General features: G+C 35.5%; 3 protein-coding genes and 2 non-coding genes across 6 annotated transcripts; 4 read left to right on the top strand and 1 right to left on the bottom strand.

Moving 5' to 3' along the window:
* The first annotated feature begins 39,431 nt into the window (after positions 1–39,431).
* SAV1 (salvador family WW domain containing protein 1) lies at positions 39,432–63,404 on the top strand. The gene is made up of 5 exons (XM_069464811.1): positions 39,432–39,852; positions 42,007–42,450; positions 57,408–57,678; positions 60,305–60,448; positions 62,273–63,404. The coding sequence occupies exons 1-5, from the start codon at positions 39,759–39,761 to the stop codon at positions 62,472–62,474; spliced, it is 1,155 nt and encodes a 384-aa protein (XP_069320912.1). The 5' UTR covers positions 39,432–39,758; the 3' UTR covers positions 62,475–63,404.
* LOC138380983 (U6 spliceosomal RNA) lies at positions 53,846–53,952 on the top strand. The gene has a single exon (XR_011232941.1). It is a non-coding gene; the product is annotated as a U6 spliceosomal RNA (small nuclear RNA).
* An 880-nt stretch (positions 63,405–64,284) lies between the features above and the next one.
* Positions 64,285–114,973, bottom strand: ATL1 (atlastin GTPase 1). 2 transcript variants are annotated; one of them, XM_069486936.1, is made up of 14 exons: positions 114,819–114,973; positions 100,277–100,524; positions 96,543–96,677; positions 95,980–96,084; positions 93,153–93,203; positions 90,561–90,617; positions 82,126–82,218; positions 80,869–81,007; positions 75,970–76,097; positions 74,850–74,906; positions 73,690–73,761; positions 69,377–69,808; positions 68,119–68,133; positions 64,308–65,148 (listed from the first exon to the last, which is right to left on the bottom strand). In XM_069486936.1, the coding sequence occupies exons 1-14, from the start codon at positions 114,850–114,852 to the stop codon at positions 65,038–65,040; spliced, it is 1,677 nt and encodes a 558-aa protein (XP_069343037.1). In that variant the 5' UTR covers positions 114,853–114,973; the 3' UTR covers positions 64,308–65,037. The 2 variants fall into 2 exon arrangements, with proteins under 2 accessions (XP_069343045.1, XP_069343037.1); XM_069486944.1 differs by lacking the exon at positions 68,119–68,133 and having other exon boundaries at positions 64,285–65,148.
* Positions 114,974–133,189: 18,216 nt separating this feature from the next.
* Positions 133,190–232,077, top strand: MAP4K5 (mitogen-activated protein kinase kinase kinase kinase 5). Its single transcript, XM_069464805.1, has 33 exons — positions 133,190–133,372; positions 133,611–133,826; positions 153,849–153,906; positions 170,074–170,164; positions 170,615–170,679; positions 174,283–174,338; positions 178,072–178,119; positions 178,208–178,250; positions 179,032–179,104; positions 182,780–182,911; positions 184,811–184,873; positions 186,711–186,792; positions 188,431–188,547; positions 193,847–193,925; positions 202,557–202,615; positions 204,053–204,120; positions 205,877–205,919; positions 206,543–206,696; positions 207,605–207,702; positions 207,875–207,916; positions 208,767–208,851; positions 211,276–211,355; positions 212,011–212,071; positions 214,608–214,610; positions 214,692–214,806; positions 215,517–215,575; positions 217,587–217,690; positions 218,071–218,248; positions 221,371–221,439; positions 223,632–223,724; positions 226,118–226,188; positions 228,442–228,497; positions 230,475–232,077. The coding sequence occupies exons 2-33, from the start codon at positions 133,719–133,721 to the stop codon at positions 230,560–230,562; spliced, it is 2,541 nt and encodes an 846-aa protein (XP_069320906.1). The 5' UTR covers positions 133,190–133,372; positions 133,611–133,718; the 3' UTR covers positions 230,563–232,077.
* LOC138381112 (U7 small nuclear RNA) lies at positions 143,349–143,410 on the top strand. Its single transcript, XR_011233048.1, has one exon. It is a non-coding gene; the product is annotated as a U7 small nuclear RNA (small nuclear RNA).
* Positions 232,078–236,321: the final 4,244 nt, after the last annotated feature.

Genomic DNA, 236,321 nt, shown 5'->3' with positions numbered 1-236,321 from the left:
CTTAATATCCCAGTTTTGAATGAGTTTTTTTAAATCACTATCACAAATCTGTGTATAAAGTCCAGATAATTTAAGTTTGAGATATGATTAGAATGGTTATTAATGAACTTTATTTTAAAACTATACTTAGGTGTTCTTACACATTTAAATACTGAGAAGTCATTCTGTTTGTAATATTTTGGTTCTTTGAATTAATTGGTAGACTGGATTAACTGGTAGATTATAATTCTGTTTGATGAGGAGGCTGGCTGGGCTCAATAACCATTGGGGTCAGAAAAGCCCATCTGTAGAACTCTACTTTCTAATGCCTGTGACAGTATTACCACTCTTTGTATCATAGATTTCTAACTGATTTACTCAGCTGCACTCAACTAATGTCAAAGCTTTACTTTCTTTAAACAGCCTTTTCTTCCCACCCTTAGAAGTTTCATTTGGGAGCTTGGCGTCTAAGAAATGGATAAAGCCACACTATTAAAGCATTGGAACTACAGGGAAAGCACTGAACAAACCACTTTGGAGTAAACAGCTACTCCTACAAGAGGGATGAGTGGACCATCTGCGTTTTCGGTCTCTAAGTCCTGGAGTTCATGAATTTATCTTTCCAATTGCCTCAAGAACTCAGGGAACAATACATTAAACTGTCTTCCTGAAACTACTGTAGGACCTCTCTAAGAATTTGAAATGTATAAACCATGTGACCTCATTTGTCTTATATATTTACAGCCATAGTATTAATAGACTTTTTATTTCTACATTTTTAGTAAATTTAATCTTCTGAGGAAAAAAAGGCCTTGATTTTAGAGTTAAAAATCTCATCTAACTTATGGATGAGTTTAATATAGGTCAAAATTGTCATGCTTCTTACTCCTTCCGTACCTCAGATCTGATCGTAAGAATTTCTTACTGTGACAAGCACTGACTGGCATGCCCTCTGAGGTAAAGGACTGCCAAATAGGACTGTCCATTCATTCTCAAGATCAGAACTTTATAGAATGGTACACATTTTAGATTGGGTAACTTTTTTTCCTCCAGTTAAAATCTCTGCCTCTAGTCTACTTCTGCCAGCAGTTGGTGGAGGACTTACTAGGAGCAGAGCACTACAAAGCGCTCCTCTCAGCCACCTACTTGTTTTCATGGGAGAGTACTTAGATCAGAAAAATTACTTTGATGTATTCCTGGAGGGCTAAGCCCATCTACCTACAAGAGGTATAACAGCAAAATCAAATACTGCTTTACCGACAGGAACACAAGATAAAGCAAACTGCCTACGAATTCATGTTAGGAACTCAATTTCAACAAAATAATTTCCATCAAGAAACTTTAGAGCTCTTTGAGGCCTAACCATCCACTATCAGTCTCACCTGCCAACTCAGAGGTCCTCACCGAAAAAGCCCTGACAAGGCAGGACTGGGAGTTTACACTGAAGAAGCAGACCTTTTAATTTTTGCACAGCTCTTATCAGAAACTCCTGATGTCCTCTGGAAAAAGAATTTTGATCATTCCCTGTAATTACACTTCAAAATATTTGAAGTCTGCTATCACGCCTTCCCGAAATCTTTCTTCTCTACTGCAAATATTCCTAGTAAACTCAACTCTTGTACGACAATAGCTTTAACAGAACTTTTTTTTCCACTTAAAACTGTGGGTAGGCTAAGGTCAAAGATAAATTAAGCATCTGTAATGAACATACATGATACGCTTCAAGTTACAGTCTTTGCCATTGGAGCAGAACAGCAAGCATATTTCTCAGCTGGCTCAGCTTGTAATCACATTTGTTGTATTTTGTATTTTTATTTTTTTTACATTATGAAAAACGTAGCTTAATTTGTTTATTTCCTGTAAATTTGTATTTATGTGTATATAAAATGCTGTACAATATAGCAGACTTTCTGGAAAGTCTATTCAGACTATATTTAGAATCCCTTTTTCCAAAACAAACAAACAAACAAAAACAAAAGCTAATTTAACACACTGCCACAAAAAAAAAAAAAAAAGAAAGAAAGAAAATTTTTCCTTGGGGCCACATGTTTTATTACAAAAATAGAATAAAAACTTTGAAAGCAAAAACGATCCTAAAACATACATCATTTAAAAAAAATAGTATAAAAACTTGAAAAATAGTTAAGAACTCATAGGGCAGTTAATGTGTTAACCACATCTAGGTGCTTAATTTCTTGTTTACCCCACTTATGAAATTGGAAAAAAAGGTCAATATGAGGAACTGTTATTTTTGAGAAAACAGTTTAGAGCGGGAATTTAACTGGCAATTTATAATATATCTTACAGTTTTTAAAAGACCTTTAAAAGATTAAATGTAAACCGTTATAATTATATGTTTGGATTTTGCTTTCAGACTTTATAATACCACTCTTCAAAACGCAAGTTATGAATTTTATAGGCATTTAGCTGCTTGTTTATTAAGTGCACTGATTTTTACACTTTCTTTTGATTTAAGAACATTTAATATAGTCCTAGAAGGCAGGCTCTTCATTTCAAGGAAAGGAAGTCAAGTTTGCCTTTGTGATAATATATTATACAAAGAAAAGAAAAATATGAATAGTAAAACTCACATTATCCTACTGCTTTTTTTCTGCTTTTTAGAAGCCTGAACTCATAAACTCAGATTTGTGAAGGGAGAGCAGAAGGGAAGGGGTAGAATCGATGACAGTATTTATTTTTCTAAAATTCTTACTAAATCCAGATTTTAAAAACTGTTTTAGTTCATGAACCACCCCCCACAAAAGCCAATTAGATCTTTAAAAAAAATCCATTTTAAATGTGAATCCTTCCCAGAAACTTCAATGCATTGCTTATATATTTAACCTCCTGCATATTTTACATAAATGCATCATGAAGTCATAGGCTTTCAAGGTATGGGAAGAGAGCTTAGAGGTCTAAGATTTCAATAATGCACCAGTACCCAGAGCAGGCATTATTATGAGAAACTTTTTTCTTAAGAATAAGGTTTTATGGCAGACTATGGGTTTTTTTTAAATGTGGGAAATGATTTTTTTATTTTGTTATTTATGTGATCTCTTTTTTGCTGAGTGAAGGAAAAATGTGTTGCTATTGTCAGCATCTTAAAGGTATTTCCAATCAAGGCAAGGCTAAGTGCTTTGTGATAGTATTAAGACAAACGTGTTTTGAGCGGATTACCTGTAACAACTCATTGGAATGATATAACTATCCAAGTAATGCCAAAACCAATTCAAAGCCTAAAAACCAAAGCACTTATATTTAAAACTTATTCATTATATTATGTTTGGACCTATTTGAACATCTCAGCACTGTAAAACAGTTTTGGTTTTATGGCATATGGCTAGCTATTTAACAAATAAATCAAAGTTAACTTTTTTCTCAGCTTTTTTGAATCATACAAGTTAAATTTTTATTGGGGTCTGAGTGTCGTGGCTCACTCCTGTAATCCCAGCACTTTGAGAGGCCAAGGCACAAGGATCACTTGAGGCCAGGAGTTCCAGACCAGCCTGGGCAACAGAGCAAGACCCTGTCTCTACAAAAAATAATAAAAAAAAAACTTAGGCTTGATGTCAAGTGCCTGTAGTGCTAGCTGCTCCAGAAGCTGAGGCGTAAGGACCACTTGAGCCTAGGAGTTGGAGGCTGCAGTGAGCTATGACAGAGCAAGACCCTGTCTCTAAAAAAAATTAAAAATTCTTATTGTGGAGATGATATCATGACATGATTTAAGGGATTATTGGTTTTGTAAAGGAAAATCTGAGTTTATCTAAAGCCATCGCTAGGTTTCTGTTCAAATAAAGAATAATGTGTGTGTGTTTCTATTGGTTTTGTATATTTCCTCTTAGCCATGCTATTCTAGAAAGATTTTAATGTAAGCTTAAAATGTAAATAAATAATTTTGCAAACATGCCTTCTGTTTTCTGTGTAACCTGAACTTTTACAAAGTTTCAGTGTGTTTACCATTGGTCTTTAGAATGAAAGCAACGAAATATTGCACTGAACATTTTCTACAAATGCAGAATCTCAGTCCCCACGCCAGACCTACTAAATCAGAATTTTTATTTTAAAACTGTGGTCCCCAACCCGCAGGCCACGGACTGGCACCAGCAGTGCCTGCCAGGAACGGGGCCACACAGCAGGAGGTGAACAGCGGGCCCCACCTGCACCCACAGCCACTCCCCGTCGCTTAAATCACCACCTGAGTCCCAACCGAACACCTGCCCCCCCGCCCTGGCACCATCAGATCAGCAACAGCATCAGACCCTCACAGGAGTGTGAACCACTCGAGGGCTCGAGGTTACGCACTCATGAGAATCCAACACCTGACTTGGCCTGGTGTCAAAAAGGTTGGGACCGCTGTTTTAAGAAGATCCAAGTGATTGTATGTGATTTAGAGCACTGAGACTTCATTCCTGTGAAAGAATTTATGGCTTACACACCAGCCAGTCTGGGGACTCTGTACACTGGGGCGGTGCATGATTTATTTATCTGTAGAATTCTGACTTAACCTCAGGCAAGACCCTACTTGGGATTTTAGGCTGTATTTCACTTTGCCATCTTTATGAGTGGCTCAGACTTTAATTGAGCAGCTCATGAATGATGATATATACAATTAGAGACACAAAAAGTTAACTAAAAACATGTTAATTAATATGTTGAATACTGAAATGTAGAATTGGAAATGTTGGCCAAACTAGATCCATCTCACAAGCCCTGTTTTATTTATATTCAAAGCTTTTATACCAACTTCACACTGCCTTTCCAAGGCAGGAACTATATCCTCACTTTACAGAAGAGAAAACTGAAGTTTAGCAAAGTTGTGACTTACTCAAGACCACACTGCCAGCTAAGTAGAGGACTCGGGACTTGAGGACCAGGTTTGCCTGTGTCAATATGCTGCAATACTTGTATCAATACCTGCTTCTGTTAGAACAACATTAATCAGTGTTGATTGAATAGCTACCTTGTACACTCCAAAGTAAAATACTGATAAAACATTCTGTTATCTGATTGGGGTAGAGTGGTAAGATTTATGCACAAAAAATTATTAGGAAAAAAGATCCATACAGAAGGCTATCAGGTTTTGTCAATGGACTCAGTGCTATGACCACTGAGAAGGAAAATTTAGTGTCAAATGGGCATGGTCCTTAACCTAGCATTAAATGTAATTCTCCACTTCATTAAGAGTAGTGTAACCTATTTATTTTGTCATCTTTTATTCATTCTGCATATGAAAAGTAATATTTTCTAATATAATACATACCTGATGTCCATTTTCCAATAATGGCTACATTTTGGCCATAAGAATTCTAAATTATGGAAAGTAGCTATAATCCATTGATTGAAAAGTTAAATTTCATCCATATAAAATGTGTCACAAGTCACAAAAGTGCTTTTTATTCATTGTTTAGTTGCCCCATTTGCAAATCAGGAGAAATGGCTAGTTTTGACAAATGGACATCTTTAAAAATTTTTTTTAAAACTTTACAGAGAACTATAAAAGTGAATCTGTGAAATACTGTAAATTAAAGAGTAGGCAACAAAGTAAAATGGTTATTATATTTAATTCTGAGAAATGGGATATGCTTCACTATTGAAGGCAATGTAGCTCTTAACAGTCCTCACAGCCCAGATGAGCATTTACCTATCATTTTTCTTTCCTGTCGCATCTGTCTTGAAGCTCTCAAGCAATAAATAAGCACCTGGGCCAGGCACTAAGGGGTTATCTAGTATTAAAATGCTATGAACAATAAAAGGAACTATTCAAAGGTGTCAACGTCATAAAAAGTTTTTACAAGGCTGCAGAAATGTTCTGAATTAAGGAGACTAAGTAGGTGTAAAAAGTAAGTGCAACACCTAATCCTAGACTGGATTCTACATAGAAGAAATTATGCTATAAAAGACATTATTGGGTTAATTGGAAAAAACTGGAAAGTGGATGGTAGATTAGAGAACAGTATTGTATCAACGTTAAATTTACTGAAGTTGGTAACTACCTGTGTTTATGGCAAAGTATATTCTAAGGAAATATACCCTGAAGTATTTAGAAGTAAAAGACCATGATGTATGCAACTTATTCTCAAATGAGTCAGAAACAACAAAATTACCCAGACACGGGGGGCAGGGGGATAAAGCAATGGAACAAAGTTTAAAAAAATAGGTCAATCTAAGCAAAAGGTATGCAAGTATTAATTGTATTATGCTTGCAACCTTTCTGTAAGTTTGAAATTATTTTCAAATAAAATATTTAAAATGTCATAGATAAAAATTTACTGTGTGGTGCTGAGCACTTTGACTTTCCTGATTCTCATAGCCACTCTGGAGAGAGGGTGGCATTCCCATGGTAGAGAAAACTGACTAGAAACATTCATGGCAGCCTATCCACATGCCTGTGGTTTATTATGAAAAATTCAGCACAGTTAGATTTTCACATTTCTCTGGGGAGATGCAAATTGTGAAAACAGAGAGAGATTGACATGAGTTGGCAGGAGAGGTAAAAGGCAAATGGAAGAATCGAGGGGTCCATGAGGTAAGGGGGCTATTGAAGAAGTGAATCACACAAGCAAAGATGACAGACAAAGCAACACAAAGGTCCACTGAGGGCTCAGGATGTTTCTAGTACATGTGATAACATACAAGTATTATATTTCCTGAGATAAAAAAAAACACTTTATTCATGTCTGCAGTTTTTTTTTGTTTTGTTTTGTTTTTTAACTCTCCTACTACCTTATGAAGAATTTGGCTGAAAGAAGCAGAAATCTGCTCTGGCTAGTTTAAGTAAGAGGGAATTTACTGTAAGATATACTTGTATTCCATGGAACCAAAGCACAGGAAATACAGATAGACTTCACAAGAAATTAAAACGAGGACTTTTGGTGCTCTCTCCATCTCTCTATCCCTACACCTCCACGATCACCTGTTTATGCTTGTGTCTCTCTGCACCTGTTTCTTAGGCAGATTTTGCTTGCTTTTTCCTGCTTTTTTTAATCACTGTCCTGTTCAAGTGTTGTATTCAGGACAACAATTATTCACAAGCCCCAATTCCAAATTCTTATCGAATCTGACTGGGCAGGGTCTTTCCGTAACCCAGTCAGCTTGACCAGCGAGGGTCAGGGTCTCAGGGTACAGGTGCAGGAGGCCACGGCGCAGGAGAGAGGACCCTCACAGGTAAGGGATTAGAGCGGTTAGTGAGGGAGATTTGGGCTTAAACCCCTAAAGGTGTGTAGGCAGTGGATTAAAATGTCTTTAAAGGTGGGATTTTCCAAGACATTTTCCTTGCATTTTCACAAAAGTGTAATGCCTATTCAAAAATAAGCACCATTTTCAATGCCATCTACCAACAAATGTCACTTGTTTTAGTATGATTTCTTATGTTATTCCTTCTGTCCTTGCTCTCCCTGCTAAGCCCTTTGTCTTGATTACAAATATTCTCCAGATATAAAGCTTCATCAGGGTGACCAAGTCACAATGGGTATAATAAATGCCACCCACCATAGCCTACTCAAGCAGTATAATCCAGTAGTAGCTTATTCACAATATTGCCAGTAAAGGCAAGAGTTAAAGGTCTTTTTAAAACAATATAAAGAAGATTTCAATTTTGTCTTAAGGCCATGCATAAATCAAAGAAATTATATTGAGCTTCCTCAAGGTATCTTCCCTTAACCTTGAAGACTGGTGTAGAGCCCTGCCCTTTGTGCACACGTGAGCACGGATACCATGCTATGTATAAAACTGCCTACTGACTTGAATGATCTCCATTAGACTCTAAGATCCTTCAGGACAAGAACTGGTATCTTATTCACAATGGTATTATTCCCAGTTCCCAAATCAATGCCTGAAATAAAATTTGTGTTCAATTAATAGTTGTTATATGGATGGAAGACTGTACATTTCCATTTTGAGTTTGTCATTCTGTAATTGCATGCATAGACGAAGATGTATGCTATTTGTTTTATATACATGAATAAATGATGTTATTCTCAGTCTATTCTTTATTAAAGGATCAAAGTTTTAAAATATTTTAGCAAAGAATTGAGGAAATTTTCTAAATTGAAGAAAAAAATAATCTTTTAGCATGATCAAAATCAAATGTTATATTCCAGCAGTTAAAGAGTACATTTCTCTTTCCAGCTCATAAATCACAATCTAATAACTGACAATAAGCAATACAAGCTCATGACATTTACTCAAATAAATGGCTTGTAAAGATAATGTAACAAGTTAAACGTCAATTTTTCTATAGAGAAGTACAAAATTCTAGTGGATATTTTTTGGTGGAGAAGCTTAAGTTATCTTACAAATGTATAGTTGTTTAATGTTTGCTTTTCAACAAATTACAATATTCTCAGTTTTCTGGTGGAAGTAAAAACTTAAACGCAAGCTCATGTTCTGATTGCTTACAGTACGATAGACTTCTGCCCCTGAGTTTGTGCCTGGACATGATTTAAATGTCTTCCTGCAATAAACTTTCACCAACCTGCTTGAAACTAATGATCCCATGATACAAGATTAAGTCACTTCCTATCATTCTATTTCTATGCTCCTGTTTACTAAACATGTAGTTTAAAATGGATACAAGATAGGAACCAGGGCTATTTCAGAACAATCCATTAAAATTTCCTCCCAAAATGAAAAATAACTTTGCATCTTCTTGAATTCAAAGATGATACATATTTTAAAAGAATAGTCAAGCTTATTTCTGAAAAGAAAGTAAAGATTACCCAAAATCCTATCACCCAGTGTTAATCACTATTAACATTTTGGTAAACTCTTTTCCAGATATAATTTTAATCTTACATATGGGTACATGTACACATTCACACAATTTTATGTAAATGACAGTATACACATATATACATACATATATGGTTTGCTTCACAACTCTCGTATGTAAGAAATGTCACATTTTTCCATCTTTTTTTTTTTTTTTGAGACAGAGTCCCACTCTGTTGCCCAGACTAGAGTGCTGTGGTGTCAGCTGCGCTCACAGCAACCTCAAACTTCTGGGCTCAAGCAATCCTTCTGCCTCAGCCTCCCAAGTAGCTGGGACTACAGGCATGCGCCACCATGCCCGGCTAATTTTTTCTATGTATTTTTAGCTGTCTAGATCATTTATTTCTATTTTTAGTAGAGATGGGGTCTCGCTCTTGCTCAGGCTGGTCTCAAACTCCTGACCTCAAGCGATCCACCGGCCTTGGCCTCCCAGAGTGCTAGGATTACAGGCGTGAGCCACCATGCCCAGCCAGAAATGTCACATTTTTCTTAATCACTAGAAATCTAGCTTCAAGCTCCTCACTCTGGTATCAGTGAACTGTCCAATATTGGTCGTGATTGGACAGTCCTCCTCCTCTTTAAGATTGTACAAGAGTTCCATCTACTGACCCTTTGGCTACTGTCCCCTTTACCACTGTTTATTGAAGAGTTTAGCACCTGGATCATTACCTTCAACAGTTACCTGTCACCATTCTTGCTGACTTCAACTCCCACATAGATGACAAGAGGCCAGTTAAAGAGTTGTAGCAGCAAATGTCAACAGTTCTTTTGAGAAGCTGGACTGCGAAAGGGAGGAGAGGAGAGGAGAGGGTGAGTGGAGTGGGAGGGAGAGGGGAATATGGCGGAGAGAGAAGACTGTTGTTTTTAGGATAGGAGAGACGTGACTTTAAATGCTGTGAGAAGATGCCAGTGGACAAGGGGAATAACAGATACAACATTCAGGAGAAAGGCGGCAAATGGCAAGAGAATTGAAGGTATGTCAGGGTAGAGGTTTAGAGAAGGAGCCTAGACTCTGAGCTTGGTAAAGAAGGCAATGAGAACATGAGCTGGGTTCGGACAGGTGGTTGATGTGTACTGAAAAGTGGTAGGGTCAGCATTTGGGAGTAAAAAAGGTTACTTTTTTTTTTTTTAAGTGGGGATGCTAAAGTAGGTTAGCTGGAAAGAAAAAAATATGATGGTCAAGTAGTAGTATGTTTAAAATAAGGATTTCTGTCCACAAAGTGGTGATAAAATGGGTAGAGAAAAAAGATCATGAGATGAGGAGTACCTTCCTGTCTGACTCCTTGTCCCCATCCTTTCACCAAATCTGCACTTGCTGAGGTCACCATGAACTTCTTGAAGTTGCCCCACTCCAACCTGTTCTCCACACAGCCTCCAGAAATGATTCTAAAACAAAACTGCATGTCACCCTCCTGTTCAAAAACTTTCAGTGGCTCCCCATATCTTCAAGGTCATGTCTCCATTCTTTTGACAGATAAAAATTATATATATTTATTGTATATAACATGTTTTGAAATACATATGTATTATGAAATGGCTAAATTGAGCTAATTAATCTATGCGTTACCTCCCATATTCATCACTTTTTGTGGCAAGAACACAAACTTTTAAATTCTTAAATTTTCAAGAATACTCAGAGACTAACTATAGTCATCGTGTTATATAATAAATCTCTCAAATTTATTCCTTCTAACTGAAATATTGTATCCTTTGACTAATATCTCCCCAAACCCCCATCCCTGATATCCTCAAGCTCAAGTCTTCACTCTTTAACGTGGCTTACGGGTCCTTTATGCTCAGAACCTAAGCCCCCCACTCCTGCTCACCAGCATCCTCTACCCACAATAATTCAGCCATATTAAACTATGTTCAACTTCTCATAGGGCATTAGTATCTTTTGCTATGTTGTATCTGTGTATTGAGTAGGCAGAGACAGGGATTAATAAGACAAGTAGTTGCCTCCATTAACCATTCTCTCCTTCTTCCTTAAAATAAGCAAGCTGAAATTTAAGCATGTATATTATTACCCAGCTATAAGACTACATTCTCTAGCCTTTTTTGCAGCTAGATGTGGCAATGAGACCAGGTTTGGGCTACTTTGTTCCTTCTGCCTGGAGTGAAGAAAATGATTGAAGATCTAGAGCTAACGTGGACCATGAGGGCGAGGGCCTCATCCCATAGATGACAAGAGTAGAAAGCTGGAAAGAGCCTGTATCTTTGACAAGTTCATGTAGCTATCTCATGAGGCCTGAGTTAACTCCTGGCCTTGTTTACATGAAAGAAATAAATGTTTAGTTATTTAAGCCACTGTTACTTTGGATTTTCTTGTTATATGCAGCTGAACCTAATCCTAATTGAAACTAAGGCTCAGGGTCCTTGTCCATTGGTTGGTTGGGTAAACTACCTCAATCTGGATATTGGGATCAGGATGGAGTGCTCTTAATCTTCCAACTTGAACCAAGAGAATATGTAAGATGGGTGCAACTCTGGAAAAGACTGGGAAGACCAAGAAAGAGTTTAGTTCTATGGTTGGTTTCCTGAGAGAACAGGGCAACTTTTTGTATTTAAAAGTGATACATGCACCTGGTGGAAGAAAAAAGTGGTAGAATCTTGAGAGGGAGAGAGGCAGCGGCTTACAGTGTCGAAACCTATTTCAATGCAGCAGTTTTATGTTCACATTGACATCCAATGTGACAGCCCTCGGATTCCACTTCTCAAGTAGTACTAAATTTGCTACACTTTGACCCTGAGGTAAGACTGTCTTACTGTCACTGAACAACAAAGACTGGATTAAGCAGACGTGTGGCATTGGGGAGATGACCTTCTGACATTATTGCTCCTAAGAATTGCCATAGATGTCTGAAAATAGGGTGGTTAGAAGAGAAGCTATGAGATTTTTGCCTATAAGGAACAGTATAAGGAGGACATAGGCAGCAGGCCATTTTCTACATATGTCCTCACCTACTTGGAAACAGTCATTCACATGGGACCTGTAACCAAGAGGCACCCCAGACATGTGGTAGACTACGTTAACAGGGCATCTTTGAAGAAGATTAATCTTCTTCAGACTTTCTAAGAGTACAAAGTCTTTCAAAAATAACCAGTGCATTTTCATTCTGCTCCCTTTTCCCAGATTAACATATCTTTCCCATCCTCCCCCGCAGGATGACTACTTCATTGGCTGAGAAATTGTCCACTGAAATCAGTAAATCAGCCAACAATGTTCGGTAAGGGCCATGGTGGCTCATGCCTGAAATCCTAGCACTCTGGGTGGCTGAGGCAGGAAGATGGCTTGAGCTCAGGAGTTAGAGACCAGCCTGAGCAAGAGTGAGACCCTGTCTCTACTAAAAGTAGAAAAAATTAGCGAAGCATGGTGGCACATACTTGTAGTCCCAGCTACATGGGAGGCTGAAGCATGAGGATCCCTTGAGCCCAGGAGTTTGAGGTTGTTGTGAGCTAGGCTGATGCCATGGCACTCTAGCCTGGACAACAGAGCAAGACTCGGTCTCAAAAAAAAAAAAAAAAAATGCTCTGTGTGTTTTGCTTAGGCCACTCCTCTCCTGGCTGTGACACCACAGACCTCAGTCTCACCACTATTAATTGTCCATGAGACCAATCCCAAGCAGGAGACTGATTAAAACAGACTAGCCGCCACTCCCCTTGTTGCAGTAATCTGCCTACTTCCTGGTCATCTCCTCACTATTACTTCTATCACCATTCTCAGTGCTTTCAATATCTCATACTTCATATATTCAAATCATATGGCCTCATCTTTTCTTCCATCCTATTTTGTCATCAGTAATTTCACCAAGTCTTTATTTCAAGCATCCAAGCCTTTGGACGTCTCCCATCTTTCCTCTTCTCCACTTCTAAAGTTCCCTTCTTCCATCCATTTGTCCTACCACTTTTTCACTGTCCATCACTAATCCTAACACCTTCCTCGTATCCTCATATCTCTCTACTCTTTACATAGCTGATGCTTCATGATCTATCACTGTAACCACATCCTTGAAAACACCATTGGGTTTTGCTTGCCCCCTCTACCTTCATTATATTCACCTGGGACAATCCCAGCCCTGGTTAAACTCACCCTCTGCCTGTTCTGCAATTAGGCCAGTACAACTGGCTAAAGAAAAACAATCATTTGCTCTGACTGGTCTCATTTTAAGTTTATAAATACTGATATTAAGTGGGCTTTCAACTTTGCTTAACAATTCCATTGCATTTCTTTAAAAAATTTGATTTCTCATTATCTAAGACAATGATCTCATTTTTTCTCTAGTCAAATCCCCAATACTTCTATTCAACTCCTTTACTCTCAATAACGTAATTCTCTGAGGAATTAGATGGAATCCTAAGAGAACTACCTCATTTAACTACCACCAACTCTGCTCACCCTTATCAACATCAATATCTATAATGTTATGTATCACCAACAATAATTTATAATGAATGAACTGTCCTTGCTCCCTAGGCCAACACCTTTGTGAATTAAATCTTGTCCCTTCTCAGAGATGTTTTCTTGCAATTATTCTTACATTACTAGCTATCCTTTGTCCACCATTCCCAACAGTACCTCTCATTTTCTCCATGATTCTTCAAAAGTCCTTAGCAGAAGTTAAACAATTTCATTCACAAATTCTATGGCCATGAAATTTATTTTGTCTTGGACAGGAAAGGAACATCTATTAGAATGCCTTCATTTATTTTAGGATACCACATAATTCTACTCCCCCTCCCCACCCAGTACAAAGACTTTTCTTGACAAAGATGACAGCAAAATATTAAAATAGGAATATAGAAGTTTTTTCTCCTCTGTAAATACGGTATCACCATTTACAGTAGACCTATTTCTCTTCTTCAAGTGGCTTATTTGTCAGATCATAAATTTTTAAGTAGTCCTTTGGTTGTCCTTAGTATTTTTGCAAGACTGAGCTAATTTTTGGCATTCTTCTTGGCACTATTGTTTCAGGCTTGTGCCACATTTGTATGTTCTTCCTTGGTTATATTCCTGTATTTTCATCTTTTGTACAAGTTATTTTCATATCTAAGCTCAATGGAGAGCTCTCTGCCTGACCACACAGGATTTAAATAATTCTTCTCTTGCTTGTTTTGAGAGCATTTGCATTTATACTTTCAGATTGAGAGTTTGTGATTCCTTATGGCTCATTGTTAGTCCCTTTTGCATTGCTGTAAAGGAATACCTGAGGCTGGGTAATTTATAAAGAAAAGAGGTTTATTTGGTTCTCTGTTCTGCAGGCTGTACAAGAAGCATGGTGCCAATGTCCACTTCTTGTGAGGGTTTCAGGGAGCTTCCAATCAAGGCAGAAGGCAAAGACAGAGCAGGCATGTCACATGGCAAGAGAAGGAGCTCAGAGAACGGGGAGGGGCCGTGCTTTTTTAACAAACAGCTCACACATAAACTAATAGAGTGAGAACTTACTCATTATCATGGAGAGAGCACCAAGCCATTCATGAAGGATCTGCCCTCGTGACCAAACACCTTCCACTAGGCCCCACCTCCAACATCAGGGATCAAATTTCAACATGAGATTTGGAGAGGACAAACATCAAAACCATATCACTAATCTTTCCCTCTAAGGTCTCATGCCATATAATCATGACTTTTCCTTGAATTTCGTGAAATATTTCTTATAGTCTTGGTAATCCATTTGACCATGTCCATTTTTTCTCTCCCTATTAGAACTCTGACTTGGGTCAGTTTCCCAAGGTTCCCCACACTCTTTTTTGCCAATATTTCCTCTTTGTTAGAATTAAATACAGAGTAACAATTCTCCTGTTTGTTGCTTCTGCCATCTGGGAGATAAAATTATCAATGAGAGAAATACTTTAACACTTGGTGAACATTTCTTTTGATCATCTAACATAGACCAAGCATTATCAGTGTCATTAAAATTTTCAGAGAATGTTGTAGCATGAATATTTATATATTTTTATCATATGAAGACATAAAGGTTCAAAGAGGATATGATGATCAATAACATTATTTGGTTATCTTGTATTATGTGCAATATACAATACTAGAAGTTGGAAATACACAAATGAACAAGACAAAGTCCTTGTTTCGATGACTTCTCAGTGCTATGGGAGGGACAAACTGGAAGAAGATAGCTTCACCAGAATATCCCCGTAATATTAGGATATATTTATCAGACAAATTCATGCTAGCTGGCAAAATAACAGAAGTCTACTATAAATTTGATTGAAACTGATCGGGAGCATAAAGTAAAGGCACATTGGAGAGAGGAACAGTGACCAGAATAAAAGCACCAGAAAGTGAACAGAAAGCCTCACCACAGTAAGGACCAAGTCAGGAACTTGTCAGACATTCAGTTTTTCAGTATGAAAGGATTTATAGGTAAAATTAGTCATAGCATAGTGGTTAAAAGTGTAAAGTCAGAAAATTCTAGGAGAAAGAAAAGACCAAGTTTAAATTATGGCTGTACCATCTACTAGCTATACAGATTTGAAAAGTTACTTAGTATAAATCTCTCTGATCTTGACTTAACTACATTTATAAAGCAAGAAAAATAATGCTAATCTTACGGGACTCGTGAGGTCAAATTGAGAAATACTCCACGGAAAGTATAATGCCTGGCTCAATAAATGTACATCTATATTAGCATTTCTCAAAGTATAGTTCATGGAACCTAAGAGTCACCAAGACCCATTTCAGTGGGTCCATGAGGTTAAATAATATAATTTCATTAGAATGTGTTATTTGCCTTTTTCACTATGTTCACATTTGCATTGATTACATAAAGTAATGGTAGGTAAAACTGGTGCTATCTTAGTATGAATCAAAACAATAGCACCAAACTATACTAATAGTCATTGTATTTTTCTCAACCACACAATCTCAATGGCGGTGGGGAGGAATGATGGGTATTCACTGAAGAATTTCCTTGATGCTTAATGAAGCAGTAAAAATTGTTATACACTCTTAACCCTTCCATACACATCTTAATATTCCATGCAATGAAATAGAAAGTATATATAAACCACTTTTGCTCCTTACCAAAATATGATGGTTGCCTCAAGGAAAAGCACTTATATAATTTGGCTGTGCTAAACTAGCTGCTTTCTTCATAGAACAAATTTTTCACTGGAAAGAATGATGGACAAAATGTAGTTATTCAGACTTTAATATCTGGACATTTTCTTGGAAATGAAGTGAGTCTATAAATTTCAAGAATTGCCTATATTTGTTATCAATGACCAAACGTAAGCTTTCAAGAAAAAGTTAGAGTTTTGAAAACCTGTGTCTGCCACTGGGACTTGACAGCTTCCCAATATTTAAAGACTTTGGGGGTTAAATAAGTGATTATATTTATGAATGTGATTTTAAAATATTACATAATGGTATATAATCAACAACTAGAAAATCTGTAAAATCCAGTACCCAGTATTTTCTGAATGACTAATGCATTATGCTAAAAATTATTCATGGATGGAAGATCCATTCAAAGTCCAGGATAGACCAACAGATACTAATATATAAGAGTACAAAAAAGTTCATTGGTATGATTTCAGATTCCACATTTCAACCTACCTTTAAGAATCTACTACTTGTTGGATTTGGTTTAGTATCAATGAAGAATATCCATATCAAAAAAAGATACTAAAATACTCCTCCTTTTTCCAACTACAGTACTTACCTGTTTATGCGAGGCCAGGTTTTCTTCATAGGCTTCAACCAAAACAATACATAACCGAGTGAACACAGATGATGATAGAATAATCTAGCTATTCTCTATTAAGTCAGACATTAAAGAGATTTTTATAGCCCTTCTTAATATTTTGTTTTGTAAAATATGAATTTTTTCATAAAATAGTAATAGTATTATTGGTATTTTAAAATAAATACTTTAAAAGTTCTTGGTTTCAAATTCTAACCTATGTATGGTAAATATTTATAAGTATAATCCACATAAACAAAAATCTCTTTGAAGTCCTCTAATCATAACAGTTCAAAGTGATCCTGGAACCAATATTTTGAGAATCATTACTATATATTATATATAGTTAGCCTACAAATCCAATTTTTGTCATCCTGGTTTTATTTGGTCAATTTTCCACCAAAAAATGGATTTTTTTGTGATATCTTAAACCATGGTTTAAAATATAAATCCCACTCATTTTTCAGCAGCTGGAGAAAAAGACACATTATCTACAGAGAAACAAGATGACAGCAGAGTTTTCGTCATAAAGAAGAGAAGCAAGAAGATATTTGAATGACATCCAGAAAGTACTGCCACCCCTGGGCCCAAGACTAGCCTATCTGGTATCCCTATATTCCCAGCAAAACTTAACCACAGCATCCACTAACAACTGTACCCTAAGTCACTGAGGAAATCACAGACACTAATGCTGTTTATAGCCAACGAAATCATATGGAAACTATACTACTGCACACACCCAGAATCAAAGCCAAGTGCCCTACCCAACCAACATTATACATACATCTTCAGGAAAGAGCCCTCCCCCCTACAAAAGCAAATTCAAAAAATTGGAAGAAGCAACTATTACACCATATGTGCAACAATGTAGGGACACAAAAAACATGAAAAGGGAAATATGACACCTCCAAAGGAACACAATAAGTCTCCAGCAACAGATTCCAATCAAAAAGAAATTTATGAAATCCTAGATCAAGAATGCAAAATAGGCTGGGCATGGTGGCTCACACCTGTAATCCTGGCACTTTGGGAGGCCAAAGTGGGAGGATCACTTGAGACCAAGAATTCAAGACCAGCCTGGGCAACATAGAAAACCACCTCTACCGAAAAAAAAAGTTAGCTGGGTACAGTGGCACATACCTGTAACCCCACCTATATGGGAGGCTGAGGCAGAAGGATCACATGAGCCCAGGAGTTTGAGGTTCCAGGGAGCTATGATGATGTTACTGTACTCTAGCCTAGGCAACAGGGCAAGATCTTTTCTCAAAAAAATTCAAAATAATGATATTAAAAAAGCTCAGTGAGATAAAAGAGAACACAGATAAATACAGTGACATCAGAAAAGTAATTCAGGACATAAATGAGAAATTTACCAAAGATAAATACAAATTCTGAAACAAAAATTTATTGAATGACAGGAGCAACATATGTAACCTGCAATTCTGTATCCCCCATAACAAGATAAAATAAAAAAAAAAAATTTATTGAATGAAATTAAACATACATTTGAAAACTTCAACAATAGATTAGATCAAACAAAAGAAACAATTTCAGAATGTGAAGAGAGGTCTTTTGAATTAACCCAGCCAGACAAAAAGAATGAAAAGGCCTATGTACACATGAAACACCATAAAGTGACCAAATATTTGAATTTTTGGGGTCCCAGAAGGCCAAGAGAAAATAAAAAGGATAGAAAATCTATGTAATAAGATAATAGCTAAAAACTTTCCAAGTCTAGTGAGAGATTTAGACATCCACATATAGGAAACTCAGAGATCCCAAAATAGATACAATTCAAAAGGGTTCCTGCATGGCACATGATAGTCAAACTGTCAGAAGTCAAAGAATTCTAAAAGCAGCAAGAGAGCCAGGCACAGTAGCACTACAGCTACCTGGGAGGCTGAGACAGGAGGATCACTTGAGGCCAGCAGGTCAACATCAGCCTAGACAACATAGTGAGACCCCATCTCAATCAATCAATCAATCAATACATACAGGAAGAGAAAAGTATCTGGTCACTTATAAGGAAATCCCCAGACTAATAGCAGATTTTTCAGAAGAAACCTTATAAGCCAGAGGAGAATGAGATAAGATATTCAAAAGTGCTGAAAGAAAAGAAACTGCCAGCCAATAAACCAGTAAAGTTATCCTTCATAAATGAAAGGGAAATAAAGTCTTTCCCAAACAAGCAAAAGCTGACAGAATTCATCACCACTAGACTGGCCCTACAAGAAATTCTTAAGGGTGTCCTATACCTAGAAGCAGAAGGATGACATGTATCATGAAAACACATAAAAGTATAAAACCCACTGATTGAGCAAACACACAAATAAGGAAGAGTAAATATTCAAATGTTACCACTACAGAAAATCACCAAACCACAATGATAAATAGAGATAAAAAGGAACAAAGAATATATAAAACAACAGAAATTAATATAATGATGGGAATAAGCCCTCACATCAATTACAACCTTAAATGTAAACAGATCAAACCTTCTTCCTAAAAGATATGAACTGAATGGAGTTTTTAAAAAATGACTTAACCGTATGCTACGTATAAGAAACTCATCTCACCTGTAAAGACACAGAGACTGAAAGTAAAGGGATGGGAAAAGATATTCCATGCAAATAGAAAACAAATTGTGCAGGAGTAGCTATACTTATAAAACAGACTTTAAGTCAAAAACAGTAAAAAAGACAAATAAGGTCATTGTATAATAAAAGGATCAATTCAGCAAGAAAATATAACAATTCTAAACATATACAACACTTGAACATGCAATATTTAATGCAAATATCCTTAGATATAAAAGAAGAGATAGACTCCAATAAAATAGTTTGAGACTTCAATACTCTACTATCAGCATTAGACAGTTCATCTAGACAGAAAATTAACAAAGAAGCATTGGATTTATACTGCACTTCAGACCAAATGGACCTAACAGGCAGTACAGAACATTTCATCAAACAGCTACAGAATACACATTCTTCTCATCAGCACATAGAACATGCTTAGGAGAGACCATATGGTAGGACACAAAATAAGTCTTGACAAAAAATAAAACAAAAAAAGGAAATGACATCAATTATCTTAGACCACAATGGAATAAAAAAATTGATAAAGACAAACTTCAGAAGCTGTTCAAATACACAGAAATTAAACATGCTCTCAAATGACAACTGAGTCAAGGAAGAAATTGAGGAAATTTTTTTTTTTTTAATTTGAAACAAAAATTGAAACACAGCATACCAAAACCTATCAAGTATAGCAAAAGCAGTACTAAGAGGGAAGTTTATATTAATAGTAATCAATGCATACATCAAAACAAAAATTTCATCATAGATAAACAAATGGAAAATCATCCCATCTTCATGGATTAGAAGATTATTGTTAAAATGTCCATACTACCAAAAGTAATCTACAGATTCAATGCAATTCCCATCAAAATACCAACATCATTTTCCCACAGAAATAGAAAAAATAATCCTAAAAGTCATATGGAAACAAAAAAGAGCCCAAATAGCCAAAGCAATACTAAGCAAAAAGAACAACTCTGAGAGGCATCACATTACCCAACTTCAAATTATATTACAAGGCAATACTAACCAAAACAGCATAGTTCTGGTATAAAAGTAGACACATAGATCAATGGAACAGAATAGAGAACCCAGAAATAAAGCCAAATACCTATACCAATGGATCTTTCACAAAGCAGACAAAAGCATACACCGGGGAAAGGACACCTGATTCAACCAATGGTGCTGGGAAAAATTAGGTAGTCTCATGTAGAAAAATGAAACTAGGTCCTTATCTCTCATCATACACAAAAATTAACTCAAGATGGATTAAAGACTTAAACGTAAGACCTGAAACTGTAAAAAGTCTAGAAGAAGCCCAAGTCTCCACCACAGCCACTGGGCCTGAGGCTCTACCCCCAAGGCTCCAACTCTGCCACCTGGCCCCAGCTCCAAGGCTCCCTGTTGAGATCAAGCCTCACAGTCCCACCCCCAAGGCTCCCATTGGCTACCTGGCAGGAGCTACCCCAAAATCTAACACTCCTCCAGGGATTCACCAGCCTTCAGTTGCCATCACACTGGACCTAATTCAACCAAATGCCCACAGTCCAGACACCCAAAACCACTGCTTAAATAGCCTCACCCAGCTGCCCCTGTCACTTCTGTGGGGAGACCCAAGCAGAACAATCCCCCACAACACCAGCCTCTGTGGAGAGGGTCTCATCCAACCCCCAACTCATGCTTCCGACAGCAGCCTGGGAAACAACCCACTCCTCCTAAGATCATCCAGCACCAGCTTGAACTGTGACAATCACAGGGAAATGAGACAAAACAGAACGGTTTCATTAAAGGCTTTCCGTGCACCTGCCCCTCCCCTGCCAGGTCAATCTTCCAGAGTAGGACATAAAAGCACCATCTAGGGACCTCTCCTTCTTCTAGGAAGGAGAGTTACCAGCAAAGAAGAACAGGTGCACTGCCAATCTATCAGCCCTGAGCTGAGAGAAGAGGATTCAGATGATCAAATCCCAGCAGAAGAACTCTGGCAACATTAAAAAGCAAACCAATTAGACATCACCAAGGGATCACAACGGATCTGCTGCAATGAACCCCAACCAAATGAAATTGTCAAAATGTCAAATAGAATTCAGAATATGGATGGCAAATAAGGTAAAGAGAATTAAAGAGAAAGTTGAAAACCAACAAAGAGAAGCAAAAAATATTTCAAGAAATCAATGAAGAAAATGAAAAAGTCACTAAAGAGCTAGACAACATAAGAAAGGATATAATAGAACTTAATGAAAGAGTCACTTAGGGAATTTCAAAATACAGCAGAAAGTTTCAACAACAGGCTAAACAAAGCAGAAGAAAAGTAATCTCAGAGCTTGAAGACAAGGCTATTGAACTAACCCAGTCAAATATGCAGAAAAATGAATAAAGAAGAATGATCACTCACTCAGAAATATGGGACTATGTGAAGTGAACTAACAGACAAATTACAGGAATCCCTGGAGGCAAAGAAAAAGCAGAAAGCATGGAAAATCTACTGGAAGGAATAATTGAGGAAAACGTCCCTGGTATCACCAGAGATTCAGATATCCAGATATAAGATGGTCAAACGCTGAAAAGATTCATGGCAAATAGGACATCTCCAAGACACTTAGTCAACAATTTGGCCAAAGTCTAAATTAAGGAGAAAATTCTTTAAGCAGCAAGATGAAAGCAACAACTAACCTACAGAGGAAAACCCATTGAGCTTACAAGCAGACTTCCCAGCAGGAGACCTTACAAGGCAGAAGGGATTGGGGGTCCATTTTTAGTCTTCTTAAAAAGAACTGCCATCCAAGAATTTTGTATCCTACAAAACTAAGTTTCATAAATGATGGAGAAATAAAGACTTTTCCAGACAAGTAAACACTTAGGGAATTTGTCACTACTAGACCTGCCCTACAGGAAATACTCAGAAATACATTATACATAGAACAGCACAATAGATACCCAACAGTATTTTAAAAACACCCAAAAGTTAAAGCACACAGCTCTTACAAAATAGCACAAGAGGAAAAACAAAATAAGGTGTCACCCAACAAGATGAACAGAACAGCAACCCACATATCAATACTAACACTCAACATGAACAGTCTGAATACCCCACTTAAAAGAGACTGGCTGAGTGGATGAAAAAACAACCCAACTATCTGTTGTCTCCAGGAAATTCTAACCCACAAGGACTCACAAAGACTCAAGGTGAAGGGATGGAAAAAATATTCCATGCAAATGAGAACCAAAAGAGAGAAGGTGTAGCCATTCTCAGATAAAATAGACTTTAAATCAACCATGGTAAAAAAGAGACAAAGATTTTCATTCTATAATGAAATAATGGTAAAGGCAACAATTCAAAAATAAGACAAAATACTACTAAATATATATGCACTGAACACAGGAACTCCCATGTTCATAAAGCAAATTCTACTAGATTTAAGCAAAGAAATAAACAGTAGCATTGTAACTGCTGGTAACTTCACCCCACTGTCAGAGCTGGACAAACTGATGAAGCAGAAAATAAATATAGAATTACTGGCCTTAAACAGGACTCTTAGATTAGAACAAATGGATCTTACAAACATTTACAGAACATTCTATCCCCAAACTACTGATTATATATTCTTCTCATCAGCACATGGGACATTTTCCAAGATTGGTCAAATCTTAGGCCACAAAAGAAGTCTTAGCAAAGGAAAAAAAAATTGAAATCATCAGATCACAGTGGAATAACTAGAAATCAATTTCAAGAGAAACACTCAAAGCTACACAAAGTCATGTAAATTAAACAACTTGGTCCTGAAAAATCCTTGGAACAATAATGAAATTAAGATGGAAATCAAAAGATTCCTCAAACTGAATGACAAAGGGGACACAAGCTATCAAAATCTATGGATACACAAAAAGTCTTAATAAGGAGAAAATTCATAGCCTCAAATGCCTACATCAAAAACATAGAAAGATCACAAATTAATGACCTAATGTCACAGCTCAAGGAACAACAGAAAACCAAACCCAAAGCCAGCATAGGAAAGGAAATAAAGCTCAGAGCAGAACTAAATGAAATGGAAACTAAAAACACAATACAAAGAATCAACGAAACAAAAAATTGGTTCTTTGCAAAGAAACAAAAATCAACTAGCCAGATGAACCAGAAAAAAAGAAAGCATTCTCATAAACTCAACAGAAATGAAAAAGGAGATATTACAACTGGTACTACAGAAATACAAAATATCATCCATGAATGCTATGAAATTCTCTACTCACATAAACTAGCAAATGTAGAGGAAATGGATAAATTTCTGGAAATTCACAATCTCCCAAGACTCAATCAAGAAGAAATAGGAACCCTGAACAGACCAATAACAATTAGTGAGATTGAAGCAGTAATAAAAAAAACTTCCCAACAACAAAAAAAACAAAGCCCCAGACCAGACAGATTCACAGCTGAATTCTATCAGACCTACAAAGAACTGGTACCTATCCTACAGAAATTATTCCATAACATCAAGAAGGAGTGGATCCTCCCAAACTCATTCTATGAAGCCAGTATCACCTTGATATCAAAGCCAGGGGACACAATAAAAAAAACTACAGACAAATATCCTTTATGAACATAGATACAAACATCCTCAACAAAATACTAGTAAACTGAATTCAACAACATATCAAAAAGATACTTCACCATGATCAAGTGGATTTCATCCCAGGGATGCAAGGATGGTTGAACATATGCAAATCAATAAACGTGATTCACCACATAAACAGAAGCAAAAACAAAGGCCATATGAACATCTCAATAGATGCAAAAAGAATGTTCAATAAAATCCAGCATGCTTTCATTGAAAAAAAGAAAAACCTCAACAAACTAGGCATGGAAGGAAAATACGTCAGAATAATAAAAGCCATATATGACAAACGCACAGCCAACATCATACTGAAGAAAAGTTAAAAGCATTCCTCCTAAGATCTGGGACAAGACAAGGGTGCCCACTGTCACCACTTTTATTCAACTTAGTACTGGAAGTCCTAGTCAGAACAATCAGGCAAGGAGAAGAAATAAAGGGTATCCAAATCATGAAAGAGGAGGTCAAACCATTGCTTTTCACTGACAATATGATCTTATATCCAGACAATCCCAAATACTCCACCAAATACTCCACGAATTGATAAATTCAGCAAAGTATCAGGTTACAAAAATCAGTGCACACAAATCAATAGCATTTCTACATACTTCTAACAGTTAAGCTGAGAATCAAATCAAGGACTCAGTATCAATCACAATAGCTACAAAGAACATAAAATACTTAAGAATATACTTAACCAAGGAGGTGAAAGATCTGTACAAGGAGAACTGCAAAACACTGAAGAAAGAAATTGCAGATAACACAAACAAATGGAAAAATATCTCATGCTCATGGATTGGTAGAGTCAACTCTGTTAAAATGTCCATACTGCCCAAAGTGATTTACAGAGTCAATGCAATCCCCATCAAAATACCAATGTCATATTACACAGATCTGGAAAAAATTCTATGCTCCATTTGGAACCAAAAAGGAGCCCAAATAGCTAAAGCAATCTTAAGCAAAAAGAACAAATCTGGAGGCATCACCTTACCAGAATTCAAATTATACTACAAGGCTATAATAACCAACACAGTATAGTACTGGCATTAAAGTAGAGATATAGACCAATGGTACAGAATAGAGAACTCAGATATAAAACCATTTACCTACAACCAACTGATCTTCAACAAAGCAGACGACAACATACCCTGGGAAAAGGAAGCCCTATTCCATGAATGGTGCTGGGAAAACTGGATAACCACATGAAGAATGAAACAGGACCCATATCTTTTGCCATACAAAAATTAATTCAAGATGGATAAAAGACTTAAATGTAAGGCATGAAACCATAAAATTCTAGAAGGTAGGTAAAACTTTCCTAGATTTCGGCCTAGGCAAAGAATTTATGACTAAGACCCCAAATGCAAATATAGCAACAACAAAAATAAATGGGACTTGATTATTAAAAAGCTTCTGCACAAAGGAAATAATCAGAGTAAATAGACAACCTACAGAATGGAAGAAAATATTCATAAACTATACATCCAAAGAACTACTATCCAGAATGTACAAGGAAATCAAATCATCAAGAAAATAAACAACTCCATTAAAAAGTGGGCAAGACACAAACAGACATTTTTCAAAAGAAGAGAAACAAATGGCCAAACATGGGAGAAAAAAAAGCTCAACATCACTGATCAGGGAAAGGCAAATTAAAACCACAAAGAGATACTACCTTACCCATGTCAGAATTGCCATTATTAAAGTCAGAAAACATAGATGTTGGCATGGATGCAGTGAAATGGGAATGCTTATACACTGTTGGTGGGAATGTATATTAGTACAACCTATATGGAAAATAGTATTGAGGGTCCACAAAGAACTAAAAGCAGACCTACCATTTGATCCAGCAATCCCACTACTGGGGATCTTCCCAAAGGAAAAAGAAGTCATTTTATCAAAAAGACACCTGCACTCATATGTCAAACATACAGATAGATAGCAGTAAATTCCACTGTTGGATAGAGTACGGTGACTATAGTTAACAACCAGAGAGGTCTTGAAATGTTTCCAACACATAGAAAAGATACTCAAGGTGATAGGTACCCCAAATACCCTGACTTGATCATTACACATTCTATGTATGTAACAAAGTATCACATGTACCCCACAAACATGTACAACTATAATGTATCAATTAAAAAAGAAACTAGAAAAAGAGCAAACAGAAAAAAAATAAAGACCTAAAGAACAGAGCAGAAATAGATGAAATAGAAAACAGAAAAATAGAAAGGAGAAAAAAAAAAAAAAACAATCTCAGTGAAACCAAAAGCTCTTTCTTCAAGATCAATAGCATTAATAAGCCTCTAATCAGACTGATCAGAAGAACAAAAAGACAAATTATTAGTATCAGCAATGAGAGAGGTAACAAGACTACTGACTCTATATATTAAAAGAATAGGATATTATGAACTTTTGCCAAGTATAATGAATTTTTAATACTCAGCAATAAATAAACTCAATAAAAATGGGCTAAGATTTGAACAGGCACCAAATAAGCTTTTTTTTTTTTTTTTTTGAGACAGAGTCTCACTCTGTTGCCCGGGCTAGAGTGAGTGCCGTGGCATCAGCCTAGCTCACAGCAACCTCAGACTCCTGGGCTCAATCGATCCTACTGCCTCAGCCTCCCAAGTAGCTGGGACTACAGGCATGCACCACCATGCCCGGCTAATTTTTTCTATATATATATTTTAGTTGGCCAGATAATTTCTTTCTATTTTTAGTAGAGACGGGGTCTCACTTTTGCTCAGACTGGTCTCGAACTCCTGACCTCGAGTGATCCACCCACCTCGGCCTCCCAGAGTGCTAGGATTACAGGCGTGAGCCACCTCGCCCGGCCCAAATAAGCTTTAAGGATGATGGCAAATAGCACATTTAAAAAAAAAAAAAAACTTAGCATCATTAGCTATTAGAGAAATGGCTAACAAAAAATGATTGACCCAAACAAGGTGGGCAAGGACAGAGTAACTAGAGCTCTCCTACACACTGATGGTGAGACTGCAAAATGGTACAACCACTTTGGGAAACAATTCAGCAATTTTTAGATATTTAACCTAATTTCTAGTTATTTAACCAAGAGAAATAAAAAAAAAAACACCTTTCCATATAAAGATGTGTACATGAATGTGCATAGATAGCAGCTTAATTTATAATGGCCCAAAACATAAATGTCTGTCAATTGGTGAATGGGTAAGTTATGGTATATTCATACAATGAACTACTATTCCAATGAAAAGGAATGAGCTATTCACACAAAAACATGGATCAATCTCAAAATTATTCTGAGTGAAAGATACCAGATAATTAAAAAGTACATATTGTATAATTTGATTTACTGCATATAAACACCAAGCACCTGCAAACTGATTCATAGGGACATAAACCAGACAGGAGTGGAGGCTGTGGCAAGGAGGAATGGAGGAATACAAAGAGGGACAAGGAAGCCCCGGGGGTGGGTTTCTCAGGTATTTATTTATTTATATAAAGATAGGATCTCACTCTGTGGCCCAGCCTGGAACTCCTGGGCTCAAGGGATCCTCCCGCCTTAGCTTCCCCGGTAGCTGGGATTACAGGCTTAAGCTACCACATCCAGCTAATTTTTTAAAAAGTTTTTGTACAGACAGAGCCTCACTATGTAATGCCAAAGTGCTGGGATTATAAGCATGAGCCATCACAGGTTATATATAAATGTCAAAATTTACCACATTGTATACTTTAAACATGTTTTATTGTATATTGGATCTCAATAAAACCATTAAGAAACAAAAGGGGGAAATTTGATAGAGAGAAACTTAGAAGATAGGTAGAGGAAGAATGTACAATTATAGTAGATTAATAATTATCTACATTCAGATTTCTACATATATACTCTGTATGATATTTCTATGTCTCTTTTTTTCAGATTGTTTCTCTCATTTTGGTAACAAAACGGCATAGTGAGTATGCTAAGCTTATTTTCTTTTTAAACTCCAAAAACACATGATATGATACTTAAGGTAGAACTTATGCAATTCTTTTCTTAAAGCTCAGATCCAATTTTTTTTTCCCCAGTGCCTTCTTTCTCTGTTGAAACTTACCAACATTATTAATACATACTTTTGTGAATCTCTCAAGTTCAGGCTACGTGTATGAGATGAAAAAGAAGTATGGGGCATGTTTCATGCCCCAGAAAAGTTTATAGGCTACTTATATGAGAAAGGACATGTACATAAAAATGATTAAAGACAGATATTCTTAGTCATAAGGGAAATGCAAATTAAAATCACAATGAGATATCATCTCAGCCCACTTAGAATGGCTTTTATCAAAAAGGCAAAAAATAACAAATCCTGGTGAGGATGTGGAGATAGGGACCTCTACACACTGCTGGTGGCAATGTATTTAGTAAAGCCATTATGGGAAACAATCTAAAGTTTCATCAAAAAACTAAAAATAGAACTACTGTGTGATCCAGAAATCCCAATATTGGGTAGATTTCCAAAGAGAAGGAAATCAGTATGTCAAAGAGATATCTGCACCCCCATGTTTATTATAGGAGCCAATAAACACAATAGCCAAGATATGGAATTAATCTAAATGTCCATCAACAGGTGACTGGATAAAGAAAATGTGGTGTATAGATACATACAATGGAATACTACTCAGCCATAAAAGACAATAGTCTTGTCATTAGTGGCAACACGTATGAGCTTAGTGAGGACATTAAGTGAAATAAGTCAAGCACAGAAAGATAAATACCACATGTTCTCACTCATCTGTGGAAGCTAAAAAGGTTCATTCACATCATGGAAGTAGACAGTGTAATAGTGGGAACTAGAGGCTGAGAAAGGCAGAGAATAGAGGAGGATAGGGAGAGGTTGGTTATTGAATACAAAGTCACAGCTAAATAGGGGGAATAAGTTCTAGTGTTCTATAGCACTGTAGGGTGACTAATTTATTGTAGTTAATAATGAAGTTAATAATTTATTCATAATGTATTGTCATTTTATAGTTAATAACTTCTTGTGTAGTTTCAAAAAGCTAGAAGAGAGGATTTTAAATGTTCCAAACACAAATGATAAATGTTTAAGATGATGGATATGCTAGTTACTCTGATATAATCATTACACGTTGTATATATACACATCAAAACACATCATTCTGTCCCCCGTAATATGTACAATTATGTGTCAATTAAAAATTTTAAAAGAGAGAAACGTTCTCACATACTGCTGATGGAAAATTTGGCAATCAAAACCTTGAAGCTATTTGCAAACTCTTTGTATTAATTTCTTATTGCTACTGTAACAAACTAGCACAAACTTAGTGTTAGGTCCAGAGTGGAGAGAGAGGGGCACACGAAGCCTCATGTGTAGCAAAATGCTGTTTATTTTGAGAATCTGGGTGCAGACGGGTGGAAGCCAAACAGCGTCCACGCTGAGGGAGGGGAAAACCTTGGGTTTTATAGAGGGTTTCTCCGGTGGGGGGAGTGAATACCTGGGCCAGAACAACTGCTGCAATAAATTTTTTTAAACAACTAATTTCTGAGGCCCCTGTGTCAGTCTCATTCTGCAGAGATAAGGGAGATGGGTAGCTTCGTCCTTAACAGTGGGGATAGGAATGCTGATTGCAGCTGTCTTTTAGATTTACAACATCCTTTGGGGACTCTCCAGACTCCTGCAGCTATTATTTTACAAGCCTAAGTTTTCCATTAACCACATTCAGTCCTATACATACTTTCCGGGTTCCCACCTGGAACGAACCTAATGCTTAGTAGCATAAAACAATACAAATTTGTTATCTTACAGTTCTGGAGGTAAGAAGTCCAAAATCAGTCTTAACTAGTCTGGGCGTTGGAAGGGCTGGTTTCTTCTGCAGGCTCCAAGTGGAGAATCTGTTTCTTTGACTTTCTCAGTTTCTGGAAGCTGCCAGTTTCCGAAAGCTGCCTGCGTTCTTTGCCCGATGGCTCCTTCCTCGCGCCCTTTTAATCCCTTGCTTCCATCATCACGCCTACCACGAGCCTGACTCCCTTTTACAAGGACGCTTGTGATTACACTGAGCCCACCTGGGTAATTCAAGCTAATTACCTCCACCTCAAGATCCTTAACTTCTTTTTTTTTTTTTTTTTTTTTTTTGTTGAGACAGCGTCTCACTTTGTTGCCAAGGCTAGAGTGAGTGCCGTGGCGTCAGCTTAGCTCACAGCAACCTCAGACTCCTCGGCTTAAGCGATCCTACTGCCTCAGCCTCCCGAGTAGCTGGGACTACAGGCATGCGCCACTATGCCCGGCTAATTTTTTCTATATAGATTTTTAGTTGTCCATATAATGTCTTTCTATTTTTAGTAGAGACGGGGTCTCGCTCAGGCTGGTCTCGAACTCCTGACCTTGAGCAATCCACCCGCCTCGGCCTCCCAGAGTGCTAGGATTACAGGCGTGAGCCACCGCGCCCGGCCCTTAACTTCTGATCATTCACAGTTCTAACTAATCAGGACTGAGATAATCAGGCCCGTGTCTATACATGCTTAAAATTCACAGGAGACTGTTGCGGAAGCTCTGAACGTCAATTTGTCCAGAGGTATTAGGCCTATAATAGCCTTGTGAATTTAATAGTAAAACACATGAGTGAAATACAATATTTGAATGTTACTACTAAGTGATTTGGAATTCTCAGAAGTTCTAGGAATTCAGGGGCCTCTGAGTAAAATATGAATCATAAGGAAGAAATCTATTTTCAAGCCTTTTATTTATACTACTCTTTCCTCTTCCTTCCCTGCTATTTTCCAGGACATTCCCTTCATCCCGTTTCAGTGGCTCACGGTTTGTTTTTTACCATATTCCATGTCTTCTAACATGCTACCTTCACATTCCTTAACTTTCTTGATTTCATTACTTCCACCTCTATTGCAACTACTGGCTAATTTGGTCACACCTGGTAACTTACCATTTAAAACTCTGAAATTCCCCTCTGACCACAACCTCCTGTTCATACCCTCCCATTTCCTCAGGCCAATGAATCTGCTCTTTGTCTACATTGTTATTTCTAGATCCTCAATCCTAGTCAGGAAGAGGTAAACAGCTTCACCAGCCAAAGGCACAGGATCTTGATATTTAGTGTCCTGTTCAGACCTGTCTTGACTAAAGGCATAATTTTGTTTTAAGTTTTTAAAGATACTAAGCTCTTTACAGTAAAAATTTTAAAGATGCCTTGACATAGGAAAATGCAGGACACAATATGGTTACTTAAAATTAACCCCTATTTTCCACCATTGTTTAGGCTTTTCTACATTTAAATATATTCAATGCCAACTACCTGTCCATTCTCAACTATTTCTATCTTTAGTTTTAAATTTTGACTAATCTCTTGGTTTGTTGGATTGCACCCTTGAATAGGTCTTTTTAGAAAGGCCCAAAATGTATTCCCTCCAAGTTTTTGTGTTTTGTTGCCTTTCTTTTTTCCTTTAATCTTCTGCATTTATTACCTTCTTAATTTGTTCCAAATTGTACAGATTTATTAAATCCATTTTTTCCCAGGTACCTCCACCTAGAGTCCTCCAAAGTCCAACTTCATTCTGGATTGATTGGGTTCCAGTTTTGCTGCACAGTCATAACACTGGGACTTAAATACATTACTTTCCTGAGTTAATTCTCTATTTCTTGAATCCCTATTTTTCAGTTTTTGTTTTGTTCTTTGTGTGTGAGAGTTTTTTCTCTTATTGTTAGAATTTATCTTCTGGTAATTTACTAGGATAGGACATATGAAAAGTGCACTTTCTAAGTCCCTTCATGCCAGAAAATGTCTCCATTCTCTCCTTGCTTTTGATTGACATTTGGATTTTGATTGACATTTTGGATGGATATAAAATTGTAAATTGAAACTGATTTTCCCTCATTTATTTGAAGGCATTGTTCCATAGTCTTATAGCAAAACTTTTGCTGATGAAAAATCTGACACTTGTCTCATTCCTTTATAATTGACCTTTGTTTTCACTGGAACCTTTTAGGATCTTCCCTTTATCCTTGATGTTCTGAAATTTCACAATGACATGTTGAGACATGGATCTTTTTCCATCAATTTTGAGAGGCGCTTGGGATACCCTTTCAATTGGGAAATTCCTTTCCTTCATCTCTGGAAAAAATCTTGTATCCAATTTTGATGATGTCCTCTCCATTTTCTCTGTTACCTCTTTCTGGAACTCACCTTTTCAGAATATTGGGCCCCTTGCATAAAGCCTATTTCTCTTATCTTTTTCCTCATATTTCCCATCTCCATCTTTTTGTTCTGTTTTTCTGGGAGATTTGCTTAACTTTATCTTCATAACTTTATTCTGAATATTTTATTTTGGCAACCCCTATCGTTCATTTCCAGAGCCTTTTTTGGTTTTCTGATTGTTTCTTTTTCAAAGCTTCCTGCTGTTGTTTTATGGATGCAATATCTTCTCTTAAATCTCTGTTGATGGTAATAAGCATTATTGCTTAAAGTACTCATCTATACTCTGAATTATCTGTTTCCTTTTGGGTCTATTTTCTGTTTGTTTATCTATCACTCATGTTGCAAATTTTCCTAAAATTTCTAGTGATCCTTGGTTGCATATTTATATTTAAGAATGACACGTTAAAAAATAAACATTTGGGAATGCTATCTGAGGGATCAGGGCCTATTGCCAGGAAGACTGCTCTCTGAGATGGGTTGGTTGTTTTGTTACAGGATGTACAAATGTCAGAATGCCAAGACCTTTGCTATAGGGCCATTGGATTTCTCAAAAAAACAAGATGAAGATCCCTTTTATAGGGAATAGATGCCCAGCTGCCTGAAATTCTGTGCATAGGAGGTCGAGGTTTGACTTTCAATTAACGGCCATCTTCCTTAATTAAACCAGGTACATGTGGGTCCCCGGACTCTCTGAGGCCTTTGACCACATTCACAAGTATTTCAGGCTGTGGCTTCCTCTGTCCTGCTTCATTGTCCCTTTACTTCCTCCCCACCTCACCTCACCCCATCACCCTTCATTTTCTAGACATTTATTAATGTCGTGCCTACTGATTGCCTATCTTAATGTCTCATAATGAGTTTATTTCCTCTATATTCTTTCATTGTCAATTAAGTGGGGTTCCAGGAGGGAGAATGGATATATTTATGTGGCCAGTCTCCACATGGAATGGCATTTTCCATTTTTTTCCTTAATCCTTTGCATTCTGGCTCTACTGAAGAAATTCTACTTAAACTTCTTTCTTGAAAATATGTCAAACAGATGTATTTTTCACTCCCTCCTTCCTCATAAATCATGTTTGCCTTGCACTCTACTGTTGAACTTATTGCCCAGAGAAAGGTCGGTAGACCCTCCAACAAAGCAGTCCACAAGATGGGGGGAGATGATAGAGAGGAAGTTCTCACGAGACATGAAATGGAAGTAGAGCATTCTTGGCAGGGAGGAAAAAGACCCTGAGAAAACAGAGTAGGTGGGAGGCTAAAGTAAGAGATGGTTGTGCTAAAAGGCTAGTTAAAACCAGGCACAGTAGCATGCACCTGTAGTCCCAGCTACTGGGGATGCTGAAGTGGAAAGATCACTTGAGACCAGGAGTTTGAGACCAGCCTGGGCAACACAGCAAGACTTCATCTCTTAAAAAAAAAAAAAAAAAAAAAAAGGCCAGTGAAATCTTCAACAGCTGTTGAAGACACAGGACTATTTTGATTCATTTTCCATTTGGGATTCTTGGAAATGCAGGGGGCCTCTGCATCAGCATGGAGTGGCCACAACCCATGAAAAAGGTAGTGTGTCTCACTTAGGGCTTTTGATATAGCTTGGCTCCCATGTTGTATGGAAGGCATGCAGGTGTTTCCACAGTAGACACCTATAATGAGAGCCCTGGGTACATTTTTATAGAGCTTGCAAAAAATATCTATGTTAAATATAGGGGAAAAAGTGCTTTTTCCTACTTTTACACACCACTTAACACAATACATTTTTTTTTTTTTTTGAGACAGGGTCTCACTCTGTTGGCCAGACTAGAGTGCAGCGGCATCATCATAGCTCACTAGGATCTCAAACTCCTGAGGTCAAGCAATCCTCCTGCCTCAGCCTCCCAAGTACAAGTGTAAGCCACCATGCCCGGCTATTTTTTTTTTTTTTTTTGAGACAGAGTCTCACTCTGTTGCCCAGGCTAGAGTGAGTGCCGTGGCGTCAGCCTAGCTCACAGCAACCTCAAACTCCTGAGCTCAAGCGATCCTCCTGTCTCAGCCTCCCGAGTAGCTGGGACTACAGGCATGCGCCACCATGCCCGGCTAATTTTTTCTATATATATTTTTAGCTGTCCATATAATTTCTTTCTATTTTTTTTAGTAGAGGTGGGGTCTCGCTCTTGCTCAGACTGGTCTCGAACTCCTGAGCTCAAACGATCCGCCCACCTCGGCCTCCCAGAGTGCTAGGATTACAGGCGTGAGCCACCACGCCCGGCCCCGGCTATTTTTTTAAATTTTTTATAGAGATGAGGTCTCACTTGAGGCTGGTCAAACTCCTGGCCTCAAGTGATCCTCCCGCCTTGGCCTCCCAAAGTGCTAGGACTACAGGCATAAGCCATTGCACGTGACCAACACAATACTTCTGACACCTGAAGCGTGGGGGTATTTCCCCACACACCAAGCAATCAGTTCTACAGCAGACACAAGCTAGGTGTCCTCTAATTCAATTCAATTCTGACACTATCCACTGGGTAGGATCCCACAGGTTGAGGGCTCAGTCCCACAAGAATTACCGCCCCCCCACTACCACCACCTTCAGATGCCAGTTGCAAGCCCCAGGTTGTGACCTGTGTTTCTGACTGACCAGCTCTAAATCAGGGTACCCACAACTTCCTCCTTGGGTTTGATAAATTTGGTAGAGCAGCATATAGAACTCGGGAAAACACTTTACTTACATTTACCAGTTTATTAATAAAGGATACAGATGAACAGCCAGATGGAAGAGATGCATAGGGTAAGGTACAGGAAAAGGGGCATGTGCCACCCTCCGGGAGCCTCCGCGTATTTAGCTATCTGGAAACTCTCCCAACCCAGTCCTCATGGGTTTTTATGAAAGCTTCATTACAGAGCCAGGATTGATAACATCATTGTCCATCGATGATCAACTTAAACTTCAGCTCCTTTCCCCTCCCAGGAGCTTGTTTGGTGGGGTCAGCTCCACCCCTCCAATCATGCCTCGGTTGTCTGGTGACCCCTTATCCTGAAGCTACTTAGAGGCCTCCAGCCACCAGTCATCTCATTAGCATACAATAGGCATTCATCTGGAGAGTCCAAGGATTTTAGGAGCTGTAACAGATATAAAGACCAAATACATGTTTCACAATATCACAACGCTAAGTAAAAATTGATAATTGCAAACAATAGTTAAAAATAAAGTTGAAGGTGGCTGAAGATAAGGCCCAAGTTTGGAAAGAAGATAAAAGTTTCTGGGGCCAGAGAAGCCAAGATACAGAAAGACCCAGAAGGATTAGACAACTGAAGTCAAAGACCAGGGTTGCCAAGAACAAAAACCTCATTTTGGCTACCTGTCAAGAGTTTTGTAACTGAGTCCAAGCTTGTACCACTTGCTGCAGGACAGCCAATAAGTCTAGAGACAAGCTGTTGGGGCAAGGAAAGTAACTTTTATTCAGAGAGCCAGCAAACCAAGAAAATGGCAGAAAGTTCTAAAGCAGTGGTCCCCAAACTTTTTGGCACCACGGACCGGTTTTACAGAAGACCATTTTCCACAGGTGGGAGAGAGGAGGAGAGGGGGATGGGTTGGGGATGATTCCAGCACATTACATTTATTGTGCAGTCAAACCTCTCTGCTGATGATAATCTGTTTGCAGCCACTCCCCAGTGCTAGCATCACCACCTCAGCTCCATCTCAGATCATCAGGCATTAGATTCTCATAAGGAGCACACAACCTAGAACTCTTGCATGCACAGTTTACAGTAGGTTTTGCACTCCTATGTGACTCTAATGCCGCCACTGATCTGACAGGAGGGAGAGCTTACACAGTAATGCCAGCGCTGTAAATATAGATGAAGCTTTGCTTGCTTTCTGCCACTCACCTCCTGCTGTGTGGCCTGGTTCCTGACACATCCTCCATGTATAGGGCTTATTTCCATTTTGGTTCTTTCTTGGACAATCCTTTACTGAATAGTTCACCCTTTTAAATTTTATATGCCTCTAACAAGAGAAAGTTAGAATAAAGACCTTGGACTGTCTTTGAGAGTAAAAATCTGGCATGAAATTTTATTTTTATGCTCAGGATGATTTTGTATAATCCTGGTATTTTAATTTTTTCTTTAATAGTTTTTGAATAAAAATGATTTTTTGTGGGAGCTAAATATTAAAAACAATTGATCTCATGGAGACGGAGAGTAGAATGATGTTTACCAGCTGGGAAGGGTATCGGGGAGCGGGGGATAAAGTGAGGATGGTTAATGGGTACCAAAATATACTTAGATAGTTAGATAGAATGAACAATATTTGATAGCACAACAGTGACTGTAATCAATACTACATTAGGGTATACTTTCAAATAACTAAAAGAGTGGAATTGGAATGTTCCTAACACAAAGAAATATCAAATGCCCAAGGTGATGGATACCCCAATTACCCTTTGATTAATTCACATTGTATGCCTGTATCAGAATATCACATGTACTCCATAAAGATATACAACTATTATGTACCCCAAATAATTAAAAATAAAAACTTAAATCAAAACATAACCAAAAAAAAAAAACCCCAAATATTTTAAAGAAAGAAAATCACCAATGTGTCTATTATCCCACAAGGGTAACTGTTTTGATTTTTCCATATTTCCTTCCGCCTATATGGCATAAAACTTTAGGGCTGAAAGACACTGTAGAAATCAGATGGTTCACTTTCTTTATTTTCAGATGAGAAAACAAAGATCCGGAGAGCTACCAGGTTATCCCAGGATCACACCTTATTATCTCCTCTAAAAGAAATTTTAATGCTAAATTAATAAAATAATAGTTGTTAAGACATGAGTAACTCCCTAATTGTTGATTTTCTCCACTGAGAATGCAACTGCAAGGGAAAAAAAAATCTCTATTATGTAATACAATATTAGCATTATCAAAGGCAATGTCTGGAGAGTTAAAACTGCAAAATCTGAATTCCTTTATAAAAATTCCTAGAAGTCCAGGAATTTCTAGAAAACAGATGTGAATTCAAAGCCTCTGGATTTAAGGATTTGGATTCAAAGTTCACATATTTGCTGTGCATTGCGATTGTTGGTGCAGCCTGCAGATTGTTGATTCTGAAAGACATCCTCCTTGATAAAAAGGCAAATTATATGTATTCAAGAAAGCACCTAATTGAGGCTTTCTCTCTGCTGTAATTCAAAGAATTGAAATAGTATTGAAAATAGGAGTACTTTGTAGGGAACATGGATGGCTTTCAAAACAACTGTGTTAGAAACAATCTGGACTTGCATTTGTGGGATTCTTCATATGCTATAGCAGAAAATGGCCCAAAATGGAAATTGAAAACTCCAGTTCGGATGCTAGTTTGCCACTAACCAGGAATGTAATCTGAGGCAAAACACTTAATTTTTCTAGTTTTGTTTCCATGTTGATAAAATGAGGTTAGCCCAGGTGATCTCAAAATATAAAATTCTATAATTTTTTCCTCTGTGTATGTGAAAGGTATTTTATATTTCAGTCTCTAGGAAAACCTCAGGTGTGAAGAGATGGCTTTAAAAAGGTGCTAGTATCTTTTTATTCTCTTCTGAGGTGAACTCTGGGTGGGAACCTGGCACTTCTTTGGCTCCCCCTTTTCTCCTTTGTCTCCCACCTTCATACTCTACCTGTAACAAAACCCAACTGTCTTTTCATTTCTCTCTCATCACTCTTTCTTCTCCATTCACGCTATCAACACTTTAGTACTCGTCCTTATTTCTGAACCACAGGAACAAGTAACTACTTTTCTAATGTTCCTCTCAGAATACAATCTGCTTCCATTGAGCTCCATTCTGTTTATCATTAAGATTTACACACCCAAGGGAGTAATCCTTGATTTCTTGATTACTTTCACATATTCAATCTGTCAGCAAATCCTATTGGCTCTCTCTTTAACACATGTCCAAACTACAACCACTTAGCATCTCCACCGCTATTACCTGGGTCCAAGTCAGCAATAGCTTCTGACTTATTCCCCAGCTTTGGTCCTTATCCCCATTTAGTGTAGTCTCATCACAGCATCCAAAGCAATGTTATCGAATCAAGTCAGATTGTATCACCCCTCTGCTCAAAGTGACTTTCCTTACGAGGACCTACAAAGCCCAGTGTGCCCTAACTTCATTGCCCACTAGTCTCTCCCCCTCATAAGAGTATATAAACCTTTTACTCTTCCTCCAACCTGCCAGGAACATGGACACTTGCAGTGATTTTTGCACTTGTTGTTCTTTTTGCCTGCAATACTTTCACCAAACAGCTGCATGGCCAATTTCCTCACTTTACCACTTAACTCCAATGTTACCTTCTCATGTTTTGCTTATTTTTCTTCTTTTTGTCTCTCTTTTCCATGACAGTAGGGATTGTCTTTTTGTTTATTGCTATATCACAAGCACCTAGAACAGAGTATAACATAATGGGTGCTCAATTATTATTTATTGGTTACTGACTGAATTGTGGGAGGTCTGTACCAAGGGAACATAACATCACACGGAGATGGAGACAGACACTAGATAAAATGTCTCATTTGTTTGCTCATGGCGAAACAAAATTTGACCATCTCCTTAATCTAGTGTAGTAAAAAATGCTATGCCTTTTGTTAATTGCAACATATGTTCTAGATCCCTTGTGAGATGTTCTAGATCTCAGGGAAAGCAATCTCCATTATTAAAGGCTTAATTTGGTCACTAGGAGATGAATTCTATTATATTTTCCAAATGTTTATCCTGTACATTTGGCAGTCCTGTTAAGTTATACAGAAAGAAGTAGGGTTTATTATTTTAGAAAATTCCCACTCCTGATCTTTAGTGCTCAAAGTCCTCAAAATTCTAAGGTGTAGTATGTAACTCCAAGAGAAAATCTGTGGCTATTAAAAACAGTAATGATGAAATAATTATAATATGCTAACAACACATTTATCTTAAATAAGAGTTATTATTATAGAAACTCCATTTTGGTTTTTTCCTCCGTTTTTTACTTTATCAGAAAGACGCACTCCCTGGCACGCAGGAGAGGATCAGTTAATATCTGTTTAATTAGTATTGAACGGATTAATGTTTTTTAACAGAAAAAACATCTAGACTGTTTGGTGCAGCATTAGCCTGAGGGTCGTAGTCCTTCAACTCTGCTAGCATTCTGCATTTTTTAGGGACCTGAGTTTACCAGCCCAGAAAACTCCAAGAGGGACGTTGTCACTCAAGTCCCGATGAAGAGAACAACGTCGGGGGATGGGGGGTGGGGTGTGCGAGGGGGTCACCGCCTCCTGTAGGTCCCGAGGAAAAAATCTGTGATTAGAGGGGGATCCACGACGTGAGCGTGCGACGGCCTCCCGGGCTCAGTCTGGCCGGCTTCATCCTCTCCGTTCGCTGGATCAGCTTCTCGCTGAAGAAGAGTGAGGGCGGCCGCGGCTCCTCTGGGAAGACGGCGGGGGCCGGCCCGTTAGCTAAGGGCTACGGCGCCGAGTCCCGCAGGCGGAGCCGCGCCCGGGAGCCGGGCGGGGGAGGGGCGGCGGCGGTGACTCGCTGCGTCGAGTTTCCCAGAATTCCCAGCGGCCGCGGGGAAAGTTTACGGGACGTAGGCGGCGGAGGCGGCGGCGGCGGCGGCGGCGGCGGCGGCCCGGTAGCGGTTATCAGGCGGCCCGCGGCGGATCATGGCCCTGGCCCGGCGTCCCTGGCCTCTCCTCACGGCGTCCCCGGGCAGCTTCGCGGAGCGGGCAGACTTCCGGGAAGGAACTGACATGCGACTGAGCGGCGGCCGGCGCGCTTAGCGCCCTGAACATGCGGCAGTCCCTGTGGGCGACCCCGGGCTCCGGACAGGCGGCGGCGGCGGCTCGGGAGGGAAGGAGGCGGCGGCGCCGGCGGAGGTGGCGGCGGCGACAGTCGGCGCCCGGCGCGGAGCCCTAGGGAGGGTGCTTAGCGCGGCCTCGGGCCTCTTCAAGAAGGATGCTGTCCCGAAAGAAAACCAAAAACGAAGTGTCCAAGCCGGCCGAGGTGCAGGGGAAGTACGTGAAGAAGGAGACGTCGCCTCTGCTGCGGAGTGAGTGTCGGTCGGGCGCTCGTACACCTGGCCCGGGCGGCCGCGCTGCGGGACCCTGGCGGGGCGCCTGGCGCTTCTCACCGAGGCTTCTGCTTTCTCGTTGGTTGCTGTGAAATAGGGGGTTTTAATTTTCTTGTGCTGAAGTGGTGGTCGTTGATTGAAAGCCCATAGAGGATAAGAAACTTGAATTAGTACCCCGCCCCCTGCCAAAGGCCCCCTCTAAAAATAACAAACTTCCCAGTTCTCTGGCAGAGTGATGTTGGGTTTGAGTAGTACTGAAAGAGAGAGACTGTAGGAAACAGAGAAATTGCTGATCACCTTGTGCTATAGGGGTAAAAAGTGGTTAGACTGGAACACTTTTACTTCGTCTAGATGCTTGAGATGTGACTTGTGTTTACAAACATTGCGGGTGTCGCTCGCCTGTGCTGGAAGTTGTGTGAAATCTGGGGCAGAATTCCTTAGTGCTGCTGCTGGTTGCAGACTTGAGGAGGTGAAAAACAGACCGTCGCGATTGTAGCCGCTACCCAAAGCCTCATCACTTTTGGATCTCAGAGCAGAGGAGTCAAAATCATTTGTCTTTGGCTATATTCGTGAGGTTGCAAAAAGGGCAAAGTACTCAAAATGATTTTTGTCATGTTAGGGAAATTACCAAAAAGTTTTTTTTTAACTTTAATAGGGTGTATTCCCCTCTCTCCGCTTTTTTTCTTCTCAGTTTAAGTATTTGACTCTGATTTTTGAGCTGAGTTTCTTGAATTTTTAATTGTGTGTTCAGGACATTTGTGAGGTAAGGAGCTGATATTTTGGTGCTCGTACTGCATGCTGGGCCCTTTGTGTAAATTTCCTTCTTGGAAGCTGGTGGTAACCTTGTGATTTAAGCATTACCTCATATTGTAATTGGGAAAGCTGTTCATAGAGGTTTCTAGTGTTTGCCCAAGATAACACAGACACGGGTGGAGAGCATATTTTTCCACTATAACCACATCGTCAGCCTTCTAGATTTATTGTAATACTTGCAGTGCTTTCAACAAAAAAATCAGATGGGTACATCAGTAACTCAAAACTTTATTTTTAAACCTTTTTTTTTTTTTAACAGCTTGGCTCTCAGTTACACATGCTGTTATGTTTTTTGCTGTTTTTAAATGATAGCTTGCTGTTTGCCACAGAGTTGATTAAACATTACTTAAAATCATGAAATATGTTTGTCACACCTTTAGGCAAGTAACTTTTGATGTATTTTGTTTTAGTTTCATTAAATTTTGAGCCCTATGTATTCTGATATTAATTTGTTTCTGTCCACTGTTGGCTTCTGAAACTTATTAATAAGAATACCCTGTAATATTGTTTAGTTAATGAATTAATAATATAGTCTCCAGATCCAGTTTTCTTCATGTTTTAAAGCTATTTGCTTTCTCACCAGGAATGTCTAAGCCCTTTTCAAGTTCTGCATTCAGAAGTACTATATAGTTGTTCCACTATTATCTTCTGCTTTGAATTTTATTTACTTAATTTCTTATAGGAACCATAATTTCAAACTTGGTGTTTTTGAGCTGATTCAACATTTGTGTGCCTCTTTGAAATAAGAGCTCTTTATTTTTAATTTTCATACCTTAACTTTTGGCATTCCAGCCTTTGATTACTGTGGTAGTTAATTCCAAGGTAGAAAGAGAGAGCTACTAATTTTAATATCTTTTTAAAGAATCTATCTTTTGGAGTAGCATTATGTTGCTCTGTTTTATCTTTGAAATTGTGTTGGCTTGAAGGATTTTTGGCAGTTTCTAAAATGAAGTGAACAATAAAAAAAAATCTATAGTCTTAAATGCTAGTACCTGAATGTCAATTTGTTAGATTGTTTTCAATTTTTATACATTAATTCATGAACATTTCATTAATATGTAGTTCCTCTTACTGACATTTCATCGTATTATGTATGGTAGTATGCAGAATACATTTGATGCTGGCTGAGCTTACACATAGCATGTGGGAAAAATTGATCTTCCTCAATTTAAAATACCCAATTACTATCTTAAAATTTAAAATTGTTTTCTTAAGTCCATTGACATTTTGATTTTGGGGTGGTAGAGGTAAATGAACAACTTTTGAAAAGAGTCTTTATTACTTGTTGAAATAGTAATTTTACTCTTTGTTTTATTATAGATCTCATGCCTTCATTTATCCGGCATGGTCCAACAATTCCAAGACGAACTGATATCTGTCTTCCAGATTCAAGCTCTAATGCCTTTTCAGCTTCTGGAGATGGAGTTGTTTCAAGAAACCAGAGTTTCCTTAGAACTCCAATTCAAAGAACACCTCATGAAATAATGAGAAGAGAAAGCAACAGATTATCTGCACCTTCTTATCTTGCCAGGAGTCTAGCAGATGTCCCTCGAGAGTATGGCTCTTCTCAGTCATTTTTAACAGAAGTTAATTTTGCTATTGAAAATGGAGACTCTGGTTCCCGATATTATTATTCAGACAATTTTTTTGATGGTCAGAGAAGGCGGCCACTTGGAGATCGTGCACATGAAGACTACAGATATTATGAATACAACCATGATCTCTTCCAAAGAATGCCACAGAATCAGGGGAGGCTTGCTTCAGGTATCTTAACATTATAAATACTACATTAGTTTATATTTGTTGACATTTCAATTAAAAAGATGCTCTTTTCTGGATTTTCCTAAGAAGCCAACAAATACTCCTAGAGAAGTACTTTTCCATTTTGCTAGTCTTGCTTAAGCCCATATGCAAGTTGTTGTTAACCTATACTGAATGAAAGAATTCTTGTGTCCATTTATTTTAGTAACTCATGTTATATAAATTTGCTACTTGTCTCAAGGCTGTGTTAACAGTGAGAGCCTTGAAAAACTGGAGGATTTAATGTCTCCATTTGGATTGCATCTAGGTTCAGGTTTGGTAGAATGGGAAGGTAGGTCTTCAGAGAAACTGGACTTAGACCTGGAAAGAAGGATAGGAAGAATTGAGCATGTTAGGTGATACCATGGGCAACTGCATCCAGAGATGGGGAACCTGCAGCCTTAAGGTTCTGACTTTTGACTGAAACCAAATTTTACAGAACAAATCCTTTTATTAAAAGTGCAGCAGAGAACGATGAAGCTTTTCTTGCCTCCTTTGGTGCTTAAAAAAGAACAATCTTGAAATCAGAAGGCTGCAGGTTCCCCACCCCAGCACAGATGGTTGATTGTGTGTGTTGAGCATGTCCTTTTGTAACAGGCTTAATATTAGCCTTAATATTAAGGACAAAAAGCTGCTTTCCGTATCTTCTGATTTAGCAGAATGATTAGAGAAATGTACGGTTCTACTTTATTCCTAAAGTACAGTGAAGCAAGCTGAAAATTAAATTTTTTCTTGTCTGATTGTTTTTTTCCTACCTACTGAGTTGTGGGCTTTAAATTTTGGCAGGATAAAAATAAATATGTGAGACAGATTTACTTTTTATCCCACATAACTTCAAAAAAGCTGACTTAAAAACAGTTTGGAGCATGAATATTTTGACTATAGATAAAAATATAGTCACTTAGTATTAATCATTTGTGTGTCTAGCATTTTTTTTTGGCTCTCTTGGTCTCTGCCTTCTGGTACCTTATTTGGGGAAACAAAATCAATATATACACAACAGTCACAGAACAGTTGTTATATTTCAGTGCAATAGGATGTCAGAAGAGAGATTATTGTATACTGGAATACTTAAAAGAGTGATTCGTGGGACAGGTTTAGGACTTGGACTAGGCCTTGAGCTTGGGCTTTAGATTAACAGGGGCAGAAGAAGGATATTTTAGGTGGAAAATTGGAAATAGTCCAGAGGAGGCATGGTCTAAATTCAAGGACTATGTAGTTCTGCCTGGTTTGAAGAATTAAGATATAAAGTGGAATGGAGATTTGTGGTCCAATGACAAGCTTAGATTTGAGTCAAGCAGAAGCCATTGCACATTTTAGAAAGACAAGCGATTTTATGAAAGCATTGTTTAAAGATTAGTATTGTAGTAGTAGTCAGGATAGATTCCTAGAGAAAAGAAGATTGCAGGTACCAGTGGTAATGGAAAGGAAAAAGACAAATCTAGGATGCTTTTGAAGGAAAAATGAGAATTAGGTTTGGGAGAAGGTAAATCACTAACGTTTTGAAAATTGGGAAATAGGGTGGAATAGATGGTAAAAACAGCTTTACTTTATGAAAGCTGACAGTAGATTCTCACTGGGATATTGAAGAGGAGAGGTTTCCTAGGCATGTAGAAATACTGTGATAAGTATGGATAAGTGTTTTTTTTGTTTTTTGAAGAGCTTGGTTAAAACATTAAGGCAGTTGCATACTTGAGTGTGTATTTTGATTATTTGTAATATGCAATTCTAAACCTCAGAAATAATTTATTCAACTAAAAAAGTAAATTTTAAAAATAAAGCACATTTATATATTTTTTAGAGTAATAACTGCTTATTATAGGAAATTTGCAAAATGCAGAAAAGTAAAAGTACCTGTCCACCAGAGATCCTTTTAGTTTATTAGTTATTTCTTTCATCTTTTTCCATGCCAAATTTTTTTTTACATTCTTGTGATTATACTTTGTATAGCTTCATATCCTTGCTTTTTACTTTGAATGAGTTTCTTAATTTATATAAATGATTTTAATGACTTCACAGTTTTCCATTTGGTGCATGTTGAGTGATTAATATTTTAAATAAGTTAATGAGTACCTGACCTATGCTTCAGACATTTGGAAGAGGGAAAAGTGGGACATGTCCACGTCATTGGAACTTGGCCATAAATAAGGTTTGAGGATCAAGGGAGAGGGAAGAGTCAGATGGGATTAGCATAGCACCTGGCTACATAGGAGATGTTTACAAAAATAAATGGCTGAATGAATGAATGAATCCAGAGGTTTCAAATTTGGAGACTTAAGACAGTTTTTGGTAGCTGAGGGGGAGCAGGACTAATAACTATGTTTACTATTAATACAGAATATTTGTTAATTTTTGCATTTACCTTTTCCATCTATATTTATTAATATATTGCAGACATCACTGATAGCTCATAATACTTTTCTTCCAGGGCTTTAAGTATATAAGTATGAAGAATTAATAATACCAAGTTAAAATCTTGTTTTAAAATTCTTTTTCATTGAAGAAAATACTATCGAAGATATATCTGTATGAATTGAATCTCTACTGATGCTCTCTTAGCAATCTGACATAATTTTTGTAAGTTTAAAGGCAAACTTTAAAACAATTTCCAAGCACAACTTAGAAATAAAGTACAAGTTAATTGGGTATTTTTTCAAATTAAGGAATGTCATTTAAAAAAGTAAGATTTGATTTCATGGAATAGCCAAGACCTTGTTTTAATGAGACAGTAGGCTTCTGTGTTCTCTTACCCCAGGCTCTTTAATATCAGATTGCATCAGTCTTAAAGAAGTTTGCAGCTATTTGCAGAATCTTTGGTAATAAAATATCCCCCTTCCCCTGAGAATTTTAAAAGTTGTGCATTTATAGCGGTAGTTGATAGAGTGCCTGAGAAACTTCACTTAATATCATTATATCAGGGCAATATAGATTTAATGTTTTGCCTCCTAGAAAAGAACAGTACTTCCTTGAAGGAATCTCTTAAGTTGCAGGGATAGATTAATAACCAATTATTAACTAAACAGAAAAGCCTAATAACTATCTTTTCCAGAGGGAAAAATGTGAATATGAGACAATAGCTGAAAGTTTCTTGAATTCTTCTTGAAAAGACTTGAAAATGTTGGATAAGGTTCAAGTAATTTAAGTGAATGGCAAGGAGAAACTAAGTTTGCAGGAGGGTACGGTAGGGATGTGCTATAGACAGATTTATTTCCACAAGCATTAAATTTTGATTGGTGTTACTAATAAACATAAAGTTATGAAAAATTGTTTTGTAGTGATTTAATGGCAGTAGTAATTCCTGACTATTAGTTATTACTTAGAGTTTCAGGAAACACCTTATCTCAAGGGTTAACTTCATCTGATTGTATTTAGCAGAAGCACAAAAACAAGTTGTATAATATCTTAAAGGGGTTTAGGGCCTAGGGAGTTCTACGTTTTGCTGTGAAATTTGACCTTTAACATTCTTGGCCAGGGGAAGGGGGAGGGGGGAAAAATTCTTGGCCCACATACCAGTGAGGCACTTACTGTATGTGCCAAAGGAAGGAGTCCTGCTGTTAACAGGAAGTCTTTAGTTGAAATACTAACGACAGATTGAATTCTTTTGTTTTGTACTTAAATAATTTAGTTCTATGTAGTTTTAAGTAACAGACTTTTAAAAACATTTTTAAGTGTTTTAAAGATGACTAAAGAAATCAAGTTACAAAAATCAAACAAAAGTGTCAAGCTTTACAAAAAAATACTGGATTTGTATTTACTCCAATAATGCATAAATATTTAGGTAACCAGAATCATCTTTTGAGGAGGGGTTAATAATCTTTAGACATACAACTTTATCTGGAATTATTTTGCTGAGGAAGAAAGAAAGCAATTGGCTTGGTTTAATACTTGTATATCTTTATCAACATCTTGATTATAACATGGACTATAATGTTTAGTATCTATTAGTGTGGACCTTGTGGAACTTCATTAGAGTTCCAGATTCAGTTTTATTCTCTGTAGCCATTACAAAATTTGGAAACCAGAATTTTGAGCTTTGTAAGGGTAGATCTCGTAAATATCTGCCTGATTGCATGAAATTAAGTTTTTTGGAGGCACATGTAGTGAAAGCTTGGTAGAGAGACAGAGTAACACTTTATTTGCATCTGTTGAGAAAAAAAGATTCTTTTCAAAATATTACTACTCAGAAAAAGAGATTCTTTTCAAAATAGTCTGCTGCTCATTGATAATGCACCTGGTTACCCTGTGCAGGGACGTTAATATTGTTTTCATGCCTGCTGCTGACACGACATCCGTTCTGTAGCTCATGGTTCAAGGAGTAATACCAACTCTCAAGTCTTATGATTTAAGAAATACATTTCACAAGGCTGTAACTGCCAAAAATAGTGATTCCTCTGATGGATCTAGGCAAAGTAAATTGAAAACCTTCTGGAAAGATTTCACCATTCTAGATGGCATTCAGAACATTGGCGATTCTTGGGAGGAGGCCGAAAATATCAACATTATCAGGAGTTTGGAAGACACTGATTCCAACCCTCATGGATGACTTTGAGGGGTTCAAGACTTCACTGGAGGAGGTAACTGCAGATGTGGTGGAAATACCATGAGAATTAGTATTAGAAGTATAGCCTGAAGATGTGACTGAATTGCTACAATCTAATGATAAAACTAGAATGGATGAGGAGTTCTTCTGGATGAACAAAGAAAGTGGTTTCTTGAGATGGAATCTATTCCCGGTGAAGATGCTGTGAACATTGTTGAAATGACAACAAAGGATTTAGAGTGATAAATAAATTTAGCTGATAAAGTAGTGGCAGGGTTTGAGAGGGCTGATTGGAATTTTGAAAGAAGTTCTATGGTTGGTAAAGTGTCAAACATCACAAGCTACAGAGGAGTCTTTCATGGAAGGAAGAGTCAATCCATGCAGCAAACTTCGTTAATTGTCTTTAAGAAATTGGCCAGGCCAGTGGCACTTGGTTATAGTCCCAGCTCTTCAGGAGGCTGAGGTAGGACAATCGTTTTAGCCCAGGAGTTCAAAGTCCAGCTGGGGCAACATAGCAAGACCCTGTCTCTAAAAAAAATAAATAAATAATTTTTAAAAAATAAGAAGAGGCCGGGCGCGGTGGCTCACGCCTGTAATCCTAGCACTCTGGGAGGCCGAGGCGGGTGGATCGCTCGAGGTCAGGAGTTCGAGACCAGCCTGAGCAAGAGCGAGACCCCGTCTCTACTAAAAAAAAAAAAAATAGAAAGACATTATATGGACAACTAAAAATCTATACAGAAAAAATTAGCCGGGCATAGTGGCGCATGCCTGTAGTCCCAGCTACTCGGGAGGCTGAGGCAGTAGGATCGCTTAAGCCCAGGAGTTTGAGGTTGCTGTGAGCTAAGCTGACGCCACGGCACTCACTCTAGCCTGGGCAACAAAGTGAGACTCTGTCTCAACAAAAAAAAAAAAATAAGAAGAAATTGCTGCAGCCACTCTAACCACCACCCTGATCAGTCAGCAGCTATCAACATCAAGGCAGGACCCTCTTCTCCACCAGCAAAGATACTGACTCAGTAAATGCTCAGATGACTGTTAACCTTTTTTAACATTAAAATTTTTTTAAATTAAAGTATGTATATTTTTAAAGATATAATGCTATTGCACACTTAATAGACTATAGTGTATAAACATCACTTTTTAATACCCACTGGGAAACCAAAAATATGCGTGACTTGCTTTTTTGAAATATTTGCTGTATCACAATGGTCTGGAACCCAACCTGAAATAGCTCCAAGGTATGCCTATATTTCATTAGGTGTTGCAAATTGTTACACTTGAATTTTGACATTTCTTCTTGTGGAGACAAAAGTGACTCCATCTTGGATGCTTCTGATTAACCCCAGTCTGATTAATTCCCAGAGTCCTGGGAATGCTTCCTGATTCCTACTTTATTTACTGTCCTTAGTGTAAGAACATGTACTCATTATAAATCCTGCCTTTGGACCAACGCAGCCTAGATGTTGTCACACCAATTACAGGTTATTATGCACATGGCATTCTTGCCTGTTCTGGACAGTTGCCTTTAATAGTCTGTGTGAAGCATGTGTACCCTCTCCTTATGGTTTATAAGCCCTGGGTCTGGGAGGTAATGGTGCGGGGATATACCTGTCTTGCTGCTGCCCAAGTACACACTTCTGTCAGTAAGTTCCCCAGTAAATCACCCTTTACTGACAAACTGGATTTGTCTGCCTCATTCTTTGGTTTCTGGGCTCCTTCCACATTTGGGGGTCACTTTGCTAACATGGCCCTTTCACAGAACACTTCTGTATTAATTGGAATTCTGTAATCAAGAGCTTTTCTTTATCAGCTGTTTGGTTGCTCTTCGTATAGGAAAGCTGGGATAAATGCTAGATCTTTTCCTTTGTTTACTATTTTTCAGAATAACAACATGGAACCCTAGCCACCTCCAATGTGTATTTATTTTTGGTATCTTTATGAACTTGTGGATTTTTTTTTTAACTCAAAGCTTTATTTAGATTTTACCAGTTTTTTTCATTAATGTCCATTTTCTGTTCCAGGATCCATTCCAAAGTACCACATTGCATGTAATTGTCCTGTCTCCTTAGTCTTCTTTGATCTATGCCCATTTCTCAGTCTTTTCATCACCTTAATAATTTTGAGGAGTACGTGTCAGATGTTTTGTAGAACGTCCCCCAGTTTGGAGTTTGGTATTTTTCTCATCATTAGACTGGGCTTACTGGTTTTTGGAAAGAATATCACAGAGGTGATGTGTCCTTACTATATCTTATATAAAGAGAGGTACATGATACCTATATGACATTACTAGTGATGTTAAACCTTCAACACTTGGTTAAGATTTGTCAGATTTCTCCACTGTAAAGTTACTGTTTTCCCCTTTCCATACGCTCTTCTTTGGAAGGGAGTCACTAACTCACTCACTGTGAAGGGAGTAGGTGGGTTCAGCTTTACCTCCTGGAGTAAGAAATTTCTACCTATGTGAAATTCTTCAATGAGGAAGTTTACTCTCTTCTCCATTTATTTATTCTATGGTTTCTATCAGTATAGACTCATATAAGTTTATTTCATATTTTTGGGTGATAATCTAAGATTAAGTCATTTTATTGTTCAAATTGTTCCACCTATGACCACTGGGAACTCTTTCAGGTAGCTCCTTTGCACCTTTGACATGCCCATCCTTACTAGTGTTTATTTATTTTTGAGTAGTGCCTTACTTTCTGATACTGCAAAAATGTTCCAAATCATCTTGTGTTTTCCCTGCTCCAGAAGCAGCTGGCTTCCCCCAGGGTGAGTGATCCAAGAGAGGGCCAGTGCACTTGACCGGGACAGAAGCTGCAGGATCTTATATATCCTAATCCCAGAAGTCACATACCATCCTTTCTGCCATAACTATTGGTCACACAGACAGGGGTATGAATACCAAGAGAGCAGGGATCATTGGGGCCCAGGGCCACCGTATAGGCTGGCTACTGCATAATATAGTACTGTGTTCTGTGCATGTAATAGTGTAGTCAACCAATCTGTTATTAGTGGACATTTGCTTTGTTTCTAACCTTTTGCTACTACAGATGCTGTAGTTTCTGTATGTTGTATTTAAGTGAATACAGTTTCTTAACCCACCTGCCAATAACCTGTATGTATACATAACCTTATATATCCTTCTTTAGACTCAGTTTGAATTGAAACATTTACCTTAATTTTAAAGTTTCTTCTGAATTAACTTTTGGTCATTGTTGTTTACAAATACATAGCAGTATAATTGACAGACACACTACTATTCTAATCTAGGCAAGGGATCCTGACTTTTTAGCATATTTAGGATTGTCAGTATAATTTCAAAACATTTGAAGAATCTCTTTATTTTGCCTTTCTTTAAACTTGATGTTTTCATTTTTGCTGTGGTTTCCAGACAACCATAATTGAAAAATCTCTTCAGAGTCAGCTGGGAACTTTTAACAAATAGATATTTTGCACTGGAATGGTAGTCCTTCACACCTCAATGGTAACCCAGTCTTCCTTATTTTGAATGTTCTGATATATTCTAAATTTGGCAATTAGGGCCTTATGGTTGACTAGCAGTGTTCTGTTGACACACTAACATTTCATTTAAATGCTGTATCAGTGGTCCTAAACCTTTTTGGCACCAGGGTCCAGTTTCATGGAAGAATTTTTCCACGCATGGGAGTGGGAGGGAGTCAGAGCTCAGGCAGTGATGCGGATGTGAATACAGATGAAGCTTTGCTTGCTTCCTCCGTAGCCTGCTGCTCACCTCCTGCTGTGCAGCCCATTTCCAAAGTTTCATGGAAGAGATAATTTTTCCACAGGATGGGGTGGTGGGGAGAGCAGAGCTTAGGCAGTGACAAGGCTCAGTTCCTAATAGGCTGAGGACCGGTAACAGTCTGTGGCTTGTGGGTTGGGAACTGCAGCTTTAAGGGACAGGGATCCAAATTTATGTTGAAATTCTGTTTGAGGTACGACCATTACAAGTAACTAGGAGTAATAATGGTATGAACCAGATACTATGGGCAATGATAAATACCTCTACATGTGCTGCCTAGTGGCCAACAAGTTTATTTTGTCTCTTGACTGTAAGAAACATCTTCATTTCAGAACTGGTAAGACATGGGAGGCAGAGAGGCAAAGTAAGTCTAAGAATCAAGGAAAATATTTAATGCAGTTTTTGGTATATTGTTTCTGGATGCCTAGAAAAACTTTCAGGTTATCCATTTTAACTACTTTAACTCCACACATCCCTTAGTTTTTGCCAGTTCTATGCATATTATGTTTCAAGAATTAATTTTACATTGGGTCAGGTTTTTTAAGAAATGTTATTACAAGCATGGTACAAACTTGTAAAAAATTCAAACTTTATAAAACCCTGTAAGTAGTTCTCCATATTATTGTCCTCCAAATTATTTATGTACATATACTAACATGAATACTTTTTTAAAGTATGGTATATACATACTGGCTTGCAAATTGCTTTTTAAAACTTAATATAGCCTAGATTTCTTTATATGTAGCATTATCTCAGTTCTTTCTCTTTAAAAAACTTTTTTTTTAAGTACTCGTGTGGGAATCCATTTTGTGGCCCTCTCAAACAATTTTTAATCAGTTTTCTGATGATAGATATTTAGGTCATTTCTAGTTTAAGTGTTAGGCAATGGGGTAGATTTTTTTGTTGTGTATGTGTGTCTAAAATCAGGTAGGCATATTTGTATGGGTCTATTTCTAATTTCTCTCTTCTGTTTCATTGAACTATGTGTGTTTCCTTCACAAATACCACACTGTCTTCATTACTATAGCCTATTTATTGGACATTGTGTGCTTTATTCTGTAGATACTATTCTCGAGGCTTGAGATAGGTGTCCATGAACAAAACAAAAGATTCCTATGCTGTGGATCTTCCTTATGGGATTCTTGTGGGATAAGAAAGATGATAAACTAAAATTTCATAAGATTAAAGGTTAAAGTGATTTAAAAAAAGTGTAACAGAGTAAGTAGAACCTTGGGAGATGTAGATTGCCATAGTTAGTAACAGTAAGCTTCATCGAGACATTTGAGAAGAGGCTTGAAGAGGGTAAGAGAGTAAGCCAAGGAAATAGCTGAAGGAAGAATGCTCTAAGACAGATGAACAGCCAGTGCCTGCCATGTTTGAGAACAACAAGGAGGTGGGTATAGCTGGAACAGAGTGAACTAGGGGTAGAAAAGAGCAGCTTAGGTCAGAGAAGGAATGGAGGTCGGATGTCAATAGGACATCATATGGGAAGTTATCTCATGCAAGAGATAACTTGCATCAAGTAATGATGCAGTAAAGATAACTTGTACCAAGTAACAAGGAAACACAGAGCTCAGCCTATATCACTAACCTGTAGACCTATGAACTAAGTAAATACTCCTTGTTTTAAGCCACTGGAGTTTTGGGATGATTTGTTATATATATACTACTAATATTTTTGTGTGAGAATAAAATTACACAGCCAGGTTATTCCTTTTTTTTTTTTTTAAACATATAGTAAACTTAAATTTTTTCCCATGTACACAATTCTGAGTTTTAACATATGTATAGATTCATATAATGCCAGCACAATTACTATATAGAACATTTCCATCACCCCCAAAATTCCCTTTTGTTTCCCTTTGTCATCAATTTCTGCCCCCAACCCCTAGTTCCTAGCAATCACTGGTTTCTGTCCTAGTAGTTTTATCTTTGCAAGAATCTCATAAACATGGAATCATACAATTTATAGCCATTTGAGACAGGCTGCTTTCACTCAGCATAATGCCTTTGAGATTCATCCACGTTGTGGCATGTACCAATACTTAGTTCCCTTTTATTGCTGAGTAGATTCCACTGTATGGTTGTACTAGTTTGTTTATCCATTCTGTTGAAGGACATGTGTGTTTTCACTTTGGGCAATTATGAATACAGTCACTGTAAACATCCACATACAGGTTTTTGTGTGAAGATAAATTTTCATTTCTCTAGGGTAAATATATAAGAATGCAATTGCTGTATCCAATGGAAAACATATGTTTAACTTTATAAGAAATTGCTAAGCTGTTTTCCAGAGTGGCTGTAGCATTTTGCATTCCCATCAGCAGTGTATGAACGTTCCAGTTGCTCCACATCCACATCAGAACTTGTATTGTCAGGTTTTGATCGTTTTTTTGGCCATTCTCATAGATGCATATTGTCATATCATTGTGTTTTTAATTTGCATTTCCTTCCCAGCAAATTATGACATTGAGCATTTTTTCATGTGCTATTTGCCATCTGTGTATCTTTGGTGAAGTGCCTGTTAAAATTTCTATTTTTTTTTTTATTTGGTAGGTTGATTGCTTCCTTCTTCCCTTCCTCCCTTCCTCCCTCACTCCCTCTCTCCCTCCTTCCCTTTCTTTGATGAGGTTTTGCTGTTTTGCCCAGGCTGGAATGTGGTGGCTATTCAAAGGCACGATCATAGAGCACTACAGCCCTGAACTCCTGGACTCAAGTGATCCTCCTGCCTCAGCCTCCCAAGTAGCTGGGACTACAGGTGTAAGCCATCATGCTTGGCTCAGGGTTAAATTCCTAATGTTGAGTTTTGAGAGTTTATATATTCTAGATGAAAGTTCTTTGTCTAATGTGTGATCTGCAAATATTTTCTCCCATTTTATAACTTGTTTTCTTTCTCTTAACACTGTCTTTCACAGAGCAAACATTTTTAATTTTGATGAAGCCCAATTTATCAGTATTTTTCCTTTATGGGTTGAACTTTTAGCATCATGATTAAGAACTCTTTGCCTAGCCTAAGGTCATGAATATTTATCCTATATTCTTCTTCTAAAGGGTTTATAGTGCTCGCTTCGGCAGCACATATACTAAAATTGGAACGATACAGAGAAGATTAGCATGGCCCCTGCGCAAGGATGACACGCAAATTCGTGAAGCGTTCCATATTTTTTAAATATTTAAAAAAAAAAGGGTTTATAGTTTTACATCTTAAATTTACATATATAGTCTATTTTGAATTAGTTTGTGTATAAAGTGGGAGATACAGATTGAGATTAGTTTTTTTGCATATAGATGTACAATTGCTCCAACACCATTGTTGAAAAAACTATTCTTTGTCCACTGAATTGCCTTTTCACTTTTGTCAAAAATCAATTGGCCATTTATATGTGGTTGTGTTTCTGGATTCTCTGTTCCATTCCATTGATCTTGTCGATACCACACTGTCTTGATTACTGTAGCTTTATAGTAACTCTTGAAATCAGGTAGTGTGAGTCATATTATTAAAAAAAAATTGTTTTGGCTATTCTAGTTCCTTTGCCTTTCAGCAATACATTTTAAAGTCTGCTTGTCTAATCCACACATCCGTAGTGAACTTAATCTTTGACAAAAGTGCCAAGAACATACAGTGGGGAAAGGACAGTCTCTTCAATAAATGGTGCTGGAAAAACTGGATATCCATATGCAGAAGAATGAAACTAGACCCTTATGTCTCGCCATATACAAAAATCAAATCAAAATGGATTAAAGACTTAAATCTGCAACCTGAAACTATGAAATTACTAAAAGAAAACATTGGGGAAATGCTTCAGGACATTGGTCTGGACAAGGACTTCCTGAGTAACACCTCCAGAGCACAGGCAAGCAATGCAAAATTGGATGAATGTGATCACATCAAGCTAAAAAGCTTCTGCACAGCCAAGGAAACAATCAACAAAGTGAAGAGCCAACCCACAGAATGGGAGAAAATATTTGCAAACTACCCATTTGACAAGGGATTATGATAATAACTAGAATATATAAGGAGCTCTACTCAGTAGGAAAAATTCAAATAATCCAATTAAAAATGAGCAAAGGATCTGAATAGACATTTCTCAAAACAAGACATACAAATGGCCAACAGATATATGAAAAAATAATATCGTTAGTCATCAGAGAAATGCAAATCAAAACTACAATGAGATATGTAACCCTAGTTAAAATGGCTTTTATCAAAAAGACAATAATGCATACAGGCGAGGATATGGAAAAAGGGTACCCTTGTACACTGTTTGTGGGAATGTAAATTAGTGAACCACTATGGAGAAGTGAATGGAGGTTCCTCAACAGACTAAAACTAGAACTACCATATGACCCAGCAGTCTCACTGCTAGGTATATATCCAGAAGAAGGGAATTCAGTATATTGAAAAGATATCTGCACTCCCATGTTTATTGCAGTATTATTCACAATAGCCAAAATTTGGAATCAACCTAAGTGTCCGTCAACAAATGCATAGATAAAGAAATTGTGGTGCATACACACAAAAGAATATTATATAGCCATAAAACAGAATGAAACCTTGCTATTTGTAAGAACATGGATAGAACTGGAGAACATCATGTTAAGTGAAATAAGCCAAGCACAGAAAGACAGTCTTGCATGTTCTCACTCATATGTGGTAGCTAAATATTAAAAACAACCTTAGGGAGACAGAGTAGAATGATGGTTACCAGCGGCTGGGAAGGATGGTGGGGAGGGGGAATAAAGTTGGGATGGTTAATTGGTACAAAAATGTAGTTAAATAGAATGAACAATATTTGATGGCATAATGAAGTGACTATAATCAATAATAAGTTAGGGTATACTTTAAAATAACTAAAAGAGTAGAATTGGAAAGTTCCTAACACAAAGAAATGAGCCTGAGGTGATGGTTACTCTGATTTGATTAATTCACATTATAATCCTGTATCAAAACATCACATGTACCCTGTAAATACATACAATTATTATATTATATATCCATAATAATTAAAAAATTTTTAAATAAAAATACCACTCATTTAGTCAAAATAGTTGAAACTAATGAAAAAAATTCAATTTTCCAGATAGAAATGTCATTTAATAATTATTGTATATATTTGTATAGAAATATAAACACTTGTTACTGGTTATCCCATTTTCTTAATTGTACTAAATTGCTAAAGAAACAATGAGATTTTTTTTTTTAAAAGTGCTTACCTAATATCTGTCTATATGTACAAAAGCTCCTGGAATTTTGATTGAAATTACCCTTATCCACAGCTTTGCTGTCCACAGTTTCAGTTACCCCCCTTGTCAACTATAGTCTGAAAATAGGCGAGTACGGTACAATGAGGTATTTTGAGAGAGAGATCACATTCACATAACTTTTTTACAGTATGTTATAATTGTTCTAGTTTATTACTAGTTATTGTTAATCTCTTATTGGGCCTAATTTACAAATTAAATTTTGACATAGATATATAATATGTATAGGAAAAAACATTATATAGGGTTAGGTACTATCTGCAGTTTCAGGCATGCACTGGGAGTGGATAAGGGAGGACTACTGTACCTTAAACATAAAGATCATTTCAGGAGAACTGATGTCTTACTATGTTGAGTCTTTTAATCCATTAACATGGTAGGACTTTTCATTTCTTTCATCAGTGTTTTTGTAGTTTCCAGTATACCAATCCTGCACATATTCTGTTCAGTTTATATGTAAATATTTGATTTTTTTGAGCTATTATAAATGGTACTATTTTATTAACTTTTGTTTCCAATTGCTGTTAGTATTTAGATGTTTAAGTAATTTTTGTATGTTGACCTTACTATACCACTTAGTAATTCCAGGATGCAGCCAGATTATTTTTAAGACATTATAAACTGGGATGGTTTTACAAGTTTTTTACAAGTTCATTTTTGCTTTTTTTTTTTGGATGAAATGTTAAATCTTGAATGAGGTAAAATTTTCTTTTTCTTGCATTTTCTATAGCAGTAAACTAGCTTTGCTAGTATAGGTTGATTATCCCTTATCCAAAATGCTTGGGACCAAAAAGTATTTTGGATTTCAGATTTTGGAATATTTGCATTTACATAATGATATATCTTGGGGATGGGACCCAAGTCTAAACATGAAATTCGTTTATGTTTCATATACACCTTCTACACATAGCTTGAAGGTAATTTTATGCAATATTTTAAATAATTTTTTGCATAAAATAAAATTTTGACTATGTTTTGACTACGATTCCTTCTATGAAGACCAAGTGTAGAATTTTCCATTTGTGGTGTCATGTCGGCTCTCAAAGATTTTTGGATTTTGGAGCATTTTGGATTTTCACATTAGGGATGCTCAACCTGTAGTTTAATGTTTATATGACCTGGTAAAGGAAACATAAACCAAAAAAAAAAAAATAAAAACCCCTATCAATTTCAAAGTCTAGTTCCTCCCTTTTTTGTAATTAATAGTAATACTGGCTAGTTTTATGAAAAACTTTATAATGATGTAATTATAAGTTTTAACAAAAGTGTACAATCAGGATAGTTAATTTTGTAACTATTTCTAAGTTGGCATATTGTTTAGAATAATTGTTCTCTTTCTTTTCTTTTTCCTCCTTACAGGTATTGGGAGAGTTGCTGCTACATCTTTAGGGAATTTAACTAACCATGGTTCTGAAGATTTACCCCTTCCTCCTGGCTGGTCTGTGGACTGGACAATGAGAGGGAGAAAATATTATATAGATCATAACACAAATACAACTCACTGGAGCCATCCTCTTGAGCGAGAAGGACTTCCTCCTGGATGGGAGAGAGTTGAGTCATCAGAATTTGGAACCTATTATGTAGATCACACAAATAAGAAGGCTCAGTACAGGCATCCCTGTGCTCCTAGGTAATTGACTTTATTCTCAACTTTTTGTTTTGAGATTGCCTAATGTTAGATTTTGGGCTCATATTTTCATCTACGAGAGAGGCATCCTAAAGCTTGAGATTTGAAAATCTTAGATTTTTCAAAATTTATGACATTTTTCTCTGGAGTTACATTTAGTAATTAATGTCTTTAGTCATTTAAAAAAATACTTCAAAAAACACTTTTCTTTTTAAACAACCTCAGAAATAGGATCAGTGTTCTTATCAGATTTGCTTTAATATGCCAGAATGTTTTTGTTGTAGATATCCAGAAATTGAAATGAATATTGTATTTAAATACAAGTCATTATATTTAAATTATAATAAATAATACAGACTGCCTCCTATTAAGTCAAAATGTACTTTTGAATTATAACATTTTGCTGTTTTTATTCCATTTCAGACATTTTATATATATATATATATGTGTATATATATGTATGTATGTTACTGTTACCAGATAAGAAAGCAAAAATTAGGACTGGACAAAACATCCCAGAACTATTAGTTAGCACTCCTTTGGACTATTTTGATTGATATTGGGTTTATCACTAGATCTGATCTGTTACCAGACTCTTAGTCTTGTGAATACTACAGTCAGTTTCACATGTGGTTATTGAGCATTCAAAATGTGTTTAATCTAAATTGAGATGTGCTGTAATTGTAAATACACACTGGATTTTGAAGTACATATAAGCTAGTATTAGCTTAATAATGAAGTTGCAAGTATTTCGAATTAACCACATTTGAGCTTCAAGAACTGAGCCATAAGATTAAAAATGGGTAAAATATCATCAGCATGTTGATAGATGTTTCTTAGTATCATCTGGTGTAATACAGATTTTTGGTTATAGTGGACATTTGTATTTTTTTTTGGAAGCGTTAAAATTGTGAAAATACATTTTAGTATTGTCACCTAGAAAATTAAGCTTTATCATTGTTGTGTTGTTTTAATTATTTTTCATATTTGGATTTGTTGATTCAACTTTGAAAATCAGTGTTTTCCAGGGATTCCATTTAGCGGCACCCAGTCAATGTTTATTGAACTACTGAGGTTGTCCTCCTTCAAAATAATCAAACCTGTGGTTACAGTTTGATTGTCATCAGGTAGCAGAGATTTTTGTGGTCCAGATAGCCAGATTTGAGAGTTTACTTTTCTGTTCCTCATCATTAATATTATATTATTACAGAATTTTTATAGTTTATAAAGCACTTTCACAACTAATTGATTTGCTTCTCTCAGCAACTCTGTACAAGTTAAACAAGAGAGAATAAACAGTGTGAGAATAGACACTATCCTTATACTAACATAGGTAGTACTAATAGCTATTTGATTATCTATATTATGGCAGTCCTTATACAGAACTCTTGGCTTACGTTAGCTCATTTAATCCTGAGAAAACTATTTGTGGTATGAATTTATTGTTCCACTTTTACAACTACGGAGGCTGAGAAGTGAAGCAGTTTTGCCTACATTTATACAATTTGTAAATGTTCAAATTGAGGTTAAAACCCAGGCATATCTAACTTCAAATCCTCATTTCTTTCCCTCCCTGCATTTGTGCTATCAAAGAATATTAACATTTGAACCCACTTAGGAAAGAAGAATTGAAGATAAAATTCAGTGCCATTTGCATGTTGATCTCTAAATTGATAGCCACAGTATATCCTAACCCTTATTTTAATCCCAGTTTAATAAACAGTGACCTTTTCTGATGTACACATGAATCTCTGTGTTTGAAGGCAGATCCCTTTCAGTCTGAAATTTTTTGCCTCCCAGAATTCAGTCTTTCACTACTTTCAGGTAGTTCGATGCTTTCCCTAGCACTTGGTACCGCCCTCAGTACCTTGCTATTCTCTTTCTCCACAGCATATGCAGGCTCTTAGCACTGATTAACGTATGGTCTTTTTTCTTTTCTTTTTTTTTTTAAGTCTCTATGATTTAAAATAGATTTTAATCAACTCTAACTCCCATATGTTCTCTTAAGGTGGTAAAATTAGAAAAGTTATTTACATTTAATGTGGATATTTAAAGCCCAGTACTCAACCTGCTGTACTACATATCCCAATTCCCGTTTTCAGTTTACAGGAAGAAGAAAACATCCATTCTCATTTTGGGAGAAACTATCAATCTTTCCAATATGAATTTATAGCTAATTACTAGTTATAGAAATTTATGATTCCAGTTTTAAGCTTCTGTGTAAAGGTTACAACTTAGTTCCAGCTTTTTTATGGCCTCCTTTGAAGCTGTCCTTATTTTTAAATTAAATTGTCAATATTGTAACAATAAACATCAACAAATAACATTTTATATATGCTTCTTTTAAATAAATACCAGCCAGAAGAATCCCCTAAAAATATGTAAAAGTTTAGCTTAGGTTTATATTTGTCACTAGCAGCATACCAGTTTCCAAAAGAAGGTAGATTTTATTTCCCTATAGTATGATTAAGAAAGCCAGGCCTTTATCATAGGAAATTATCTTTTAGGTGGTAGAAAAAAGTCAATTTGGGCAGGAGGCACATTGAAAGATGCTTAAATATTATTCTTTATAATTTCTTGTTTAGATTTAGGGCCTTTATCCTAAAGAATGTCACTTCTTTCTTCTTAGTGTACCACGATATGATCAACCACCTCCTGTCACATACCAACCACAGCAAAATGAAAGAAATCAGTCCCTTCTAGTGCCTGCAAATCCATATCATACTGCAGAAATTCCTGACTGGCTTCAGGTTTATGCTCGAGCCCCTGTGAAGTAAGTGAATTTACGGTACAATTTTTTTTTTGAGAGGTGAGTGCCAGCCTAACTGGAGTTTCTGGCTACTTGATCCAAGTAGCTCCATGTTTTTCTCTTAATAATATTGGGCTTCTAAGTAACATTTCATTTGAAGAAAGGATATCACAGCTTATAAAGTTTGAAAATTATTGATTAGAAATATTACTTCTGCAAATATTTATTGAATCTTCACTTTTTTTGTGTGCATACCTCTGCTTATTAGGGATATAATAAGAAGCTTATGTTCTCATAGGGGAAGATTAACTTGTAAATAAGTGATATGGTACTTGTGATAAAAGTAAGGACTCACATCAGTCCTAGATACATGGGTGGAACAAAGCAGGACACAAGGAAGTAGTACAGCATAGTGACTGTGAGTTCTGCGATGAGATGATCTGAGTCCTCTGGTACTTTTTAACTGTAACCTTGGGCAGGTTGTTTAACATAGTTTTGTCTCCTTTAAATTGAGTATAGTAATAGTACCTACTCTTAATATTACTAAAAGTTCAGTAAGGAAATGTATGTAAAATATTTGCCACAGTGCCTTGCACATTGAGAGACTTTAGTAAATGATTATGGTTAATGTTGGGGGTAGATATATAGTGGTTAAGATTGCTCAGGTGTGATTTCTGGCTCTATCACCTATTTACTGAATGACCTTGGGCAAGTTATTGAACTTAGATCTAAGTGTTTTTCCTCTATTGAAACCTGGGCAATAATAATCTTATCTACCTTACTCTGTTTGGTGAGGCTTAAAAGAGATAATGCATTTTAAAGTACATGGTACAGTGGCTGCCTTGTGTAAGTAGGTTATCTACTACTAAAGGCCTTCCAAGATATATGTAAATATAATCTTACACGAGTCCTTTGCCACATTGTGGAGTATTCTACAGTCTACTTATTTGTGCATTTTGAAAACAGTTTATTCTTTCCTTCTTGAGTTTTTCTGTTTTAAAAATACTATCACGTACCCAGCCTTAGGAATACTTAGCCCATGAATGATGGTTCCTCTTTGTTCCTCCTCCTTCTGTTTGGATCCTTGTTTACTGTAGTGAACAGCATTCCTCAAAGAGATCTGTCAACACTAACGACGTAAATGACTTTGCTCATTTTTATGCATTATCATTTGCAAGCACAGTGCCATCTAAAGTATTGTGAAGTTCCTGACAATTAACTTTGGATGAACTTATGAATAGCATAGAATGTATTCTTCAGAAATTATAGAACCACTGTAGTTTGAAATCTGTGTTCATAGTTGTCTAGTGTTAATATTAGAATAACTCAAATAATTAACACATTAACTGCCATGAGAGTTGTATTTAACTCACTCTAGTTTTGACTCCCGGGCTATGTGAAGCATATATAAAATCTTGTTGATGCTCTTATTGTTACAGTTAATATTGACAGTTCTAAAAACATGAATTAGATGAATAGAAGTCAATAAATTTCATTTTTCTATTTATGTTTACCTTTAAATTACACTCAAATTTTTATTGTGTTTTCATAATAAAACACTGTGGCCCAAAGGGAAAGTTTCTTTTTTGTGTGGGTGGCAGTTAATGTGTTATAAAAGAAATGGGTATTCTTTAACTTAAATAAAAAATGAAGTAATATTAGCAGTTTTCTCCTTGCTCCTAAAAAAATAGTGTATTTAAAGAGTGGTTAATAACTCAGTTATTTTTAATTAAAACTTATGGTTTAGTTATAATAAAATTGATATTTTAAAAAATAGACTAGTTTATTGCTATATATACATGTTTATGTATGTGTTGTGAACATATGTATGACTGTGTTTTCAAACAGATATGACCACATTCTGAAGTGGGAACTCTTCCAGCTGGCTGACCTGGATACATACCAGGGAATGCTAAAGTTGCTCTTCATGAAAGAACTGGAACAGATTGTTAAAATGTATGAAGCATACAGACAGGCTCTTCTCTCAGAGTTGGAAAACCGTAAGCAGAGACAGCAGTGGTATGCCCAACAACATGGCAAGAATTTTTAAGTTAATTTTTTAAAAAAATTTAAGTTTTATAAAAGCTTTAAAATATTTTCACAGATAAAACACTGCAAACAAATACTTCGTTAATAAAGGCAGCTTACTTTTTGGAAATTATAAAATTCTAATTTTACATGCATTTTGTTATTGTAAATTTTCTTTTATTGAACAAAGAAAGGAGTTTATCATTTTAAGAGTCAACATGGCAAACACTTTCAAATGCTGTGTATTAGGAAACTGCTTTGAATATTCCTGATGGAGAAAATGCAGCAAGAAATGTCATTCAGATGAGATATTAAACAGGAAATGATCACTTGTTAACTTACAGCAGCGATACCTTTCTTTTTTTTTTTTTTAAACGATAATCTATGCAGTATTTTTTAAAAAGGTGTTTACTGCTTTAGTGTGGACTATTGTCTGAAATGGGATAGTTTAAGTATTACCATAATGTGGTTCAAAATATGAAATAGGAGATGGAAACCTTATTGTGATAAATTTCTATATATAATGTATGTTGTTGTCCCGCCCAGGTAAGGAACCCTTTTAAAGCATGTTGAGAAAGTATTTTTTGGTATAGAAAGATGAAGAGCCTTTAAATCTTTCAGGAATACATAGAAGCATAAGACCTTAGCCTCTATGGGCAAGGTGTGTGCAGCACTTGAAGTTGCTAATATTACTTTCTTATTTTCAGCCAGGGCTCTTACTGCACTTAGGAGCAGTACTGATGACACGGGAGGGTTCCTAGACAGCATAGCACATTGCGTACTGACAGACTGGGTTAAGCTGCCAAGAGTGACAATCAGGGATTCAATAAGAAATTTTGGTCATTAAATTGATTTTATATTACTTTATCTTCTTAGCATTTGTCAAAGAACTTTAAAATCATTTATTTCCCTCCCAATTTTTTTCCTTTTTGGTTTAATAGTACTTAAGGCATTTTTCATAATTAGCACAGTACATTTGATTGTAGACAAATTTATGATACTTCTAGGCTATAATCTCTAGAATTCTGTGAATTTCAACATTAGTTGAAGCAGTTCTTCAGTTCTATTTACATGTGTTGTAAATATGTAAATGCATTTTCAGTTTAGGTAGTCTTCTAAAATACAAAGCACTCTCAGATATCAGTGAGTTTGAATTACTGATAAGTTTGAATTATTGATGAAATGTTGTAAATGTTAAGTGTTTGATTTTATATAACAAGCTTATTAAATATATTTTTGTGGAAACTAAATGTGTGGTTTTTGAGTCCATGTTTTAGACATAGTGCTATAAATATTTGATTTTTCTGTTCAGAAGGCCCAGAGGCAAAGAAAGCAATATAATGAAAAGGGTATTGAAAAATGAAGGTATAGTATCATTGGGAAGAGATAATTTGCTGAATTTATGATCAAACTTTTCTAAGATGTAAGTTTATATATCTTACGTGTTTACACACACCCTTCTATCTTCATTGTTCTTTCCTGTTACTCTTTACTTTATACTGCCATTTAATTTAATTAAGATATAGCTATTTCTAAGACAGTCTTTAGAAATCACTGTTTTGGACTTCCTGGATGAGAAGTATTACTTTCCTTTTTTCATTACCACATCCTTTTTTTTTCTTTAAGAGGTCTGCTCAGTGAAACTCCATTAGAGATTTTAGTCACTAGAGATAAAATATAGAATGACTAGTTTAAAAGAATTGGAAGGTACCTAAAAGGATTAGCATGTTTCTTAAAATGGAAACTTAAATTGGTGATGCCATCAACATTAAAGAAAATGCATCTTGAATTAAAAAAAAGAGTCATCATTCTGTACCAACGCCTCCCACACATTTTCAAATTCAGTAAGCATTTGTTTTTAATCTTAGGAACCAGAGTAAACTTTAATAATAGTTCACATATTAAAAGAATAAACCTATGAAGAATACATTCTTTGTGTACCAAATGAAAAAATATACAATGCAGTGGAACTTAAATACATATACAAAGTGATTTTTGTGTGCATTTTTGATCAAGAGATTTATGTTCTATATTAAATCATGTAAAAGAAGCAATATATATACAGTAAAGCAACTGAAAAGCTCTTAATGTACTTAAAAATAACTAAGAGATCATAGTATATGTAAGATGATATAGATTAAATCAAGCCTGCTGAGTTATGATGCTTTGCTTTTACAAGTGGCTATGTGAAATCATTTAAAATTTTTTCTGTAGAAATTAAATGAGCATATCCAAACGTGGAATAGTATCACTACATGGTTTAATTATAACCCAGTAGTAGAATTTAGTAAATTCAAGCAGAACACATATACTGTTATCAAAAATAGACAAATACTTTAAATTATAACAGCATATTTGGAGACAAAAATCAGGAAATTGTACATGTTAACAAAATGATATAACCATGCATACGTACATTTGCTTATTAAACACTGAAGTAAAAGAACTAATCCATTTTGCAGTCTTCAGAGATGTTTGGCATTTTACTCTGTTCTGATGGAAGCACTTTGAATGTTTGCATGGAGACATAAAACTGAATATTTAATTGACAATTGGTCATGCACCTGTATTTTTTAAAATTTGGATTAAATTGTCTTCTTTTCAGATTGTTCAGTAGATTCCGACTTTGGTGTAGGAAAAGCTTGATGATACAGATGTCTGTGAGTTGCTGCTGCACTGTAAAGTTTGTATAAAGCCTAGAGTACAAGAATCAAGGTTATAAAACATTTTATTAAACACATGGATATAAAATTTTTCCTTTTTAGTTAAATTAATTTATGGTACTGTATAAAATTTAACATGCTGATTTTTAAATCTATCATTGCTCTATATAACATATAAATTAATAACTAATATCTTAAAACTCAGAAGTATTTTCAACTCTTCAGTGTGTGTGTTATCACTTTTGTGGATTGATTTTCATGGTAAATGTTTTATTCTCAAATTGCATTTCCTTTTACCTTGCATACCTCTTGGAGCAGAGCTTCCCAACCACTATACCCCAGGGGTGTGTTAAGAACTCAGATTGTAAATATTATCAGTTTTAGATGATTTATAAGAGCTCATAACTTCTGACTGCCAATAACTACTTTATTATACATAACTAGTCCACTTGCTGTCTGGGATTCCAATATGTTTTCCAGAATGGGACCAATTTTATTCTCCATTATTTCCTCCATCACGCAGCTAAGCATATATGTTGCCCCTCCCCCACCACACTAGGATCCCTCACTTGACATGCTCTTTCCTTATTTCCATTACTTAGTTCATATCCTACAAAACCTTATTCAGAAACATTATCTCAGAAAGCCAGGTTTCCTCATTAAAACTACCTCGATCATTCTTTGTGTCCTTTTAACAGTGTTTGAATCATATGAATTTTTGTGTATTGTATACTGCTTTATATGTGTTCATAAATATTTTTATGATTCTCCCCCAGCCCCCAGCTAGTGTCTAAGATTTCATCCCCTCCTCTGACTTTCACATGCTGAACACTCCGTTACTAATGACTTCATCTGATTTAGTTCTGGAGTTTGCAAAGAGTCTTTGAATATTTTAAAAGGCTGGATAAAAGCTTAGGATCCTTTAATCTATTCCCAGGAAATTCCATTACTTTTTATCAGTTGTGAATCTATATAGCTATTTTCTTAAGTCATTAAGTTTGAATGGTACCATCTTCAGTTCTGTGAATGCATATTGGTGCAATATGATCATTGTCTCAGTTCTGTTATATTCTGGTTCTAATACATTCAGTTTAATCCTGCTTCTCTTAAAACCTTAGATTTTTTTTCTTTTCTTTCTTTTTTTTTTTTTTGAGACAGAGTCTCATGTTGCCCGGGCTAGAGTGCCATGGTGTCAGCCTTAGCTCACAGCAACCTCAAACTCCTGGGCTCAAGTGATCCTTCTGCCTCAGCCTCCCGAGTAGCTGAGACTACAGGCATGCGCCACCATGCCTGGCTGATTTTTTCTATTTTTAGTTGTTTGGCTAATTTCTTTCTATTTTTAGTAGAGGCTGGGTCTCGCTCTTGTTTAGGCTGGTCTCGAACTCCTGAGCTCAAGCAATCCTCCCGCCTCGGCCCCCCAGAGTGCTAGGATTACAGGCGTGAGCCACTGCGCCCGGCCAGATTTTTTTTCTTAAGATTTGATTTACAGGCCGGGCGCGGTGGCTCACGCCTGTAATCCTAGCTCTCTGGGAGGCCGAGGTGGGCGGATCGTTTGAGCTCAGGAGTTCGAGACCAGCCTGAGCAAGAACGAGACCCCACCTCTACTAAAAATAGAAAGAAATTATATGGACAGCTAAAAATATATATAGAAAAAATTAGCCGGGCATGGTGGCACATGCCTGTAGTCCCAGCTACTCGGGAGGCTGAGACAGGAGGATCGCTTGAGCTCAGGAGTTTGAGGTTGCTGTGAGCTAGGCTGACGCCACGGCACTCACTCTAGCCTGGGCAACAGAGTGAGACTCTGTCTCAAAAAAAAAAAAAAAAAAAAAAAAAGATTTGATTTACAAAGTTGAAATTTATTTTTACTTTTTTAGTGAATTTGTTTCACCAAATTTTAAACAGAATAACTCCTTATTGACTTGTAAATATTAATTGTATCATTGGTATTTGATTAGAGGACATAATCCAGATATTTATATGCTATAATAGAAACGGAGGAAAGAATTATATACTATCTCTGTAGTTGTTCAAGATCAGCTTTGCTTTCTGAAGATAATGACCTAAATGACTCCAGAGAGAGAATTTTTCTTAGTGTAACAGATGATTCCTTCATGGAAGCTCAGATTCTTTCCTCGGATACATAGTTTTGCACATGTGCAGTAGGAGAAATGAACACTAATTTACAGGTCAAGTCTTATAGTATGCCAAGAAAGTTAGAATGCATGCTGGACTGGAACCTGCTTAAATTGGTATGGGTAACTGTCACTCAAAAGCCAAAGTTAAAAACAAAAACAAATTCTTTTTTTTTTTTTTTTCTTCAAGGGACAGGGTCTTGCTTTGTCACCCAGGCTGCTGTGGTCTGGGCTCAAGCAATCTTCCCACCTCAGCCTCCTGAGTAGGTGGAACTACAGGTGTGCCACCACCACGCCAGGCTAATTTTTTTCTTTCTTTTTTTTTTTTAGAGGCAAGGTCTCGCTATGTTGTCCAGGCTGGTCTTGAACTCCTGGCTTCAAGTGAGCTTCCCGCCTTGGCCTCCCAAAGTGCTGAGATTACAGGCAAGAGCTATCGCACCCAGCGAAAAGCAAACTCTACGGTTGTAGTTTCGTTTAAATACTCTCTAGTAGTTAAATTTCCCCACACCTCATAATTGTACTTGCTTCATTCTGCAATAGAGCAGAATGCACCATGTCAGAGCTTAAGAATTTTGAAATTTTCTACACATTCAGGAAACAAATCAAATATTCATTTATGATAATCAGTTCTTATATTTTTTGCACAAATTAAATCATATGTAATGTCTGGAATAAGTTAAATATTTTAAAACCATGTTAAAAATTCACAATTAAAAATTTAAATGTTAGAAGAAATAGCAGTAGTAGTTACCAAATATTTTCTAATCTACATTAAGACATCCATTAATGGCTAGTCAGTTTATATTAATAAAATAAGAATATCATAATGTTTACAGATATGTAGCTTTTAATTAAAAAAAAAAAAACTTACCTCATTTGTACTTCCCTGTGGCAAAGGCAGTTTAAAAAGGAGAAAAGAAAGTATATATCCTGCTTCATTAACAGCATTATGATATTCAACTTTGTTTACAATATTAATTTGTGAGCAGTTAAGAACAAATATTCCTGCAGATTTTTCAGTTTAGATTACATATTTTATCAGAATCTTTTGAAGAATCCAATTCTGTATTCCTCGTAGGTTTCACCATCAGATTCTAAGAGGGTTTTGAGATTTACCTCAAATAGACACTCTTCAACCTTTTGTGGTTGAGAGACAATATTTGAGACAGTGTGTGGCTCAAAGGATCCAATTTTTTACTTCATTCATTTCCCATCATGCTACTATTTATCTCAACTAGATGCTTCAAAGAGCACACGTTTAAATCTATTATTTTACAATTCTGTTATAAAGAGTATATATATGTATGCTCTTAATGCTGGAAGAATTGTAGCTATTATTTGCTACCTGCAGACTATAAATGTTCAAGTCTTAAATCCAAAATTTTTATGAAGAATCTCAACTTTAGCTTCACTAAAGTTCCCTAAATTTTCATGAGGTAACCGATGATACTTCCAGAATGACAGTGAGTTAATCATTGTTCCAGGTTTACTTATAATTGTCTTCCTTGTTCATAATCCATTATTTGGACAATGGATCATGGTGTCCCTGACTCCCTAGGATATGGGTAATTGGATCAGAAAAGACAACTAACCCATGAACAGCTAATCTAGAAGTTGACTGTTGTCTCATGCTATGGCCTGGCAAAAGTCCAGCTCAGAGACAATCAGAAGTAATCTGATATTGCTTTCAGGAGTTTATACTAAAAAGAGTGATATGATGACTTGTGATAGTGATTCATATATGCTCCTAATGAAGCGAATGCTAGTCAAATGATACATTGTGAGTATGAAATAATGTTAACACATAATCAGGTCACAATGCGCTAAATAAAAACTGTTTCCCTCAGATTTAACAGCTTTAACAATTTTAAGATAAGAAAAAGTAAAAACACTACTTCATGGTATTTTTTAAAAGCATTGAAATGTTAACTGGGAAACAGTTGCGTAGGACTTCACATATTGTACAGTAATATAGTTAGTTGTTTATATCTTGACAGACTGTAAAGTTCTTGATAACTGGGGCCCAAGTCATGTTCATCTGTATATTTCCAACATTTAATGCAGGGCCTGGTACATAGATGACATTCAGGTATGTGCTTAAGCTAGCTGAGAATTAAAAGTGTTCCTACCTGATCCCACAAAGCTGCAGCCACCTGGTCTATTACAGCTCCCAGCTCTCGGTATTCTCCAGAGTACCGGATGTATGCCCAGGTGCACAGGGTGATGAGGGTCAGTCCCATTATCATATTGCATAGGCTAGCTATGATGTCCAAACCAATGAATCCAGTCACACCAGCAATCACATATGTGATAAAGATGACAACAAACAGTGTGGCTGGGGTACGAGCTGCATGGAAGATATTTTTGCTATCATTGTGCTTGATATACTGTATGTAAAGTTCATCTATTTCACTCTCCAACTGCTGCAGGTAACGCCGGCTAAATTCTTCCCCGCCCATCTTCTTCACCCCTCGGAATAGCTTCACAGATTCTTCCTTAAGCTGCAGATGTTTGGTCTGCAAGTCATTAGGGGCCAGAAATGGTTTGTCACCACCACAAATCTGTATCAGATGGAGAAATATTTGTTTATGCAATGCAGAGTAAAATTAGCAACTGTATCAAAATTTTTTACTTAGCTAATTGAGTTTGTTAGAACACGTTAATCAGAAGGAGCCTGCATATATGTTTTGTCAATCCATATATCCCTTTCCACCCTTATATCCATGAGGAGTTACTATGTGGGACTGGTATTTTATAGGTGGCTTATATAGTCATTCTTAATATTTATTCTCTTTTTGACATGGGAACTATTAAATAATATCCATGACTTAATTCAAGTCCTTCAAGATGAAAAGGCATGCATAACAACATGATGTGCAAATGGAGTTCATTCACGGAATTAATCCAAATCTAAGAAAACTACTTATATTTATTCTAACTATACTGAAGTAATTTTGACCAATGAAGTTTAATTTAAAACTATGATCAATGCCATAAAGCTCTAAAAGTAAAATTGAAATACATTCTTTGGTAGTTTCACTAATTTTTGTTTGAATGGAGCCCACTGAGTATTTTCTTCCAGAAACTAACTAGAAGCATATCAAATGTTCTTAAACTGCATTTTCAATTTTTCGAAAAGTTACAAAGGAAATCCCAGTTAACCATAACATTCACTTTGGTTACAGGCATACCTCAGAGATACTGTGTGTTCAGTTCCAGACCACCACAATAAAGTGAATATTGCAAAAAAGTGAGTCATGAATTTTTTGTTTCCCATAAAAGTTATGTTTACACTATACTGTAATCTATTAAGTGTGCAGTAGCATTTTGTCTAAATAAATGTACATAATTTAAAAATATTGCTACAAAATGCCAACGGCCATCTGAGCCTTCAGCAAGTCATCATCTTTTTGCTGGTGGAGGGTCTTGCCTCAATGTTAATGGCTGCTGATGATCCAGGGTGGTGCTTGCTGAAGGCTGAGGTGGCTGTGGCAATTTCTTAAGAGAACAAAAGAGGTTTATCACATCAATTGAATCTTCCTTTCATAAAAGATTTCTCTGTAGCATGCAATGCTGTTTGATAGCATTTTAAACCACAGTAGAACAACTTTCAAAACTGGAGTCCTCTCAAACCCTGCCACTACTTTGTCAACTAAGTTTATTTAATATTCTAAATCCTTGGGAAGGGTAGAGGGGATAAAGAGAGGTTGATTAATGGGCACAAATATACAGTTAGAAGAAATAAGACCTAATGTTCAATAGCTCAGTAGGATAACTATAGTTTACAATAATGTACATTTCAGAATAGCCAGATGAGACTAATTCGAATGTTCCTAGCATAAAGAAAAGAAATATTTAAAGTGATGGATATCCCAGTTACCCTGATTTAATCCTTATGCATTATATGGATATATCAGATTATATATACCCTGAAAATATGTACATCTATTATATATCAATAAAAAATATTCTAAATACTGTCATTTCAACAATGTTCACAGCATCTTCACCAGTAGATTCCATCTTAAGAAGCCACTTTGCCCATCCACAAGAACTCCTCCTCATCCATTCAGATTTTATCATGAGATTGTAGTAGTTCAGTCACATCTTCAGGCTGCACTTCTAATCCTACTTTTCATGCTGTTTTCACCACATCTGCAGTTACTTCCACCAGTGAAGTCTTGAACCCCTCAACGTCATCCATGAGGGCTGGAATCAGTGACTTCCAAACTCCTGTTAATGTTGATATTTTGATGTCCTTCCTAAAATCACCAGTGTTCTTAATGGCATCTAGAATGGTGAATCCTTTCCAGAAGGTTTTCAATTTACTTTTCCCAGATGCACCAGAGGAATCACTATCTATGGCAGTTATAGCCTTATGAAATCATAAGGTCTGAAAGTTGGTGTTACTTTTTGATCCATGGGCTGCAGAATGGATGTTGTGTTAGCAGGCATGTACATCTCCATCAGAGCTCCTGGGTGACCATGTGCATTGTCAGTGAGAAGTAATATTTTGAAACGAATTTTTTCTGAGCAGCAGGTCTCAACAATGTCAACAATGTGGTAAACAGATGTGGTGTTATCCAGGCTTCTTGTTCCATTTATAGAGCACAGGCAGAGTAGATTTAACATAATTCTTAAGGGTCCAAGGATTTTTAGAATGGTAAAGAGCACTGGCTTCAACTTAAAGTCACCAACTGTATTAGCCCATAACAAGAGAGTTGAAACTTTGAAGCCAGGCATTGACTTCTCCTATCTAGCTATGAAAGTCCTAGATGGCAGCTTCTTCCAATATAAAGCTGTTTTGTCTACACTGAAAATCTGTTGTTTAGTGTCGCCACATTATTAATGATCTCAAGTAGATCTGGATAACTTGCTGTAGCTTCTGCATCAGCATTGCTACTTCATCTTGCATTTTTATGTTATGGAGATGGTTTCTTTGCTTAAACCTCATGGATCAACCTCTGCTAGCTTCATATTTTTCTTTGGCAGCTTCCTCACCTCTCCCAGCTTACACAGAATTGAAGAGAGTTAAAGAGTCTTGCTCTGGATTAGGTTTTGGTTTGAGGGAATGTCGTGACTGCTTTGATCTTCTATCCAGGCCACTAAAACTTTCTCCATATCAGCAATAAGCCTGTTTTGCTTTGTTATTCATGTGTTTACTAAAGTAGCACTTTTAATTTCCTTCAAGAACCTTTCCTTTATATGCAGAACTTGGCTGACTGGTACAAGAGGTCTAGCTTTCAGATTGTCTGAGTCAGACTATCTTGGCTTTCAACATGCCTTCCTCACTAAGCTTAATCATTTCTAGCCTTTTTGAAGTGAGTGACATGAGACTCTTCCTTTCACTTTAATACTAGGAGCCATCATAGGGTTATTAATTGGCCTAATTTCAATGTTATTGTGTCTCAGGGAGTAGGGAGGCCCAAGGAGAGGGAGGGGAATGGCTGGTCAGTGGACCAGTCAGAACACACACAACATTTATCGATTAAGTTACCATCTTTTATAGGCATGGTTCATGGTGACCCAGAACAATTACGATAGTAACATTAAAGACCATTGATCACAGATCACTATAATAGATATAATAAAAATGAAAAAGTTTTAAATATTACAAGAATTGCCAATATGTGACACAGAGACAGGAAGGAAGTAAGCACATGCGGTTGGAAAAATGGCACTGATAGATTTGCTTGCCTCGGGGCTGCCATCAAACTTCAATTTGTAAAAAGCACAGAAAAAAAAAAAAAGCACAGTAAAGTGGAGTACAATAAAACGAAGTATGCCTGTATTTAAGATTTAACTATATCAAGAAGACTTTCATTCTGATTTGCCCTTTATGTCATAAACACCATTCCATATACTATATTTCCCTTGATTCTAAGATTCCATCAATTTTGGAGGCAGTTTTAATTTTATAACATTTTGGGGGTAAAATAAAACCTATCATATTGGTAGATAAACATAATAATTATTAGAGTCATCCTAATTTGAAATGTAAAAATGAGGAAATACTGTATATAGAGATACTGGTCATTGAGATTTGTTTTTTTTTTCCTAAAAGAGTTTATCTTTAAGAGAAATACAGGAATTGCAGAATATAAGGGGATGTATTAGAGAGGGTAGCACATTATCTTATCCAGTAGATCATATAAATAATGAGAAGATCTGCCCCCCCAAAATGTGAACAGTGAAATATTGTATAAAGAGACAGTTCATTTAAAATGCCTTTAAAATTATGCATACATAATATTCTTGTTTTTTAAAAATATTTTAGGAATATAATAAATATACATGTGATACACATAGGCTGAGAAAAATAAGTCAAAGCCACCCCTTTGCATGTGTATACAGTGACGTGGAAGGGAAAAAAAAGAATGAATTCAATGAAGAAATACTGGGTTTGCTTAAAACATCATTTAAAATATTTTTTAGCTCTTACCTCTTCCATTTTTTTGTTGTATGTGTCCTTGGCAGTTGCAACGGCTGCTAAATTGTTAGCTTCTGCTGTGGCCTTTGGACAAAGTACAAAATATGTAAAATGCAGTTTATATTCATTAAACTTCACGAGGCAGTTCACATTTCAAGCATAATGTGGAAGAAATGTGCAAGAAACCAAAGTCATCAAGTAATTTGAAACTCATAATATTGCCACTACATTTTTCAAATTTATAAAATTAAAATTTCAAAAGGCATACAATAGATTTTTACTCAATAAACCATCTGTTTGTTTGTTTGTTGGTTTGTTTTTTAAGAGCTAGGGTCTTGCTTTGTTGCCCAGGCTGGAGTACAGTGGTGCTATCATAGCTCACTGCAGCCTCAAACTCCTGCCTCAGCCTCCTCAGTAGCTGGGATTATAGGCGCATGCCAGTATACCCAGCTATTAAACCATAGTTCTAAGATGAATTTTCATCTGGAACATTTTTCCTCTAAAAAAATATATTTTAGCTTCATCAATTGTTAGGGAGGAAAAAAAAATCTATAAACCCAAACTGAGGGGAAATAATATACAGTACATATTATATTAATATATACTAGTATATAAAAATATGTCTAAGTTTGAGGACTGCTGCTGATAGAACAATGTATCACTGATAACAAAAAAGAACAATTAAGAATTTAAATTGTAAACATATGTAAGGAAACAAGTTTTTCTTTTATTTATTTATTTGAGATGGGGGTCTTGCTATGTTGCCCAGGCTGGACTTGAATTCCTGGGCTCAAGCAATCCTTCCATCTCAGCCTTCCGAGTAACTGGGATTATAGGTGCATGCCACCATGCCTATCTCCTTTTAAAAAAATGTTTAATTTTGGAGACTACTTGTTTTAAACTTGGACCTGCAAAGAGAACAAAAACCCTTTGGTTTAAAGTGGTTGTATGTCAACATAAGTAAAGCTGCTATGTGTTTATGTGGAAAATGTTTAGAAGAACGCATAAATGGGTAAAGTTATTAGGCAAATCTTCCAATAAATCATTGTATCCAATATTTTTATTTGGTAATTTCTGATGGCCAGATTGGCATATATGTGAATATAAGCAGGAAAGCTTAGCTTAAATGACAAGTATGTTTTAAAACTTCATGCCTCCTGATTAATAAGTACCTGTAGCATGGATTTGGGATGTGGTAGTTCTTCACCTTGATAGATCTTTATGTAAGCCTAAAAAAACAAAAAAGGAAAAGACTCATGTTCAAGCAATTCCACTCAGTATTTGTCTAATTCTATTGAATTGTATTCTAAGGTCTTGACATTTCAAAAAACTATTTTCAAGAACTTATAACTGTTATCTCTTTCTCATAGTTTAATTCCCTTCTTTCTTAGTTCATGTTGTTTCCTTTTCCTGAAATGTTCTTTTCACACATCTCCACCGGCCAATTCTACCTTTCTTAAAGGCTCAACTTTAAAATTGCCATCCTCTTTAAAATTTTCCTAGGTCCCTCTGCTGGGAGTAACCTCCCTTTTTCAGTTACCCACAGGAATCTGTACCCTGCTGATGTCATAAGCTTTAATGGAACAGATCTGTGTAAGGGTCCTGAATCTCCTCCACAGTGTTATGCACACTAAAATTCAAATTTTAGGTAAATAATATGTCATTTATTGCTGAGAGGAATAAAGGTAAGTAGATCACATAGGTAGATGACAGCATTTTAAATGACAAAATATGAATTTTAAAAATTGATATTTTAGTCCTTGGAGCATCAATCCACAAATTGGATTGGTAACTGAAATTCTCCACTATATATGTGGGTTGGTAAAAAGTATTTGGTGCTATCTGAGCTAAAGACGTAAATACAAATTTAAAATAATTCCACTTCAAATTGGCCCTTGGTGCAGAGAGCAGGAAATGTGGAAGAATTTTCTTCAGTAGGAAGGTATAGTCCGTTTGGGGGGAAATCTTCAGAATGAAGGTAAAATTCAATATAGGCCATGAAACTTAGGTAACACCTCCTCCCCCAAAAGACTTTTCCAACTCTTATATTTATATTTTAAAATATATTTCCCTCAAGATAAAAAGGGACATTAAAGTTACCTTTATGTAGTTTCCTCGAAAAATAATTTCAGAAAGTAAGCTTGAATGTTTCATAATTTTAAAATCCTTTTTATAGATTCCCCATACATTTTCTCCCATAGTACAGAGTCTATAATTTTTGTTTGTAGGAACTACATTCCAATACATGTCCAGTCTAAGTACTCACAAGTGCTCTAGAAATGAGAGTGATACCTTGAAGTACTCCACCAGACCTCGGCAGGTGATTTTATTCCCATTGATTTCTTTAATATCTAGGCTCTCAGGACTAAGTAGCCAGGGAATCAGTATTTTCAAGTTTTTGATGAATTCATCATCTATTTCTACAAGTAAAAGCAAATCCATCATTATTTTTAAAATCCTATCCAGTCCTCCATGCCATAGAATAAAACATCCTTTGATTTCCTTCATTTTGTCCCCAGTGATAATGCCACCACTCACTTCTCCGTCATTTAAATAACTCCAGAAACCTCTTCTCAGGGTAAATGATTCTCCTTGCCAAAAATCCCACTGCTGGTTTCTCTTATTTCCATGCCAATTTTATATTTACCTTATCTGCCACCTATAAAATAGCTTTCTTGATAGTAAATGTTATGCATATAGTATATAGCCTATTTATATAACCATTTCATGTCTTTTAAGTCTTGTTTGTGGTTTTATATAAAGAAACTCATAAAAGGGGAAAAGTCCAGATATTTACTGTCTTATAATTCATTCCCTCCAGAAAATGTATCCCAAAATTATTCTGTGTTTAGTGTGGCCATCTTATAAGAAATGTATAGAATTGGATAAGCTGTGGTAACTTGGACTCTAGAGTTCAAAACGATAGTGATGATGATGCTACCTCTAGTGGTGGAACTTGATGCTACCTCTAGTGGTGGAACTCAGCAACACAAAATAACAGCAAGAAAAGGCCATAGGAAGGCTATTCAGAGGTAGTCTGAGTTATGTACCTGTCATGTTTGGTATAATTGATTACATATAACCCATCTTGTAGCAGTAGGTTCAAGCTTAACATTACAGAAAAACATAAAATCATATCATCAGAGAAATCTTTTAACACAATGATAATTTCTTAAATCATTATTTCAAATATATGGAAAAATACACATACTATGTATTAATATAAAAAGCAATATATGTCCCTGACCTGCTAGGTTTCTAAGTAAATGCAGTAATTGCCTGTAATTTTGAAGAATGTGGTTTTCAGCAGAGTCACTGAGTTTTCAGGCTTAAGGCTTGGTGATTTTCAAGATCTTAAAGATTCAAATCTTAAGATTGTGTTTGCATTTTCCCTGTTATTATAGCCCCAGTGTACATTGAAATACTGGTTTATGTTAGTATTTATGTTTTCTTCACTTCTTTTGTGACATGTGTGAGCATGATGCTGGATATCCTTAAAACTTATTTTGTTTTATGTTTTGTATCACTTTGAAATTCTAGTGATCATGATTTATGGGTACTTGTATAGGAGTTTATTCAAATTTATTTTGCTGTTTGCATTGTACCAATTTTCACTTACAATTTTGCTTTTACTATATATAGGTTTATTCAAATGTATTTTTTATGGTTTGCTTTTTAGTTACAAGTATTCACTGGAATACAATACTGGTATTTGTATTTATGTTACCACATTTCTGTTTTGTGTTTTGTTGCCTGCAGTGTCTCTGTATTCACCAATACCAATGAGTTTCTTTTTCTGTATATGATTTTATGCTTTTTAAGCTTTAGTAGAGTATTACTATAACATATGTCTAGTATGTATGAATTCTTCCTGAATTTCTGCATAAAACAAAGTTTTCTCCTTATAAAACCACTTTCTTCCCCCCAAATTTCTTTATATAATTGGAATGAAATAAGACATACCTGTGCATTTAATGTACCAGCTAGTGTGGTATCATTAAAGTAACCGGCAAATAACCACACATTTGGATTAAAAATGTGTTCTGAAGATGGCATTAGCCATTATTGTTCTTATTAGGACCCATGCTAGGTTTTCCAATTTTGGATTCAGAAAGTAAGAACAATATATTCATAACATACATAGGTGGTGAGCTCTTGCTAATAATATTAGTTGAACACGGTAAATACATGACCCAGAACATCTGCAGACCAGTTCAGATCAATTTGGAGAGGCATATTAATAAGCTTTGGCCACTACAAGTATTCAATAAGTATGTGTGGATAGATCATGATTCCGGATGATGTTCTATTTTCATCATTTCTTCAGTAATTTTTGCCACAAGAGTAAAATCTTACTAGGTCCTTAGGGGCTTGGCCAAAGTGGTGGTGACCTGCTATAATAATTGAGGACACGATGCATGCTTTATAAGAACTCCACAGGGAGATGCAGCAGTGTAGTATTGCTGTATAAATTAACTAAGGGAAATATTTTCTCAGGATTTCCTGACTCGGCCAAGATATTAGAAACATGTTTTTAAAAATAGTCACCTTGCAGTAGCATTTTGCTATGCATTCTGAAGTCTAACTGCAACTGTTAAGGAAGCAGCTCCATAACTTATGATGTGATTACCAGGTCATTCTCCATATAGTATTATAATTCAGAACAATCTCAAAAAAAGAATAACTCCTTATTAATTAAAAGATTGTATTTGCTATGCTAGGGCAGGTATTCAGTAGGCACCTAGTAAGAACTGGTTGAATATAGCATGAATAAATATGTTTCAGTGCTTTTGATCCTTTTTGATTTTCTATGTGGGAAGCTTTTAAATTAATAGTAATTAAATTTAATCATAGTGTTAAAAGTTTTAAATAACACTGGAAATAGACAATAACAATTGGAATTGCAATACTGTGAGGGACCACAAACAAGTAGTTATTATAACAAGTATTACTACTGATAATGAGCTAGAAAGCTATTTCTGTAAGTGTGTGAAAGAGTATGTGAGAAACCATTATCAAAGAACAATTTTTGCACAATTGTTTATTCAGAGACATTTCTTCCCCAGAGGCAACGACTCAGATGCCAGCCTTCTGGAGAATAGCATGGACAGCTGACAAGACATCCTCAATAGAAATCACATCAAGTTATAAGATTCAGGGTGGGATGGAAAAATAATGTAGACAGCAGACTTTCAAAACTGCTCAAGGAAACAGTGAGGCAAAGTAGACCATTTCTGCACACAAGAGGGACTTAGCAACTATCCCTTAAAATATAAAAGCCTCATTAAGATGGAGCTTTTATGGCAACTGAAGCTTCCTTTCACTTTTCTTTCTCCCAGGCTAGCCACTTTGGTAAACTCATAGCTTACAGGTAGCTGTAAACCAATTGTGTAGGTCAATATATGTGTAGACTGTGAATAATATATGATGGAAAACAAATCTGTTGAAAAGTGCGATTCCATATTTGCATGATTTGTCTTAAACTCTCTCCCTGAGCTCTTTCATTACAAAATATATCAGTTAATTTAAGAACTGTGGCTGAATACTATAGTAATGGAACAAGCCAGAGTACTTTTTTATACCAATAAAGGACTGTTGTTGAAGGCCTGCCCCTCCTCTGCCTGTTTATGGCTCCCAATTCCAGAGAAGAAAGAAAGCCTTTGTGGAAACCCTCTCTTTATGTAATTTATTCAAAACACATTGAAGCCATTAGATAATTGCACAATATCAAGAGATCTGTGTGTCCACTAGTAGGTTGGAATTCATGACAGTGAAATTATAGGATCCTGGCATCCACATGTTAATATGTGCTTACTGATATCTGTTCTGTTGTATTAATATAAAGGTAAGATAATTTAAAATGTGCATAAAAGCATTGCTGATGTTTGAGAAATGTGAGACTATTTATGGTACTACCTGCCAAAATTAAATATAAGGTATCTGAGAATAAATGCCATGGACACAGGGGAAAAAAATAATACTTTTGCTTTTCAAATTTGCATTTCATAAAACTGGGTACAAGTTATATTGTCCTTTTTAAAAAGTAATTTTAAATCCCTCTGACAATAATTGTGCTGAAAAGCTTGTTATGTCACTGTCTCACCCCTGGTACAATACAGAAAGGCCATAGTAAATTAAACAAAAGTGGTATACTCAATGCTAGGCTTACAAGTAAAAAAGTCAGAAATGTCTTTGTACTACCTTGTACTAACTAGGAAGCATATGTCTAAAGACCTGGTGACTATCTATTAGGGAAGATTAACTTCTGTTTCCCCAACTCCCACCTCTACCCCAACCTTTTTTTATTTTTTTATTTTGAATCATGTAATAGTCAAGCCTCTGTTAAAGAGATAATTACATACGATAAGTACATACTACTTGAAAAACACTTTAGTGCTTTTTGGTTTTTTCAGAAACTGGTCCTCATTCAGAGAGGATTTCATTTTTAACAATGCTTTTAATAATTTATAATTAAATTCTTCAGTGGCAATTATTTATTTATTTAGAGGCAGAATCTCACTCTATTGCCCTGAGTAGAGTGCCGTGGTGTCAGCCTAGCTCACAGGAACTTCAAATTCCTGGGCTCAAGCGATCTTCCTGCCTCAGCCTCCCGACTACAGGCACACACCACCACGCCTGGCTAATTTTTGTATTTTTAGTAGAGACAGGGTCTCGCTCTTGCTCACGCTGGGTTTGAACTCCTGATTTCAAGCCATCCTCCTGCTTCAGCCTCCCAAAGAGCTAGGATTACAGGTGTGAGCCACCACGCCCAGCTGAGTAGCAATTTTAAAGACCTGAATTCACTACTATGCAATGTTTTTTTCAAGCTCTAACTACATAACTTAATACAACATTCCAATACTATAGATACCTATTTTCTCCTTTAATGTAGATAAGACAAATTAAGTATAAAGACATTAAGAAACATTTCTCAGTGCCAGAGGTGAGAGCATGAGGGTTGCGCCCTCCCAGGTGAATGCAGTATTTGCCCTATTTCCTCAGGCAGCACACACATTCGGTGCCCACAGAACCCCACCGCTCTCTGAGGAGGAGCTCCAGCGCCAGCCAGCATTCCCAATTCTCACATAAGTGAATAAACTGAACTATCTATCAGCCATAAGCCCAGTGGATAAAATGACACTTTTATAATTAGACTAAGTGATGTAAACATTCATTAAAAGACAGACAAACCTTTCAGTTTTCCATCAAAGTTTGGGTTGGTAGCTACTTTTAAGCCAGGATGAGGTAGCAGAAAACAGGAAATGTTGGTGAAACAGGAATGGATGTGTTTTCGAACATTCTGTAGTTCTTCATGCTGGTTCCCTGAGACCTGCAGTAAATCATTCTTAAGTGTAAGCCACTTTCAACATAAACAAAGGAATTCTGTGGCATCTTATGGTTGCTATGTCTGTTTGGTCCCACAGTGATAAAAACGACATGACGGGGCTGCTATTAAGGAAATAAGAAAGTCTTAGGTGAATTTGCCCACACAGCCACATCTAAGTAGCACAGCAGACATGTGGCTTAGTTATTATAATTAACAAGTGTCTGCCCTTATGCTAACTCAGATGGGCCTTCCCATTTTTTAGTACAAATTAGTGGGGTTTTACTCTAGCTGGTTCGTACAGATTCAAATTTTAATTCAAAGTACTCATAAGAGACACAAATAAATCATAAGATATTCCTACCTTCTTTTCAGGAGATACTCAAGACGACCTCCTGTCACCTGGTAAGTATACATTTGCATTCTAGAAGGGCATCTGAATAGTTGAGTGTTTACTTACAGGCTAAACTGCTTGCCTCTCCCCACCCCACCTTTTTTAAAACATGTATTTGGCAGTTTGTAGTGTAGACAAACTACACTAAAAGTAATTATAAACCTAATAGGGTAAGCTCACCGATCCCAATTTTCAAGGAGCTTTTTAAAATAATTTTGGATTTCCCCCCCGATTTATTAGTATGTATTTTTGTGATATCTGCTCAATGTAAACAGTTCATACAATATTGAACTATCACGATGTAGAAAGTGGAAGGCCTTCTGATTTTACTTTCTGCGAACTACTAGCAAAATCTTCTAAGATTGACTTCAGGGATTTCAAAATTAGATATTTCTGTTAAATTGACTTTTAAACCTCTAGTAAAACAAAAATCTTGATATTTGTACTATCAGCCTTGAAATGATTTAATCTTCAACGTAAAACTTATATCTTTAGGAATAACTTATTGTTTTATAGGTATCTATAAGGAATTATTTACCTATATCATAATTATTGATATTTAAAATTGTAACTCTAAAAGTAGTGTATTAAATATCACTCTTAGTTTAGTCATAGAGATACTATTAGGGTCAAATGAGACTGTGCCTACTGAGCATTCAGCAAATCATCCAACAAAAATAATTCTAGATTATTATTGGTGAAATTTCATGCCCCTAAATAGCTAACAAACCTTGAGGCGTTTTTCCAAGAATTTGGCGCCACCATCAGCTCCATATGAAAACTCGTATGGGAAACTCCAGTCTCGAACAAGAAATATCAGACTCTAAAAAACAGTAAGAAAGGATTGATAAGGGGATCTTCAGGTGCCTCCATCTGCTTTTCACTGAAGCCGTTTATAATATCATTGTCATTTGATTAGTGTTTTTTACTGTTAATGCATTGTGGAATTAAAAAGCAAACAAAACCTTTCAAAGTTTCTGAGTGGTCCCTCCCCTATAAGGTCATCCTATGTGTTGCCACTAAGTGTGAACAGAAAGCTGCCTACAAGATGCCAAGGTGAATGCATCCCACTGAGAGATGAGACGTAAGAGATGACCCTCAAACTGGCTGAATGGAACTCTGTAACTATAACCAGATTTTGTGTAGAACATGTTTCTATGGGTCTTCCTAGGTTTGATGGCTGTGAATGCAGGTATAAGATATAAGATCAGCTTTTCTTTTTTAAAGAAATTATTTTAATGTTTTTATAGAAATGATACATAAACACAGTCATCATAAAAAGTTCAAACTCCTAGATAGCAAAGTCCAGAAGAAAAAAAAATTAAATATACCCCAAATCCCATCTCCTGGATTTAACCATAGTTAGCATTTGATGAACATGATCCAGTCATTTCCCTAGCAATATACACAAATGGAGGAGGGCTGAAGGGAAGAAAAAAGGAGAAAAGTAATTTCATAAAAAGTGAAATTGTTTTATATGTGGCATTTTAAATAGAAAGTATTAAAATATACTTGGAATTAACTGTCTAAAAGAAAAATGAGGTGATATTTAAAACATTGCTGAATTTCAAGTAAATGATTTTTCACCATTACAAGTTCTGACAAATTCTTTTGAAGTTAAGAAAAAAAGATTTTGAAAAACATTGAACTGAAAGTCAAATATTCAGCCTTCTGAATATTTTGCTTGCCTGTTCCAAGACTGTTCTAATGTTTCATTATACTAGTAAAATGGCTCAATCCTTGTGGTGTTGCAGTTTTCACATGCTTAGTATTTTTTTAATTCTTATTTAAATAGAGTACTGTATAATAAACTACTAATGATATCTTGAAATTATTCTGTATGGAAATATATTTAGAAAAGTGGTTTTTGAGCCACTGTCCTATTCTTGGTAAGCTTTTTGTGTAAAAAAATAGTTCACTCTTGAGTGTGCAAGTCCATTTGCAAAGAATTTCAATTATTCTTTAACATTAGAACACATAATTGTAGACATTCTAAGCATCTGTCAGTGGAGTCTACTAACTACACAAAGAAGGCATGTGAGCCCTCTAGATTGAAAATGTATGTGTCACTTTGGAGAACTGAAGTTACATTCACAACCATTCGAAATGTTGCCAGCTAATCACATTTACTGCTAATAAAATTAATGTGTAAGTAAAAAAAAGTTTACTTTTTAAATCTTTAAGTCATACACAAAACTAAACATATAAGTATATGGCTTAACGAATTTTCACAAACTGAACACACCATGTAACCAGCACCTAGATCAAGAGAGAGAGAAAGTCCAGTACGCCGCAAGCCCCTACTCCTGTTATCTTCTAGTCATTAGTCCTTGCCCAAGGGTAACCACTAGTCTGATTTCTAACTAATTTAACCATAGATTAGTTTTGCCTGTTTTTATAATTTATATAAGTAAAATCATACATGATGTATTCTTCTGGTCTGGCTTTTTCACTCAACATTACTTTTGTGAAATTCATCATATTATTACATGATTGCTTATCACACAGTCATTACTGCACAAATTTCCATTATGTGAATAATCATTCATTCTACTGTAGATGGGCATTTCAGTGTTTCTAGTTTTTGGCTGGTATGAATAGTGCTGCTATGAACATTCAAGAGTCTTTTGGTTAACATATGTACACATTTCCTTTGGGTTTATACCCAGAAGCAGAATTACTGGGTAATAGAGTATGCATATGTTCTGGATCTGTTGATACTCTTCAGTTTTCCAAAGTGCCGTACCAATTTATAATCTCACCAGCAGTGTTAGAGGGCTCCTGATGTGTAACATCCTCTCCAACACTTGGTATTTTCTTTTAAATTTTAACCATTCCGGTAAATTTTAACCATTCTGGAGGGTGGGGGGTAGTAGCCCATTGTGGTTTCAATATGCATTTCCCTGACGACTAATGAAATGGAGCACCCATATGTTCATTGGCCCTTTGTGTTCATTTTCTTTTGTGAAGTGCCTGATCAGGTCTTTTGTCAATGTTTCTATTGGTTGTCTATCTTTCCTTATTGGTTTGGAGTCATGCTTTTTAAATATATGTTTCACTTTTAACTCCCTGCAATGATTTAGCATTCTTAAACTTCCTCTTACCACTCTTCCCTTCTATCTGCTATTTTTTTATTTTTTTATTTTATTTTATTTTTTTTTTGTTCCCTACACAGACATAAAACTATCTGCTATTTTTGTTGTTGTTGTTGTCATAACTTTGAAATAAAACCAATAGCAGTTTTAGTATAAATGTTTAAAATATAATGAACATTGAAAGATATCACAAATGCATGTGAAATTGTAAGAGAATTTATTTATGTGCTACTGCTAAGTGCTCCCATATTATCCTGAACTTCCCCTATTATAATATTTAATACTAGAATTTGATGGACATATTTCAGTTGAAAGTAATAAAATCCAATTCTAACAAGCTTAAGCTAAAAATCAGAGAATTTATTATTGGTTCCATAACTGGAAAGGTCAGTGGTGTAGCTGATTTCAGTAGGACTCAGGACGCTTAAATGACATCACTAAGGCTCTTTCTCCAATCAGTTCTCCTACGTGATGGCCAAGATCACCACTGAGATCCAGATTCGTGTCCTACCAGCTAAGCAACACCAGTGTGAATCAATTTTTCACGATAACTATGCCAGGAAATTTCCAGGGACTGGCCCACCTTAGATCACATGCCGAGTCTAGAAATAATCACTGTGGTCAAAGGATGGGATGGTCTGAATTGGTATCTCTAAGTAAGGTGTGAATAGCATCAGATTCACCTGAACCAAAGAGAATAGATTCTCTACTGGAAAGAGGAGTTCTACTGCTAGAAGAAGGGGAGGATTGGGAACTAGACAGAAAAAAAAAAATAGATGTCAACATCAGTACTATAATTTTATAGATTGTTAATTATAGATGATAAGCCTTCTAAAGGCAAAACTTAATTAATTTCTTGCTCATTATAGTATCTTTAGGACCTAGAACAATGCCTGGCACAGAATCAGTGCTTATAACAGATTTGTTAATAAATCATTTCCCAATTTTTTAGTTATCAATTTTATAATGTCAAGGTTTAAAATATTTAATATTGATTTAATATTTATCTGCTTTGTATTCATAAAACTCAAAGTTATTTGGTTTTAGTGTTGTATCTAATTGGATTCAGTGCATTAAAAATCCTTTTGCTGTTAACTTCTCCATATCTGAGCTTTTACTTTGAATAAAATATAAGTTGGCTGAATTTTCCCATACAGTTTTTCAAGAAGAGAGAGAGTTACTATATTTCCTGAGTACTCACATTCTCGAGAATATTTTGTTGCCTTTATAGTTAATGGAGAAATTGGCTGGATATAAAATTCTTGAGGTGACTCTTTCAAAACTTTGTCAATTATCATTCATCTATCTTTTCCCATGAAATGTTATTAATACTATGGAAAATTCTGTGTGGACTTTTTGTCCTTAAAAGTTCAATAACTTTACTAAGTATATTGTCATATTGACTGGAATGTATTAGTTTTTCTTAAGGATATAGTATGAGGATGCAAGTTTTACTTGAGGTAAGTTTTCTTCTATCATCTCTTTAAATATTTTTCCTTTATTATCTCTATTATTTTGTCATTTGTTCCATTCATTTCTTCAGGGGCTCTCATTATGCACATGTGGTATACAAGGGGGTGGCAATCCAGGTTTTGTGAGGCCTGAAGCCTACACAACATGTGGGGCAGGGTGGGGCAGGGGAGAAGCCCCTATAAGAAAAAGAATGCAGGCTGAGTGCAGTGGGTCATGCCTATAATCCTAGCACTCTGGGAGGCTGAGGCGGGAGGGTTGCTTGAGCTCAGGAGTTCAAGACCAGCCTCCTGAGCAAAAGTGAGACCCCATGTCTAAAAAAAAAAAAAAGAAAAAGAAAAGAAAAAAAAAAAGAATGCAAAATTAGGCTTGAAAGTGTTTATTTAGAATAAGAAAAATAAAGTATACATTTAAAAAAACTGACAAAATATCACAAACAAAAAAAATACAGAAAAATAACTAACATACCTTTATGATACTTTTTTTCCCAGAGATGTTCTAAGTTCATTTCCTGCCCTTGACCTAGAATCAGATATTTCTCTAAGAAGCACTGGTTTCTTTTAGTGGAATATGATACTTCAAGATTATAATCCTGGCAAATCTATTGAGTTGGTCAGTGTTTCTAGGTCTTCTCAATGGGCAGAGCTAGGATATAATTGTATGTGTGTGTGATAAAACATCTCATAAATTCATACTGACATTTCTAATTCAAATTGAGGACTATAGAGTTTCCACTGGACTTCTATATTACATCCAGATCTCCTTGTCAAAGAATCTTGAATCAAGAATCTTGTTCTTTAGGTATAGGAGATGAATGAATTATGATATCCCACAGTTATTCATTTTTTAAATGCTATAATACATACACAATATCCTCAGAGTAGCAGTACTACTACTATCATCAACTACTAGGAATATTTAATGAAAACATTAAAAAAAATTGGCATATGTTTTCATTCTTCTACTTTTTTATCAATCTAGTTATAAAAGATAGGCATTATGTATGGTATTCTCTATTTATCCTTCACTTAGTCTTAGTTCCACAAATATATATTTAATGCTCACCACTAGTCCTTGTGTCATCTTTGCTTATCTGAAGCCCATTCTTTAGTAGATTTCTCATTAAGGGTCATGGGAACAATATTCCTTCCATTCTTACATGTTCATTAACAGTTGGGGCCCTTCAGACAGAGTGGTACAATGGACACTAGAGACTCAGAAGTGGGGAAAGAGGAGTGAGGGAAGAAAAACTGCTTCTCGGCTGCAATGTACACTATCTGGACAACAAGTACCCTAAAAACCCAGACATCACTATACAATTCCTCTATGTAACCAAAACCCACTTGTATCCCTAAATCTATCGAAATAAATTTAAAAAAAGAATTTTGGCCCTTTATACCTGAAAGTCAATTTTGCTGGATATAAAATCCTTGGATCACATCTTTTTTCCTTAAACAGGGACACTTAGTGTGTGATTATGGACATTTCTTGTTTCACTAAGATGGAGCCTCTCCTCCCTCTTTTTTTGTTTTGTAGATTCTTGTGGAGAGAGGAGAGATTCTTGTGGAAAGGAGAATTTAAAAATACTTATATCTACTACCTTTAATAGTCTACTAACTTAAAAAAGATGCCCATTTTTGTCACAATTTGTCAAAATAAAATAATTTATATTTGGAACATTTCTACTTAAAACATGTATTTTGAAAATAGAGGTTAGGAAGCAACTTTTGGAAAATAGAGGCTCAAGAACCAGGATAAATGAAACCAAGTATGTGGATTTGGCTATATTTTGCATTTTTCTTGTGCACTTTTAGTTTCATTTCTTTGTCTTTTTCACTGGGCATCTTCCCAGTTCAAAATAATGAGGACCATATGTACAACAGAAGCAAATATAAAGTTTTATTTTTTTAAATTAGGAATCTATATAATAATCATGAAATCATTGCCAATGTTCCAACTCCTGGGTTCCCTGCCTGATGCTCCCATCCAACGATATGCTGGTAAACTAGCTTTCTGACAAAAAAAAAAAAAAAAAGAGCCTGATTTGTAGCATTTGCCAATTTCTGTGGTGTAAGTACAACCACCATGGTTGATTTCAAGCTACTAAGTGTTTAATAACTGGTTTATAAAATTCCAGAATATTTAGTAATTGGTTCTCATGAACAGGGATGACCTAGCCCCAGCATATCCACTGCCTCATCCCCTCCCAAGATAATCTGTATGAGTTACATAGATCATGTCTGGATCTTTATGAATTCCAGTCCTTATTTCAAAAGCCATCAGTTTTTCTACACTGCTGAAATCTTGGTTTGTTTACATATATAGGTACAGATAAAAACCAAGAATATAAATTAGCCTAATTTGCTCAGATAAAAACATATGAAGTCATAAATACTTTTTTAATGAATTAAATTCAGTCAGGAACTGGGGCAAATAATGGACCTATGCTATATATATACTACAAATGATATATATATTTATTTTATTATGTTAACCTCCCTTTGGAGACTATCCTTTAGGAAAATTATTCAAGAGGAGTGTTATAACACCACTATGAATGATAGTGTAAAACTGAAATAAATCCAAATGCTCAACAATTGGGGGATGGCTATACAAACTATGGCGTATCAATATGATATTGGCCCCCAAGATCACTGCTCTGGTATTCACATCTTTGTTTAGTCCTCTCCCACATTATGCCAGGGTTGACTGACAGAAAATGGCAGAACTGATGGTATGTCACTTCCAAGATTACATTATAAAAAAAATTGTGGCTTCTCTCCTGGCCACTTACTTTCTCCCAAGTGGATGACTCACTGTCAGCAGCCCCACGGAAAGGCCCACGTTTAAGGAGTTGAAGGCTCCTGCCAACAGCCATGTGCATGAGCTTGGAGGTGGATCCTCCAGTTAAGTCTTAGGGAATGTCTCCCTGGCCAACATCTTGAGTATAATTTCATGAGAGACCCAGAGCCAAAACCATGCAGGCTAAACTGTTCCAGTTTCCTCACCTTCAAAACTTGTGGGAGTTAATGAAAATTTGTGGTTTGGAATGATTTGTTATACAAGAAAAGATAACATTACAGCTTATCTTAAATTTCTTGCCATTTGAGCCATTCTTCTTTCCCCTTTATCAATTGTTGAACTCCCCTGTATGCTCATATTCAGGGTATGACCCATCTGGCTGGTGATATGTAACTGCAGGGAGGAGCTAAATTCTAGAGCTTAGCTTGGGCTCCCTCTGATAAATTTAGATTGAAGAGTCGCGCTTCAGGTGGACAGTCTATGGTGTTTAAGTCTGTACCTCCCTCCAGGTACTGTTTTTAAGGGCTGCTGCACTGAATTATAATCGAAAGGGGTGGCCTTGCAAAAATAACAGGAAAATATCTAATCCCACAATTTCCTCAGTAACAGTTAAAGATCAATCCTATGAGTTCTCTCACTAACAGGTACCCTGCAGGAGTTCTGTTTTGTACAACTTCTGAAAAGAGCTGAATGGATGGAAAAGATATGTAAATCTCTCTTTCAAAAAAAAATTTTTTTTTGTTTGAGAATCTGCTTTTACAAAGTTTCTGAGTAAATAGCAGGAGAATGAGCTACAGCCTCAACTATATCTCCAGGACAGATTCACATCTCCTGAGATAATCCCATCTCCAAGGAAAGGTGGAGAGGCTAATTCTTAGACTTTGACATACTTGCAGTTTTTGTTATTTACCTGCCACCAAGAAGAAAGGAAGGAGCAGATGTAGCAGTTTCTCAGCTGTATCCTACCATTTTTACAACCCCCTTTAAAAAGCATCAATAGCTGGTTTTTGGGGCCAGCATATTCTTCCTTTTTCCATCTTCGTGCTGGTCCTTTTCCCCTTCCCCAGGGAAAAGTAAATAAACCTCTTCCTTCTATCCTAATCTCTGTATGAGAAATCTTTCTCTACCCGTGCTGTGAGCACCTACCAGGCTTTCCACCCTAACAATAATATCCTTGTTCTTGGTATTTAAAGAGGGGCAGGAGCAGAAAGGAGCACTAAAGGGCCAGGTGCTACTCAGTCCAAGTTCGATATTTCCCTGACGTTATCCTGCTGTCCCCAGCAAGGGCCAGGCTGGCAGCTGTTTTGATACTCAATGGCAATGGAACAGGTTAATGTGTAAGAAAGAAAAGGGCACCTTTAAAACATTCCCCCCAACCCAATATCCTCTCTGATGCTCAGTCAACTTTTGCTGCTGCTTGCAACCTCTTTTATTGTCCCAGGAGTCTTGTTTGTTTGTTTTTAGCTTTTATTTTTGACAAATTCATCAGTTTCTTCTGGTTTCTATGACATCTCTAGGGCTGAGTTCAGGGAAGAAAAGCCGATTTTCTGGTGGGAACCAGAATGTCCAATTCATCTTTTTTATACCCCAATTTTTTTTAATAATTAATAAAATTTCCATTTCCCTATTTCTATCTTCTCCTTGCGTCAAACAGCATTAAATAGGTATTCAAAAATGCTTCTTCAATGAAATAAAGAAAATGAAAAAGAAACATGACCTTAACTAATTAATTAATATACCATATTATAGTCTTCAGGAAAATCTATTAAGAATTTACCATCATTTAACCTGCACTTACCTGAAATGGTTTCAGGAATGTTTCCTCCATTGCTAGTCTGCCATACTCAGTGAAAAGCTAGAAGAAAAATTACATATACATATATACACCAACACAGAAAGAAAGAGAGAGAACACTTCAGTATCTGCTAAGTATTACTTCTTGGCTCTCTTCTGTTCGTTTTTTTCCCCTACTTGTAACAGAATACTGTGTGTTATTAAGATTATGATAATCATTTTCAGGTAATAAGTACTGGACAGGTAAAACAGAGCTATGGTAATTAGATATTTAAAAATTAAAGACATTTAAAGTACATTTAAAAAATAAAGTTTTCATTTGAAAATGAATACTGTTTATCTCTAGAATGTGACTTAATTTTTTGTAGGTAAGAATGGGGAGAAGAAAACAGATGTTAAATGACCTTTCAAAGCAGGGTTTGCATAGATTAGACCAGAGAGCCATAAACTATATAGGATACATTTACAAAAGTTGTTGCCTGAGGAAATTTAATGACACAATGGCCTGGATTATTACAAAGGCATTAGGCATTGGCCTTAAAAAGTGGAGAATCAAATACACTGCCTTCTCTTATTTTTTATTGCTCCCAATTGAGATCATGATGCACGATAATATGAGTTTTGTGTTGCCAACGTAAGATTTTTGGAGAACATAGACTTGAGGGGGTAACTGTGACTGAGCCTCTGATAAAAGTTTTATCCAGACTGGCCCAGTGGCTTTCTCCATAGAACACAGGAAATGCCACTTCCTACACAAGAGTGACAAGCCACAGTGGCTTCTCAGAGCTGGGGAAGAAAGCTGACATACAAGATTTCCATCTTTTACCCCTTTAGAGTAGCACCCCAAGCACCACACTGCCTCTCCTGTGGGACCTATGAGAATCTAGAAAGCAAACATAATTATTAGGCACCTGATTAGAGTGATGAAGTCTGGAATATCATGTCTAAAAGGCAGCTGATCCAGGAATACTCTCATTAGAATCATTTACTAACATAATTTGAATTCATAACAACTTTTTAAGAAGGCTGAGATATTGTAATTTATAGGAAAATTTTTAAATTACCTCCAAAAATATTATGCAATATCAAAGTCCAAAACCAGCACTTTTTTTTAGAAACCTTTAAACTAGTATCAAACAACGCCATGTCATTAACTTGGAAAGTAGTTGGCTAGGTTATGACACATGCCCAAAGAAGTAATTGTTCTTATTGTGAAAAACATCTAACAATTATTCAGCATATTGCCTATTTGTCAGTGTTACCGAAAACTTGGCACTTGTCCTCAAGGCCACATCAGAAGAACGAGAACAAGTGGTTTGAGGAGGAGGAAAGAGAAGTTTATTACTTTGCCAGCAAAGGAGGAAAAATGGTAGACCTTCTCATCTCAAAATCCAAATTTCCTGAACATAAGCAGAAATATAGAGCTTTTAAAGGGAGGGCCCCTCAGTTCTAGGCTATTGTGGTTAATTCTAATTGTCCCATCTCTGCCAAAGACAAAGCCTGTGACCTCAGCCAGCAGCCCACCTGGAGGGGCTGGTGCTGCCTGGGATAGCTGAGTTATCTCTTTTAACAAAGGACTTAACCTGCCTCAGGGATGCAGGCCGGGCTGCAGTTCCCAAAAAGAGTGGGGGAAGTTTTAAAGAGACAGAAAAGATATGTATTTTTTTCTTCAGGCCCTTCCCTCTGTTACAGTAGATGGTCGGTGTGAGGTATTTGGTAGCATGCTGGATGTGAATTCTAAATGATATTTCCAATGTCTTAAATTACTCTGTTCTATCATCCTTTGTTATTGTTAAATTTGCACATTTTGCTACATGGCTCTGATAGCCAAGATAGCATATTTTTTGGATAACATAATATATTGAAAGCAAATTTTTCTGTAAAATATGCAGAAGGAAAACTATCAGAGAAATAATAGGTTTTCCTATGTAACCAAGAATAACATAAATTGAAAGAGAGCAGAGAGTATTACAGAGATGTGAATCATCTTTAGGAAACACCTAACCTTTTCGTTCTTTGAGATTTAAACACTGCTTGAAGAGTGGAAGGAGCCCGGTCACATGGCCAGATTTTTATTCCCACTCTACCATTACTTAGCCATATAAGTTTCAACAAGTCATTTATTTCTTTTGGCCTCATTTTCCTCATTTATAAAATATAAAGGATAAATTGGGTATTGCTGAGGTCTATTTCAGATCTGAAATAGAATTCTATTAGTTATCATCAAGTCAACCCTCACAGTTCTTGTCTACAAAGTGGTCCACAGGAAAAAATATGGCATATATCAGATATCATACTAACAATGATCAAATCCCTGACCTTAAGACTTCAACTTCACATTTTGGGTAATTTTTAAACCAAAGATTCTCTACTCTGATTTGCCATATATGTTCACATATACAGGACTGACAGTATGCAGCTTTACAGCAACAAACAAATTTAAAAATTGAATTAGAAAGAACATAATCATACAGAGCCAGAAAAAGAAACCTGGAAATAGCCCCATTCAGTTATGTTTCTAAATCATCCCCAAACATTCTGCTATGCATGTTCAAAAGACTACCACATATACAAAAAAGCATGTAAATATTGTTACCTGAAGGTGCTGAAGATCATCCTCCTGGACATTTTGGGATAAGTTATATACCTTGATTAAGAAATAAAGTCAAAATGAGAAGATAATTGGCATCATCCTAAGCACTTACTTTGTCATTCTCTATTTTTCTAACTATCACTTATCACAAAATTAAACTCTCTTACATACATGCTTACATAATGATATTTATAAGACCTTAAAAGAGGAGTAAAAGAAACTTGAGAGACAATAAACAATGTATAATGATCATAAAGTGGTTCCAAAAACAAATAGTCACCTGTTCTGGAGACAGAATATTAAAATTATTTTATGAACCCAATTTAGCAATTAGTAAAAAAAAAAAACCATTCTTCTAAGGATACCAAAATAATAGCAATCTAAATCTGAGCAACCCATATGAAGATTTTATTTTGAAAAATTATGTTGACTTCTTCACAATTATTTTACTTATCATCACATAAAAGTTAGGTTCTGAATATCATGTCACATCCTTATACATATGCATTATTGTCTCATGAACAGATCACAGCATTAAGATGACATTTTTTTTGAGAGGAATAAATATCATTAACTTCAAAGAAAAGTTAAAGATGTCTACATGTTTATGTAATGATACAAACATATACTCTGTGTACTTATTTAAATAACAGACTATTTCTGTCATTTAATAATTATTATAAGTAATTATTAATAAAATAAATAATAAAAACAATAAAATTAGGCAATACTGTGGACTTACCAGATTTTTCTATAAAAATATTCAGTGTATTCAGGTCAAATATAAATAGTAAATAGTAAAGGCAAAGTCTATATCATTTTAACTGGCTTGTGTAAGTGGTTTATACTGTCAGTTATGAATAAATTAGATATTAAGTCAGTTATTTTAAAGGCTCACTCAAGAAGTAGATTTTTGCACCACAAAAAATATGTATGTTAGGTAACACATATGTAAATTAGGTTGACTGAGGCGTTCCACAATGTATACATATTTCAAAATATATCACACACGATTAATATATACAATTTTTGTCAATTTTTAAAAAGTAGATTTTTAAAAGCTAGTCAATCATTATAACCATGACTTTTTTCCACAGCTTTTACTTTAAAGTCCTTTATAACTGAGGTCCCCAACACCGGGGCGCATACTGGTCTGTGGCGGGTTAGGAACCCGGCTGCACAGCAGGAGGTGGCCGGCAGGGTAAGCCAACATAGCTTCACTGTATTTAGGCCCCTCCCCATTGCTCACGTCACTGCCTGAGCTCCGCCTCCTGTCGGATCAGCAGCCACATCAGATTCTCACAGGAGCCCGAACCCTACTGTAAACTGCACATGTGAGGGATCTAGGTTGCCTGCTCCTTACGAAAGTCTGTGGCCTAATGATCTAAGGTGGAGCTGAGGTGGTGAAGCTAGCGCTAGGGAGCGGCTGCAAATACAGATTATCATTAGCAGAGAGGTTTCACTGCACAATAAATGTAATGTGCTTGAATCGTCCTGAAACCATCCTCCCTCTTCCTTATCCCGCCCTGGTCTGTGGAAAAATTGTCTTCCATGAAACCAGTCACTGGTGCCAAAAAGGTTGGGGACCGCTGCTTTAGAAAACAAATTCAATCTACCTTTCCTCCTCTTATTTACCCTCTCTTGGTTGTCCTAACCACATATGATGCCCTTGTTGCCAATTCATACTCGCTCCATCTTCTATACTTGCTTATATCAGCCTTGACTTACTCATCCTAACTACTTTGCCTTTCCTGCCTTTTTAAGAAACTACCACACCTTTTTTTTTTTTTTTTATTGATCTGCTCTGTTTCTTGGCCACTCTCTCTTCTTGCTCCCTCCAGTGAATTGAAAAATGTCTAAAAACAGTCTTAAAATCCTTTATGCTATATGTTTTTTGGTTATAATAAAATTTTTCAAGGATTTTCAGGACAATTTAGAAAGCCTACAATAACCTCAAAAACAATATTTTTAAAAAGAGAAAGAAAAAAGGAAAGGACAAGAAGATAAAAAATTTAAAGGCAGCTGGTAATCCTAGCACTCTGGGAAGTCGAGGCGGGAGGATTGTTCAACGTCAGGAGTTCAAGACCAGCCTGAGCAAGGAGACCCCGTCTCTACTAAAAATAGAAAGAAATGATCCGCACAGCTAAAAATATATATAGAAAAAAAATTAGCTGGGCATGGTGGCACATGCCTGTAGTCCCAGCTACTTGGAGGCTGACGCAGAAGGATTGCTTAAGCCCAGGAGTTTGAGGTTGCTGTGAGCTAGGCTGATGCCACGGCACTTTAGCCCAGGCAACAGAGCGAGACTCTGTCTCAAAAAAAAAAAAAAAAAAAAAAAAAAAAAAAAAAAAAAAATTAAAGGCATTTACTTTCTTAAATGTATATTAAGGTGTTTTAAAAAGCTATGAACACACATAAGTGTTTTTACATTTAGAAACGTTTCCACTGGCTATGTAAAACAAAATTATATATATATAAATCCTGTTTCATTAAATATAACTTATAGTAGATGGCCCCAATGTATACACATATGAGATTTAATATTATTGATTTTATTGTAGGCTTTAAATAGAAAAAATATCCATAAGATAATATATCCTTTTCTGACTAAAGCAGTCACTTTGAAAATTTATCAGTAATTAGACTACAATAACAAAAACAATTCTACTCTAATAGAAATCACAAAAACTGTTATGCTAATTGAGTCACATAATACATATGATTTGCCATTGCCGTTGCTTATCTTACTATCATATGTATGTAGAAACATATATACTCATAATTTTAGTTAAAGAAACATCCATCAAAATGAGTTTATTTTAGCCCATACCTGTATTGAGCTGATCATTGTGCTAAGGGCAAATACTGTGGCCGAATCTCTCAAAGTTGATTGACTATCAAAGGTTCCCTGAGTATCCATCAATAACACTGCAACCTATAAGCAAGTACATTATTGATATATTATAGAATTTCTAGGGTATTAGGATTACCACAACATTAACATCATAAGAACTAAAGCAAAGCATTATCAATGAATACTATTTTAGGTAATTTCTTACACATGCCATGAATGCCACAGAAAATAAAAATACTAATTGGGTGCTGATTGCTGAAATAAATTTTCCTTGATAATTCAACATAACACTTTTTGTGGCATTGAAACAAAATGCAGATGTTAGCTTGCTGATCTGTTTTTCTATTGTCTGTATAATTTTGCCTACCTGGATCACAAGAAAGGGAAACAGGGATCATGCAATAGGATGCTACCTCTCCCTTAAGCTTCATGTCAAATGGGCAAAATTAATTTTCAAAAGAGCATTTTCAAGGATCCTGAAAAGTGGTAACTGTTGCAAGTGAAAACTCTCAGTTTTACTTAAGAAGTTAGCATCATACCTTTTTACCATCAGGTTTATTGACAAGGAAGACTTCACTCCATATCTGGATTCCTGTGGTCTCTCGTTCAGATCCACCTCTCCATGAAAAACCAGTCAATGGTTCGTTGTAATCTCCAACCCAATCAACTGATTCCTATAAGTTAATAAAGTCTGCAATATGAAACTAGAAGTGTCTATAGTTTTTTCATTCAACCATTCTGATTCTTATCCCTTTCCAACTCTAGTCAAAAGGAACAATATAGGCATATCTATTGCATTGATATAATCACATTACACATCAAAAAATAATTACATAGGAGCAAACATCTGCCACAGTTTATGCTAGGTTCTGAGGATACAAAGATGAAAAGATATCATTCCAGACCAGAGGAAACTCATATAGCCTAAAAGGGAAATAGACATGCTAACAAACCATTATTATGTAATATGTGCATATCAAAATGGATATGCATTTGTATATAAGGCATAATGTATATAAGGCATAAATGTATATAAGGCATAAATGGAAGCATAGAAAACTCTTGGTCAGGTAAGACTTCACAGGAGAGCTGATGTTTGAGCTAAGACTAGAAGAATATTTAGGAATTTTCCAGGTGAGCAAATTTGGAGAAAGCATTCTGAGAAGAAAGGGAGGGAGAGATGGAGGAAGGAGCATAGTATGTCAGGATATACACAAATGCTTTGGTATGGGGTGAGGAGGGAGCAAGTAGCAGGGAAAGGCTGGCAGATGGCCAGATTCTGAAAGGCCTTATTAGGAAGGTGCTTAAGGGAGTTAGATTTTATCCTGTAGGCAGTAGAGAGTTATGAAGAAGCAGAGATGAATTATCATGACAATTGTGAGTAGAAAGATTATTTTAGAAGCAGGAAGGGCTAGTTAGAAGGGAAGGAAAATGATATCTAGAAAGGGGAAAAGTGGGAGGTATTATAAAGGTCAAAATATGATTGAGGGCTTGAACGAGGGCCAGGACAATGGGGAGGAATAGATGGATGGATTTGAGCAGCCAAAGGAAGGGAGAATAGAAAAAACTGTCAGTTGTATAAAGACTGAAGATTATGTAAGATAGAGAATGGAAAATAACCCTTAGATTTAGTAAGTCATTGTTGACCTTGGTTAATAGTAGTTATACTTATTTTGATATTTGTTAGTGAGAATAAGTCATTAGTTTTTGGAATACTTTATTAGATAATTCTCAAATCTAAAACCTCATATTAAGTAATGCAGAGGAATTTGGGATCAGACTACTTAGATTAATAAGAAGTATATATAAACTATTATAAAAGAAAATTTTATTTTGTTATATCCTATCTTGTTCTATAAAGCACTTTAGACTCTTATAAAGAGCTCAAGTTTGGTTCTTCTATGAATTGGTTTCATTATTTGGCACATACATATTCAATCTTATTACTTCTTCATCTTCACTGTAGGAAAGAAGGTGTACCCTCTGTTTATTGCATATATCATGTTCATTTCTCATAGTCTAGAATGCCCCTTCTTGCTCCCTCTCCTGATCCAGATCTCGCACATCTTGCAAATCTATCCTAAGGTCCAATATTTCTATGAAGCTTTCCCTGATAACTCCTGCCTACACAGATATATCCCTTCCCTGAACTACACTCAGAAACACATGGATTAGCATTTAATGATGCTCTAAATATTAATATTCCATGTATCTTAATTTTGTCTCCTTGTTCAAACTGTGAGATGTCTAAGTGCAAAATCTATGTCTTCTTTGGTATCCACCATAGTGCTTAGCACAATGCAGGGCATGTAGCAGGTAGTCAATAAATACTAACTGATGTAGAAATTAGTCTAATAAGGTGTTGCCTGGAAAAAATCTTGGGATGCATACTGAATAAATTGTGATGATTATGAATTAGCATAATAACAATATTGTAACATTGACTCCAGGCCAGTGATCTACCTCGAGATATTTATTAAAACCCTAAGCCTGAAAAATAATTCTGAAAGGGAAGGAAAATGTCCACAAATAGTTACTTTGTCAGATCTGAAATTCAGCTTGTATCATTTGCTCAAGTATACACTCATAAATAATTTCTCAAAAAAATCACTTTTTGATTACTATGCACCAGGTATAGGATAAACTTAATAACAGTTTTCCTGCTAAGAAGAACATAAATCATCATATTTGAAATTGAATTTTGCCATTCTAATATGAATAATAATTATATATGCAGAAATTAAAGTAGGACTTGCTCTAAACCAGTCAATGATACATGCCCTTATGCAAGGAACAGCAAAATAGTGTTCCTATTCTCTCTTGCTTTCTGAATACTCTACTAGGTGCAGAAAAAGAAAAAAAAAAAGACAATTCTGGCACACTTTAATCTGAGCAAATGCTACTTACTACAAGCAACATGACAAGTAGTATTGAGTATTTCATTCTTATGTTTAACAGTTAAAACTAGGAATATGCCTAAAGCTGTATAATCCCAAAGAGTAGAAAGTATATTAATTTTGTTCATTCAATTTTCCCACCTGTGTTAAGTAGCATACTAACGTTGCTATGTGAGAAATAAAGATCGGTAAGACTTTTGTTTGCCTTCAAAGCCTGAATTATTTCGGTAGTTCTGTTCTTGATTTGTTAGAACTGAGGCTAGAGATAGAAGATGTTAAAGTTAACATTATAAAATTGTTCAAAAATACCTGAAGTATAAATGATCAATCTAAAATGAATAATTATAGTATAAATACATAATACAAACTTCTTTGGGTTGTGTGTCTATTCTGCTTCAACATTTGTATTTGCATCAGAATTGCTATGGACTAAAGAGTAGAAAAATACTAGAATATTTCCATTCCCAACCTTTTGTTCCTCATTAATCTCCTGTTTATCCTTCTGCTTTAGATTCATCTTGGGTCACTTAAAGTCTCATTTCTGTGTCATATGTTGGCTCAAACATTATGACACTATGGGTTGCCTCTAGGCGCAGGGTGAGGGTGAGGACTGACCGGCAAAGAATAAAAGGGAACCTTGTGGGGTAATGGCCATGTTCTATGTCTTCATAGGGTTTGGGGCTACATGGGCATATGCATTTGTCAAAAATCAGTAAATGCACATTTAAGGTTTGGACATTTTATTGTATGTAAATTTTATCTAAAAAACCTAAATACTGACCTATATATAATAATGATATATATTAAAATACTTAGGGGAAAGTGTACTGATGTCAGCAATTTACTTTGCAATGCATCAAAAATAAGATGGAGTGATGAATGACAAGAGATGAGCAGATGGAGACACAAGTGATAAAGCAAGAATATTAATGTTAATGGTAGAATCTAGGTAGTGGGTACCCAGGTATACACTATAAGATTCTTTTAACTTTGCTGCATGCTTGAAAAACGTCATAGTAAATGTAGGGAAAAAGAGATTATAAGATAGAAATCACAGCAAAAGTTATCTGACATTTTAAATACTGTAACATGTAAAGTTTATAATCATAATATTAAACAGTGTCTGTTCTTAAAAGAATAAAAATAATTATATTCTAAGGAAAATGCAGCAAAGTAGCTTCAGAGAAAAGTAGCCTGTGTAGTTTGGTACCCAAAGCACTGAGGTTGGAATGGTCACACCATAGCATTTTTTAACTGGTTCATATTTAGAGTACTTAATAACAGAAATGAAAATAGCAAACACCACTAAATAAAAACACAAAGTGACAGAAGCACAGAAACAAGAAAACTTTTTAAAATATGCATATCTTACATACCTGGTTGTACATATATCTCAACATGAAGTCCATCAGGAATGATTTTCCTTTTCTAAATGCTCCAGCAACAGATACAGCAACAACCTCCTTGTCTCTGACAGCCTCTGAGAGAAGGATCCGATTTAGTGCGGTTTCATCTAACTCAAAGGAATGATCATCTTTGACAATGAGGACTTGGACTGGTCCTGCTTTTTTCACTGGCTCTTCCTCTTCTGAGCTCCATTCGTATGCCTTTTCTGAAAATCCACCTGTTGAACAAAGCAATAACTGGTTCAGCTAATCATCTCAAAGTGCCAAGAAATGTTCTATGTACCTCTTAACTCTCAAACATCTGATGCAGGAGCACAGTGGAATTAGAATAGTTTTAGCTTTAGTTCACACCTTCTCCATCCCCTAGAAATAGCTTACTTATATAAAGGATCCTTGCAACACTTCTTAAAGGAGAACATACATAGGAGGAAATATGCAGAAGGGCTCAGAATCACAGATTCTCAAGAATGCTATTAGTAACGGACTATAGAAATGCTCCCTGAAAGTATAGTCTTAAGAATGCTATTAGTATTAATATTATTATAGATAAGGAAACTAAAGTCGAAGATGTACTGACCTTGCCCAAGAGAAGGAAACGGGATTTAGAAGGAAAGAAATGGTAGACCTCCTGATATAGTATTTTTCTTTCTCATGTTTTTTATTTAATCCTTATAATGTTCCAGCAAAGTATTTATTATTATATGTATTTTTGACATGAGAAAATTAAGAATCTAATTAAGTTTCACACCTACTAGAAAGTGACAGATTCAAGTTCACATAGATGGTAACTGTCTACCTGGGATTAGATTGTAGGTACCTAAACTTTTATCCCAACTCTTTCTACCAGTTTAATATTCTGTCTCTTTAGTGGTAATTCCTCAGTACATTACAGTTTTTGTTGCTAACTATGGTTCACTTGTTTTAATTATATTTTTCTAGCTCTTACTTGGGTAAAGAACTGTAATTGACTTCATATATTGATCTAATATTGAAACATTTGCTAAATTCTATTATTTCCTATAAATTTTATGTAGATACTTTTGGGTTTTTTTTTAATGTGGAAACAGAAATACGATTTTCAAATAATGACAGTTTTATTTCCAACTCCTAAATCTTGATGTATTTCTTTTCTTTTTCTTAAATTAGTAGACATTCAATGCAATGCTGAATAAAAGGTGTGATAATGTACATAACTCCTGATTTCAGTAGGCATGACTTCCTGATTTTAAAGGGAGTGTTTCCAACATATTCCTATTTGGGGTCACATTTGCTTACAGTTTGGTTTGGTTTGGTTTAGTAGATATACTTTTTCTTATCAGATTAAGGAAGTTCTCATCTAGTTTACTATGAGTTTCTAAAAATCACAAATGGATAATAAATTTTATCAAATGTCTTTCGTGCATTTATTGAGATGATCATATGGTTTTTCACCCTCTAACTTCTCAATGTAGTGAGTAATTCACCTTAGCATTTTTAAATGAACCTAATAATTTCAGGGTACAGTACAACGTTGGATTCAGTTTGCTAAAATTTTCTTTAAGAAGCATGCATCTATATTCATGAATAATTTGAGTCTATGATTTTCTTTCTCATTTTATCTTTGACTGGTTTTATTATCAAAGTTACAGGAACTTTATAAAAATGAATTAGCAAATTCTTCCTTTTCTGTTTTCAGGAAGAGATTGAAATTTTGATATTTACCAGAAAAACTGTATGGACCTGGTGTTTTCTTTTTATTGATTTTTTTTTTTTTTTTAAGAAATGGAGTCTCTCTTGTCACCCAGGCTGGAGTGCAGTGGCGCAATCATAGATCACTCTAACCTCAAACTCATGGGCTCAAGTGATCCTCCCACCTTAGCCTCCCATGTAGCTGGGACTACAGGCGTGCACCACCATGCCCTGCTAATTTTTAAATTTTTTGTAGAGACGAGGTCTTGCTATGTTGCCCAGGTTGGTCTTGAACTCCTGGCCTCAAGTGATTCTCCTGCCTCAGCTTCCCAAAGAAATTACAGGTATTAGCCACTGTGCCTGGCCTATTAACCTCAATTTCCTTAATAGTTATGGTACTTTAGTTATATTAGTACTAATAAAGCTTGATATTTTTTCTTGAGACATTTGGTTCCTTATATCTTTCTAGGAATTTTTTTTCATTGTCTAAAATGTCAGAAAAAAAGAAGATTTGAACAGTATCATTAGCCTGACCTATCTGATATCTATTAATTACAGAACTACACATTCTTTTTAAGTAGATATATGGGACATTTACCAAATAGACCATGCACTGGTTCATAAATCAGATCTTGCCAAGCTTCCAAGTATTATAATAATAAATAATATGTTCTCTGATCATAGAGGAATCAAACTAGAAATTAGTAACTCTGATAAAGTTCAGTCTTTCTAGTAATTAAAGATATACTAATCAAAAGGAGGTAACCTTCCTGAATCAAGGACTGGGGTTGGGGAATAGGGAAGATAAACTTTTTGGCTATCATAACTGGTAAAAGTCAAACATGTATACATCCTCAGTATTTGAAACAGTGAAAAACATGTAAAAATACAAGTACCTTTTAATAAAACAATTCCACATCCAAGAATTTATCCTAAGAAAGTTATCAGGACTGTGCACATGTATTTATCTACATAAAGGTTCATAACAGGATTATTTGTATAGTAGCAAATTGGAAACAATCTAAATGCCTAACTGTAGAGTCTGTAAATAAATTATGTCACAGCTATATTATACAAAATATGCAGCCATTTGAAATCACGTTATGGAAAAAACCTAATCATAAGAAAATATGTTCACATATTTTAAGAAAAAAAGCAGATGGGAAGTATATAAGAAAAACAAATACACATGCATTTACAGTCACTGAAAAAAGTCAGTTTTAAAAGTAGTTGGCTTCTAAAGAATTATCTGGTTCTTTAATCATCTTTGAGAGAGCTATTCTGAAAATGGATGGTTACTCTTTGTGCTGAATATCGTCTGTGTCATATCTCCACCATTCTAAGCGCTTCTCTAATATTGCAGAGACTGTGGAAACTACAATACTACAATTCTTACAATCCTGTCTTAGCAGAGTTATGATTTAGGTTTTGCCAATGAAAGGTACTCATGATATTTGGAAGAAAGAATGAAAGAAAAGCCATTATTGTCTTCTAACAGAAAGAATAGATATATGAGTGGATAGCAGCCATGAGACTTGCAGCTCATGCTGAAGGTAGAGAATGACACCAACTCATGGACGATAGCTATCACTTTGACCAGATGATCAGGTACTTGGAAGAAGTACGTGGGTAGAGCTCTGAAATGGGCATAGATTGTGAGGGTATTCAGTCCTATGTGAATGTTCACTAAAGGACATTCGCTGCTGAGGAGGCTCTCAGTAACAAGGTGCATAAGATGACTCATTTTGTGGACGTCAGTCAGACTCCTTTCCCAGCCATCCCTGCTGAGTGGGCCCACAAACTAAATCAGCAAAAGAAATATGAAGCATCTATATTAGTATCAGACAATAGACTTTGGGGAAAAAAGCATTAGTCAAGATAAAGAGGCTTATGACATAAAAATAAAAGGCTCGATTGATCAGGAAGCTGTAACAATTCCACATTTGCATGTACTTAACAATGCAGCTCAAAAGTCTGTAAGCAAAGTTTGACAGAACAGAAAGGGAAATTGACAAATCCACTGGCATATTTTTTGACATATCTGAGACCTTTAAAATATCTATCAGATATCACTATCTGGTAGATAAAGCAGTCCAAAATAAGAGTATGGAAGATATGAACAATACATTTTAGTAAGTTTGAGCTAATGGACGCATGCTTTTCAAGTGCAGATGTAACATTTGTAAAAATTTAAAATGTACTAGGACATAAAGTAAATTTCAACAAACTTCAAAGCAAAATTCTGTAAACATAAATTGCCCAATATAGCCAGTAGCCACATGTGACTATTTAAATTTAAATTAATCAAAAAATTAAATATTTGGTTCCTCATTCTCATTTCATGGCTCAATAGTCACATGTGGCTAGTGGCTACCATACTGAACAGTGCACATGTAGAATATTTCCATAACCATAGATAGTGATGCGGTTATACAACATAGATTCTGTCTAGAATAAAATTAAGCATGAAATCAATAACAAAAATATAATTTAGAAAAATCCATACTTTCTCTAGAATCATGGGTTTAAAAAAGTCACTATAGATACTTAGAATATGTAAAACTGAACAAGAATAAATCTACATATCAATGTATATAGGATACAGTAAAACTGATATGTAGTGTTAAATGCATACATTAGAAAAAGAAGAAAAGCTGAAAATTTATGAGCTCAGCATTCAACTTTTTAAGCTAAAAAAAATAAAAATATAGAATAGGCGGGCGCGGTGGCTCACGCCTGTAATCCTCAAGGTCAGGAGTTTGAGACCAGCCTGAGCAAGAGTGAGACCCAGTCTCTACTAAAAAAATAGAAAGTAATTAACTGGACAACTAAAAATATATAGAAAAAAATTGGTGGCACATGCCTGTAGTCCCAGCCACTCGGGAGGCTGAGGCAGGACGATGGCTTGAGCCCAGGAGTTTGAGGTTGCTGTGAGCTAGGCTGACACCACGGCACTCTAGTCCGGGCAACAGAGTGAGACTCTGTCTCAAAAAAAAAATATATATATATATATATATATAGAATAAACCCAAAGAAAGTACAAGAAGGTAAGAATAGAGATGCACAGAAATTAAGTAAATAGAAAAGAAAAAAAAGAAACTATACAATAAAAGATGTAATAAGGAAGACAAAAATAAACAAAATTAATCAGAAAACATAACAGAAAACTTAGAATAACCTTATACCGAGTTGATGAAATGGACAGATTCCAAGAAAACGGTAAATGACTAAAACTGACTCAAGAAGAAACAGAAAACTTTATTCTATAACCAAAACAGAAATTGAATCAACAGTTCAGAACCTTATTATAAAGAAAACAGCAAGTCCAGGTGGTTTAATAGACTACTTTATTAATATAAATAGACTAGATTATTCTAATTTTACGTCAACTCTTACAGAGAATAGAAAAAAGAAAACAAGGAAATATTTCCTACTCATTTTATAAAGTTAGTATAACCTTGATACCTTGATACCAAAGTCAGATAAAGAAAGCGCAAGAAAGGAAATTTAGTTGTAAACATGCTTGCAAATATCCTAATCAAAAGACCAGCAAACCCAGCAATGTATCAAAAAGGTAATACAGCATGACTAGTGTGGGCTTATTCCAGGAATGCAAGATCACTTCAACATAGGAGATCAATTCATGTAATTAAACATATTAACAAGTTAAAAAAGAAAAACTATATAATTATTTCCATGAATGTAGAAAAATTTATTGTTAAAATTCAATATCCAGTGATTTTTTAAAAAAACTATTACTTACGAATAAAGGAAAAATCTGATGAAGTCTTTTAAGATCTGATGAAGTAAGACAAAAATACTGAGAAGAGTTCTGGGAAGAACTCTGGAGTCTAACTAATGAAGGCTTGCAACTTCCAGGTATAAACTTGGCAGTAAATTGCAGTTAATTTCAGTCAATTTTAGCTCTTAGCTCAGCCGCATCTACCCATATCCCAGCCTCCAGCCACATGTGTTCCTGGAGCAGCTTGCATGCGGATTTTGGGAACCAGGGTGGGCAACGAGGACCTTGTACTCCAAAATTTGGGTATCTGTATTCTGATTGCTTCTTCTGATCATGGAAGTACAGACACAGGTGGACAGTCATTGTTGCACATCTCCCCTCACTGATGAAATCCCCTCCCACTCTAGCTTAGGTGACTTCCAGAGGATTTAAAGGGCCAGTGCACTCCCTTCATTTTTCCCTTTTTCCTCTTTTGGAAATCAGACACTGAAGACTAGGAAATTCAAAAACAACTGCATATACAGGGAAAATCAGTTACTACACATGCCCAGAGAAAGGTACAGGCTCAGAAAAGATCTGAGAAGACCTCAAGTTTACATCTTAGGCTCATCCTTGACCTGGAAACAGCCTACAACAATTAAAACAAAAAATAGCAAACCCTGGGGAAGGGGGAGAATATGACTTCCAGACTTAACACATTATTAGATTCAAACATCCAGTTTTCAACAAATCACAAGCCATACAAAGAAATAAGAAAGTATGTCCCATTTAAAGGAAAAAACGAAACAGAAATTGTCCCAGAGAAAGGCAAGATAGCAGTCCTACTAAACAATGACTTTAAAACAACCATTTAATAGATATTCAAAGAACCAGCAGAAGCCATGGAGAAAGTAAAGAAAATGATGTATGAACAAAATAGAAATTTCAATAGAGATAAAAAACCTAAAAAGAAACCGAAAAGAAATTCGAAAGATGAAAAGTATAATAACTAAAACGAAAAACTCATTAGAGGGATTCAAAGGCAGACAGAAGAAAAAAATCAGCAAACTTGAAGATAGGACAATAAAAATTATTGAGCCCAAGGAATAGAAAGAAAAAAATATTGAAGAAAAATGAAGTGAGCGTAAGGGGTTTGTGGGACAACATCACGTGAACCAACATACACATTGTAGGGGTTCCAGATAGAGAAGAGAGAAAGAAAGGGAAAGAGAGATCATTTGAAGAGTAATGGCTGAAAAATTCCCAAGTTTGAGGAAAGATATGAATATAAACATCCAAGGAGTTCAACAAATTCCCAGTAGGATGAATTCAGAGACCCACATTGAGACACATTATAATCAAACTGCTGAAGGCCAAAGGCAAAAAGAAAATTTTGAAAACAATGGAAGAAAAATGACTCATCAGATACAGAGATTGTCAATAAGATTATCAGCAGATTTCTCATCAAAAACTTCAGAAGCCAGAAGGTAGTGGGGTGACATATTCAAAGTGCTAAAAGAAAAAAAACCCAAGAATCTTATATCTGGAAACCCTGTCCTTCTAAAGTAAGGGAGAAATTAAGACATTTCCAGGTAAACAAAAACTGATAGAGTTCATTGCCACTAGACCTGCCCTGCAAGAAACACTGAAGTTAGTCCTGCATGTTGAAATTAAAGGACTACTAAACAGTAACTTGAAGCTATATGAAGAAATAAAAATCTCAGCAAAGGTAAATACATGGGCCGTTGTAAAAGTTAGTATTATTTTAATAATAATTTGTAACTTCATTTTTATATCCTATATGCTTTAAGAGACTAATACATTTAAAAAAAACAATTATTGGTCTAAAAGCTAGTATTATTGTCACTGTGGTTTATATCTCCACATTTTGTTTTCTACATAATTTAAGAAACTAATGGATTCTAAGAAATAATTTTTGGACACATAGTATATATAAAGATGTAATTTTGTGATACCAATAACTGAAAGGGGGGAGGACGGAGATGTAAAGGAGCAGAATTTGTGTATGCTATTAAAGTTAAGCTGGTATAAATTGAAATTATAGTGTTACAACTTTAGAATGTTAAATGTAATCCCCATGATAACCACAAAGAAAATAGCTATCAAATGTACACAAAGGGAAATGATAAGTGAATAAAAACATTACAAAAATCAACTAAATACAAAAGAAGATAGTAATGAAAGAAATGGGGGTGGGGGAAGCTATAAGACATATAGAAGATGAATAGCAAAATGACAGAAGTCCTCCTACCTTATCAGTAATTACTTTAAAATAGATTAAATTTTCCGATCAAAAGACAGAGATTGGCAGAACTGATTTTAAAAACATGATCCAACTATATGCTATCTACAAGAGCTTCACTTTAGATCTAAAGACACAAACAGATTAAAAGTGAAAGGATGGAAACAGATATTCCATGTAAATGTAAACCAAAAGACAGCAAGGGTGGCTATACTAATATCAGACACAACAGACTTTGAATCAAAGGCCATTTTTTTTTTTTTTTAGGAATGAGGTCTCACTGTGTTGTCCAGGCTGGAATGCAGTGGCTATTCATAGGCACAATCATAGCACACTATAGCCTTGAACTCCTGGGCTCAAGCAGCCCTCCTGCCTCAGCCTTCTGAGTAGGTGGGAATACAGGCATGTGCCACTGTGCCTGGCTAGGACATTATATATTAAGAAAAGTTTCAATAGAGCAATTGAATAAATAGCAATGATAAACATCTATATACCTAATAACACTATCAAAATATATGAAGCAAGAATTGACAGATTTGAAAGAAGAAACAGTTCTACAATAATGGAGACTTCAATATCCTACTCTCAATAATAGAAAGGAAAGGAAAGATGGATATGCAAGGAAATAGAGGACTCGAACAACACAATGTACCAACTTGATCTTACCGACAAATACAGATACTCCACCCAACAACAGAATACTTATTGTTCTCAAGTGCACATGGGACGTTCTCCAGATAGACCATAGTATTAGGCCAGTTTTAATACATTTTAAAAGATGGATGTAACACAAAATATCTTTTGCAACCACAGTGGGACAAAGTTAGAAATCAGCAACAGAATTAAAACTGGAAAAAATTCACAAATTTGTGGCAATTAAACAACATACTCTTAAAACAACAAATGGATCAAGAAGAAATCACAAGGGAAATTAGAATATTAAGTACAAATCAAAACTACAATGAGATACCATGTCACACACATTAGAATAGTTACTATTTAAAAAACAAAAATAACAAGTGTTGGCAAGGATGTAGAAAAATTGAAACCGGTGTATATTATTGGTGAGAGTGTAAAATAGTACAGCTGCTATGGAAAATAATATGGTAGTTCTTCAAAAAATTAAAAATAGAATTACCACGTGATCCAGCAATTCCACTTCTGGGTATATATCCAAAAGAATTGAAAGCAGGATCTCAGAGAGATATCTGTACACTCATGTTGATAGAAGCATTATTCACAATAGCTAAAATGTGAAAGCAACCAAGTGTCCATCAACAGATGAATGGATAAGCAAAATATGGTATATACATACAATGCAATGTTATTCAGTCTTTAAAAGGAAGGAAATTCTGCTACAACATGGATGAAACTTGAGGACATTTTTCTAAGTGAAATAAGCCAACCACAAGAAGACAACTGTATCATTCCACTTATATAAAGTACCTAAAATGGTTAAATCATAGCAAAAGTAGCATGGTGGCTGCTAGGAGCTGGGGGAAGGAGGGATGAGGAGTTATTGTTTAACTGGTACAGAGCTTCCGTTCTGCAAGAAGAAGAGTCCTGGAGATCGATGGTGGTGATGGTTACACAACAATATGAATATCTTATTATCACTGAACTGTACACTTCAAAATGCTTAAGATGGTAAAATTTGTTACATGTATTTTACCATAATAAATTAATTGAAAAAGATGAAGTACAAAAATCTAAAACTGGATAATATACAAGAGTATTTTATAACTTGGAGGTAGGGGAAGATTTTTTAAAATACAAAAATATAAACCATAACGGGAAATATTGATTAAATTGACTATGTTTAAGAGTCTGATTATTAAAATATACCATAAAGAGAGGAAAGTCATGTGGCACAAAGTGGCAAAAGAGATCTGTAAGACAAATAATCAACAAAGGATTTATATCTAAAATATGTAAAGAATTTGTACAAAGCATGATGAAAAAGATAACCTAATAAAAAACTGGCAAAGGGCAAGCAGGCATTGAGATCAAAATATGAAAGGCCAATAAATATATGAAAACATGCTCACAACTCACTGGTAATCAGTGAAACGCAGATTGAAACCACGATGAGATATCATTTCACACCTATTATAATACCAAGTGTGGGTAAGGTTGTGTAGTGAACAAAATATTTTGGGGAAAAAATGCAGAGTCTCTAGATGCCCTTTATATTAGGTTTTTAAAAATGTAAAACTAAATAATATATTATTTAGGTATATATTTATTTATAGTAAAACTATAAAAATGATCAAGAGAATGAGAAACACCAAATTTATAAAAGTGTTTACCTTTGGATGTTGCCATTAAGGAGGGGCACACAAGGAGTGACAAAATATTGGTAAAGTTCTATTTCTTCAGCTGGGGAAAGGGGGACAGAGGTGCTCATGATTATTCTTTTTGAAATCGAACATGTATGTTTTAAATGTTCTTTTGCATATAGGTATGTTTCATAAAAATTTTTTATGTAAAAGAGGAAGAGCCTCCAAATCTAAACCTTCTTATGACCGAGAGTATATTATAGTGGATCATTTCCCTGATGATCATAGGTTCTGGTTACAGTCTAGCCACCAGTTCTAAAGATAATAAAGCCTGCAGAGTTTGAAATGGAGCAAAGGCGTAACTCAGGAATCATCAAGACAAGGTATAAGCAGATGCTAAATATGAAAAATATATATCCATAAGAGGAATGTATTTGAAAAAAGATGAAGGAAGGCAAATTGAATTTGAAAAACATGGGGGAGGAAAACCTACAGTACATGTGATACATGCAGTACATGTCATACAGTACATGTATGACCCAGCAGAAATTTTTTTTGTTTGTTTTAGGAGGTTGTGATATTTAAAAAATGAGGTAACTAAAAGGGGGCAAATAGTCTCATTTCAAGAAAAAAAGAATAAAGCATCAATTGGAAAAGATCGAGAGGTAATTATACTAAAGATTATTTTTAATCTTTCCCCAAAAACAAAACCAGAATGCTAAAAATTAATTTTCTACAAGTGCCTTTTCACAAATGGACATTTCCTACACTTACTGTGAAGCTAAGATAGTTTTTTTTTTTAAAGGCAGGCAAAGCTGACACTGCAGTGCAAACATTATTTTTCTAGAGCAACATTATGTTGTCAGTTTTTGTTATATTGCAGAAAACTCAAATTCCCATGTGATATTCCAAGTTTTTAAGCAATTTAATTAACAAAAACAAATAAACAAAATGTGCACTTCTGTTTTGTCTCTGTAGTACTTAAGCTCTAGCCCAGCACTGAAAGACTGCTTTCTGGGCTACTGTTTCTGATACTCATCTGTCCCCTTTATTTTCCACACTAGCACATTCTTTGCCCGCATTTCCAGTCCAAGGTGATCAAGTTGATAGAGCATTGATTCCTTACACCAGCTTAATCCTAGATAGGCTTGTTGTGGCACTTTTGGACATACTATTCTAGTTCTTTGCCTTCATCACATGGACTGTGGAAGCAAACTACCCTGAATTGAAATCCTAGATCTGTAACTTACACATTATGGTACCTCTGGCAATTTACTTATGCTCTCTGAATCTCAGATTCCTTAAACATTAAAATAAGAATAATAATGCCTACCTATGAGGAGTTGACTATTAAATGCTTAAATTTATTCAAACATCTTACGTGAAGATTTAGGAACAGGTGGTGGGATTCTCAGTTCTACTCACAGAGCTGCTTCCCAGTTGTATCTCTGGGTATGATCCTCAAACACCACCCCCAGCTCTGATTCAGCAGAGATGCTTTTTTGTTTTCTAGTTTCCATGGCTCCTGCAAAACTTAACAGGTCTCTGGCTTCTAGAATAAAAATAATGCCTGTTATATGGTCCTACAGGGTTATTATCAGAATTTTAGCTCTCATACTGATTTTGCAAATATCTTTCTTTTTGTTTTCTTAAAAATCACCATATTTTCCAATTCTAGATTGTCTACCTTGATCCCCTGCCATTTTCTTTCCAACTTGCCTGAAAAATATTTATTTAGCTAGATGGTAAGGTCAGTTTACCATCTTCTTTTTTAAACTATCACTACAGTTTTTTTCTCATCAGAGACCTCTGGTTTCCACAAGGGCCATTTTCTCTATTATCCTCACACCCCACCCCATTCTCTTATCAAAACCTTCTACAACATCATGTTATAGAAAATAAATTAGGAAAAACCCTAAGTTCTAATCTCAAATCTCTAATTTACCAAATATATGACTTTCACCAAGTCATTTAACCTACCCAAGACTTAGTTTTTTCATCTGCAAAACAGGGAATAATATGTTCTAACACATATAATTAGTTAAAAGGCTGAAGACCAAATGTAGTAATGCAGACTAATGTGCCTTGAAAACTGTTGTTCTACACAACGCAGAGGGTATTATCCATTCAACAAAGAGGCAGTATGGAATAGAGGTAAAGATGATAGAGTTCAAAGTCAAATTGCCAGAGCTGGATTCCTGGCTCTATCATTTACTAGCTCTACCTTTTAATATGTAAAATGAGGATTATAGTACCCACCTTATATGGCAATACTCAGTGGCGATTGTTTTTGTTAAACACCTATGTGTTTTGCATCCTACTAGGTGCTGGTAACAAAATGAAATCAAGACAGACGTGGCTTACATCTTTGCCAAAACCTCTATTTCCTACTACAAATGCTATATTTTCTGTTATTTATGTCATATATACTTTACAGCAAAGAAAAATCTAAATAGCAAAGCATTTCTATAGAACATCAAGATAACACTCCACAATTCCACTATTTCTTTCTGTAAAAATTTCCAGTGAATACTACAGTGACTCCAGTATTTGTCTTCCTAATCCATCACTCGAGTTGAAAGTTTCCTGGTAACTACTGCGTAAACTATCTGGAATATGTTTCTATCAAACATAAATAATCTAAGGTAGTGTTTCTCAAAGTAACATCTGAGATTGAGATGCTTCTCAATCACCTAAAATGCTAGTTAAAAGGCAGATTCCTAGGCCCTATTTCAGATCTATTGATTCCAAAGCTCTGGCTGGAAGATGTGTGAGTCTGCATTTCTGATAAGGTCCCAAGGTAATTTTTATGCAAATCTCATGTGAGGACCACATTCCCAAGAGAAAATACCTCTACTATATAAGAAGTCTATAACCAAAGGAAGTACCAAACAATAATGATCCAAACCTGTCACAGAAAAATTTAATCTTCACAATAAATTTTCACATGCCTCTCTTAACAGAGTGGAGTCAACAATCCATGCAGATTAAGACCAAAACTAACTTGAATATATTCACCTTAACTGTGAGTGTTCAAGAAATTCATATTCTAGAGGCCAAAGGAAAGGGTGGGAAGGGAACACTCTGAAAATGCTCACTCAGATTTCAGAAGAAGCTAAGAAAATGGTGTTATTGCAATAGTCATATCTACTAAAATTGGGGTTTGATGATCTCAGAAAATGGAACCACTTTCTCAGCCAACTACTGAAGGACCTACCTGTTCCAACTCTCCACAAACCTTGGCCAATGTTTCAGATGTAAACCTTGCCTATTGGAGGTCAGGTCGATCCTGTGACCCTCAGAACAATCAGAGGCAAGGAGATATACAGTCTTTTGATAAAAGTAAACTGAGACAACCAATTAAAATTTACCTTTATGCCTCTTGGTCAGATAGACAGTTATAGAAGAGATCTCACTGAGATATGGAACAGAAAATCAAGCAGCTCTGGACTTCTAGTGGGTGTGAACTTTCCAAATAATAATGCAAAGCTAATTAACAAAATATTTCTCTACCCACCAAGCTACAGTGGCTTGGGACCCGCTCTGGTTCAAATAATAAAATGCCTTAGAAGGCCTTCTTTCCTAAGATGCTGGTGAGTTTAGCACTGTGACTGCAAGAAATCACATGCCTATGGAGAAAAGACGCCCAACCTGCCCACACTAACCGTCCAGAACCAGGTCTGGAGCAGCAGAGCGGGCGGGGTCGCGATTTCTCCCGCATCACTGCGTTCGCTCTTCTCCGCCTGCGTGAGCACCGCCCACCCACTCGCGGCGTGAACCCACTGGGCCTAGCCTCTCTTTTCCCCTCCCCTCGGCCTGGTGCTGAATCATGAGCCCAATATCTCTAAAAGGTAAAATCAAAGAACAAAGCCACCCTTGGGGCTGGTCTGAACGGGGTACCAAGTCGGGGTGGGGCAGAAGGCTGGAAAACACAACTTCGCTCTCCTTCTTCCCAAATTCCCACACCCAACCCCCAAATTAAGACAAGTACTGCAGCGCTCGGGGACTCCCAAGAGGGTGCCCCTTCTCCTGGTTGCTCGGGTCTGCAGCGCGGGGTCGGGGAGCCGGCGCGCTCTGCCTCATTGTTCCAACGCGCCGCCCGCCCGCCGGGAGCCGGCGCCCTGCACTGCCGGCGAGCTCGCAGCTCCGGGGGAAGGGGCTTGGGGGTTCCGCCTGTTCTAGATCACCGACCCCTCGCCCCTCTCGACCGGGTAACAACAGCCCCCTGCCCACCCTCACCGCCTTCCTTCCAACCGATCGCTAAGGCGGAACCCACGAGTCCCCGGAGGCGCCCAGTGGGTGCTGTCCAAATGCTGGGAGGAGGCGGGCGGGGGATGGGGGAAAAGAAGCCGGAGGCCCGGCCTGAGCGAAGCTGCAGCCCTCGCCCCGACAGCGCGATTCGGTGACGTGGGTACCGCTGGGTCATGGTTCCTCCGGCCCAGCAGGGAGCAGCTCGGCAGCGGCCCATCTCCCAGCCGCGGACGCAGGCACCGAGCCGCCCTCGGCCCTCCTTGTCTCCAGACGCAGAGCGCTGAGGACCAGACCCCGTGCAGGCTGCACAAGTTACCATTTGCTACTCACCCCAACTGTTTCTGTCCCTGCGGTTCTTGGCCATGGTGGTCCGGGGACTGGTGGCGGTGAGGCGCTGTCACTGCGCTCGCTGTCTTCTCCCGGGCCGCAGATCGCTGGCGGTGGGAGGCTCTGTGCCCGCGCTGGGCGCAGTTCGCTCAGACTCTGAGGATGTTGCTGTGGCGCTGGTGGGAAGGAGTGGGGAGGAAAAGGGAGGAGAAAGCGGATGAACCAAGCTCAGCATCACAAGCTCGAGTTCACACAAATACCAGCGTCACACCCTCCCTACCTCAGCCCACCCCCAGAGCGTCAAGACAGTGACAGACGATGTACTGCAACATTTTCGATGGAAAACACACACAAATAAACAGCACCGCCCCCCACCCCCGCACACACTCTCTCAAAGAATTTAACAGCTTTATCTAGTCACAGAAATACACACGACAATATACTGCATTTTTCTTGATATTCAAATACCCGTTTCCTAGAACGGTTACACAGTCGAACAAACAAGCTGACAACATTTATGTAGCCAAAGTAGTTAAAATGATCTGCATTTATCTACCAGGCACCATTTTTTTTTTTTTTCCATTTTAAAAGCAAGGTCATGTTAGTAAGGAAGGTATTATGTATTTTTGTATATGTATGCTGAGCAGGTCTGTCTTTAAATTAGGATAGCAAAATTTATATAAAGAAGAGCAAGATAAACAAAAGCTAAAGATTCATCATAATCTGTAATTCAATGTCCAGTAGGCGAAATTTCCCACTAGATTTGCAGAGATAAAGTCTGGATTTATCCAATAGCAAATATTTGAAGTAAAATCATACTACATAGTCTGGGATGGGCCTTGGCAGCCATAAAGGTTGCAGACAATTTTGAACAAAAAGCAAGGCAAAAAAAAAAAAAAAAAGAAAGAAAGAAAGAAAGAAACCTCACACAAAAAACCCAAACAAACCAACCTTAAAAAAATATTCTTCCTCTCTGCCTAAAAACTTAGTTTTCAGTATCCTAGAAACACTGTCCCTTCATGCTACCTGACCTTCAAGATACCATCATCCCATACCTCACCTCCTCACAGTTTTCTCTTGCATTTGGCTGTTGGTTGTTAGGAGATCACTGCTAGCATCTTAATTACCAGATCCACGGTCTCTATGTATTCCCCATCTAAGCAACTCCCCACACTACACTCTGTCTGTGTAATTTACTGTGATGGCTTCAGACAGGACCTCCACGCTGATGATTCTCAATCCATATTTCCAGTCTTCTGCTTTCTTAAGGACAGAGAATCATCCTACCAGACCTGAGTTTATAACTGCCTGAGGTTATCCCCACTTAGCTTTCCTTCTGACACTTCAAAATCAACATGTCTGAAACCAAACCTTTCACCCACCACTGCCAAATCTTATGCATTCCATTTTTCAGTTAGTGGCCCTAGTGATCTCAGAGCTGTGAACACTGTAAACCAAGTTTACATTATGGTTTGAAGGGGGGCTGTGTTCAATAGAGTTACATTCCCCAAATGCTAATGAAACATGAGACAGAAATGATCTCACCTCTATGAACCAAATTCATAGAACAAAAAGAAGGATGTTCTATGTGAATTATTTTTAAAAAGATTCAATAAATAACTGTATATATATTTTTGTACTGTTGGCTAAGAACTTTTCATCCAATGATTTTAGCATCCATTGATATCTTTGTCTGAATTAATTTTACATTAGTAATTTATAAATGGGGATTTTAAAATAATTATAGTATCTCTTTTATATGTTACATTTAGTAGCTGGCATTCCCTCTCCCACCTTTGTTTGCTGAGTACCACTGTGGAGTCATGGAATCTGAAAAAAAAAAAAATGTTATTGTCCATTACCATCTTTATTTTTTTTTAATGCTCAAATTGCCCTAAATATGGCCAATGGGAGCCCCTTTGAATCACTCCTTGTTCTTTTTAACATGTCTATATTTGTCTTTAAGCATTTCTTTGTTTTCTGGCACAAGGAAATGTTTCAGGTTTCCGTTTTATTTTCCCTATCTTAGAACTAAAATTAGTCATTTCTCCAAGAATTTCTAGCTCCTTTTAATGAGAGAAGGCATTTACAATAGAAACCAAGATCTGGGTGCTAGTTGTGCTCACTGCTGGTAGTAGTGTCACTGTTTCTAGATTCATTCAGTGGACATTGCTAAAACATTTTTTGTTTAAATCATGAGTTTAGTCTACTCTGAAAAAATACTTTCAACAATTGAAAATACAAATATACAGGGTTGTTTATTGCTAGTTTTTTTTTTTGTAATTATAAAATACTGGAAACAAACTAAATGGCCATATATAGAAGAACAGTTGAATACACTATAATACATCTGAACAATGAAACACTATGTAGTTGCAAAAAAGAATACAGAAGATCTTCATAAACTGATACAGTGATTTCTAGACTACACTGTTAACTGGGGATGAGGTGCAAATAGTGTACCCTTTGTGTAAAAAAAAGATATAAAAATGTAACTGTTTATCTGTGCAAAACTAATACAGCAAGAATAAACCAGAAACCAATAAGATTGGTTACCTACAGGAGATGGGTGGGCATAGGGTGGAACCAATGGGAGAATAGGAATGGGGTAGCAGGAATTAGGGGGACTGATATTTCTTTAAGTGTAACCTTTTTATATAGCTCTGACTCTTAGAACCATGGTAATGTTTCACATTCTCCAAAATAGATAAACAATATAAATTGACCAGATATGGGGACAGCTAAAAATGGAATTATAGTTTTACAAAAGTGAATCTAACTGCATTGCAGGTGAACAACATAAGTCACTGAAGAGTATAGGAAGAAATGAACTAACCTGAGGAACTTTAGAAAACAGTGTCTTGACTGTGTGCTACAAGACTGAAGACAAAAAGAACTATATACAAGTATTATACTCTAGCTCATAATTTCATAATTTTTTTCTTCCAGCATATATGGGTTAGCAATTCTAAAATTACTTTTATGTGTGCACTAGAACTGAAGATTATGCACCATGTAAATATGGTGCATAATTACAGCCAGCTTTCTCACTGTTGGCGATTAAGTTACAGTATGAAAAGGAGGAAAGGAAGGATAGAATGAACCCTGGGGTATTGAATTGAGATCTGAGGTAGCAGAATGATATAATAAAATTATGAATAACCTAATTTTTAAAAATGGTCAAAACATCTAAATGGATACTTCTCCAAAGAATACATACAAATGGCTAATGAGTACATGAAAAGATGCAACATCTTTAGTCATTAGAGAAATGCAAATCAAAACCACAATGAGATACCACTTCATGCCTACTTAGGATGATCAAAAAGACAAGTGTTGGTGAGAAGGTAGAGAAATTGATACCTTCATATACTGCTAGTAAAAATGTAAAATTTGAAAAACAATCTAGCAATTCCTCAAAAAGCTAAAAATAGTTACCATATGACTTAGCAATTCCACTCCTAGATATATATCCCAATGAAATTATAACATAAAGCCAGGCATGGAGGCTCACACCTATAATCCTAGCACTTTGGGGAGACCAAGATGGGAGGATCACTTGGGGCCAGGAGTTCAAGACCAGCCTGGGTGACACAGTGAGACTCCATCTCTACAAATAATTTTTTTTTTAGTCAGCTGAGCATGGTAGTGCATCCCTCTAGCCCCAGCTACTTGGGAGGCTGAGGCAGGAGGATTGCTTCAGCCCAGGAGTTCGAGGTTACAATGAGTTATAATTTCACCACTGCACTCCAGCCTAGGCAACAGAGTAAGACCTTGTCGAAAGGAAGGAAGGAAGGAAGGAATTACAAGATATGTCCACATAAAAACTTGTGTAGGAATATTCATAACAGCATTATTCATAACATCCAAAAGGTGGGAATAATCCAAATAAATAATGACTAGATAAACAAAATGTATATTTATATAATGGAATATTATTTGGTTTTAAAAAGGAATGAACTACTGATAACATGCTACAACATGGCTATATCTTGAAAACATTATGGTAAGTGAAAGAAACTGGCCACAAAGACCACATATTGTATGATTTCATTTATATGAAATTTTCAGAATAGGCAAATTTACAGAGACAGAAAGTAGATTACTTATTGTTTAGGACTGGACGGAAGGAAATTGGAGAGTGCCTGCTAATGAGTATGAGGTTTCTTTCTGAGGCAATGAAAATTTTTTAAAATTGATTGTGAAATCAACTCTACACAACTCTGTGAATATACTAAAAACAACTGAATTGTACAATTTAAATTGGTGAATTGTATGGTATGTGAATTGTATCTCAATAAAGATGTTTTTAAAAAGTCAAAGGTCAAGTTTATTTTATTTTATTTTATTTTTGAGACAGAGTCTCACTCTGTTGCCCAGGCTAGCGTGAGTGCCATGGCGTCAGCCTAGCTCACAGCAACCTCAAACTCCTGGGCTCAAGCAATCCTCCTGCCTCAGCCTCCCGAGTAGCTGGGACTACAGGCATGCGCCACCATGCCCGGCTAATTTTTTCTATATATATATATTTAGCTGTCTATATAATTTCTTTCTATTTTTAGTAGAGATGGGGTCTCGCTCTTGCTCAGGCTGGTCTCGAGCTCCTGAGCTCAAACGATCCGCCCACCTCGGCCTCCCAGAGTGCTAGGATTACAGGCGTGAGCCACCACACCCGGACCAAGTTTATTTTAAATAAGAAAGGAAAAGAAAAAAAGTTATTCCTCCATTTGTACTTTAGTACATTAGATCTTCTCTTTTTCTGCCTTCTTTGAGATGTCTCTGTAAATTATTCCCGCCCCCCAATTATTTTTCTTCCATTGGTTCCTTTACCATGCTCACTTTCTGCCATCATAAGTAAAGGGCTACCTCAATCAGAAGTTTCCTAATAGTTGAGAAGTTGAGAGTTAGAGCACCAATTTGCTCCTTCCCTTTATAACTAGCAATCTTGAAAAAGTATTCATATCAGTTAGAATACATTTGGCTATAACTCAAAATGGCTTAACAAAAGAGGACATTTACTCTCACATAACAATTTGTTTAAAGATAGATTGGTTCTATGGTGGCTAATTCATCAGCTCAACATCATCATGGGCTATATTCATTAGGATATAACTTTGGCTGCTATAAAAAATTTCAGTGGCTTAAATAAAACAAATATTTATCTCTCTCTTATGAAATAATCTGAGCATAAGCCATCCAGAGCTAATATAGTGGCTTCCCAGGCTCTTTATACTTTCTTCTATCCTTTACTTGGGGCTTCCATCATATGATCCAAGACGGCTGCTCTAGCTTGGGCATTCATGTTTTCATTCTAGTCATATAGAAGGGGAGAAAGGGAAGAAGTGAACATATCCATTTTCTCTAAGGGTACAACCCAGAAGGTGCACATATTATCTCTACTCAAATAGCATTGACCTACCATGTCCCACCTTGTTAGTAAATATACCATGTATGCAACTAAAATTTAGGGGTCTAATACTAACAAAAAAGGGAAATGAACCTTGGAAAATAACCAGAAGACTTTGCCACAAGGACCAAGGTTGCACTCTACCATCCTCAGTGTGTTGGCTTATTTTCTAATGCTGGCTCCTCTCACGGTTACTAACAGCATTTGCTATTCCAGTCATCAGAAGCAGGTACTCATGCCTAGAGACAGAAAAAGGCATGTCTGTGTCCTGTGTACCTTGTTCATAGCAAGGAAAATCTTCCTAGAAGCACTCCAGCAGACTTTATCTCTTGTGTCATTGTCCAGAATTATCCAAGCCTAAACCATTCCTTTAACAAGAGGAATGAGCCTAGAGCTAGACCAAAAAAGATTTATCCTCTAAGATGGGGGAATATCTCAGTCTCCCCTTGATAAACATGGTCACTTGGAAAATGTCAACAAAATTATGGCTCTGATAGTAAGGAAAGTAGAGAGAGGATGGTTATTTGGCCTAAGGTGATAATCATAGCTTCCATTTTCCCATTACCCTCTACTAATACTTCATCTGGTGGGGTGACCAAAACTTTACTCTCATAGGCTCCAAGACCTTGGTGGTCTTGTCTTTATTGGATTGCTGCAGTTTCCCATTGTCCAGTAATATTAGACATGTGAATACTAAGAGGCCCCTTAGTGCATAACTAGAGTTCCAGATATTGTCCTCCTTGTCCCCTTGTGGAGCAACAACCAACTTGCTCATGGTAATTAGAATCAATCACCCCAACCAGTACAATGACATCCTCTCTAACTGTTGATTCAGTGGTCTAAAGACCCCAAAATGGCAAGGTAGTTGTTTTGGCTTACTATTTAATAGAACTGTGACTTTGTCATCTGGAGGAAATATCTGTCCTTTAGGCACTAGGGCCATTAAACCACCAAGTCCAATGTTGTAGAGACAAGAATTCTTCAAGAGAGTTATTAGGAATAATCAAAGAGCAACTCCTACCTGTATCCCTTGGTTCCCAGGCTCATGCATTTTGAATATGGAGAGATGGCAACATATAGTGGCTCCTGGGTTAAGTCCGACCTATACCATATCCTCATAGGTTTTTTTCTCAGCCAGCACCACAACTGATTCTTCAGCAGGCCTTTCCTCCATCCTATCAAACTAGCTGCTTCTGAGTGATGATGGATTTGAGGTCAGATCAGTTAATTCCATGGCCATGCCTCTGTTGCCACACTTCCCTCACAGTAAAATTAGTATCTTGCTCAAAGATAATGTTGTTTATGATACATGGTGATGAAAGAAGACATTCTATAAACCCATGAATTGTGGTACTAGTAGAAGCTTTCCAGGTAGGGAAGATAAACCTATTATAAGAATATGTATCTATTCTCATGAGAACAAAGCACTCTTCCCTCCATAATGTAGGGGATCTAGCATAATTAAACTGCCACCAGATGATTGATTGATCTGCCTAGGGAATAGTATCATACTGGGGTCTCTGCAATGGCTTGTGCTTTAAGCAGGTTAAACACTCCACAGTGGCAGTAACTGAATTATCCTTGGCAAGTAGAAGTCCATGTTGGTGAGTCTACTCTTATCCTACATTCCTATTGGCACAAAGAGGTGACTGACATCTACAGGACACATCACCTCGTAGAACTGGCTATTGGAGTGGATGCCTTCCAGTGGGCAGTAACGTGGTTCACAGATATTTTCACATTCTGAGCATTTTAAGAATCCATCCATAATACCTCTCTCACTGACTTTCTTATCTCAAATCTTTTTGTTTCCAGGTCATTGACCAACCTATTAGCTACTGTGCATAAATCAGTATAGATTCATATCCCAGGCCAGCTCTTCTTCCTAACAAAGAGGGTAATCAAATGTACTATTCAAAGTTATGCCCACTGGGAGTATTTCTCCTCCTATCTCTCAAGGCCATCTGATTATGGTGTGAGGCCATAATTCAGTGGCTGTCTGCTTCAAGTTGGTGCTAGAATATATCATGCAGACAATTAATAAACCAGGTCTAAACTTTCTATTTCTCTGCTAAATGGCCATGAGCTCATAGATATTGGGCTGGAAAAAAAAAAAAAGAGGCAAAGAAGTAAGGGCAGATATGATGGAAGTTTGTTCACATAATTTACTTGCACCTTCCAGATCATTTCAGGCCACCCCAATATATACCTTCCCATTTGATGCTGGAATTCTGCTGCCTATGTTCAATTTATGATTCATTAAATTAGAAAACAATCAGTTTCCTAAAGAGCAATTCACATCACATAGTTACTTAATATCCCATAGTCAAGTGTTTAGTTTCTATCAAGTCCTGGTAGCAAGCCAAGAATTGCCTTTCAAATGGAGAATAACTGTCAGCAGATGAGGGTGTGTTCTTATCCCAAGACCCTAGGGATCTGCATTGGGATTCTCCTATTGGGCTTGAAAGAGACTCCATACAGTATCCTTATTTACCATTGGATCTGCTGAGTCCTAAAGCTTAAGTGTCAGGGCAGCTTGTGCCATAGTCTGGACCTTCAGTAGGGCATTATGTTGTTCTAAGTCTCATAAAAAACTAGCAATCTTATAGGTTACATGGTAAATGGGTCAAGAAGCAGCAAATACAGTACATTGTCTTCAAAATCCAGACAGGCCAACCACGCAATGTGCATCTTTCTTTGAGGTGGATGATACAAGATGGAACACCAGAACTCCACTGGGTTGTTGGAAATTTCACTAATGTGACAGGTCCCTGAAAGGGTTTATCTCTCATCCTCTGGTTTTAAGGATCTTTTTAAAGTATCTACCGTGGTTGCTACTTCCTGCTTACCAGGTCCAAGTTGTAAAATGTCATCAAGATAATAGATGATCATGATGTTCTACTGGATGTCAATTAACAAAGGTCCCTCTGGAATGATACTCTATCATAAAACAGAAGTGTTAAATAGCCTTGAGGTAAGACAATGACAGTTCTGTCACAGTCATGTGAAGGCAAACTGTTTCTTATTATTTTTGCTGATAAGAATTGTTAAGAAAGCTACATTCTGGGTTTCAAGTCAATAGCTACATTGTAGGTGCCAAGAGCTGTGCTGATTTGCTCTAGCAAAAACCCCACAACTATGATTGGCACTGTCAACTTGAAATAATTGAAAGGATTAGAATCCAGTTTTAAATAGTTTATTCAAGTGAAAAGCTGGGAATAGCCATCCAGGAAACAAAGACTTCAGAAAAATGGAGTCAGTGCTCTGAAGTCAAAAGTTAAAGTCTTGCTTTTATATAACACAAAGAAATTTAGTAGGATTATAACATTTTTCCATACAAGGCTGGCTTATGAGTTACAACAATTTAATTAGTTATAGTTTGCTTCTTTTTGCATACAGTTTGTTTTCATTACCTTTTAAAAGAGTGCATTTAACACTCCATTGTAGACAATGTGATGATAGCAATGAAGTACTTGTGTGTGAAATAAGGAAGTTAATTCATAATGAAGATCAGCAGTTAAAGAGAAGGGGCCTTCCCTGGCATCATTTAGTCATTTACATTTTACAAAACAATGTACATAAGGAAAATGGCTGACCTATAATCAGAGAAACAAAGGTTACAGCTACCTGACTGTGACTGGGGTCCCATAATCATATTCCCTTAATGCTCAAAATATTTTAAAGTTCTAACAGCTTAGATTTTGAATTACTTATTTTTACAGCATCAATATTTGATTAAATTTTTAATAATCCATAGATATTCTCGAAAACTAATTTGGCTATTAGATGAGTCAAACAGATGAATTAAAAGGGAAAGACATATCTTTCAGATTTTTTTTTTTTTTTTTTTTTTGCAAACATGGGCTACATTTTATTGAAAAGGAAGAAATCTCAGAGAGCAGAAGTCTTTCTGAGCAGTAGGGTTTATGATGGTTATCCTCTGCCTGTCCTGCCGTTGTATGTTGTGTGTACCTCAAGCATGTCACTTGTCTCTTTAGTTCACAGTTTTTCAAAATGCTAGTAAAGGAGCTACTAAAGGAACACAGGAGCTGTTCCCAAGGAGCCTCGTCCTACTTACACCTAATTGATATGGTGAGATCCTGGACTGTATGTTAATGCCATAATGATAAGAGACTTAGGGCTCTTGGAAAAGAGGTGTGAGTGTACTTTGCATGTGGGAGAGATGTTACCAAGAGCTGTTAGGTCTTCTTCAGTATTTCCTCTTTCTCCTTTTCTTTTATTTTTTTTGAATTTTTTGTATTTCAAATTATTAAGAGGGTACAAATGTTTTTGTTACATGGATAGATTTTATAATGCTTTAGTAAGTGCTATAAGTGTTTCCATCACCTGAATACTGTTCATTGTACCTGTTAGGTAAGTTTTTTACCTCTCCTCTTCTCCCTCATCCCCCCTTCTTGATTTCCAACAATTTTTATTTCTCTCTGTGCCCATCAATTAGTTCCAAATTATTAGAAAGTACATGTAGTATTTGTTTTTCCATTCTTGAGATACTTCACTTAGGATAATGGTCTCCAGTTCCATCCAAATTGCTGCAAAAGACACTAGTTCATTCCTTTTCATGGCTGAGTAGTACTCCATGGGGTGTGTGTGTGTGTGTGTGTGTATGTATATGTATATATATCTATATAAATATGTATATGTACACACACACACACACACACACACTGCATTTTGTTAATCCATTCATGAATTGATGGACATTTGGGTTGATTACACATCTTTGCTATTTTGCATTGTGCTGCAATAAACATTCGTGTACAGGCGTCTTTTTGATAAAGTGACTTCTTTTCCTTTGGGTAGATACCCAGTAGTAGGATTGCTGGATTGAATAGTAGGTGTACTTTTAGTTCTTTGAGAAATCTCCTTGCTGTTTTTCAAAGAGGTTGTACTAATTTACAGTCCCACCAACAGTATATAAGCATTACTTTCTTTCTGCATCCATGCCAGCATCTATTATTTTGGGAATTTTTAATAAAAGCCATTCAGACAGGGGTAAGGTGATATCTCATTGTGGTTTTAATTTGCATTTCCCTGATGATTAGTGACGCTGAGCATTTTTTCATATGTTTTTTGGCCTTTTGTCTATCTTATTTTGAAAAGCTTCTGTTCATGTCTTTTACCCACTTTTTGATGGGCTTATTTGATTTTTTTCTTGCTGATTGCCTTGAGTTCTTTGTAAATTCTGGATATTAGCCCTTGATTGGATGTATAGTTTGTGAATATTTTCTCCCATTCTGTAGTTTGTCTATTTGCTCTGTTGATTATTTCCTTTGCTGCGAAGAAGCTTTTTAATTTAATTTTTAATTTAAATTCAGCAAAGCCTTACATTATAAAATCAATGCACACAAATCAGTATAATTTCTATTTACCAGTAACAGTCAAGCTGAGAGTCATATCAAAGACTCAATACCATTCACAATAGCCACAAAGAAAATAAAATACTTAGGAACATACTTAACCAAGGAGGCGAAAGATCACTACAAGAACTACAAAACGCTGAGGAAAGAAATCGCAGATGACACAAATAAATGGAAAAACATACGATCCTTGTGGATCAGTAGAATTAACGTTGTTAAAATGTCCATATTGCCCAAAGTGATTTACAAATTCAATGCAATCCCCATCAAAATACCAACATCATATTTCACAGGCCTTCAAAAAATAATTCTACACTTCATATGGAACCAGAAAATAGCCCGAATAGCCAAAGCAATCGTAAGCAAAAAGAACAAATCTAGAAGCATCACATTACCAGACTTCAAACTATACTACAAGGCTATAGTTACCAAAACAGCATGGTATTGGTACAAAAATAGAAACACAGACCAATGGAACAGAACAGAGAACCCAGATATAAAACCATCTATCTATAACCCACTGATCTTTGACAAAGCAGACAATAATATACACTGGGGAAAAGAAGCCCTATTCAATAAATGGTGCTGGGAAAATTGGATAGCCACATGCAGAAGAATGAAACAGGACCCCTATATCTTACCACTTACAAAAATTAATTCAAGATGGATAAAAGAATTAAAAGTAAGACACAAAACCATAAAAATTCTAGAAGAAAATGTAAGAAAAAGTCTTCTATATATCAGCCTAGGCAAAGAATTTATGACTAAGACCCCAAAGGCAATTACAGCAACAACAAAAATAAATCAATGGGACTTGATTAAATAAAAAGCATCTCTCATATTGCTAATGGTGGCACTAATCTCAGTAATTTCCCTAGTGCTAAAGTTTAATTTTGGCTTTCTTCTTTGGCATGGGGGAGATGCTACCTAGGGTGGTTTTACTTGGCCCTACCAATTATAACAGCCTGTATTCCCCCAGAAACCTAACATAGGGATTCTGCTACTCAATATATGTATTCTCACATACATTTGGGACTGGAAAAAATAACCCTAAAATGGATCTTTTTTTTTTCATATATTACTCTAGTTTATTACATAAAAGAAACAAGGTTTATGCACATATTCCAACAAGTTTAAATAAAGAGCTCGAAATATAAAAGCTTTGTGACAAATTTCTACTCTTTGTATACTGCTTCTAGCACAGGAATAAATATGGCGAACAGGAGCCATTTCGTATAGTATGGATCAGCAACATTTTGCATCAATGATTATTACACAAATCATAAACAAATATACAGAAAAAGCTGGATCTTTATGTAATTGTACCCCAAGGGCCAGACTATAACACTAGGCTAGCTAAGGGAAGCCATTTTTATTCCAGTATGCTTTTGGCTTGTTCTGTCTTAAAAGCTTAGAATTAACCTATTGCCCACATACACAGCTGCAGGGGACACGATTAGAAAATGACCTTGAGGAAAAACAGATCAAGAGTCCAGAACAGGCCAACCGCAGACTGCTGATGAAAAGATCCACCTATGGTTTGCTGATAACCATCAAGCAAGTCATGATGACTTGCACAAAGCTTGCTTTCTGCCACCTACCCCTTTTACCCCTTCCCTTTATATGTTGTTCAGGAAGCAGAGGAGATAGATGGTCTTTGACAATAGGGCATCATTTCCTCAGGCTGCCAGCACTTGAACAAACCACCTTTCCTTCACCAACACTTGGCTCTTATGTTTGGTTCTTGGTTGGTGGGCAATCGAATATGTGTTCGCAACATTTAGTCCCACTGCACCCATTATGAAATGGACCTAAACCAAGAGTACACTTGACTTTCTCAAATCTGCACTCCGATCACTGGACTTCTAGTGGTATTTTGAGACGGTAGGGATTAGTGTTCAGGGCTAACATCTAATAACCTCTAGAAGGTGTGAGAACTTCCCATTCCTCAGTTCACAGTCACCCTGGTAAAAGGCCACAGATACCTCTAGAAGTGGCCTCAGGGAAGATTCACTGTTTATACCTGACTACACTGCAAGATCCTTCCTCAAGGGAATCTGGCCTCCCCCTTAATTAAGGGACTCTAGGTTTGTGAATTGGTTTAAGTCTAAGAATTGGGTATTGTTTCTATTATCCTGTACTCTATCACAGTGACTTCAGTTAGGTTTCTGTCCATGAGTCCTAGAATTTTTCCACTTACATATGTCAAGAAGCACTTAAGTAGGCTGATGGTTTTATTCATTCCTAGAGATTCAGAGATCAAGAGGATACCACCACATATCCTTGCATTGAAAACACCCTGATTATCAATTCTACCTGAGGGTTATCATGGTAATTGTGCTGAACATGTCTCTGACAGTTAAGCCACCTGGCCTCTATCAGGGTCTCAATATTCCCACTAACATCATAGATCCCAATCATCATCTCCAACCTATTAAGGACAGCCACCAAAGAATTTTTCAAAGATATCTGTGCCCTCTTATTCAAATGTCTGGATAAAGGTAAATTATATGGACCTTCCTAGGGCTAGAATGGATAGAATGTGACTAAGCAGAATGCATATAACTGAGTAAATCCAACATTTCCATAAGCCTGAGATTCCTTCCTCTACAGTATGTCAGGGAAATTCTGGCATCTCAGCATATAGACTGTAAGCTATTATTGAGAACAAGCTTGAAATAAGCCACTTAGAAGGACCTTCAGATGCTCATTTACACATCAAATCTGAATCCCAGGTAAGTATTTGGCAAGATCCTATAACTTCTTCAGTATATAAGCTCTCCTCCAAGAGCAGGCCTTGTACTTGTCCATCAGGGCTATAGTAAAACTCTACCTAACTCTTGTTCAAAGTTCTCAGTCTCATTCATATCTGCTCATTGCCCCTCATCCTGTGTCACAGGGTCCCAGGCCTTCTCCACCAGTGCCCTTACCTTAGTAGAACAGAACTAGGTATCACATTTAATTGACAACTGCAATGTTGTAGCCTTTATAGTCAAGCCCTGGGCTTTGTCCTCAGTCTTATCTTCAAAGCTGTCAAAGAAGCTTTCTGATTTTCTTGTTGTGCCTTAAGTTTGGAACTCAAGGCTCTCTATTTTTCTTTTTCCTCATGTATTCTCATGGAATCAGTCAGAGCAGCCAATTTTATTAATCATCACTATCATAGCAGCTAGGTGCTAGAGATTGATCTTCCAGTGCTGGAACCTATACTGACACTCCATCTCATGCCAACTACTGATGGGTATATGTGTAGTTGTGATGCCACCCGATACTATAGAATACCATTGTTTCACTTTTCTTGATAGGTAGTTTATACAGGTAACCATTAGATACATGAGTAATGCCATCCCAGAAAGCCATTTCAAGGGTCTCTTTTCTGAGAGTACTTCTAATCCCTATATCAATCAGGATTCTGGGAAGAAAGAGATAGCACAGAAAGATATTCTAATGAAAGGATTATTTATAAAAATGAGAGTCAGGTATGGTGGTGCATGCCAGTAGTCCCACCTACTAGGGAGACTGAGGTGAATGATTCGTTTGAGGCCAGGAGTTCGAGGTCGCAGTGCAGTATGATTGTGCCTGTGAATAGTCACCATACTCCAGCCTGGGCAGCATAGTAAGACCTTGTCTCTATTTAATAAATAAATAAATAAAATAAAATAAAATGTAAAAATGAGGACAGGGTTAAGGTAATCAACAAGGGATAGCAAAGCATCCTGTGATTACCAACAGTGGGAAGCCATATCATCCTTGCCCTGAAGGGACAAAGAAAAGGAGAGCTTATTGGAATCCTGCAAGAGCTATATAGCTGTCGGATAGGGTCACTGTCAAGCATTGTGGCCTCTTCTGCTCAAAACACTAGTCTATATGAGGTACAGGCAAATTTTAGGCACCCTTCTGAACATTATACCTAACATAATGTGAGGAAAGTGATAAGGAAAAGCATAAGATTATTTGTAACCATTATCTTTTTTTAGCTATTGAATTTGCAAACAGAACCAATTTGTGAGTTGAATATAGAAATCCTTCTACCAATTCTCATATAAACCTTAAAACCACTCTGAGGATATTGATTAATAGAAACAACTTCTTAACATATCCTATGGTCAATTCAAGCTGGATAAAAGAGGGCTGTGTACTGTCTTCTTTACTTCTTCTTTTTAAAACTCTTATCATAATGACCTGATGATAGTGATTCTGAATACCATACATGTTCTATTGCTACCCAGAACAAAATACAAGCATTTCCCTCTACTTGAAAAATATGGTTTTGCCTCAGCAGACAAATGGCCCTAATTAGTAATAGAAAGAATAGTTTAATAACTATTTGAAAATCCAAATCACAATTGTGGCAATGTCTTCCAACATTTAATTGATTTACATTTAACCAATATAAACCTTACGCTCTTCAGTCAACTCAATCACACACAGTTACATTTTGCAACTACTTTAAGTTGGAAGATTCATCAGATTACTGTATTGTTTAAACCTGTATGTTCCATAGCCAAAACTATTGTCCTTATGCTCTGTCCTATCATATTTTAAGGTTTTGATTAGCCATTTTTTCTTGGATAATAAATTATGAAAATTAGCTATGTAAAAGATAAAGACATTTATGTCTCAAATTTTTTAAAATTCACCCTTGGCTAAAATTAGAGTTGAAACTAGAGGCCACAGATTACAATTAGCATTTTACTTAAGAACTTTGAAATAGGGGAAAAACACTACAAAACAGAGAAAAAAACCCTTATAGTTTGTTATATAGATAAGAATAAAAGCTGAAAAATATTTACATGTCAGATATCACGAAGACACTAAGCATATATGACAATTAAGTTGTGATGAAGGACCCATATCAAGCTATACTTATTCTACATCTTGTCATTATAATGTTGGGTGGTTTGTAGAAACTCTCCTGTTAGCTACAATGATTTATTACTATATAAACTTCAACCTTGAAATTATGTGTTTAATTGTTTACGATAAAAATAAATTTATTCACTATATGTTTATCTTAAGGAAATTAAATCTGAATTTCTTTACCAACCAATCTACTTCACTGATCTTGTTAAAACTAACTCAACCAGTATTTTAAAATCCTTAAGATTCTTTTGGCGTTAACATAAAGCAAATGTTTTCCTCTTGGCATCAACTGTGGTACAAGTAAAATAATGATTATAGCAGACACATTTTTTAACCACCACATAGAATTTCAACTTTTTCCATGCTATCTGCTTCTGGGTTGATGGACAAAGCATATGGAACTGCTATGACTGGCAATATAAAAATATCTGCTCTCCAGGGTCTTGTTGAAGACTATGACCTCAAACTTTTTACTGCCTAATTCATTTTAAATGTTGTGTTTCAAAAATAACATGCTTAAAGGATTGTCAGGATATTTATCCTTGTCTCAAACTGGGCATTAAATTTCTACTTTATAAAGGCTCATGAGATAAAATTTTCTGTAGTGTTAGCATCAGGAAAACATGCACCTCTTTCTTGATCAATTGGTTCACCTAGATCTCAAAAACACTATAAAATCCCTTCTTTGGCTAATTTATTCCATTGTTCTGGTTTCCTATTTTTCTTCTCTCTAACTTCATACTAGTTTCTTCACTTGCTTATGTTTATCTTATGTTACAGTATGTATTTTCTTTTCTTTTTTTTGAGACAGAGTCTCACTCTGTTGCCAGGGCTAGAGTGCCATGGCGTCAGCCTAGCTCACAGCAACCTCAAACTTCTGGGTTCAAGCTATCCAACTGCCTCAGCCTCCCGAGTAGCTGGGACTACAGTTATGCGCCACCATGCCTCGCTAATTTTTCTATATATATTTTTAGCTGTCCATATACTTTCTTTCTACTTTTAGTAGAAACGGGGTCTTGCTCTTGCTCAGGATGGTCTCGAACTCCTGAGCTCAAACCACCCACCTGCCTCGGCCTCCCAGAGTGCTAGGATTACAGGCGTGAGCCACTGTGCCCGGCCTGTATTTTCTATATGCTACCTCAAATTCTCTATGGAATAATACAGTTATAAATAAGAATAAATGAATTTCAGATTAGAGAAAGGATCAATGTTTATAGGGTCAGAGGGGGGAAAAAAAATGAATCTATGACAGTAAGCAAGTACTAAGATACCAACAGAACATTTGAAGAGATTTTGAGTCATCGAAGCCAAAAGTTATGTGCCCACCAAAACAAGTGCCAAGAAGCTTTGAAAGAAGGAACTGTTCTTCAACAATTTTTTCAATGCAGTAAACACATAGGCTTTGTCCATGGAGCATGTAAGTCTGGGCTTACTTATGTTCTCTAAATAAGTGCCCTTTGTGCATGGAGCACAAGAAATTACATATATTCCCTGTCCTGTTAAGGTGTGAATTTAATTTCTACATTATACAATTGATTATAATTATCAACAAGGAGCATATTTCCCAAGAACAGAATTGAATTGGATGTTCAAAGCCACATGCCTACATCTACAACTTGCTCTTTTGTAATTTTTCAGTCACTAAATGCAGTAGCTAAGTGATATCTGGGTTTACTGTTCAAAACCTATACTAGACTCTAGAAATAACTTTGCCGGTATACATAATGCAGGCAACTTAATTTCTACCTTCAGAACAAGACAGGAACTGAAACTGCAAAACAGCTTGTGAAATTACTTCCCTGAACTCCTGTTCCATAGCCTGTGCATTGTTATGTATTTAAAACCTCTTATATTTGACAACTCTCTTTACAACCCTGTAAAATGCTTTACAAACACTTTCTAGAGTGTCAGATGCAAAACCTTATGCTCTTCAAGCTGCAGATAAGGACACCGAGATATTGCCAAATCTGATGTCCCAGCCCAGATCACATACTAAGGAAGCAGTAGAGCCAGAATCAGGCTGCAGCCCCTGACTGTATTTTAGCTTCTGCAGTACCCCGATCCCATTAAAGGTGCAATACCGGCGGTGAGATACCGTGTGTGCCCAACAAGGATAAAGGCCATTGAATTATCCTAGGAATTCAGGCTTTCAGAAATGTCTCAGAAAAACTAAGTAGAAGACAGGTTGTGCAAGTGTGCAGGGCAGCCTCAAACTGGAACCACTGGGAATGGTTTGCAAAACAGGAAGGTGCAGTAGGGTGTGCCGCGACTTAAGTTAACCTGGCACTCCCCCACCTCCTTACCCGGCTCCCCACTGCCAGGTTACTTCTGGCCCAGTGCCCTCAACGTACCTTTTCCGTCTTGAACTTGGAGGGCTGCATTCCCATCACCCTCGCGCCCACCCTTTTTCCTGTACTTGTCACCCTCCAAGTTTACCTGACAAATCTAGGGACGGTTTATCCAAGGCCTGTCAGGCGACGAATACCCAGGGCTATCCCTTATCTCTGAGAGTGGGTAGGAGAGCGCTCTAGGCCCTGAAAGGACGCACCCAGCAAAGGGGCCGCGGTGGCCAGGTCAGGAGGGTGTCGTGTCCTCACCAGGCCTCAGGGCGGCACTCTGGTCCCACGGCCGGCGCGCTCGGGCGGGCCGCTGGGCGCCGACCCACGCTGGCCGGGAACGTGTCTCCCAGTGACGCAGCCCCGGGTGGGGAACGTGGTGCGGCGGCGGCGATCGTACGCGCCTCTGCTGCCTGCGAGAGGACGCGCGGTGCGGCGGGCGGGTGGCGGCGGCGGCGGCGGCGGCGGCTGCGCGAGACCCAGGGCTGTCGGCCGCCACGGGGGAGGAGGACGCGGGCGCCGTCGAGGAAGCAGGTCCCGGGCTCTGCGCTCAACAAAGAGCGGGGCCGCCCCCCTCAGGTACCGAGCCGGCGCTGGGCCCCGGCGGGCGAGGAGGCCGGGCCGGGCAGTTCGCGGGCGGCCGGAGAGGGGGAAGGGCCGCGGCCGGAACGGGGCGGCGGGGCGCCCGGGACCCTTCCAGGCCCGCTTCTCCACGGCCACAGGCGGGACAGAAAGGAAGGGGCTGGGCCGCGGGGGTGCGGGGCGCTCGGGGTAGTAGCCCGCGATGCCGACCCGCTTGTGTTCGTCCGTCGTGCAGGAGTTGCTGCGGCGGAGGCTCCATGTTGAGAAGCGGCGCTGCTCCCCCTCGTTAGCGGGAATCGGGGAGCCGCGGGCAGAGCCGGCGGGGGCCCGGCCCTGAGCGAAGATGGAGGCCCCGCTGCGGCCTGCCGCGGACATCCTGAGGCGGAACCCGCAGCAGGACTACGAGCTAGTTCAGAGGGTCGGCAGCGGCACCTACGGGGACGTTTATAAGGTGAGGCAGGGTGGGCCCTTGTCCTGCGGTCGACTGGGTCCTAGGAATAGGGCCACTTTCTGGTGAAGTATGGGCATAGGGAAGGATGCTTTTATTGTTGCATTCTGGGGAGGAAGCGGCTGGGGTCCCTTTTACTCCGTTCAGAGTACCCTCGATTCACAGCTTGTTCTAATCGCTACCAACAAGCAGAACTAACCACATTGTTGCAAACCACTGTTGTACTTTTGGGGGGGATGGGGTGGGAGTGGTAATAACAGGCTTTTTAAGGCTTGCTTACGGTATCGAAGGGAGTTTGAGTCTGCTTACGGAAATACACTGAAGGATGTTCTAGTGTGAGCATGGAAAAATATCAGAAGACAGTGGACAGGAAAGAATATTGACATTCAGATATTTGCATTTAAAAAAAAAAAACAAAAAACTTGTTTTAATGGATGAGCCTGACTAAAAAAAGCTGTGTGAAACCCTGTCTCTAAACTAACTGTAAGTAATCTAATATTGGGTCAAAGTGACATGTGTACAAATATTATCCCATATAGAAATATGCTTTTCCTGGCGGAAGTTTGATCATTTGTCTCTAGTTGATGATAAAAATGTGATACTAACTTCCTGGGTTTTTTCCTATTTTAGCAGTTCCTCTCTTTGGGATTTAAAACATCCCATTAACATTTGTGGATAAGAGCTTCTGTCTTTGTATTGTGCTCTTGTGTATTAAGACAAACAATGAGTGTAAGTTACTCTTAATTTAGGATTTAAAGAAAACATGGTAGAAAAGGAAACACAAATTCCCTAAATCCACTGAGTTCTTGGAGGGTCCAGAGGAAATAGATTGTTTGAGATTACCTGTGCTTTTTGTTCTCTGTATCAAAGGGGGAGCATTAATGCAACTCATATGGGTATTAAAGGAACATTCCTTTGTTTTTTGCAACGGCTTTGTTTATTGACTTTGTTCATGGTGCATATATATGTACACACACATATATATCCCATTCTTCCAACAACAGTCCTGCATATAGCTGAAATGGTCTTGTGTCACATGGGTAGTTAACCAGTAGACACCTCTGGGGTATGTTGCTGTTTTGCACAGGTGGCAACATGGAAGGAAAACATCCTTCTTCCTACTTATTTGCTTTTGTTTAATTTATCCCCTATTTGTGCTAGCATTTCAAGGTGATGTTATGATAACTCTAGCATTGTTCAATTCTACTGAGATGAACTGTAGTGGATAGGCTTTTTATTCGTTAAACAAGCATTTGAGTCATCTGTACTAGGCACTGAGGTGTTGAATTGTTAGCAAGGTCCTAGCTCTTGCCTTGTGAATACCTTTGAATTCAAAGTGGATAATTATGACAGAATCCCCTTCTTTTTGCAAAATTAGAGGTTCTTAACTCTTACTTGTTTATCCATGGATTAGCCATTTTGTGGAATGTTCTTTTAAAAATTGAAATTCCTGTTTGCCTTCTCAGTGCCATTTTTTAGTCATCTTTGTCTTATGATTCACTGTGTATTAGACCAGTTCAATTCAGTTCATGTTAATTATACAATAGTCTAAATTCCAGTTCTTGTATGTTTTCTCTTCTCCCTACTACAAGAAAATTTTAAGAGTGTTTTCCTCACAAAGATCCCAAGACCTCCACCATTTTTCTTTATAGATCAAGCATCTAAAGCAACTGTCTGGAACAAGATTTCATTCTTGCCAGGGAAAACAAAGATTATATTAAAGGGACAGCTAATGCCTGTCTTTTACCCTGGTGCCTCCCTACCCTAGTCTGTCTTCTGCAGCTCCTACACAGAGGATCAAAAACTGCATATTTATCACACCCCATCTTCACCCTACAACACATGGTTTCCTCCCCTCACAATCGTGCTCACTCATGTATCTCACTGCGTACTAGGACAGCCTCTGATTCCTGAACACTCTTAAGACATTCATGGCTCCTTGTCTTTCCTTTGCCTTTGTTCTAATTACCTGGAAGCACCCTCAATTTGTACCTGTTGCTGTAAGACCTGTCCATAAAAGCCTTACTCAATTGCTCCTTCAGCAATCCCCAGCCCCTCCCCTTTATCTCTCCAACCCCATCTGTTACTGTTCTCCCTTCTCTCATTCTGCTCTAGCCACACTGGCCTACTTGCTGTTCCTTAAACATTATAAGCATCTTCCCACCTTTGGATCTTCGTTCTTGCTATTTTCTCTCAGAATGTCTTTTTTCAGACAACTACATGGCTTGTTTCCTTCCTCCTTTCTTTTACACCGTCTGCATCCTTTGGTTCCTATTTTATTTTTTTTCTTTGTAGTTATCACCATCTAACATAGTTTTACTTATTTTTTCTTGTTTATTTTCTGTCTAGATCCACTAAAATACTCCACGAGGGCTGGAATTTTTATCTGTTTTGTTCATCACTGCTCTATCTCTAATAGCACCTATGTGCCTGGCACAAAGTGAGTTGCTCTCTAAAAATTTGATGAATGAATATCAGTGATTCTGTCACACAGTTCTCTGAGCATATGCTTTGGACATTAAAACACTAACTATTTAATACTTTATATATTTCTGTAATGCCTTTTATGATACCCTCGTATGTATTTTTATTACAAATTTCAATTATTTGAGTTCTCTGAGAAAATATTTCTGAAAAGCTATTTCGTAGCATGTCCATTATAAGTGATTTAAATCCTGTAGAATTTTGTCAGTTTGTGTTTACTCCTTAATGTGCCTAAAAACATGTAACAGTCATACTGTAGTGCTAAATTTTTTAAGATCTGGGCAATTAGAGTAAGTTTACTATTTACCACTGTGTTGAAAATCCTAGGAAGTTTAAGAAGTATTTGCAATCCATGATATAAATTAGTGAAATAATTACGGTGAAGAATAAGTAAATAAGTCACTGTTCTCAGATATTATCCCCACTTTTTTTTTTAACACCTGAGGTATCTTTTGAAGTGGAAGCTTTAAAAGGACTGTAGCTTTGAGATTCTTTGTGAACTACTTTTATGTTCTTCAAAACCACAGATCCCCACTCCCAAACTTCTTTCCTGAGAATCCCCAAGAGGGGGAGCTCAATCTTAAACTGGCTGTTCCCTGGTTGAAAGAAGAAGAGGAATATAAAGACTCTTTCAGATGAATGGGGTGAATCACTGAGGGTGAGAGCAGGAAATGGTGGAGGGGAAAGAAACACAGAAGAGAAAAGGAATGTGGTGGATGATGGATGAAGGATTAAATTTCAACTGAGCAAAATTTTATTTGTAATTACTGTCAAATTTTAAATCTGCTAATAGGAAGGGGAAATCTGGAGATTTAGTATCTCTACTACCTTCTGTCCACAGTGATCTAGAACAATTGTGGTGTCATGATACAGTTCACAATCAACAATATAAGCTATTTATCCAAATATTTGGATCAAACTGTTTCCAGCTTAGATTCCAGAAAAATTCTAGGAACCTTTTTTTTTAAACCATTTGTGGGATATAAATTTAGAATGGGCAGTCCCATGCATTTTTTTCTAACCTTTGTTGCTTTTTCTGATTATTTAACTATGACATGTTTAGTTCCAGGAGGACAGGAACAGATATCTCTTGAACATTACTGTGTTATAACAAACAAACAGATGCTCAATAAATATTTATTAAATGACATTGGTTGTAAAAAATTACCCAGAGGTAAACACTGTTAATAACTAATATAGTTTGTTTTAGGCCTTTTTCTGAATATTTTTAAGCCAGTGTGTTTCTAGAATGGATTTTCTTTTTTGAGACAGAGTCTCTATGGCCCAAGCTGGAGTGCAGTGGCTTGATAATAGCTCACTGTAGCCTCGAATTCCTGGGTTCAAGTGATCCTCTTACCTTGGCCTCCCAAAGTGCTGGGATTAGAGGCATGAGCCACTGTGCCCAGCCCAAAATGGCGTTTATATTAAATTTGTGACGGGGATCATGATGTAGCTATTTTTTCCTACTTGATTGGAATGACCAGCATTTTCCCTAGTCATTAAATATTCTTCAAAATATGATTTTTAAAGGATCTGTTGAATGAAACTTCATTTAATCATTTTAAGTTTCATATTTGTTAATTCTAATTTTAAATGATATGTTATTTGTACAGAAATCTTTGTCATGTAATCTTATCAGTTCCTTAGGTTCCTCTGGATGCTAGACCAACTGGTGTGCTGTAGTGTGTCCTTCCTTTATATGTGCCCTCCATTATCTCTCCTTCAAGCCAAGAGTCACAATACTGGAATGGCTTTAGGTACTTTGAAACATATCCCAGGATCCCATTGTATAGAGACAAAACTTTATACATCACAACACTTTTGTAAGCATTCATTCATTCAAGAAATATTTATTGAGTGCTTACTGTGTATTAGGATATGGAGATGCAAGCATAAGAAAGAGAAAGTACACTATCAACAAGGAGCGTATAACTTAATCAGGAGAATAGATATGTAAACTGTCATAATTTGGTAAGAGCCATAGAAAGGAAGTGGAAGAAGTGCTCAACTCTATCTTTATTGGGGATGAGGGAAGAAAGAAAAAGGAGAGTGAACCAGGGAAGATTAATAGAGAAAAGGGCATTAGCTAGATTTTTTAAAGAATGCAGGGTGGTTTCTAAGTGGAGAAGTTGGGAAAAGATAGATATTCCAGACTGTGGGAATAGTATGTGCAAACACCTGAAGGCTTGAGAAACCATAATGAATTTTGAGGGATCTATACCTGCATTCTAGGTTTGGTGTGACCAAGCCTGGCAGAGATACCAAAAATGGAGAACATGGTTTTTTTTCTGGCAATATCTATCTACCAGTTCTTTGTGAACTTTTCTGTCCCTTAGAGTAGGTAATATCTATCTGCTATATGTTTTTATAGCTGTTTGTGCATTTATTATCATGATACTTATTCATCACTCATCATTTTTGCTTGTCCCTCTTTCTGCTAGCCTTAAACTGGATGAGAATAGGGACCTTATATTTACCACTGAATCAGCTAACCTAGCATAGTGCTTGGCACATAGTATGTGCTCAATAAATATTCCTTGAAGGAGTGAGCATTATAGCAGTCATATAAGTAAGAAATCTAAAGGGGTTTATTAAGAGCAGAAGAGTTGAGGTGTAAATGGTACATGAGGAAGTAGAGGGAATGTAGATTGCTCCTGGAAGCAGCTTAGCTGAGAAGAGAAAAAGAAATGAGGCAAATGTTTCTTCCTCTGTTTCTGTTTTTTTCCTTTCATTGAGAATGAGTGATTACAGCATTCAGTTACCATTCTTTAAGTTTATCTTATCATCCAAGTGGCCAAGTTAGAGAAGGAATTCCACAGAGAAGGAAACCAGGACAAAGAGTTTGGGAGGAATCGAGAATTTAGAAAGGAGATAGAAGGCAGAAACATAGAATGAAATTGTTAGGGACTATGGTAGGGGATAATTATAAAATCTCCCTGGCTCTTTGAAGTAAAATCTTGTTCATTGGTTCCTAGGACCAGTTGTTCCTCTATGAGCATGTTAGGGTGAGGCACATTAATGAAAGGGAAGATGGGATGGAGAACTGGGATGACAGGGTGCAAAGAAGTATTTAACACTCAACAAATATTTATAGAGGGCCTCTTTTGGGATAGACACTGTTTGGAGGCCTTGGGATATATTGAGTGAACAAAGTGAACAAAGATTCCTGCCCTGAAGTATGGCCAAAAAACATATGAAAAAATGCTCAAATTCTCTAATCATCAGGGAAATGCAAATCAAAACCACTTACCTACAGTGAGAATGGCCTTTATCAAAAAGTCCCCAAACAATAAATGTTGGTGTGGATGCGGAGAGATAGGAACACTCATACACTGCTGGTGGGACTGCAAACTAGTGCAACCTCTGTGGAAAGCAATATGGAGATACCTTAAACAGATTCAAGTAGACCTACCATTTGATCCAGCAATCCCATTATTGGGCATCTACCCAAAAGAACAAAAGACATTCTATAAAAAAGACATCTGCACTCAAATGTTTATAGCAGCACAATTCACAATTGCAAAGATGTGGAAACAACCCAAGTGCCCATCAATACATGAGTGGATTAATAAAATGTGGTATATGTATATCATGGAGTACTACTCAGCTATAAGAAACAATGGTGATATAGTACCTCTTGTATTTTCCTGGATAGAGCTGGAACCTATTCTACTAAGTGGAGTATCCCAAGAATGGAAAAATAAGCACCACATGTATTCACCATCAAATTGGTTTCACTGATCATCACCTAAGAGCACATTCATAAATAACATTAATTGGTGTTGGGCAGATGTGGTGGGGAGGGATGGGTGTATACATACATAATGAGCACGATGCCCACCGTCTAGGGGATGGACTCACTTGAATCTCTGATTGGGGGGGGGAGGCCAAGGGCAATATACATAACCTAAACTTTTGTACCCCCATAATATGCTGAAATAAAAAAAAATTTAGACAGAAAAAAATAATAATAAACCTCTGGGCAGAACAAAAAAGAAAAACAAAAATTCCTGCCCTGATGGAACTTACATTCTAGTCAGGGGAAAGAGACAATAAACATAATTGTAAAAAGTTGTATAATATATTAGACGGAGATTAAAGATATAGAAAGAAGAAAAAGTTGAACAAGTTAAGGGGGATCAGGAATGCCTGGGTAGGATGAGGGAGTCAGGTGGGGGCATTATGTAAGGATGGTCAGGGTAGGCCTCATTGAGAAGGTTAGATTTGAGCAGAGACTTGAAAGAGATGAAGTTAGCCAAGTGGATATCTGGATAATCAGAGGAAGTCTTAAGTATCTCTCTCTATCTTACTAAGTCACCTGAACCTGTGTCTACAGCTAAATTGTAAGCATAGGGGCTGGCATTAGAACTAAGACACAAACACATGCACAAAGATGTGTGCTATCATCACATCATCTTGAATGGTGTAGGACCACAGGTCATTGTGATTTTTCACAGGAGTTAGGTGTAGGTTACCAAGTCTTATGTCATTTTTTCAAAGCATGATTTTATAAGCAAAGGATATGTAGTTGTTTCTACTATGTCACTTTCCACCAGTGTTCTTTAATCTTTAAATGCTAATAAAGTCTAGCCCAAAATCTGAAGGTGATAGAGAATGGATGTATAATGCTGCTTGTTATTCCCCTGACATTTAACATCAAAACATCACCCATTTTCTTGTTTTTTGACGGTAACACAGTTGAACTGCATGGATTTACTATCCTTTCTGTGTCCTAGTAGTTTTACATTGTGAGAGACTGTTGGTTTTCATATCAGGGTGGGAGAGAATGAATAACTTGAAAAAATAGGTTAGCAGTAGAAAATATGAGATGAAAGATTGTCCTTCAAAAATCTTACTTTTAAATTCCTTTTTTTGTTAAGCTAGTAGCTGTCTTACTGAAAGTTATTTAAATAGATGTTATGTTAAATATTGTATCAGGTTACTGTGAAAATAAAATATATTTCATTAGGATGAAGTGTTACTGTTATGGATATTTACTATTTTAAAAGTTATTGGGTTAAAATATTATGTAACATTTATTTTTCTTACCGTTTAGAAGTAGGGTTATTTTGTGACTGCCTAAAAAAAGAACATGGTTCTGATTGTGGATGTAAAACTCTGGACCATAGCTGGGAGCAAATTATTTTAAAACTTCTTTCTATTTCCATAGAAATGTTGTGAACACTATAGAAGTCTTTAAAGTATTTTCAACTTGGTGAAGATAGACATAAAATAGTGCCACCACTAGCACAGGTACATAAATTTTAGTTCCAAAATTAACTTGTGGGTATAGTCGCAAGCATGGGCTTATAACAAATCTAGTATTCTAGTGCTTTTCAGCATTTGCACTCTGACCATCATTTCCAGTGTTTTTGGTGAAGACAAATGGGATAGAATAGAGATTGACTTAGATTTCTTTTTTTAGTTTTGCTTTCAAAATTTAAAAAGGTTTCAATTCTAAACTTTAAATCGTGGTTTCACACCAAGAACACAGGAAGAGAAACATGATGCCTATTAACAAGTGATACTTGTGTTTTTAGGGCATTGCTGTCAGTTTGAGAACTTAGTCCAAGATCAGGTAAATTGGAGCAGGCACTTTCACTTGGCAGTATTGGACTGTTTTGAGAATTTGTGCATGTTAGAGTGTTATGTTAGAAGGCTATTGCTTTCCAGTTATATGAAGTAGTAGTCAACTTAGAAAGTGTAGGTGACTCTCTGAAAAGGGCAAGACGAATTTAGGCCTAATATAACTCTTTTTCTGTTAAGTATCATAATCTTCCACTGGGATTTTGAGAAGGTGATATGGGAAGCCCAACTGATGGTCAGGTCTATCCTTGGAGGTGTTTGGGCCCATGAGTCATACTGGCTCCCACCTTCCAACATTTTATGAAAATGAAATCGGATTAATATGACTAAGAATGACTAATGTTTGCATAATCTTCTTATGATCAGTATATTATTTGTTTCTCACAATAATCCTATGAGGTAGGTGGGACAGATCAATTACCATCTCTGTTTTATCCAAGAGGAAACTTGTTGTTGCCCTAGATCTTACTGTTAGTAGGTAGCACTATGAGGACTTGAATCCAGATCTTCTGACTCTGCAAACTGCTCTTTCTGTTATTTCAAACTGCCTAAAGACTGAATCTTTAAATTTGCTACTGTACACACAGCCTTTAACACATTGTCAACTCTATACAAGTTATGGTCATATGGGCTTCACCCCTCTGCTGAGAGATGAGGGATTTTTACTTCAATATGCATTTAACCGTCAGGTCCCAGTTTTCTATTAGAATAACCAGTGTTATTAGAAGGCTATTGCATTCTAATAGAAAAAAGCACCAGGCACTTCTTCCTGGTTGCCCCCTGGTCATTACTTTCACCCTCATCTTTTCCAGTCAGAGCCCAAATTCGATTTGCCTTTACTATCGAGATGATTTTGCTGATAGCCACCCTATAATGCAAATAACTAAAAGCGGAAACTCTCCTTTTTCTTGGACATCCTTCCTGCTGTGCCTTCTCTTGTTCTCATTTTGTTAGAACTTTAGATTTATGGTTATTGTTACTCAGATTAACTGAGTCCTATAGACTAGGTTCTGTAATGCTATTATAAATTAAAATAAACAAAATGCTAATTTTTTTCAGGCAGACAGAATAACCCACCTTCTGTAGCACTAGCTAGTTTCTTTTGTTTGTCTCTGTCTAATTTAAGGTAAACAGGACTGCCTGAGAAGGATCCTGACTTCCAGCTTTGTCTTATGAACCAGCGTGTTACTTTTAACCTACACACGCCCCCTTTTTAGGTGCCCTGTGCCTTCTTACGCCCCACTTATTAACTCTTCCTCTTATTGAACTCAGAAAAAATCTAGTGTGAACACAACTTAATATATTTTAGAAAACATAACATTTAATAAAGTATTAACTTTTTTCATTTTAAGCTTTTTAGTTCTTAATACACTTGACTGCCACACAAAAAAACCCAGAAACTTTTCCTTGGGGCCACAGTGTTTTATTACAAAAATAGAATAAAAACTTTGAGTGTAGTGTTATAGCTCTTTTAGAATTTGTCTGGCAGGTTTTCCGGTCTTTACCAGAAGACCCAAAAAAAAGAAGAAGAAAAAAAAAAAAAACTTTTGAGTGTAACTTAAAGGTAAACATAAATAGAAAAATGAAATTTATTGACTTTTATTCATTTAATCTATATTTTTAGAATTAAATTGTCAATGTTAATTGTAACAATAAGAACATCAACAAGTAAGATTTTATATATATGTCATGTGGCCCCGGGGTCACAACTAGAATGAGTTAAATACAACTGTCATGGCATTTAATGTGTTAATTGTAATATGTGGTTACATATTAAATTATATAACCATATAAACTGTATAACCAGTTTTCTTCCCCAGGAATAATTTCCTGTTTTCCTTCTGTAGTAGCATGTATAGCATATATCCATGCGTAGGACTCACCTTTCTACCTTTGCCTCTCCCTTCCTTGCTTCATCATATATGGCCTTCTTTTTCCTACTTTTTTATTTTTAAAATATATTTTAAGTAATATGTGTTCGTATCAGAAAATTATAATATAGGTATAAATGAAAAATTACTTGTATCTCCTTTACCAAGAGATAAACATTGTTGTATATATCTTTCTAGACTTTAAAAAATTGATATTATGGACACCTACATAAATCATAGTATAGATATTATGTATAACCACATACAATCATATATAGCATATATTATATAGATATGTATTTGATAATATATTTTGGTATTTAGCAATATATAACAAGTTTTCATCTTAATATATATATATTTAATTTTTGTATATTATTTCCTGTTATAGTTGTACAATTTTTAATCTATTATATACAAACATACAAGCAGATTATCTTCAGTCTTTCCTTATTATAAACAATGCAGTGATCAATATCCTTGAATGAATTCTTTTCTTACAGCCTTAATTATTCCTTTAGGTAAATTTTTAAAATTACATTTTCCAAGTTGTTTTAAGGTTTTAGTGAATTTTGACCAGTCATTCTCCAAAAAAGTTGCACCCATCAACAGTGATTGAGAATTCACATCTTTCCTACCCTAAAACTCAAGCCCTTTCCTACCTGTCCTTTGCCACTAAGACCCCCAGATAGTTAATTCAATTTAATCCTCTGGAAGGAATTCTCCTTTTATTATAATTAGTCTGTATTAGGAAAGGGTTAGGAAAAGTCTTTTCAGAGAGAAATGAGTATCCTAACAGACTGGGCCAGAAGGCTTTGGTGTGACCTAAGATAGAAGTCATCTGGACAGATTTCCTGAGGGAAAGGCTTCAGGTCTGAATTTGCTTGGTAGTGGAGGAAACCATATAGTACAGCCTTTTTCCGTAGGAGAGGGGACACCTGGCTAGACATGTATAACTATGTGGAAGTCAGCTTGGAAATAATGTGTTCCACAAAAATTGAGGAACTTGAGAGCTGGCAGGGAACCTGTGGCTGGTACATAGTGCATATATCCCTACCCTGTCTTTGACAAATGATCATTTAACTTCTTTAAATAATAAGGACATGCTGTGTTTAGAAGCAGCTGAATACTTTTTTGGACAGTTTTAATTGCTACAGAAAACTTTCCTATATGGGTCTAAAATCTGTCCCATTGAAACTCAGGGCAGGTTCAGATATTTTATTAATTTTTGTAATTCCTTGGTATCACCCCACCAATACTACTGAAAGTACCTGAAGCTTAAGAGGTACTCAGTGAATAAATGTTAAATGAATAGATAACTAATCCTTACTTTAATTTTCATATGGAAGATATAAGTTGCTCTCCCTTTGACTATATTTTGTTTACATAAATTTTATAATCTTATTGGAAGTGCTTTCCTTGAAATTTAGATAACAACTTATTTAGTGTATAAAATGTGTAGTGTTTATAACCTCTCTTTTTCCCAAAGCATTTATAGTAAAAGTAAAATGAAGCACTTTACGTTGCTCTTGTCAAAGGATAAAGTGTTGCATTCTGTTTTGGATAGAACACTTTCAACATTTATTTTTAAATTTTGAAAATATAACTTTATAGAAACTTTAAAAAATGTCACTTGTAATTTTATGAATCTAATATTATAGCAACTGTCATTTTTGTTGGACACCAGACTTTGAGCACATAGTCAAGATAGTAACTAGAATGGTGGGAAGAGTCTGGAATCCATATGACATGGCATGTTGAAGAAATTAGGGTGTTTTATCCATAGGTGGAAAGGAGCTTTTATATTTATCTGAGCTGGGTTAAAATTAGAACTTAGGCCTCCTGACTTCCACAAGTACTCAATATGTATTGAATAAATTAATGAATTTAGATGTCTGAAGTTTGTCATACAGTAGGAGGAATAGACTAAGTCAGTGTTATCTCACAAACCAAAACTGGGACCACTGAGGAGAAGTTATAGAAAAGTAATTTTACTTATCATAGAAAAGCCTTTATACAACTAAGTTATCCTAAAAATGAATTAGGTTGACCAAATGGCCACCATAGACTAAGTAGAAGAGATTTGTTCTTTTTTAAAAGGAAGATTGGATTGGATGATTTCTAGAAGTTCCACCAAACTGGGATTCTAGCAGAACAGTATCTCTAGAATCGTTTTATTTTTATTTTGTCTATTTTCACTATCCCTTAAATGTGGGTAATTTTTAAGGATTCTGTTCTTGACCTCTTTTTTTCTAACTCTACATACTCTTTCTAAATAACCTCATCTACCTGCCTACATTCTGTAATGTTGTTGATGCCCAAATCCTGTCTCTGATCCAGGTTAGCTCTTGCGGTTCAGGAACTATTAATCAGTTTGCAGGATATCATCAGATACTGGTTTTCCATAGGAACCTAAAATTTAAATATGTCCTTCCTCCTAGGTTTTTCATTTCAGTGAATGAGACCACTGTTCTCCCCGTTGCACAATCCAGAAACCAGGGATTAGCCTTGATTTGCTGTTTCTTTACATCTCACAAATGGTTTACCACTTCCTAATAGAGACAGGCTTGGTCTAAAGTATAGTAGTGGAGACAGAGGAAAGTGAGTGGATTTGGCTTATATGTTTAAGCCATCAGGATTTGCTGATATATCAGATACGAAGAGTGTGAAGGAAAGAAATGAAGAATGATGGTGGGTTTGGAGCTTAAGCAAGTGGGTGGATATAGTAATTTAATTTAAACTGGGAAGATGTGGGGATGAGTGGGTTTGTGGGGCAGGGATAATCGAGTGTTCTGTGTTAGACGTGATAAAATTGAAATGCCTGTAAGTTTCCATGAATTTAGGAGCTGGAGGTGGGTGAGGAGAGATGTATCCTGGAGATTATTAAAGCTATGGACTCTATGCAAGAATGTTAGGTAAAGAAAAGGTATCGTTCCATTATCAGTTAGAATAGGTAAAAGAGGAGGAAGTAACAAAGGTGCTGAGGTATTATTGAAGGTCTGAAGAGAGAGGAGTTAAGTAGTCCTTCTGAAGAGTGGAAAGTAAAACCTATAGAAGAAGTTGTAGTTTAAGATTTATGTTATAATTTGAAAATAAGACCAGGGAGCATGATTTTGAAATTTTTTCCCAATAACATTTAGCTATTCAGTACCAGTGTAGAATTAGTGGATAATTGGGTTTACTTGAGATTAGGATTTAGCCAGGCTAGTAAGATAGAGGGAAAGAGGAGAAAGGAAGTTAAGGATATTTGCAAGGCAGTGATGGACCATGGAACCCTGACAGTTAAGGGAGGATGTGTGGAATTTCGAGAAGTAGTGGGTGGTCATGGAGGAATGCACTGGCAGGTTATTGAGGTTGAAGAATCACTGGCATGGGAGGATTAGAGTAAATCAGTCGAAAAGAAGGAGGTAATGATCAGGAAGGAAGTAAAATGTCTGAAATCAAGATACAGATAGGTAAGAGAGTGGAAAGTCAGAGAATAGATCTAGATGTTGAAGTCATCAAGAATGGTGACAAGAGACAGAGAGAGGAAACAGTGAGCCAGCGGTTATGAAGTCTTAAAAGAACAAGGAGAGGTGACCAAGAGGTTAGTATGTAATAGCTGCAAGAAGATAGGGGGTGATAGATACATTCTGTCCTGAGCTTCAAAGGAATCTTTGAATTTTGAATGAATGAGCCAGTTAAAAATAATGTTCCATAAAGTATCCAGTATAGAGGTTTTACAGCCTTTGCCATAATTGACTGTTTACTTTTTTTGTGGATGAACCAACTACTTTGCATTTTTCAAACTTTGCAGATGCTGTGTTGCTACTTTTGTATTGCACTTCATGTTCTTAAATCTGGAGTGCTTAATTATGACTCCGAGAAGCAGTCACTGGCCACTAGAGATAGCTTGTTAAATATTGAGATGTCTGAATTTTCTGTTATGTTAAAGAATATTTTTGGAGGAAGGGGGCTGAATTTTCTGTTAGGTTAAAAAATATTTTTGGAGGAAGGGGGCTTATTTATTTGTTTGTTTGTTTGGCAGAGTCCTGCTCTGTCACCCTGGCTAGAGTGCCGTGGCAGCCTAGCTCACAGCAACCTCAAACTCCTGGGCTCAAGCAATCCTACTGCCTCAGCCTCCCGAGCAGCTGGGACTACAGGCATGTGCCACCATGCCCGGCTAATTTTTTCTATATAGTTTTGGTTGTCCAGCTGATTTCTTTCTATTTTTAGTAGAGATGGGGGTCTCGCTCTTGCTCAGGCTGGTCTCGAACTCCTGAGCTCAAACCACCCGCCTGCCTTGGCCTTCCAGAGTGCTAGGATTACAGGTGTGAGCCACCTCGCCTGGCCAAGGGGGCATATTTAAAACTAAAGCCCCCAGTTAGCTTAATGGAACAGTTTTGTGACCCTAAAAATATGCTGGAAGAAATTATATGGGAGTAAGGTAAGGGGCCTAATGTGAAGAACAGTAAAGTGAAATAGAAGAATTTTTTCATTTGTCTTCATGGTGACCGTCTTGGTTGCCATAGCTTTTAGATAGCTGTTTCTACTTGCCAGTTTCAATTTTTTGCCCCAGTTTTAAAACATTCTCTTCCAACTTCATGACTACTACGAATGTGTTAGGCATTGAGTCATATCTTCCAATTCTGTTGAAAACTTGTAGGTAAAATGTTTAAACTTTTCCTTATTATTTTTTACATTAAAAAATTGTATAGCATATGGGAGAGTTTACAGTTTACAAAATTGGCAGCTGCATAGTATCATTGAAATGGAAATGGCTTAACTAGAAAGATCAACATCTTTCAGTATTTTTTTTGGTACAAGTAGAAATCTACAGGTAACTTTTTACTATTAGTAAAATATTGAAGGCAGGAGAGTTTGAGTTAAAATACTTCTGGTAGTATTAATAAATTGACTTGGAAATGAAAGGGAAATGCATTGGCAATGACAATAGAAATGTAATTTAACTAGAAAGTCTCTCTTATGGATTTTATAGTGACATTGATCTCATTTATTTTGAGTTTATCTTTTTTCCACTTAATTTCAATTCCTGATTAAGAAGAGTTAAATAAGATATGTAACTGTACTAATATATGTATTTAGATTTCTAGGTGTTTAGTATACTCTTAAGTCTGATTATTAGTGTATGCCATTACTCTACTAAAATGAATAGGAATCAGAAATATAGTTGTATCCTTTTTGTACAGGTGCTGTGGCACTTTGATTAGTTCCTTGTGTAAACATAATATGTGATCTTCAAATTTCTTGTGTGTTATAGCCAAAAACAAAAAGGTAGAATGTCACATTTGACTTGTTGGAGAAAAATGGTGAATTTTAAAAACTGGTAGTAGAAAACCAAAACTCTTTTGGATTATAGTGTGAAATTATATAGTTAAATTTCTGAAAGATCTCTTTAGTAAACTGAATCTGTAAAGTCTCTGTTTAGAAGATCTCTTTTTCTGAAAGCCTCTTTGCCTTTCATTATAAAAGAGCCTGGTACTGCTTTCTGTTTTAAAAATCCAGCTGGAAAATTACAGAGTACAAACATTTGCCCATCGGTTCTTCATTTGGAGAGAACAGAAATATGTCTTCAAAATGGAGACTGGCATTTAAGTATTTATTCCTATCAGTAGGAGTTACAGTTTATATTTTTTACTTTTTACTTCTGTAGCTACATGCATTTTGGTTTCTGCATGGTGTAACGAATTTTAAAGTGCCATCTTTATTTTATATGGTTCTGTGATGTTGTTCAAATCCGCCAGTGATCTGTTTTTTCCTGAGCCCCTCGGAATCTCTAAAAAAAGTCAAGATGTTCTTGCATCTTCACTTTGGTTCTATTAAATTGAAAAACAATATGTTTGGGTTGATTCTAACTATAAAAATTGACTCATAAATGTATCTGAGAATATGTATTCTTTCAAAAATAATTTTATATGTATTTTTTTAAAAAATGAATGGGCTTAATTTTTTAGTACAATTTCAGGTTTACAAAATAATTGAGCAGATAATACATGGAGTTACATTTATCCACCATCCCGCCAATGCTTGCACAGTTTCCTTTTTTATTAACATCTTGCATTAGTGTGGTACATTTGTTACAATTATTGAACCAATATTGATGTATTATTACTAACGATAGTCCATAGTTTACTTAAAGTTCACTCTTGTGTACTTCTTTGGGTTTTGACAAATACGTAATGAAATGTATCCACTGTTACAGTTTCATACAGAATAGTCTCATTGCCCTAAGAATCCCCAGCACTTCACTTATTCATCCCTTTCCTTCCTCCCCCTAAACCTCTGGCAACCATCGCTCTTTTTACTGCTTCTATAGTTTTGCCTTTTCCAGAATGTCATATAGTTGGAATCAGACAGTATGTAGCCTTTTCAAGACAGGCTTCTTTCACTTAGCAATATGCATTTAAGGTTTCTCTGTCTCTGTTTTTTTTTGTTTGTTTGTTTGTTTGCTTGTTTGTTTATTTGTTTTTGTGGCTCAATGGCTCATTTATTTTTATCTCTAGATAATTTTCCACTGTGTGGATATACCGCAGTGTGTTTATCTGTTCACTTATAAAGGGGATCTTGATTGCTTCCAGTTTTGACAGTTATGAGTAAAGACTGCTATAAACATTTGTGTACAGGTTTTTATGTGGACATAAGTTTTTAGCTCAGTATGGTACATACCAAGGAGTGGGGATTCCTGGATCATGTGGTAACCCTATGCTTAGCTATGTAAGACACTGCCAGACTATCAGGCTTCTGTGTTTTGTGCATATGTATTCCTAGGAATCAACCTAATTGAAAGTCTGGAAGGATATACTCTAAACTATTAATAGTAGTTACTTCTGGGAGATGAGCTTGGGAGGAAAAGGGACTGTCATCTTTTACTGATTTATTTTACATTGTTTTAATATTTTTACAACAAAATCTTATTTTGTAATTTTTTACAAGTAATTTTTTCCAAAATGCTTTAATTCATAGTAATAAAAAATAAAATTGAATCAATGTAAGTGAAAAGAAGTAAGACCATTTAAAACAGTATATTGTCAGTTTCATAGCATTTCCTAGTTGTAGACGATTTCAATATTTTATTTTTTTAAGTAAAGAGAGTAATAACCCCCCTACAATTGTAATTGTTCATTCAACAAATTTGTAGAGCATCTACCATGTGGCATAGTCTTTCAAAAGATCATACATACTCAGAATTAAGAAGACAACACACTAAATCCAGGCTTGAGATATCAGGCAAGGCTTCCTGGAGGAGACGATAAGTAAACTGATTCCTGAAGGACAAGTCTGAGTTAACTGGGCTAAAGGGGGAGGGGAGGAGGCCAGGGGAAGGAGAATGTACCAGAATAAGGACAATGTTTTCAAACTAGAGACAGAGTCATTTGCTTTTGATTAATCTGACTAAAAGCATAATTAATTATTCTAGACTCTCAGAGAAATACACTACATCTTTTCCTGTTGTTGGCACTTGTTTGATGATCTATAATTGGGAAGTATGTACTCATACTTTCTTTTGGTTTTCAGTGAATGGCAGAATGCATTACCCTAATGTCCGTTTTGCTTGGAAAACTGGAATAATGAATATAGCCTAAAGATATTTTGTTGTTGTAGATATGTTAGCATCAGTCACTGTCATATGAGTTAAACATTGTATTTGTTATCTGAAATTTAGAATCTTGAATAGTTCAACTGTCCCCATTTGTGAGTGTACATGTGTTACTTTCTTGTGCCATCTGTGGCCCTTATACTTAAATCTTTCTTCCCAATATGTAAACTTCTACTCTATGTCTATAGATGGTTTTCTGTTTTCTATAGGATTTCAGTGGAAAATTTTAAATTATCACTTAGAGGGATGAGGAAAGAAGGAAAACCAGGAATGTACTTAGAGAAGTGGCTGTGTTTGCTAGATTATGGTGTAGGAATGTTAATAGAAGAATCAATTGAGTCTTGTTATTTGATTTTTTTATCCTAACCCTTTAAGGTAGATTTTAAACATATGAGAAAGCTGCTGGCTTTTATTTCAGAATACTTTTTTCAGAATATTTAAAATAATAATATTTTTCCTGGGATCAAATTCAGCTCTACGATTATTTCTTTAAAGACTTTAAATGTGTAAGAAATGGTTCACATTCTTTTATACTGAAAAGCATTATAGGAAATAATGTGAAAGTTGATTAGTATATTACTTTGTTAATCTATTTGCAACAAAAGTCACTACTGAGTCTGTTAAATATTACGGAATCAATACTTTTCTCTAATACCTTTTGCATTTAAAAAAGGAAAAGAGAATTCTCATATTTTGAAAAGAGCAGGGAAACATTGTCATCACAATACAGTTCTTGGGTTCTAACTTTTAAGTCTTACCCCTGCCAGCAGAATGTCTGTGGGCAAGTCATTTAACTTTACTGAGCTAAGTCTTTTTGTGTTTAAATAAATAGAATTAAATAATCTATATGAAAGTTCCTGCAAACTATAAAGCATTAAAAACAAGATTGTCATCATTATTATGGAATTTGTCTTCCGACACAAATTTTATAATGTACTGAACAGGACTCCCAGGTGGTCAGTTATCATCATTTATTCTATAATCTCTGGCCATGTGTTTTATACCTGAGTCTGGCATGTGAATTGTTGAGCAAGTGGACAACCTCAATCTATATACACATATATGCACATATCTTTTCTCTTCTTTCCACCGGTAATGTGACTTATTTAATTTGGTGAATTAGTATAACCATACTTTCCTGTTTTATGATGTCTTTTCTTTTCCTTATTTTTTATGCTAAGTATGAAAGTTGACACTCAAATCTAATGTAGTTTAAGTGAAAAATGTCACAAATTATTAAATTGCATTTCCACATATGGTGTGCCACTTGGTACAATGAAAATGAGCACTCATATTAATAATAAGAATATAACGAATGCTACAATGTTTTGAGACTATTTGACGGTACGTGTGGGTTGCCTTAAGTGTTCATGTTCATATCCTTTGACCTAGTAATTTCATATCTTAGAATCCATTTGAAAGAAATAGTCTTAAGTAATAAAAATACATATGTAACATCCTTCATGTCTAGCATTAAAGGGGGATGATTATATGGACTATTATATAGCCATTTAAAATTGTGTATTGTATAGAGAAGGTATTAATACATGATTTTTAAAACAGAATAAAAATTTGTACCTACAGTATATCTTGACAGACATGGATTTAACAACCAAGGTTGATGAGAGTATAAATTCATACAATTTTTAGAGCAATATGGTAATATATCCATTATAAATCTACGTACCTTTTGATTTAACAATTATATGTCTAGATTGCCTTACTGATAAACTGATATGTGCTAAAATATTAGCAGCGATATTCATTACAGCACTAATTATAGTAAGTTTGTGATATTTTGTTAAATAGTTTCTAGGTATTTAACTGAAGAAAATAATCAAGGCTATGGCCAGATATAAAACTAACATATATTTATCCCTATACTTATAATTGCAAAATAATATTAAAATCCTAAATGTCCAATGGTAGAGGGTTAGTTAAATAATTATATATCCTGTCAATGGAAAGTTTGGCAGCATTGCAAATCCTGTTGTAGAAGACTGTGATGAGAATCATCTCCCACAATGCACACACACACACATGCATGCGCACACAGGAAAACATGTACACTAAAATGTATATGTTTTTCTCCAGGTAGTTAGGTACAAATGATTTGAGATTTTATTTTTCTTTAATGAGCTATGATTATGTTTATAATATAAATAAAAACTGTGAGTTTTCTTTTTAATTAACCTAAGTATGAAGAAAAGGCTTGGAGGAAGTATATACCACAATTTTAAACAGTACCTGTTTTAGAGTGGTGGGACTAATGGAAGTCTTATTTATATTTTTATGTCTTCTCTATATTTTTCTTTAGTATGTAGAAAAATATATAACATTTTTCTTTAATGGGAAAATGAGTATACTTATTTTATTGGAAATAAAGATTTTGTTTTTTAGCATTGATAAAAGCATGGTTGATAAGCAATTAATTAACATAGTACCAAGTAATTAACAAACTTCTAAAACTTTTTATTTTCATTTTAGGCCAGAAATGTACATACAGGAGAGTTGGCGGCAGTAAAAATTATTAAATTGGAACCTGGTATGTATGAAAACAATTTTTAACAAGACAATTTTTAAACAAGTATCTTGTGCAGTTCATAAATATAAGACCTGAAAGCATATTCCACATTTCTTTACTTGTCCTTCCTCTGAAAAGAAGTCTTCTTCATGTGTTCTATCAGGTCAGTAGAAAGAGTATCTCCAGTATGGTTATATTAAATTCTGTTGGAGATGGTTAAAGGTGAGTTTGATGTGACAGTTTTGTTGCTAAATAAAATTTGAAATATGCAGGTTCAAAAATTAGAAGATGCATTGACTGATAATGTTAATTTTAAGATTATAGTGAAATATCTTAACTTTAGTTTTAGCTTTTATGAGAATTTAATTAGGAAAGTATTCTGTGATTTGGGGGGATATACAGGTAATGTGTGGGGTAATGATATTTTGTATGTTGCTGTTCCCTGTGATTAATTTAGATTTGATAATTCTGGTTTTAGCTTAATGCTTATTTTATCAACACCTCTGTATATCAGAAGACTGCTTGTTTTAAAACACATGAGTACTTTGCTTTGAAAAGAACACTGTATAAAACCTGAAACAATTTTACAATTTTGATACCCTAAAAGTTTGTAAAGTTTTTAATGAGAGCAGTAGTAGTTTTTGACCAGGTAAGTGAATATTTGGTAGTCTGTTCATTTGCTAGTTCATGACCTTAGACATGTAGAGTAAGTGTGTGATCATAATTAAGCTAGTTTCTTAATTTGAGCAGTGAAAATGATTTTGCATTTCCGATGCAGTATTGGGATCATTATGTGTGTGATTCATTGGAGAGATGATATTACTGAGGTAGTATATACTGAAGCACTTTAAAAATAAGCTTTCAGATATGACACAGTATCCTTTTTTCCAGGCAGGTAGAAATTGTTATAATACTATTTCAGAATCCTCTTATTAAGTTCCACGTAATAAGTATAGCATGATCTCCAAAATGTCACTAACACAAATAAAAGGGAGTATAACAGAACTATGCAAGCATTTGTCTCTTCTGGAGGAATCACTTGAGCAAATATTCAAGTTATGTTCAAGGGGTGCTTATGGTCCAGACACTGGGCTGGGCTCTCAGAGGAAACAAAGATGTTTATCTCTTTCTGCCATCAGTGAGTACACTGCGCTTGTTACAACACAGTTTCACTTATTTGACTTTTGAGGGCATGGCTTATTTGTGATTATAGTTCATATAATGCATTATTGAGTATATTTTTAAAATCCTACAATTCTGAATTCTCAGTAAGCCATATATTGAAACCAACATAGGAAGGCAATTTAGTAAAAAAAGAAAAATATGTCATATGTTTGATGTTATTACATAGGATTAAATGCTGGAATCATAAATTAAGACCCTTTGAGAGGCTGGAATTTCTCATTGCATTGTTTTATAAAAGCTACTGACTATATTAATATGTTAGAGGTTACTCATATATAAAAATTGAGTAATGTTTAAACTCTTCCCCTCCCCCCAAAATAAAATAGAAGTTCAGTAAATGTTAATGATATGATCTTAGTATTTGGCCATTGTTATATTCTTTGAATTGCCTATCCTCATGCTTTGCCCCAATTCTATCAGGTTATTTGTCTTTTATTATTGATTTTTTAGATGCTGTTTGCACTTTGAGAATAGTTGACTCTTCATCATATGTTTTAAATTTCCTCCAATTTGTCTTCTATCTTTGTACTCTGCTTATGATATTTTTCTTTTCTGAGTGGGTGTATTTTTTTTCTCTTAGATAAATTTGTCATTCCTCCATTTCCCCATACTCAGGCCTTTCTACTAGATAATCATAAAAAATTTTAACTGTAATTTCTTCTAGTTTTTTCCTTCCAAAATGTAAATGTTTGCTTCATCAGGAACAATTTTGTTCTAAGAGGTGAAAGAGAACTCTATGTCTATTCTTTTTCAAATGGCTGGACACTTTCCCAAAGCTATTACTACAGATTCTTTTATCTACAGGTTTGATAAACTAAATTTAAACCAAATTTCCATGTAAACATGAATTTTGTGTTCCAGTCCAGTGATATTTTCTTCCCTATTCGTAGTTCAATACTAGCCTGGTTTTGATCACCATAAGTTTTTCTTGCATATTATAACTTCATTACTTTTATTTTTCAGATGTTTCCTTTCTGTTTTTATAATTTTTTTCAGAACTTTAAAATCATTTTTATCAAAGAGGAAAAAAAGCACTTATGAGATTAATTTAGAAGATTTGGCATTTTGTCAATAGTAAGGATTTTTTTCTTATTCAGGTCTTTGGGAAAATATTATAGTTTTTGCCATATAAATCTTCATATTTATAGTATTTCTTGCTGTTGTGAATGGAACCTTTTTTCTTCTTATACTTTCTAATTAGTTACTTTTGATATTTATGTAAATTGTTGATTTTATCAGATCTATTTTGTCTATAACAGTCTTATAGAATTCATATTTTTTTCTGATAGTTTTCAAATCTTTTACATTGTTCTTACAACTGTACAATCATATCATATAGAAAGACAATTTTAGCTCCAGACTTTCAGATATTGGGATTGTGCTTCCAATGTTTATGCATTAAGCATTAAGGACTGACAAAAGTGTTGATCATCTTCTATAATGGTTCCATCCATTTCTCCTTCCATTTGTGGCACTTTGTGCTTAAGGTATTTTATGTTGTGTCAGTTGACTCGTGAAATTGATGATTATATTATATCTTCATTTATTCGTTAACATATTTATTGAGTACCTAATGTATGTGAAGCTCTGTTCTAAAGAGTAGGAATGTAGAGGAAAACAAAAAGGCAAAGACCTTGTTCTCCTGGGAGTCAAATTCTAGTCAAGGAGATAGAATAAAGAAATAAATGTCTAATGCATTGGTCACTCATATTGGTCAGTGGCTTTAGTCTTTCCCTTACTGTTTTGGCTTGCATCCTTCATTCTTAAACATTCATTCCCTTAGTGCTCTTTGATGCCCTTCTTAATCTTGAATATAACTTTGTCAAACATTGATATTACCAACCCTCCTTTTTGTTTATAGTTTTGTTGCAAATAACAAATGGATAGACCTGGTATATATACCTGGGCCCTATCTTTATACTTTAATCCTTTCTGGGTCATTGGTGTTTTTCTTGTGAAAAAATTGTGTTTGCTTTTATTTTATAACCCAATCTGAATCTTTCTTTTTTTAACAGATAAGTTTATCACTATATTATTGTTTAAAGAGATGTTTGATTTTACTTCTTTGTTGTGGTTTTTGTTTTTAATGTTTCCTTGAAGTTTTTTTTTTTAAATTATGGCTGGGGATTTCTTTTATTTTTACTGCTGATAATTTGAAGGCACAATTCTATATTTTTACCAGAGAATGGCTTATATGACTTTGAATAATATACTTAAATGTATGGTTTTTTAAGTCTACAACTTAAATGAAGCAGTCAGCTATTGACTCCCTAGGTTTAAAGATGTTGAAATTTACATATTTATATACTTCCTGCTTCTTTATCTCCCAATTGTCAGCTTGTTAGTTTCCTTGGGGATTTTAGCCCAGGAACTTTCTAATTATACTGGGATATGAGAATGCATTAGTCTGTGTATCTTTCTTTTAATAATTATTTACAATCTACTTATAAATGTAATGACCAATTATTTAGACTTAGTTTAATATTTAAATAGATTTAGTACCCACCATTAGTCTTTTCATGCCATGTCCTTGCCATTCTGACTTATTTATTTTGTATCAACTATTGATAGTCATATTATCAAAAAGATTTTCCTGTAAGTATTAGGAATAACATAATAACTTTAAAAAAATTGTTTTTTTCTTAAGAGATGGTGTTTCACTATGTTGCCCATGCTGGCCTCAAACTCCTGGGCTCAAGCAATCCTCCCTCCTCAGCTTCCTCAGTATCTGGGACTACTGGCTTACACCACCATGTCCAGCAGGAATAATATAATTTGAATCCACAAATTGATTGTTCTTCCCAAACCTGTTCTTCCCTCAGTCTTCCCCATTTTGCTAAACAGTTAACCATGCCCAAAATCAAGTTATTATCCTTGATTTCTCTCTTTTATTTGGACTCCAGAGTCAGTCTGTCAGCAAGTTCCTTCAACTCTACCTTCAGAACACATCCTGAATCCATCTAGTTTTTATTGCCACCTCCACCCTCCTGGTCTCCCTATTTCCTTTCCCACACCTCCCTTCTCCCACCATCTAGTTTCCATAAAGCCACTGTAGAGAACTTTTTAAAACATAGATCAGAGCACTCTTCTGCTTAAAACCTCTCTGAAGCTTCCATATCTACTTATAATCTATTCAAACTTTTAACCTTGCTTATAAAACTCTCCATTATCTACTCTGCCTACTTCTCTGAGCTCATCACATACACTTCTCCCTTGCCTACTCTGCCTCCGTTTTCTTTTTATTTAAACAGGCCAAGATTAAAGCAGCCCTTCTGTTCTGCCTGAAGTACTGTTTTTCACGATCTTTGCTCAGAATGTTCCTGGTTATTCAGATCTCAGCTTAACTGTCATGTCCTCAGAGAGGCCAATTTAAAGTAACCACCAGACCCTTGTTATTTTAGTTTTCTGCATGGACATTTGACCACCTGATACTTTTCTTGTTTATTTATGTATATTTTATTTGTCTGTATCTCTCTTCTTGAATATAAGATCCTTGTGAATGGTGATCGACTGTCTTCATTGCTGTATTTCAGCACCTGGGACAGTATAGGTACATACTAGACAGTTCAGTAAATATTCCTTCTACAGAAGAGTATTACAGATGTCTTTCACCTTTTAATAAAAATGACAATTTGATTAGGTATACAATGATTGCATGGCATATTCTCTTCCCACCCTCAAAAAAAAAAATCTATAGACATTTTTTCCCTTGAATATTGTTGACGAGAACAGTAAGGTCTGCCTGATATTTTTTCCCTTTAGGTGACTTGCTATAATACTTCTGCCTGATTGTAGCAGAAACTGGTGTTTCTTTCTTTGTATTTGAAATTAGTAATTTTGACAGAATATATATCTTAGGAATAACAATTGATCATGTTAGCTGTCAATTATCTACACTTCTTGTCTGTTTTCTCTCCGGTTATGTTTATCTTTATGTATCTTCTGTCTGTATTTTCTGTGATTTTTTTTAAAAATCTGCCATCACTTTGGTGAATTACTTGTCTCTAATACTGCTTCTACTACTTAATTGTTTCTAATGTTTTTGTTAGTTCTATATGGGTATTACTTTTCCTCAGTTTTTCCCCCCTTGACTTTACCAGCATTCTTTTTATTTCATTTTATCACCTTAACTCACCTTTTTCTTTTTTCCTTTCATATTCCAGATTGCTTTTGAGGGTCTTCTTAATAGTCATAAAAATGCTAAAATAGCCTTAGATTTAAGAATGAAAATAGATTATCACAGAGAATTGGTTTTTTAATTAGTCACAAAAATAATTATAAAAGAAAATGAAGTAAACATTACTTCCTATGTTCCTGTGTCCCATGAAATTTTGAAACACTGTTGTGTAAAGAAAATGAATTGTTCATATCTTCTGCGTCTTATATTTATTTACTTCCTCTTTTCTTGCTATAGAATTTTTGTGGGGCATCGATGGTTTTTTAGCATTGTCAGTAAAGACAAAGTACATGGTGTTTTTCACATTTTTGGAACAGACTTAAAGGGAATGTTTAGGTCAAAATATGATGATATGCTAATGGATTTTCCCAATATTCAGTTCAGATAATTCTGTATTTCAAAAATGAATTCTCATCTGTATTTGGCAACTTAAAAAAATTGCTCTAAAGCCAGTATAATACAAAAGTGCTTCCTTGTATTGATTTAACAGATGAGCTGGTTTAGAATTGTATTTAGACATGACAAGATAATTATTTGCCAGTATGACCTAGAAAAAACCTTATGTCTGGTAAAACATAAACAAGACTTTTTTTTAAGTGAATGAAATCACAGCTGTAAACTTAATAGTACTTTTCCCCTACAGTTAAAAATAGGACTTCGGAAACAGAAGGGAAAGCAAGCCTAGCAGAGGTACCCATTCCATTCTCAGCTTGCTCAGTAGCTGGTGATTGGAAGACACTCTGCAACAAGTGTAAAATAAAGTAAAATTAAAAGTAAAATTAAAAAAAAATAGGATATTAAAGTTTATAGTAATTTTAGAGTCCTAAGTTTTATTTCAGATTTACTGACTTGCCCCTGGCAATTTAATTTTATATTATATTCAAATTTTACTTAAGCAGATTGCTTTTGAGGGTCTTCCTAATAGTCATAAAAATGCTAAAATAAGCCTTAGATTTAAGAATGAAAATAGATTATCACAGAGAATTGTTTTTTTAATTAGCCACAAAAATAATTATAAAAGAAAATGAAGTAAGCATTACTTCCTGTGTTCTTGTTGCCCTTTGTATACACAGGCAAATGATTATTTTCCTGAATGACTTAACCATTTCTATCTCATTTTTATAGTTGACACTTAGTAAATATAGTCACAGTCTTACAAATGGTGGCGTTAAGTAGAGTTCGACTTAACAGTGATTAGCATTGAAAATAATACCAATGATACCATTGTGATTTTTAGTTGCATTTTTTATTTCTTTGGTTAGGTCAGGAATGCCCTAGAAAAGCCGGCAGATATCATGATAATGCATGCCACCATATTTTTCTCTCTTGTCTGAATTTCAGCCTACCATCTAACTCATTTTATAGATGCTCATTTTGCTTAACAAGTCTGTAGCTAGTGCTGACTGACAGCCAGGGGCAGCAGGAACAAAATTCCTGAGAAAGCTTACCATCAGAATCCAACTTTCCTTTCCCCTCTGTCTTCTCCTTCCATTATCCCTCTTTTGTGGTGAAACTACACAATAGTATTTTAAACTTATAAAAATTACAGTTTGTTAAATACTATAAGCCTTGATTACAGAGATGGAATTTAATAAAATCACTACCCAGGATGATTAATGCAATTGCTTGCTTGCTTGTTTTTTGAAATACTAAGTTGGAAATATTCATCAAATAGTTCCATATTTTTAATAAAATAAGTTAAATGTATTTCGTTAGACAGTTTTCAAAGTAAGTCAGAATCTTTAAATGTCTTTGAATAGATGTTTAAAACTTCTCTTATACTTCCAGGAAATACTTTATCCTGTTTCCTGGAAGTATAAGCAGAGAGAGTAGAGTAAATTTTAAAAAGTCAAAAAGTATAAGATTTAAACAGCCATTAGTTTGCCTTGTGAATGTTCTTGAAAGAAATCCCAAGGCAGGTGCTTTGGCCAAATAGGACAAGTGTCAGCTATTCTGGTTAAGTAGTATGTTCTTGCTTTTCAGAATTTGTATTTAAAAATCTAACAATCTCGATTTCAAAAAACATTCTGTAAAGTATTTGTACCCTATCTTTCTTTTTGGCCAGTTCAAGTCTGAATTGCTAGAAAATGTTAATTCGAGGGCACAAATACATGCCAAAAATGTTCTTTTATTGGTTTTAAACAATAGATACAGAAAACTAATAAAGATTTAATAGAAATTTTGTGCCATTTAATAGGTAAAAATCACGTGTGCTCTGTTTAGCAATTTGATTTTGAACTACACGTAAAATTGAAATGAAAATACCTTTAATGTAAGATACTAAATTGGTGTTCAATCTCAGATTCTAAATTAGTAAATTTAATACTAATCGAGACTTTTTTCTCTATGTGAGTTTTAAGAATCTAAGATGTGTATCCCAAAGAAAATGTGTTGTTAGAAATGACTATTCCATTTAATGTTCTACATTCATTTTACTAAATGGGAAAAAATATATTTCCTTACTACCAACTAAAACAATCAAATTCACAAGATTGTCACTATTGTGTTACTATATTTTTCGTGGATGTGTGAAAGTTAGCTGATAGAATATTTGTCATTGGATTAACTGATTTGCCAAAAATAGTGCTACTAATTTATTCACTGTACAATGAGCTACCACTAAAACCAGTTTTCCCTTTGGTATCTATCTATATTGATTCATTTCATAAATTTCAGAAAGGTATTTAGTACAGAAAGCGTTTAACATTCCTTGATATTACACATATTAATTAAAAGATCTAATTTTTGTATTGCAATATTGCTGTAAATGATAAACAACTTTTTAGGCTACTGGATATTTATTTTTAAAATACATATTTAAACAGAGTATTTTTAAACTTGAATATCCAACTGTAATGTAATGAATAAATTGGGCTATATTCACATCATTTTAAATTATTTTTTATTTTACTAAAGAGCACATATCACAAACTTCCATTTTAACCATTTTTAAGTGTATAGTGTTGGAGTAGTTTTAAGTATATTCACATTTTTGTGAAATAGATATATAGAACTTTTTTTATCTTGCAGAACTGAAACTCTTAATGTTGTTTGTTACACTTCTCTTTGCCCTCTCCCCGTAACCACTAATAACCACCATTCTACTTTTGGTATCTGTAAATTTGACTACTTTAGATAGTTCATATAGTGGAACCATACAGTATTTGTCCTTTTCTGACTAGCTTATTTCATTTTGTGTGATATCCTTAAGGTTTATCCATGCTGTAACATATGATAGGATTTTCTTCCTTTTTAAGTCTGCGTAGTTTTCATTGTATGCATATACCACATTCTCTTTATTCATTCACATGTGAACATTATATCAAATTGGGTTGCTTCTGCCTCTTGGCTATGGTGAATAGTACTGATGTGAACATGGGTATGCAAAGTATGCAAATATCTCTTTGAAATCCGGCTTTCAGTTCTTTTGGATGTATACCTAGAAGTGTGATTATTGGATCATATGATACTTCTGCCTTTAATTTTTTGAGAAACTACCATACTATTTTCCATGGCAGTTCTAACATTTTTCAATCTCATCAACAGTGTACAGGAGTTCCAACTTCTCCACATCCCCACCAACAGTTGTTATTTTCTGGGTTTTTTAATAGTAGCCATCCTAATGCATATGAGACAATATCTCACTGTGGTTTTGATTTACATTTCTCTGATTAGTGATATTGAGCATTTTTTCATGTGCTTATTGGCCATTTGTATGTTATCTTAGGAGAAATGTCTATTCAAGTCCTTTGCCCGTTTTTTAATCAGGTTACTTGATTTTTTTGTTGTTGTAGTTCTTTGTATATTCTGGATATTAACCTCTTATCAGATATAGGATTTATAAATTTTGTTACCTGTATTTTTGGTGTCATATCCAAGAAATCACTGCCAAATCCAATGTCATGAAGCTTTTCCTCTGTGATTTCTTCTAGGAGTTTGATGGTTTGGGATCTTATATTTAGGTCTTCAAATCATTTTGAGTCACTTTCTGTATATAGTTTAATGTAAGGGTTCAGCTTCATGCTTTTGCGTGTGGAGACCCAATTTTCCCAGTACCATTTGTTGAAGAAATTGTCCTTTCCCCGTTGAATGGTCCTGATACCCTTGTCAAAGATCATTTGACCATACATGTGAGGGTTTATTTCTGGGCTCTCTATTCTGTTCTGTTGATTTATGTTTATCTATGCCAGTACTATTTTGATTGTCGTAGCTTTTAATATGTTTTGAAATCAGAGTGTGAGTCCTACAACTTTGTTCTTTTTTTTCAATATTGTTTTGGCTATTCAGAGTCCCTTAAAATTCAATACAAATTTTAGGATGATTCTTTTCTATTTCTGCAAAAAATGTTACCAGGATTTTCATAGGGATTGGTTGATCTGTGTATCATTATAGGTAGTATTTACATCTTAACAATATTAAATCTTCCAATCTATGAGCATGGGATGTCTTTCCATTTGTTTGTTTCTTCTTTAACTTCTTTCAGTACTGTTTTGTAGTTTTCGGTGTGCAAGTTTTGCACTTCCTTGGTTCAGTTTATTCCTAAGTATTTTATTCTTTTTGATGGTATTGTAAATGGAATTGTTTTCTTAATTTCCTTTTGTGATTGTTCATTGTTAATGTATAGAAACGCAAGTGATTTTTCTGTGTTGATTTTGTATCTTGCAATTTTGCTGAATTTGTTTATTATTAGTTCTGACAGATTTTTTTGTGGACTTTAGGTTTCTACATACAAGATCATGTCATCTGTGAACAGAGATAGTTTTACTTGTTTCTTTCCAATTTGGGTGCCTTTTCAATGATTTTTAATGACATAGGCAATGCTTACAAAATATTGGTTAATGAAAATAGTCTGTGAAACTGTAGAGTCTGAGTCCAATTTGTTTATGTGAGGGGAAGAACCTCATAATTATATACTTAGGAGTGGAAGAAAACATCGAAATGCTAATGGTAGGTGTCTCTAGATGGTGTATTTATGGGTGATTTTTATTTTATTCTTTATGTTTTTCTACATTGGCTAACTTTTCTAAGATAGGTATATTAATGTGGATATAATAATACAGAATAAAACACAGAAGTTATTTTTAGCTTAAAAAATGGTAGTTTCCACTATTGATGCCCATATAAGATGGACATGTTTCTGATAGTTTTGTTAAAGTTTATTAATAATAGGGAATTAAAATAGGAAATACAATTCAGAAGCATATGTTAATAATTTTAATATATGAACAATGATGTAGAAATGCTTATAGTAAATATAAAATTATAAACCAGTTAATATTTGATGAAATAAATGGAAAATGCTTGGTAATATACTTTTTGTGGAAATATTAGAACTTTTTGAAAGTTCAGTATATAATATTAGATGATATTTTTTGGTATTAATCAAGCTTATAGCTTTTCCCAAAACCTTGTCACATGAATAGAACAGAATTTTAGGGGTTTAAGACCTAGTAGACTTTGTGCTCTGGAGAGACAGACGTCCACGTAATTATAGATACTGGTTCCATTAATTACCAGAGTATTAAATCCATTATCTACTACTGTTTTATTGGAGGGAAGAGTGTGATGAAACTTATTGCCTTTCATCTTGCCACAACCAAATTTAATGCGTAGTACTTTTTTTTAATCTGAGGGTATATTGTTTTTTAATCATTTTCCAAGTACTATTTTTTAAGGACTCATTTGAATACAAGAAATTTTTAAGAGGGTATTGAATCCAAATATAATCCAGAGGACCCTTAAACACGAGGGGTGCAACTCCAGTTCACATCCCGAGTGTCAAGGCTTGAGCTCTTTTTGTCAATGTGCCCATAGTATCAGAAGGCCCTAAAGTTCTAGTCTGTTTCCTTCTAAGTTGTCTTATCTTTTCTTATTATGTTTTTACAAATGTTTTGAGTTTGGCATTAATAGAATCTAATTTGAACCTATTTAAATGGACTGATTGTAGCAGAAGCAGCTGATAGCTGAGTAAACACTAGCATTGGCTAAGTATTCAAAGCTAAGAAAGTGGGAGCAAAGACCAGCCTCTATAGTGACCACAGATTCTAGGCCTATATTTTTATAGGATAGCTTGGTTTGAGGGGTGGGCTGCCCACTCCAATTAAAAATTGTAGTTTAGGGTTGCAGTATACTGCTAGGCAGGAAGTGACTTAGGAACAGGGACAGTAGTAGAGTTTTTCCATCAGAAAACTTGGCCTTCAGGATTTTGTAGTGTTTACTTTCCTTATTTAGCAAATCTGTCTCTCAATGTCAGCCTTGAAATACTGGTAGAGGCTGTGATCATTGCTCTAGTGTTAGTGAACATGCTAAACTTGAACAGTAATACAATGGTTTTTCAAAAAAACTTGAAACACAAATCCCCAGTATTAATACTATCTAGAACCTAGAATGCTATAGCTAATATCTACACTTCTCAGTTCATTTTTACAACTACCTCCCAGGGCCCAAGCCAGTTTTAGGAGCTTTTAAATCATTTAATCATCATTTTAATTGGACTGATTCCACTGTCTACAATCTCAGACACAGAGCTGCTATTCCTCTTGGCTCCCCATGGTTCCCTTTTCTGGATGAAGGGGGTCACTGTGTCTTCCTAGGAGTATCAGGCTGAGTTCCCTAACACTCTCTCTCTCGCTCTCTCTCTCTCTCACATGCCCCACTCCCTCCAATCCCTTAAAGAGCTTGAGGTAATAAGCATCCAGCCTCAGTGATTCCCAGCTATCTCTGACTATGTTTTGGTGCAACTAGCAACTGCTCTCATCAGAGAGGAGGGGAAAACATACCCATACATTCAATCTCTGGTGGATTTCTCCCTTTCCTGTATAAGGACAAAAAGCCAGGTTTTCAGTAGGACATCTCTAGGAACCTTAACCATAGTCATTCATGAACTCTTATTCTAATATTCTAGTTTTAATGTGATTCTGCTGGGAACTAGCAGCTGACTCAGTCTTCTTGGTTCCCATTTTCAAGAGATCAAATGTGATTAATCTCTTGCCAGGCTATGGATTCGTTCTTTTCAGGTCAGTTTCCACTGTGGTGCCTTTAGCAAGTAAAAGGTCACATGGCACAAACAGTAGCTTCTGCTGGATGGAGGTGGATTATCTTAAGAGGGCTACAGACAGGCTGGCAGTGGTTAGTCCTTTAGAATAAAGTGTTATTGGTGGGGCATGGTGGCTCACGCCTATAATTCTAGCACTCTGGGAGGCCAAGGTGGGAGGATCACTTAAGGTCAGGAGTTCGAGACCAGCCTGAGCAGCCTGACCAGACCCCATCTCTACCAAAAATAGGAAAAAATAGCCGGGTGTGGTGGTATGCATTTGTAGTCCCAGCTACTCTGGAGGCTGAGGCAGGACAATCACTTGAGCCCAGGAGTTTGAGGTTGTAATGAGCTATGATGATGCCACTGCACTCCAGCCTGGGAGACAAGATTGAGACTCTGTCTCAAAAAAAAAAAAAAAAAGAAAAGAAAAGAGTGTTACTAACACAGAGACGTCAAGAAGAGACATTGGTTTTTAAGAGAGGGTATCGGTCCCTTAGGGCATATAAAATTCAAGGTGCTAGCAAGACATTTAAATGGAAACCATAGGTACATGGTCAAAACTGAAGATAAGGGGCTCTGTGGTTCTCAACTAGTCTCATCCTTATATTGCCAGAGTATGAAGAATGCAACTTCTTTCCTTTGAACAAATACTTCTTAAAACCCATTTATACATGAGCAACAGAACTGGAACCTACAGGCCTAAGGCCTCTGAACCTAGTGGATTTTATGCCACATCTCAGTGGAAAGTAGCATTAGTCTGGCATATCACTGAATGAGGAGACTAAAATAGGTTGGATTTCAGATCATTTTGATGCGGCTGATGTAGATCATCAAAGAATACCTACATCTGTGACAGGTAACTGTATTTAGCTTGTCTACTTCTCAGGACAGACTACAAAAATACTTATGTAAGTCTGTTCCATGGTACAATTGCAGTTCACAGAAGATTCTACCCCCTTCACATTAAAGTTTAAAACAATAATGAAACAGATATGTAAAGAGTATACCCAGAATTGGAGTTTACTCACTCAATTGTGTATATTAAAGAAGGCACAGTTCCCAAACATTTTAATTATTAATGACTTCTGCTTGTGAACGCTTGCTTCCAGCCACAGCTGTAAAAAGCTATTGCTCACTGTTACCAAGACCCCACCTCTCCTGGTAGGGACCTCATGTAGCTACTGCTGGGGGCATAGTTTCGGGGTGGAACTCAGAGCTAATTTTCCCCCCAAGAAGTAGTGGTTTGTAACTAGTAGTATTAATTGAGCTATATTATTGACTTTTACAGGTCAGTTTAAGAATTTAGACACCATTGAGAAGAAGTTAGGCACCATATGTGAAGTTACTCCTGTGAGAAAATGTGTTCTAAATCCCAGACTTAACTGAAGAATTTTTCAGCACAGCTCAGATATAAGACTTCTGTGCACATTTAAAAGTGAGTAGGTGGGAATCCAAAGAATAGCATATATTAACAAAATTAGGTGTTTCTTTACTCTTGTTTCCTTTGTAATTCAGGACTTCTTGACCAAAGAAGGATGGGCTAGAATTTAGCCAGTTTGATGGAAATTAGCGTGTGTAAAGAATAAGTTTTAATGCTGTAATGGAAAAGGCGCAGGTGGAGGAGTAATCTAAAAAGAGAAATGGTATTCTGGTGCCCATGAATGGACATAGAAAGCAGTGCCTTCCCTCTACTCCTGGGTGGGCAAACTTTCTGCTGTAACCTTCAGGGCTTTCTAACTGCTTCTGCCTAACTTGATAATGAGGAACATGAGATCATCTTGTTTTGGATCCTCTTTCATTGGCAGACCATTAAGAAACAAATTTTCAATTATAAAAAGTTACCATTGTACTCTTATATTTAAGGTATATGTAACCATTCATATAATACATGTTTTCCCAGTTTATACATAAAATCTATATTATTTTTAAAGATTTTTACTTAGACTTTTATTTAGTTAGAAGATTGTACCCTGATTTGGCCTATAATCCTTTAAAAGTGTTAACACTAAATCCTATAACTGGATTATCAGTTAATGTTTACATGAAGTGACTGCTGAAAAACATTCTAATGATTATAAATAAATTTGATGTATTAATAGTTAAACCAAATATATGCTTAAACCATATCAGTAATGATTGGTTCTTTAAAAGGTATTAATGGGGCCAGGCACGGTGGCTCACGCCTGTAATCCTAGCAGCTCTGGGAGGCCAAGGCTGAAGGATCATTGGAGGTCAGCGGTTCGAGACCAACCTGAGCAAGAGCAAGACCCCATCCTGTAGTCCCAGCTACTCGAGAGGCTGAGGCAGGAGGATCGCTTAAGCCCAGGAGTTTGAGGTTGCTATGAGCTAGGCTGATGCCACAGGACTCTAGCCCAGGTGACAAGAGAGACTCTGTCTCAAAAAATAAAAATTAAAATTAAAATTAAAATAAAAGCTATTAATGGCATGGCAAAAATACTTATAGCTTTTATTTGGCTCTGAATTCAAAGAGTTGGAAATATAAAGGGGGAAATATCTCTGGCTTTTGTGAAGATTTTATTTGAGTCCTAATTTCTGAATTTTTCTTTCTTGGCCTTGTATGTTTTTCTAAGATGACTTTAACTTAGAGCCAGAGTCTATGTGGACACCACTGATTTTAAACTTGAAGTTGCTTTTCAAAGACCACTGTAAAACAATATCTAATGAAAAATATTTTATAATGATGTCCTAACAAGGAACACTTTCTTTTGTATCTTTCTCAGTCTCCAGTATAATATTGTTGTTGTATCTATTCTGTGTCAGGGCACTATGTGCATTACCTCTTTCTCACATTACCCACATTTGACACAGAATAAATACAACTGCATAATCAGAAACACGGGGGCATAACAATCTGTTACAAAAATGGCCAGCAACTTGATATTGCTAAAATGTAGGGAATGTTTGGGAAAGTGGTAGATGAAGAAGCTAAGTAGGTAGAATGAATCTAAATGCTACTTACTTAACAGATGAAACCGAGGCTCAGCAGGGTTAAATTGTCCCAGATCAAGTGAATGTCAGAATCAGGATTTGAATACAGGAGTGCCTAATCCAAGGCTCATGCTCTTAATTTCTACATTATACTGCATTTATGCAATATACATAATAAAATCCTTTTACTAAAATAAACATGATTTTCATGTAAAATGGAGTTTGATGGTGACAGTACACATTCTAAGCAGTATTCCCATGATAACCATACAATTCCCATAAATAACCAATATTTTATTTTAATATAACTTTTTTTAGTTAACTCAAATGGGTTTGTGATAGACAAATTGAAAAATACAAATCAAAAAGGAAGGAAGCAAAATTACCTTCAGTTTTACCAACCGGATATAACCATTACATGTGTTTCTTGAAATACTTTTTCTATATACATATGTAATTAAATGTAATAATAAATTTTTCTTTTAATATATCATGAACCTATTTTAATATCAAAACATGTTTTTAACTATAATATAGTATTTGTAACTGTACCATAATGTATTTAACCATTCTTTCATTACTAAACCACACCATTGTGAATACCCATCTATCTCTGTGCATATCTCCTTAAGAAAAAAATTTTGAAGTGAAATTGTGGATTCAAAGATTTTGTACATTTTTAAGACTTAAGCCTTGATGGAAAGAATCTACCAGTTTACATTTCCATTGAAGTATTGAGAATGCTTAAATCCTCATCTCTAATGTTTATTATAAAGTTTTTCTTCCTTCTTCTATATAGAGATTTTGAACAACATGGTGACCAACTTACTTTGTTTTTTAGGAGATGATTTTTCTTTGATTCAACAAGAAATATTTATGGTTAAAGAATGTAAACATTGCAACATCGTTGCCTACTTTGGGAGTTATCTCAGGTAAAAAAAAAAAAAAAGCATCTGCTCTTTCTTTGTATTTTATATACTCCTTGCTGCCACTTTCCCTCCTTTTCATGTAAGTGCTGTTATATCTGTGTATTTTTAAAGTTATGTTGTCTAAAGTTCTAAAATTTCTAGGGTTTTCTTACCATCTTCCCTGTTATATTAATAATGACATCTCCATTTATATCTTCTCTGGCAACCTTAATGAAACATTATGAATGATTACTAGTTAAGTGTTTTAACTTATAAAACTGGTCACACTCTAAACCATTTAAGGTGAAACAAAGCTGAAAGTGATGTGCTCTGTATATTGAGGAGAGGTTGCATGGCAGTTTCCTGTTGTATTCTGCAATCATCCTGCACTTTGGTGTGCTGGAAAATTGAGAACCTTAGAGTATTTCAATGATTGAGAATCACTAATATAATTTTCTTTGTCTTTCATATTAGTCGGGAAAAGCTGTGGATTTGTATGGAATACTGTGGTGGCGGATCACTTCAAGATATTTACCATGGTACTGTTAATTTGACTTTACATTTTAAAACAACTTTGACTTTAATGATTGTTGTTTGACATTTCCAGTTAACCAGGTAGATTTACTGTTTTATATTCTTCTTTTCTGTTCCCAGAGTACTGCATAAAAGAAATCTAAATTTTATTTTTGTTGGTTATTCAGTTAAATTTGCCTGAGCCTGAACTGAGAAATCCAAAAGTATCTGTACAATCCAAATTTTACTTTTTAGATATAGTCTCTAGGAAAGTGTTTTATCTACAAATGAAACTGCCTAAACTTCCTCGTAAATGGGAATACAAAGAATAACTCATAAAAAGGAAATCATGTATGTGTCTGTCTTAGTAACTTAATCTGCCAATTAGAAATACAATTTACTTGTTACTATAATTTTGTATTTAAAATGTATTTTAGAAAATTTGGAGTTTTTTATTTAGCATTCTGTTAATTTAGTTTTCACCTTAGCTTTGAGTTGAATTTGACTTTGCTTCATAATTCTATTTAGAAATAGTTTTATTTTTAGCTCTACAGTTTAGCTTCCAATTTGTTTTATTGCTAACAATTTCTTGAATTTCTAGAATTTATAAGACTATCCTTGGATCCTTATAAACTAATGTTTTTTTTTTCCTTGTTTAACATGGACGTGGACTAGTAAAATTCCCATTGCAACTATGCATTGCATAATTTGTTATTAAGAATTATGTGAAAAATTTTTAAACAAATGTTTAAAAGTTTACAAATCTTTCACATTTCTATGTTGAAATCTTTATATTGGAAGCCTTACCAAATTTCAGTCACACAGTTTACAAATGCAACCACAGTAGATGTTAAAACAGAACTGCTGTTCCAATTTAAATAATAATTTGTAACTTGTAGAAGTCAAAGTTTTAAAATGTCAGTCAACAGAGCATTGACTAAATAAACTACTCTTTACCTGTAATATAGAATACCATGCAGCCCTTAAGATGAAGTAGCTTCATATATGTTAACTTAGATATATCTCCTTAAGGCCCATTTTTATTTATTTTTTTAAAAATGTTTTTCTTTAGAGACAGGATCTCGCTCTGTAATGCAGGCTGGAATGTAGTGGCATGATCATAGCTCACTCTAACCTCTAATTCCTGGGCTCAAGCAATCTTCCACCTCAGCCTCCTGTGTAGCAGGGACTAGAGGCATGTGCCACTATGCCTAGCTAGTTTTTTTAAAAGTATTTTTTATAGAAACAGAGTCTTACTATGTTGCCAGGCTTATCTCGAACTTCTGGTCTCAAGTGATGCTCCTGCCTTAGCTCCCAAAGCTTGCTTATATTACAGGCGTGAGTCACCATGCTCAGCCTAGGCCTGTTTTTAAATGGAAAAGGTGAATTGTGAAAGAATATGTATAGCATAATTGATCATACTTAGCCTCTTAAAAATTATATTTTTATAAGTATACATATGAATGTAAATGCATAGTAAAATGAAAGGATATCTACCAAATTGGTAAGTCATTACTTCTAAGGGAAGGGAAGCAAGGCTCGGAAGTAAAATTCTGAATTATAATAGAAATATATGAATATAGTACTTAAATTATAAATTTTAAAATATAATAATCTAATTTTATCACAACAAATAACCCATAACAAAAAAAGTTCCAACTGATGCCTAAACTCTTATCACTGCCTCTTTATTTTGAAAAATGTGGCCAGGCATGGTCACTCACATCTGTAATCGCACCACTTTGGGAGGCCAAGGTGGGAGGATCACTTGAGACCGGGAGTTTGAGACCAGCCTGGGCAACATAGTGAAACACTGTCTCTACGAAAAAAAAAAAAGTTAAAAATCAGCCAGGCACAGTGGCCTGTGCCTATAGTCCCAGCCACTCAAAGGCTGAGGCAGGAGGGTTGCTTGAGCCCGGGAGTTGGAGGCTGTAATGAGCTATGATTGCTCCACTGCACTCCAGCTTGGGCAACAGAGTGAGACCTTGTCTCAAAAAAAAAAAAAAGTTTGGGTCAGGCATGGTGGCTCACACTTGTAATCCTAGCACTCTGGGAGGCTGAGGCTGGAGGATCGCTTGAGCTTAGGAGTTTGAGACCACCCTGAGCAAGAGTGAGACCCCATCTCTACAAAAATAGAAAAATTAGTCTGGTGTGGTGGTATGCACCTATAGTCCCAGCTACTTGGGAGGCTGAGGCAGAAGGATCACTTGAGCCCAGGAGTTTGAGGCTGCAGTGAGCTATGATGATATCACTGCACTCCAGCAAGGGCAACAGAGTGAGAGTCCGTCTCCAAAAAAAAAAAAAAGTTTAATACCTAAGCTCTGATGATGCCAGTGTACTCTAGCTGGGGTGACAGAGTGAGACCCTGTCTTAAAAAAAAAAGTTTAATACCACATAAATATGACAGGTACACAAAATATAATGATTCAGACTATCTATCTGTGGCTTTAAAATTTTCTGTGCCATTGAATTTCAGTTTTTTCTATGATTTTATAAAGTATTATCTTTTACATGAAAAGTTTTATTCAATAATTGTGATCTTTATCCATTCACATTTTTACAAAATGAGAGAACTCTTAATAAGGATAAAATCAAACTATGTATCTTGCATTTTTTTGCTACTTTTCCTTTTAAATTTAAAGAATTGTTTTGAGACAGTAAGTTTATTTCCTTGTGGAATTTCTATTAATATTTTCTATTATTAAAACCTGATGTTTGTTGAATTAAATTGAATCTTAGAAGTACCCATCCCTGTAAATAGTATACTAGATAGCATAATAATAATCAAGAACATTTACACTTATAAATTAGATGCTGTTAGTTAAGTGGATTTCCTATTACTGCTATTCTACCAAGTTACTAAGAATCAAAATTTTAAGTTCCTAGGTGGGTATAGAGAGACACTGATTAAAATATGCAGTAAAATGTTTCTCTAAGTAAAGAATACACTTGAGTACCTGATTTGGTTTTATTGGCAGCAGACAGCACCTCAGATTTTCTCTCTCATGGTTTGAAAGGCATAGTTCCAAAGCCTCTGGTTGGGTACTTGCATAAGAAGGATTTTATTAGGATATTAGGAAGAGATCTCTACTATCTCTGCCAAAAGTGAGCTGGTTACTGATGATGCTTCTCTGTTTTGCTAGGTGTGGTAAAAAATTGTACTAAAGAAATGGTATCTTGACCTTTAAAAATGTATATGATGCCTTTTAGTTTATTTCAATGATCAATCTCTTTGTGGTTCTCTATTTCTCTGTATAACTGTAATTAGTTTTATATGTTTGTCTAGTTTCTTTATTTTTAGAAAATTGTTCAGGATTGAGAACCTGTCCATTGCTTTCTATATACCTTCCTGTGATGCCTACTACTATGCTTTGTACATAATGAGTGCTTAATATTTTCACTGAACAAAGCAGTTACAGAGTTAAATCCTTTATTTTTAAAGTACATTTTAAAATTCTCTGTGTTAATTTTTTTTTGTTTCTTGATTACAAAAATAATACATGCTTGTGTTCAGAAGTCATCTAATGATATATGCAAAAGTTGTTTCATGATAGTTCATTTTTTAAGTAGATTGCTTTTAATCTGTTATGTTTGAATTGTATACCAAAGTGGTCTCTTTTTCTTTTTAGTTACTGGACCATTATCAGAACTGCAAATAGCCTATGTCTGCAGAGAAACTTTACAGGTACTATATTTGCTTATATAGATTGACAATTCTATTAATAGTTTCACAGTTTATAACCATAAAATGGTGATCTGCCCAAAAGAGAAAGGGCCAACCAAAATGATTTTTCCATTAATCTCTTTTATTATAACTCTGTAAAACTAGTTATTTCTTTTACGAATGAGTCACAAGTATTCATTTAAGCTGATGCTGATATGCACAATAATCATATGTGGTATTCTACATTTAAATTAGGAGGAGGGATTAAGCAGTAATGAATGTGTTTTATATTTTGGTAATTTATAACAAATAATTGTTAGTTGATGCTTCTGTTCCTACATTTTCTAGATTGTGTAAATTATTTAGAAATGAAATGGATGTTCTATATATTGTTCTTCCATATTTTACAAACTGGGAGATTGACTTGATCTAAGACAAAGCTCTAGTCAGTTTGAAAAGAGTTGGTTCCCACATGCTTTAAAAGACATACCATGACCTAGAGCCATGAGTTTTGGAAGGAAAAGAAAAGACATACCACTGCCAAATCTTACTGTGAAATAAATGAAAGTAAATTCTCCAATATTTATATATATGTGTTTGTGTATATTTCTGTAATATTCATATATCATAGAAATCTACTATATTGTACTTACATAAAATACAAACCTAATTATACAGGTATAGTAGAGAATTATTAGCAAATTCATTTTATTTATATTTTAATTTCCAGAGTTCATTGTTTCCTTAAGTAATAGAGTACTGAGTGGAAGTGGAAAAAAAAAAAGACAAAAAACTAAATTTACATTTGCACTCTGGCCCTTGTGTATAACTTTAACTTCTTATATAGTTCTAGTTCCCCAAGTGTAGTCATGCAGTGCATAATGGCATTTCAGTCAATAACAGATTACAGATATGATCGTGGTCCCCTAAGATTATAACACCATATTTTTTCTGTACCTTTTCTATGTTTAGGTATATAAGTACCCACCATTGTGTTATAATTGCCTACAGTATTCATGCTGTACATTTTTGTAGCCTAGGAGCAATAAGCTATACCATGTAGCCTAGGTATGTAGTAGGCTGTGTCATCTAGGTGTGTGTAAATACACTCTGATGTTTACATAATGACAAAATTGCCTAACAATGCATTTCTCAGAATGTATCCCTGTCATTAAGTGACACATGACTATATAAAATGAGGCTTAGCAAGGGATTACCTCCAAGATTAGTTCCAATTTTAAAATTCTATCATGCTGACAAACTTCCACATCTAGTCAAAATGGAGTAACAAGAAGTGGGTTTATTATGCTATCTGAAACAAAGAAAGTAGGCAAAATATATGAAACAATGGTTTTCAAGAAACTAGACATCAGATAATAAAGGACAGTGAGGACCATAGTGTCTGATGGACTTAACAAAGGATGGGATTAATGGTAGATTACACGTTGCAAAAAAAAAGAAAATCGTGTGAATTTGAGGACATAGCAATGGAAAATATCTCAAATGAAACAGAGAAAAATGAATTTTTTTAAATGAAAAGAGTATCATTAAGCTGTAGGACAATTTCAAGTGGCCAGATATAATTGGTGTCCCTGAAGGAGCAGAGAGAAAAGGGGAGGCAGAAAATAATATTTGAAAAAATAATAGCTGAAAAATTTCCAAATTTAATAAAAATATTAACTTATAGATCCAAAGTGCTCAACAAACCCCAAGCACAAGAAACATGAAAAAAAATTACACTAAGGCACATCATAATCAAATTGCTCATTTGATAATGAGAAAATCTAGTAGCACTCAGAACAAAAGGATGCATTATGTTCAAAAGAATAAGGAAAAAGATGATGGCAGATTTATTATTAGAAACAATCAAGTGAAAAGATAGTGGAAAATCTTTAAAGTACTAAAAAGAAATTGTCTTCCTAGAATTCTATACCTAAAGAAAATATCTTGCAAAAACAAAGGCAAAATAGTTTTTCAGACTTAAAAACCTGAAAGAACTAATCACCAGCAGACCTATCTACAAGAAAGGAAAAGAAACACATGACCAATACCAGAAATGAATGATGGGATATCATGACAGAATGTACAGATATTAGAAGGATAACAAGAGAATTTTATGAACATCTATATGCCAATAAAGTGTGAAATTGAGATGAAATAGACAATTTCCTTGAGAGATACAAACTACCAAAGCTCATTCACTTAGAAATAACCTAAATAATCTTATGTCTGTTTTAACAAAGAAAACTTCAAGCCAGATGATATCATAGGGTAAATTCAGCCAAACAGCTATGGAAGAAATAATGCCAGTTCTATACACATTGTTTTAGAAAATTGAAGAGCAGGGAATACCTCCCACATCATTTTATGAGTCAGCATTATTCTGATACCAAAATCAGACAATATTACAACAAAACTACAGACTAATAACCTTCATAAAAATATGTGCAAAAATTACAAAGTAAAACAAAAGGTTTAGCAAAGATAATGGTAATATATGATAAAAGGTAATACATCATAAACAAGTGGAGTTTATCCTAGAATGCAATGTTGGTTTGTTGGCTTAACATCCAAAAATTATTTCAAGTAATTGGCCATATTAGCAAACTAAAAAAGGAAACCCATATGATCATCTGAGTAGACACAGAAAGACCATTTAGCAAAATCCAACATGCATTCCTGATAAAAATTCAGAACATACTAAGAATAGAAAGGAACTTGGTCAACCCAATAAAGAGCACCTATGAAAACCCTGCAACTAAGTCATACTTCATGATAAAAGACTGGATCTTTTCCCCCAGTATCAGTCAAATAAGGCAAGGACCTGCTTTTACTATTTATTTTCAACATTGTATTGGAGGTTTTGGTCAATAACAAAAGAGAAAACAATGAAATAGAAGGCTTCTAGTTTGGAAAGTAGGAAGTAAAACTCTCTTTATTCACAGACCACATAGTCATCTATATAGAAAACGAAATAGAATCTACAAAGTAGCTACTAGAACTAACAAATGAGGCTACAAAGATTGCAAGATTCAAGATCAATATACAAAAATTAATTAGATTTCTATATACTAGCAATAGACAATCAGAAATTAAAAGAATACTACTTATAAAAACATCAAAAATATGACATTCTTAAGGATAAATATGACAAAAGATGCATTAACACCAGCATACTGAGAACTACAAAACTGCTGAGAGAAATTGAAGACCTAAATAAATTGAGAACTATTAATATACCATGTTCATGAATCAGAAACCCAGTGTAAAAATGTTAATTCTCCCCAAATTAACCTATAGATCCAGTGCAGTCCCAATCAAAATTTAAGGCGGGCTTTTAAAAAAAAAAATTGACAGGCTGATTCTAAAATTTCTATAGAAATGCAGAACATGTAGAATAGCCAAACAACTTTGAAAATCTGATCTTTAGTGATAGCAGACCAGTGTTTGCCAAGGGCAGGAGGGGAAAGGATGAGAGAATTATAAAGAGGCCCAGCATAAAGAAACTTTTGGGATGATGGATATGTTCCTTAGCTTGATTGTGATGATAATGTTTTAGTGAAATATTTTGGATTTTTACCAGAAAATAAATTATAAATCTTCAAGATATAGTAAACATTGATTAGTAAAAAGAAACTGATCTAGATTCCCCTCCAGAAAGGTTTTCTTATTTATTAATAATAAGAATTTAAGTAAAAAATTCAGGACTCAAGTTTGCAGTTTTGCTAATACATACCTTTTTTTTAAACTTCAGGGTCTTGCCTATTTGCATACTAAAGGCAAAATGCATAGAGATATCAAAGTAAGTTCATTTATTATGTTTAAATTGCCAATTCTGTTGGAAGAAATCTTATGATGCTAATTTAATAGTATTTGTATTTTTGTTTTAGGGTGCAAATATTTTATTGACAGACCATGGTGATGTAAAATTAGGTATGTTATTTCAAGTTCTTAATTTTTTCCAAAAAATTTTTAATAAAATTTTAAATGAGAATTAACATTATACAATTTTAATATTCATATGAAGAGTCACCATAGTTTTCATCTTTTGACTCAGTAATTTTACTCCCAAAACTCAGTTTAAGGAAATTAATCCTAAAGATGGAAAATCCATAGTCACAGTAGTATTAATCATATTATTTATAGTAGAAAAAATGCAAATATAAGTCTAGCAATTTAAAATGCTATGATAAATCTACTTATAGCATATTATCAATCATTAATATTTATGAATATGTGAGAGTAAAATCCCCTGAAGTGTTAAGTGACAAAAATGAACTATATATACAGTTTTTTACAACCATGTTTAACAACAATTAAAAAGTTTATACATAGAAAAAAGACTTTTCCAAAACATTACATCCAAATGCTAACATTGTTGTGTTAGGATAAAAGAAATCCAGGTGTGTGGTTTCCCATGTGTTTTATTTTTTGCAGTCTTTTTTCCAAATTAACTTCATTGTGCTTGAAATAAAAATATTTTTATTAACTTTTTTCTTACTACAGTACATTTTCATTCCATTAAAGTTCAAATAGATTCTTTTGTTTTAATGATTGTTATGAACCAAGCAAGAAGAGATTTAGGTATTCAATTTATGTACATTTTCCTAACATTAATATCTGTATTAATAATGCCATGCCTAAGGGTGAAACTTAAAAATACTGGTTGTTGTATTGAAAAGAACTAAAATTTTCTGTTTTTTTTCCTCACCAGCTGACTTTGGCGTGGCTGCAAAAATAACAGCTACCATTGCAAAAAGGAAATCTTTCATTGGCACCCCTTATTGGTAAGACATTACCATCATTGAATTTGGTGCATTTTCATTTCTTCATGGTTAGCAATCAACCTTGATACTTGGTAATACAAGTGATAATTGAAAGTTAGCATACTTTCATGTCCTTGATACTATCTTACTTCTGATTGGGTTAGAGAACTTCGGTACTCATTTTCATCGTCCAGCTTTCCCTCTGTTGAAGTGCTAACAATTTTTGCTGTCCCTGGGATCTTATAATGAGAGGACTCATAGGTATGAAATTTTCAAAAGACTTGTATTATCTCTTGTAATTTTCTTACCCTTTCTTCTGGTATTGCTTCTATTTTAGTCTAGACCTAAGGGTTAGCTCCTTTAATATGCAATGTTGGATAATTTATTAGTTGGAAAGAAATTTAAAGTAACTCTGTATCTCACACCTAGTGACAAAATAAATTGTATATGATGGGAAGTAATTAAATATAAAATTGAAGCCATCAATAAATATCTGCTTTAAGAGTTGAGGAAGACTTTCTGGGCATGAAAGAATAAAACTCTAAAGGGAAAGGATGATAGATTCAACTACATGAAAATTTAAAACTTATATATGTCCATCAGCTTAAACAAAATTAAAAGGTAAGTAAAAAGACCAGGAACTATTGGCTAAAAAATGCCAAACTAGGCTTAATATCTTTAATATGTAAGTTATTATATGTCAATAAAAAGAATATCTCATTAGAAGCAGGGACTTATTAAAATAATACATATGAGATGTCATAAAATATGAACAATATCTTCCTTGATGAACAAAAATACAAATTAAATAGTGACATTCTATTCTATCCAATTGGAAAATATTTGGAAGCATGAATAATACCCACTATTGCTAAATATTTGACAGTGAAAGTGGAAATTGGTAGAACAATTTAGAAGCATAATTTGACAGTAATATTTTTCAAAAATCTTAAGCAATGCTTATGTTCTTTAGTCTTAATAATTCCACTTAGTGGAATTATTTTATTTATAAGTAAAAATTTATTAGGGAGGCATAGAGATTTATATATGAAGAGGTTTGTCATATTTTAATGAAAAATTGAGGGAAAATAATATGCAACAAAAATTAGTTAAGGAAATTATGTACATTTATTCACTTCATTGGAATCATATGCTGCTACTAAAATTTATCTTGTTAAAGATGATTGTCAGCAGATAAGCTCATGATACACTGTTAATCATAAAAGCAAGATTAAAAGTAGCATATGCAATATAATCCCATTTTGTAAAAGGTATGTGTGTTTGTGTAAGTAAAAATTATGGTCAAAATATGTGAAATAGTGGCTGTCTTCAGGTGGAATCATGCTTACCCAACCTACCTTCCTTCCTTCCTTCCTTCCTTCCCTTTCTTTCTTTCCTTTTTTCTTTCTTTTTCTTTTCTTTTCTTTTCTTTCTCTTTTTCTTTTTCTATTTTCTTTTTCTTTTCTTTCATCTCACTATGTTACCCAGGCTAGAATGCAGTGGCAAGATCATAGCTAACTGCAGCCTCAAACTCTGGGGCTCAAGTGATCTTTCTGCTTCAGCCTTCTGAATAGCTAGCAATACAGGCATGAACTATCATGGCAGGCTAATTTTTTATTTTTTTGTAGAGATGGGGTCTCACTGTGTTGCCCAGGCTGGCTTTGAACTCCTGGGATCAAGTGATCCTCCTGCCTCAGCCTTCCAGAGTGTGGGATTACAGACATGAGCCACTGTGCCTGGCCCATATTTTTTTTTATATATTCCAAATTCTCTTCAGTCAGCACATACCACTTTTTATAACAGAAAAATGCCTCACTAAATACCATTTCAATAAAAATTAAATGAAAATATAAATGAATTAGATTACCTGTAGAATTTCCTTCACATGACTGTTTCCCTCCCTCAGTCTCTGTCTGTGACTATCCTCTTTGTGAACGCTCTTCTTTTGTCAAAATTGTCTTATTTTTTGTACCCTGACTATACCAGATGAAATACTACTACTTTAGGTTTGTTTATTACCTTCCCAGAATACCCCTTTCCTGTGTTTATTTTAAATCCTGCCCATTCTTAAGAGTGGCTCACATTCTGCCTTTCTTCACCTGTGGTAGACTGATTGATCCATTTCCCACTAAGCAGGAGGTGCAATAATGTTGGTCAACTGAACATTCCATTTAGCTACCACTAACTGATTCCAGTGGGCAGAAGATATGAAACCAATTTGCCTTCTCTGGGCTCTAGCTCAGCCTCTTCCTTTTGTGAAACTTACCTTCAGTCATCTTGCTCCATGGTGATCATTTTCTTCTCTTTACTCCTCTCCCTATTATTATGTATGTAACACTGCATATAGGATACATCTACGTGTTAGCATTTTTAGTATACATATCTTATATCCTTAACCACACTTACATTGAGAGACAATATGTTAATATAACTTTTTGAAATCTAAGTGTATGTAAGAGCAACTTTTACTCTGTGGATATTAATATATTAATAAATATAAATTGATTTTAAATTAGTAAACATTAAAAAAAATAAAGTATTTCCCCAGAGCAGTGTAATCTACACTTTATAACTTCTGATGCCATCATTATTATACACTAGTGACTCCCAAAAATATAACTCCAACTCAGCTGCTCGGTTTACCTTCAGTTTTCTATATATTCAACAGTTGTTCAACAGAAGTTCTCCTTCAGTTTCCACAAGCATTTTATACTCAACTCAATATCTTTAATCAACCCTTTTTGTTCTATTCCTTCTACCACTGCCTTTGAGAAATCCTTTATAATTTTTCCCTTTATTTTTGAAAAGTCTTCTAACTCATCTATCTGAGTTCACCTCCTCTCATACTATCCTTCATGTTGCCATGAGTTTTAGATTAAGTTTGTCCTTGATGATTAAATCTTTCAGTGAGTCCCTGTCATTGTCACTCTAAAGTGTAAACTTCCTTTTATAATTAGTAGGTCATTCATGATCTAGCCTCTACTTCTGAGGTTTATTTTTCAAATACTTTTTAGACCCTCTCAAACCATCTGTTGTGAAGGACAATTTTTTTTCATTTCCTGTCCATTACGGTCTTAGACTTTTGTAAAATAAGATAAAAATGAATTACAAAAAAATGATCATACATTTTGACAAGAATAAATGCTTATTCTTCATTGCTGTACTTACCACAAACTGGTAACCCGCAGTGAATGGCCCATATCAGTCTATAGATGATCACACATTGAGTAGCAAGCACTGTCCTTTCACCTCTCCAGGTGTTTCATGTGCTCTCCCTGTCTCCTGAATCTGTACTTGTTTCCTCTGACTGAAATGTTCAGGCTCCCCACCTTCTTTGCTCCCTACTGAGGCATTACGTCTCACCTCCTTTGAGAACTTTTCTTTAACGTTCACAGGGTTTTAAGTTCTTTTTCTTTTCCGATATTATATAACAAGATTCACAAAACAGAAACTAGAGTAAGGTAAGATTTTTCCTTAGAGCACTAGCGTTCAGATGAGGGATTTAAGATTCTTAAACAATGAATTTTAAAAGGATATATGTGTAATATTTAAGTGTTTACTAGTAATTTTCTTCTTTCCTAGTAAACACCCCTCAGCCTCCTTCCCTTCAACAAGTGTAGTGATTATAACAAGAAGTAGCAGATTTCATATCATTTTTTAAAAAATAAAAATGTTATATTCATTGATTCCTTCTAGGATGGCCCCAGAAGTTGCAGCAGTGGAGAAAAATGGTGGCTACAACCAACTCTGTGATATCTGGGCAGTAGGAATAACAGCAATTGAACTTGGAGAACTTCAGCCACCTATGTTTGATCTTCATCCAATGAGGTGTTCTCATTATTTACAATTATACAGTTATTAATAAAGTCTGATAAATAAATACTGATAATTCAGGTGTTACATGCTCATTTTTAAGAATGAAAAATAGTAAAAGCATTGTAAAGGATTCAGGAGTAATCTCATCTAAAACCTGTCCTGTATTACTACTCTGAAAACAACACAGAATGAGTTGTCTATACTGTTTGAAGTTTTGCCGTAAAACAAATAATCATACTAGGAGATGACAGTTATTGTAAAAAAGTCTTTTTGAGCCTTTACATTCATTCTTCCATCAATTGATCTTTTTTCTTTTTTTCTCCTATGTGGAGTTATAAGTAAATGATAGAATGCAGATGAGATTTTTATAATTACATTTGATTTTGTTTCTTTCTCCTTAGTCTAGGGATAATGAAGAAGTGCCTATGTTGAGTATAGTTATCATTTACATTTTAGAATATATCATCTTTCAGGAAAAAATTTGAGGGCTTTTGAAAAGTTTTTTGACATTTTGAAGGAGAAGATAAATTGGGCTAAAATTTAAACTTTTAAAGTAAATGGTGTAAAGTTAAAAGGAAAATCCACAGTATGAGAAAAACGTTCTCCTAACATATAATTGACAACAGATTAATATATACTATATAAGGGCTGGGCATGGTGGCTCATGCCTGTAATCCTAGCATTTTGGGAGACCAAGGCAGGAGGATCATTTGAGATCAGGAGTTCAAGACGAGCTTGAGCCACATATCGAGACCCTATCTCCACAAAAAATAGGAAAATTAGCTGGGCATGATGGCATAAGGAACTCATTACAAAACTACAGGCCAAAGATAGATTAATGTTTATGAGCAAGTACAAGATACTAAAGAAACATGGAAAATTATTTGTCCTCATGAACAACTAAAAATATACAGGTTAAAAGATACCTGCTTGTAGCTGGAATGCTGATAAGTATAGACCTCTAGGAAAGTAACTTGATGTTATTTGTTAAGTACAAAACAAATGTTCCGATGATTCCACTACTTAGGAAACGATCCAAGAAAAGAAAACGCTAAGAATTCTCCATTCCAGATAGCAGTGAAAAAAATCTAAATATCCAATAGTTGATGAATTGCTAAGCAAATTATTTAACAGTTGAGGGCAGCTATTATATATGTATGAACCAAAGCAACATAGAAAATTGATTATTACTGAAAAAAGAATACAGTATTATCTAATGTAATTTTAATAGTGTAACAATTGGTAAGCATGTAGATAATATAGATAAAGATAAAGCAGAATATTTAAAATATCTTAAAATGTTGGGAATATAGATTTTAGAACCTCCTCCTTCCATCCTCTTTCCTTCTACCCCCATAGGAAAATGGGTCAAAGATGAATTTGTAGACAAAATCATCTTATAGATGGACTTATATGTAACAAGAGAATGTTGGAAATTATTGTCCAAAAAAGAAAATTGGTCAGGAAGTACATACAATTTGCCTATATATCCAGAATAATTGTGGAGACCAGTCTTTGGTGAAACATACAACCTAATGTTAAAGTAACATATTATTTCTGTGTGTTACAGAATGATATACAATTATATAGACATATGCTTAGGATATAATACTGGTCATATATGTAACAGTATGGTAATAAAACTCTTCTTTAACATTTAGTAGCTTTGCTTTGTGAATACAGACTTGTTAGAAATTTAAAGTTCTTCTCTGTAGTCAGGAGAAATTTTTTATAGGCTATCTAAAATATAAATAATTTCATTTCCACATCCCAAAGCAGTTTTCATCAGTACCTACATATGTGGTAGTTTAGTATCATTGTATCAATTCATTACAGAATATTCATTTTGATTGTTAGATGTAGTAATAAAAGTATTTTGGCATTGCTCTTTAACTGAAATTTTTATTTCAGGGCTCTCTTCTTAATGTCAAAAAGTAATTTTCAGCCTCCAAAACTAAAGGACAAAACAAAATGGTGAGTTAAAGGATATATGGTTTTGTGGAATTTTATAGTCAAAAGGGGCACAGGTTGAGTTCTCTTATTTTAAAGATCATGAAAGTAAAGCCCGGAGACATTAAGCAGTTTGCCCCAAGTTATAATTTACTAGCAAAGCTACGGCAAGGACCTTGGCTTATTTTCTGGTATTTCTTTATAATCCAATGTTCTCATAAAACTCAATCATGTTCTTAGGTTTTTGGCACTTGGGTAAGAGGTGGAGTGAGGAAAAAAATTGAAATTAATGCATTAAGGTTTTGAAGAATCGTCTGTTTTTGCCCTGTATTATTTTATTGCCATTAATTACATATTGACTTTCATGGAAGGTGATATGAAAAGGTTTCCTAGTTACGATGGCATTTAAAATCAATCTCTTAGTTTTGCCTCTGTCTTCCCTCCATAATCCTCAAAAAGTTTATTACTTATTTTCATCCTAATCTCTTCTTTCTCTTAGAAAGTAAAGCAGCTTACCTATCCTTATAGTCCATAAAGATATCATTGGTTGGATGATAATTAAAAATTATTTTTCTTGTAATACCTTCCCCATACATTTAATAAAAGAAATGATGCAAATAAAGATTTCCAAATTATTAAATTCTGGAATTCTTCATCTAGATTATATGGATCTTTTGAGGGTCCATGAGCCCCCGAAATTCTGTATGCTTGTCCATTTTTCTGGGGAGACAGTCCATAGCTTATTTCAGATTCTAAGAGACCCCTTCCCAAACAAGTTCTAAACCACTGCTTCATGTTTCAGTAGCCTGTTTGTGTATAGTTTTATTTAGAAGCCAGGCCATTCTGGGAATGATACCAGGAATAAAAGACAAATCACACTGTGGAAATAAAGGAATTTACAGCCTACTGCTAGGTATATGCTTTTGTATTAACACTGGTTTCTTCCTATTCTCTGTTGCCCTAAGTTCATAGGTATCTGGAACTGAAGGGCTTTATGGCAGGAATGCCTGAATATTCCATTCAGGAATGAATAACTGTTAGCTTTAAGGGCTAAATTCACAGTCAGATGCCAGAGCAGTCATTACCATTGGAGAACCTTTGCTAGTCTTCACATACTATCTGACTCTATGTTATCTTTGCCACCAGCCATCAAATATGATGCATTGGTTTGATTTCTCTGTAGAGAGCTGCTGTGTGGTTGTTGTCATTGCTGATTACCAAGGTTATTCTGTCTCTTTAGTTCTTGTCGAGTCTCTCCTATAGTGAAACATTGTGGTGGAAATACCCCTTTTTGTCATTAATAATCAAAGCATAATACCTTTAATTTATGTCTTCTCCCTTTCCCAGTTTCATCAATGCAGGTGGTAAGAAAACCCTTCTGGTTGCTAAAATTGCTCTCTCCTCTTTGCCCTCTTTCCCTAGGAAATTCAGTAGCCTTTTTAAGATTTAAATAGTCTCTCATATTATCCACCTACTTCATGCCATCCAACTCTTGGTATAGTGCAACATTTACATACTATGTAAATTATGCAATGAGACTCCTAAGTAGTACTTAGAAAAGAAGATCATAAATGATATAAATGACAGCCTATCCATGTCTAGTTTTTGTTGTAATTTTTAGAGGTTATATATTACTACATTATTACCAAATGGTATTTTACTTAAGAGAAACAACTGACACAGATGTTTCCAAGGAAAACACTGTACATTGGTTTTCGTTGTTTGGTTTATATAGAACTCTAAATACCTAAGAAAAAGTGACGTGTTTCAGACTTTCTGACTGCTGGTAAATTAATTTTATTTAGTAACACCAAAAACTTACATTAGTGAAATATTTTTGCACGTCTCTTTTTATTTGAAGGTCATCAACATTCCATAATTTTGTCAAAATAGCGCTAACCAAAAACCCAAAAAAAAGACCAACTGCTGAAAGACTTCTGACTGTAAGTCACTGAAATTACAGAATGATTTCCTATAATCGTACAGTAATTAGATATGTCACTAAAACAAAAGTAATTAAGTTTTTAATATAAAAATATTAGTGATCTCTTATAACAGGGATCAGTAAACTTTTTGTAAGGGATCAGATAGTAAATATTTTAGATTCTGCACGCTATATAGTCTCTGTCTACAACTACTAAGTTCTACTATTGTAGCCAAAAGCAGTCATAGACAATATACATATATGAGTAGGGTTTTAATAGCCAATAAAACTTTATTTACGGCCGGGCGTGGTGGCTCATGCCTGTAATCCTAGCACTCTGGGAGGCCGAGGTGGGCGGATCGTTTGAGCTCAGGAGTTCAAGACCAGCCTGAGCAAGAGCGAGACCCCATCTCTACTAAAAATAGAAAGAAATTATATGGACAGCTAAAAATATATATAGAAAAAATTGGCCGGGCGCGGTGGCTCACGCCTGTAATCCTAGCACTCTGGGAAGCCGAGGCGGGTGGATCGCTCGAGGTCAGGAGTTCGAGACCAGCCTGAGCAAGAGCGAGACCCTGTCTCTACTAAAAATAGAAAGAAATTATCTGGACAGCTAAAAATCTATATAGAAAAAATTAGCCGGGCATGGTGGCGCATGCCTGTAGTCCCAGCTACTCGGGAGGCTGAGGCAGTAGGATCGCTTAAGCCCAGGAGTCTGAGGTTGCTGTGAGCTAAGCTGACACCACGGCACTCTAGCCTGGGCAACAAAGTGAGACTCTGTCTCAAAAAAAAAAAAAAAAAGAAAAAGAAAATATTAGCCGGGCCTGGTGGTGCATGCCTGTAGTCCCAGCTACTCGGGAGGCTGAGACAGGAGGATCGCTTGAGCTCAGGAGTTTGAGGTTGCTGTGAGCTAGGCTGATGCCACAGCACTCACGCTAGCCTGGGCAACAGAGTGAGACCCTGTCTCAAAAAAAAAAAAAAACAAAAAAACTTTATTTACAAAAAGAGGCAATGCATCAGATTTTGCCCATGAGTTGTAGTTTGCTGACCCCTGCCTTAGAGAAAACTCTTAAAAATGTTGCTGTCATCTAAAATTAATTGCTTTTCTTGGCTTATGTAAATTAACAGAATGCTCTGTGTGTATGTTTGTGTATAAAATACTTTTATATTAGAAAAAGTCAGTGATTACAACAACGTAGGAAAGCTTTATTTAAATGCCAATATTTAATTCTATGTGTTTTTGCATATTAACATAAATTTACTCTATTAAATGTGTGCAAATGTAGAATATACATTCTTTTTTCTTATTGTGTTTATGACCCATACCACAGTATTCATTTGCATATCAGTATGACATCAGTAATGAATGTCATTGGTATAGCCTAAGTTGTAATTTTAAACAATATAGATTAGATGACTTTAGATAGAAAAATTGTTCATGTTCTAAATTTACCCCACAAAAGCTCTTTAGTTTTATAATACATAATTATAGATTCTCTGATTAATATCTTTACTAATACTTGCTCAATTTATTTATATTAATAGGCTCCCATATGCTCTACTAGTTACTAAATGAAAAGGTAGAAATAACATTTGCTATAAGCCATAGATGTAGAGATATATTCATGAACTTTCATTTTGTTTTCTTTTTACGTAGCATACTTTTGTTGGGCAGCCAGGTCTCTCTCGGGCCCTAGCTGTTGAACTGTTGGACAAAGTGAACAATCCAGACAACCATGCACATTACACTGAAGGAGATGACGATGACTTTGAGGTAAGGAAGTGTTTGCAGTCTTATATTTGAAAACAAATGGTCTGAATGGCCTTAGAGTTTGTTTTCTGATTCGCTCTTTAAATTTAGTTAAAACAGGTTTAGCTGCAGAGATTAATTAACAGTGTAAAGTACACTTATCTTGCATATAATTACCAGTTGATACTTTTTTTTATTGTGGTATAATATACATAATATAACCAGTTGATACTTTTCTTAATCCTAGTTTTCTCCAGAACTAGGATTAGTTCTTCTTAACACTGTCTCTTTTTATTTTCTTAGTTTGGTTTGCCTAAAGTGTTTAATATGTAGCTGAGATTAAAATCAGGTGCCCCCATCCTGAAATCCATAAGTGCTTTCTCTTTTGGTGATTTCCCTTCTCCTTAGACTTCAGCTTCTGTAATGAGAGTTTAATCTTTCTATAGGACATATATAAAGGACATATTTTTCCAAGGAAAGAAAGGTTTTAAAAACATTGCTTTAAACTAAAAGAAAAAAAGTTTAGCCACTGCACACATGCATATTATTTTTTAGAAAAGAGACTCTTTAGAAATCCAATTGGTTATGTTCATAGTTTCTCTCTTATGCAGATGATCAACACAAATAATTTTAAAGAATTAAGTTGAAGTGCCCATTGGAAAATTTTGTGCTTTCTAATACTTCTTCAATACTATTATTTCTTATATAATTACAAAAAGAGCTATCATAACTATGCTTGCCTTCTCTAAAAATATTATAGTATTATTTCGAATGTATTATCTGTATAACAACACAACTTGTTATCAGGAAATCGGAAATGAGGGACTTCCTGCTCATCAGCAGGTACCTATTTATACCTATATATAAAACACAGCTATATTTTTTCACAAATGTTTCTTTTTCTCCTCGTGTCTCTTCCTCTCCTATTATGGTTACTTCTGTGTTTTTCTGAACTTGTCTCTTCATTTCTCTCTGGCCTTTATTTCCTTTTATAGCTCTACCTTCACTACTGGCAAGACTACAGAACTAACATTTATGTGTTGTTGGTTATTATTTATTAAAGGAAATTTTCTATTTCATGTTCTTGAGCTTTAAATTTTCCCTTATAAGCATCATACTACTAACACTTACTGGATACTCATTGTGTGCCAAGTATTAAGCCAGGGAATTTCCATGTTAACTCATCTAATAAGCAAACAGTCTTTTGTAGTAGGTACTATTAATATCCGTGTTTTACAAACAAGGAAATGAGAGACAAAAAAAAAAAAAAAATGGAAGTAATTTACCCAAGATTATATGGCTAATAAGTAGTGGAATCAGGATTTAGATCCAGGCAAACTCAAGAGCCTACTTTCTTAGTTAATGCACCATCATTTCTATGTATATACTTAATGGAAATAGTCATTGGACAAACTTTAAACAATAATCTTTGTTTCCCCATTGCCTACTATATTGCATAATCCAATTATATAGTAAGTACCCAATAAATATTTCATTGAATGTTAACTGAACTTTAGTTGAAAATATTAATGTGCTGCACATAGATTTTTTTCTACTTGAACCATTATTTTCAGACTTGGGACTAATAAATAAGACCTATTTAGTCCCTTAAAGATTAAAAATTATTAAAATTATTGTAGCATAAATGTAGAATTGGCTATTACTTGGTTCCCCAATTAGTCTTTCATTGGTTATATAGATAACCAAACCCTTCTTTTATTTCCCACACCATTTTGCTGGGCTTCCCAAATCCACTCTTTCTGAATTCTCTATTTCCGTTTAATGATATCACCAAACTTTCAGTCCTTGAAATGTAAAACCTTGTCCAGGCAGTTGAGGGCACAGTGGTATATGAGACTAACACTGTCCTTGCTGTCATAGACCTCATGGTATGGTCTCAAAGGAAATTCAGAAACACCAACAAATAATTTACAAGTGTGATAGCTGTTATGGAATGAGAAATATAGGGTACAATGGAGGTATATTATAGGGACAGGAGAGACTCACTATAGAAGTGATATTTAAGCTGAAAACCTAAGGATAAATTGGTATAAGGAGAGAGCAAACATAAGTGGTCCGAGCAGAGGAAATAATAGCATGTTTGAAAGCCTGGTAATGAGAAAGAAGGCAGAGTATGTAAGGAACTAAAGAAAAGTCAGTCTGGCTAGAGCAGAAAACAAAGGAAGTGGTGGAAGATGAGGTTACAAAGCTAAACATTGGCTATCTCAAACCACGTTAAAATTTTTGGCTTTTGCCTAAGGGCAGTAGGTAACCATTAAAGGGTAAGGCAGTGACGTAATCAGGTATGTATTTTTAAAGCATCTCAAGTGACTTCAGAATGGTGATTCCATTAATGAAAACCTGTTAAAAGATTACTGATGTTATCCAGGATAGAAATAATGGTAATTTAAACTAGGGTGGTAGTGCAAGGATGCAGAAAAGTAGATTAATTCAAAAATTATATGAGGAAGTTCATGATTGGTTAAAGATATAAAGGTGAGGAATAAGAAAAGAATTACTACCAGATTTTTACTTCTGCAGCTGGGTGCATATCACCATTTACTGAGATGGGAACACTAGGATAAAATCAGGTTTGGGAAGAAAGGTGAGTTCAGTTTTGTGCTGAGCAAGATATTGCACAAGACTTATAAATGGAGGTGTAGAAGGGAGCTAGATACGTGGTTGTATTAATAGCATGGGGAGAAAAGTCTGGACTAGAAATACAGATTTGAGAGTCATTGGATATAGATGTAGTTGATGCCTCAAGGAGTAAATGTGATCATTCAAGGGAGGCATGTAGAATGAGAAGAGAGCCCAGGACAGAACTGAGATTTCTCCCAAAATTTAAGGATCAAGTAGGCAAAGAGGAACTAACAAAGAAGACTGATAAGGACATTGAAAGGAAGGAAGGAGAGTTTCAATGAGAATACTGCCTAAAAGTTAAGTTAGTCTTTGGCTTTAGGAGGTAGTGTTTGAGGACTTCAGCAAGGATAATTTTCAAGTAGTGGAGGAGGAGCTAGATTGAGTGGTTTGAAAGATAAGTATTTCATGTATGAAATTTAGTTGTGAAAGGAGGGGTTGAGATAAAGCAGTAGCTGGAGGAGAATGAGTTGGAGAGGGATTTATTTATTTATTTACTGGTTTTTAAGGGAGGGGGGTGTTGAACAGGATTAAATGCTTATGAAAACAATCCAATAAATAGAGATAGAAGATTCAAGAGAAGCAAAGTGGATAGGCAGAGTCCATGAGAAGGAAGGGAGAAGCTGGGATCTAGAATATGAGGGATTTGATTTTAGGTAAAGTAACACTTTTCTTGTATTAGAGAGGAGGATGGTTGATAGTGTAGCTAATAGTTTCTATTTTCTCTGTGAAGTGAGTGGCAAGGTCATCTCCTAAAAGTGTGAAGGAAAATGGATAGATTCGAAGAGTGCAGAGAAGGTGTGAAATAGTAATTGAGGAGAATGGATGGGTTAAATGACTAAAGCAAAGTTGAGGGCTCAGGTGAGATGAATTGCCGGTGTGTTCTGCTTTGTAATTTTACTCTAGCAGTGATTGATACTCTGGATGTAAACGTATAGATAACTAGTTGAGTTTACCTGGGGTTGGCATTTTGCCATGAAAGACTTGAGGGGTTGGGCACAGTGCTTCATGCCTGTAATCCCAGCACTTTGGGAGGGTGAGGCAGGAGAATGACTTGAGGCCAAGAGTTCAACATCAGCCTGAGCAACATAGTGAGAACCTGTCTCTGTACAAAAAATAAGAAAAATTAGCCGGATGTGGTGGCACGCACCTATAGTCCTAGCTAGGCGGGAGGGTCGCTTGAGTCCAGGAGTTGCAGGCTGCAGTAAGCTAACACTGTGCCACTACAATCCAGCCTGGGTGACAGATCAAGACCCTGTCTCAAAAAAAAAAAAAAAAAAAAAGACAGTGAGGCAAAGTGAATTTAGGATATTGGCAAGAGATTGCTTGAAATTATGGACCACCAGATACAAGCTGGATAGAGAGAAAAGCGAAGATATGAGAGATGCTGATGGAAAGTGAGAAATTAATGGGTCAGTGGACTTGGTACTCCAGTAGGAACATTAAACAAGTGTAATGGGAGAAAGTGAGAGAGTAAGCCCAAAGGATCAGAGATTTTGAGTATAGTGTGAATTTGTTTATCAGAGCTGATGACAGGTCCAAGGTGTGCTCTTGGGAGTGGAGAGTGCATTGAAGTTATGTAAGAATGTCTTTAGCGGTGAAGTCAGAAAACTAAAGTCCAGAACAATGGGTCCTCATAGGCTTTTGAAGTCCCTTGGTATGATGATGGGTCTAGAAGTAGAGAAGAAAACATATGAGCCACTTTGAGAGTCATCAGTGAATGACAGTGGGTCATCAGAAATTTGGTAGATGGGGGTTGAACGGCAGGCCTAATAACTTCAAAGGAGCAGAAGCTCATACAGGAGAGTGGAGGTAGTACACTTCTCATGTAGCTTACTACAGTATTCTTACGCAATCTTCCTGTATCCAATATCTCTCCCCTCTATACTCTCTTATGTACTTATCAGATTTTTTTTTTTAAACACAATAAGTAAAACAGCATCAGATTACCCTTAAAGGTGACTCTGGTGATGCCACTCCTTTGGTGTAAAATCTCCAAAAAATTCCTTTTGCCAAGAAAATTGAGTTGAGAGTCCTAGCCTGACACTTAGAGCCTTTGATAATCTGGCTCTCCCATGTCTGTCTTTCTGGCTTTCTCATCTTGTCACCTCATCTTCACTGTAGCCAAATAATAACCAATGCCCACCTCTTACAAACGCTCCACAATTTCCTGTTCTTTCTTTCATCACTTTGTTTATATTCATTCTGCTGTCCAGAATTCTTTTCACACATTGCTGCACATCTAATAATGCCTACTTGCACTTCAATCTTCAAATGAGATTACAGCTTTCATGAAGAACCTCTATGCTCCTTCAAGTCAGTCATTTCGCCCTCCTGTAAGCTTTAATAGTAATCCACTTATCTTCTTAATGAATGGCACTTATCATTTTCTAATCTTTTAGGTATTTGTGTCTTCCTAGACTATATGCTCTTTGAGGACATTTGTCTCTTTCTTTGAATCCCTTTGGTATTTTACACAGTGTAAATATGGAACAACTGAATAAACTTTTAAAGTATTTTAGTGTTCATTGTATTTGTTTTATGTTTATCCTATAATTTACTTTATTAGTAGATAATATTTGTCAATAAATGATCATTTAATTAAAAAGAGAAAGTTTGACCTTTTAGTTTTAACTTTATTGTTGAAATTTTTTAAATTATTATATTATGCTTATATCCACAGCCCCATGCAATCATCCGTCACACCATTAGATCTACAAACAGGAATGCCAGAGCTGAACGGACAGCTTCAGAAATAAATTGTATGTGTCTGGTATACATTTTCCATTGGTGGTTTTGGAGGGTTGATCTGGGTGTTCTTGTATTTTTTTATGGAATAATAAAATCTCAGATTAATTAAGGCTACATACTTAGCTATCAGAATGCTTCTAAAATAGGGGTTACTCTTCTGGTTTTGATGAAATTCCCTTGATTTCTAATATTTGAGTAGTTTCTATTTTCTAATTATGGAAATAATCATGCCCATTGCTGAAAATCTGCAAGAAGAAAAATATAGAATATTAACATTGCATGTAATCACATCACCCAGAGCCAACTATAGTTAATATTTTGCTGAATTTCTTTTATGTTTTTTTATGCTTATTTTTATGTGGCTGAATTTTTGCTATACATAAAATTTCACTTAATAATAGAAATATTTTCCATATATTAGTGTAGATTTTATAACTGTTGTTTAATAGTTGTATTCTGTTGCATTAGTTGATATATTATGGTTAGGCAGTTTCCTCTTATTGAACATTTGGATTGGTTTCAGTTTTTTTAGCCAGATTAACACTAAGATGAATCTTTTCTAAAACAAATATTTAAGAGATGACATTGGCCGGGCGCGGTGGCTGACGCCTGTAATCCTAGCACTCTGGGAGGCCGAGGTGGGCGGATCGTTTGAGCTCAGGAGTTCAAGACCAGCCTGAGCAAGAGCGAGACCCCATCTCTACTAAAAATAGAAAGAAATTATATAGACAGCTAAAAATATATATAAAAAAAATTAGCCGGGCATGGTGGCACATGCCTGTAGTCCCAGCTACTCGGGAGGCTGAGACAGGAGGATCCCTTGAGCTCAGGAGTTTGAGGTTGCTGTGAGCTAGGCTGACGCCACGACACTCACTCTAGCCTGGGCAACAGAGTGAGACTCTGTCTCAAAAAAAAAAAAAAAAAAAAAAAGAGATGACATTGATTTTTTTAATGTAATAAATTAATCATTGACAGATGAAAATTATCAATAATATTTGTCACTTTAGTTATATTAATTTAGAACAAGTTTGTAAAGAAGTTTTAGGCTTGGGTTTATTTCTGTAGCTTTAGAAATCTAAGTCACTGGAGAGTAGGAATGTCTTTCCCATATCAGTTGTTTGTCAGGCCTTTTCATAATTAAGGCAATAATTAAAAATTTAGTGTCTTTATTAGTTCCAGAATGACAATATCTTCTTATGCTGTTATTGCCTTGTGCAATCTGAAGTGAACTCTGTGGGCCTCAAATACCAGACAGAAAAGTAGCAAAGTTGGTATTTCATTATAAAGCTATATTCTTTGTTGTATGCAGCTGTGTAGTATTCCAGTAATGTAGTCTAATGTATCCTTTCTTACACAGTTTTTGCGTTTTGTGTCATATCAAGAAGGCTTTCTTGATTCCAAAGTTACAAAAGAATTTTCCTATTTTTTCTTGTATTTTAACAGTTTCACTTTTTAAATATTTAAATCCTTTTAAATGTTTGGTATTAAAGTATTTGGTGGAAGGTATGAGGTATGGATTCAACTTTAGTTTCTTTCTAGATGACTACCCATTTGTCTCAATGCTATTAATTAAAAACTTAATCTTTCTACTTATGGATTTGATATGCCATCTTTATACTAAATTCCCATACATATTTTAGGGCTCTCTCTGGAAATTCTATTCTGTTGCAATAATATGTCTATTCATGTGCTAGTAGCATACTTTTAATTATTATATCTTTACAATATCATTAAAAATCTTTTAGACTAATTCTCTTCCTAATCCCTACCCCTCCCCAACACACATACATGTATACCTTGTTGCTGTTCTTTTTTACTATTATATTTGGCTATTGCATTTTCCCTAAATAAACTTAAGAATCAGCTTATCTAATTAAAATTTCTCAGTGTTTTTACTGAGATCTCATTAAATTTATATGTTATCTTTGGGAGAGTTGATGTCTTTATGATATTCAATCTTCTTAACCAAAATAGGCTTTTTCAGAGATAAGTTCAAGATTTAGTTCTTTCATGAGCACCCAGAGTACTAACATCCTCATGGAGTGAGCTCTGTGTACTTTCAGTACCAGATAGAAAATAGTGGAGTAGAGTAGAAGGTTATTTTATTGATGATTTGCTTTAAATTTTCACCAGTTTCTTTTATGTCTATTAGGAGTATTTTACAGCTTTGCTTTTGTTTGTTTAATAGATTTTATACAGACCTAGTCAGTTCTATTCTGTTTTTTGTTTCCATTTTTTTAAATTGAGCTGGTAACTTACGTATAGTAAAATACTCAAATCTTAAGTATCCTGCGGTAGCAGAATGAATTTTTAAATATGTATGCACTCAAGTAACGAGCACCCAGCTGAAAACATAGAGCATTATCTGAATCTCAGAAGGCTCCCTCATGCTCCGTCACAATTAGTACCCTTTCCATTCTATACTCCCCTGCCCTCCCTCTGCCCAGGATAATCACTATTCTTATCTCTTTCTCATAGACAGTTTTTTTTTTTTTTTTTTACCTGATCTTGACCTTCAGGCAAATGGTATCATACAATACGCATCCTTTTGTGCCTGGTTTCTGTTGCTCAACATCATATCTGTGAGAGTCATTCATGTCATGTGTAGTAACAGTTGACTCTTTTCACTGTAGTGTAATATTCCATTGTATGATTATACATTGATGAGCATTTGATTTGTTTTCAGTTCTTGGCTAGTCTGACTACTATAAACATTCTTACTATGTATTTTTCTCAGACATAAATAATTATGAACCTGGCCCAATTAGTCTAAGACCACAAGGAACAAATGTATAGTCCAGCAAAGTCAGGGTTATTAACTCTTTGCAATGAGGGAGAATACATACCAGAGTATCTCATCAATCAAAGGAAAAGAAGAAGTATAGGATTTTGGAAAGAGTGGAGTTCATGTGAAATTTAAATGATGCCTTAGAGCAAAGTAGGGATGTGAATGGAAGGGTAAACATCAGGTCTATGCTGTAAAAGTAGACCTGGGAGTATGTTTCTTAGGGAACTTGAAGTGTTGTGTTCAGAAACACCTTTATTCATCTGGGTTAGAACCTGAGTCTACTTCTCTGTGTCAGCGACTTATATCTTCCAGGCAAGAATAGGATGATTAATTCTAATGAATATGATTTCATACAGCAAAGTTTCTGGTAGTCTGTGATTTTAGAGAGTGAGATTTCTCAGTGAGAAATAATATAACTTAGAGAGAGAGTCTTTATATGAAACTTAATGCATATGCAGAACATTAAGGAGAAACATTATTTCTTGTTAACTTTGCATTTGGATTTTTTTGTCTTTCCTCCCAGCCTGGTGAATGACAAGGCAGATTTCTTTACTTTCTCAGTCTGATCCAGGTATTGGTGTATTAACTAAATTACCTAATTTTAAAGATTTATTTGTCATCTGAAAAGTCAATTAGTGGATGAGTCCAATTACCTAGGAAACCAACTAATTACAAAGAATTGACACCAAAGAAAGATGGGAGGTATTCACAAAAAAAGTACAAGCCAAACAGTCAGGTTTAGTTGTATGACTTTAGCTGACTCATGAGTAAATTTTAGCCAGATGTTAGACTCATACCCTAGACTGACTAAGGCTGCAAAAAGCAATATTAAGACTGGAGACTCTACAGGTATCATAATTAAAAGGTAACAAGTATCTATCAAGAAGCCAAAACCCTCAGCTGGCAAAGAGGAAAAAAAATGTGATTAAGAAAATAAAGTACTGTAGTATGCAGATTAAAGTAAGATAACCAGTGGCTCCAGTCATCTTGTTCCATGGGTCTGGGGCAGATGTTCCACTTGATGTAATTATCAGCTTGTCCAACAGACTTGGGTAGAAGCTGTCTTCTTTTTTAGTCCTCTGCTTCTGAAGGCTTCTTTGTCATCTTCAGTTTAAGGTGTCTTGCTAGGACAGTCTACCAGTGATTTAGCAATGGTGTATGACATTGAGAGACATGAATACACTCCTGGTTTACCGTTGTATTAGTTATTAACATTACCTGGCAAGATTCTATTTATTGAGATAGGAGGGCAGTTTTCCAGAAGACAGTCTCTGAATTTTAAATCATGTAAAAGTTGTTTCAGAGGAAGTGCCTTGGACCTGTTTGAATGTAAAACTGTATGCACTATATGAGTTTCAGAGTTGGGGGCAGTATTCCCAGATGTATGGAATGCTCAGTTTTTGTTTCATTGAGAGAGAGTCAGTGGGCTCCAGAGGAATTGACCTCACCATCATTCAGGCAAAGGAAAAAACAAAACAAAATACTTTAGGCTGAAGAAGTCTTAAGTATTTCTGAAAGTTTACCCAACTTAAGTTTGAAAATTCCATTTGTCCTTTTTATCTCACTTGAAAACTAAGGGTGCTAAAAGCAGTGTAAGACATACAGATGTTCCTCTACTTACAATAGGATTATGTCCCAGTAAACCCATTGTAAGTTGAAAATATAAGTCAAAAATGCATTTCACACACCTAATCTACTGAACATCTTACTTAGCCTAGCCTACCGTAAACATGCTCAGAAAACCGAACATTAGCATGGCTGACTGAGAGCTGCAGCTTGTTGCCACTGCCCAATATCACAAGAGAGTATCATACCATATATTGCTAGCCTGGGAAAAGATCAAAATTCAAAGTACAGTTTCTACTAAAGGTATATCAGTTTTGCACCATCATACAGTCGAAAAATTGTAAGTTGCGCCATCTTAAGTCAAAGATTGTCTATATTTTCCTAACAAATCTCCTTAGTAACGGTTCTAGGGAAGTGAGCTTTTCCATCTCTAGAGAGGTAATTAGAGATTTCCCAGCTACGAAGCACATATTCAAGCAATTTTTTTTTTTTTTGCCATTATTATAGTTCAGGCTTTTTGACAAGCTTTATCTATGTAGAAATAGATATATAATTACCGAACAAAAAACTTTGTTGACAGAAAAACTATTTACGAAAAACCGTCTGAAGTATAACATACCCGTATGTTCCTCTACAACATTATTTTTTAAGCTGCGGATTACAACCCAATTCATAACATCAATTCAAAATTTTTTAAAAAAAGATAATGAGGTGATGCAGTGCGAAACTTTTGTGGCTTTTGTTCTTTAGCAACTGTGATATGTCTAGGTGCAGTTTTCTTGTGTTTGTTCCATCCTGGGTTTGAGCTTAGTTCTATGGGTTGATATATTTCATCAAATTTGGAAATGTTTAGTCATTATTTCTTCAAAATTTCTGCCCCACTCTCTCTCCTCTGCTTCTGGGACTCCAGTTATATGTTAGACCATCCTACGTTGTTTCACAGGTCAGGCTTTGTTCTCCCTCCCTGTCCCCCATATCCACATGTACTTTATTGTTCTCTGTACTTCAGTTTCATTTCTATTGCCCTGCCTTCCAGTTCATGGATCTTTTTTTCTATAGTGTTCAGTCTGCTGTTAAGCCCATCCAGTAGACTTTATTTCAGATACAGTCATATATCTATATCTATCTATGTATCCATATATACATATTAAATATAGATATATATAATGTATATTTCTCTACTGAAATATTCCATCTGATCACTAGTTGTATCCTTCTTTTCTGTTAAATCCTTGCACACATTTATAATAGCTGTTTTAAAATTCTTGTCTGCTGATTTCAACATCTGTGTCATCTCTGAGTCTATTTCTATTATTTTTTGTTTCACCTAGTTATGGTTTCTGTTTTCCAGCTTCCTCATATGTCTTATCTCTTGGATGATGTAATACAATGTTGAATGTCTGGACTTTGTCCTCTTTCTTTAAAGAGTGTTGTTCTTTTTCTCTTAAGAGTTAATTACCTAGTATGTCAACTGGATTCTTTTGAGGCTTATGTCAGGTTTTACTAGAATATTCAGCAAGATCTTTCCTTTTGTAGAAATTCAGATATTTTTCCTGGTACTGTGGGATCTCCAGAAGCTCACAGTGCTCTGTTAGCTGTTTTCTGAGATACCTTGCAGAGTTTGCTTTGCTCTCAGTATTCAGTCAAAGATTTAAGGAGACTCTTTTGCATATTTCTGTAGTGCCTTCTTTGTACAGCTTTCTTATTTCTGGTACTCTGCTCTTGAAATTCCCACAACCTAAGTAGCCTCAGATTTCAATCTTTGTTTCCCCTGCCCAGTGAGACTACTACTCTCTCTTTGGGCTCTACTTTCCAGTGTTCTAGTTTGGAAAGTGTCCCCAGGCAGAAAGCCAGGGTGAATGTGGATATTACCACCATGTATTTCCCTTCTCTCAAGGATCACAGCCCTATGGTGTCATCCATTGCCTTAAAATAGTTGCTTTAGTTTATGTGTATACACACACCTATATGTGTGTGTTACATATGTGTAGTTGTTTATAGCAGAAGGGTAAGTTCAATTCTTGTTACTTCAATATGGCTGGAACCATATCATCTTTTGGAGATTAATGAGGATATATAATAGAAGGCCTCCCCACCATTTTATTTTCATGGGCCAAGAATGTATCCAAAGGCACTATCAGGGATTTCTTAAAAAAAATTGAGGGTCCAGTCTATCACACAGAGCAAAAATTGGAGGCTTCAGAATTCTGTGCTGTAAATCATAGCTACAGTGATTTTAGGTGAGTCATAAAGAATTTGCTTTTTTTTAAAGGATACCTTTTCCTACATGTTAAAACAAAACATCAGCCTAGGTCACAAATGAGACCCGTATTTACAAAAACAACTAGTGGGGCGTGGTGGTGCACACCTGTAGTACCAGCTACTCTGGAGGCTGAAGTGGGAGGACTGCTTGAGCCCAGGAGTTGGAAGTTACAGTGCACTGGGCGACAGAGTAAGAAGACCCTGTCTTTTAAAAAAAAAAAGAAAAATTTTTTATCCAATTATACATGAAATTTCTCATTTTATTTTTAATTACTGATACCGGTGTATTAGGATGTTGTTGACATTTCACTGTATCTTTTCTTTTTCTTTCTTTTCTTTTTTGAGACAGGGTCTCATTCTGTCACACGGGCTAGAATGCGGTGGCATCATCATAGCTCACTGCAACCTCAAACTCCTGGGCCTTAGCCTCCCAAAGTGCAAGGCCAGTCTTCATTGTATCTTTAATCCAAATTTATGAGACTCATTTTCTCTAGGAATTATTTTAAGTTTTAAAATTTGCTAGATATATAATCCTTACTATTAAAAAGTGGTATTTCTATATTTATGCCTTTTATAATGCATCTCTAGACCTGCTTGCCAATATTTCTAGTTGTTACACAAACTTTAGCTCATCTGTGTCTCAAAAGAGTAAAGTAGTTCTTCATGAATTATAGTAGTGGTTCTTGAAGTAAAATGTTTTTAAAATTATGTTAAATAAGTCATTAGTGACGAGAGCTTTTTATTTTACATTATTTTTAAAAGTAAGTTCTATATGGAATGTCTTTCAATCTTTTACTGAAAATTTTATGACTCACTGTTTTTATTTAATGTGATGAATTATATTAGTACTTTGTATTGCTTTTTACAAATCTTGTTTTTAGGGATAAGGACAACTGGATCCTATTTAAAAGTGCTTTCTAAATGTATTTGTTTACTGTGATCGTATTTTGGAATCTTGCGTTTCTATGATGCAGGTATGAGTGTTTAAAAAATTTTTTTTGGCCTTTTAGTCACATTAGATTTTAGAATTTTAAAATTCTACATACTTTATAATGAGTAATAAACTATCCTTTTCTCTGTTTTGGAATATTTCATATAAAAGAGGTTACTCGGCTGGGCGCGGTGGCTCACACCTGTAATCCTAGCACTCTGGGAGGCCGAGGCGGGAGGATCGCTCGAGGTCAGAAGTTCGAGACCAGCCTGAGCAAGAGCGAGACCCCGTCTCTACTAAAAATAGAAAGAAATGATTTGGACAGCTTAAAAAAAAAAAAAATATATATATATATATATATATATAGAAAAAAAATTAGCCGGGCATGGTGGCACATGCCTGTAGTCTCAGCTACTTGGGAGGCTGAGGCAGGAGGATTGCTTGAGCCCAGGAGTTTGAGGTTGCTGTGAGCTAGGCTGACGCCACGGCACTCTAGCCTGGGCAACAGAGTGAGACTCTGTGTCAAAAAAAAAAAAAAAAAAAGGAGGTTACTCTTTGAATATTTGGAATAATTCTGAAATCAATCTGACCAGGCCAAATAAAATAAATGTTTAGCAAAATATGATATTAGATTCCTTGAACACCATTGTAACATTTAATTTAGCAGAAGTCATTTGTTCTTTTTAAATAATTTATAGGTTATTTTTCTTAATTCATCTCTGCCATGAAGCTGGAGCTTAAATTAGTCTCAAAACGGAGTCTACAGTATAGAGAAAATCCTTAAACTTTTGGCTTAGTCATCTACTTTTCATGAATTTTTAAAAATCTCTTTTATGCAAAAAGTACTGTTTAATTTCCTGATTCCAACCAAGAATTAAGTAGAGATGTTAGGAAGATCCCAGATTGTTACTTTCTATTGGTAAACCTAAATTATCTTATAGCAAAAATAAATAAATAAATAAGTAAATAAGAGATTTTTGTTTTTTCATCTTTCCCCTCTTCTCTTCCCCCAACAAAACGCAAGCTTCTCATTACTTTTCCAAGATTAGCCCTTTAAGCTGCTGAGTTTGTAAATATCTGTTATATATTTTGCAGTTGACAAATTACAATTTGAACCTCCTCTGAGAAAAGAAACAGAAGCACGGGATGAAATGGTAAGAATTGTGACTTCTAAAAAACTTTTTCACATTAATATTTGAGAAGACTAGGCTGGGGATGGTGGCTCACTCCTATAATCCCAGCACTTTGTGAGGCCGAGGCAGGAGAATAATTTGAGGCCAGGAGTTCAAGACCATCCTGGGCAATATAGTGAGATCCTGTCTCAACAAAAAATAAAAAATTAGTCAGGTGTGGTGGCATATACCTGTAGTCCTAGCTACTCTGTACACTGAGGTGGGAAGATTGCTTGAGCCCGGGAGTTGGAAGTTACACTACACTATGAATGGGCCACTGCACTCCAGCCTGGGCAACAAAGTGAGACCCTGTCTCAAAAAAAAAAAAATTTTTTTTTTTTCTGAGAAAGCTTAGGTATGCTTTGATTAGGGAACAAAGTAATATACTGTTTTAAGCATCAATTTTGATAATTTTTTCACATATTAAAGTTTGAATAAGTTTATAGTTAATTTTGACGAGGGTTTAATTTAATACACTATTTCAACACTTCATTTTGACCTTCATGAGTCTTTTGAAGGATTTACATGATGTTATTAAATACATGGAATTTGATGCTCAGCTTTAAGCTCTCAGGACCTTTTTTCTTATTGAATCTGTTAGATTTATGGTAAATTCTACATTTTTTAATTCCTTACTCTTTTTTTTTTTTTTCCTGAGATGGGTCTTGCTTTGTTGCCCAGGCTGGTCTCAAACTCCTGGGCTCAAGTGATCCTCCTCTTACCTCAACCTCCCAAGTAGCTAAGACTACAGCCTTGCACGACATTGCTATTTGTTAACATAGCTGGTTTTCTTAACCATTGTTTTTATTTTGAGATTACTATTTAGTTAATCCTTTGCTTATCTAAAAGAAGTAATAAAACAAGATATTATTAAAGTTAGCCTAGAAATTACCTTAATATCTATTTTATTTTTAAGCTTTACCTTTTAGAGTAATTGTCTTCTGTTAATGGACCTCCTTATCCTTAACATTTGGAAGTAGTGTTCTTTTTACTCTATGTGTTGCTGTGTAATAAATCCTTAGTTTCCATGCTAATAGGAAAAAGTAGTAGTACCGATAAATTAATGATAATAATATGATATTTAGGTCTCCATGCTAATGGAGTAGTGATGCAGATAATTCAAGGTTGGTTTTTTTTTCTCTTTTGCTTCACAATATACTAGCATATTGGTAAAGAGAGCTTGTCACTTTTGAAGTTATATTTAGTATGTTCATGGAATTTCCTAAGTTCAAGTCAACTGATAATGAGTCATTGACCTAAATATGTCAAATGACAAAGCTAATCTAGCTGGAGATTAAAAAAATGATTAAATGCCAAAATGATTAATATTCATGACACTGGAGTAGTTTCTTGAATCAAATAAAATCCTTAATATCTGTTATAAAGTAACATTTTAAACTGTATTTTTTGTCTTCACAGGGATTATCATCAGACCCAAACTTTTTATTACAGTGGAATCCTTTTGTTGATGGTGCAAATACTGGCAAGTAAGTTGTTTTCTATTTTAATAACTATATTTTACTTAATTACATAAGAAAAACATTGGAGGCAAAGTGATTTATTCTAATAAACCTTAATTTTCATTCTTAAAAAAGTTGTGCTATGCCATTTGTCAGTGTAAAGCTTCTGGCTTTTTTTTTTTTTATTATTATTACCAAAAAGCAACATATACTGATCATTAAGATTTTGGGTTTGTTTTTTTTTAAATCAGAGTATATTGTGTGTGCTGATAATATACTGGAAGATGAGTCATGTGTTATCATAGGAAAAAAATACTGTAGCAGAAGTCAGAAAACCCCAGTTTCTGGCCGGGCCCTGTGGCTCACGCCTGTAATCCCAGCACTCTGGGAGGCCTAGGCGGGTGGATCCCTCGAGGTCAGGAGTTCGAGACCAGCCTGAGCAAGAGCAAGACCCCGTCTCTACTAAAAATAGAAAGGAATTATCTGGCCAACTAAAATATATACAGAAAAAATTAGCTGGGCATGGTGGCGTATGCCTGGAGTCCCAGCTACTTGGGAGGCTGAGGCAGGAGGATTGCTTGAGCCCAGGAGTTTGAGGTTGCTGTGAGCTAGGCTGACACCACGGCACTCTAGCCCAGGCAACAGAGCGCGACTCTGTCTCAAAAAAAAAAAAAAAAAAAAAGAAAACCCTAGTTTCATCTCTCCAATGTAGTTACTTCATATTATAGACCTATCTTCCCTGAAAAATTAACTGGGAGGACTGGCCTAAATAAGTTGTTCTTAACATATTTGTGCACTGCAGTTGACTAAAGAGCTCTTTGAAAATACAGATTCCTGGGTCCCCATACTGGGCCTAAAGATTTGGGGTTAGCAAACTGTGACCAGTGGGCCAAATGTGGCCCACTACCTAATCATTTTGTATAGCCTACGAACTTAGAATGGTATTTACATTTTTTAGTGGTTGGAAAAAAATCAAAAGAATAATAATATTTTATTACACATGAAAATTACAGAAAATTCAAATTTCAGTGTTCATAAAGGTTTGTTAGAGCACAACTATGCTCATTAGTTTATGTATATATATGGCTGCTTTTATACTGCAATAGCAGAGTTGCATAGTCATGACCGCTATATGCCTGGCAAAGCCAATATTTACTACCTCGCCCTTTATAGAAAACATTTGCCAAGCCCTTCTATAGAATACAGTCTTTGGGACTGGAACCTAAGAATCCTGAAAGTTTCCTGATTGATTGCAATGACCATAGATAATTGTGTGGATCCAGTGGGGTAGATCAGTGCTTCTCAGACTCTGATATGCCTGTTGATAACCTGGAGATCTTAAAATGCAGGTTTTGATTCAGTAGGTCGAAAGGGTGCATTTATAAAAGTTCCCAGATGATGCCAGTGTTGCTGGTTTGAGGACCACACTTGAATAGCAAAACGTTTGATGACATAGCCATTTGAATCTATGGGTTCCAACTCTGAAATTCTATTTTTTTTACAAAGTAAGTTTTAATTAGTTTTTATTACATGTTAAATATAGCAAAGCATGACCGTAAAGTACCAAAGACTGTGTCCACTTTATAAAATCTCTATTTTATAGTCATATAATTTGACAATATGAGATCTTAGGTCTTCTTAAATGTTTATACTCTATGTTCACAATGTAGTTGTCTTTTATATCTTCTGTATATAAATACATTTTAATACATATTTAACAGTATCTTTGTGTTTTAGGATATGGCCATTTATCACCATTTAATTACATTTTTCTTTGTATTAGATCAACCTCAAAACGTGCAATACCGCCTCCCCTACCTCCTAAGGTGAGCTACTTAAGAATTTTGAATAATCAGTCTTTGTTTAAATAATAAATAATTAAATTATAAAATAATTTTGAGGTTTTTTTCAAAATTTTCTTTAATATATTTTAGATAAATACAGTTTTCTTCAGGAGGGGTATAAAGATGTAAAATATATAGTAAAAAAGATTTAATGACAATTACAATATTCTTAATAGCTATTAGAAAAAGACAAAAGTTATTGCTCATTTGAGAAAATACTTGACTGAATGGAGGATAGAGAATTCATTGTTTATCATCACTTTATTACTACAGTTTGACATTTGTAGAGTCATGCTTCATTAAGTCATTTTCCTTGTTTGTTTCTGGTTATTTGTGAATTGTTTGCATAATTTTATTACTTATAAAAATTTTTTCAGTTTTGGATTAGGGCTGATTAAAAATCCCATGGCTAACTCATACTTATGTTGGGACAGTAACTCAACTCTTACTTACTTTGCTTGTATAACCCAGTTAATTGAACCATACACAAGAAAGAAAATAGTTGTACCCCCTCTCCCGAAAGTCTTTAATGCCTAATGATAATTAAGCATTACTGCTTTTTTTCCAGATTTTTTAAAAGTACTTTTTTGTCTTTGTATCACTAGCCAAGGATAAACAGTTATGCTGAAGACAACTTCCCAGATGAAGAAAAAGCATCAACCATAAAACGTTGTCCTGATTCAGAGAACAGAGCTCCCCAAATTCTCAGAAGACAGAGTAGCCCAAGTTGTGGTCCTGTAGCAGAGATTTCCTCTATTGGTATGACTAGTAGTGTTAGCAACTGGGGAGTGCATATGGCTAGATAGTGTGGTCTGGGTAAATAAATCAAAGTGAAAACTGGAAAGAAAGCCATTTTGTTCCTATTTTAAAGAATATCTTTTTTCTTTAGTCAGTCCTATTACAGTTTAAAGCTTTGTGAAAGGTTCTTTAATTCCCCATCGATGAGCTATAATAGATTCAGTCTACTTCAACCCTAATTTTATCTCTTGTTAAATATTTATTATAGGATCTAAAAGGATGAATGCATGTTCTTGTCCTCGAGAAGTTCAGGGTCTATAGCAGATGTTATACCCATATACACATAACATTAAGAAAGATAGCTTGTGTAAGTGTTTCCTATAATAATTACCTGTATATAATGGAAGACCAGAGATTTCTGAGGGAGATAAGGATAGGAAATAGAGGAAGTGACTCTTGCAGGGTATTAAAGGGCTTGGTGAGCCTTCAATAGATGGAGCATTCTTAGAAAGTAAGAATGAGCAAATCACTGAAGCAGGAAAATCTGAATTATGTTTGAAGTACAGTCTATTATGGTAGAAGTGTGAGCTTTTAAGGGGTGTATACTGGAAGATAGAACTAAAAAGATAAATTATAAAAGGCCTTGAATATCAGTGTCAGTAGGTCTGATTTCATTTATCCTCACAATGTGGAAAAACATTTGTTGTTTTCGTGGATTAAGTCCACTGCTAAAGATGCAATGCTGCCTCTACAGAATGTAGAGAAAGGTACCAAAGGTGAATTCTTAATAATTCATCTGACAGTAGAGAATATTCCTCAGTAAAGGATCACCTAAAGGGGACACAAGTAGTCGGGCAAAGAGAAAATTATTTTTCAAAGAAAGTACTTATTTGTACCGTCATTAACCTTTTAACCATGATTCTCTTTAGGAAATGGTGATGGTATTTCAAAACTGATTAGTGAAAATACAGAAGGATCGGCACAAGCACCACAGTTACCACGAAAAAAGGACAAGCGAGACTTCCCTGTAGGTATAATAGGCATTTAGTGATTAGTTGTAACTAATACTGTATTTACCATGTAAGGAGCATAGTCTGTCTAATTCAAGAATTCAAATAACTGAATCTCTGTATGACTTAAGTTTTTTGTTTTTTAAGGCTGAGGCGGTCTTACAGTATTAAACATTTTTTTTCCCACAGAAACCAGCCATCAATGGCCTTCCACCCACCCCAAAAGTGCTGGTAAGGAATATTTTTACGTGAACTATTTGTCATTTTTTATCTCTTTAGAAGAAGCAGTGTATTGGCTATCAAGTATCTTGAGCCATTGAAAGTAAGGATATCAAAAAATAGAAAGGTATAAGATGGATTTGGATATACCATGGATCAAATCATGTATCCTAATTTGAGCGAATGTGTTAGAATTTGCAGTGTTTCACTTTTTATAAATACTGGCAGTTGAGTCCTCAGATTAGTTTACAAAGGCCAATTTAATGTTAATGTGATGACATGACTAGTACTGTGCCCTCTTCATTGTGTAGGTTAAATATCTTTCTACCCCTGAAACCATTTCACATTGAACTATACACAGGGAAGCTTATGTTAATGGTTTTTTTCTGGCCCTTCAGTGGAACTCATCTGTAAGGTGCTTCAACCAATCATATGAATGGGATGCTTTATACATTATACTTTTTTATTCAGCAAAAGTCTAATATGTAATATAAAATATTGGTCTTTTTGTCTGTTATGACTATTATGCAATTATAATTACTATAATGTTGCTGAATAAAATCATCCATTGTTTCACATTAATAATTGTTAGTCCTGGAAAAAAAAGTAGTAACTTAAAATTCCTAGACTATATCATTGGCATATATGGATGTTTTGGTAAAAGTTTGATATTTTTGCCCTAAAATAGTGGATTACAAAAGGAAAGAATAAATTATGTCAAAATACGAATTTAGGGGGGGATGAAGCCACAAGTATATGCAAATAACAGTAAGCTTTGCATTTCATAATGATCTTAGCTATTTTCTAAGAATATGTAAAATTTTCTAATCAAATAAGTCAAATTTCTTTCTTTATAAATAAGATGGGAGCATGTTTTTCAAAAGTTTTTGATGGCTGCCCTTTGAAAATTAATTGTGCAACATCCTGGATACATCCTGATACAAAAGGTAAAATGTTTGAATTTTATATACATCTCCAATAAAATATTTGTTGTGAGAAAGAATCTTTATGATCAGTGAACTGAAGTTGTTTAAAAATCTGACTTTAGGGACTAAATTGGATAGGAACTACAGCAACCTAAATAGGTAAATGAGGTTTTGATTTAAAGGCATTAAAATTTAATAGTGTCTAGGAACTATTCTTGATTAAAAGAACTAAACAGACGTTGCAACTGATTATATCCTTAATTTGGAATTTTCTTTTACTATAAAAGGACATTAGTGGGACTTTTTTTAAGAAATGCACACTGAAATATTTAGGACTAAAGTGGCATCATGCTCATAGCTTAAACAGTTCAGAAAACAAAAAAATGTATGAATGGAAAGAGAAAGAAGGATCAATAAAAGTAGTAAATGTTCAACATTTGTGGAATTTATGTTAAGGGCATTCAGGAATTATTTTTACTGTTCCAGCTTTTCTGCAAGTCTAAAATGAGGTCAAAATAATAATTTATTTTTTAAAAATTTAGACTGTATATTTAAGATGAGGAAGCATAATATCTATAGACAAAAATTTGGAATCAAATAAGTCTGGGTTTGAATTACCTCTCTGTCATTACCACGTGACTTGGAAAACAAACTTAACACCTCTGATTTTCAGTATGATCATTTGTAACGTGAATGCTCCTAATACCTTGTTGCAAGGAAGGATCCTACCTGAGTGCCTGTCAATTAGCAAACAGAAGTTAGGCAGCATTGGGTTTCAGGAAATGTTTGTTTCTGCATCAACACGGTAACAACAGGTCATATAATGATCTGCTTTAAATGCCACTATTAGAAAGTATAACTAAGAAAAAGATATTTTTAGCAGTACAGAAATGTTTTTATTTGTTTATAACTTTTTACTTGATACAATTTCAAACTTACAGAAAAGTTATATGCTCAAGAAATTCCTATATACTCAAAATCATTAATTGTTTTTGTTTTGCCCCATTTGTTTTACCAGTTTCTATCTATATATGCTTTTTTGTTCTGTACATGTAAGTTGGAGACGTCATCATCCTCTCCTCTACCCCTAGTACTTCAGTGTGTATTTTTTAGGAAAAAGAATTGTCTCTCATATAACTGTAGTATAGTTAAAAAGATTAGGAAATTTATCCTTCATATACTATTATTTTTAATCCGAAGTCCATATTTAGATTTTATTAATTGTCCCAATAATGTTCTTTATAGTTTCCATCCAATTTTTATTTTCCCAGCCCAACATCCAGTTGAAGATCACATGTTGCCATGTCTCTTTAGTCTCCTTTAGTCTAGCACAATATTTCAACCTCTCCTGATCTGGACATTTTTGAGGCCACTTATTTTGTAGAATGTCCCTTAATTTGGGTTTGCCTGATAAGTCTTCATGTTTAGAGCAGGTTATTCACGTTTGGTGGGAAAAACACAGAAATGTCATTTTGCTCTTCTCAGTGCATCAGTTCAGGAGGCGCACATGATACCAGCCTATCCAAATACTAGCAATGTTAACATTGACCTGTTGGTTAAGGTGGCATTCATGAGCTTTCTCCACTGTCAAGTTACTATTTTTCCCTTTCTAATTAATAAGTAATTAATATGGAGATATATTGAAACTATGGTTATAAATTTCTTGATCGTTAGACTTTCACCCACTAGATTTAGCATCCATTGATGGTCCATTAACATTCATAGACAATTTCCTTTCTTTCCCATTTACTTATTTATATATTTAATTAGTATGTACTCATGAATTCTTACTCAGTGAAATATGATCTATTACTAATTATTTATTTTTATACTTAAATTGTTCCAGAATTTTTGAGCAGTGGGAGCTACTATGTTATTTTGTTTGAAATGTCCTCATCATTCTTTTAGCACTTCCTTACTGTCTGGGACAACAAGATATTTCTAGGCTCATCTTCTATTTTCCTTGTCCCAGAATTGGAATCTGTCTTTTCTCTAAGAAGCCCTGGTTCTTATTAGTGGAAAATAGTATTTAGAAACCAAGATCTGGATACCAGGTGTACTCATTGTTTCTGGTGTGCCATGATTTATAATTTATATTTAATTTATAGTTTCATTGTTCAAAAGAATATTTGAGGTATCTTGAAAAAATTTATATTCTAATAAAAGTATTTTTAAATATGAAAATTATGTTGAAGGGGAGGATTATATAATAAGATAAAGTCAGAATGAGTTAGTCTTAACATAGAATATATCTACTTTTAAAAATAAGAAAGGAATTGGGGGAAAAGGTAAAGAAGGTGGCATGAATTTTAGAAAATAATTTTACTTTGGCTGGGTAGGTAGTTGTCTGACTCTTAATGCCATTGCAACATAAAGCCATTATTTTGGTGAATGATTTCAGAAAATGATAGTAAATTCTGGTAATTTACATCTGAACTGTTTTAGATCAGTACATTATTTTTGGAACTGAAGATGGTATTTACACACTGAATCTCAATGAGCTACATGAGGCAACAATGGAACAGGTAATTAGGAGTTTTAACTCAAGAAATTAGTTTGGACAAATTAAATAAAAGAAGTATGGTAATTTTAAATCAATTCATATGGGCCCCAATTTTAATTTTTTTTTTTTGTGGGGGGGGTGGGAGACAGAGTCTCACTCTGTTGCCCAGGCTAGAGTGCCGTGGCGTCAGCCTAGCTCACAGCAACCTCAAACTCCTGGGCTCAAGCAATCCTCCTGCCTCAGCCTCCCAAGTAGCTGGTACTACAGGCATGTGTCACCATGCCCCCCCGGCTAATTTTTTCTGTATATATTTTTAGTTGTCCATATAATTTCTTTCTATTTTTGTAGACACGGGGTTTTGCTCTTGCTCAGACTGGTCTTGAACTCCTGAGTTCAAACGATCCACCCGCCTCAGCCTCCCAGAGTGCTAGGATTACCCGTGTGAGCCACCATGCCCAGCCTCCCAATTTTAATTTTTATGATTTAAATATTTAAAGGGTGAAATTGTGCCCTTTACATGTTCATGTTGAAAGGTTTTTATTTTTCCCCTAAGGTTTTGGTAATTTATTGAAAGATAAAAAATAGTTATTTTTATACTATTTCAGAATGTTGGAATATGGAGGATTAAGGAGTTAAAAGAATTGACAAAGTATTTTAATTATCTTCTTTTTCTTTAGTTATTCCCACGGAAGTGTACTTGGCTATATGTTATCAATAATACTTTAATGTCATTATCAGGTATGTATGTGATAATGGAAAATAAATCATAAACAAGCAGAGAAATGTAATTTTAATATACACTATTTTAAAATGTTATTTGTAATTCAGGGTAACTATAATGTAGTATAGTAACTTTAGGACTTATGGATGTTCTCTACCCACATAAAATGGGAAGAAACTTTTTTTTTTTTTTTTTCTGAGACAGAGTCTCACTCTGTTGCCCAGGCTACAGTGAGTGCCGTGGTGTCAGCCTAGCTCACAGCAACCTCAAACTCCTGGGCTCAAGCGATCCTCCTGTCTCAGCCTCCCGAGTTGCTGGGACTACAGGCATGCGCCACCATGCCCGGCTAATTTTTTCTATATATATTTTTAGCTGTCCATATAATTTCTTTTTATTTTTTTTTTTAGTAGAGATGGGGTCTCGCTCTTGCTCAGGCTGGTCTCGAACTCCTGAGCTCAAACGATCCGCCCACCTCGGCCTCCCAGAGTGCTAGGATTACAGGCGTGAGCCACCACGCCCGGCCGAAACTTTTGAGGAGGATCCTGTCTTCAGTTAGGATAGCACTTCCCAAACCCACCCAGCATCTAAATACCTGAGAGATAGCACAGTGATTGTCACTTGAGGCCAGTCCCTTCCACTCAGCCTCCTCCACCATCACTCTCACCACTCCTGCCTTCCATTGGGAATTAACAGTTGAAAGGAAAGAAGCAAAAGAGCAAGCTGCTTCCTTTTTCTGTGGGCTTGAGTAAGTCACTTACACTCTCTCAGCCTCAGTTGTCTTATTTATAAAATGAGGATGATGAGGTCTAACAGCCTCACAAGATTGTGAGGGTTAAATGAGATAACATCCAAAGTGCTTAGTAAACTGTGCAGTCTTATGTAAGTGTTTGCTGGTGGAATTCATGTTCTGGATTACATATTAACTATCTTGGACTGATGGCTTTAAAGTCTGCTAAACAAGTTAATTCCAGAGTAACCTCTAATTTTTTGTGTGTTTTTCTTTTTTGGTTATTGTTAGGGGTGAGTGGGAAGGGGGGTATTTTTGGCTTTTTAAGAATTCTTACCTACCAAAAAATTTCTTACCTAAGAAAAAATATTTTCTTACATTTTAGATTTAAATGGTTACCTAGGAGTTTGCTGGTTGATTTAATTCTGATAGTAGAATACAAGATAGTTAATTATTATTTCTCTCTAGTAGAGATTCCTTAGGAATCTGTATATTTGAGCTAAAGGCAATGTTTATGAAGAGTATATTATTGGATTATGCATAAATGGTTTCTGAAAAGCAGGGTCCTCAAAAGAGTACTTTAATCTTTAATTTTAATTATGCTTCCCACAAATCTTTTTTACTTTTGTTTAGCAAAATATTAATATATTACTGTTATGAAAATCAAGCCAATTCTGTTTGAGTTAACAATTCTGAGTTGTTTACATATAAGATTATTTTTCTGTAACTCTTTCTGCTTTTATCCCTACTCATACTTGTCTTTCGAAATAAGCTTTAAAATTACACAGGGTATATCTTATATATTTATAACATAACTGTAGGAAAGCAGGGAAACATTAGCCTATAAATTAGTTTTTTCTTTACTGTAATTAAAATGACCCATAAAACTGAAAGAATGTAGGTAGCAGAACGTAATAGAAGAAAACATTCACATGCATGTACATGTGTGTTTAACTGCCTAGCTAGCTTGGTAGCCAACTATATATATAGGGGCAATGCGGAGGGGAAGTATAGTATAGTGTTAGGCAGAATTTTTCTATTCTGAGAAAATGCAGAGAATTTTGTTGAGGGTAAGACTCCATATATTTATGTTTTCTAATAATAAAAATATAAATATTGTTTTATGTTGTTGTATTACCATACCATATATAATGAGGAATCAGAAAAAGTTGTTTACCGGATCTTCTCCCCCTCACTCCCCACCCCACCCCCCACTTAACATGGCTATGTTTTTTTTTTGTTTTTTGTTTTTTTTGTTTGTTTTTTTTTTATTTCATCTTGTTATGGGGGATACAGAATTGCAGGTTACATACGTTGCTCCTGTACCGCCTTTCCCCCCAACCATGGCTATGTTTTTGATTATGTGAAATTGTAGGCCTGTTGTCCTTGTATTGTGGCTTATAATATTGGTTTGCTTTACTTTTCTGAGTATACCAATCTGTTATATTTAAAACAATCAGTTTTAATCCAAGCCAAGGTAATTTGATAAAGAGGTCTATCCCAGAGAAATATTGATAATATAATTTTATAGAATCTTCCCTGTTATATTAAAATAATCACATGTGCATCTTTGTAATTCAGTCTGTAACATAAAGTTTTACACAACAATGTTTAACAATTTCTTTTTCTGTGCTAGCATCATTAGGGTTTACTTTGCCCAGATAATTTATCACTCATAATATACCTAATTTTATATATTATGAAACAATTACTTGTTTAAAAATCAGTTTACCTATTATTCTTTCAAAATAGTATTAACTGAACTTTTTTGCATGTGTTTTCTATTTTGCTTGGCTTTTTGAACATCACTGGACTCCTCATTTTAGAAGGTAATTATATTTTCTTTTTCTTGAAAATTGTTATTTCTCCATCATAAATGATTCTAATAAAAGTAACCTTTTTTTTAATAGGAAAAACCTTTCAACTCTACTCACATAATCTTATAGCTTTGTTTGAACAAGCCAAAAAACCAGGATTAGCTGCTCATATTCAAACTCATAGGTTTCCAGACCGCATACTACCAAGGTACGAAATATCATTTTGATTCTACTGAGAGTAAGGGGAAGTGGTGTTTATTTTTAAGACAGTAAAAAAACTATCTTTATCTTAATTTTCAAAGGTAGTTTACACTAAAGTGTGTATCATCTAGAATGTAAAAGCTCAGTGTTTTTTAAATTTGACTGTCTATGAAAATCACCTGGGCCGGGCGCGGTGGCTCACGCCTGTAATCCTAGCACTCTGGGAGGCCGAGGTGGGTGGATCGTTTGAGCTCAGGAGTTCGAGACCAGCCTGAGCAAGAGCGAGACCCCATCTCTACTAAAAATAGAAAGAAATTATATGGACAGCTAAAAATATATATAGAAAAAAAATTAGCCGGGCATGGTGGCGCATGCCTGTAGTCCCAGCTACTCGGGAGGCTGAGACAGGAGGATTGCTTGAGCTCAGGAGTTTGAGGTTGCTGTGAGCTAGGCTGATGCCACGGCACTCACTCTAGCCTGGGCAACAGAGTGAGACTCTGTCTCAAAAAAAAAAAAAAAAAAAAGAAAATCACCTGGAAGTTTTATAACACAAATTCTCAGGTCCTACCTCAGTCCTATAAATTAGATAGTCTAGAGTCAGTGTCTAAGACAGTTTTTTTAAAGCTCCTTCCTGTCTGATTCTGATGCAGCTGATTCACAAATCACTGTATGGCTACCACTGCCATAGAGTACATTGATATTGTCTTATGTTTTCAGAAAGTTTGCTTTAACAACAAAGATTCCTGATACAAAAGGCTGCCACAAATGTTGCATAGGTGAGTAAATGCTATTTCTTAAACTAGATGGTTAGAATGTTTAATATCTTTAAAATTATCTGGAGTCTTACAGAATCAAATAGGAAGGAGGGTAGGTTTTTTACTTGTTTTTAGTAAGGAGTTAAGGTTCCATTGAAGCACGAGAATCTATAGAGAAACATGAGATAGAAATGCTTGGGGATAGTAGACTTCGTGTTTACTCAGAGCATAATACTTCCAGAGTTTTATAACCATATTCCCTGAGGTTGTATCTCTGCTAATATCCTAGCTTTCATTAATTTAACATTTACCATCTACCAGTTACTACTAGTGCTTTGTGAACATCGTTATAGGAGTTTATAGGATTGTTCCCTATGAAGTTAAAGGGAACAGTCCACACAAGACCACCCACACTTCTGATACTAGTTGCAAGCTGGGGATTCCCAAAAATACCCACAGATTGAAAAATTCTCTAGAAGGTATGACAGAACTCACTGAAAGCAGTTATACTCATGGTTATGATTACAGTTTATTACAGGGAAAGGATACAGATTAAAACCAGCCAAGGGAAGAAGCACACAGGGCAGAGTCCACAAAAAGTGCCAAATGTGGAGCTTCTGTTGTCCTCTCCCTCTGGAATAATGAATGGTATTACTTTAAAAGCATTGCCAACCAGGGAAGCTTATTTGAGCCTCACTGTCCATAGTTTTTATTGGTGCTCCATCATGAAGGCATGATTCATTGCCCACATTGCTGATCTCAGTGTCCAGCCCCTCTGGAGGTCAACTGATACTGCATGACCCAAAGCCCCCACCCTAAATCATATTATTATACTATTCAGTGATCTCAGGCCCCCAGACAAACACACTCCTATCAAGCATGAAATTCCAAAGGCTTGTAGATTACCTCCCAGAAGTGGGACAACAGAGGCTGGACCTCTTTTTGGGCAAGATTACATTCTTTACTATATAATTATTTCACTTAACCCTTAAACAACTCCGTGATACTGATTACGTCACTAGTAAGTAACAGAACATAGAATCAAATCCAAGTCCAATGACTTTAGATCTTGGGCTTCTAACTTTCTGTTTATTCTTTTGTTTGATCAATGAGCTTACACATTGATCTTCATGCTACATAATAGTTTTCCCAGCGTAGTCCATATTCTAGAACAAAAACATTAACCACAAATGTGCTCCAAATATAAGCACATCTCATGATCATTTTTCTAGGGAGAATCATGTCCATATTTGTTATCAGATTCCCAAAGTATATGACTCAAAAAAGATATAGAAGCTTATAATCCAAGATATAACATTAAGATAATACATTAGAGCTTAATGTAAATAACTACTCTTATAATCAATATATATTATTGGTGGTGGGAGTCAAACTGGGGAGAAGGAAAGACCAATGTGAGTTTTTGTGATGTGAGTCAAGGAAGTTTTATATCAAGATGAATTATTAATAATTATTTTCATCTGTCTTAAGCAGACATCTGTAAACTACTATTCCAAAAATGAGATCTTGCATTTTAATTGCTTCCTGGACTTTGTGAGAACTCATTCTTTTAATTTACTTAAGAAGTAGCTTTTTGGCTTGTATACAAATTTAGAAGTTTTAGTGCTTAACCTATTATTCTTATAAAAAATTTCTATGTTTAAGAACCTAGTATATTAAAGATATTTAGAGTTTAAATATAATTTCAAGTTGAGATAAAAAAGTAAAAAGGAAAGGGTAACAAAGCCAAAAGAAAAAGACATCATCTCCCTTTGCTTTCTGCTCACTCTTGTCATACTAGTTAACAGACCCAATAATTTTTCTTTATCAGCTAAATAATCACTTCAAGTAGTTTCTTCCATCTATATTTTGGTATTGTTGTCAGATCACATTTCATTGTTCTTCCCTTTTATAAAGAAAGCTAAGTTATCTTTTAGGTGAGTATAGATTAGTTGTTGCTTTTAGCTAAACTGTTTTCATATAAAAGTATTCAATGTTTTAGATGTGTCTGGGTTTTTTTGTCTGTTTCCAGTCAGAAACCCTTACACAGGACATAAATACCTCTGTGGAGCTTTACAGTCTGGAATTGTTTTACTTCAGTGGTATGAGCCAATGCAGAAATTCATGTTGATTAAGGTATGTATTACTTTATGTTTCTTTTGTTTAAAAAACACTACTGTGTAACTGAAGCTAAAATTATAAGATCCTATTACTACCATCCAGAGTCAGAACATTTATAGATATTTATAATTGTTTATGTGATTTAGGGATTTTGTGTTCTTAAGATTTCCTGTTTAACTCATATTACTTAACTTCTAGAACCATCATTCATAAAGATTAATATGACCAAGTCTGTAAAACTTATTTTTTAAAAATATTCATCCTATTATCATCTTAGTTCATTTTTAGAATTTGATAAATCAAGAATATGGAAGTCTTTCCTTTGACTTAATTCAACAACAGGATGAATGGGAAAACTGATTCTAAATTATAGTTCTGTTGTTTATTTTTTGCAGCACTTTGATTTTCCTTTGCCAAGTCCTTTGAATGTTTTTGAAATGCTGGTGATACCAGAACAGGAATATCCAATGGTCTGTGTAGCTATTAGCAAAGGCACTGAATCAAATCAGGTAGTTCAGTTTGAGACAATCAATTTGAACTCTGCATCTTCATGGTTTACAGAAATTGGTGCAGGTAAGTATTTTTTACCTTATGTTAGAATATTGATGGTTTTGCATATAAAAGAAGCAGAACACCTAAGTTTAACCAGTGTGGGCTCTTCTTAAATAAAAATTTAGAACATAGTTTCCAAAGTAAGCCTAGAAAATCATGTACATATATTTATGATATCTATTTGCCAGAGGTAGTTTGACACAGATTATTTTACTAAGGAAAATTTTAATGATATCTGACGTTTAAAGGTCTTAGTTGCTACTAGTCTTTGGACTTGCCAAATAATTATGTTTTCTAAGATTCTTTTAAAATTTTATCAGCTTCTCAAGCAAAGAGTTACCTTTTTTCCCTATCCTGTTTTATCCTATCTTTTTCCTCTCACTTCTTAGCATCATTGAATGAGCTTTTCAAATTTGAATAGAAGCTTCTTGGTGTGGCCTTCAAGCTTTTCCATCTAAACCAAACATGTCTCAATAAAGGCTCTGAAAAGATTGTGAAGTTTATTCTCAGACTTTAAAATTAGGACAAATCAATCAAGAATTCATTTTTCAAATGGGGCGGATCTTCATTTTGCCAGTTTTTTGTTTGTTGTGCTTGTCATTCATAATCCAGGTTTATTAGGCCATTTTTACATATGAAGTCAAATAAGCCTTAGTTATGGCTATTTTATTACTGGCCACTGTTTTATTCTTTACCACCTGGTGAAGAAGTCTGTTACATAAGTTTGATGATTCTTATTAAATAAACTTTGTCTTTTGATCATTTATAGAATGAATTATAACAAATCATTACACTAATGTCACTTTCAGAATAAGAATCAGTATGAACGAGTGATATCCTAGTAAATGTTTAACAACAAGCTCTTGGGGTCTAACCATTTGTTGTGGTTGCCTGTTTCTGTGTTGTAAATACTCCAACCATGACCAGTTTCAAGCTACCAACCTGATACCATGCAGCTCAGAAAACTCCTGAAAATTTAACAGCCCAGTACATGCTAACACCATCATGTACTGGACTATGAACACTCTCTTTATGGACCAAGTTATATTCTGTACTTTCCACCCCACCCCACACCCTGCCTTTCTTTTTTAATTGATTGTTTAATGCTTTTGGTTGAGTTGAATGCATGCCCTTCTGCTATAGCTAACAGAAAGATCCAAATGGCATTGCTTTGTTATCATGAGATATAAGCTACCCAGATATATTCCTGTTATGTAGTGACTGCTTAAAAGGGCTTATAGATCAATTTATTTAAAAATGATCTTTGGCTGGCAACACAGCTTTTTTTTATTGGTTAGTATAGTATAGAGCAGGTAATTTCATACAGTTATCTAGTGTACTTTGTAACCACTTTCTTCTGGTTGATATATTAGAATATTACATTGTTCAAGACTAGACATTCAGTGAGTCCTCTCTTTAAGTTTTAGGGTTTAAGTTTTGGAGTTTTTTGAGGGTTTTGTTGTTACTGTTTGCTTTGTTTGTTTTTTTAATGCCTGAGATGTACTCTTCTCTGTACTTTTAGCATTGTCTTGTCTGGGCACAGTAGCTAACACCTGTAATCTCAGCACTTTGGAAGGCTGAGGTGGGAGGATCACTTTTGGCCAGGAGTTTGAAACCAGCCTGGGCAACATTGCAAAATCCCGTCTCTAACAAAAAATTTAAAAATTAGCTAAGCTTGCTGGTACACACCTGTAGTCCCAGCTACTTGGGAGGCTGAGGCAGGACAATCACTTGAGCCCAGGAGTTCAAGGCTGCAGTGAATTATGGTTGTGCCACTGCACTCCAGCCTGGGTGATGCAGCGAGATCCTGTCTCTTAAAAAAACAACAACAACATTGTCTTGGCTAAAATTAAAGCAGACGCAAAATTAACTTCCTGAGGAGGGCCAGGACTCTGCCTGAGGGTAAGTCAAATTGCCCTTAAGCAGAAGTGAGGCAGCCTTTCAAGTCCAGCACTTTGTCCTCATTAGGTTTCTGCATTTTCACAAGTGATTTGTTAATCCAGCTCCCTGCAGTGTTCATTGTTGAACCAAGAGGATATGCCTTGAACTGGCCACAACTGTAACATTAAAATGAGCTTCTATTCCAAGACTCTTTAGTCTTAGTCTGATTTATTATTGTAATATCCTTATCTCCACGGATGGTGCTTAGCATGTGGTCAATATTCAATAAATATTTGTTGAATGAGTGCATGAACATAGATTAGCTGAGAAGGACTATTTTTGGAGTGTTGCCTGAGGGACAGTTTATTGATTCTGTAGATTTCCATTCTTCACCATGTATGGGCTTTGGAAGGTTCACAAACACCCCAAAATATTACATAAAGTTGTGTTTATGTTTGAATGTGTCATTTTCAAGGGAAAAGGTCCATGGGCTTCCCAAAGAGGTATAATTAAGAATGACTACTCTAAATAATCTAACATTTTTTCTTAGATTCATTCAGCTAGACCATTCAAGCAATCTGAGTACTTAAAATGAACTGTTTTACAAAAAATGTTTTATAAATGTTAATCACATCTATTAGCCGATGTTAAAAGAAGCAGCCCTATTATATATCAGCAAAGTGATTAGAGTTGCATCCTGCAAAGATGTTGACATTGTTGTTCATTATGGTACTCGGTGTCCTCTTTATAAAAGAACTCCCACCCAGCTATAAACATACACCAACACCAGGAAAATTTCTCTCTGATTATAGTTTCGTTAACTCTTGTGCTTTTTTTTGAATCATTAGCTTATTTTTATTTCAAGGATGCTGTGATTCACCTAACTGATCTTATTTCCATCTCCCATTGGCTATGTAAAATGAATACAAAGCAAAATCTAGCCATTCTATATAACATGCATCTTACTTTCCTCCCCATATTTCCCCTTTGTTACATTTTATTTTTGTAACTTACCTTTCTAGATCTAGTCAACATATTAAGTGTAATATTCAGTTTTCCTCACCTCAGCCATGTTCAGATTTATATTTATTCTCCTAAATTGACTTACATTTTTTGAAAGATAACATATTATAAAATATAATTTCTCTGTTAAATTTCAAACTAATTTTAAATCACAGCAAAAGTCAGAATTTGTGTTTATTTTCTAGCTCTAGTTTTTAAAGCATATGGTATAACTGTAATCTTGTTTTTTCTCCCCTAAGGCAGCCAGCAGTTAGATTCCATTCATGTAACACAGTTGGAGAGAGACACCGTTTTAGTGTGTTTAGACAGTAAGTACTATTTTAAAGTTTATTTTGAGTATACTACTTGATAAAATAATTCTTTCAATGAAATTTATTCTATTTAAACTATATGCAGTATTTTCACTTTTCTACCTTAAGTGGCTTCCTTTTAATGAAGAAAAACCTAAACTGGCTACAAATACATAATTAATTGATCTGTTAGTATATCCTCTGTTAATTTTTTATTGTTTATTTGGCCTGCTTGGAAACATTAGAACTGTTTGCTATAACCTTGGGGTAAAATTCTACATAAAACTATTCTATCTCCGGCCGGGCGTGGTGGCTCACGCTTGTAATCCCAGCACTCTGGGAGGCCGAGGTGGGAAGATCGCTTGAGGTCAGGAGTTCGAGACCAGCCTGAGCAAGAGTGAGACCCCCGACTCTACTAAAAATAGAAAGAAATTATCTGGACAGCTAAAAATATATACAGGAAAAAAAAATTAGCCGGGCATGGTGGCACATGCCCGTAGTCCCAGCTACTCGGGAGGCTGAGACAGTAGGATTGCTCGAGCCCAGGAGTTTGAGGTTGCTGTGAGCTTGATGCCATGGCACTCTAGTCTAGGCAACAGAGTTAGATGCTGTCTCAAAAAAAAAACTATTCTATCTCCTATCTCATTATAATTAATAATTATACTGATATGGTCAGTTACAGTCATATTATGTGAACTTTTAGAGTCATGTCAGAGTGTAATTCTAATGTACTTACGGATTCAACACTTCCACGTGCTAATTCTGATTCTTTTGATGCAGGGAGAGGTTATTGATAGAAGTGTGTTGTACTGTGAGCAATAGAGAAAGAGAAAAAAACTTTAGCAACAGGTATTATTTTGATTTTGCAACCAAAGCACTCTGGTTCTGAAAACCAACCTTATTTTTATGCAATGAATCCTACAAGGTAGAATTTGCCCAGACTTGGGATTATATTTGAAACTTGGCAATATTTCATATAATAAGTCCATTCTAATTTTTTTTAATTGCTACCCACATGTGTTCAGGGTTATTTTAAAGATTGTTCTACTACTGGTTTTGCCTGTTTTTCTGTCCTAATTTCTATCCTCTGAATGGTTCCCTAGTAGATTTACCTTATAGAGTTATGAAGATTATCTAATATTATACGTGAGCAAACTAAAACCTACAGTGTTTCATTCACCATCATCACTTTGTTAGAACTTTTGATTCTCTGAATACTGATAAGAGTAAAGTGTTATTCAGTTACCCTTAAGTTAATTAGGTAAATTATTTTTTTATCCAAACAAATAGAAAATCAGTACTAATTAGCCAAATAATTAAATAGTCAGAATTTAGTAAAGCTGAGCATTTAACATTAAATCCCTAAATACCTTCTGAGTCATCAAAGGAAAATAAATTGTGCTTAGTTTTCATTTTGGTGATTTATATATTGTATCATAATTTTTTAAAAACCACTGATTAACTAGGCCCTCCGTTTCCCAATTAATTAGGGTAAATAGATAAGTCAACTTTGAGATTTCTGTGTTTTAAGGAGGCAGAAGACTTCAAAAATTTGTCATCAGCTATACAATTTATAAGCTGGTGTTAGTAGGCAGCAATGGAGATAATCCTGTAATCTCAAATCATGGTAGTAGACAGATGAGAAAGCAACACAGAGAAAAGGTATCTTCCAACACAGAGCTAAGATGGTGAAATTAAAAAACAAATGCACAAAAGGGAAATAGAATTATTTATGTATGCTCCCTATCCCAGAGTTTTTATTCTTGAAGGTACTCTTTCTTGCCCCTGTTTATCTTTGCAGAATAGAACTCATATAGTAAAGTTATTAATTACTGCAAATTTATTTATCATATGTAGTATAATTTCTGAGGGAAAAAATCAACTCTATGGCTAAATATTTGGGCACTAGGGTAGGCACTTTTAAAGAAGAAATGTACTTTTTAAAAAAATAGAATGTAAATACTCAGTATACTGTATAAAAAAGAAAACAGTAGCAGCAGAACTGCCATTTACCAAAGGAGGCACTCTTACAGTACATCTTATAAAACATATTGGTGATTTTTCACCATTCAGCATGCTTAAATCAAGATAAATAGTTGAACTTTATTAAGAATATTATTTGGCATTCATGTAAAATCCATATTTATCATGTTACATTTATTCTAGCAGATTTGCGTTTCCAGTCTTGACTTGTTTTTTATTTTTTTAAGAATTTGTAAAAATTGTAAATCTACAAGGAAAACTAAAATCAAGTAAGAAACTGGCCTCTGAGCTAAGTTTTGATTTTCGCATTGAATCTGTAGGTAAGTCTCCTTTTTTTATTAATGAGTTTGGGATACTTAGTTTTTTGTTGTCGTTCATTCTGTTATTCATTAAAATACTTGTCTCATAGAACTTTCTATGAAGATACATATGTTCTCTACTTTACCCTTAAATACAAGTAGCCATTAAACACATGTGGCTGTTAAGCACCTGAAACATGGCTAGTGCTACATTTTAATTTTTAAAGTTTTAATTAATTTAACATTTAATGTAAATAGTCACATCTGGCTAGTTGCTACCATAATGGGCAGTGCAGGTCCAGATCATATTAAATCTTTTATTGTTGTTTTCTGAATATTTAAAACTTATAATCGTTCTTAAAATTTCTGTTCATTATTCCCTTTGCTGCATCAAGTGAATTATACTTCTCCCAATTCTTTCCAAATCATGAAGGTATTTGTGTGATGTGATAATGGTGTTAGATATGTTACAATTCTTTACCATGTAAGATTCTGGTTGGTTTGTGTTGATGTTATTGCTTTTAATTCTATTTATATATAAATAGCTAGTTTCCCATAGGACTTGTAAACTAATATGCCATTTTAATTGGCTTGTCAATGAGTGTTTTACTCTTGTAATACTCATTGGTTTTATGATAAAAATTTTATTAATAGTTTATCATTGTTGTCTTCCCATTGATTATATATCAGTGTTTTCCCTAGAAGTATTAATAATAGAACTTGGGAAAAATCTATCATGGCTGGAAACATTTTAAACAATTCATGATATAATTCTACCGTAAATCAAAGAAAAGCATTACAGCGTTTTAATATGAGTTTCTCAACTGGAGATTTGCCCTATCACAAAATATGTTCATGCCTCTGTGTAACATCTTACATAAAAATATTTTGCTTATGATTGGGAAATTTAATTTATTAAAGCAGAAAACCTAAATTTTCTGTAGATTCCAGGACAAGAGGAATTTTGGAAACTAGTTTTTTCTTTACTATTTTGTGTACTGGATATTACATGCCAGTTGTTAAGATTTAATATTTTCAAGAGAGATTCTAACATATGTAGATCCTTAGTTCCTTTTTTTTTTTTTTTATGGAAACACACTGGTACCTTAACTTTTTCAGATGTGCCACATTATTTAGGGAATTGTAATTGTTACATAAAAGTTTTATTCATCCTAGGCTACCATCTTTTCTTGCCAGTAAATCTTGGAATAATTACAAAGATCCTCCTGGATAAAAGAGTACCTTTAAATAACCTTTTTTTTGTTTGTTTGTTTTGAGACAGAGTCTCGCTCTGTTGCCCGGGCTAGAGTGAGTGCCATGGTGTCAGCCTCGCTCACAGCAACCTCAAACTCCTGGGCTTAAGTGATCCTACTGCCTCAGCCTCCCAAGTAGCTGGGACTATAGGCATGCGCTACCATGCCCAGCTGATTTTTTCTATATATATTTTTAGTTGGCCAGATAATTTGTTTCTATTTTTTTTTAGTAGAGACGGGGGTCTCGCTCTTGCTCAGGCTGGTCTCGAACTCCTGACCTTGAGCGATCCACCCGCCTCGGCCTCCCAGAGTGCTAGGATTACAGGCGTGAGCCACCGCGTCCGGCTACCTTTAAATCACCTCTTAAAAATAAAACCAGTAACTGTGTTTTTTATTTGTCACAGTTAGTGAAACACATGTGATTTGTCATGGTCAAATACTTTTATTTTTATTGAGCTAAATTATGTTCCCAGAATATTCTTGCATTAACTTTTTACACAGCCAACATTCTAATAAGACATATGAATAATTTTTAATCACTTTCCTCCATCACCTTTATGTTTTTCTAATTCTATTTAATTATCTCTAATACTTACATTATAAGAATTGGTTAAATACTAAGAATTTTATATAAGAATTGACTCACAGATTCTAAATATTCAATATGTGGCTAAATTTTGGGTTGTGGGGGTTTGTTTTTAAAAATTAATTTTGCAATAAGGAAAGTGTAAACATGAATGAAAGATGTTTGCTTAATAGTTAATTCTGAATGTATAACAGTATTTAAATAACAATATTTTTTATCCAAAAACCCAATTATATATGTTTTTATGATTTTATTCATTTAAAAAACAAAAGATACAGCATTTGAAAGACAAATTAATATACCAATATCCAACTTATCAGAAGTTAGCCCATGTTTAAATAAATGCCTATTATATTAATATATACGTATATATCTTTGAAAATTTGCATAACTTGCCTCAGTAAATTACTTTAGCTTAGGCATGTCTTAGTCACAGAAATTTTGAGAAATAAAGTGGAATTTTGCACTAGGCCCTTGAATAGCCTTACATTATCATTTATTAAAAATAGTTAAGGGAAATTTATAGTGAAACACTGTGCTTTATTTTAGTTTCAGTTCTCCCTTATCTTTTTTAGTATGCCTTCAAGACAGCGTGTTGGCTTTCTGGAAACATGGGATGCAGGGTAAAAGCTTCAAGTCAGATGAGGTAAGATTTCTCAAATACCTTCACTGACTCTCACTAATGATTTGAAATGTTGAAATGTTCATTTTATGCATTTCCTTTCTGAGCCCACATTACTGTGTTTAGTGCCTTTAATGCTATGAACTGATAGAACAAAGAGCCAGTATTTTCCTTTCAAATATGTTCTCTGTTGTATTTTGAAATTCTCAGTGGCCATAAGGAATTGCAAAATGTAAGTGTACACAATTTCATTCCTCTAAAGTAATTTATAGATAGGGTTGCTAAATGTGCTAAACTTTCTCAAATTTAATAAGCATTTTCCATAATCTATAAATATGTAGCTTCTTTTTTAATGTTATATTTAAAATTCCAAATTAATATGTAGTGGATCATAGAACTAAGGAAAATCTAAGAAAATTAACTCATTTAGTAGAGTACCAACTATGTAAATAATATCAAATGCATATGTAAGACCTATTATGTTCCAGGCACATTCCAAATATTAGCTCATTTAAGGCTCAAAATAATTCAGAAGTGATAGATACCATTCATATTCCCATATTGATAGGCACAGAGTGTTTGAGTGACTTGCCTGGAGTGGCAGAGCCTGGATTTGAAGGGCTTCCATAAATCATTTCTAGCTGAGATAATCAGGATACATTTGATACAGGAGATGAAATTTGGGCTTCCAAATTGAGGGATGAATCCTAATAGTTAAGATAGTACTAACAGAGATGTTTCCCATTTATGTGATTACCTGTGTGATTCTTCTGCACCATGGCCTCACAAATTTGTGAACTTACCTTAAAGCCCAAAATCATCTTCTATTTGAATTTACCTTTAGTTTTATTCACACTCTTATTTATATATTAATAAATATTCCCACCTCTTATATGAATGTAGAATTAGAATGCTTTCAGGAGAAAATGACATCAATCAGCTTTGAATATTTCAGTTTATCTAGTTATTGACCCATGTCACTAAATGTCACCAGGTCCCTATACTTGATGAAACTTACAGTCATACTTACTACCGTAGATTAATTGTTCTTAAATGCTGTTTTCATTGTGTCACTCCTATGATTAGAATTCTACAGAAGATACCTGTTTCTCACCATATCAAGCACTAATTCTATTTCCTAAGTCTCCATTATATTAATAATAACTCATCTTGCTTAGCTCTTTCTTTCTGCTTATGTTCTCATCCTTCAAGTTGGGCCTAGGTGAAATCTTAACCTCTTTGGTGAGGTAATATTCAGCCACTCCAGTCCACAATGATTGGAACATCTCTGAACTTAATAATCTAAAAATCAGCTCTACCTAGCATAGCACCTAATTTATTTTGATTCAAGTTTATTAATTCTATCTTCCCAGCTAGACTGCAAACTCCTTGATACCAGACTATTTTTATACTATGTCCATATTCTCTTAGTTTGGATTCCTCTAAAAGCAGACAAGGACTCAAGTGCAGGTAGTTTATTTGGGAGTAGATTCCAGAAAACAAATGTGGAATGAAGAATGTAAAATGGAGAGGGGCAAAAAGCCAATAAAGAGCACATTAATAAGCTGGTTCTCACTGTGGGCAACCAGGGCTTCATCCAGTAGACCATTGAGGAATGGGGTAGAGTACACCTCAGAACTGACTCATTTGTATGTGGGGAAGCTGGAGCATTTATGTGCCAGCTCTTATCCCATGTTGGTTAAGAGTTGCCCACATGGGTAAAAACTCCCCACACTTTGGGATAGTACCTGCACATGGCTGAACACCTTCTGCAGCTTTGGAGAAAGCAGAGCAGAGTATAACATAGTATGCACTACCACAAGACACTGCATGTGACACTGTCCACCACAGCTATGCTGAAATCAGGTGGGCCACGGGGATGCCACCTCAAGCATATGCACTGTGATATAAAGGGAAGAGCAGGGGCTCCCTAGTCTTGCAAACCTGTATTCCTAGCTTGATTCTACCAGTTATATGACCTTGAACAAGTTACTTAACCTCTCTGAATCTTAGTTTCTTCCTCAATAATATGAGAATTATAGTGCATATCCCAAAGAGTTCTTTTTAGGAGAGTGCTGACCCATGCCAAATATTCCATAAATATTGGTTCATTTCTACTAATAGGCAGCCAAAAGAAAACTTAATGAAATTCATTTTATTTGGGGAAGTGAGTCTATCAAAAATTATTCATTCTGTTTAATAATTGCTCTAAATTATTTTTAAAGTATTATTTAAGCACTATGGAGACTAAAGTGTAACTAATATTTTCTTTCATAGGTTACCCAGGAGATTTCAGATGAAACAAGAGTTTTCCGCCTATTAGGATCAGACAGGTAATAGTTGGTTGTATTAATTTAATTACCAAAGGAGTTCAAAGGTTGTGCTCTTAATTATACTCTCAGCCTTTAAATGTGTTTCAAACAGAACTGTTAGAGGACTCATTGACTTGGAGAAATTTCTTTGTATCTTTATTGAGAGGTGGATATTTTAATAAGTTGATTAGGCAATCTTTTGTCAGTATGAGGATCATGATTCTAGAGAAAGTTATACTCAACCAAAACAAAATGTGCTAATGTAGGTGTTTATGTCCCTAATACCATGACATATATTTCAGGCTCCTTTGTTTTCATCATTTCTTCCTGGTGTGTTACCTTGTATTAACTATTACAAATATGTACCTCTTGATATTTGCTTTTATATCAGAGATGTTCGACTCAGTTTCTGAGGTCGATCTAAGTTAGAAGAAATTACGAGGCCTCTTTGTGATCAAAATGAATGACAAGTTCCAAAACTGTGCCATCTTAACGAAAAAAATTTAATAGCTTTTATTCTCCAAAGTCTATTGTCTACCTCTATAACTAATAAAATACCCATTCCTTCCTGTTTTCCCACCAGAAGTTGTTAATGCAGCAAAACTAGCTATAGTAGTATGTATTAGTTCTGAGACAAGGATTAAGAACCTCCAGACTTCAAGTTCACAAATTTATTGCTTAAATATTAGACACTTGTGGAAGGGACGTTCTGGAGTTACAACTCCATAAAAATTTTGAAGAGAGTTTTATAAGGAGAAAAGGGATTTTTTTTTTAAAAATGCTGACTACCTTAGTGAATAGAAAAGGTAAGCCACAAAGCATGGCAACTTGGTTACTAGTCCAGCAAAAAAAAGAAAGTAAGAAAGAAAGAATTTGAGGATCACTTGGTAAATGACTGTAGAACTAGACTAGGAGTTTCTCTACTTCTGAATTATGGATGATCCAATGATCCTGGTGCAAGTAACACATTTTAATGAGACATAGTGTCAGAATTCTGCTTGATAGGGGGTTGGTATCAGAAGCTGTTTTTCTTAGTTGCTTGTTTCCTTCCGCCTCTTCCTCTCAGTTTTCTTCTTCACTGTTCCCTTCTTTGTACGTATTCTCTCAACCTTCTTTCACTATGTGCTTTAAAAAAAAAAAAATAACTTTTTTCAGACCACTGCCTTGTTCTAATCTTTTTACTTGAGCATCTCCTTGATTTTAAGATAGATATCTTAACCAAAGTTTCGGTTGAAAATTTATTTTGTTGTTTAAATACAGATGTTTGTATTTAGCAAAAAGAAAAAAAACCTAAGTATGTCAAAATATTAATAGTGTTTAACTGGGCAGTTGTATTATAGGTCATTTTATTTTACTCTTCTACTTTTCTGTAATGTATAATATAAAGTATATATTATTTTTTATTGTTTATTACAAAAGTAATAAGCTAGTTGTAGAAAATTTACATACTAGAAAAAAATAAAGTATATGTACAGTCTCTCCTCCTGCTCCCCCTCTAGACTTTTTTCTCTGCATAGATACATTATTTTTTAGTTTGTTCTCAAACTCTTCTTCCCCACAATTAAAATGCTATGGTATGGCACTAGATTGATTTTTTTTTTTTTCTTTCTTTCCATCAGTCGTTTGATTGGACTGCTTTCCTTACCTTTTCCAGTGAAAAGGGAGAGGAGTCTCATTTCATACTTTTTTTAAATCATTTGTTTTCTGATACCTTGAAGAACAGTTTGGATGAGTGTCTCTTAGAGTCCTATTTTATTCTCTCAGCCTTTTTTCTGTCCTCTTCTTGTTAGTGTAAATTCCTAAAGCACTATTATACCTTTTGTTAACATATATGACTATGCAAGTTTGGTTTTAGTTGGAATAAGATAGACTAAAATATTTTCAATATTTCAACATTATTTCAAGTTATTTTTAAGCTTTAAAATGTAAAGCTGAATTTGATAGTGTATCTGTAATCTTTATGTATTTTATGAGCCTTTTGTTTTGGTTTAATTGCAGGGTTGTCGTTTTGGAAAGTAGGCCAACAGAAAATCCTACGGCACACAGCAATCTCTACATCTTGGCTGGACACGAAAATAGTTACTAAGCAACAGAAACGGATCTCAAATGACAGGAAAATGAATATACTCTATTGAAAGCAAAAAATTTTAAGGAAATTCAATACAAACTGCGCTATGACTTGCTTTAACTTTTATGGGTTATATCTCAAATGATCTGTACTTTAGGGTAGAATTCAGTATTTTCTACAGCTGGAAACAGCTAGTCTATCTCTTGCCACTGTGTGGTGGTTATATCAAGTTTGCTTAATAAAAGCTATTTGACAAATAGTACTCTAGTTCCAGGAAACACAGTCTTTTTTTAAAAAAATAATGTTTGTAACAAGGGTGCCATGGTATTTTTAGATAACTCATGATTATCCTGAGAGATAAATTTAGTTACCGTTTTATCATTTTATACCATGTCTTACTCCTTCTTAATGAACATAATTTGATAAAGAAATTATCAAATAAGGCTTTCACTTTTATATTGGCCATTCTGTATGTTTTTGTAAAATAGAATATTTAATCTTTATTTATTAATCTCTTGCTGGAGTGGTGTAATGTATCTAACTTTTAGCAAAGGAGGGTTGCAGAGCAGCTTAAATTGTTTTATAATGTATAAAAATTTTGTTTACCTTTTGAAAGTAGTATTTTGTTTGGAGGTTCAACACATACATTCAATTTTGTTTAACAAAAGTATTTTGTAATACAAGTTCATGCAGAATTACCTTTAAAGGGAATTTTGTGTTTTCAACTATTAATACAAATAGTTGTACCCTTACAGAAGATATTGATGATGGTTGAAATATCCTTAGAAAGGGGTGTGTATGTCTTCATGTGACTACCATGTGTATGTATTCTTGACAAGCAGTATAATATACCTGTGATTTTTTTTTTTTTACATTAGGGATAATATATAAGAAATTAATCTTCATTTATATTATCATCCCTAATGTGGGGGGGGGGAGTATTTAACTACCCACGATATGTATTTTACTTATACTATGCCAGAGGGGAAACTGTAAAGCAATTACACATGTAATCTTGGGCTTTTCATATATGTAGGTGTTCATTTTGAGTAGGTTTAAGAAGAAAAAGATCTTTAAATGAATTCAATTCCTGATGGGATAGAACAAATAAGTATTATAAAAGCCAGTATTCTAAAAATAAGAAAGGATGGGTCATTTTTTAGTTCAGTTTTCTCTTGCTATTGTTAGTATTCAAAATTAAACTGTTACATCGGTACCTGTTGTCTTAATGCAGTTATTGAGAACAGTTAGCATTGAGATGATGAACAAGTGGTTGGCAATAGCAAACTATAGAATTATTCTGACCAGTTACTTGAGAGGAAAACGATATAACTATCTCATTCAATATATAGCAGTTATGTAAAATAATTATTATTCTCATCTCCATTTTTCAGATGAAGAAAAAGGGTTTAGCAAGGTTAAGAGATCTACCCAATTCACATAGCAATTTAGTGGTTGAGCCAGACCATGAGTCTTCTGACTCTGTTCTTTTCACTATGCAAATGCAAACAATAAAATATTATACAAATGAAATATAAAGTTATTTGTTCTTTAAAAATGCACATGTGATATGATTTCAGTAAGTGTGTGCCTGTTTATTTTAGATATGTTAAATGGCGCCTCTAGAACAAGGAACACTAATACGATAGATGGCAGGGGTCTATCCTCGGGGAACATTTATGTGATAGATACAATGACCAACATCCTCTTTGCTCACTGAATCCTGGCAGCCAGATCTTCACCATCCTAACAGAATATTGGAAGAGTCTTCTCTGTGAAATCTGGCCAGTGCATGTAAAAAGACCTCATTAAGATCCTGATGTCAGAGGCATCTTGGCTAAACTTCCCAGCTAAATAACACTACAGTGAAAATCACGGTAGGCCTGCCCACCAGCCCACACGTCACGTCCAGAGCTTGCAGTCAGTCTTTTAGTCCTATGCTATTAAAAATGAGCAGACAAAACAAAACAAAATCAGCAAGCAACCAAGAATTATAAGAAGTCTGAGCAAAGCCTCTGCATGAAAAAGAGAAAACAGTCAGGGAAAAAAGCACTTAGAGAAAACAGACTATGCAGGGTAAGGAAAATGTCAAAAGAAAAAATATCTTCAGAAAGTTGTTGTAACCATGAATTAAGAACAGAATACTTTTAAAAAGAGCTTTCAAAAAAACAAGAAGAGCTCTTGGAAAATAATACGATAGTATAGCTGAATAATTCAATTAGAAGTTTTAGAATATAAAGTTGAGGAAATTTGTCAAAAAATAAAGCAAAAAGACAAATAAATGGAAATATTGAAGGAAAAAAATTAACAGCCCAGTAAGCCCAATATCCAATCTCCCAGAGTTCCAAAAAGAACAGAGAAAATAGAGAAGAAATCAATAGAGTATTTCAATAAGTTTTTCTAGTATTGAAGAACATCAGATTCTAGATTAAAAACACATAGTGGATGACAAAGATCTAGACCAAAGCATAGCATTATGAAATTTCAAGGACACTGCAGTCAAAGAGAAGATCTATGTTTCCAGAGAAAAAGTGCAGGTCAGACACCAAGGCATGAGAATCAGAATAGCTTCAAATTTCAATAAAAGCAATGCCTTCAAACTTTGAAAGAAATTTCCAACCTGAAATTCAGTATCCAACTAAATGTTACATAAAGGTAAAATGAAGATGCTTTTAGTCATGCAAGATCTCAACAGATTTACCTCCCATATGCCCCTTCTCAAGAAGCTAATAGAGGATGTGCTTCATAAAAATAAGGGTATAAACCAAGCAAAATGAAGACAGGATGCAGAAAATGGGATTCAGCACAGGAGAGAGATGAAGGAAATACACAGACGAAGGTGATGGAGTATCTGAGGATGAACACTGCACTAGGCATAGAGAATATACTGAAGCATATCAGAAGATCCTGATGATACTTTTTCAGAAAGATTAAACTAATAAAATATCTGACGCATCTCAGTATCTTAAGAGTTAGACAATCAGCAGAGTAAGAGCTTCCTCCTCTAATAAAGCCTGAGTCAAGAACATGAGTTAGTTTATTTTAGAGATCCCAGAAAATATGAGTGAAGGACTTGTGATATTGAGGTGGAGAAGGTGGAAAAGTCAATAAAAGGGCGCACTATTGAGGTCATTGCTGTGTAGACACCAGGTCCACAAAGAAGCTATGTGATAGTGCCCAGAAATGTCTCCTGAAAGCCAAGTGGCTGGAGCATTTATCTGTAGACTGTCATTCCTCACTGGTTAAGTTGCTGCCAAGAGCATTATCTTCTTACATATGGGGCAGCTTGTACATGGGCCAACTAAGCTCCATAAGCATCCAAAAAAGCCCTGAGGCAGAAAGCTGAAAGAGTGTGAAATGAGTCTTAGTTCCCATGGAACTGTCTACTGCCTCTGGCTGAAATCAAAGGTGGGTGGAGGAGATGTTTTTCAAGGCCCCAGAGTTCAATGAGTGATGATACTTATTCTAAGCAAAAACTTCTCTAAGATTGAAATCAAGCAAAAAACTAGCAATTATTAACTCCAGGAAAGTAAAGTGTTATGCAGAAAAGAAAAAGTAAACTATGATCAGTGGCTGAATGTCATAAGAATATTAATAGTAAATATTACTCTAATCAAATTACAACATAATTATATTGGGAGAAGACATAGTGGTATAAGGTAGAAAAAGTTGTCTCAATCCTGTCTTCCACAGTGGGAAATCAATGGATAATATCTAAAAATTAAAAATCAAGGGATTACATCAAACTAAAAGACTGTACAACAAAGGAAACAACAGAGCGAAGAGACAACATACAGAATGAGAGAAAATATTTGCAAACTATACATCTGGTTAATATCCAAAATATATAATGAACTCAGGTCAATAACAGGGAGACATCCCAATTTAAAAATGAGTGAAGGACCTGAATAGACATTTCTCAGAAGAAGACCTACAAATGGCCAACATACTGTATATGAAAAAAAATGCTTAACATCAGTAATCAGGGAAATGCAAATGAAATAACACCTGACCTTGTTACAATGGCTGCTATAAAAAAGATGAAAGATAAGTGCTGGCAAAGGGAACCATTGCACAGTGTTGGTGGGAATGTAAATTAGTACAGCCATTAAGGAAACCAATATGGAGGTTCCTCAAAATATTAAAAATGGAACTAACATATGATCCAGAACTACCACTACCGAATATACATCCAAAAGAAATAAAATCAATATGTCAAAGGGATAGCTGCGCTCCCATGTCCATTCACAATTGCCAAGACATGGAATCAACCTAAGTGTCAACATAGATGAACCTGGAGGACATTATGTTAAGTGCAACGAGTCAGGCACAAAAAGACAAATACTGCATGATCTCACTTTTATGTGGAATCTAAAAAAGTAGAATTCATCGAGAGTAGAATGGTGGTTATGGGGGCCACAGTATGGGATTGGGGAGATGTTGATCAAAGGATACAAAATTTCAGTTAGGATTTTTGTTTTAAAGATTATTTAGTGACATGGAAATAAAATAATCTGATAAAAGATGGAAAAGTTTTTTCTGAGGAAGGAAGGATGGGGGAAGGATATGCTTTTTTTTGGTAATGACCTTTTACAAGACTACTAGATTCTTTATGTGCATGTATACATGATTTTTTAATGCTAAAGGAAACTTTAAATAAGAGCATGAACCCCTACCTGACAGAAACAGTATGAACAAATATGCAACGAATCCAGATTATTAATATTGTCCCTTACACATAGTAGGCATTCAATAAATATTGGTTACAGCTAACATAAGCATAATGTGGAAAGAGGCAAAAGTAATTAGAGAAAAAAAGCTGGGTGAAGTAAATCCAGAAGCTCTTATGAGAGAAAGCATTTTCAGCAAACGACTTTTTTTGGCTAAGCCTCCTATCCAGCCTTTGCTCCCACTATTCTGCCAAGCACCTGGCACACTGGCATATAGAGGCCGCGATCAGTCCAGCTTCATTGCTTGACTCATGATGGCTCTTCCTGGAATGCTCTTTTTTTAACCAAAAATTTAAATCCTTTACTTCACTCAAAGGCATTCAGTTCAATCCGTAAATTTCTGTAACAACTCTGCCTAATCCAGATAATTTTCTGTTTCTCAGAATTTCTACAATACATATGTAGATTGTACATTTGTATGTAACAGTCAATTGCCACTTACCAGCTGAACCACTTACCACTCACCTTAGACAATTTACTCAACCTCTTTGGGCCTCCATTTCCCTATCTGTTGATTGGAAATAATGGCCACTTCATATGAGTGTTAGGAGGAGTAAATGACATAATGAACATTACTTTCTTATATAGTGACTCATTTAAAAAAAAAAAAATTGGCTCCTTTATTTTTCACCAGAAAGTTCATTAAGGACATAAAAGGTACATTTTCATTCTTTAGATCCTTTCAGTATGTCATATTGGTAGACTTTACATGGGGCTTTTAAAGTTTTTTCTAATTCTTTATATGGCTTTTCATTATAGAAATAACCAATATCTGTATCAGATGTCCAATAAACTTTCCCACACCAACCCTAGCAGAAGGGATCATTCTAGGTTTTATTTCAGACTGTTCCAAGTGGCTCTTATTTAGGAGAAGAGCAAGAAATATTGTCCCCTATGTTGACATGGGGAACAAATCAAATATTCTCATCCTTACCACTTGTTAGTCATCATACTAGAAGTTCAATAAACAAAAAAACTTAAGAAAAAGAAATTAAAAAGTTAAAGGATTTGTAAAGGAATAAAAATGTCATTTGCAATTAAATTGTT

The sequence above is a fragment of the Eulemur rufifrons genome, chromosome 2, assembly GCF_041146395.1.
Source record: "Eulemur rufifrons isolate Redbay chromosome 2, OSU_ERuf_1, whole genome shotgun sequence".
NCBI lineage: Eukaryota > Metazoa > Chordata > Mammalia > Primates > Lemuridae > Eulemur > Eulemur rufifrons.
This window is presented reverse-complemented; position numbering and strand designations above follow the sequence as displayed.

What these genes read in the sequence shown, in the direction of transcription:
- ATL1 (XM_069486936.1), bottom strand. Translation starts at nt 114,852, where the DNA reads ATGGCCAAGAACCGCAGGGACAGAAACAGTTGGG. An exon ending in CAGGGACAGAAACAGTTGGG is followed by an intron (nt 100,525 to 114,818) that starts GTGAGTAGCAAA and finishes TTTGTTCAACAG; the next exon opens with GTGGATTTTCAGAAAAGGCA. An exon ending in CATTCCTGAAACCATTTCAG is followed by an intron (nt 82,219 to 90,560) that starts GTAAGTGCAGGT and finishes ACTGTTTTTTAG; the next exon opens with AGTCTGATATTTCTTGTTCG.
- SAV1 (XM_069464811.1), top strand. Translation starts at nt 39,759, where the DNA reads ATGCTGTCCCGAAAGAAAACCAAAAACGAAGTGTCCAAGCCGGCCGAG. An exon ending in GACGTCGCCTCTGCTGCGGA is followed by an intron (nt 39,853 to 42,006) that starts GTGAGTGTCGGT and finishes GTTTTATTATAG; the next exon opens with ATCTCATGCCTTCATTTATC. An exon ending in TCAGGGGAGGCTTGCTTCAG is followed by an intron (nt 42,451 to 57,407) that starts GTATCTTAACAT and finishes TCCTCCTTACAG; the next exon opens with GTATTGGGAGAGTTGCTGCT.
- MAP4K5 (XM_069464805.1), top strand. Translation starts at nt 133,719, where the DNA reads ATGGAGGCCCCGCTGCGGCCTGCCGCGGACATCCTGAGGCGGAACCCG. An exon ending in AGCAGAGATTTCCTCTATTG is followed by an intron (nt 206,697 to 207,604) that starts GTATGACTAGTA and finishes GATTCTCTTTAG; the next exon opens with GAAATGGTGATGGTATTTCA. An exon ending in TTTTCGCATTGAATCTGTAG is followed by an intron (nt 223,725 to 226,117) that starts GTAAGTCTCCTT and finishes TATCTTTTTTAG; the next exon opens with TATGCCTTCAAGACAGCGTG.